The sequence below is a fragment of the Heteronotia binoei genome, chromosome 8, assembly GCF_032191835.1.
Source record: "Heteronotia binoei isolate CCM8104 ecotype False Entrance Well chromosome 8, APGP_CSIRO_Hbin_v1, whole genome shotgun sequence".
Taxonomy (NCBI): Eukaryota; Metazoa; Chordata; class Lepidosauria; order Squamata; family Gekkonidae; genus Heteronotia; species Heteronotia binoei.
Genome location: NC_083230.1, coordinates 59,232,863 through 59,478,631, shown reverse-complemented (window position 1 = coordinate 59,478,631; position 245,769 = coordinate 59,232,863). Strand labels below are relative to the sequence as shown.

At 41.4% G+C, this 245,769-nt stretch overlaps 2 protein-coding genes across 3 annotated transcripts; both read right to left on the bottom strand.

The window, feature by feature from the left end:
* Nucleotides 1-11,382: 11,382 nt before the first annotated feature.
* On the bottom strand, nucleotides 11,383-217,210 carry OTOGL (otogelin like). Its single transcript, XM_060245136.1, has 57 exons — nucleotides 217,032-217,210; nucleotides 216,341-216,380; nucleotides 214,125-214,173; nucleotides 211,335-211,401; nucleotides 209,585-209,683; nucleotides 207,582-207,736; nucleotides 206,011-206,132; nucleotides 204,960-205,165; nucleotides 202,793-202,920; nucleotides 202,066-202,172; nucleotides 196,066-196,172; nucleotides 195,447-195,572; nucleotides 193,997-194,105; nucleotides 193,597-193,643; nucleotides 191,277-191,422; nucleotides 190,129-190,252; nucleotides 188,664-188,841; nucleotides 184,254-184,378; nucleotides 183,689-183,898; nucleotides 181,756-181,921; nucleotides 180,779-180,853; nucleotides 177,338-177,390; nucleotides 175,202-175,364; nucleotides 165,470-165,577; nucleotides 163,019-163,157; nucleotides 120,094-120,228; nucleotides 115,890-116,036; nucleotides 115,068-115,187; nucleotides 113,331-113,447; nucleotides 109,596-109,752; nucleotides 109,403-109,429; nucleotides 98,599-98,766; nucleotides 96,555-96,833; nucleotides 95,298-95,415; nucleotides 93,274-93,353; nucleotides 89,733-92,320; nucleotides 84,105-84,282; nucleotides 78,224-78,366; nucleotides 77,761-77,784; nucleotides 77,567-77,659; nucleotides 75,463-75,652; nucleotides 67,869-68,083; nucleotides 65,961-66,102; nucleotides 51,482-51,667; nucleotides 50,796-51,008; nucleotides 46,411-46,515; nucleotides 41,399-41,506; nucleotides 37,889-37,990; nucleotides 36,359-36,463; nucleotides 36,040-36,080; nucleotides 32,179-32,242; nucleotides 31,177-31,355; nucleotides 30,304-30,408; nucleotides 27,876-27,995; nucleotides 22,773-22,818; nucleotides 17,639-17,718; nucleotides 11,383-11,739 (listed from the first exon to the last, which is right to left on the bottom strand). The coding sequence occupies exons 1-57, from the start codon at nucleotides 217,108-217,110 to the stop codon at nucleotides 11,539-11,541; spliced, it is 9,504 nt and encodes a 3,167-aa protein (XP_060101119.1). The 5' UTR covers nucleotides 217,111-217,210; the 3' UTR covers nucleotides 11,383-11,538.
* A 6,787-nt stretch (nucleotides 217,211-223,997) lies between these two features.
* RPS16 (ribosomal protein S16) lies at nucleotides 223,998-231,615 on the bottom strand. 2 transcript variants are annotated; one of them, XM_060245133.1, is made up of 6 exons: nucleotides 231,608-231,615; nucleotides 230,171-230,223; nucleotides 229,130-229,231; nucleotides 228,271-228,367; nucleotides 224,381-224,428; nucleotides 223,998-224,193 (listed from the first exon to the last, which is right to left on the bottom strand). In XM_060245133.1, the coding sequence occupies exons 2-6, from the start codon at nucleotides 230,216-230,218 to the stop codon at nucleotides 224,048-224,050; spliced, it is 441 nt and encodes a 146-aa protein (XP_060101116.1). In that variant the 5' UTR covers nucleotides 230,219-230,223; nucleotides 231,608-231,615; the 3' UTR covers nucleotides 223,998-224,047. The 2 variants fall into 2 exon arrangements, with proteins under 2 accessions (XP_060101116.1, XP_060101117.1); XM_060245134.1 differs by lacking the exon at nucleotides 231,608-231,615 and adding an exon at nucleotides 230,328-230,421.
* Between the last annotated feature and the right edge of the window lie 14,154 nt (nucleotides 231,616-245,769).

Genomic DNA, 245,769 nt, shown 5'->3' with positions numbered 1-245,769 from the left:
CAGTCTCCCTAGACTGCGTGCCTTCCTCGTCTCCGGCCAGGTCATCAAAGTCCCGCTTTGAGAGTTACCTGGCTAGGATCCCATCCTCATCACCACTGTAATGTACTGAGTGACGAGATGTGTTGCAGGCAACATGCTTTATTACTGAGTACATCATGAGAGAGAGAAACACGGGCTGGGTACCGATTATATACATACCTTGGAACAACTCTCAGCCTGGCCAGGTCCAATCCTGGCCAGTTAAACTTCCCGCTACAGATCTTGATTGGCGGAGCGTATTTGCGAGCTATGTCCAGGGACCAGTGGACTCCCACTGGTCACCTCTGTAGCATTCGCTGCGTTGTAACTTCAGGACTGAAATGCAAGACATAACATCCACAAAGTGGGAGAGGGCAAAGATGTGAGCCCGGAGCCTGTTGCATACAGCCGGGAGGGGAGGGGGCTGCAAAGCAAGAAATTCAGTCCCTAAAAAGAGTGACACTTTGTAGATGGTCTTGGAAGAGCAAGGCTGCCTGGGGAAGGGAAGGAGGGGAGGGAGAGCCTGCCTCTTGGAAAGAATCCAAGTGAGAAGGGGGAAGCTATGTAAGCTTCTGTACTGGAGCCCCCTTTCAGCCTGGCTTACTCTCTCCAGTCCCATCCTTTGCCTCTCCCCTCCAGAGTAGTGGGGAAGGTGGTCAACCCTACCCCCCCCCCTCTTTTCCAGTGGCCAGCAGAGACCCAACTTTGCCAAAGCTGGGGGGGGCTTCCCCTCCCCTCCTCTCCCCTGCCCAGCTGTCCCCAAATCCTGGGTCCTGGAGTCTCAGAGTGAGGCCTCTTTTGTCTGCCCCATCAGTTGATCTGCGGGGATCTTTAAATGGGAGGGTGAGGCAGATTGGCCTTCTGCCAACTAGCCAGGAGGTAGCAGAAACAGCCCCAGTCTTCCCCCCCGCCACATTTAAAGACCCCCATGTGGGGCAGGGACAGGGCACCGGCAGGGCACAGTCAGGCAGCAATCCCCCCCTCAATTCATGGAAAAATGGCTTTCCTTGAAACAGGTCCCTGGTGCCAAAAAGGTTGGGAGCCACTGCCCTATAACACTGCACAGGACAGTATGTTGACCAAGCAGCCTACTGCAGAAAACTCTTAAGAACGGATCTGCTGATCCATTTCAGGGCAGCCATTTTAAGCAACGTGTCTCCACCGTACATCATACCTTCCAACACTTCCCTGAGAAAAACAGTATATTTATTTTAAATTAGGTAATTCAGGCTTAACAGGTAGCCCAAATAAGTACAAAATGCAGAAACACACTACACATATTGAAGGTGAATGAGTGCATCCACCACACATCCAATATTCACACAGCACAGCCAGTATACACCCAGTTTCTTCAATATTTTAAATCATCAGGAACAGAAGCAATTAACTAAGGTTGCCAGCTCTGGCTGTGGAAATTCTTGAAGATTTGGGGGCAGCGCCTTGGGAGGACATAGCTTGGGGAGGGAAGGAAGCTCAGGAGAGATATGATGCCATACAGTCTGCCCTCCAGATCTGTCAAACTGGTCTCTGCAGCCTGGAGATCAGTCCTAATTCTGGGAGAACTCCAGACCCCACCTGAAAACTGGTAATCCTAGAATTAACCTTAATGCATGTTCAAGTCAATGCACACATTACTCTGTACAGAGGTTAGCAGACCTTCAGCTCACTGAGTATTGAGTAATTCTACATTTTCAGCCATGCTAGAATGATAACAATCCCTCACCTTCATGGTAAATAGCATCACACCCTGCCAAAAATTATGAAACGTTAAATAATGTTTTATACTTTAAAAAATCAGATTTAGAATGGTATACATTACAGCATCTGAAGGAAGGATTATATTAGGGAAATGAGGGAAACTCACTCTAACCATGTTGTAGTTGGGAGAAACTGTGGCTCAGTAGTACAGCATCTGCTGAGCATTCGGAAGGTTCCATGTTCAATAGCTGGCATCTCCAGCTGAAAAGATTGCATAGCAGGTGATATGAAAGATCTCTTCCCTTGAGAGCAGTCACCAATCAGAGGAGACAATACTGACCTTGATAGACATCTGATTCAGCATAAGGCAGCTTCATGAGTTTTGTCTATTTTAATATTAAAAATACTTAAGCAGCACCTAAATTGCTAAGAGTGAGTGACATCCAGGAAGGAAGGGAGGGAATACTACACCAATGGGTCAGCATACATTTGATTAAAATTCTTGCCTATCAAAGCACACGTCACAATAAAATTGTTAGCCTATAAGACAACTTGTTTTTCAAGCCAAATGTGTTTGACTCCAGCACATCCCATAAACAGAGAAAACGAATATAGAAATGGGCACAGGTGAATGGCATCTAACCGGCAAAATCATGACTTTGTCAGCGGCTTTTCACGGGCTCTATGAAAAGACCTTTGCAAATCAACCCAACTCGCCCCCTCCCTCATTCGCACATGTGCATTTCACCCAGGGAAAATGCAAGCCCTCAAACAGGCGAATGCACTTGAGCCTTTCTTTCGCAAAGATTACCAGCGCGCCGAAGGACAACGCCTTTTCAAATTTCCGCGCGTCTCTTCCCAAGGAAGTGGCTCTTACCAAGAGAACGAATTCCTTTTCTCGGGCAACCCGGCCTAAGGATGCCTGAAGAGCTCGGCTGCGCGCAGGACCCACCTGCTCGCCGAGGGAAGAAAAGCCCGCCTTTGTGAACTCACATCTTTCACTGGGGCAGCTGCTAATCGTTCTCTCTCGCTCTCCCAATTTGTTCTGCTGGCTTTTGCCCTTTTTCCTTCTTTAGGCTACTGAGGGGCGGTCTCCATGGAAACAGAGGGAGTGAGCGGAAAGGGGGGAGCGGCTTAACAAACGATTGAGACTGGAGAGCGAAACTGGGAGAACTTCATCGGAAGGAGATTCCTGCCTCCCTTTAGAATAGAAACAGGTTCAGTCGTCTCAAGGCGCTAGGGAAGCCTAACTACCTTAGAAAAGTTTGTTGAAATAAAATTTCGTTTGAAGGACCAATTTCTTTTAATTTTTGCAAAGCTCTACAGATCACCTATTGTTTTTAATTGTGTGGGAAAGTGTCATACAACATCGCAAAGCTGTAAAAATCAGAATAACTTTATTTTTTTTAAGGTCAGTTACAAAACTTTTGATTTAATGAAGCTTAGAATTAGATGGTCCCAAATCCACACAGATTTCAGTGATAGGCTTTTCCACCTAAGAAGGCAAAATTTAGGCCTGAATCCATTTCTTTTAACCTTATGGTGTGTGCTTCTGTGGTTGGCCTGCAGGGAACATCTGAACTAGTAAAGGTCTCCACCTGTAGAATCTGTCCTTTTGGCAAGGTGAGAGGGCAAAGGGGCCTTTCTGAGAAGTCCTACACTTCCTTAAGTAGTGAAAACTTACACCTAGGGAATTGATACCTTAAAATGGCAGTCTTCTACCCAGGCCCATAGCTAAGCAAGGGGCCACGGGGCCTGGCCCCCTGACAGTTTTGGAGGGCCTCTCACTCCCAGACTGCCCCTCCTGCATGATTTTAATCACATGGGAGGGGCACTCAGGAGCAGCTGCTGCCCCTCCCATGCCATCCAAAGGGTCCACAAATCAGCTGATTGGTGGGGTCCAAATCACACAAGAGGGGTGGCAGGAGCAGTCACCAGCCTCCTGCATGATTTAAAAGGCCCCCTCTCTCATGGCCCCCTCCCCCTGTGGCCCCTAGCTACGGGGCTGCTTCTACCTTCCTACACTGAGGAAGGGAAGCTGGGCAAGATGTGAATTTGCCAGCCTCCAAGTAGGGCCTGGAGATCTCCTGCTTTTACAACTGATCTCCAGCTGTCAGAGATCATCTCCTCTGGAGAAAACAACTGCTTTGATGGGTGGACTCTATGCCATTGTATCATGCTTAGGCCCCTTCTCTCCCCAAACCCCACCCTCTCCCAGATCCACCCCCAAAGTCTCCAGGTATTTTCCAGCACAGAATTGGCAACCCTAGCAAGATGGGAAGCAGACCAAAAAATCTGGAGACAAGCTGAATAGTGAATAACAAAACAATGAGGCTATGGGGATATCCTGTCCACAACTGAGTGGGATTTTTAATCCTGCTCATCCTCATACCTGGTATGCAAAAAAGAGGTTCTCTCCATATGTACAATAGCAGCAGGTCCTTCCAAAAATATCATGCACATATACACAAAGGCAGTTGTTTAGGGGTTCACAACCCCTCTAGGGATCACAACACATGGGCTGGTGACTACTGCCTTAGGAAAGATGTTTCTATTTAAAAAAAATCCTGGAGTCAGTGCTATTCACATCCCTAGTTTAACCGCCAGAAAAGAGGTGGTCAAACTGTGGCTCAAGAGCTACATGCAGCTCTTTCACACATATTGTGAGGCTCTTGAAGGTCCAGGAGGAACTTACGCTCAAATAAGTGTGCTTAGCATCAGGACCTCAGTCATCCTCTGAGTGCTGACCCATAGGTAGGTGACTAATTTCACCATGGGTGTTTTCGCACTCACGTTCAGCCGGCGCGACCCCCCTCTTCACAGCGCAGGATCTGCGCGGATTTCGCACTAAATGCCGCGGAGCAGCCTTTTACGCCGGAAACTCCTGGCGCAAAAGCCGCTCAAACGTAAACCGCCAAAAAGCAGTTTCCGTCTGCGCGGCTTTTGCGACAGGAGTTTCCGGCTCCTCCGGCTGCTCCGCGGCATTTAGTGCGAAATCCGCACAGATCCTGCGCGGTGAAGAGGGGGGTCACGCCGGCTGAACGTGAGTGCGAAAACGCCCCATGTGTCAAGTGGAGAAGAGAGGAAAATAGGCAGGGTTGCAAGGTCTTCCACTCCACTGAAAGGGACAGAAATAAAGAGGGCAGTGTAGGGTTCCCCCTTAGTTTCATAACTCTTGTAGGAGCTGTATTACTAACCTTAGTGACAAGGCAAAGAGAGATGCATAAGAATGCAAACAGTGGTCACTGATTTATATGGTACATGTGTGTTTCCTTCTCCCACTGGTTCCAAAAAATAATTCCATAACCTTTCCCTATGCTGGTTTTACGGGGGCTGTTACTCCCAGGTTCTGTTTTTTAAAGAGTCTGCTCCTAGCATGGTCATGTTGTAAAGTGCATACATATGTATTTTGTCTTTCTGTGCAAAGAAAGTATTAAACATTTTAATAAAGATGTGTGTGTAATATTTGTTTATGTCTTGTGACTCTCAAACATCTGACATTTATTCTATGTGGCTCTTACATTGGCCACCCCTGCTCCAGAGGAAAAGAGATGAAGGCTTCCAACTCATGTACTTGCTGTCAACCCTGATTTTTAATAGGCACATAGCCCTTGTTTAGTCCAGGAATGATACTGTAATACTGAGTTGGTGCAGAGACATGAATTATATGAACAAGCATATTATGTTAATAAATTGTAAAAAGTCAGCCAGAGGGTATAAACTTAAAATACCCATGCTGAGCCTTTCAAAGGAAAAACCCTTAACACAAAATGTGAAGGGAACAATCTACATTTTATCCACTTTAAGATATAATATAGTCTTTAATACATTAAAAATAAATAATAAATATGATTATAGAAACAACTGTACACATCTGCTTGAAGTTCTGTTAGGATATCCTTGGATAATTTGCTTTAGTACAATTACTTCACATTTCTCTATTTGTTGCACAAAATCTAATGCTTTGTTTGCTGGTGATTTTTTTTAATGATGAAAATGTGTACAGCTGTCCTGCTTTCTGCCCACCCACTCACTACCCATGAATTGAGTATCACAGTAGGAGCAGATATTCAACTTGTATGTACATGCATTCACCTGTTCATAAGGAAGAGTCAATGCATGTTTTTACAAATGCAACTGGAGACTAATACCTGGACAAATGTTTTAGACATTCAGCTGAACATGTGTTTAATGTAACAGGATAATTAGTCAATGCACATATAGTGCATTGGGTGGGGAGTCTGTTAGATTATTGTGCAAAATTTAAATATGATAGGGTCACTCATTCACAGGCTGTTTGGAGAAATCCAAGTATAAAACAGTTGCTTTACAAATTTTCCCAGCACATTTTTTTGCAATTGTCAGCTGTAAATGAAGACTTACAGACCAATCTTAAGTGATCAGCAAAAACACTCCTTTACAAACAGAACAGGTTGTTCCAGTTTAATTAAATGCCTTCCTCCACAAAGACAATATTTTTGTTCATTAAACTGTTTCTACTGAACATATGGTTAACCCCTTGTTTGGTAGGAATGGTATAGGTTGCTTAGGATAGGGTAGGGAAAATTGTCAGGCATCCTGAGGCATTGGAAGTGATGGAGGGTCTTTGTCCTGAAAAGAAACATGCTTAATACTAAGTTGCATTGAGCCAAACCTGGTAGAAGCTTATGGTACGCTAGAAATAAGGCCAGTTGTGAGGAAAACTACAACGGGCTCTAGAAAGAGGCTCTGGGCAAGTGCCCCCCACCGTTGCTGGCTTCCCACCCATTAACCCACAACTTCTCACCCCCTCCAACTACCACCCACCCACCAACCACCTCTTCCTCTCAACTACCCCTGCACCCTTGGCATTCCACTACTTTCCCCAACTATAACATTCACTCACAAACCCCCGTGCTACTTTCCCACCCCAACCCCCAACCCCTGGCCTTCACTCACCTCCCCACCCTTGCTGTCTTACCCATCCCCCAACCCTTGGCATTCACTCACCTCCCCACCCTCGCTGTCTTCCCACCCACCCTGCAGCTGAAACAGATGCTGGCTTCCCACTCACCCCCTGCATGAGTGTGTGTCCCTGTGTCTGTGGTGGCTCAAAGCCCTGAAACAGGCCCAGAATGGAGAGAAGGAAAAATAATTATCAGGGGTGCAGGGGGGCATGACAATGGTCACACAGACACTGAAGATGAACATTCTTTGTTTGCAGTGCATTGTTGCCACGTTTTCCTGTCATATTCAGCCTTGCAGCATTAGTACCGGTGTGTGGTTGTGGTGTGATCTGCTTGTGTTTCTTTGGCCTGGCATGGTTGTGTTATGGTATAACATAGAGTACTGCACCTCAAGGTGGCCATTTTCTGTAGGGGAACTGATCTGACTTCAGCTTTCCATCTTCTCCCCCCCCCCCGCAGCCTCTACCTAGGAAAAGTACAGTCTTTCTCTACAGGGTGGTCCAAAACAGAAGGGAAGCATCCTCAACAGGGTATAATGACACAGAGTCCACTCAGCAAAGCAGCCATTTTCTCCAGGGGAACTGATCTCTGCCATCAGGAGAGCAGTTGTAATTATGAATGATCTCCAGCCCTCACCTGGAGATTGGCAACAATGGTTCTCCAGGAGGAAATGACTGGTTTGGAGGGTGGAATCTATACCATTGTACCTGTCTGAGGTCCCACCTCTCCTCAAATCCACCCTCTCCAGGCTCAACCCTTCAAATCCTCAGGAATTTTCCAACCTAGAGTTGGCAACTGCTAAGTCACACTGGCTGTTATAGAGGGGCTGATACTGAACGAGAGCAAACAGACAGGCCTGGTTACGTCTTGCCAGTCAGGTGGCAACAAGTCATCCAGAGGGTGCTGCCAGGCCTAGAGTAGCCAGCCTCCAGATGGATTTGAGAAAACAAGAGAAGTCACTCAAGACTGTGCAACAATAAACAACCTAAAATGGTTATAGTGACCAGAAATTACTAAAGTGTAATTTACTAACAAATTATTAGCATTTACAGGCAAAACATAGCTCATAAGAATAAATATACTGTAATACAAAGAACAATTCCAATATAATGTAGAGTTCCAATGTACAGGAAGTAGACTTGATATCCTGCTTCAAAGTTTCTTCCAGCAAAGACAAACTCTACTATCTTTTCTTGAATGAAGACAACTTCAATAACTGAAGACAATTCCAAATGAAAGACAACTTCAAGTTCTTCCTCTGTCAAATATTGTAATAATTATCTCATAAAGTACATTCACAATAGACACCAAGTCTCCATATGAGCCATTTGGAGCTGTTGCCAGTTGAAAGTCAGATGAGATAATTATTACAATATTTGAAGAAGGAAGAACTTGAAGTTGTCTTCCATTTGGAATTGTTTTCAAATATTGAAGTTGTCTTCATTCAAGAGAAGATAGTAGAGTGTGCCTTTGCTGGAAGAAATTTCAAAGCAGGATATCAAGTCAACTTCCTGTACATTGGAACTCTACATTATATTGGAACTGTTCTTTGTATTACAATATATTTATTCTTATGAGCTATGTTTTGCCTGTAAATGCTAATAATTTGTTAGTACATTACACTTTAGTAATTTCTGCTCACTATAACCGTTTTAGGTTGTTTATTGTTGCACAGCCTCCAGACAGAGCCTGAAAATCTCCTGGGATCCCAACTGAACACCAGACAACAGATCCCTCTCCCCATCTTGGGAAAAAAAACTCCTTTGGCTAGTTCACTCTATGGCATTATATTCAGCCAAGGCCTCCCCCCTCCCCAAACTCTGACTTAGACTCCACCAAAAAATCTCCTGGAACTTCCCACCAACCTGGAGCAGGCAACTGTAATCAGAACTGGGCCCAAAACAGGCTTAGAAATGGCCTCCTCCTGCCACCTCTTACTGACAAAATCAAATTTGGTTGTTTTTTACTGGCAAAAGCATGCTTGGTTGAGTAGCAATAGCCACTGCCTAAGAGCTTCCTCAGTGGCCCAGCAGGCAGGAGGGAGGAGCAGACTCAACTAATGAGAGGTAAGTACAGTTGAGTGGTGGCTGATCTGTCTATGGCTGATTTGGTAAGCACCATAGCCAATGGGAGAGCTGGAAAATGCGAGCATGCAAGGCACACATACATATATATGAATGAGATTAGGGAAGGGAATGAAGTTTGGCACCCATTGGCATATTGCATGTACAAGCAAGAATAAGCAAAAATTATATCACTGGCCATAAGGATGTATAGTACAGCCCATTTCTTACAGTTTCACATCATATTTAATAGATTATAACACAGATCTATGGGCAGAGATGACTTGAACAACAATACTTTACACTCAATTATATGCAAGATATACCTAATGGTCCATTTGGGAGGAAAAAGTGATTTCAAGAAGGGCCTCTTTTGGCAAAGGAATGGCTGGTGGAAGGCTGCTTAAGTATTTTCTCTGCAAACTGTTTATTCTTTCCAATCTGCCCTCTTAGCTACTTTCCCCAAATGGAGAGGAAAATTTATAGTCAGAAAATGATGATCAACAAAAGCTTAAGCATCTTCTCTCACCCTTCTCCATTCAAAATGAGTGTTTTCGTAATGACCTTACTCAGTAGCGACGTCTCTCTTCACCGCGCAGCATCTGTGCGGATTTTGCACTAATTGCTCCGCAGAACCCGGAAGAGCCGCAAAGTCCCACGGCTTTTGTGTCGCAAGTGTAAACTCGCCAAAAACTAGTTTACATTTGCGATGCAAAAGCCGCGGGACTTTGCGGCTCTTCCGGGTTCTGCGGAGCAATTAGTGCGAAATCCGCGCAGACGCTGCGCGGTGAAGAGGGACGTCACTCCCAAGTAAGGTCAGTGCGAAAACACCCAATGTTTCTCTTCCAAAGCTTTTGTTGTTGGGGTGGATCAAAATAGTTATCCCCTATGTAAGTTAATTCATGCCATAGTATTCCCCATTACTATGTATAGTTGTGAAAGTTAGACAATGAAGAAAGCTGACAGGAAGAAAGTTAATTCATTTGAAATGTGGCATTGGAGAGCTAGGGTTCCCATTCCCCCACTGGGGGTGGGTTTTTCCCCAATTTTGGGACCACCAACCTGCCACCATGGAACTGGCCAGCAGAGGGATCCCTGCCCCCATAGAGTGCCAGTGCACTCAATATGGCTGTGATGATGTTACCCAGAAGTGACGTCATTGTGCTGGGCACATTGCACAGGGGACACTCTAGCATTTGAAAAAACCTCTATAAAATGCTAGAGTGTCCCCCACGCAATGTGCCTGGCATGATGACATCACTTCTGGGTGATTCTGGGGCGGAGGAGCAGCAATCCCCCACCAGATAAGATCTGGCAACCCTAAATCAAGCCTGAACTCTGACTAAAAGCTAAAATAACTAAATTGAGGCTATTGTATTTTGGTCATGTTATGAGAAGACAGAGTCACTGCAAAAGACAATAATGATATGAAGTTGAAGGCAATGGGAAAAAAGGAAGACCCAATATGAGATGAATTGACTCAATAAAGGAAGCCACAAACCTTAGTTTGCAAGAGCTGAGCAAGGCTGTTTACCACGGGATGTTCTGGAGGACATGAGTTAGAGAAGACTTGATGGCACTTAACACATTAGTTTCCAACTCCCAAGGAAACCACAGTGGAACTCCTTCATAATACGTTATAATACATTAGCCTTTCAAAATATCTTTATTGAATTGCAGCACTACATAGATCAAAGCAAGCATTGTGTTTAAAAATAATGTATACCGTAGTTTACTACATCAATATGAAATCCATAATGATTTATATTTGAACTGGCTTATCTGGAAATACTATGAACAGTTTGCATAGTTCATGTCACTACATGAACTCCCAAATTACTCACCATCTCTGATAATGTTTTATATGACTGATGCCACCTAAGACTTCATATGGGGAGTTGCTTGTCTGAAAATACCTGCATGTGAAAATCTCACCCCATACCTATTGTCCTGAATAGAAACCAATAGGTTCTTCTTAATGTACTAATTTCTAGTCCTATTTGATTTTAATTTATTAGTGATATTATCACTGCCAATGTAGCATACAAAATATATACATTAATCGAAAGCTGTACATTGCTTACAGCAGAACAGTTATAATTGTAATAGTAGTTATTAAATATTTGAAATGCAAAGCAAAGAAAAAAAATCAAGGTTTATTTTCTTTTCAGTTAAAAGAAATCTATGTATTTTCATTGGGCTTTGTGCCATCTCTGAATGCAAGGTAAGAGAAAAAATATTCTCTTTTTGGTAAAAAACATAAATATAAATGCACTGCAAAATGTCAAAATGGTTAATTTGAAGTTTTTAAATGCACTAAAAAAACTATCCACAATATTGAGCTATGTTAGGCTGTACAAAATGGATACAAAAAAATAACATGTGCACAGTTAGAAAATAAGGATATAGACTAATATTGGTATGCTGTATATTTTAAAAGTTGTCAATAAAATATAAATATTACTGTGCAATAGGCTGTATTTTAAGCATATATTCATTGAATAATGCTAGTGGAAGAGCAAAGAAAGAATAAAAATTTCCCAATAATAATAATTTTTGAGGAAGAAAAAACTTCCTTATCAGGAACTAATCAGTCCACATATCTGAACAAAAGAGAAGTAAGTTACCATAATATGAATTAACTGCTGTATATATGCATGTATAGCTGCTGTAATAGCATCAAGTTTTGAATTAATGTGTCTGAAATATTAGAAAAATATATTAATTATATATTTATTAAATCTGAATAATCCCAATAATAAACATATACATTTCCTGCTTGAATATAATCTCTAAAATAATTAATCACATTCTTAATTCCACTGACATGAACAGTCTGCAGGCTCTGGGATGACATACATAATGTCAGTGCCATTTCCTGAGCAGTAGAGTGGTACAGTTAGATTCTGTACTCCATTTTCACGACAGCATTTACAGAACCTCAAATGGCTATCAATGTTGACATTAAAAATTGTGGCAGAGGGGCATTTTCCATCGCAAGAAGCCACATTTATCTGTTAGAGAAAGGGAAGAAAAGTAAAATTTTATTGTCCACATTTTTTAAAAAAGCATTAAGACACCAGATAAAGCAGTTTAACAGGCTGCACTGGAATAGCACAAAGAAACCGTGCTTTTTTTCACTACAAGAAGAATGTCTTCTGATGTGTTCACTCTCCCCTTCACTTGTGCACTGAACTTGAAATTTTTCATGACTTTCGAAGCAGGCACTGTCTGCACTGCTGAGAGCCACCAAGGGCCCCTGGACAAGGTTTCATGTGCCCCCCCGCATGCCCCTGATCTAAAACAAATATCAAACCAAACTAAATCACTTGGCTCTCTACTCCCGTTAATATAGTAACAATTGTTCACTAGGTAGAAACATTAAAGGAAAGGGGATATTATTAAAGAATAAATTTTGCTTCATATCATTCAGTACTTTATAAACCTCTATATTTATATATCTTTTGTTGCTATGTAAATATTAAAGATTGTGAAAACTCTCCTGGTCTCTTTGTATTGACCCTGAGGATTCTCTATCATTTACTCAGTTTGCACAGCATGTGCCTCTCAGTTTTTCTCTCTTTGGCCTAGTGTCTAATTTTGTAATTTTATATTTACATAACCAATCTGAATAACCCCAATAATAAACATATAAATTCCCTGCCTGAATGTAATACTAAAATAAGTAACCACATGCTTAAATTTACCAGTATAAAATACACTTCTGGCATACTGAATTCTAGTAGAAGTTAGTACAAGTAGAACTTCTAACTTCTCAGACTTCACATGTGCTTTAACTGTCTAAAATGAATGCATTTAAGCTTGTTTGCTTTGATATACACTGAAATGAAGGCATTCATTATTCCACATTTATAATCTCTAATGCAGATTAATACAAACCACAATGCATGCAATGTGTGTGTATGGAGTGGGGGGAATCACCCTCTCACTAGTTTAACAGATTCTTGGGATGTATTAACGTGACACCCCCACCTTCTATTAATTATATGAACAAACTATTATGTATGTTTTAACTCCCCTGCCAGGATAGGGATTAGAAGGAATGAGACTTTGGGGGAGGGGTGGGTGCGTGGGACAAATGAAGAAGAATTAGATGGTGGAGGGGAGACAAATTAAGATATACCAGATTACTGATGGGTTTAGGAGCAACTCTTGATAGAAAAGTGTTTTCCCTGTCCTTGTAGTTTAAAAAGTTTACAGGCATGGAGAGCTTTCTTAGAAATTGCTGCTAAAAGGGGCAGCAAACAGCACCATCCAGGAAGTCTGAGCATCTCTATGTTTGCTCTGCTCTGCCTTTCTTGTATCCCTAGTAGCTGCAGTGCAGAAGAAGGAGATATGGGATTTATATCCTGCCCTATACTCTGTCTCAGAGCGGTCACAATCTCCTCTACCTTCTCCCCACACACACACAACAGACACCCTGTGAGATAGGTGGGGCTGAGAGAGCTCTTACAGCAGCTGCCCTTTCAAGGACAACTCCTACGAGAGCTATGGCTGACCCAAGGCCATTCCAGCAGGTGCAAGTGGAGGAGTGGGGAATCAAACCCAGTTCTCCCAGATAAGAGTCTGCACACTTAACCGCTACACCAAACTGGCTCTAAAAGAACTGCACTAAAAGTAAAACAAACACATCTGGATGATTCCAGCTTCACTGGGCCCTGAAGCTGACTTAGGCCCCAGGAATTTTGAATCCCCAATCCTCATCATTAGTGACACTGATGGTAACAAATTGCTGGGTTGTAGACAAGAAATAAACCATAACTTGTTGAAGTGTCTGTTTCAGGTGTAATTTAAAATTATAGTTAAGTTCTAAATCAGAAAATGTTTGATCTTGGCTTGCCACCAAATGGAAGGAGTAAGGGGGCACACATTGAAGGATTTTCTGGATTGTTCTCATCATCACAACATAGCTTTGTTTGTTTTCATCATGCTAAACATGTATGTATCTTCTCTCATGAGACTGCCAGTCACACAGGAGGAATAAACCCTAGGAAATTAGTTGCTACTGCTTTCTTGAAGATCTGAGAAAGTAACTTTCTCAGCTTTAAGTTCTTCATGGCAAGAAGTAACTGGAGCTCTGGAGAGAGAAGAACTCCTTAACACAGAGAGAGAGAGAGTCCATTGTTCTGCCAGGAAGGGATATGGGATAGGAGTAACGAAACCAAAAAATGAAGAGAGGGAAAAGGGATTGCTGACTTCTTGCCTGTTTTGGCAGGGAGGGTAATTCCCCAGTGGTGAGGAGCACCCATCAGCCATTCCCCCCTGCTTTCTAATAGCCCTAAATAAGGGGTCCAAACCCAGGTATCCTCACTCCCAACTGGGGACTGCCAACCCTAGCTGGGTCATGGTGTGTGATGAGACTCACATTCAGATATATATTGGAAGAACTTATAATAAACAGCACTCATTTGCTTGACACTGCATGGAGTGCTGTGGGGGGAGAAGAAGAAAGAGTTTCAATTTTCCCCCTGCCCTGTTTTTCCCAGTGGCAAAAATGGGGTGGGGGGAACCAAAAGCTCCTCCTTGCAGCATTGAGTTGATTTGTGCTATTCCCCCCCTTTCCAAATTACCTCCTTGGACAAGATTCTCATGACTCAAATATTTGAGTAATGCCACAGAGGGGAAAAGCTGAAGTTTTGAAATAAAGAGCTGGAAATCATCATTGTTCATGCTTGCCAAATCTGCCAGGCATGTTATAAACCAAAAAATAAAAATCTCTGCTGACAGTTTGCAATACCCTGCAGCAGAGGTGTCAAACTCATTTGTTATGAGGGACAAATTTGCCATAAATGAGACCTTGTTGGGCCAGGCCATGTGTGTCATAAAATGTAACGCCAGGTGTTGTTGTTCAGTCACACAGTCGAGTTCGACTCTTTGTGACCCCATGGACAAAGTCACACCAGGCCCTCCTGTCTTCCACCATCCTCCGAAGTCTGCTCAAATTCATGTTTGTTACATCAGTAACGCTGTCCAGCCATCTCATCTTTTGCCATCCGCTTCTTCTTTTGCCTTCTGTCTTTCCCAGCATCAGGGTCTTCTCCAGGGAGTGCTCCCTTCTCATTTGGTGGCCAAAGTATTTGAGCTTCAGTTCAGCCTCTGACCTTCCAGGGAACACTCTGGGTGGATTTCCCTTAGGACTGACTGATTGGATTTTCTTGCAGTCCAAGAGACTCTCAAGATTCTTCTCCAGCACCACAGCTCAAAAGCATCTATTCTTCTGCGCTTGGCCTTCCTTATGGTCCAGCTCTCACAGCCATACATTACTACTGGAAATACCATTGCTTTGACTATATGGACTTTTGTTGGCAGGGTGATGTCTCTACTTTTTATTATACTGCCCAGGTTCACCATAGCTGTCCTCCCAAGGAGTAAACATCTTTTAATTTCATGACCACAGTCACCATCTGCAGTGATCTTGGATCCCAGAAATGTGAAGTCTGTCACTACTTCCATGTCTTCCCCTTCTATTTGCCACGGTGTGATGGGGCCGGATGCCATGATCTTAGTTTTTTTGATGTTGAGTTTCAAGCCTACTTTTGTGCTTTCCTCTTTCACCCTCAACAGGTTCTTTAGGTCCTCCTCATTTTCTGCCATTAGAGTGGTATCATCTGCATATCGGAGGTTGATATTTTTCCTGGCAATCTTAATTCTGGCTTCTGCTTCATCCAGATCAGCATTCCGCATGATGTACTCTGCATATAAATTAAATAAGCAGGGTGACAGTATACATCCTTGTCGAACTCCTTTTCCTATTCTAAACCAATCAGTTGTTCCATATCCCGTTCTGACCATTGCTTCTTGACCCTTATACAGGTTTCTCAGGAGACATGTGAGGTGATCTGGTACTCCCATCTCTTTAAGGACTTGCCACAGTATGTTGTAATCCACACAATCAAAGGCATTAGCATAGTCAATTAAACAGAAATAGATGTTTTTCTGATACTCCCATGCTTTTTCCATAATCCAGTGAATGTTGGCAATTTGATCTCTAGTTCCTCTACCTCTCTGAAACCCAGCCTGAATGCCAAGTTGCAAAGATATAAACTTTATAAAGAGCACAGAAAAACACAAAGATTTTTAAAAAAACTTACAACATGTTTAAAACATTAGTGCCCATTGGTCTTAAGGGTGCGATCCAGGGGACTGGGCAAAGGAAGCTTTCCCCAGGGGACCAGAAGGGCAAGGAGCCTCAGCCAATAGAAGGAAAAGAGGCTTGGCTCAGTAGCTCTGCTGTGTGATTGAGAGAACCTGGCAAAATAAATATCCCTCCCCCCTTCCTCCTCAAGAGAGAAGCCCCAGCCAATGGAGCAAACAAAGGCTTTCTCTATAGATCTTGTGTGATTGAGCAAGCCTGGCAAAAAAAGCTGTGGTTCAGAAGGAAGTAAGAGAAAGGGAGAAGGAAGCAGATGACAGCCAGTTGTTCAGAGGCCTCATAGGAGCCCTTTGAGGGCCTGATTTGGCCCCCAGGCTGCATGTTTGACACCCCTGCCCTGCAAAGGTTGTTTTTAGATGTGGATTTTGAAAATGTGATATTTGTAAGCCAATCTTATCCTTTAAATTTGTTATTCTGTGACTTGAAACTTATTTCTGTAACATCCGACACAAGCCAGGTAAAAAACTTGTTTGTGGAAAAATGGTTCCATTTTTTTGACTATGTACAATCGGAACAAAATACGTTGTGTAAATTACCGGACAAGTACTTGACTTTTGCTTTATATTAGAACTATACTTTGCTTGGCATGTTCTGTAATGTGATGGCTCATGGATAGAATCTATGTTTGTTAGTGTTATAGTTGATGTTTGTTAAATGATGTATATGTTATTATTCTAATAAAAATTTGAAATTGGAAAAAAAAAATGGTATAACAAGTGTATATCTACATGTAATGCTGTACTGTAATGCTGTTAGTCTTAGACTACAGCTATTTCTGTGTTAGTATGTACAAACAAGTATTTACTGCTTGAAAGTTCACACAACTATTATATTTCAACTAATTCCTTTAAAGGATATTCTAACTATATGATTGTCCCAAGGCACATCCATTCTCAAAGGCTGCTCTCTCCAAATATTTCCAATCCAAAATAGCATGTAAAAAACCCTGACCAATTTTGCACTCACTCTACGCCACTCTGACGTTCCTCTTTTCAGCGCGGCGTCCTTCCAATTTCCCACTATCTGCCCCAGGGCTTCACCTTGCATTGCCGTTTTTGCGAGGCAAAGAGAAACCACTTAAAACCAGCTTCTCTTTGCTACACAAAAACGGCAATGCAGGGTGAAGTCCCGGGGCAGATAGTGGGAAATTGGAAGGACGCCGCGCTGAAAAGAGGAACGTCAGAGTGACATAGGGTGAGTGCGAAATCAGTCCCTGTTTAGTTTTGATTTGGATATACCTAAAGCAAAACTAAAAAGGAAATTTCAAGCTCTGGTTTGGATAATAAATATCTGAATACAAACAACTAGATCACAGACCTTTTACTCACATATGTTACAAAAGCAGGCACACTCTAATGGCATTCTTCATTTAGAATGGTATAGTTAGACAATGATTTAATTGCCTCTACCATCACATGACATAAGACCTAACCTATTGCTCTTGGAATAACATCTGAATCCTGAAGATAATTATATGTTCTTCTCCTCAGGATTCAGATGTTATTCTAAGAGCAATAGGTCAGGCCTTCTGTCATGTGATGGTAGAGGCAATTAAATCATAAGCACATTTATGAATAAGAGAACATGGCTAAGACAAGAGATATCCAGAATGTCAGGGCAACAGTAGGACCTGTTTAGGTATTTATGTAGCATACTTATGAGTCACCTTTTACTGGATGGTTTGTTTATATGGCTCACAATTACTTGAAAATGCAAAAACTTTAGCAAGCTGTACTTACAGGGCTTCGACTCACACAGTCGTGTTTCCTTATAGTTGTTCTTACTGTGACCTTTTGGCAGATTCTTTCATCTCTTTTGCCTGATAAAATGTAAAATAGTCCACTTATTCATATATTCATTCATATATTTGTTGCTAATATTTGAATATATGATAATATTCAAAATGGAATTAACTCACTGTATGTATATACCACGAATCCTTATAGGAGTATGGCAATACTCTGGAATATGCTCAAGTGTGTTGTGAGTAACCTGCTTTTCCAAGGGAATTTCTGGAACACCTCTAAGCATAAGAAGTAGTTGTCTTCCCCTCTCCCCCTTGATTATTGCTTCTTATACTCAGAGGCTGCTCCAGAAGTTCTGTTGTGATTTAGGAATATCCTGTCAGGTCAAATGACAAGTAGGGAGCTCGGGAGATCCATTTGCAAGTGTATGTCTTACAAAGCAACCTTTAGATTAAAGTCTCAGCAGTACTGCTGTAGTTATTTCAAGTTCTTTAGTAAAATTTTTCAGCAATAGTTTGGGATGTAGCAGTTTTCCATTAATATTCTATGTGTTCATGGAGAAATATTTAATATTTTGTTTTTGTTAAAATATGGTTTTAATCAGCTAATATTCTCATGTTCACTGAATATATGAAGAAAACTCAAAAATTATTATTATTAGTTAATATGTAATGTTTTAAAGTTGGTACATTCAGTTATTGAATTCCATTATTAAAATCAAGAATCTAGGAGACGATAATGATGAGAGCCACTTAGATTCCCCAAAGGCAGGGTATAAATGAATTAAATAAAATTAATAACAAAAGCAGGTTATATTTCAATATTAATTCAGAAATATAATAAATCCTAGTAAATAAAATCTTAAATGCAGTGAACATTGCTTAATAAGTTCCAATTCACATTTAACATCAATGACTAGATTTTATGATGGGATGCAGCATAAAGCTTCATGTTTGTACAAATGAGCATGCACACCAGCGCTTTTTTTGTAGCAGGAACTTCTTTGCATATTAGGCTACACCCCCCTGATGTAGACAAATCCTCCAAGAGCCTACAGGGCACACCGTAAGCTCCTGGACAACTGGCTACATCGGGGGGGGGGGGTGTAGCCTAATATGCAAAGGAGTTCCTGCTACAAAAAAAGTCCTGATGCACACACTTGCATACCTTCCTTGTGTATAACCTTCAGTGTTAAAACACTCATCAAGCAGATTTTCCTCATGTGACCTGTCTACAACCTTTGCAGCAAATAGCCCACTAGAAGTGTAATTTTATGTTGGCCTCAATTCATACTGAAAGTTCTACATATGGTGGGGGAGTCCATTTAAACTAAATCAATATAAGCTAAAGCCTACATGCTGGAGCTAAGAGCCTGACTTAAAAAGATAAACTAGCAGACACATTATTTCACATGTTTCTCTCATTCTCTGTCTTTTGTTCTATTGATAATAATTGGTGGTGGTAGAAATTCAGAAATGCATGCAAAGACATGTGCATATACTAGAATCTAAGGTGCATAATTCCTACTTCACAACACTATCTGGAAGATAAATACAACTGATAAACAAAAAGCATGCAACAAAAAATACGAACCCCACATATAGTGACCAAAGCAGACATAAATTGATATGCTATGCAAAATAAAGCAAAGATACAACTGATACTGCAATTCTAGTAGAAATAACTTTTCTCCATTGCCTTTTTAAACAGTCTACTTCATTGAAAAACCACATCCCTGGGCAGGAAAGACATTTTACTTTATCAGATCAAAAAACTGCAAGGCACCAGTTTTGCTAATCTTCCGACAAGTCTTATAAATGAATTTTTGGAATATATCCCAAAGAATTAGATGCAAGTGAAAGCATGTTGTGCATTTGATACCAAAGTTACTTGTACATATTAAGCAAACATTTGTACTACAAAATTGCCAAGTGAACTTTAATATAAACTACCCAGAAGGTATTTTGGCTCCTTTAAACCCCCTATTCTTACTTTGCTATGTAAACACATTAATCCATGCACTTTCTCAGTTCTAGGTAAGATAACTACCCCCTATACAGAAAGAGAGAGTGTACCTTTTTGTAAATAGAAACCAACCCAGTAAGGCAATTTACATTCACTAATCTGTTTCTCTGTATACATCATTCTTACTGGATTGAGACTTACTGGATTGAGACTATTCTGTTTTAAAATAACTGAACCAATTATGGAACTGGTTCCTATGGCTAAAAGCAATATATGAAATGACTCCAATGGCTAGGCAGTTGGTTCTTCAAAAAGTAACTGGTTTCCTCTCCTCAGTGATGACCAAGGGAGAGGAGACCCTCACAGCCTAACCAGCAAATGTCACAAAAACAGAGGTGATATCTGAGTCAGTACTGTGCATGGACTGCATTATGTCTTGGCTGGACTCATAAAATCATAGAGCAGGAAACTCACAAATACTTCCCTCTAAATTCACAGGATCTTCATTGCTGTCAGATGGCTATCTAGTCTCTGTTTAAAAACCTCCAAGGAAGGAGAGCCCACCACATCCTGAGGAAGCCTGTTCCACTGGGAAACTGCTCTAATGGTCAGAAAGTACTTCCTAATGTTGATCTGGAAACTCTTTTGATTTAATTTCAACCCGCCAGTTCTGGTCCTACCTTCTGGGGCCACAGAAAACAATTCCACACCATCCTCTATATGGCATCCTTCAAGTACTTGAAGAGGGCCCCATGCCTGCATGATCTGTCCCAACTAGCCTCTGCCTCCACCACCATTTTATGACATCCATGAGAAAGGGTATGATATCTGGGTCCCATCCCCTCAGTTACCAATCATAAGGACCAGCCTGTTACTGCCTATTGCATCATTACACCAGATACCTTTGTGCTCTTAAGCCAGGAAAGAAAAACATGTTCTAAAAACTTTATTTGCCTGAGCACTTGGATTCTGTAAAGTACTGGTCTTGTTAAAAGAAACCACTAAATAGATGCTTGATGTCAACTAGACACTCTGAAGACCATTAGCAGTATTATTTATACCCCTATTATTAATACAAAGTCACAACTGTGGATGGCTAACATATCTATCAGAAATACTAACATTTTTTAAAAAATTAAGGAAGGAAAGAAAATACATTATTAAAAATCATAATACCTGGTTCACAATTAATATTATCAGTAGAGATTACAGGGCTAATGGCAAAGGGTAATACACCCCGTCCAGAACCTGGCAGAATTATTGGGAACATAAGTTTTTTGTAATAAAAAACATTTTTACGTAAATGACATTGTATTAATTCTTACACTGCCAACTGCAATTGTCCTTGCTTGTGAAAATGAATGAGATCTTCCTTTTGTTCTAAATTGCTGATAATCCTATGCTTTAATGCTCCCTTGAATAACAAGTCTACAATGTTTACAGGTGTTTAAAAGTATTTCTTTGGGCATCTAATGACTCTGGCAAGGTAAGAATTAAATATATGAACTTGCTTAGCATGCATTTAATCATTCTCCTTTTAAAATAAAGATTATTGGTGCCCATTAAAACCCAAGGAATTGCAAGCTATACTTGTAGCTGACTTCTGCTTTATCATACAGCACATGCTTTTAGTTTTTTTAAAACAAAAACATTCTCTATTAGCACGTAAGAGAGCATTTGTGTTACATTTTTCTTAGAAGCCATCTCAGCAAACAGTTCTGAAGTATAACAATGCCTTTCCCCTGTGACTACTGAATACTGTGAAAGCTAATAATTTTCTATACTAAAGAAAATAGGAAATACTAATATCCATTGACTGAGAAAATCATATAAAAAAGGAGGAAATGTGGCTTAATTAAGAACCTAAGATTTAGAAATGTATTTAATTAAATAAATTCTTAAGCAGTTTTCTTCATGTCTTTCTGTCTCTGTTTTTTGCCATGATATATAGATGATTCATATACCAGACAACCTGAACCCAAAGTTATAAGAAAGAATAATATAAACACATTAAAAAAAACATGGCTTCAAGCTGTATTATGTTTTCAAAGCAAAAGGTGAACACTTATTGTGCTATGTGCATCTCTTTGCAGCACAATATAGAGTTGTATTCATGTCCCCCCCAAAAAATTATTAACTATTTAACAAGACTTTTTTTCCAGAAGCCTTCATTTTTTTCTTCTACAAAATATAATTCCTCTAGACAATGTAAAAAAAAGTCAAGTAATCCAGACTGATTGAAAACATGCATTGCCCATTCAGACGGAATCAAAATGTTAGATTTTTAGCCTTCTCATCTAAAATATCTAGAGTGCCTCACGGCAAGAAATCACTCTATAGTGACCTTAAGTCTCATTTACTACCAAGAATCTGAGAAGTTTAGGTAGCTGGGAAATACAGCTTAGTTTAGGATGGAAGTTTTGAGAGGCCACATGTGGAATATCCTTCACTATTAGAGTTACCTGAGAATCCTAATTCACAGCATGGAGACTGTTTGATTCTGGTCAATTCATTTTATAATGGAATAAAGTGGGAAACTAGAATATGCCATATAAGCATATGTACTGAGTATGCACTCATACCTGCATATTACAAATACATCATTTCTTAAAAGTGCAAGTGTTGCTTTCTTTAGAACTGCCATTTTTCTCTCTCTGAATAATTAGCTCACTGAAATATCTTGTTATTCCTGGACTTCAGTTGGCAAGTTAGGTTTCAAAAACCAAAAAACCTTATCCCTATAAAACCCATGACAGAAGATCCTAAACTCAACTCTCACACTAATTTCTTTCAGTAGAAACTCCAAATCAAATTTGAAACAGTGTATCTTCAACATTTTATTTCAATATAGGTGCACATATGGTACTGGCAATAAATTACCATGAAAACAAAATTACTTTTAGTCATCTCCACATTGCATTTGGATTTGGTTATACTCCAGAAGGAAAAAAAAGATTTAAAAATCACCATGTGAGCAGCCATATAAAGCAAAACTCATCAATGACTTTTGTTAACTATATATATATATTTTTTTACATGATTTGGGAACAGCATGCTTTTTCTTTCCTTATGTCCCATAAAAGGAGTTGTAAAACACACAGCTATACAGAACCAAAGCCAAACTAGCATACAACTAGCAGTGAATGCAGCTTTCTTCACTTACAGGTCTTGCAGCAGCCATCGTTATATGTCTGTACAGTGCCTCCATTCTAGGAAGATAAAAAGGAAATATTTCAAAAAAGACTGTGCCCAAAGAAATATATTGATATCTGCACATGATATAGGCCTCCCAGTTCCAAAGATAAAAAGACAAATCCACAGCCAGGGTACTTCCCACCCCCACCCCCATGTTTCTCATAGGGATTGCTGCCATATAGTACCAAGGGGACTGTTGAGGGCATGGGAAGGGCAGGAAGTGACGTTGGGCTACATATTAACATCAGGTCCAGAGCAAAATCTGGGCATGATGTCAGTACATCAGCCAACACTCTAGAAACCAATTTTCACCCAGACATGTTGTTGGCAGAGTCCCCAACATAATTTCTGTCTCCACCCACCACTGTTCTCCTACTGGAACAGAGGTGAGAGCAGGTGGAAAGGCCTGGTGGTTGGAGAATGCCCACCCAAAGTGGGCAAGCAGCACCCCTAAGCTTTGATAATAAATTTACACCATAGTAGAATCTAGCCCAAATTGCAATACAGATCTAAAATAGAATACAATAGTTTTTCTATCCTTCCAGTGTTGTTGAAAATTTATTTGATATGATATTATTTGTAGCATTAGACAGCAGTTTCAGTGTCTACTGAAAATAGTGCTGCCATTCCCCCAGTTGCGGTGCGGGATCCTCCACTTTTGTGGGCTCTTGTTTGCCACTGGTCAGCTGGCCAGTGGGAGCAAATCCCCCCCCCCAAGTCTTATCACTGGAAATAAATGCAACATAGGCATGTTTATGATGTCAGGGTGACTTGAACATTATAAACAAAATGCACTGTATTACATAATGAGAATTAGTCAGCAAAGTATCAATATATGTTAGTAAACAATTTAGTGATATACTTTATATGCTGAGTTAAACTCTTATTTAATATTTCCATTTTACGTATGGAGAACCTTAGTTCAGAGCCATAGTTGCATCATACTGTTGATGCAAAGCTGGACTGGAAGATATTTATATTCCATCAAAATGGTGCATGTGTGAGCATGTATTTTGGTTGAACCACCTCATCACAATTCATTGGATTGTTTCATACTGACTTTCCATTAAAAGTGTGTTTGTGGTGTGTGTGTGTGTGGGGGGTAATTTCACCCAATTCCACCCTGCAGTACACCCTGCCATGTCCTCCCACCTATATGGCTTTTTGTCTGTGAGGGTCCTCCAGCAATATCTTTTTGTAAGTCAAAGAAGCCAAGTGGAGGAAGGGTAAAACAAGGGAATCATGTGCCTGCAGCCTGCAGCATAGCTGCTAGCCTGTAGAGGCACGAGTTTGCCTTCCCAGACGGGGAGAGTCAGAGGGCGCCCGTTTAGGCATGCAGGCTGGGAGGCGTGGTCTGGCTGATTGACAGCCAGACCTGCGCTCCCCTCAGTCTGCACCGGGTGCGACGATCGGTGGATGTCTGCAGAGAGGCTTCCTTGGCTTCGAGCTTCCTTTCGGTGACAGATTGGTCTGCGGTGGTTTGGAGGCTCCGGCGGCATTTTGGGACGCGTCGGGGGAAGCCTTGGATGTTGTTGGGGCTTCTCCGCTCTGTGGCTGAGTCTTCCTGGGAGTTTGGAGGGTGGTGGTCCGGCTTGGGCTCCTGGGGACGCGGATTGTTCGGGGGCTGATTGTGAGGGTGGTGTTGGCATGCCCCTGGAGGGTTAATTGATTGGAGCAGTGTTGGGTTATCCCTCTTGCTCTTGGGATTGTTTTTTCCTTGCTGTTAGCTAGGGGGTGGTCCTGGTATTCAGGCTTATCTGGGGATAGTTGAGGGGCTGGATTGTGGCCCTTGAAGCAGCCCCTTGGGTTTTTTTTATTTAGGGTGCCGTTGGGGCCTGGTGAGCGGCCATTTAAGTCCCTCTCTTTCACTTGGCAACAGGACTGCTTCATGGAGCTGTTGTGCCTGGCGAGCGGCCATTTTAGGTTTTCCAATTTTTGCCTGGTAACAGGGCTGTTTGGTGGTGTTGCTGGGCTTGGTGAGCAGCCATTTTAGGTCCTCCTCTTTTCTGCCTGGCAACTGGGCAGTTGGCCATTTTGGGGCTCTTTCAGAAAGGGGGTTGGCGGCAGCCTTTTCTATTTCCTTGGTTTATTGAGGAGCATTCTTTTATCCCTATGGCTGGTGATAAGGGTTCTGGGAAGTCGAAAGGCAAGAAGCCGGCGCCCAAGGCACCTAGGGCGCCGCCTAAAAGACCCCCACCTCCTGCTTCTTCGTCTGATGAGGAGGGTGATGGGGTGGTTGAGGTGAATATTTTGAGTAGGTTGCGGGCGCTTGAGCAAGTGTCGGGTCCGCTTTGCTCTGGTGGTTTGAGCGGTGAGGGGACATCTAGAAGGGGTTGTCAGGCTAACATTTTAACCAGACATTCTCTCCTTGAGGGCAGGTCGGCTGGTGCAGCTCTGGATAGGGATGCTGGGTCCAGTGAGGCAGATGTGGGATCGTCAGCGGCTGCAGGAGTGTTTGGTTTGGGGACGGCAGTTGTTCCTTCTGGATGGTCTAGTAAGTTGGCAGGTAATTTGCAGGTTGGAGGTGGACAGATATGGCCTTGGGGTCCTTGCGGTCATGCACTGATGGCGGGACAGGGTTACCCTGGGTCCAGTTCAAGCGTGCCTACGGCTTCTGGGTCTGGGTCCCCTTTTTCTTGGCCTGGGCTTAGTGGGCAAGGGGGTCCTTGCGGGGCTTGTGTGGGTGTTGGTCCTATGAGTATGGCTAGTCCCTTTATGGGCGTACCTCCCCTTTATGGGATGGTGCCTTTTACTTCTTTGCCCTTTGGGAACATCGCCCTACCGTTAGGTGACCACCTGCTACCCGCTACGCATGAGAAAATATTAAAAGGAGAGTATGTCGATATTTTTTCCTTACTCTTTAGGGAGTTGGGGGAAAAAGACAAGGATGATTTAGATGATAAAGAGAAAGCAAAGTTGAAGAAGCGGAAGGTAGACAGAACCTGGGCCAATTGGCTTCCAGGTTTTTGTATCTATGCGAGGGTGATCGCCTGGGCTCAGCCTTGGAAGGCTGCTGCCCTTTTTCAGTATTTAGACATCATATATAAGGGTTACACGGCTTTTAGTGGCCCTGCGTGGCTACAGTATGATGAAGAGTTTCGGATGAGGGCTGCCCTTTACCCGTCTCTTCCGTGGGACAGGATTCACCAGCAGCTTTGGCTGCAGGTTATATCCCCCGCTAGGCCTAATTTGGGTGATCGCTTCGACAGCCGCCATCTGGTGAACAGGTCCTCCTCCGCTGCTTCGGTTTCGTCAGGCTTTTCCTGCGGTGCTGCGGGGCAGGTGGTTCAACCCCGCATGCTCTGCTGGGAGTTTGGGTCCCTTGGGGTGTGCAACAGAGAGGCGTGCCAGTTTAAGCACAAATGCCCTTTGTGTGGGGGCTCACATGCATTTGACAGCTGCCCCAGAGCCAGGGTGCGTAAGAACCCAAAGAAGCCTGGGGGAAGCAGAGGAGCCTTTCCAGCTAAAAAAGGGTCCCAGCCCGATAAGGGTGGGGCCTCTTGAGTGGTGGCTGGCAAGGTATCGTAGAAGGGCCGATAGCTTGTATTTGTTGGAAGGTTTTAAGTTTGGTTCTAGGATCCCGTTTCATGGGCCTAGAGTTCCGTTCATCTCAGGTAATCTTAAGTCGGTTCTGGGTTTGGAGCAAGTTGTGATGGATAAATTCGCAAACAATAATGAATCTGAAGAGCATCCATATTTTTCTATATATCTTCTAGTATATCTTTATCCTACTCTTCCTTCAAGGAGCTCAGTACAACATACACGGCTTTCCTCTTTCACATTGGTAGGATGTAACCATTAGTTTAAGAGGCTGTTTCAACAGCATGTCATCAATTTTATTACAAATCTAATAATAGCTTCTTGGTTGGCATTTACAGAAAATACCAATGATGAGACCTTATGAATTCTGACAACTGTGTGCTCATTTAGTTTTACACTGAATCACATTGGGCGTTTTCGCACTCACCTTCAAGTGGTGCGACCACCCTCCTCACGCCGGCGGATCTGCAGGGATTTCGCACCAGAAGCGCCGGCGCACCCAAAAGAGCCGGCGACTTCCGTCGCGAAACCAGCTCAAACGTTTTCCTGCTTCTTGGCGGTTTCCGTTTGAGCTGGTTTCACGACAGAAGTCGCCGGCTCTTTTGGGTGCGCCGGCGCTTCTGGTGCGAAATCCCTGCAGATCCGCCGGCGTGAGGAGGGTGGTCGCACCACTTGAAGGTCAGTGCGAAAACGCCCATTGATTTTGATCTAGCAATATATTCTGCCTTACCATTCATTTGTACACATGGATGTGCTTCTTCTTTTAAAGTGAATGGGGCAGACCATAAGAACAATCTAGCTAATGGAACTCTCTTTTATGTAAGGACCGTATATGAGGTACTAGAGATCCAGTGCTGGGGGAACTGTGTTAATACTTTGCTTCGGTACCCTTTTCAGTTTAAATTGATAGCCAGCATGATATAGTGGTTACAGTGCGGGGCCAGGATCTGGCAGACTTAGGTTTGTATCCCCCACTGTGCCATGGAAACTTACTGGGTGACTATGGGCACACACACTCTTAGCCTTACCTACCTTACAAAGTTGTACTGAGGGTAAAATGGACAAGATAAGAGTGATATAAGCTGTTTTATGTCCCCGTAGAGAAGAAAGGTGGGGTACAAATGAATTAATTAAATAATAGATTGCCCAATATGTTAGGACCAATGAGTCCCATTTACATTGGGGAAAGAGGGTGGGCAGAAATAAACTTTTTAAACCATCTTCTTGAGGCAAATGGTATGTGTATGTGCAGGAATCTGTAGACATTGAAAAAGACAAATCTGGATCTTCAATACCTTCTCCCATTTGAACTTATGCATGTTTTAATGTTTTTTTAAATCTTATTCAGGGTATTTAATACTTTATGTCAGCATATATGAGGTATAAGAGATTTTGACAAGTTTTCAAAGGCATCATTTACATTCTTAACCATACTCATTACACACCTAAAAGTGGATGCCAAATTCCCAAATTCAAAAGTTTGTCAAAATCATATACAATCTCATTTATATATTATGTCTAGAAAACAGACCTTTGTACACTCAGTCTCATTAAAAGGTGGGCAAACAACACTGGATCCAAGAATTACTGCACCTACAGCAGTCTTTGCACATTCATATTTAGTGCAGTTTGAGTCCCAGGTGGCTCCCTCCTAAAAATAAAAAAGATATTGTCAATTCTTTCTCTTAAAAAATGATAGCTTTATTTTCAGAGTGGAATTTAAAGGATACTGAATTTTGTTAACTACTGTAATTGTTTTCAGAGATAAGTTACTATTTTAACAATTTGATTATACTACTTCGCCTATTTCTCATAGCTTACAAGAGGAACAAGGGCCTCATAGAAGAGCCTCATAGTGCCTCAACAGGGGTGGAGGCAAGTTCTGTGGGTTGCGGGAGGGGGGATAGTGTACCTAACACAATGGTTGGCACACAACCCCAGCATTATTTACAATCAGAAAAATCCAAAAAATGAAACAAAAGAAGTATCTTTCTTAACTGACTAAATGGCCTTGGCTGCTTCTTCAGTGTGGAATACCAAGGCCAAGGTTCAAAGGTCATAAGATTTTTACCTGTAGGCAAAATGCATCTGCATATTAGAAGTTTTCATTTTGAAAAAGCATCCACTGAATGTATGAATTAAGATATACATAATTTAACCATGATCTGGTTTATATCTTTAGAAAACCAAATTCTGTAGGTGGGGTTGCACTCCCCCTAGAGGAGAAGGTTCATAGTTTTAGGGTACTGCTGTTCCCCCTTTCCCTCCCACCACCAAACTGATCAGTGGCAGGCCATTGGGTACAACCACAGGAGGCTGTCTACAACACCTTATAACTCTGTATTTTGCAGTACAGTAGCTGTATTGTCCAGTGAGCCAGCTATGATCCTTTTGGGACAAAAAAAAAAATCTTACTACTGTGGTGCACTCCAAGGTAACATCAAGATTAGACCTACTTCAATGCTGTCTATGTGGGGCTTCCCCTGAAGAGTATTCAAAAACTACGGTTTGTACAGAATGTTGTGGCCAGAATATTGACAAAATATGCAAAAACGCTGCGGTAAACTAAAGCAACTATAATAATATCTTCCAAAGTTTAGTATTTCTAACTGTAGTTCAATTAAATATGGATAAATCCTAATGGTTCACAAATATACATATTATTTTTCTCAGTTCTTTTCTTGTCCAAAGTTCACAGCATAACAACTTTCACAGTGAAAGCACAGTTTGTACAGTGTATATAACATTTTCATAAAGTCCAGATGAACTATTAAATATGTTCTAATTCCGATGAGACCAAAGTCCTTGAAATTTACAGTACCTGTGACCTGAATATTGACTGGAATGGGCCATAGACACCATATAATTCTAGTCTTGTCCACTTACACTTGTTGCCAATTGACTTCTGGGCCCCATTAATGGTGCCAGGGTTGACTATTAAAGCCCTGTATGGCTTGGAGCCAACGTGAGTTAAGGACAAGGGATGGGCATGAGCAGATGACAAATCAAAATTTGTTGCGAGTCTTGGCCTACTCAAGGTTTGTGAAACATACTGAACTGATGAACCAGGACAAGCTACCATGATTTTGGCACAATACATGGTGGTTCATGCAGAGCAGAAAGCAGGGAAACAGCTGAGCGACTGGGAGCTCCCCACTGCTTGGCTCTTTGGTTTAAATAGCTCAGAGCCATTGAAACTCTTGCAGATATTTGTGGAGCAGAAGGCAGAGTACAAATGGCTTGGAGCCACTTAAATGACCACTGTTTTCTGCTCCCTGCAGCCTATCCGCCAGGAGCAGAAAACAGGGATTTAAATGACCCTGCTTTCTGCTCACAAGGAAAAGCTGTAGGGAGCAGAAAAAGAGGGTTTAAATGGAAGGGGTGAAGTGCCCTCCTGGGGGCACATAACCCCCAACTGTCCCGGGAGATCCTCCCTTTCTGCTGGCCACAGCTTGCCATGGCCAGGAGAAAGGATCCTTCCCAGAGCATCTCTGCCTTTTCTGCTGATTGCTGTTTGCCTTGCTGTTTTGCAATCCCTTTAAACTATAAAGGGACTGCACAAGGGCTTGAGTCCTGTAACATATTCAGAACCTAGGGCACATTCGTAGTTAGATTCAGAAATGGCTTAAATTCAGTAATAACATTAAAATGCTGAGCAGAATGAGGAAAATATTGTCTCGTTTTGTATGCTTCGGACCCCAACCATAGATCTGATTCCTGCATTGTCTGAATGAAAAATGGACAAGGAGGTCATTCGAGTTAATGGGTTGCTTGTAATAATGTTAGTTTGCATACAAGTACATTGAAGTCCAGGGTGAATTCCATGATGGCAGTCTCATGTTTGAACCTAGAGCAGAGTAGAAATATTTAAAAAATAATGTATAGAATTTAAGAATTCTATACCATGAGGATTATATAGTCAGAATATTACTTTCTACACCTTTCCCAGAGGGACTTACCTCATATATGACTAGGGTTCCATTCTCACTGTAGAAAGTGCATGACACATTTATGCAGGACCCACAGCAAGAATGTTGACTCAGTGAAGGGATGTATGTTTGGTGCTATTAAAAAGAGACAAATGTGTTGTTCATTTTCCTCCCAAATGCATACATTTTTTTTTCAAATACTAATTATAATCCAAAACTGAATCTGCACTTCACTCAAAGGTTGTGATACAAAATATTAATAATGCTATTTTCTGTGTGATTCCTTTGCACAATTAGGATCAAGTCCAATAGTTCCTTAAGAGGCCAACAAAATTTCAGAGAGATAGAGAGAAATGGGTAAAGACTGGAACAGGCTGCTATTTTGGAAAAAGGAAAAAAAAGAGCGTATGCTAAGGGTCCTATCAACTATGGTCAATGGCAAGAAGCAAGAGGAAATGAATATATACATAATATTAACAATAAGCAATAATACACACACACATATATATATATATATCTACAATGGCCCCCTATAAAAGTAGCAGAAACTTCTGACATTTGTATTTGCATTCCCTTGTGAGTTATTGCTTATCTATATTCACGTCAGCCATAATAGAAAATGACAGCAACAGAACTAATGTCACATAATGAGTGCATCGATTCAAATATATGTTTTCCAGATACACATGTCAATGTCAAAATGTTATGCAGATTCATGTTATTTTTACAGCATTTTATTGTAGATCCTTAACTCTGTTCTCCAGTACCTATTTAGCTATCTATGAAGTAAAACTAAGCATCTGTTCCCTAGATTGCCTACAATTTTCGGAGTGGATTTTAGAATGAACTTCATCATGTATTGCATTCACAACAACTCTAACCCTATGTTTTAGAAATACTTACAGCTTCACATTTTTGGGAACAGTTGATTACAGTCAGATCCATGACATGAAATCCTGTCCTGGGGTCTCTGTCTGGAGAACACTTTACTATGTAACAAAGATCTCCATCCAGATATTGAATCATAGACTGACCGGGGTTCAGAACTGTTACTTCTTGGAATACACAGACATTATCCTTTTCTAATGCAAAATAAGCAAGCAAAATAGTGTCAAAATGCTGCAAATGGAAATCTTTCAATTGAAACAAAATATAAACATATAGAAGCTCTGTGGGCTGGAGCCTATGGCTGTACCAAGTTCACACAGCAGGATCTTCCCGACCTCCCCCTTCTCTCAACAACATCTTCTGTGGCAGACTCCAAAAATCCTCTACTGAGGGTTGGGAGATTCTCAAGGGCAAAGTTTCACCTTGCTGCAGAACGGGAACTGGTCCAAGACATCCTTCCTCACTCTTGCATGAATACAGCAAGCCTTGATATTGCTCCACACACATAAAAGCAATCCCCCCCCTTACTGCAGCCTCCACTGCTGTGTGTCACTTAGTTCAGTAAGGACCCCCTACCCTTCAGCAGAGAGAGGTGTTCGGGAGGGGATACTGGGGGGAAATTCTATTGCTAATAAGCCTTCCAATCTCATAACTGTAGGATCTAAACCACTGCAAAATATTGCAAAATTCTCTTATAACAGGGTCCACTCAATCATTCTGGTACTTTTGTGTGCAATAACTGTATACCAGTTTCATCAGATACTTAATCCATCCCCCCAATCTACCCCCCAATTTTTGGAACATACAGGATCTATACTGCAAATGATGAGTTATACAGGCAGTTGGCATGGTCTAACAACAGGCTTGAGAGACTTTCTGGTACTCAAGAACAGCAACATTTCTGCCTAGAAACTTTCACCATGCTTCCCTTTATTTGCAAATCAAAAATTCAAAATTTTAAGAGTACAATATAAGAAAATCAACACAAATATTTGTAATTGAAAAGAAAAGAAATACCACATGTGTACTGTGTGCATCCACATGTACTTGAAATATTATAATATATTCTCTGAACTTCTCCCTGTAATAGTAAAATAAATGTATGAGTGTCATGTGTATCCAGTCTGACAAATGTTACAAAATGGCATGTCATCTGTAAGAAAGTGAAAACTTTAATGACAATGACAATACTATGCCAGAGCACTCACATTTTTAAATGAAGTATAAAGATTTTTCTCCCTTTAATGCTGATTATGAGTTGGGTTATTTTGTGACCTATAAATGGGTTGTATTACAAGATGTGATTCTGTATGTTGAAGGCCTACTTCTTTACCCATAATGCTAGAACACTGTGCAAGGACAGTGAAACTAATTCCAAATGTATACTTACTCTTAAGAAGGTGTGCATCTTTCACTATCTCTTGCACAAACACAAGAATAAGAACTGCTACTACAGCACTGTGGAAATTTTTCTGCAAGTGCTTGAAGAACAATACTAGTGATCATTTTCCTTCTGCTCATAGTTCTTTGGTCACAGCACACATACACACATTTCTGATTGGACTGTTAGCAAACATATACTTTGGGCTATTCTCAACTTTTCATGACTTCAGTCCCCATGCCTGAAATATCACACATATATCAGAAAGTATCTACCATATGATGCTATGTACTTCACTTCCTTACATCACAGAGAGAAAGGTTTGTCAGACAAACATATCATAATGATAGAAAGGAATTTTTATCAGACATTTTTCCAGGTCATAGAAACTATTTTAAGTTAAGCTTGAAAAGTGAAGTAGTTTGTTTGAAAGCTCATACTTTATACAAGTTCGTATACTATAAACATGTTGAGATTATCTATCTATCTGTCCATCGATGAACAAGCGTACATTATAACAGGTAGTAAGTATGTTCATTAATTTCAAAATCTGTTGGCAAATTGTATGTTTTATGGAGTTTGGTTACTGTTAGTAACTCTCTGCTTTATCAGTTTGAAAACTGAATTATGTTGGCTCAGCGATACTACAGATCAGGAATCCATAAAAGGCCTGGCCTATGACATTATGGTGCCTGAAAATCCAAGTGACATTTCCTAGAGCAGGAGTCCCCAATGTGACACCAACAGGCACCATACTGTCCGCCTGCACCTTTTCTGATACCTGCCAAGTATTTTAATAAGCGAGTGGAGCCAGGTGAGACTTTTGCCCAGCGAGGCTTCTCTGTAGCCACAGGGTATCTGATTGACTGTGCAGATTTTTAAAAAATTGCTTTAGAAGCAGCTGCCAACACTGCACAAGGATCTTTAGTGTATGACTGAAGGTAAGTTGAATGTATGCAAGAAAATATTTCAAAGCTGTATGTTTATTTTAGAAGGCATCCTGTTAACCAAAGCTGCTGCCTGAAATTTGGGAGGGTTACTATTTGTAGAATTACATGGAACCTCACTCTCTGAAATTTTGTGGTTGATTCTGCCTCTTTTGGCAGCCATTTTATGGTGACGCCCATCACTTTGTGTCAGGTTGCTAAATTTTGTGCATTAATTCTTAAATTATGGGAACTGCTTCTTAAAAGTCCTTAAAATTTTTACCATTTTATTTCTATTGAATTTTATGCTTGTTTGAACTGTATGCTGTTCTAAAGACTGTAATAAACTCCTGCTGCTACTACTACTACAATCAGTGTCAGAATTCCAAACTGGCCCACAGGGTCAAAAAAGTTTGGGGAACTCTGTCCTAGAGTAATAAAACTTCATCCTTGCTGATTGAGGATTCATATGATAATTGAGCTGCTTCTTGATGATTTGTAGGTACAAACCTGCTGCAGTAACTTATCACTGAGTCAACTGTCATAGAGCAGTGTGGCATCACAATTATGGGCACTAAGTCTGAGATCACAAGTGCATCAGATCTTGTCTAAACAGAGCCTGTATTCTCACTTTCATAAAGTTAGCATAAGCATAATAATATCAGAAAAGCTATTTAAAGCTGATCTCTGTACTGATTTTTCAGAACCAGCAGTCTGCCTAAGCACCCTTATTTCAACTTAGCATGATGACACTGCAGCTATTGGGTCTCTCCAGCAATTAAAGTAGGGCTGCCTTGCTTCTCTCCATCTTTATATCATCAATGCCATACTTCTAGACCTAACTACTGCAAACTTTTTGTTCTGAATTTCTGGTCATATTGGGTTGGATTCTACCACCTTTCCCTCCAGCAAAAAACAGAGCAGGGATTGCTTCTGAGTACCAAAAATGCTATACTGGGAATCATGGTACCAGTATGAAGAAATTCATGTGAAGTGGGTGCTACAGTGAGTAGGGGAGTTTGGTGAGATTAACTAGAACAGCTAAATGAATCAAACCCACTGTATCTATATTGGCTCACAGTTATAGAGAGCCATTCTTTTGCCAGGAATGTAGAGAAATAAGCATTACTACTAGGCTGTCCACTTACCTGGAAACTGGAGAGAGCCCAGCTGCTCATCACACAATGGAGCAGTTGCAGATTATGATTTCTTACTAACCAGAACAGAAACTATTCTAACTTGTAATTTTGAAAAAGAGACAGATGGTATTACACGTCCTCATTCAGCCTACAGTAAATATGTAGTCCTTACTGGTCCTGACATTCGATTAAAGACAGCTGGTCAATAATACGAGTTATAATCAATGACATCTGCATAAATTTTCATAAGGATAAAATAATTATAAAAAACATATTGTTGATTTTTAAGGATGTACATATGTGACAGAAGACATGATCTTAGAAGAGATTTGAACATGAGAGATGGCCTTCTCTAAAAAGATACAAGGATTTAGAACTATTTACATTAAGTAATTAACACTGTAATGTTTTAATTAGTAAATACTTTGAATTCATTCATCAACTGATATACAAATATTGACAATGAGTGAATACTTTGAATTTATTGATCTAAAACCTTGTACATCTGATCCAGTGATCTTGGAAGGATTTGTGAGCAATTCAAATTAGCTCTTGGTTCTTGTTTGAAATGGCAGCTTTGTCTGGCTACCCCTTTTCTGCTTCTTCTCACTTAACTCAAAGTTATTTTTTTCATCTGCTGACTCATTCAATTCCCTCTACTATTCTTGTCAAACCAAGGAGGGACACAAGAAGTATGGAACAACAACAAAAAAGAGACAATTGGTGCAGTGGAAGAATGCACTGAGTCCCTTACATATTTTGCATATGCATCATCACAGGGATCTGAAGATGTCCCACAGCTTTTTGCTCAAACACTGTTGCTGTGGGACATGTCAGGGGTCTCAAAGTGATTTAAAATTAATTTTCCCATTGCACCAACTTTCTCTTGGCTTTTACTCTACTTTTCTTGCACAGATTTTATTCTTGAACCTCTTTTATCTGTCAATGTAGTGTCCTTACAAAGTAACCCTTTATTTGTAACCACTTCTTTGCAAAGTACACAACAGTCTGGGGTGCTGCATGGATGAAGGGGGTAAGGTCAAATTACTTTCTTCTTCCACTAGATAGTGGATGAGAGAAAAGAGGTGATGTAACCTGATTCCCCCTCATTGCTGCCCTATCCTGTGCTATTGTGCATTTTGTCTATAAGGCTCTACTGATTTGCCAAGAGGATTTTCAGATGAAAAAGCAGGCTATTAGGGAAGGACAAAGAAATATCCTCCTACCAGTTCCTCCTGAGAACTTTTCCACTGGATCCAATTCCCATACTTTCTAACCTAGTTCTAACAAAATTTATTAGAGCTCATCTACTTTTTAAATTTGTCACCTATATTACCGTTACATATAATAATTATTATAATTATTATACAAGTAATCTGTATATTCATTAATTTAAAACTTTTACTAAATTGTATCCAATAAAATTTCTTACCACTTTACAAGCTGGCACAGTAGCATTTTCACAATCACATTCTGGGGAAAAAAGGGGGAGGGGTTACATGACAATATCAGTAGCGGACAAAATACCATATCTTGCTAGCTAGAATAATTAGGAGACAAGCCAAAGTATGGGTGGAAGGTACAAGGGCTAGTAGCACATCATACAGCCATCTTGCTGCAGCTAAGCAGGCCTGGTCCTGGTCAGTACCTCAATAGGAGACCTCACAGGTCCTCCTTGTATCCCTCCTTGAGTACTATGGTGGAAGAAAAGCTGGATTATAAACAAACAAACAAAGCATAATAAGACTTACCACACTGCCAAGCTGGGCAGCACTGCCCAGGTACTTTTTTCTTCAGAAGTTTCATGTCAGCAGAGCAGTTCATGGATGGTAATGGACAAAGGTTCTCATCACAAACTGGAGGGACAGAAATTATTTAAATAGGAAAAAGTTATGACCATAGTTCCATAGGTAAGTTGTTTTTGTTGTTTTTATTGTTAAGGCTTGATTAATTACCCCATCCTGGCCAAAGCCAGGCTCTAGGTGATGTACAACAATGGGTAAAAATACATAAATCACTCAATAAAACCAATTAAATTCAAAAACAGGTTGTAACCCCCAATGGTGTAATATTAAAGAGCTACTATTCCTGCTTTCTGAATGCTGCATCAGGGGTTGGTGGGGGTGGAGGGAAGGGATGCCAGCTTGGCCACTGTCGCTGTCCTCAGGCAAAAGCCTGGTGGAACATCTCTGTTTTACGGGCCCTGTGAAATCGTAAAAGATCTCGCAGGACTCTGCTGACTTCCAGCAGAGCATTCCACCAGGTTGGTGGCCAGGACTGAAAAGATCCTGGCACGTGTTGAGGACAGCCAGATCACTTCAATCAGACATGTAGAGTGGGATCACTCAATGTCGGTCACTTGTTTTCCATACTACAGCCCCATATCAAATTGTACACGCAACCCTCATTAATTGCAGAAAGATCTTTTGGGCTGGTTAAAGTTGATCTATCCCTCCTTATTCACCAGCAGTAAACTGGCTGGATCAGTTCAGTATTAAATTATAATCAGGGCTTTTTTTTTTTTAGCAGGAATGCAGTTCCGGCTGGCTTGGTGTCAGGGTGTGTGGTCTAATATGCAAATGAGTCCCTGCTGGGCTTTTACTACAAACAAAGCCTTGATTATGATAGTTGCTTATGTTAATTATCCGAAAGACCCTTAAATTTCCAAAGCAATTTTTATATGGCATGAGAGGCTTCTGTTTCCGAAACAAAAGCTCACTAGTTGAGTTCTCTGGATCCAGTTGAGTCCTCTGGATCTTTGTCATGGTTAATAGGACTACTTTCAATGTTGTTTTTTAAAATCTCATTTTGAAAGAGCACATAAGGAATGTGGTAGATTTGCTAGAGTGTTGGATGGGAATACTGGAATACTAAATTCAAATCCCTCCTTACATGTGTATTTCACTAAGTGGTCTTGGAAAGGTCAGTGCTGCTTAGCCTAATCTATTTCACAGGATTGTTAAGAAGCTTTGAGTTCCTTGGTGGAATAATAGAATAAAAAAGTGAACTGATGATGAGAGTATAAATTATCAGATTTAATTCCAAAGCATATGGCATCATTTGGCCATGCTGAACAGACAAAAAGATATATCTATGATTATTTTCCAACTACTTTTCAATATGTTCAAAACACAAGTAAAGAAAAGTTAACATAACCAGAACACATGCTAATCTTACCTCATGTCAATGGCAATAGTTACTGAATGGTAAAACATCAATCACTGTAATTCAGTTTAAGTTGCGTGTGTGCGTATATATATATATATATACGTGAAACTTACCACAATGATAATGAGGGCAACAGTATTTTGTAGTGCTGAGATCTACAGTAAGAATTTCACCTTCATTACATAATGGAATAGGTTCTATACAGGATTCACAAACTACAAGAAAAAATGGATCAAAAATAAGGTTAAAATTAATTAAAATGGTTTCTTGACTTTCTGTATTTGAATTTATATTCAAAAATGCAAAACTACCTCTGTGTGCTAAGAATTGCTTTTTACTCCCCACCGCAATAACAACTTCTTGACTCAATGAATAATACATTGTGGAATTCCCTGCCAATGAAAATAGTGGTAGCTGTAAGTATACATGGCTTTTTTTGAAAGGGGAAGAAGAATAAGAAATTGGATTTGTATCCCAACCTATACTCTGAATCTCAGAGCAGTCACAATCTCCTTTACTCCCCCCCCCACACAACAGACAGACACCTTGTGAGGTAGGTGGGGCTGAGAGAGCTCTTACAGCAGCTGCCCTTTCAAGGACAACTCCTATGAGAGCTATGGCTGATCCAAGGTCATTCCAGCAGCTGCAAGTGGAGGAGTGGGGAACAGGTCCATAGCCAGGATTTGGAAGATCGGGGGGCATTTATATATTTTGGGGGGCACTGATGCCCCCCAGCTCCCCACACGACCTTCCCTCTAGTTGTTCTCCCTCTCTGACACCCTCCCCCCAAGGAAGGGAGGGTGGCAATGAGAGTGACAGGCAGGAGAATGGGCAACGATCGGGGCTGGGAGAGAGAGAAAGGAGGCAAGAAGGCGGTGATCAGGGCTGGGAGGGTGGGGAAGAGGCCAGGAGAAGCCAGATTGGAGCTGGGACTGGGAGGGAGGAGAAGAAGGCGGGGAGAAGGTGACGATTGGGGCTTGGAAGGGAGGGAGGGAGGGAAAGAGGCCAGGAGAAGCCGGTGATCGGGGCTGGGGCTGGAACTAGGAGGGAGGGGAAGGAGGTGGGGAGAAGGCGGTGATCAGGCCTTGGAAGGGAGGGAGGGAAACTGGGAAAGATGTCAGGAGAAGCCGGCGATCCGGGCAGAAGCAGCCCCCCACCTCCCCACCAGTTAAAGGGCCCAATTATCAGCCGTTTTGCAGGCTCTTTAACTAGTACGGGGGCTGGAGCTGCTTCTGCCTCCAGCCCTGCAGTGCTATTTTAATGGTGGGGAAGGGAGGTTGGTGGCGAGGGGTAGGCAAGGAAGAGCTTCCCTTCCCTCCTCTCCTCTCCCTGCTGCTTTCCCTGCCACCACCTTCTCTTCCTTCCCCACTATTAAAATAGTGTGCAGGGCTGGAGGCAGAAGCAGCCCCAGCCCATGTGCTAGTTAAAGGGCCTGCGAAACAGCTGATCAGGGGCCCTTTAACTCCAGCGGGAGGCTGGAACTGCTTCTGCCCTCACCTGCCAAATGCTCACGGGGCCAGCAGCAGCCCCCAGAACCATGGCAGAGGCCTTGGGGGCTGCTTGGGGCCTCCAGTCAGAGGGCCTTGCCCAGAAGTCAGGGGGCTATTCCCCCACAGGCCCCCTCGTAGCTACGGGCCTGGTGGGGAATCAAACCCGGTTCTCCCAGGTCCATGCACTTAACCACTACACCAAACTGGTTCTCAAATTCATGAAAGAGAGGTTCATCAATGGCTCCTAGCCATGGTAAGTAAAGGGCACCTCCATATTCAGTAAACCTCCAAAACCTTGTGCTAGGAGGCATCAAGGGGAAGGCCTTGGCCTCTGTATCCTATTTGTTGTCCTCCAAAATTTTGATTCTAAACACGGGACTCTCAGGAACAACATGAGGGACAAATTGGTGCCTGCAGCAAGTATGAGGGATGGGTGAAATTTATTCCGGTTTTAAATTTTTATTAAGTTTCAATATAAAGGGGAAGGAATGGTGCAGGGATACAGAAGCAAAAAAGGGGAGGGAGTTGGGGGGAGAACAAGACAGAAAAAAAAAGAGAAGCAGTAAATAAAGCTGTTACATTTCTACCTTTCAAACCTGATCTAAAAAATTTTCTACCTGCAAGTCTTAAATTTTAACCCAATTACATTCTACATATTATTTTATTATATATTTTTACTAATTATTACTTATAATGCAAATATATACTATTCAGCTTTAATGTCCACAAACAAGAAAAGCATAGAAACCAATCACAAAAGTAAAATTCTGTAGCTTATTTTAACCATATTAGGGATAAGTACTAACTTTAACCATACTAACAATAATCATAAGGAAAGAAGATGAATATAATCTCTTTATCCTTAACACTACCTTAATTATTTCCAACAGAGAAAAAATATATAAAAATAGCAAAGGACCAAAATAGAACCTAACAAATATTACTTTATCTGTTTCACTATCAACAAAATCTATTGCTAAAAAGAAAGAAAAATAAAAAAATAACCAAGAGCAGATCTTTAAAGTTTTTAAATACCTGTGTTGTCTACCTTATTGTAAATTGACCCAAATTAATTATTTATTTGTCTAGATTAAGTAATTAATTATTTGTCTAGATATAAATATTTAACTTCATTAAACTTTTGCAGCACAATCCGGGGGGGTGGGGTGGAAAGTCTTTTGGGAGCAGACAAGCCACTGCGTGGGTGCAGGAAGGGTTTGCACTGACGTACAACTGGCGCTGCCACAGTGGGGGGGAGTTACATGGGCGGGGAGGCCACCTGAGCACCACACCGCCCAAGCGTGGGCAAAAGTTAGACAAAGCACGGTGATCAGGCAGAGGAGGGGGTGGAGTAGGGGGTACGGCCAGGCTTAGGCACCTTCCTGAGCAGTTTGGCCCATGACATGCCCCCCCCCGGTAGGCACAACTTTATGCCGGAAAAATAGCAGTGTGTCCCATAGGCACTCAAAACCAAAAATAAAGGTCGCCTCCACCACTGCAGAAGCTCACAAACCTCTTCGGGAGAGGGTTGACTGCCTTGCCAATCCCCTCGCACCTTGGGCTGATGAGCCCCCTCCCCAGCACCCAATCACGGTCTCTCCCCTCCTAGAAATACTTCCACTCTGGCCTCGCACAACTCAGTTGTTAGGAAGAGGAGCACGTGGCGGGAAGTTCTGCCGGCGAGGTCCCGGCCATACAGACTTAGAGTGAGGGACAGGCAGGCACGTTGGTGACAGGTTTTGCACCGCGCAGTTGCTTTGACAGTATCTTTGACTTGTGAAGGGGAGACAGAGGTCTCTTCCCTGGGGCTAACTGCTCTTGTTTCCAGGTCTTCACAGGTTCCAGGCTCCCGGAGGCTTTGCATGTGAGAATGTCGCCCATGGCTGGTTAAGTTCCACTGTCCCCCCCCCCAGGCTCCCTCTCCCCTCACTCTCAATCGCCTGGTGTGCAAGCGTCTCTGGTACCTGAACCAGGCAGTGGGCTCCGGCAGGGGGCATTTGCTGACCCCGCTTCCCTGTGCTGCCACCTGCTCCCTTCCCTTGGTCTGCCCTCTGCCGCGTTCCCAATCCTTGGCAGGCCATGGGGGGGGGGTGTGGCAGTACTCAAGTACTTTTTGTACACAAGATTCCTTACCACACAAATATGAAAAACAGCAAGGGTCCTCCTGTTTTGCTTCAACAATAAATTGGTCTTCTCTGCATTCTGGACGGGAAGCACGGGGACATGCTGATGGATCACAATCTAAATAAAGACAAGATAATTTTTCTAGTATTTTAAAAAATACTTTAAAAAATTAGGAACATAGAAGAGGCCATGCTGGATCAGGCCAATGGATCATCTAGTCCAACACTCTGTGTCACACAGTGGTCAAAAATCAAGTGCCATCAGAAGGTCCACCAGTGTGGCCAGAACTCCAGAAGCCTTCCCACTGTTCCACCTGCCAAACAGCAAGAATACAGAGCATCGCTGCCCCAGATATATTGTTTCATCTATACCTTGTGGCTAATAGCCACTGATGGAGCTCTACTCCAGATGTTTATCTAATCCCCTCTTGTAGCTGTCCATGTTTGTAGCCACCACTATTTCCTGTGGCAGTGAATTTCACATGTTAATTACTGTTTGGGTGAAGAAGTACTTCCTTTTATCTTTTCTAAACCTACTGCTCATTAATTTCGTTGAGTGTCCACAAGTTCTTGTACAGTGAGAAGGTGAGAAAGGTACTTCTTCCCCTGTCTTCTCTATTCCATGCATAACTTTGTAAACCTTTATCATGTCACCCTTCAGTCGTCATTTCTCCAAGCTAAAGAGCCTGAACCAGTTTAACCTTTCTTCATAGGGAAAGTATTCCATCCCTTTAATAATTATAGTTGCCCTTTTCTGCACTTTTTCCAATACTACAATATCTTTTTTAATGTGCAGTGACCAGAATTGTACACAGTATTCTAAATGAGATCGCAACATTAATTTATACAAGGGCATTATGATACTGGCTGATTTGTTTTCAATCCCCTTTTTTATTGTGGTTGCACAGTGAATCGACATTTTCAGAGAGTTATCTACCACGGCTCCAAGATCTCTCCCGGTCAGTCTCCACCAGTTCAGGCCCCATCAACATGTATTTATAGTTAGGATTTTTGGCTCCAATATGCATTACTTTGCACTGGCCCACACTGAACCTCATTTGCCACACTGACATCCACTTACCCAGCCTTGACAGATCCCTCTGGAGTGCCTCCCAATCTGCTCTGGTTTTCACCGCCCTGAACAACTTAGTGTCATCTGCAACCTTAGCCACTTCATTGCTTACTCCCAATTCCAAATCGTTAATGAACAAGTTAAAAAGCAGCAGACCCAGTACTGAGCCCTGCGGTACCTTACTGCTTACCACACTCAGCTGTGAAAACTGTCAATTTATACTCACTCTCTATTTCCTGTTAACTAACCAGTTTTTAATTCACAAAAGAATTTGTCCCCTTATCCATGATTACTGAGTTTACTTAGGAGCCTTTGATGAGGAATTTTATCAAAAGCTTTCTGGAAGTCTAGGTGAACAACATCTATTGAGTCACCCTTGTCCACATGTTTGTTCACCTCCTCAAAGAACACTAACAAGTTAGTGAAACAAGATTGTTCCTTACAGAACCCATGCTGTATCTTCCTCAATAACTTTTGTTCATCAGTGTACCTACTAATTCTATCTTTAATAATGGATTCCACCAACTTACCCAGTATCAACATTATTTCCTGGATCTCCTCTGGAACCTTTTTAAAAGATGAAGGTTACATTAGCTACCTTCCAGGCCTCAGGAATGGAGGCAGATTTTAATGATAGACTGCATATTTTTGTCAAGAGATCCACAAGCTTACATTTGAATTCTTTCAATTCTTTCTTGGATATATGCCATTTGAGTCTGGTGAACATATGAAGCTGCCTTATACTGAATCAGACCTTTGGTCCATCAAAGTCATTATTGTCTTCTCAGACTGGCAGCGGCTCTCCAGGGTCTCAAGCTGAGGTTTTTCACACCTATTTGCCTGGACCTTTTTTTGGAGAGGCCAGGGATTGAACCTGCTTCCCAAGCAGATGCTCTATCACTGAGCCACCGTCCCTCCCCAAACTGGTGATTTCAGTTTTTAATTTGTTCATCAGTAGTAGGACATCCTCTCTCATCACCTTAATCTGACTCAGGTCTTTCAACACCCCTCCTGAAATTGGCAGTTCTGGAGTGGGCAAGCACCTCTCTTCTTCCACAGTGAACGCAGAGGCAAAAAAAATGCAATTAGTTTCTCTGCCGTTTCCCAATCATCTTTTAGTAATTCATTTCACCTCATGGTCACTGCCTCCCTGACTGGTTTTCTTCTGCTAATGTATTTGGAAAAGAAAATTATTGTTGGTCTTTATTTATTTATTTTGCAATATGTTCCTTGTGGAGAAGTACCCCTCTCTGAGTTTTAAAAGTGTTGTTCTTTGACTTTTCTCTCTGGAAGGGCAGAAAACTAGATCAGTTACCAACCTTAGTTATGCAAATAGCTAGCTAACTTAACTGAGGGATATGCTGTTAGGCATCTCTAGGGGACTTCTGGAGATTTCCCAGAATGCCTTTCAGGGGGCTTCCAAGATGCACCTACATGCCCCAGGGTAGACCTGGGTGGAGACTCCTTTTTGCATGCAGGAAATTTTGCAATTTTTAAAGCTGTAAGTACCTACCCTAATTGCGAAACCTAGTTAGGGCACATTTTAGAACCAAGGAAAGAAGGATGAATTTATAACCACCTTTATTTTGTTCTTCCATGTGCTGATCTGGGTCTGGTGTGAACGGATGCTCAGAAACATTTTCTTTTTAAATAAGTATTTCACTCTGATGCTGATGCCAGTTATTTGTACCACATAGTCCCCTAACTGCTGTTGGACATGCTACAGTATAAAGGGGGCCCCAAGGGGGAGGGAAGAGGTCAGGGTGCAAGTGGTCAACCCTCTGGGGGAAGCGCAAAGCTACATTTGATCCCTGTGACAACCAGGCACTAGCTAGCAGGAGACCTTGAGGCAAGGCCTCAGAACTGAGAGGGGGAGCAGGTGTCTGTCCCTCCTGGCAGAAAGACTCCAAAAAGATCATGGTGACAGTAGTAACCTAGTGGAAGGAAGCAGAATAGCTCCCTCCAGGAGTTGGTAACCCAACAGCAGGCCTGTTCTGTCACATTCCTCATAATCCCTTTTTGCCTGTCTGATCACCATCTGGCATTTTATTTGCCACAGCCTGTGCTCCCTTTTATTTACCTAATTCAGACTAGCCTTCCACTACTTAAAGAAATCCCTTTTACCTTTTACTGCTTTCATTACTTTGTTTGTTGACCATGCAGGCCATTTTTTATACCCATTTCTCCTTTTCTAACCTGTGGTATACATTTTATCTGAGCTTCTAGGATTGCAGTTTTAAATTGTCTCCAAGCTTCCTGAAGGGATTTAACCCCTCCCCTTACCTTTCCCTTCAGTTTCTTCTTTAAAAGCCCCCTCATTTGAGAGAAGTTATTCCTTCTAAAGATAAAAGTAATTGTATTTGGTCTTTTTGGGCTCCTTTGCTCTTTAGCTTGGAAAAACGTTGACTGAGGGGTGACATGATAGAGGTTTACAAGATTATGCATGGGATAGAGAAGGTAGAGAAAGAAGTACTTTTCTCCCTTTCTCACAATACGACGACTTGTGGACATTCAATAAAATTGCTGAGCAGTCAGGTTAGAAATGATAAAAGGAAGTACTTCTTCACCCAAAGGGTGATTAGCGCATGGAATTAACTGCCACAGATGGTGGCAGCTACAAGCATACACAGCTTCAAGATGGGATTGGATAAGCATATGGAGCAGAGGTCCATCAGAGGCTATTAGCCACAGCTTATTGTTGGAACTCTCTGTCTGGGGCAGTGATGCTCTGTATTCTTGGTGCTTGGGGGGCACAATGGGAGGGCTTCTAGTGTCCTGACCCCACCGGTGGACCTCCTGATGGCACTTGGGTTTTTTTACCACTGTGTGACACAGAGTGTTGGACTGGATGGGCCATTGATCTGACCTGATCCAACATGGCTTCTCTTATGTTCTTATTGGACAATATCCTGTTTACATAAATGTTGAACTTAACATTACGGTCACTGTTCCCAACCGGTGTTATCACATTTACATCTCTCACCAGGTCTTGGGCATTACTTAGGACCAAGTCCAGGATTGTCCAGGATAGTAGGTTTTGTGACCATCTGCTCCATGGCACAGTCATTGAGAATATCTAGAAACCCAATCTCTTTCTCCTGACTTGAACACATATTGACCCAATCATGTGTGGATAGTTAAAATCATCTATTACGACACAGTTATTTCATCTAACTGCTTTCCTTAATCATTTTGCTATTTTAAAGTCATCCTCTAACCTTTGATATGGTGGGCGATACAAAGTTTGAGAGTTAAACTTCTTTTTAGGCACACTATTTCCACCCATAGTGTTTCTATAAGCAAATCTATTTCTCTTATGAAAATAGATCCAGGTGGGCAGCCATGTTGGTCTGAAGCAGTAGAAAAGATGTTGAGTCTAGTGGCATATGTATCATGTACCTGAGGAAATGTGCCTGCACATGAAAGCTCTTACCTTGAATAAACTTTTGTTGGACTTAAAGGTGCCACTGGTCACAATATTTGTTCTATTTCTCTTACATTCTCACTCTTAGTAGACTGTATACCCTCTTAGGCATACATTGCCACTCCACCTTTGACCCTTCCCTCCCTATCCTTTCTATATAATTTAAATCCAGGAATCATTGTATCCCACTGATTTTCTTCATCCCACCAAGTTTCTGAAATGCCTACAATGTCTATATTCTCCTCTGACACTAAGTATTCTGGTTCCCCCATTTTACCTTGGACACTAAATTTGTAAATAAACATCTATAATTTCCCAGATACATTAAGCCTGCAAACTTCCTCCTGTGGTCTTTAGACCTTTCCAGGCAGTCAATATTGTTTGTCACCCTCTCAGGGGCAAGCCTAATCCATCTCCCTGTAGAACAGTAACAACTATAGTAACAACACAGAGCACTTCTGAAAAGGTTTACACATATCTAGATGGACAATCTCTTCATAATCTGGTTATTTTAACATACACTTACCACATCGGTATTGGGGACAGCATGATGAAAGACTGTATCCCACTACTAGCTTTTCAGTAAGTTTGCATGTTGGAATAATAGAGTCACATAGAGTCATGTTGCATTCTAAAAATTGAAATTAACAATGAAACTTAGTCAAAATGCCACTACTTAGCAAATGAATACAACAGTCAAAGCATTTGATGATAATTTCAAGCACTTATTATTCACAAACTACAAAATGCACATACTGAACCAGCAGTTCTCTTTACAATCCTCTTTACCCATAAGGAAAGAAATTTCAATAAGCAACAACAAAACTTAAATTGATGATTTTAAAAAATAAATATTGTGTGGCATGTTGTGTTGATATTTACTATATTTTGTTTAATCACAGAAGATATGAAAGCTTTTTTATTACACAAAATCATAGGTTAGGACAGAACAAATTATGACCAGTTTTACACTCACCTTACTCCGCCCTCACATTCGTCTTCTCCGCGCAGCGTCCTCCCAATTTCCCACTATTTGCGCCAGGGCTGAAGTAAACATCTCAGTTTTCATTTGCTGTGCAAAAAGCACAATGTTTGCTGCAGCCCTGATGAAAATAGTGGGAAATCAGGAGGACGCTGCGCGGAGAAGACGAATGTGAGGGCGGAGTAAGGTGAGTGCAAAATCAGCCCATGTTGACATTGTTTCTAGCCTACCAGACTGATGCCCAGCTTTTTTTCCTTCCACTCATGAAAGACTGAAGACAATATATAGGCATCTGTTTGATAATTCATGAAGCAGAAAAACACAAGGTTGCAATGCCATTGCTGGCAGCTCAGAATAAAGCCAGAGGCTAGGCTGTTTAGACCTCTGGAACTCTCCCTGGTGGTTTTCGCTTCTTAGAGCTGATGGGGTTTCAAAGTACTTGTACTAGTCCCCCTTTTCAGCATCCATAGAGCTTCTGAGAAGGGCAATTATGCAACTCTTTAGGTCGGCTTAATATCCCCAGCTGAGCAGACTAATCAAGAGGATATATCCTGCCTCCTTGCTGCTTAGTCAGTCCTTATGAAGGAATGTTACCAAATGGTGCTTTGTTCATAGACTTGCCTTCTCACTCATTGTTTAGGTAACTACAAGTGGAAACCTGCAAGAAACTTGCAGGGAAAAGGCATTCTCCCATCTTCACTTCTTCCCCATCCCCCTCCTTTCTTTCTCTCCCTAACCCAATACCTCTCTTCCCCCGAGTCAATTTCCCTTTCTTTCTCTTCTCCTCCTCTCACCAAAACAATACCCCCATGCCAATTTCTTCTTCTTTGTCCTTCTCTCTCTCCCAAGCCAATCCCCCTTTTCTCTCTCTCCCCCAAGTCAATCCCTCTTCTTTTCTCTATCTCTGTCTCCCTCAGCCAATCCCCCTTTCTTTCCCCCCAAACTAATCCATATTTCCCTTTTCTCCCCCCAGCCAGCCAATCCCCCTTTTTCTCCCCTAGCCATCTCCTCCTTTCTTTTTTTCTCCCCCAACAAATTCCCCTTGTTTCACTATTGCCAGCCAATTCCCTTTCTTTATCTCTCCTCCAAGCCAATCTCTCCTTCTTCACTGTCTTCACTGTGGAAGACAAGAACTTTTTGCCCGCCCCAGAACCACTAATTTTGGAAGGGGTGTTGAAAGACCTGAGTCAGATTGAGGTGACAAAAGAGGAGGTCCTACAACTGATAGACAAATTAAAAACTAATAAGTCACCGGGTCCGGATGGCATACATCCGAGAGTTCTGAAAGAACTCAAAGTTGAACTTGTGGATCTTCTAACAAAAATCTGTAATCTTTCATTGAAATCTGCCTCCATTCCTGAGGACTGGAAGGTAGCAAATGTCACCCCCATCTTTAAAAAAGGTTCCAGAGGAGATCCAGGAAATTACAGGCCAGTCAGTCTGACTTCAATACCAGGAAAGTTGGTAGAAACCATTATCAAGGACAGAATGAGTAGGCACATTGATGAACACGGGTTATTGAGGAAGACTCAGCATGGGTTCTGCAAGGGAAGATCTTGCCTCACTAACCTGTTACATTTCTTTGAGGGGGTGAACAAACATGTGGACAAAGGCGACCCGATAGATGTTGTTTACCTTGACTTCCAGAAAGCTTTTGATAAAGTTCCTCATCAAAGGCTCCTTAGAAAACTTGAGAGTCATGGAGTAAAAGGACAGGTCCTCTTGTGGATCAAAAACTGGCTTAGTAATAGGAAGCAGAGAGTGAGTATAAATGGGCAGTCTTCGCAGTGGAGGACGGTAAGCAGTGGGGTGCCGCAGGGCTCGGTACTGGGTCCCATGCTCTTTAACTTGTTCATAAATGATTTAGAGTTGGGAGTGAGCAGTGAAGTGGCCAAGTTTGCGGATGACACTAAATTGTTCAGGGTGGTGAGAACCAGAGAGGATTGTGAGGAACTCCAAAGGGATCTGTTGAGGCTGGGTGAGTGGGCGTCAACGTGGCAGATGCGGTTCAATGTGGCCAAGTGCAAAGTAATGCACATTGGGGCCAAGAATCCCAGCTACAAATACAAGTTGATGGGGTGTGAACTGGCAGAGACTGACCAAGAGAGAGATCTTGGGGTCGTGGTAGATAACTCACTGAAAATGTCAAGACAGTGTGCGTCTGCAATAAAAAAGGCCAACGCCATGCTGGGAATTATTAGGAAGGGAATTGAAAACAAATCAGCCAGTATCATAATGCCCCTGTATAAATCGATGGTGCGGTCTCATTTGGAGTACTGTGTGCAGTTCTGGTCGCCACACCTCAAAAAGGATATTATAGCATTGGAGAAAGTCCAGAGAAGGGCAACTAGAATGATTAAAGGGCTGGAGCACTTTCCCTATGAAGAAAGGTTGAAACGCTTGGGACTCTTTAGCTTGGAGAAACGTCGACTGCGGGGTGACATGATAGAGGTTTACAAGATAATGCATGGGATGGAGAAAGTAGAGAAAGAAGTACTTTTCTCCCTTTCTCACAATACAAGAACTCGTGGGCATTCGATGAAATTGCTGAGCAGAAAGGTTAAAACGGATAAAAGGAAGTACTTCTTCACCCAAAGGGTGATTAACATGTGGAATTCACTGCCACAGGAGGTGGTGGCGGCCACAAGTATAGCCACCTTCAAGAGGGGTTTAGATAAAAATATGGAGCACAGGTCCATCAGTGGCTATTAGCCACAGTGTATGTGTGTATATAAAAATTTTTGCCAATGTGTGACACAGAGTGTTGGACTTGATGGGCCGTTGGCCTGATCCAACATGGCTTCTCTTATGTTCTTATGTTCTCTTTCTCTGTGTTCCCCCAAGTCAATGTCCCTTCTTTCTATCAAAAGCCATTCACTACATATTTCCCTTCCCCCCACAGCCAATCCCCCTTCTCTCTCCCCCAAGCCAATATCCCATATTTCCCTTTCTCTCCTCCCAGCCAATCCCTCTTCTTTCTCTCTATCCAGCCAATACCCAATATTTCTTTTTCTTTCCCCCAGTCAATCCCCCTTCTTTCTCTCCCTCCAAATCTGCCATGGTCAGGCTTGGAGAGGTTCCTGGTATTCCCTGCTGCCATTTTCAGGCCTGAAGCAGCTCCACAGGAGCAGAAGCACCAGCTGAGCCCTCAAATGTAGTTGTATCCTCTGCCCATGCACAGACAATGGCTTATATTTGCAGGTGGGAATTTCAACCCCCTTCCAATTTTTTTTTTTAACTTTTCAGATGTCTCATCAGACCCACAGTGTCCCCTGAGTCTTTAGAAAACCCTGTTGAAGAAGAGTATGCCTTCTGAGGCTCTTGCATAGTGATTAAAGCTCTTTATTAGTGATTCAGCATCACTACTAAGTGACTACAAACTACTGCTAAGCACCAGAACATGTGGCAATATATACAGTTGGGGCAGGAGAAACCCAGCCCCCAAGAAGCAGCCCTTTTTGGATCCTTCATTAGAATATGCATCCTCATTGGCAGATCCTAGGATCCTCTCAGTCTATTGTGATGCGCCACAAGCTCAGTCCTATAGCTCCAATGAGCCAGGCAGGAGCTTACACCCATCATGTCCAGGCATGCCTTCACATACATAATACACACATGGGGGGCATATTTGGGAATTATATATTTAGATTAGACATTTCAACAAAAATCAGGGGGAAAGTTGCTCATGCTTTTTTTTTTTTTAAGAAGAAGAGCTGAGAACCACAGGAGAGTACTATGGGATTGTGTTTTTTTCCACTGAAACGTCAGTATTGACTTCACCCATGAAAAATGCTTTACCATGAATATAAATAGTGATAAATGAAGTTTAACTCACTGTTCAATGCACCCTGATCAGTTCCTCTCACCTGAAAATCCCATCACCTTATAAATGTTACTATTGTGGAAAGTAACTCTGCTGCAACACTTACCACAGACTTTCTTTGGACAGCACGCCCTCTCTTCAATTACATTAATAACTGCTTCACCCTCTCGCTCACAGATGGGAGGTGGGTCTTCACTGCATTCAGGCTCTATAGCAACAATACTCCCATTCTCCAAACATTTATACATGCAACAACCTTTATTGGAGCCATTCCAGACCTCTCCAGCAGCATGGGGCTGCCCTTCATTATCTGTGCATGCTATTAATGAAAAATGATTTAACCATGTATTGTAATACGATCAACATTATTGGAATATATTGACAACATCTTATTGTTGGATAAAAGGCAACAGAAAGATTATATCAACAATCATATGGGGGCAGCATTCTATCTCCTTCAAGTAGTCTTGAACCAATTATTCTTAAGTTGTTTTATAAGGATCCCCAGAAATTTGAATTCACTATCTGGAAATCACTATCAACCTCAAGAAGGAAGCCCTTTAGCAAATAGATACAGTGGTTTTATGGCCTGAAAATAGACAACAGCTTTTCTAATTGGCATCTAATACAGAATGCTATTAATGCCACACTTCATTAAAAAATGCCTGTTAACTCCACACTCCTGAGAGAAAACAGGACAGAGATAGAAACCATACCGCCCAGTCTTAGCAGAAAGGAAGCATACTTTGGGCTAATGGGAAAATGTGTTTACATAGCTATAGCTTTACTTACTACATTTTTCTTCTGGAATGCAAAGATCAGCATCAGTTCTATGAAGAATGGTCCCATTTTTGCAAACACAGTCTTCTCTTAAGTAGGAGCATGGTGATTCTTCATAGAACCATTTATTTAGGCATGTTTTGGCAGCACAGGGTTGCACACAAGGCTGGTATTCTTTTCCATCAGGACAGCTAAGGGCTACAGATAAGCATACAGAGGAAATGAATTTTTTTTTTCACATTTTCCAAAATTCACTAAAACAAGAAGAAGGAGGAACTGAAAAGGAAGGTTTAACATAGTGTATAGTATAATTAATAAGGTCTTGATACAACTAAATCAAGTTTTTTTGTTGTAAGACATAAGAATAAAACCTAGTCATCAAAAGAGACAATAAGACTTGGATGAAAAAGATATGGCATTTGAGAGAAATGCTTTGTTAGTACACAAAATGAAGCCAACCCAAGTTACCTAAAAACATTTTTAAAAAGACCTACCCTAAACAAGCCTAACCTCAATTTTCTTGTTTCGCAAACCCAGTCTAATGCTTGTCTCCTCTCCTGTCCTCACTGTCCATGTCAGGCAGTGACAGAGCTTCTGTTTGCATACAAAAGGTCCCAGCTTCAATCCTGGTATCTTCAGTTAGAAGGATCAGCTTGCACGTGATGTGAAAGAACTGAGACCCTGGGGGGCTGCTGTCTGCCAGACAGTACTGACTTTGATAGACCAATTCTCTGACTCACTATAACAGGGGTCCTCAAACTTTTTAAATAGGGGGCCAGTTCACTGTCCCTCAGACTGTTGGAGGGCCAGACTGCCGTTACTGTACAAGGCTGCGGGCCGTCAGTTCTCCATCTTCTGCATCTCTCTCCCTTCCCCACACCACACACCCCGGCCTGGGAACACACCTCACCTCGGTATCACCTCACACTCTGTCTCCGCCACCTCAGCCAGTGCCGGAAGTGTGCATTGCTAACGCGAGTTTAGGTCGAACGTCACTTCCGGTCTGATTTTGCCATAACCCGGCGGGCCACATAAACGTCCTCAGCGGGCCGCATCTGGCCCGCGGGCCGTAGTTTGAGGACCCCTGCACTATAAGGATGCATGATGTGACCTCTCCACGTTCCCTTCTTTTTCATTTAATATAGATGGCGAAATCTCCAAGTTGTTGTTGTTCAGTCTCACAGTCGAGTCCAACTCTTTGTGACCCCATGGACAAAATCATGCCAGGCCCTCCTGTCTTCCACCATCCTACGAAGTCTGTTCAAATTCGTGTTAGTTACATCAGTAAAACTGTCCAGCCATCTCATCTTTTGCTGTCCCCTTCTTCTTTTGCCTTCTGTCTTTCCCAGCATCAGGATCTTCTCCAGTGAGTGCTCCCTTCTCATTTGGTGGCCAAAGTATTTGAGCTTCAGCTTCAGCATCTGACCTTCCAGGGAACAGTCTGGGTTGATTTCCCTTAGGACTGACTGGTTGGATCTTCTTGCAGTCCAAGGGACTCTCAAGATTCTTCTCCAGCACCACAGCTCAAAAGCATCTATTCTTCTGCTCTCAGCCTTCCTTATGGTCCAGCTCTCACAACCATACATTACTAACTAGGAATACCATAGCTTTGACAATATGGACTTTTGTTGGCAGGGTGATGTCTCTACTTTTTATTATACTGCCCTGGTTCATCATAGCTGTCCTTCCAAGGAGTAAACGTTTTTTAATTTCATGGCTACAGTCACCATCTGCAGTGATCTTGGATCCCAGAAATGTGAAATCTGTCACTACTTCCATGTCTTCCCCTTCTATTTGCCAAGGTGTGATGGGGCCGGATGCCATGATCTTAGTTTTTTTGATGTTGAGTTTCAAGCCTACTTTTGTGCTCTCCTCTTTCACCCTCAACAAGAGGTTCTTTAGGTCCTCTTCATTTTCTGCCATTAGAGTGGTATCTGCATATCTGAGGTTGTTGATGTTTTTCCTGACAATCTTAATTCCGGTTTCTGCTTCATCCAGGCCAGCATTCTGCATAATGTACTCTGCATATAAATTAAATGTATATATCCTTGTCAAACTCCATTTCCTATTCTAAACCAATCAGTTGTTCCATATCCCATTCTGATAGTTGCTTCTTGACCCTGTTGCTTCTTGACAGGTTTCTCAGGAGACATGTGAGGTGGGCTGATACTCCCATCTCTTTAAGGACTTGCCACAGTTTGTTGTGATCCACACAATCAAAGGCTTTAGCTTAGTCAATTAAACAGAAATAGACATTTTTCTGATACTCCCATGCTTTCTCCATAATCCAGCAAATGTTGGCAATTTGATCTCTAGTTCCTCTGCCTCTCCGAAACCCAGCTTGAACTTCTGGTAGTTCCCGATCTACATACTGCTGAAGCCTAGCTTGTAGAATCTTTAACATGATCTTGCTGGCATGTGAAATGAGTGCAATGGTGAGATAGTTTGAACATTCTTTGGCATTACCCTTCTTTGGGATTGGAATATAAACTGACCTTTTCCAATCCTGTGGCTGTTGTTGCGTTTTCCAGTATATATATTTTTTATTTTTCAAGAGGAAAAGGGGAAAAGGAAATGGAAATAGAAAATAGTACATCTACCAAGAAAAATAGAATACATTCTGCATGTCACTATATCATTCAAATACAAAAAAATTTCATCATGTTGTTACATGCTTGACTTCTCATCACAGTAATCATATAGAGTTGTAAGTTCTCATTTAAATTATCAATTTGGCTTGTATTTCAACCATATAAATAGAAAAATATTCACCACAATTCAGATTAAAGCAGTTTGAGTGTCTAGCCCTGCATATAACTTCTCTCAGTATTTTCTTTCATCTTCTTTGGATTTCCCAGCAAGCAATAAAGATAGGTAGTCCATCTCTGCTGCTTCCAGTATTTTCCCAATCAGTTCCTGTTCCGTAGGTAATTCTTGAAGCTTCCATTTCTGAGCAAACAAAATCCTAACTGCAGTATTAATATGTGTCATTAGGAGCACAATCCTAAGGGGGGAGTCTTTTGGGAGCAGATGATTCACTACGTGGGCGCAAGAAGCATTTGCGGCCACGTACGGCTAGTTCCGCCACAGAGGAGGGGAGTTACATGCGCCTGGGGCCGGCAGAGTGCTACTCCGCCCGAGAGCAGAAGTGCCTGATTAAATAATTGAGAGCATTGGCAGAAGTGAGGCGGAGCGCAGTGTTCAGGTGCAGAAGGGGGTGGAGCTGGGGGCGTGGCCAGGCTTAGGCAGCTTCCTGAGCAATTTGGTTTAAATTGAATCTGCCTCTTTAACATTTTTTGCAATAGTTCATGCAACATCTTCCAGTAATCTTTCACCTTCTCACGTCCACCACATGTTTTGTACATTTCCAGCATTTGTTAGACATATTAGGATACATTTTAGAAAGTTTTTGAGGAGTCACATACCATCTATAAAACACCTGGGCTAAAATCAATAAAATGAATTTTAACAGGGATAAATGTAAAGTTCTGCATTTAAGTAGGAAAAATCCAATGCATGGTTATAGGATAGGGGAGACTTGTCTTAGCAGTAGTATGTGCGAAAAGGATCTAAGGGATCTTAGTGGATCATACGCTGAACATGAGTCAACAATGTGATGTGGTGGCTAAAAAGGCAAATGCAAGTTTGGGCTGTATCAACAGAAGTATAGTGTCCGATCACGTGATTTGATGGTATCACTTTACCCTGCTCTGGTAAGACCTCACCTAGAGTATTGTGTTCAGTTTGGGGCACCACATTTTAAGTGGTGACAATGGACAGCCTTGTCTTGTACCCTTCTGAATAACAACTGATTCTGATAGTTCACCATTCACCATCACCTTTGCACTTTGAGAGGAATATATCGATTGTATCATTTTCAAAAAGTTCTCACCGCATTCCATACCACTCAATTGTTGTATCATAAATTGCCACCGAACGTTGTCAAAGGCCTTCTTTGCATCTAAGCAGATTAAGGCTAACTGCTTCTCTGGGTGATTCTCATAATACTCCAGTGTGTTACATATTGTCCTATCATTATCTTTCAAATATCTTCTTGGCAAAAATTCTGCTTGGTCCCGATGTATGATAGTAAAATTTTCTTCAGACGTTGCACCAGAATTGAAGCAAAAATCTTGTAGTCCGTATTCAAGAGGAAAATTGGTCTAAAATTCTTTACATCTTTCAAATCTATGCCCTCTTTTGGAATTAAAAATATTGTAGCTTCTTGCCATGAAAGTGGGGTTTCAGCTTCACTTTGGATCGTTTCTATAAGGTGCTTAAATGGAACCAATAGACAATCTTCAAAGGCTTTATAAAATTCTGCAGGTAGACCATCTGGACCAGGTGATTTACCATTTTTGAGAGGTTATTGCTTCAGACACTTCTCTTATCATTATTGGTTCATTTAAAGTTTTCCGCTGATCATCTGTGAATTTGTTAAGGTTATTCTGCCTAAGATAGTCTTCTAAGTCTTCCTTTGAGACCTGTTAATCTTCATATAGCTTTTTGTAAAATTGTTCCACAATTTGAAGTATCTCCTGTCTTTGAAATTTCTCTTTACTACTTTCATCTCTCAATGCTGTTATTACTCTCTTCACATTTTCTTTTCTCAGTTTATATGCCAACCATCTCCTGGGCTTATTGGCATGTTCAAAATAATTTTGTTTTGCAGATTTTAATTTTTTCTCTACTTCTTCCACAAATAATAGGTTAAGCTGGTGTTGTATCTTTTTTATTTTATCCTGAAACTCTTGTTTTGTTGGTTGTAATTTTAGGATCTTATCAGCTTGTTCTGCTTGCATCATTAACCTTTGGAAGTTCTCAGATCTTTTCTTCTTCTTCTTGGCATTAAATCTAATTACCATCCTCCTGAAATATGCTTTAGCTGTGTCCCATACCACCTGCATCTTCACCTCCTGCATTATCTTTTGTTTAAAGAAAGATTTCATTTCTTTTTTTGTTTCTTGGATAAAATTTTTATCTTTTAGGATTTGGGTATTTAATCTCCAGTTTCTTTTTCTTTGTATTCCTTTAAATTTTATAGTTACTGGGCTATGGTCAGATACCACTCTAGGTTAAATCTCCACCTCCGCTAATTCCTTCATCAGACCTGTAGATAGCCAGGACATATCAATTCTTGACCATGATTGATGACTAGGTGAATAATATGTAAAATCGCTTGGTTTTTGGTACTTTGTCCTCCACGCATCTACTAGTTCTAATTCTTCAGCTAATTTTAAAAAACTTGTTGGTAACTGTAATCCTTTGGATTTAGTTTGTCTACACAACTTCCTATCCAGTTGTCTGTCAAAAACCGCAATAAAATCTCCGAGTAAACAATATTCTGAGTAGTCTAAGCTTGTTAATTTGAGATGTAGGTCATTAAAAAAAAAAATTCTTGATGATCATTGGGGGATAGATGTTTGCTAACAAGATTTTTCTGCCCTCCATAGTAATTTCCACCAATAGGATTCTTCCATCTTCCAACGCAAAGCAGAATTGTGGATTAAATTTGTCTTTTACATATGCTGCCATGCCCCTCTTCTTTTTATTCAAACCTGTCATAACAAATAAATTGCCAAATTTTTTGTTCTTCAACAAATGTTGATCCTTTGTCAATATATGAGTTTCTTGTAAACAAATAATATCAACTTCCAATTTTGCTAAAGATTTAAAGATTTTCCTTCTCTCTACAGGAGAATTAAGTCCATTCACATTTGTAGAAACTATTGACGCCATTATGAATCTTTCTTATCACTATCTTTTTTATTTTTTTGATCCGTAATCTTGTTTGGTACTTTGTTGCCTCACTTGAATCTTCTTCCTCTGTGCTTTCATCTTTCCCATTATCCTTCCTTCTCTCTTCTTTCTTCCCAAATTTCTCCAAAAAGTTTTCTGCCTTAAAGATTGAGTTGATCATGTATCTTTTGCCTTCAAACATAAAGAGTAAACCTTCTGGCATCAGCCATGTATATGGTACTTCTCTCTCCCTTAAAAAGTTTGTCAGGGTGTGGTAATTTCTCCTCTTCTGTCTGACAGGTCAAGGTACCTCTATCAAAATTCTAACTGTGTTCTCTGCTATCACCACTGGTTTATCTCTTGTCTGTTTCAAAATGTTATCTCTAGTTACTCTTTTTGTAAGTTTCACGTGTATTTCGCTAAGCAATTGGTTCCATTTCGTAAAGCTTGATGGTACATGTTTAACTTGTTCAACCTCTTCTTCCATTTTTTCCAGTGGCACATGTAAAATTTCTGCAAAGGTCTCACAACATTTTCTGTAAGTCTTCAGACTTATCTTCTGGAACATTTTGCAGTCTCAACATATAGGCTGCTCTATCCATTTCTAGCTGAAGAAGTGCTGTCATACACCTTTGATTGTTTCCCAACTGTTCAACCATTTGAGTATTACTCACCACTTGGCCATCTAAGGCTTTCAGTGCCTTATTAGTTTCTGCTGTTTGCTTTCTATTTTCTTGGAGCTCTTGTTTAACTTCAGCCATTTGTTCTCCTATACTGTCTACCCTGTCAGTCAGTCGTGAAATGGCTGTTAATAGAGTATTTTGCATTTCTTTCATGTCTTCTTGCATATTTGCAGTTGTAAATTTAGTTGGGCCACTTTGGGGAAGGCTAGGCGAGGGGGTTGTGCCCCTATTCTCTCTGTTGTCTCATTTTTGGGGGGCCTCCTTAAACCCTGTTGCCATTTCTATTGTTAAGTTTCCTACAGTATATATTCCGTCTCAAACCTGATGAAGTTTAAATGTTTACAACTCACCAACACTGTTGCGTTTTCCAAATTTGTTGACATAATGTGTGCATCACTTTAACAGCATTATCTTTTAGGACTTTGAATAGCTCAACTGGGATATTGTCATCTCCGCTCACTTTGTTATTAGTAATACTTTCGAAGGCCCATTTGACTTCACACTCCAGGATGTCTGGCTCAGGGTCAGCAATTTCACTGTCATGATTGTCAAGGACATTGAGATCCTTCTTGTATAATTCTTCTGTGTATTCTTGCCACCTCTTCCTGATCTCTTCTGCTTTTGTTAGGTCCCTACCGTTTTTGTTCTTTATCATGGCCATCTTTGCACGAAACATTCCCTTGATTTCTCCAATTTTCTTGAAGAGATCTCTTGTCCTTCCCATTCTATTATTTTCATCTATTTTATTTATTTATTTTAACAAATTTTTATTTCGCCCATTCCCCATAGGGCTCAGGGCGGAGTACAACATATAATAAAACAAAAAAATACAATAAAAACATTTTAAAACAGACAACTCAACAGCACTCAGATTACCATGGCATCACATATTGCCCAGCCTAGCCATCTCACACAATGATATCTTATAGGGATGGCAGTTTTTATTCCAGTTCCTAGCACAGATGACAGTGCTGGCTGGGGAGGCCAACCAGATCAAGCTTTAAATAGAAATGCCCACAGACTTTAAATGTTAGCACTAGAACCTTGAAGCAGATCCGGTACTTGATGGGCAGCCAATGCAGACTATGGAGTGCTAGCCGAATGCCCACCCATAAAGGTGGTGCAGTCAGTAGGCGAGCCGCCACATTCTGCACCCGCTGCAGTTTTTGGATCAGTCTCAAGGGTAAGCCAGCGTAGAGCGAGTTACAGTAGTCTAGTCTGGAAGAGACCATTGCATGGATCACTGTAGCCAGTTCCTGGGGGGACAGATATGGTGCTAGCTGCCTGATCTGCCAAAGATAACAATGCTTTGCATTGTTCCTTCAGGAAGGCCTACTTATCTCTCCTTGCTGTTCTCTGAAAATCTGCCTTCGGTTGGGTGAATTTTTCCTTTTCACCTTGCCTTTTGCTTTCCTTTTTTCCTCAGCTATTTGTAAAGCCTCATCAGACAGCCACTTCGCTTTCTTGCATTTCTTTTTCTTTGGGATGGTGCTGATTGCTGCCTTCTGTATAATGTCACAAACCTTCGTCCATAGTTCTTCAGGCACTCTGTCTTTCTAGTTTTTGCTGACTGTAAGAAGCGTCTACATCTTTGACTATAGAGTTTATAATCAATCTGATTTCTGTATTGCCCATCAGGTGATGTCCATGTGCAGAGTCGCCTTTTAGGTTGTTGGAAGAGGGTGTTCGCTATGACCAGCTTGTTCTCTTGACAAAACTCTATTAACCTTTGCCCGCCTTCATTTTATTCTCCAAGACCAAACTTGTCAGTTGTTCCGGTCACTTTTTGACTTCCTACTTTGGCATTCCAGTCCCCTATGATGAGGAGATCTTTTTTTGGTGTTAATTCTAGAAGGTGTTGTAGATCTTCATAGAACTAGTCTACTTCAGCCTTTTCTGCATCAGTGTTTGGGGCATAGACTTGGATTACTGTGATATTGAATGGTTTGCCTTGGATACAGACCAAGATCATTCTGTCATTTTTGAGATTGCAATTGTATCCCATTACTGCCTTCCTCACTCTCTTGTTAACTATGAAGGCCACACCATTTCTTCTATGGGACTCTTGCCCACAATAATAGATGTAGTGATCCTCTGCGTTAAATTCACCCATTCCCGTCCTTTTTAGTTCACTGATTCCCAAGATGTTGATGTTCAATCTTGCCATCTCTTGTTTGACTTGATCCAGCTTACCTTGATTCATAGATCTTACATTCCACGTTCCGATGCAGTATTGTTCTTTGCAGCATTGGACTGTTCTTTCACCATCAGATACATCCATAGCTGGGCATCCTTTCAGCTTTGGCCCAGCCGCTTCACTCTTGCTGTGGTTACTTGGACTTGCCCTCAGCTCTTCCCCAGTACCATATTGGGCACCTTCTGACCTGAGGGGCTCATCTTCCAGCACCATATCTTTTAGCCTTTTGTTACTATCCATGGGGTTTTCTTGGCAAGGATACTGGAGCCATTTAATGTCTATGTCCTGTATAACACCTAGCACACTATTGGCAGTAACAACAAATATTTATTTGGAGCAGCAGTAATGGTAGCAGTAAGTCATAGATCCTGTTTTACACCATGCAGTTCTCTGGGACTATTGTTATTAAAGTCTGGTTGCATCTATAGCATAACAGGAAAAATATCCATTTCATACATGACAGTGAATGCACATACAATATATGTACAATATATACTTAATTTTTATTTGTGCATGCATTTAGTAATTCTCATGCTGTATTCAATGCATGTGCAGGTGAAGCTGTGATTTAGATTTTATGTTTATCAAGGTACTGCCCCCCCATTTTATTTTTAAAGTAAACATGCATTGGCTGTTACTTACAAATGGATGTATGCACATCTCTCTCTCTCGGCTTGGCTTCGCGAACGAAGATTTAAGAAGGGTGCAATAGTCCACGTCTGCTGCAGGCTCGCTGGTGGCTGACAAGACCAATGCGGGACAGGCAGGTCCGGCCACAGTGGCTGCAGGGAAAAGTCTGATTTAGGGTTGGTGCTGTAGCAGTGCGATTCTTCCTCAATCTCCTTTTGTCCTCAAGACCAGCTATACGTGCGTTCTCAAAAGAAGAGACAGCCTGGTGGATGGTGTGCCTCCATGCTTTGCGATCTGAGGCTAGGTCAGACCACTGGTGATGGTTGATGCGACAGGTGCCAAGGGATTTTTTCAAGGAGTCCTTGTACCTCTTCTTTGGTGCCCCTCTATTTCAATGGCCGGTGGAGAGTTCGCCATACAGGGCAATCTTGGGAAGGCGGTGGTTTTCCATCCTAGAAATATGCCCTGCCCAGCGCAGCTGCGTCTTCAACAGCAGTGCCTCGATGCTGGTAACCTCCGCCCGCTTGAGAACTTCAGTGTTGGTCACAAAGTCACTCCAGTGGATGTTGAGGATGGTGCAAAGGCAGCGCTGATGAAAGCGCTCAAGGAGTCGCAGGTGATGACGGTATAAAACCCACGATTCGGAGCCGTAGATGAGGGTTGTCATCACAACCGCTTTGTAAACATTGATCTTTGTGCCTTTTTTCAGATGCTTGTTGCTCCACACTCTTTTGTGCAGTCGGCCACAGGCACGGTTTGCCTTTGCCAGCCTGTTGTCGATCTCCTTGTCGATCTTAGCATCTGAGGAGATGATGCACCCCAGGTAGCTGAACTGCTGGACTGTCTTCAGAACTGATTCACCCACAGTGATGCAGGAAGGGTGATAATCTTCCTGGGGTGCAGGCTGGTGGAGAACTTCTGTCTTCTTCAGACTAACTTCTAGGCCGAATAGCTTGGCAGCCTCTGCAAAGCAGGACGTCATATGCTGCAGAGCTGATACCGAGTGGGAGACGAGTGCAGCATCATCAGCAAACAGTAGCTCTCGGATGAGTTTTTCCATTGTCTTGGAGTGGGCCTTTAGTCGCCTCAGGTTGAACAGGCTGCCATCGGTGCGATAGCGGATGTAGACACCATCGTCATCATCTAGATCTACTGCGGCTCTTTGAAGCATCAAGCTAAAGAAGATCGTAAAGAGAGTTGGCGTGAGAACGCAGCCTTGCTTTACACCTGTGCCTATTGGGAAGGTCTCCAAGAGGTCGTTGCAGTGTCTGACTTGGCCTCGTTGGTCTTCGTGTAGCTGGATGATCATGCTGAGGAACCTTGGGGGACATCCTAAACGTTCCAAGATTTGCCACAGGCCTTTCCTGCTAACGGTATCGAAAGCTTTGGTAAGGTCGACAAAAGTCACATACAGAGCCTTGTTTTGTTCCCTGCATTTCTCTTGGAGCTGCCTGAGAACAAATACCATGTCGGTGGTGCTCCTATTAGCTCTGAAGCCGCACTGGCTCTCTGGGAGGAGTTCTTCTGCAATGGCGGGCACCAGTCTGTTCAGGAGTATTCTGGCAAGGATTTTGTCTGCGATGGAGAGCAGGGTTATCCCCCGGTAGTTGGAGCAGTCTGACTTTTCCCCTTTGTTCTTGTATAGGGTGATGATGATTGCATCGCGAAAGTCCTGTGGTAATTTGCCTTGTTCCCAGCAGGTGACAAGTACTTTGTGAAGTGAGCTATGTAGTACTGTGCCCCCATGCTTCCAGATCTCTGGTGGAATTCCATCAACTCCTGCTGCCTTGCCACTTTTCAGTTGCTTGATGGCTTTAACAGTCTCTTCTAGAGTGGGGATCTCATCCAACTCTGTTTTCACTGGTTGAAGTGGGGTGAGGTGAATTGCTGAATCTTGAACTACGCGGTTGGCACTGAAGAGAACCTGAAAATACTCCGACCACCGGTTCAATATGGATGCCTTGTCTGTGAGGAGCACTTGGCCGTCTGCACTACGCAAGGGACTCTGAGTCTGATATGATGGACCATATACTGCCTTCAGGGCTTCGTAGAACCCTCTTAAATCACCAGTGTCTGCATACAGCTGGGTTCTCTCAGCAAGCTTGGTCCACCACTCATTCTGAATGTCTCGAAGCTTGCACTGGAGGTTGCTACATACAGCGCGAAAGGTTGCTTTTTTCGAGGACAGGAGGGCTGAGCAAGATGTGCTTGGTAGGCAGATCTCTTTTTCGCCAGTAAATCTTGGATCTCTTGATTGTTCTCATCAAACCAGTCCTTGTTCTTCCTTGTGGAGAACCCGAGGACTTCTTCAGAGATCTGCAGGACGGTAGTTTTTAGGTGTTCCCAGAGTGCTTCTGGAGAAGGGTCTGTGGGGCAACTGGGGTCCTCAATTCTTGACTGGAGTTTTGCCTGGAAGGCAGCTTTAACTTCGGCTGACTGGAGACTGCCAACCTGAAACTTCCTCCGAGGGATACCTCCTCTCCTGGGTGTGGGTTTAAAGTGAAGACGGAGATTGCAGCATACAAGACGATGATCTGTATGGCATTCTGCACTGGGCATTACTCGGGTGTGTAAGACATCTCGAAGGTCTCTCTGGCGCACCAGAATGTAGTCGATAAGGTGCCAGTGCTTGGACCGTGGGTGCATCCAGGTTGTCTTCAGACTGTTCTTCTGCTGGAAGATAGTGTTGGTGATGGTGAGCTGGTGCTCCATGCAGAATTCTAGCAGAAGGCGCCCGTTGTCATTGCAGTTGCCAATGCCGTGTTTGCCAAGTACTCCTTTCCAGGCTTCCGAGTCTTTACCTACTCTGGCATTGAAGTCGCCAAGGATGATCACCTTGTCCTCTGTAGGGGTCTTCCGTACGAGGTTGTGTAGATCAGCATAGAACTTGTTCTTTTCTGCAGGATCTGCTTGAAGGGTTGGGACATACACACTGAAGAGTGTTGCATGCTGCTTGTTTTGAAGTGGGAGGCGCATGGACATGATGCGATCTGAGTGACCTGTTGGCAGGTTTTCGAGTTTGGAGGCAATGGAGTTCCTGACCATGAAGCCAACGCCAGAAAGGCGGCTCTCAGCCTTTGACTTACCTGACCAGTAGAGGGTATAGCCAGCACCGTGTTCTTGAAGACTACCTTCCTCAGGGAAACGGACCTCACTGAGAGCTGCTATGTCGATATTCAACCTGAGAAGTTCGTGGGCAACTAGAGCAGAGCGTCATTCAGGGCGACCACCGTCTACTGTGTCAAGCATGGTTCTGATGTTCCAACACGCAAGCTTTAGTCTTTGCACACTTTGTGAGGCAGGTGCATGCCTTTTCTTTGTTGTTATTTTTTGACCGCAAGTAAGGATGCCCGTTGACCGCGGCTAGCCAACTGGGGTGGAGGAGACGAGCTTTGTTTAGGCCACCTTTTCTAGGCCCCTCTCTGTGTGGAGCAAGCAGTGCTGTCCCTAGATAAGGCTGCTTGGTCGTTCAGGGTGCTGCCAAAAAATGCTTTCGTCTCCGGGTTAGCATCAGGCGACCAATACCCTGAACCGCCTACATGCAGGATCGGGACTGCGGCTTCCAGTGGCACCTTCCACCTGCTGTTTCGCCCCTTGCCCATCGCTGCAGGACTTGATGCGTTGTGGGTTGTGTATGTGGATATGCCCTTCAGGCCTGCGCAGAGGAATTTTTTAGGTGAAGCCCAGTGTGCGCGGTACTGGCTCCACCCTTTCACCTGGGGGTCATCTGCCATGGCCCAGTAAGCCAGGACACCGGCAGCGAGTCCTCCAGGTGGTAAGTGTTACATTAACGAGCTCTATCTGTCCGGGTTTGATGTTAGAGTTTTCCTTCTCTTAGGCTGGCAAGGTTGGTGTGCCCAGCCTGCCCATCCGGTTATACCGCCGGACAATTCGGTCGCACCATGACGTAGCAAACTCTGTGAAAAACGGGGGAGACCAGCGAGAAGGTGTTGCTACGGATGTAGTAATGCAGGAGAGGCCATTGCAGTGACCATCTGCCAGGCATAGCCAGACAGTGACCACGCGGCATTCACTACACCGGGAGAGGAGAGGCTATGTATTGCGCATACACTTTCCCTGGGGGGGTAGGATACCCAGAGGGAGCCTACATGTATGCACATACATGTAGGATATATGTATGTTCACCGCAACATATGAACAGGGCTTACATTAGTATGTCAAATTTGACTTTCCTGGAAGCTGCAATACTGTAGTAACTTAAAGAATGAGCTGAGTGTTTCAGGAAGTCCTTGGTTTAATTAAAACTCTTATCATGAATTCACTATGTGATCTTACAGTATTTATTATTTATTTTTTATGCAGCCTATCCAGGACCCTGCCTGAGACAGCTCACAAATAGAAATAATACATAATTAAAAGGTATTAATTAAATTTCAACATTTAAAAAGCCCCAGCCCAGCATAAAATCACAGGTTATATAAATAGGCTACAGACAGCTTAAAACAGCAGTTTCCAGGGTAATATTTTTTTTAAAAAAATCATCCCCTTTATTAAAAATGTGAACAGAAACATCTTGGTCTGGAACCTAAAAGAAAGCAACAAATCATCCTAAGCAGAGTAACACCCTTCAAAATCTATTTCAGTCAATGGGTTTAGAAGGGAGTAACTCTGCTTAGAATGGTACTGTTACTCAACAACCCTCTGCATCTTTGATATGGGATAACACTGGCTTACTTTACAAGACTGCTGTAAGTATTACAAGGTAATATATGTGAAACATTTCAAATACTGAAAATATATAAATATTGATTTATAGTATTATTGTTTCTATAGAAATAGCAATACACAAGGTACTTCACAGTTCTTATCACAGATATGTAGTGCATAAGGTTCCTAGACAGGAGGGGGAAATGCATGTATAGAATGATTCTGTATGAGAGAGCTGGTGGTCTGTGGCATCTACCCACATGGTGAAGAGAATTTATTATGTAACCATATATATATTCTGAAGTATGATGAAATAGAGGAGAGGTTAAAATTCTCTTCAACAAACAGGCTGATACAACAACCTCCACACAACATACTCACCACGGTAATTTACCACTTGTTAAATAGCTCTATCTGTCCTTCAAGAATGGAGTGCCGCTTAGTGAAGTTAATGGCTAAGCACGGATTTGAAGTTGGATATCTCCTTTTGAAAACTAATATTCACAATGTTTTGGGGTTACCAAATCTTAAATGTAAACTATAACCTGACAGTAGAAGACAGTAGTATACTTACAACAATAATCTGGTGTTCTCCATTTAATGCAGATGTTATGTTTGTTGCACAGTGCCACATATGCAGAAAGAGCATCGCATTCATAATTCCAGAAATAAGTATTGTTAATCCACATTTTTTCACAAAAGTCTTGTGGTGAAACCTAGATATTTTTAAAAGATTGAACACTTATTTTTCTTTTGACATTACATCTTTTCTCATTGTGTGTATTTACAGTGAAAACACTATACAGAGAGTATATAGTGAGAGAGAGAGAGATGCTAAAAATCACTAATTCAGTGTTTTTGTTTGTACTTGTTCTGGCACAAAAATTCAGAATTTCCAGCCTAGAAATCACAACAATGTTACTATAATTAGGCCTGCTGTTTGTCCATGATCAAGAACTTGGCTGTATAGGGAATGAATAACCAATCCCCAAGTGCAGAAAATTTCTGGGCATGGAGATGCAAACATTCTGGCTGAAGGTAGATAAAAGGCTTACCAGCTAGTACCTCAGCTAGAGTATCACACCTAAAATACAGAGGTTGGGAAAGCCAAAAGGCTAAATCACATTTCTTCCTTTTAGTTCAGAAAAACTGGGAATTACTCTAGAGGAGGATGGACTCCCAACTGTAAGATTTTGCCCAGAATCTATCACAACACATTCTGAATAAAATGTAGTTGGTCTTAAAGGTGCTACTGGGCTCCTACTTTGTTCTACTGCTTCAGACCAACACGGCTGCCCACCTGGATCTACAAAACTTCTTGAGTAATTGCAGAAGCAGCTTTAATGAAGAAACATATAGCAAATACTTGTAGCAGGTATACACAAGGGTACTGCCTTGCCAAACTAATATAAAATGAAACTTACAAGCTACATACAGGTTATAAACTAACTCCTCCTTGTGTGTAGATGGCTCATCACTCCTCTTGCCTAAAATCTCCTGCTCAAAAATCTTTGAATTATTTCTCAAGCTGAGGTGTTATTACCCATCAAGGTCAAATTCCAATTCACAGACCACTTCAGTTGGTATCTATCATCCATTACTAAAAAGACAAGATTAAGCCCAAGCTTCCCACCATGACTTCCTCTCCACAGTGGCTTTCCTTCTCACCAATGTTCTCATACATAAAGATTATAAGATTACATAGGATATATATATATATATATATATATATATATATATATATATATATATATATATATATATATATATATATATGAGTTATTAAATAATAACATTACAAATACATGTGTTAGCACAGTTATAGATACATATGACAATGCAGTTATGAATATATGAGTATAAATAGGAATATGTTTTGGAGAATTGGCTCTTCATCAGCAATGATAATACTATTTAGAAAATCAACCAAGTATATTCAAAGTACAAACTTGAGATGTATCCTAGCCAGGGACCTATACCCAACACCAACAGAATATTACAAATTCTCTGGGCACGAAGATCTTAACTCTTACCTATTGGATATTTTGGCTCAAGCCATGAAGGACTAAGCATTTACAATTGGACTCCATCTTGACCACATTGAGAAGCAGTGGGGGAAAGTCCCAAAGTCTGACAAAATAAGGCCAGGGAGGACTTGAAATGCTGCAGCTCTATCAATTCTACAGTTCTGTTTGAATATCCTGCCACTCAAGGCTCTCAGACTGTGTTAAAGCATTAACCATTTATTGTCTGTCACACCTAGCTTTAAACAAACATTTTTGTCCTATTTTTATTTAATTTCCCGCCAAATAGAGCTTTGGGGAGAGTGAACTCTTATCTTTTTCTGTAGAATAAAACTATCAGGTATAACCAATATCATCTACACACAAATTTAATTCAACTATTTTATCTTTTATTTTTTACTCAGAATTGTTATATTTGATCTTGTGGATCTAGGATTTGATCAGTGCTTTGTACTTACTTTTTTATGACAGGGAGCAAAAGCCCATCTATGTAGCAGTTCCATACAATATGTACAGTTGTCTTCTGTACAGTTTCTTATAGGTCTCCTGGTTGTTACCTCTAAAGATTTCTCAATTTCCCAGCTTTTAATAAAAGCCTCAATTTCTTCCATATTTGTAATTATTGTTCTATTTTGCATTCTCAGATCATCAACTGGATCACCATTGCAAACACCTTGAAATTTGTGAACAAAACACATGAACGTTAAACATCTTACAGAAGTAGGAACTTTAGGTTATTTCATTAAATGGTATTAGATAAACTCCATCCTTTTTTCTATTAGCATGTGCTCCAGCTAGCTTTTCCTGTATAAACAGAAATGTATAGAACAAATTTAACCTACTTTACAGAGATATTAATTCCTTTAGATAGCCATTGTTTAATGCACTTTCCTGAGGATAGCAAATGCTGCCGTATTCCATTGTACAAGTTACTGGACTATCCCAGATTATAGAGGGGTAGTCATGTTAGTCTGTTGCAGAAAATACAACAATAAATCTTGCATCACCTTAAAGACTTGTATCTCTGTTAGGCAGCTCATTATTGCTTGTAAGAATTTCTTTTAAATTTATTACCCGCTGCTGGAGATATATCTACCATACAATGCCTGTGTAAGAGAAGTACCACTGTCCAAGATTAGCTAGAAATAACAGATGAACATATGAAGCTGCCTTATACTGAATCAGACCCTTGGTCCATCAAAGTCAGTATCGTCTTCTCAGACTGGCAGCAGCTCTCCAGGGTCTCAAGCTGAGGTTTTTCACACCTATTTGCCTGGACCCTTTTTTGGAGATGCCAGGGATTGAACCTGGGACCTTCTGCTTACCAAGCAGATGCTCTACCACTGAGCCACCGTCCCTCCCCAGATGATGAGTGACAGTAGGTGACAACAAACAGTGTTCTATCACTTTCTCTTTTGTCTTCTCATAAGTTACCAGTACATAGTAGCTTGACTTTTATCAATCCATTGGGTGGGTGGACATTCTAGTTTTAAGAATGTCTAATGTAAATAATTCAGGTTTGAGTCCCTGTCCAAGGAACTAGAACAACTGTAGTGTTTTGTAGGGCAGGGCTTGCTATATACAACTGATCAAGTAGATATTCAATGTAAAGCAGTGCTTATGTATCATATAGTTCCAAAGTGTATCAAGGCAGGCCTTGACACAATGGACATTCTATCTGAACAGCTCCAGGCTCCAACTGATGGGAAGGAAGAAGTTATTTTAAGTCTTGATGGAAAAAATGAAGAACTTCCTTCCCACAGGTCCCATAGGTTGGGGAGCCAACATGGTGTAGTGGTTAAGAGTGGTAGACTTTAATCTGGAGAACCAGATTTGTTTCCCCACACCTCCACATGTAGCCTGCTGAGTGACCTTGGGCCAGTCACAGTTTTCTCAGAACTCTTTCAGCTCTACCTACCTCACAAGGTGCCTGTTGTGGGGAGAGGAAGGGAAGGGTGGTTGTAAACCAATCTGAGACTCCTTAGGGTAGAGAAAAGTAGGGTATAAAGGCCAACTCTTCTTCTGAAGTAATCATCTGAAGTAATTGTGTAAGTGAGAACAAAGTGGTTATTATTCCTAATGGTTTGTAGTAGATATTTCTGGGAAATGTTGAAGTATAAAATCTATATACCCATAGTTGCTGGAATGGGATTCACTGTGAGCCTGATAACAGAGTGTAGTTTTCTCAAAAAAATCAGTGGTGTTGCATACATAAATAGGGCACTGGGGCCACAGGACCTGATGATGGAGCCTATGTAAAGCCAGATTAACCCCTAATGTGATAGTTTCTTATGTAATTCCTTTTGGTTTAGGGTTGGGGAGCCCACCCCTGCACTGACCAGCAACTATCTGCCACTCAGCAGATCTAGTAACATGGTTCCACCCCCACTGATATCCAAGGAGAAGCTGGCAGGCACTGGAACAGCAACAGTGGTCCAAATACCAGCGGATCCAGTACAGACTCTGGTCAGCAAGCCTAAAAGATAACCAGAGGACTTCCCCTGTGAGGGATAAAGCCATACTACCACCTTAAATCCCATGGGGATACACAGTCCTGCACAGGCCCGTAGCTAAGAGGGAGCCTATGGGGGAACAACCCCCTGACTGCTAGGCAGTGCCCCCTGACTTGGGGCCCCTAACCAGCCTCCAGTGCCTCGGCTGCATCCTTCTCCATTCTGCCGTCATCATACACTTTGCTGCTTCCTTAGGGGCTGGAAGAAATCTCTGACCCCTCAGCAAGCAGAAACAATGGGGCACTTTCAGCCCAGGACTGAAAGTTAAGCTTCCTGTTGCTGCTTCCTTAGGAGCTGGAAGAAATCTCTAACCCCTCAGCAAGCAGAAACAACGGGGCACTTTCAGCATCCAGGACTGAAAGTTAAGCTCCCTGTTGCTTCTGCTTCCTTAGGAGCTGGAAGAAATCTCTGATCCCTCAGCAAGCAGAAACAACGGGGCACTTTCAGCACCCAGGACTGAAAGTTAAGCTCAGTGTTGCTTCTGTTTGCTTAGGGGCTGGAAGAAATCTCTGACCCCTCAGCAAGCAGAAACAATGGGGTACTTTCAGTTCCCAGGACTGAAAGTTAAGCTCCGTGTTGCTTCTGCTTCCTTAGGGGCCGGAAGAAATCTCTGACCCCTCAGTAAGCGGAAACAACGGGACTGAAAGTTAAGCTCCGTGTCGCTTCTGCTTGCTTAGGGGCTGGAAGAAATCTCTGACCCCTCAGCAAGCAGAAACAACGAGGCACTTTCAGAGCCCAAGACTGAAAGTTAAGCTCCACCTTGGGCTGACGTTGGGCTAGAGGGTGCCTGCAAGAAGAGGCTGTTCTGGCCCTCAAGTGGGGCAGTGGAGGTAAGGAGTGGATGGCTCCATTGCAGGCTTTCTCTGCCAGGGCAGGGTAGTGTAGGCTGGCGCACACAAGTGGAGGTCCTGGCTGCAGTCTGGGGCTGGGGATCAGTGGAGAGGTGATGTTTGCCTGCAGGGGTTTTCTGGCCTGGTCTCGCTGGCCACCTGAGCGAGGGTGGGAGCTGCGCTTGGGCAGCCTCGGCTCACCCTCTGACAAGAAGAAATCCGAATCTGTGGTCTTGTAACCCAGAATTCAGTTGTGACTTGGTGGCGCTTTCCACCACCCTCCCCTTGTCCTGCCAGGCTTGCCTAGCTGGATCATGCTTCAGGTAAGGGCAGGAGACTGTGCGGCACATATCTAAACCTCTGAGTGGCTCCCCACCAGAGCTGCTGGAAGAGGGGAGGAAAGGGATCACCTTAGGGCAACTGTGGGGACGGGTGAGGCTGTATGGCAGCAAGCTGGCAACTTTCCTCCTCAGTGGTGGTAGGAGAGAAGGCCATGGAGGTTGGGGCCACTATGTGCCCCCTGAAAAAAATCAGGGCCCCCCAATTCTTCAAATCCTGGCTACAGGGCTGGTCCTGCAGGATTTTCCTGGGACTTCCTGAATGGGTGGAGCTCCAGGAAGTATTTTAAAAGGAGAATCCGATGAAGACCAGGGCAGATGTGCCAGGGTTCTCTCTGCTAGGGTGTGGAGAGGCCCAGCATGGGAGAGAAAGGATACAGGGTGAGTTTAATTCCCTTATCTCTGAGTACTAAGGCCACAAAGGCTTTTTACAAAGGTGCCCAAGGTCATGGATCCAACCCATTGGCCTGGTTTCTGACACTTTTGCTACCCTTCAGTGATCATGTGTAGTATTGGAAAGGTACCTTTGAGCTTTCCATATGTAATCCAGCTTTTTACAATGATTACGATCTTCAACATGGCTGAGATTGTTTCACAAGCAATGATGTGGGTAATGACCTCATTCTGGGCAAGTTGGCCAAAACAGTTTAGGTAAAAATACAGTAAAGTAGTGACACTATCAGAGAGGTCCATACATAGTTCTTTCTAGAGCGCCAAGAAGATGAGCGCTGTTTCTCAGTGCCTGATATACTGGTATACTGAGAAGATGGCAGCTGCTTGTATTGTTTATTGGTACTGAGAGAGAATTATGGCATTTCAGTGTATTGTTTGGTGGTGTCATTAAATCAGAAACAGCACAAACAAGTCTCTGGGTCATTACAGAATTAAGCTATCTGTATGGATTCTCCAGTCTGTCCTGACATGTGGCTACTGATACTACTACTGATAATAAACTGATAATACTACTGTGTGAGTGTATTCTTGTTGCAGTAGCGTGCAGAAGGCTTGATAGCTTATTGTTCTCTTTTTAGAGAAATGAAGTCTTGTTTTGGAAAGTATAAATGCTGCTCAAGTTAGCTTGTTATAAAAGACTCAAGATCTAAAAAGTTGATACTTGATCTTCCACTGTTAGCTCAGCAGGTATTTTAGCAGTTTATTGGATAGCACGTGGCATAATTATTTAATTAATTATTGATTATTGACTGATTTTAATGTGAATTTTAATGCGAATTTAATGTTTTTATTACTGTATTGTTTACTTGAAGTGTTGTTAGCCGCCCTGAGCCTGCTTCGGCGGGGGAGGGCGGGATATAAATAAAATTTTACATTACATTACATAATCTCTCACTATAGTCTATACCAGGGGTGTCAAACATGTGGCCTGTGGGAGGGATGTGGCCTGCACAGGGCTCAAATCCATCTCCCAGCAACTTCCTTCTTTTGCTTCCTTTTCCATGGCTGCTGCTGCAGCCACATCCTAGCTTGCTTTTTTCCCAAGCTCCCTCAGTGGCCCTTTGCTTCCTGCCTCTTGCCACCCCCCTCCCTTTCTCTCTCTCACCCACAGAGGCACACAGAGAGCTCTATGGCTGCTTCTTGTGAGAGGGATACCAAGACAAGCCTCTCTCTCTCTCTCTCTCTCTCTCTCATGTGCACACACAGAGCTTCTGCTTCCAGCTCCAGGGACAGAGGGAGAGAGAGAGAAAGAGGGAGGGGGAGGGGGAGGGAGAGAGAGAGAGAGATAATAAAGCAATGTCTTATTCCAAGTATAAGCTTTTGTGTGCAAGTGTGCTTCTTTAGAGGGTGGGAGGGTGGATTGATTGATTCTTCTAACAAGTACAGTGTATGCAGGTTTTTTAAAAAAAGATTTCTTTGTTCCTATCTGGATTTATTTCCTTTTAAAAAGACCCTAATTAGGAATTAGAACACTTGGATTGGTCAGGGCTTTATATCAGAGAGTGGAGTAATTTCGAATGCTCAATGATAATAGCACATGTTAGTAATGAGGCAAGAAACCTAGGTCTCCATTCAATCAAGGAGGATGCATTGTCTTGAGTTTTATTATCAATTGCAATTCAGCAGTCTCTATTATCTCCCTTTGTCTCTAGTCACTCTTTTTAATCTCCCTTTGAAATTCCTTTGTAAGAGCACTGCAACTGAATGCTCTGGTTTCTAATGTCAGACTTATGTTCATTTATTCTTTGCATCCTCCTGGACTGAATCCTCCTGAATGGAACTGGGACACAGGTTTCCTGTGTCATTACCAATGTTGGTAACCCTCTGCACATTACAACTAATCCAATAAAGCCTGCTATTGTCATTCACTTGCTATTGCCACTCGGCATCTGAAATCGCCTTTATAATGTTATATCTCTGGTACCTTGTATTGCATTTTATGGCACGCATGGCCTGGCTCAACAAAATGACATTTATGTCAGATCTGTCCCTCATGACAAATGAGTTCAACACCTCTGGTTTATACAATACATAGAATGCAGTGTATAGCTTCAGTGCTATTTTCCGTTGGATAAAATAAAATGATACCTGTTGTCAAGAAACAGGTCCTTTAAGATATATCTACGTGTTTGCTTTTATGCTTGCAAATCTCATGCCATATGTTTGCAGGAGTCAATACCCCATGTGTATTGGATCATTACTTGCCTGTCTGGATCTGCATACCAAAAAAAAAACAACAACACCCAAAACCCTATAATGGTCTTTCAGGATTCTATGTAGCTGACCTTAAATACTACCATTCTTCAACAAATGTGCAGTTGCTTGTTTTAAGTTTATCAGGAAATCCAACTGTAGTCACCAAGTCTTGAATGAATTTCTTACCAAGGTAGCTGTTCAGTTTAGCAAAACTAGAGAAACCCTTATCAGCAAATACTGCTGTTGTGTGAATGGTTATTATGTTATCTTGTCTATATAAATTCAAGCATTGGCATAGAGATGCCACAGTACATTTTCTGGACTTTTGAATCCACTCTCTATTTTTTCTTCTTTATGCTCTACAAATAAGGATGAACTTCATACATCCAAAGTAGTAGTTAAAGACTGCTTTTGAAGTGTACCACATACCACTGGCAAAGGCAATTCTAGTTCTTGAATTCTAGTGGAACTAGGCAATCTCACTGTTTTGTTTCCAATGAATTAGTAAAAAGGGAATAAATATAGCCTACTGATACTTTCCCTGAAAACACACATAAATTTGAATTAGTACAAAGTTTTGAAATATTATTTTACTCCCAAAATTAGTATCAGCTTAAACATGGGGAAACTGCATATTCTTTCTTATTCTTTCACTAGTATCATCTTGATTATACAATGTTATTTTAATGGGGATTTTAATTTATTTTAGATTAAGCATTCCCGGCTTTTCTCACAGGCACTAATATAAAGTCATAGTCACTTTTCTATCCTTCTTTACGCTTTTTGAAATATACCCATTTTTTCCTCATACTTTGAAATCCAAGGCATGCTGGTCAGAATGTTGAAATATTAGACACATTCAGTAATGCTGAAACCATCTTGGTGTTTCATAAATTCAGTCTAGCCAATACTATATTCAGAATTTCTAAGAATTTGTAGAATTTATCCCAATGCACTTCTTTTCAAAATAACAAAACAAGACAAATCAGTGATTGGCACATCTGTTTTGTAGCACAAGCTACTCTTTGGGCAACTTGGAACTCTGTTACAACCATGGAAATAAGGAATAAGTTGAATTCATGAAAGAAAGGCTAGGGACCTAATCTTAATGGTTTGGATCCAAACTAGAGTTTCTGCAGGCACAAGGACTGCCTGTGAACTGCAATGTTACCATCTTCCCCCATCCTACAGCAGCCCAAATTGCCCCCTGAAATCCTGTTCCTGGGGGAGAGATGACCCTCAGAACAGGACTGGGGAAGGATTTCAGGCTGCCATGGGAAAGGGGAGCCATTCAGCGTGAAGAAGTCCTTGTGCTCACAGAAATGCTTGTCTAGATCCAAACCAATAAGTGTTATGCTCTACTCCATCAAAAATTCTCATCACCTGCTAGAAGCAATTCTTTCAGCAACAATTAATGTAAACTTCATTCATGCATCATTTCTCTCCTAACAGGTAGTTGCACTGAGGGCTATTTACTTCATTTGCAAGAGTGCAATGTTCTTCATATTAACTACACAACTGCATGATATTGCTAAATAAAAGCACACTCATTAGTCGTGATGCCTACATCTGGGATAAGCTAAAAAAGAAAACTGTCCAATCACAGATAAGCTGGGGGGTGTTTCTGACAGGGCACTAGAGAGCAAAGCACACTATTGCTTCATAAATAAAATGGGTCCATTAAATTAAAAGAAGAATTAAGAATAGAAATCAATTTCTCACCGCAAAGTCCTTCAGTCGTGGTGGTGGTGTTAGAGTGAAAGCCATACTGGATATCTATAATGCCTGTAACATGAGCCCACTTAATGTTGATCCCCGCTGGTGTGTTAATGACATACATAGCACCTGTATCTTGAATGCATAAGCCATGTTTAGAGAAGGGCAAAGGCTGAATCACTGAATCCACAACTACCTAAAATAATCCAAAAATATAACAGGAATGAAAAATACATTCTTTCGACCACTGCAGGTGGGAATACTTTTCTTAAGCATTATTTTTCAACTAGGAATAAGGCCCATTATGAGGAAAAATACAATGGGCTCTAGAAAGAGGCTCTGGGCAAGTGCCCCCCCCCTCCCCACAGCCTGGAGTAGTTGCAGCAGTACTCTCAAGCAGCTGGCTGTTAACAAGGGCTTAGAAAATGCCTATAAAACCCATTACTGGGAGACTGCATGTTGTGGAAGCAACAAGTCACCAACCTCTTGACTCAGCAATCACAGCTCTGAACTCTGCTCCTGTGACCCTTGGACCAACTCTTGACTTTGACATCTTTCTCCCTATACTTGTGAATAAACTCAGACTGTCATATCTTGCTTCCTGTATAATGCTTTGAACTGGATTCTGCTTTCTTGGTAACTGATGTTTCGACTGAACTTTCAATCTGACGCTGAAATTTGGTTTGGACTGACCCTAGATTCTGACACAGTTCACATTAGTCACAGCAGATTGTGAGGATATGGGCTGTGAGCCTCCCTGCAACCTTTAGGGTAGATTATACTAGGAGAAACAGTGATAAATCTACAGAGAGTTTTCCTGCATTGTATGGCTGAAATGGTATTAAATATATTTAATATTCATTAAATATAGCAGTGGCCTCTCTCCTCTTCCTGTATTCTAGTGGGGAAAATCTTTTTCAGGGGTCTCCTACTTTTTGAGCCTACAAGCACCATTGGAATTCTGACACAGGGTGGTGGAATTCCAAAGAGGTGGATGCAATCACAATGGCTGCAACAGGAAGCAGAGCCAACCACAAAATGCCAGGGAGAGAGCTTATATATAATTCTAATAGTATCTCTCTTCAATGTTTCAGGTAGATGCCTTTTAATCTGCACAGCCAATCAGAAGCCCTGCTGGGCAAATGCCTCACCTAGCCCTACCTAATTTCTGAAAATGCTTGGCTGGCACCAGGAGAGGGGTCAGCAGACACCATGGTACCCATAGTCACCACACTGAGGACCCCTGATCTTTATCTCTTTTCAATTACCCTCTTTGGCTTCTGGTGACCAGTGCATGAAATTTTATTTCTTTTTACATATTTAAAGGAAATCAGGTGACAGTTGAGGAGGTTGATTAAGAAGGATTATTTCCTGGAGGGAGACACATGGAAAGTGACTTGGAGAAGCTCTCAAAGTGAGGGCCAAAGAGAGTGAGTTTGGTCCAGCTCCCACTGGACAATTTATCCAAACAGAGAGACCACAGGGAGATGGAGGTGGAAATCAAAGTGGTAGAAACCTTATATGGCCATGTAGATAGGTAGAGGGATGCCTTTTAGTGTTGACCGGGGATTTAATACCTTCAGTTTTGCTTCCTCCTCCTCCTCCAAGGACACACGACAGATCTAATAGATGTCATTAAACAGATTGGTATTTTTTGTTGCAAGAGCTTCAAGTCAGACTAGATGTCTGGTGCATGAGATCCAAAGCATGTGGTGCCAGAGTGTGAGAAAATCAGAATCTATATAACGTTTTGAAGTCCTGAAAGTGCTGCTATTTTATTATTTTTAAAATTTGGTCCAAAAAATCAGCTAGGACTTACAATTGCAATATAACCAACACTCATACACACAGACATGCATGCATACCAAAGTCTTAAAAATTAAATTACAGGTATCTATGGCCATGAACAATATATTCTCAGAACACATAGATCACAGTTCTTTCTCCATGCCATCTGTGACTCTATGGATAGCCGATATACATTAAACAATATAACTGTTAAGTATAGTATATTTATTTGCATCAGTTAATTATCTGTGTGATCATTAGAATATTCCTTCAATTACAGTTTTTAAAGTATTATGTTACAATTTAGGATTTCTTAGTTTACCTTTCTTGCTAAACGGTTGATGAGTACTGAATTGGAAGATGTTGTTACATTAAGTTTCTTAAAACAGAGGCCTAAAGCACTTTCTGGTGGAACCTTGAAAGACAAAGACAGAATTTCAGAGGTGACATGAAAATCAGTATTTAGAGTAGCACGGGCATATATGTTGTTGGAAATGTTGTTGGAAAAATACTCACTATTTTCCTAATTGAATTGGCACTCTGAAAAATATTTTAGAAGTACATTAGAAGAATTGCTGTTGCATAAAATAGCATAATTCTACTATGCTATAAACATTATGAGTTTAAACACAGAATATTCTACAATTCTTAGTTAAGTTGCTTGGATATAAACCAGTTTCTTTACAAAACCACAGTATAACAGATTGCGCCAATAATCTCTAATGTTTAATAATGGAAAGATCTGCATTTTCAGTATTTCGATTCAGCATTTCTACTAATTGCTCCATCTCTGTAGAATTCTGACAAAATCATGAACACTATGCAAGTTTAGGAGTTCCAGTTTTTTTATTATGTTACACAAGTGAGCCTTTATTTATTACAAAATATGTGTTTGCAAATACAAAAATATGAACATTATATGGCTTTAAAAAAAAAAACCTAGAACACTTAATTTTGCATTGCATTACAAGTCTCGTACCTGGTTAGTGGGACATTTTTCAATATGAGCGACAATAATTTCCATGGGTAGCTTGACTAAAATGTAGGATGCTACTTTATATAGCGCTACATTATTTCCATCAAATGTAATAATACTCAGTTCAGACAGGATAGAGCATTGACCTAAGAAAGAACTGACAGTTAATAAGATCACAACTAAACAGGGCATTTCTTATTTTTCTCCACAGTAAAATGGGGTTGCATTTACCTGCAACAGTTGTTCATCAAATGGTCTTCTGTGCAGGCACATATGGGGACTGCACTTTTGCAGGCCAGTCATGGAGAGGAGCTAGCGAGCTTTATAGAGAAGTTTCTAGAGCCCAAGAGTGCCTCCACCCCTCTCCATCTTCAGTGTAGCCTTTCCCACCCCAAAGGTCACATGACAGGAGAGATGAGCACTCTTCCCTCAGTTCTCCCTTTGCTGCCATAAGGAGTGAGCATGAGTAGAGAAGCCTAAAGTGGGGAAAGGAGGAAGTGAGGTGTGCCTACACAGAAGACCACTTGATGAACAATGGTTACAGGTAACTGTAACCCTGTTTCCATCCTCATGGCTTCTGTGCAGTCCCACATGGAAGAATAGCAAGTTCACTTACCAAGGAGGAGGGTGTGGGCTGGATCAGTGGAAGATTAACTGTAATACTGCCTTCCCCACAGCTACTTCACTCCAGGAATTGATGTCCTTAGAGTAATGCTGTACAAAACCTGAGGGCATTTTTTTTTAATTTTTAAGATTTATTGGTTTCTTAACACAAACATCAACCTCTTACAAAATACTGTATCGTTCTGCCATGTCAGTCTTGGTGTATAAATACAAAACATAGATTTCTTCTTATAATTTCATCCAATTTAAGTACCAAAACCTCTAAATTTAGAATGTCTTATGCCTAAAACAGAGAGTGGAGATGGATTTAAACATCTAAAATTAACCACCTGGTTTTAAACTAAACATGGTATTATATCATTTATTCATCACACCGAATTCTTATTATCCTTTTCTTTTGTCTTCCTATCAAACCATATATATAACTTCTTCCATTTATTGCTTGCTACTGCTTTAGCCTTCCCTTTCAAGAGGGTTGAAAGTATATCTGCTTCAGCAGCTTGGAGTACTTTTTCAATTACTTCCTCTAAATTTGGACACCTCTCTTTCCTCCAATATTTGGCTAATAAGATTCTAGCAGCTGTAAGAATATAGATTATCAGATGCTCATCTTCTTTTGGTATAACTTTGCTTACCATGGATAATAACATGATCTCTGAAAACTGAGGACATTGACCAGGTAATTGCTTTGCATACATCCTTGAGAGGTAGCCTGGATGAGAAGGCTGCTGATGAAGCCCAAGCCTTCATAGAGTGCGCAGACACAGTGGACAGCTCCTACTTGTTTCAGTGTATGCTGGTTTAATTCTGTAAACTATCCATCTACATAAGGTTTGTGCAGAGGTGGCCTTCCTTTATTGTGGCCTCTGAAAGAGATGAATAAAGTTCTGTCCCTCCTAAAGCCCTTTGTTCTTTTTAAATAAAAGAAGTGAACTCTTCTAACATCTTAACATGTGCAGTATCTTTTCTGATGTAGAAGTTGGGGAAGGGAAATAAATGGGAGGGTGATGTCCTGTCCCATGTGCAACTGAGAGACTATCTTAGAGAGGAATCCCAGGTCTGACCTCAGCACCACTTTATTTACGTTAAATTTTAGGAAAGGGGAGGGGGGGGGTCACAGCAAAGTGCACTAAGTTCCCACCCTGCAGGCAGAAGTGATAGCCACCAAAAATGCTGTCTTATATGAAAGAACACAAAACCAGACCTGACCATTGGTTCAGATGGTTTATGAATCAATCTTGATGAAACCAGAGATAAACTTCATTGCAGTACAGGGTGTACAAGTGGGTATAAATTCAACAAACCTTTAAGGAACCATTTGGACTCCACAATAGAGGAAACTGTGGAACCTTTACTGTTTCGTGAATAGCTGAGCTTGCAGCCAAGTGGATTTTAATTGATGAAGTTGCTAAGCCCTCATCTTTCAGGGTAAGGAGGTTAGTTTCTGGACTAACCTGTAGTTCCTTTGCCCATATTGAGAACCTCTTCCATTTATATTCATACTCTGCATGAGGCAATCATTACTTCTGTCACCCTCCATGTCAGTGGTGATAGGGGTTGATCAACCAAGCTCTCAAGACATAAGCCCAGGATGTCGGATTGGGCCTACTTGTAGAAGATCCTCTTCCAATGGGAGGGATTTGTGAATTCTTGCCAGGTTCCAGAGCAGTGGGAACCCAACCTGTCTCAGCCAATACGGTGCTAGAAGTATGCAGGTAATTTTGTCTGCCTTCCATTTGGTGACCACCCTGTGAAGAATACCAACAGTGAGGAATGCATAAAACAGATGCCCATGCCAGGGTAGCCGGAACCTATCCCATGAGTTGCAGTCTGCTGCTGCCCTGGAGCAAAAACAGGGATATTGGGATATTTAATGTTGGCTGTAGTTGCAAAGAGATATATTTCAGGGAATCCCCGTTCCTGAAAAATTGGGCAGTGATTAAGCACTCTTGGCTTATGGACACATGCCTGCTTAGAATGCCTGCTAAAGTGTTGTGTTGCCCTACTGTGTGTATGGCTGTTGTACCCTATGCCTTATTGCTGAATGCCAGATGTGAGATGCTTCTGTGCATAACCTGCTGAATCCTGTGCCCCCTTGCTTATTTATGTAAAACATGACTATTGTGTTGTCCATAGCCAGAAGAGCTCACCGACCCTGAAGTAATTCTGTAAAAGAGGCAAGAGCATTCCTTATAGCCCTAAGCTCCAATAGATTAATGTATAGTTTAACTTCAGCTTCAAACCACAGGCCCTCAGTCATATGCAACCCACAATGTGCACCCTAACCCATTAAGGAGGTATTTGTCTCAGAGGCTGGAGCCACAGCACATGCTTTGCAAAGTGCAATAGTCCAAAGACAAGAAGCTGAGTCAAGAGTTCAGTGTCAGAGTCAGGAGAAAAGAAGTCATACCAAGGGGTCATTCAAAAGACATAGGAAGTTCAGAGGTTACTCATGAACAAAGGTCACAGAGACAAGAGGTGAGAGGCGAGGAAAAGAGATGGTCTGTGGTAACATAAGCAGGCCAGGATTGATGCAGTGGTCATAGAGTCATCAGCAGAATGCTTCCACACTCAACTCATCACCTGCTCCCTCATTTATGCTGGGTTCACAGCTGTGCTGTGTTGGGCTAATGCTTAGGCCATTGCCCTGCTTGTTTGCGACATATGCCTCTGAGTGGCCAGGTGCACACTTTGTCTCCTCTAGAGGAGCTCTTGCTGTGCTCTCCTTCACCTGTACTCCAGCAGCTCCAGGGATGACAGAAACAAGATGGCTTGTGGGACTTCAGTGACCTGAGATGTTGCAGTGCTGTCCCCTGATAACAGCTTCTTAGATGCTTGTGTGACCATAGTGTCCAAAGTCATGCTGTCAGTAGCTGGCTGTGCACTCTCATCTGTAATGGGTTCCAGCTGCTTAACTTCCTTGGAACTGGCTGGTTCAGGCTGATCCACAACAGACTTGTATTTTATGTGAATGTGTTCTCAACCAGGTTCCTCTAAATTGGTGTGGAAATTTGGTCCATTAATTAAGGGGAATTCAAGGTCTTTTTCATTGTGAATCTGAAAATGGATGGAATTCTCAGAGGAATCAGTTTTGAAATGGTCTCATGAAGAGCTGTGCATGTGAGGTTACTGCTATAGTGGATGTCATATATCCAAGTAATCTTTGAATATTTCTGGCAGTGTTAAATCTGCAAGCTAAGAATTTCTGAGCCAGTGTTCTAATATGACTAGCTCTGGATAATGGAAGTATGCCCTTCCCTTAATCAAATCAATACTATGAAGTCTGTGGATTGAGAAGGAGAAAGGCATATATTCTTTAGATCAAGAACTGCAAACCAATGACCTCTATCCAACAAGGTAGGAGGAGTCTACCTGAGTGTTACCTGGCAAACCTTATACAATGAGTGGCAGTAGCCTTTTTCTTGCAACTGGATTTAGAAGACTGAGATGGTAGATACCATAGAGAAAATTGCTGCTAGTTCCATGAGCCCAACTGTGTGGGGAACATAATTGGAAAAGGGAACCAGGGGGTATTTTGTGGCAGCCCTTGATTTGAAGTTCCCTCATCTAGTCATTCACATTGCACTGAAGGGTGCACTGGTGAGATTTCAAAGACTTACTGGTCCAACAGTCTTAGAGATCAGTGGCGTTGCCCCAAAGGGTTCTTTGCCTTGGGGTGAGGTCGGTATTGATCTGTATTGGTGACAAGCAACATTTAGATGATATGGAAACATGACCAGTCGATGATGATGCATGGTTCTGAGATTCTGTTCGGAAGTGATGATGACCTGCCAAATCATGTTGCTGATGTAAAGCTCAATGTCAAGGCAAAGAGGATTGTTGGAGCCAAGACAACAATCAGTGTCAAGATGACAGTGAACAGCATGCTGAGTCATGATACATACGGTATGTTTCGCCTTATTCTTTGAGTTTTTTGCTGGTGGCTCCAAGGCCAAACAAGTCACAGTTGATTTGTTAGGCAGCTGTGGCACTGAGGGGCTTGGTACCAAGCCTACAAACAGGTCCCTTGATCCTTTTTCTAAGTCCAGGCACTTATTTGAAATTGGGCCTGGGGCTCCTAAAGCTTTTCCCCACAAAGCCAGCCTCTTTGAGTCTAGCTACTCTCTCTTCTCTAGTTTTTGGTGTGAGGTTGCCAGCAGGCCAGGGCTGAGGCAGTATTGTGACCTTCATCCAAACATAAGAAGAATGATTTGTGCTTGTTATTTTGGCTCCACATTCCTTGCATGTCTTAAAAAGTGCCATCCTACCCTTTCTTTTGAAGAAGAGATGAAGAAATCCAGTCAGAAGCACTGAAGGATGTCATTCACAGAAGTTTGCTATAGTATGTCCTCTCCTTATAACAGCAAGAAGAGAACTGAGGGAAGAGTGCTTGTCCCTCCTCCATCATGTGAACCATGGGACAGGAAAGGCTACCCTGAAGATGGAGGGGAGGGGGAGCACTCTTGGGCTCTAGAAACTTCCGTATAAAGCTTGCCAGCTCCTCTCTGTGGCTGGCCTGTGAAAGCACAGACCCCATGTGAGATTGCACAGCAACCACAAAGATAAACTAGGGGCTACAGTTATTTCATATACTGAACTGCAGGGCTTTTTTTTTTTTTAGCAAGAACTCCTTTGCATATTAGGCCACAAACCCCTGATGTAGCCAATCCTCCAAGAGCTTAAAGGGCTTTTATTACAGGGACTACCGTAAACTCTTGGAGGATTGGTTACATCAGGGGTTTGTGGCCTAATATGCAAAGGAGTTCCTGCTACCAAAAAAAAAAAGCCCTGCTGAACTGTGCTAAAGTTTATGGAATTGTGAATCACCAGATACAGTAAAGTATATAATTATATTCAAGGAGCATCATATGGCTGTTTCATACTTTACAAAATTATTAGATACACTAGTGACTGATTTTGTAACTGTTGAGGCAACTTTTAGAGGAAGGAAAAGAAATAGTTTACCAATAAGAGCTTGCACAGACAGCAGATACAACAATGTCTCTGTATATTGCCTCATTTTCCCTTTTCAATATATATGTTTGCTTCTCTCTAAAAATTTAAATAAAAATTTGGTCATCAGTTCTGCCCTCAGTTTTACATATTACTGCCAGCAGCTGCCCTGGCATGGTAGAAGAAGAGGCAGATAGTTCTTCCCTCCACCATGCACTTCAAGGAAAGTGAACCAGGCCATCCATACCAATCATAAATTTCAAGCTTTCACATTTAAAAACATAATTTACTCCACATAGAAACTTACAAGGGCATTCCCATTCTGGACAGCAGCTGTCACTATTAACTTGGACTGGCATCCCTCGAAAACCACAGTCAGGTTTCTCCACATTTTTATGACAGTTCCTTGAGAGATTGTAGAGCATCCATCCCATATTAATGCACACATACTGACTACATCTGTCTACTGGATCAAGATACCTTGGCTGTTCCATAACAATGAGAAGGGAAAAATTGAAACATTAGCATCTGACCTTTATATCATCATTATCATATAATACAGACTCTTTCTAGATAACAGATAATCTCATTCAGTACCAGTCCAAACTAAGAACAGTGTGGTCTGAAATTGTATGCTTGTAGAACAGTTGTCTTATGATAGAAATCATCAGTATATGACAGTGTAAGCAGATGGCTAAACTGGCTTTAGTAAAATATCAGCATTCAGTCCTATCAATATCTAACGACACTGCTACCCCATATTGCTCATGGAACAGACCCATTTCTAGAGACACAGATCGGTATTGGGCCAATATTGAGCTGAATTTGAAGTACGTGAAATCACATTTTAAAAATGTTCACAAAAAGATTCCCTAGAGCTTTTGCTTTTTAATGACACCAGGCAGCACACAGGAATGAAGAGTGGCTGTACACCATTAGTACCACAGCATAACTGATAGAGATCAGTAGACCAGGAAATAGTTATCGTGTTGATTTCCTCAGGGATTACATAATCAATAGCTGAATGTAGGTGTCAATGGCAGAAAAGCTTTTGTAATGTACAGCTATGTGAATGGGTGCTACAATCCATTTACTAACAATGCCCCTCCAAAACATTCTGCTATTCCAAAGCACAATGTTTACAATGCTAAGGTTATGGTATATACCAGGGGTGGCCAATGGTAGCTCTCCAGATGTTTTTTGCCTACAACTCCCATCAGCCCCAGCCATTGGCCATGCTGGCTGGGGCTGATGAAAGTTGTAGGCAAAAAATATCTGGAGAGCTACCGTTGGCCACCCCTGGTATATACAATAGGGGTGTGTATTTGGTTCAGCCAAACCAAATACAGTCCCGAATATCTGCTGATTCAGCCATATTCGGCCCCAAATACAGCTGAATCAGATTCGCTAATGTTATTCAGGTGCTAAATATGGCTGCCTGAATACCTCTGAATCAGTATTCAGTGGTATTCAGGGCTCCCAAATAATGGTGGGAAAGAGGTTTAAAAGTTAAAGGGACTTACCCCCTTTCCCACCATTTCTGGGCTTTTCCTGCTTCTTCCAAAGCTTCCCTAGGATCAGGGAGAGAGGAAAAGCTGAAGAGGGGTCCCCACCAGCCAATCAAAGCAATTTGCACAACCATGTAACTAAACAACAGTGTTTACTTGGAATTCTGCCAACAGAATTGCAAGTCAAATGCTCTCTGTCCAATCACACAGCAGTGTAATTTTTTTGAAAATGCCGTGTACATGGGCTGAGAGCATTTAAAAAGTCCTGCTGCCTAGTGACTAGACTCCATTGCTGGCTGGTTGTTTGGTTGCAGGAGAGTGTGTAGCTGCTGGCCCCTGGCTTCCTTGGTCTGCCTAGCTGTGTGGACCAAAATAGACTGGACTCCTGGACAGTGATGTCTGAAGAAGACATCATCAGGTAAGTTTTGGGGAGTTTTTTTAAAAAACAGATTTAAGAGAAGTAAAAGGCCTTTTTTAAAAAAGTGTCCCTTTACTAATCCTGTTTAAGGTGGGTGGCCTGCTTGAGATGAGTTAGGGTTAGAATTCTGTTGAGGGGAGGAGTTGGCTTAGTCTTTAGAAGTTAATATTTTGTATAAGTTTAAAAAGCTTGTTTTAAATACAGTATAAAAATATTTGTATTTAAAATGTTAATGTTTTATTGCTGTTATTCACTTTAATTGTTTGTTTACTGTTGTTAATTGTGTAGTTCCTTGGGGGGAATTGCTGCTTGTGTTGTTATGTATGTTGTGCTAATCTTTTTTGCTTGCTTCCTTTGATTGACTGATTTGATTCCTTTTACAGTTGTTGCAGTTTGAAAGCAGGTTTGGGTTTAGTTAATTTTGGCCTTTATTGTGGTGGAGCATGCTGTTGGTGTTTTGTTAGTTGTTCAGTGTTGTGTTGCTTCCTCTGGTTAAATTGATTTGATGCAGGTAGAGGTTTCCAAGTTAACTTCTTTTTAACAGAGGAGTAGAGGGGAAAAATTTGCAATGCATTGGCACATAAGTTAAAACTCCCCTTGAGCAGCCTTGATTTTTCAAAGGCTTCTTCTAAAACCCAAGTGCCCTAGTGTTTAAGATTTTCTTTCAATGACCAACAACAAATAGAGGGTTGAAAGATTCCACACAGGAATTTCTTCTGTAGGGATGTGGTTCAACAGGCAGCTGCATTGCATGCAGAAAGTCCATGACTCATCTCTGCTGCTTGGCACTAGTGCATTTAGAACACTGGTTTTGTGTTACAGCCCTTGCAGAAAGCCCCCAGCCCGATTGTTTAATCAGAGAGATTCTCTAGTTTGAGCTAAGGTATTGTGTGTAGCACTGGCACTGCCACAGTGGCACTTATTCTGCAAGGGGACATAGCACTGTCATGTTCCTTGCTATCAAGCACCCTTAAAACAGTTGACTTGACTGCAGAGATTTTCTATGAGAATCTGACTGCAGCTTGGGTTAGTTTTTCTCATCATAGGGGAAAGGGGCCCTTTTTGATCGCCCCTAGAATTGGATCCCCTCGTCTAAGCTTTTTGGAACTTTGGGGTTCTGTGGGAGAGAGACTTCTGAAGCTGCCTGGCAAATCTGGTGCCCCTCTCCTCAGCTGCCATGCATTATACCCTATGTTGCTTCAATGGCCCACAGGGAACAATGGTGGGATTGGAGCACCCTCTTGGGTTGCCCCTTGAATTGAACCCCCTGCTTGGTTTCCTCCCCCTCCCCCATCATATTGGTTTCCTATCACATTGGGTGTTTCCCCCTATCATAGGGGAAAGGGGCCCTTTTTGATTGCCTCTATTTATTTATTTTATTAGATTTATATCCCGCCCTCCCTATAACGAGCTCAGGGTGGCTAGCAACCAATAATACACAATATCAGATCATAAAACTTAGAACAATCAACAGAATATGATACAATAAATAATCAATTAAAATTACACAGTCAGTAAAGTAAACAATAGTACTGCCAATACTATCCAAGATCTAGAATTGGTCCCCGTGGTCCAGTCTTTTTGGAATGCTGAGGTTCTGTGTGGAAATGCTCATGAAGCTGCCCTGCAAATTTGGTGCCTCTCCCTCAAAGTTCCTCTCACCAGCTGCCATGCATTATACCCTATGTTGGCCCACAGGGAACAATGGTGGGAAATTGATCCTCTGGTCCAATCTTTTTGGAACTTGGGGGTTCTCTTGGAAAGAGGTGCCTGTGTCTTCACTGCAAATTTGGGCCTCTCTTTCAAACCCTCTGCCCCCCCCCCCAGCCACCATTCATTATACCTTGTTTTGCCATAGACTTCAGTGGTTCATAGGGTATAATGGAACCTGTATTTGGGAATAGCCAAAATACCTCCCAAATCAGATTTGGCCCCTGAATCCAATATTTGGGGATATCTCCCAAATATTTTGCCCCTTAATACCCCTGAATCTTAATTTTGCAGAATTTTTTTTCTGCACCCTTAACGCACACTCACTGAACCAAATGAAACCAGAACTACTATCCATTACAAAATGAGAATCATTTAAAACCAAGCCTTGACATTTCAGCATACTTTTTAATTAGATAAAGCAGAGTATCTCATTTAGAAAGAGACCCACACACATACAAATGTATATGTGGAGAGTCTATTCCAACAGTAGTGAATGTGCATAGGTCAGAGGGCTAGGCCTCCTGTCATGACATAACCCTCTGTACTTTCTTCCACAACTGTACAAAAAGACTCCCCAAAGGGTTTATTTGTATTATCCCAGGAAACTGTTAGCCTGGTGCTATTTCTATCTGGTACTAGATGCTATCTGTATGATGTGCAATAAGTCATTTCACTGCTTGTCATTGCCCAGGTTGGTACCTGCTTTCAGAAGCACCAATTCCAACATGTCAGCATTGAATACTTGAAGAAAACCAGGGGCTAAGAAGCTAACTGGTTTAGCTAATTCCTCAAAATGTGGAATGTAGTTTAAGATTTCTCAATTCACATAAGCATTCCTCTTGCACAACAGCTGTCCTTATTATATGCAGACTGCCAAGTGAAACCTAAATGCTGTGTTGAGTTTTCCAGGCACTACACCGTCAACAGCTGTATCTGAGACATGGTAGCAGGAAAAACTTGGGAAATATGTGGTTATGTGAATGTAGTTATGTTTACTAAATTGATATTTACTAAATGGATATTTACTAAAAAGAGAATGTTTCTGGTTTGTATAGCTGCAGAGGGCCCGCGGGAATGTGCTGAGGCAGTACAGTAGGGTTGCCAATCCCCAGGTGGGGACAAGGGATCCCCTGGTTTGGAGGCCCTCTCCCCACTTCAGGGTCATCAGAAAGCAGGGTGGGGGAGGGAAATGTCTGCTGGGAACTCTATTATTCCCTATGGAGATGGATTCCCATAGGAAATAATGGCAAATTGATCTGTGGTTATCTGGGGCTCTAGGGGGCTGTTTGGGGGGGGGAAGAAGCACCAAATGTTCAGCATAGCATCCAGTTCCTCTCCCACAAATGCCCCCCAAGTTTCAAAAAGATTGGACCAGGGGGTCCAATTCTATGAGCCCCAAAAGAAGGTGCCCCTATCCTTCATTATTTCCAATGGAGGGAAGTTATATAAAAGGTGTGCGGTCCCTTTCAATGTGATAGCCAGAACTCCCTTGGAGTTCAATTATGCTTGTCACAACCTTGCTCCTGGCTCCACCCCAATGACTCCTGGCTCCACCCCTAAAGTCCCCAGATATTTCTTGAATTGGACTTTGCAACCCTTCAGTACAGGATTTAAAAAAAAAGATGTGGGATTGATTTGCTAGTCATTTCAGCAAGGGGGGTATTTCATTTTTTCTAAACACACATATATATTTCTGGACAATTTGATCCTCCCTTCCTGTAATCATATATTCTGTTCTTCTGACCATTTTGTTGTCCAGAATCACACTGGTCCACTCTCTCCAACGCACTACTACAACAAAAGATATTAAATTCTGAAGGAAAAATTCTAACAAATAAAATGTGTGTAACTTATCACATTTGTGTAACTTATTTCATGTGTACATTTGAATACCTGGGGTGAAGATTATTCATTTAGTGGTAGGATTCTACATTCTGGTCAAATGGACCAATCAGAGAACATTTTGTTCACCAGGAAAAGAAATGCACTCATAATTTGGGAACCTGACTCACCAAAGACTGGAAATTACTGCTACTTATTACTTTCTAGTGCTTAACCTTGCACTCTCAACATGTACACTTTTAGGGTAGCTTCCAGTATTAATTCTTAAAAACATAAGCAAATATGAAAGAAGCATGCCCAGGAATGTATTTGTACACACAAAAAGAGTGATATTAAGTTGAACAAAAGACAGCAAGTTGAGGATTCTTTGGCATATTCTAATACAATAGCATTTAAAATCAACATTTTGCAAGAGGATTTTCTAGTGAAAAATGAATGGGCAAAATGTCCCTACCGTACATTCTGGTGATGTCACAGATATCAAGGTATGTATCATAGTACCAAATGAAGCTTGTTCCACACTTTCTGTTGTCATGATTTCTATTTCAGCTTGTGACGTTTGGATTCCCACAGGCTCTGTTGTGGAGTAAGGTGAATCTGTTATTGTGACATTCTGCAAGCTGGTGATTTTCACCTGCTCTGGTTCAGTGACATTGTAGTAAGGTCTAATTGATTTTGGTGGTGAAACTCTAGACCAGTCTGATGTTATATCCATCACTTTAGAAAAAGAGACTGGTTTCACTGAAGCCGTGCTGCTTTCATTTATAGATGGAATCATCTGGATGGGAGACATTGTCAAAGGAAGTAGTGAAGGTTCTTCAGGGCTCACATATTTAGACTCTGTAACATGGTCTTTAACTTCTGAGGTCTGATTACTTTCTAAGACATATGCAGTTTTCCCAATAGAGGTTGCATTTAGCTTTGCCAAATCTGATACTGTAATTTCATCCATTTTTATGGCTGTAGTTCCGAATGCCTCTATGGAGGGCTTGTGTGTAAACGAAGTAGAGCTTGGAGCATATGCAGATATCTGGGAGGTTGCAGGAACTGGGACTGTAGTAATAGTTGTATAAAGTTCAAAAGTGATAGAAGATAGGTCAGTGACTTGCACAGTTTGACTAGGAACTATTGTGCTGGCAGAGGAAACTAATAAAGGTACTGGGGACCTAAGGGAATACTTTTCAGTTATGTCAGGTGAGGCTGATGTAGTATTCCAAAATGTCAGTGCTGTCTCTGCAGACTTAGTGTCCAGACCACTTGATATTGAAGATATTGTCCTATTGTCTGGTGAAACCAAAGAGGAACTTCTTGTTCCTAATGGTTGTATTGTCATATCTGAAATCTCAGGAGGAAGTAATGATGCAGTATCTGTTGCAGAGATACCTGTGCTTGAAGTTAATAAAGGAATAACTGGAGGAAAAGATGCAGGATATGATCCTGGGCTCCTTGAGGTAGTATGCATACCTAAAGATATGACCGGCATCTGTATGTGAGTGCCTGCTGGTTTTACAGCAGACTTTGCACTAATTGTGGGAATAGCTGATGAACTTTCAGAATGAGTTTCTGAGGCAGAAGTCTGAGGAGCAGAAGATCTTGTTGTTAATAGCAGTGTGAGTAATGTCGATGGACTTGTAAAAGCAGATAAGGTTCCTGGAGACTCTGTAGAAGTTGGAAAAGTGTCCAAACTTTTCATCACCGAAGCAGTTTTTAATTTTGTGTGTAGATCAAACAAGTGTACAGTTGCTTTAGATGTTGTTTGTGGTGTATCATATGAAATTGTTACAGGTAATGTTGAGGCACTACTAGGTAAAGCTCTAGTTCTAGCAAATTCTGCTGAACTTCCATGAACAGTTGATACTGGAGATAAATCAGTGTGTAATGTATGCTTACTTGATGTTTTAGAGGTTTGGGGAATGCCTGGAAGAGATGCTGTAGAAGGCCCTATATGAAAGCTCTTTGAGACAATTGTGACTTCTCCAGTTGCTTTGGGTCTTTGTGTTGTAATCGGAGGAGGCACTAATGTAGGCATCATGTATGCCTCTTTGGGACTCAGTGAAGACCATATGGATGTAGGTGTCCTTTCAACAATTGAAGATGATGTCCTGATTTTATCTTCAAAAGCAGAAACATGTTTTGTAATTAAGGGTACAATATGTCCAGAAGGGGTCATGAGTACTTTTAGAGATGCAGACGTGGGCATGAAAGTACCAGTTGATATTTGTGAGGCAGGTTGTATCGTCACCATATCTGAAGCTGTGGTAGTGTGACGAGGACTTGTTGCAAATGTAGTAAATCTAGAAGTAAATAAGGGACTCTCAGATGTAGTTAGCTCAGAAAGAGAAAATGAATAAATAAGAGGAGGAGTCTCAGTTGACCTACTTTTTGAAGTCACAGAAAACGTTTGTATTGAAGGTGAACCTGAAGATAACTTGGGACTTGAATAAGACATTTTTTCAGTTAATAAAGATTGTGTGGCTGCCCCTGACGTCTGAGACTGGCTTGTTGCAAGATTTCTGGTAGTTAAGATGCTTGTAGGAATTTTAATACCATCTGGTCCAAGTGGTAGAGTGGCTAACATAGACAAAGAGGTTGCATATTCTAATGGTACAGTAGATGCTGTGGTTATTAAAGGAAAAGCAGGAAATGATGATACAACTAGAGATGAAGGAGGCGAGATAGAGAATGAGGGAGTTATGCTATATGATGTTTCTTTTAAGGTTACTGCTGTGACTTTTGAAGCTGTTGGGGATATAGGTCTAAGTAGCACTGGTGGGCTTGTAGTGCTGTAGCTGACTTCAGAAGGTTGATCTGGAACTGGTGGAAAATCAGGTAAATACATGCTTGATGCAGCTGAATCTGTAAGTAGTTTTTCTGTAGCATTTGTTCCTTTTAGCTTTGTAACTTCTTCAATTGTCATTTTGGTAGTTAGATTAATGTGTGCTGGCTCAACCCCTTCAGTAACAAACATTGTAGACATCTGAGAAAATATTTCTGTGGTCCATTTGGTGACAAAAACAGATTCTGTGGATTTTATAGGTATGCCTGTAAAGAGAATAAACCTTACCATTAAATCAATGACAATGAAAAGGAAGGGAAGGGAAGGGGAATAGGGATCAATTCAAGCTAAGCTTCCTAAAAAAACCCAGCAAGATGCAGTATCAGGACCCTGTGCACAGCACTAGTGCTGCATGCAGAAATCCACTGAAAGTAACTGAATGTTCAGCACTGTTTTGGGCATACAGTTCATCAGATGATGTGTTGCCCTTGCATTGCCCTTGATGGTTAGAGAGAATAGCAAAAGTAGTTCCAACTGTCTTAATATACTTTTTAGATATATCTATCTCAGCAGCAGTACATTTAATAAATATTTTGAAAATCATTTAACTGGCCAAAAAATTATTAACACATGAGGTGGACTTTTGTCTTGAAATTAATAGTTCAGTCCTGCATATACTTACCTAGAAGTCTCACTATACCCAGTTCAATCCTGCATATACTTACCTAGAGGTCTCACTATACCCAGAATTAAACTTTGTTGGTCTTAAAGGTGCCACTGGACTCAAACTTTGTTCTATTACTTCAGACCAACATGGCTACCCACCTGAATCAGTTCACTGGGATTTAAGACAATGTGGCATAACAGTGCACAGGCTGATCAACCAAAATTTCTTTTTTAGAAAGCGCATTAAGTATATTTTATTAAAAAATATTGATATTATATAGCACAATTTAAAATCCTCAAAAAAACACAGAATATGAACACTACAGTATGAGTATATCCCACAATTCCACTCAACTAATGGTTGCTCTAGTACAAGGTGTCTTCTTGCATCAGTGGAAAAGCATCTTGCATGGTAGGAAGGTTCATTGTGCTGGATGAACTATTAGCTGAGTGAAATGGCAGGATTCAACTCAACATGATTAAAATATTGTCAATAATCAGTACATGGTTCATTGTTGTAGTGATCCAGGAAAAAGATGTAGTGAACACTTACAGTCTTCTGGGTTAACACATTTAAGTGTGACTTCATCGAGAATCATATCTTTAGGGCAATATGGTAAGCATCCTTCAACTCTACAAAATTTTAAAAAGATAACAAAATAATTATTTCAAATACATGCATTTTTACATAATTCAAAATACATGATTCAGCTAAGATGCAGATGATTCTTTGGATACTTGAATTCTGCTCTTAAGCTATAATTTGCTCATAACAGGAACCATCCAGACACAACCTCTCATGCCCTGTCCAGAATATCTGAGGGGGAGTCTATCCATCCACCCAACAACAGATGATGGCAGCCCAGCCGAAACTCCTGGACCAACTGGACAGGGGACTCATATAGATGTTAAACAGCATCAGAGAGCGGATCGCCCCTGCCCATGACACTGTGCATTCTAGCAGGTATCATGGAGACATCCTCTCCCCAAGTGATATCCCCTGTCCCTGAACATGGAGAAAGGAAGAAAGCCATTGTAAAACGGTCCCCCATATCCCTACATCAGCAAGGCAGTGGGTCAAAAGATCATGGCTGATCATGTTGAATGCTGCTGTCAAGTCCAGAAGCAACAGCAGCACCAACCCACCTTGATCCAGGTGTCTCAGGAGGTCATCCATACAGGCGACCAGTGCGGTCTCCATCCCAAGACAAGGGTGCAAACTAGACTGGAATTGATCCAGGATGGAGGCATCATCCGAGAAGGCATGGGGCTGCTCAGCCACCACTCTCTCAACCACTTTCCCCAGAAACGGGAGATTCAAAATCAGGCAGTAGTTGGCAAGGACTGCAGAGTCCAATGACGGCTTTTTAAAGAGCAGACGCACCACTGCCTCCTTCAACCCCACTAGGAATATCCCTGAGGACAAAAATAAATTGATAATATCTCCTGGGGGTGAGAAACACCATCTCCACAGGCCTTGACCAGCCAACATGGGCACCGTCAAAGAGGCACATGGTGGGCTTCACAGCTACCAGGATCTTCCTGTTAGGAAACCCTAACCATTGAATCATGGTAAAGATAAGCACCCTTCGTTCACCATGAGGTAAAGAAAGGTAGTATAAAATTGTTTTAATAAATAAGGTTCTAATGTGGATCCAGTACTCATGAGTCTGTGCAAACAATTCTTCTCCCACAAACGTATATGCAGAAGGAGATTCGAACATGTCTCAAGCAAATATACTCCATCCCAAATTTACACACACTCAAGCCACACCATGAGCAGGAAGCAAGTGAAATGATAGATCCCATGAATATTCCAACATGGGATCTCTCTGATCTTGAAACAAAAATCCATTCCCAACCATTTCTGCCTTATGAGGTCAAGAAATATGCACATTCAGTTAAGCACATGATCTCTTGGGCCCTCAACACTTTCCTAGTTTTGAAAGAAGTGGAGGAAATAATCTCCCCTTTAGAACTGTCTGATCCAATATAGAATATTCTATACATTAAGATACATTTTAACTGGCCTCAGATTCAGCAGAAGCTCACAGGAGCACTGCTCCTGAACCTTTCTGAGAGTTCCCTCTCTTCCTTCCTACCTACCTTGTCCATTGAATAATAGGTACAGCTGCATAACAATCTCTGGATTAGGAAAGCAGGCAGGCAGCCAGGCACCAGAGGCTTTGGCACGCCCCCAGCAGCCCTCATTATCCCCTGGAGAAGCCAGCACCATCTTTGCTCCAATTCTTTTGGGCACCTAGGTTTTGGCCACTGTATGACATAGACTGTTGAACTGGATGGGCCATGGCATGATCCAACATAGCATCTCTTGTGTTCTTACGTTCTTTTATGTTTTAAGAGAGACCACCAAGGAAGTCCAGGGATGCTACACAGAGAAAGGCAATGCAAACCACCTCTGAATGTCTCCTGTCTTAAAAACCCTCCAAGGCTGCCATAAGTTGGCTGTGAATTGATGGTACTTTCCACCACCACTAGTTAGGCATACAGCAGAAAATTATTCAGTGCACTAGCTTCGTTAATTATTACAACTATTTACAGTTTCATTGAACTCACGGTGGGAGAAATTTACATGCTATTCCTTCAGGATCACTGCATGTTTCAACACAAGGACTTGAACAAGGTTCATATCTCCACTCACACATTCTTCTGTAAGGTATTGCTGTATGAAGCTCTAAGAATCAACCAAAAAAAAAAAACTTTCACAAATGGATACAAACTTTTATAATATGAATGTAATTGCTAGTAGAGGCCATAAACTGGTTATTATGTGAATGAATCTGTAATGAATCTGGAGGATTCTAATACAGGATTAAATCCTGGTTTGGAAGGAAGGATGTAATTATAGCTTGTTTGGATGTAATGAACTATCATTTGCCATACATCCAGAAAGCTTTGGTTAACTAGCCACACATATGAGGAAAAGAGCAGAGAAGGGATGAAGAGTATGTACACTAGCCTGAGAATCCCTCTGGCTCATATTTATAGTGTCTACCCGTAATTTGTTATTAGTTTTGAATGATGTCTAACTCTAAGCCATGTCGCTGTTTTCTACAGAAGAACTTCATAGAAAGAATGCAAAGGGAAATTGCTGCATTAGCTTTCATCAAGAAGTTCAACATTCTCAGTCAAGTTTTAACAGGGACCTCTCATTTTTCACACCCTATCCTAAATGAATGGATAGTGTTGGATCTTTTCTTGTCCTCTTTTTGTAACTGCATCATCATTGCATTGCCCTTGTATATATAAACTGGGCCTGGTACACTTACATATCAGATCTACTTAAGTGAACTTTGAGTCTCAAAACTTTATGCTTGAATCAATTCTGTTAGTCTTTATGGTTCCATGGGACTCATATCTATAGTTTTTATGCGGTAGTTGTACAGTAGCAATTCATACTCTAATACAGGAGTGGCCAAACTTGCTTAATGCAAGAGCCACATAGAATAAATGTCAAAGGAAGGAAGGAAGGAAGGAAGGAAGGAAGGAAGGAAGGAAGGAAGGAAGGAAGGAAGGAAGGAAGGAAGGAAGGAAGGAAGGAAGGAAGGAAGGAAGGAAGGAAGGAAGGAAGGAAGGTTGGTTGGTTGATGGGAGAGGTGGAAAGAAATCAACTTTAACTTTAAATGTATTCTCCAAACTGCTGGCTGGCCTGGCTTGGATAAGTGATTTAAAGAGACAAATGTCTTCTCCAAGCCAGTCAATGGGGCAGTGGGGGGCTTCAAGAGTTGCCCAATATGTGTGAAAAAGCCACATGTTCTAATATAAGGAGTGGCATATTAGTATATTACTATCCCTAGATTATACAACATTTACCCTCTATGCTGAAGCTGCTTGAACGTTTGAATTCTTCAGAGTAATCATATTTTGATACTTTCACACCAGTTGTAGTGAGTATAATGAAAAATCCTTTTTTGCTATGCAATTCAAAGGCACTGTAACCTGGGATCCAAAGGCCCTGATGATGGAAGAAAGTGGCTCTTTTATGAAATGATGCACTTGTTTCCCACTGTTCTAAGCAAACACTTCCATTGTCATGGACATACAGAAAGTAGTTAGGTCTTTCAGCAGACTCAAGGGAAACCAGAGATGGAGCTGTGACAAATGAAATACAAAGCAAGGAGTAGTAAGATTCCAGTATCAAAAACTAAAATTCACATCCAATACACCAGAAGAATCATTGTCAGAACTCACACTTTTCATGCAGAAAGGCCTATGTTCAGTTTCTAGCATCATCAGTTAAAGAATCTCAAGTAACCTTTCTGTGGCAAAGAGAACACTAGAGAACTGTTACCAGATAGTTTAATAATAGTGGGCAAGGTGGACCAATAGTCAAACAGCATGGACAGCATCATATGTTGTTATATATATATTAATAATAAATTATTTTGTGCCAGGGTGGTTTTGGCCAAATTATCTAAACATCTGCTAACAATATATTTAAAATATTCCTTTTCATAGGGATCATTGTATTCCATTCTATGCCCATACTAGCTCAGATTTTGGGTTTCATTTATATAAAGATAGTGACTATTATATTCCCAGCTGGTGCTCAGTAAGATCTTCCAGAATCTATTTTAAATACTGTATCTCCTTGTTGGGGCAAGGCAGTCTGAAAATTCACTAATTTTTCGTTATATGAAAGTCAAGATATTAAATATAGTAGTGTATTTTGGAACACTTGCAAAAAAACCTGCATAATTGCCAGTCAACTTTAAAATTATATTATGCTTCTTCCCTTGATCAAGAAAAGAATAGTAGCATTCAAACAGCTCAATAAGCTGTCTTTTGTTTAAGCCACAGCTTGTTACACAAACCTTGGTTAGGCCATCAAAATGTATGTAGCAGAGCACAGTTTGTATGTAAATCTTTGCACGTCAGCTTCTTATCTGCTTTCCAGTCTCTAAACTGGAATTCCTGCTAAAGACTTCCCAGATTATATTATTTGGCTGCCCTGACATGTATTGCCCAGGCTAACCTAATCACAGAAGCTAAGCAGCATCAGTCCTGGTTAGTAGCTGGATGGGAGCCCATATCATGACATTTTGTTGGCAGACTTTTATTGGGGTGGGTTGCCATTACCCACTCCCCAGTCATCTACACTTTACCCCAGCAAGCTGGGTACTCATTTTACCAACCTCAAAAGGATGGAAGGCTGAATCATCCTTGAGCTGGCTACCTGAACCCAGCTTCTGCCGGGATCAAATTCAGGTCGTGAGCAGAGCTTGGACTGCAGTACTGCAGCTTACCACTCTGTGCCACGGGGCTCCTACAAAGTCATAAAGATAGTTAAATGCAGCTAGAGCTGATGGGATTTCTGATACTTTGTGCTTCCTTCACTGTACGCAGGAGGCATCAGGTTACTGGGGGGGAAATTTGATTTTCTAATTTAGACAGGTCAAACTTTATAAAACAACATTTAACAAACCTGTTTCAAAGCATTGTTTGAAACCCAACAGTTTGTTAGGCAGCCTACATTCAATAAACTGGAATTTAATCAAACCATAATTTATAAGTTGAAATTTACTGTAATGTCTGAATACAACCAATACTTTTATATATGGACAAAAATACTTTTATTTTATGACTATAGAGAAAGTAAAAACAAACATTTAAACAAAAATATTAATAATGCAGAAATAAAAGCAGTCTCTTTAACAGTTAAAACATTTTTCTCTTCCTTCAACTGCACATAGTAATAATTTCTCCTACACTTTTGTCATTAGGACTATCATATCTAAATGTATCCAAATTTTAGGAAGTATGTCAGAAAACTAAGCTGTGATGTTGAAAAAGTCACATTTTTTGCAATTTCCAAAACCTGAGGCTTAATTATACTCCATTCTGAAAATATACTCACACAATAGTTTATCTTTAAAAAGTCCTGGAGTTAGCATGAAGTTAAAATATACATTTCTATTCATACTAATTCTAGGCAAAGGGAATATCTTTCTGCTGCTGATGTTGACTCCTATAACTGTGTCATTTTGACCATAGCTTGCCAAAATATATGGTCCTTCTCCAAGGCCTAGGGGGGAAATAATAAAATATTAAAAGCATAAGGAAAGCAAACAATTTAAAAGATTTAAAAGCTCATTGATGTTGCCTCTGATGCATCCTAGAACTCATCTGTACTGGTTCCTGCCCTACCAATTTCCTCTCAAAAAGCACCAAAGAACATAAACTGGACTAGTTTGCCAGCAAAACCTCTCCTGACCTGGCAAGGTCCTTTTTTTTCCAGTCTGCTGTTTGCTGGCTAAATGTTCCAGAGTTAGAAATCCAACTCTGATGTTCAGTTCTCATCTTGAGACCTAGTGCTGCTTTCATATTATCTGGCATATCACGTGTGGATCTTCACTTTACTGGGATTCTGAATATTAAATTCCTTCACAGTAACTTTTTCATATCTGGGCAGATTTTGCCAAAACTCTACTGTTTATTGACCTTGAAACCTGATCTGCCAACTGAACAGTTCCAAAATACTACTAAACCAATGATTAATATCTTATTATTTTTATGTTGTACCTCATATCAGTCTGATTCTTTTATGTACTTGAATTGTAAAACAGTCTAACAAGCAGAGCTATTAGTAAGTGGGAAGTTTGTACACTTATCATGAATTGCCCTGCTTAGAGGATTTTGGATGGGGCATTCCTCAATAATGGGAAGAAGCTCCACCCAGGAGACAGGCAGGGTCATTAGACTTTTTTGGATACTCCAGATGCAAGAAGCTTCCCCTCCAATCTCCCGAATCAGTTCAGAAGCCATCCAATTCCCATAACTATAAAACACCCTTAACTCCAGACAGCCATAAATATGAAATCAAATGCAGTAACACAGGGGTGGCCAACGATACCTCTCAAGATGTTTTTTGCCTACAACTCCCATCAGCCCCAGCCATTAGCCATGCTGGCTGGGGCTGATGGGAGTTGTAGGCAAAAGACATCTGGAGAGCTACCGTTGGCCACCCCTGCTAACATGTAAAACATGAAGACACAGGGGAGAAAACCCACTGGACTTGAACTATTGAAAGCCTGAAACCATATGGCTGGACTGGTCCCAGAATTCCACTCTTGTCAGCTCTGCTGCTATCTTCAATAAAAACATTCTCCATGTGGTCGTGATATGTATTTATTTTGAATGATAGATGACCGACACTTCCAGGGAAGTGTCTCAACTGAGGTGGGATAGGATGCCCACAGGTTACATACCTTATCTGTAGTCGTTATCGGCCCACCAGAATTCAAGCAAAAGCATGCCTTAGCAAGACAATTAGTTCTCGCAAAAAAGTCAAATAGTTACACACTCCCCAAGATATCTTTATCCTTGACAGCCAGCTTGTGCTGTTCTAACGATGGGGCTCGTGTCTTAGTTTCAATACAAGGTAGACACAATATTTGTGAGGCAAACAAGAAGCCTAAAATAACATCAGCAAAATAACATAGCAAGAGATCTTGACAATTCTGGGGTATCCCTTTGGGACTGTAATTCCTGGTCGATAAAATTGCCCCACACTTGGACCACTGACAAGGGAAATTTCTGTTAAGTGAACAAACTTTACATTGTCCAATGATCAAGAGTGGGGCCATCTTCATTAATGGGATGTAGAAAAACAGTGTATCCATAGGTTGGCTAGTAACTATTCACTCTGGGTGCATTTACACACACTAAATAGTGTGCTTTGCAGCTGGATTTTTACTGCGTAAGAATAGTAAAATCCACTTGCAAACAGTTGCCGTGTCATGATTTGCTGAAGTAACCTGCAGTCAAAGGAAGTACCTGTTGATGTCCACTTATCAATGCAATAGTGATGTGTATAGGTATGTACTGACCTCCAGGGTGCTTCTTTACACAATACTTCCAAGGAAGGGAAAGTCATACACACTGCTGAAATGGCTGCCTCCTGAGTGAACAGGCAGTGACCCCCATTGGGGAATCATTTCCTTTAATGAATAATCTAAGGAGTGGAACCCTGTACCTCACTATCCAAGATTGATACAGAGATCTTAGTTTCCAAGGATGCCCTTCTGAAGGAAGCAAACATAGAATCGGTCTTCCTAAATGCTTTGGTTCTGTCCATATAAAACCTCAGAGCCCTCCTCATATCCAGGCAATGCTATTCCATTTCCTGGGGATGTTTGGGGTTAGGAGGGCAGAAACATTTCTGCTGACTTGTGGAAAGAGGACTTTTTCTTAGGGATAAATGCTGGGTCAGTATGCAACACCAGTTTATTGCTATGGAAGATGCAGAAGTTCTTATCTACAGATAGGGCATTAAGTTCAGACAACCCTGAACATGGAAGTTATTCCCATCAAGAAAATAGGTTTAAGGGGGAGACTTCCGGGTTTTGGTCATGGCGGATTGAGCTGCTTCTCAGACCAGAGCCTCTGTTCTGGGCAGAGAACGTGATTGTAACACCTGCTGCATACTTGTTCCAGGCAGGGAGAAGGCCAAGATATGCATATTAAGTTCTGAGGGGATTTACTTTGGCTGACGAGGGACTCCAGTGGGGTTCCTTTTTGGCTTTGAAGAGTCTCCGGAGAAGGACTGCATTCAATCATCTACAGAGGATTTCTGAGGTCATTAAGTTGACTTAAATTCACCAAGATTCAAAGCTTCTTTGGGACTGATTAACATCTATCTTCGAAAAGAGCAGTGTGCAGAAGGATATCGGCTTTGAAGGTAAAAGATCTATATCTATCACTCCGGGACTAATATAAGACTAATTTAAAATAAAAACAAAGCTCTGGATCCAATTATATCATCTTAAACTAAGGAAGATAAAGGAGGGGGTATTTTGGGGACTGGTGAAATTGGAGGAATAAGATTAAAAGAGGAAAAACAATTATTGTTTTGAATACTTGTGGTTGAGAGCAGACAACCCCCTCCAAAGAGAATTGCTGACTTGGTGAATACAGGAAATAGTGTCATAGAAATAACATGAAACTTCTTAACCATTGAAAACAAGACTTTGTGGCAAGAAAGGAAGGAAGTAACCATTAAGAGAAGGGAAAACAGCAAGCCTCCCAGCCCTTTCTAGGACTTTAAAGCATAGAGAAGTATTGGCAGTCATTAAAAGAAGGTCAAAATTTTAAAAATTAATTAAAAGAAAACAGGACTTTAAAAAATAGTGGAGCTGGCAGATATCACTATTAAAAGGTGAAATCTATTGGATTATATGTTCAGAATGAACTTTGGTGCAGTTCTGGAGAAAAAAGGAAATTTTTTTTAAAGGGCAGAAAAGCCGCAGACGCCATTTTGAAGGAATAAAAATTTTAAAAAATTAATATCTGGACTTAGGAACATCAGGGAACGGCAATTTTGGGTTCATATAAAAGGGCATGGTCCAATCTATAAGACTGCGTATTTGAAAACTGAATGTGAGAGGTCAACTTTGGAGCCTATTTAAGCAATGGGCAAATAGTGATGTCTGTGCAAAAATCAGCAACAAAGCAGATTCAAACAAGGCTGGGCCACTTGAAGAAGCAAAAATGGCCAAATGGCAGGAGGCAATGAATGCTATGGAAGCAAGATTGGTAAAGATAATAAAGGAGACAAAAATAGAAATAAAGAAATAAAAAAGACATTGAGTCCAGTGCAGAAGAGGTTACAAAAGAAGTTTAAAAAGAAATTTAAAAAGAAATTGAAGGTCTTAGAAAAGATTATCAAGCAGCAATAAAGAAATTTCAAGAGGTGGAAGAAAAGGTGAAAGACCAAGGTACAAGAATAGACACAGTGGATTATTCAAAAAAACGCAGGAGAAAGCATTACTATTGAACTGTAAACTAATGGAAAATTAGATACGATTAAGAGGGGTACCTGAATCTATTGAGACTGATTTAAGGACATATATAATAAAAATTATTGCTGAATTTTTAGATGGAGACCCAGATGAAACTAATCATCTCTATGACTGCATCTACAGGGTAAATTCAGAATATGCCAGAAGAAACAAACTACCAAGAGATGTGGCAGTCAGATTTGTGACAAGAGATATGGTGGGAAAGGTTCTGAGTAAACAATCTGAGAGCACACTGGAGGTGGATGGCAGTAGTGTAAGAATCATGAAAGAATTGCCAAGGAAAGTCATCAGCGACAGGAGACTCTATAAAAAGTTGACAGAAAAGCTGAGAGAAAATGAAATGAGATACAGATGGATACTCCCAGAAGGTTTAAGTTTTGAATATAAAGGACAGAGAATTACCATCACAAATACCCAGGAAATGACAAAGTTTTGGGGGGATCAGATCAGATCAGGAATTTGGGGGAACAGATCAAGAATAAAAACCATTATGGATTACAAATTAATATCTTGGAATATAAATGGACTAAATTCACCACAAAAAAGAAGGGCAACTTTTCATTGGATTGGGAAACAAAAATGTAACATAATTTGTCTGCAAGAAGTACATATCAAACAAACGGATTATAAATTTTTGTGGAATAAACAACTTGGGATAGAATTTTGTTCATTGGCCAAGGAGAAAAAAAGGGGGGTTGTTTTTATTTTTAACAAGAATTAGACCCAAAATTAATTTTTAAAGACGATAATGGTAGATATATTGCGGTGGAAGTGACGTTGAACTTTAAAAGAACTTTGTTGTTGGGAGTATATGACCCAAATGGAGCAAAAGATTCTTTTTAAATGATATTATGCAACAATTAGACCAAGTGATGTATGAACAAATAATGATAATGGGAGACTTCAACGGGACAGTTAAAAATATTTTGGATAGGTCTGGAAAAAAAATAATGAAGGAAAATTACCAAAGTCATTTTTTGAGCTGGTAAAACAAGAGAGCCTAGAAGACATTTGGAGGGAACTAAACCCCAAAGAACGGGACTATACTTATTTTTCAGCAAGGCATAACTCTTTTTCGAGAATTGATATGATATGGACTACGAAAGATCTTGGACTATTAACAAAGAAAATAGAGATACTTCCTAAAATAGGAGCAGACCACAATCCAATAATGTGGTCTACAAAATCAGGGGAAAAGACTCCAAGATGGCAGATAAATGAGGATTTGCTACAGAAACAGGAGATAGTGGTGTCTCTGGAAAAGGAAACTAAATGCTTCTTCCAAATAAATGAAAATGAGGGCACTCAATTTCAAATTGTGTGGGATGCCTACAATGTGGTAATGAGGGGCATTTTAATTACATTGAATAATAAACATAAAAGAGCCAAAAATAAGCAAATGGTGGACATTCAGAAAGAAATTGGAAAAAAGGAGAAAGAACTTAAAAAGTGACCTGGGAAAAAGAAAATTATAAGAGAGATTACAATATTACAAAGCCAATTGAGACATTTGTTGAATAAAGAGGTGGAATGGAATTTAAAAAGGCTCCAACAGAAATCTTTTGAAGGAGCGAATAAACCTGGAAAATATCTGGCTTGGCAAATGAAAAAAAGAAGGGAGAAAAAAGTAATTAACAAAATCATGTTGGAAGGAAAGGATATTGTTGATCATGAAGGAATTAAAAGGGAATTTTATAAATACTACGCCAAGTTATTTAAAAATCAAAGCGTGGATAGAAAAAAAAATTGATGCGTATCTACCAAAAATTAAGGTAAATCCCTTAACAGAAAACATGGAGAAGGTGTAGAATAAACCAATTGAAAGAGGAGAGATTAACTCAACGAAGTTAGGAAAAGCACCCAGTCCAGATGGCTTTACGGCAAAATTTGATAAAATTCTCGCAGAGGCGTTATTACCAAAACTTCAGAAACTGATGAACGTTATAAGAACAGATGGAAAAATTCCCAACACATGGAAAGAAGCAGAAATTTCGTTGCTACCTAAAGAAGACAGAGATGCTACAAATGTAAAAAACTATAGACCAATTTCATTACTTAACAATGACTATAAAATATATGCAAGAATTCTGGCAGAACACCTTAAACAGCATTTGAGCAGTTTTATTAAGGAAGACTAAGCAGGATTTCTTCCCAGAATACAAATTAGAGATAATATCAGAACAGTTATAGACGTTATTCAATATTATGAGAAACATCCTGAAAAAGAAGTAGCATTATTCTTTGCAGACACAGAGAAAGCATTTGATAATGTGCATTGGGACTTTATGTTTGCAGTCGTGGAGAAACTGAGACTGGGAGAAGATTTTATAAGAATGGTAAAGGCGATATATTTTGAATAACAAGCAAGGCTCTGTATAAATGCAGATTTAATGGGGAAAAGGTACAGAGCATTTGCAGATGATGTAATGTTTATTAGTGAAAATCCCACTCATGTAACACCATTGTTGCTTTGTAAGATACAAGAATATGGAGAATTGGCAGGCTTTTATATAAACAAAGAAAAATCGAAAATTTTGTGCAAAAATATGTTAAAGAGCAAACAGGAAGAACTAAAGAGGTTAACAGAGTGTGAAGTTACCTCTAAAGTAAAATATTTAGGTGTGAAAATAACAACAAAAATACTGATTTCTACAAAAATAATTATGAGAAACTCTGGCGTAAGATTGATGGAGATTTGATAAAATGGAATAAATTGAATTGGTCTATACTGGGCAGAATTTCTGCAATTAAGATGAATGTCTTACCGAGAATTATGTTCCTGTTTCAAATTCCAATAGTGAAAGACAACAAACAATTTAATAAATGGCAAAGAAAACTTTCAGAATTTGTATGGGAAAAAACCAAGATTCAAAATGAAAATCCTGACAGATGCGAAAGGAAGAGGCGGATTTCAGCTAACTATTTTAAAGGTGTATCATGATGCAGTGAGTCTGGTGTGGATTAAGGAATGGATGACATTATTAAATAGAAAATTACTAGCATTAGAAAGTCATAGAAATGGTTTTGGATGGCATGCTTACATGTACTATGGGGAAAATAAGATGGACGGCTTCTTCTCACATCATTATATAAGAAGTAATTTGTTAAATACTTGGTCAAAATATAAAAGATATGGAGAGAAGAGGAGACCGCTTTGAATTGTGCCAACAGAAGTAATAAAATTGTATTCAGATATTAAAGAAAAGAAGTGGTTATCATATAAACAGCTTTTAAAAATTCAAGGAGGAAAGGTGGAATTAAAATTGGCCGAGGAAATACAGTATAAATATAATTGGTTTCAATTGCAACAAATAAAGAGTTTGCTTGAACAGGACATTAAGAAATATAGAATAAGACAAGAACAAACAGAACTGGAGAGAATGCTGTTTGGGGAGAATGAAAAGCTGATTTCAAAGACATATAAACTATTACTGAAATGGTCTATGGAAGATGAAGTAGTTAAATCACAAATGATAAAATGGGTGATAACAACAAAAAATATTGATTTGTACAAAAATAATTATGAGAAACTCTGGCGTAAGATTGATGGAGATTTGATAAAATGGAATAAATTGAATTGGTCTATACTGGGTAGAATTTCTGCAATTAAGATGAATGTCTTACCGAGAATTATGTTCCTGTTTCAAATTCCAATAGTGAAAGACAACAAACAATTTAATAAATGGCAATATAAATAAACAATTTAATAAATGGCATATAAATAAAGAAATACAGATGGAGTCATGGGAACATTTATGGAAGAACTCTATGAAAATATCTACATGTTATAAAATTAAGGAAAATTGCTTTAAAATGTTATATAGGTGGTATATGACAACCTAAGAAGCTGGCAAGAATGAACAATCAGGTGTCGAACAGATGTTGGAAATGTAAAAAACAAGAAGGATCTTTCTACCATATGTGGTGGACTTGTGAAAAGGCAAAACAATTTTGACAACTGATTAAGCAAGAGATTTCGAAAATTTTGGGATATAATATTAAGAAGGCACCAGACATTTATTTGTTGGGATTACAAATGGAAACATTTTAAAAACAAGATAGAACGATAATTTGGTATATGCTTTCAGCTGCACGGACATTATATGCACAGATGTGGAAACGACAAAATACCAGAAATGTGGGAGTGGATTTTGAAAGTTATTCATTGGTGTGAAATGGACAAGTTTACAAGAATCTTAAAAGAACAAGACTTAGAGAAGTTTAAAAATGAGTGGGCAAAGTTCCAAAAGTATGTTGGAAAACAATGGAATGTTAAAGGATATTTGGCGATTTTTGACAATTGTTAATCTCTAAAGAAACTTTATATGGATTATGGTAAAAAAACGAGATTATTGGAATATATCTTTTTCGGGTTTTTTGTTAATGATTTAAGGACTATTATGAAGATGGATTATAAATATATCCTATGGTTTTTTCTTTTCTTTTTGATTTTTTTCTATGAAGCAAGATTCTTTAATAGATAAAGTTTTACCTTTTTAACAATTTAAATAAAATACACTGCCGGGGTCACCAAAAGGGGGGAGGGATGGAGAAAATGTAATGTATTAACTTTTAATAACAAATGATAATGTGCTATTACAATATATTACAGTATAATAAATTGTTTTAAACAAAAAAAAAAGAAAATAGGTTTAAGGGTGAGCTCTTTGAGTGGCATTTAGTCATGGGTTGAAAGGGCATCCTTTTGAGAGCCTTTAGCATTGTCTTCAGTTTTCAAGTAAGAAATCTGTGGGACACTGGAGGATTTAACAATGCAGCTCCCCTGAGTAATCTAACATTTATTTATTTATTTATTTATTTATTTATTTATTTATATCCTGCCCTCCCCTATAGGGCTCATGGAGGTGATGGGGAAAACTTTCCACTTTCTGGCTTCCATCATGGTTAAGAGTGCTGCCACCTGGCATTTTAGAATGCTAGTGCTCTGACTTGACCTCTGAACAGATCAATTGATCTTTCCTCTCACCAGGATTGCAAGACCTGCCAGGTGTTCTTATATATCGTGTTAGTGGAGTTCTTTCCTGAGGCCAATAAGATAGAAATAACTTCATCTAGGTAGCCTCTCTCTCTGAATTGTTGTCACTCAAACTCCAGGCTGTTCATTTTAACATCTACAATTGAAAGTTAAGAAGATGACCTTGGATGAGCAGGTCCTTCCCAACAGGAAGATGCCATAGACTCCTTGGAAGATGCCATAGTCTTCCCCAGTCCTTGGCTGATTTCCTGTAACACTGCCAGAATCTTGGTCTGTTGTTCCAGGAAGATAAAACCCTTCTCCTTTGGGGTGTCTTTGATTACTCCCAGATGGAGGACATATCTGGACTAGAACCAGATAGGTTTTCTCTCTGTGGATTCTGAAACCATGGTCTTGCAGGCAAGCAATAGTACAGAGAGAGGAACTGGACCAGGATGCTATCCAGTTACGGAACCATGGAGACTCTGATTATCAAGGCTCAGAGTACTACAGCGGATGTTTTCACTGGTAGTACTGTGTCAGAGCTTAGGTTAGTGGCCACTGATGCATCCAGCACTGGAAGCTTGAACATCTTAGGAAGCAGGCAAGTTTGCATAGTGGTGACTACAGGTTCTTCTGCCTCAGAAAGGCCTACCTCTCACATCTAACTATGAAAAATCATACAATTAGGGTCTAATTAGGACTATGCCTTTTGGATTTTGATGTGAAATGACAACCACTGCCCTAAAATGCATTACACTTCTTGAGCTGGGTGGAAAGACTATGTGGTGTCCCTGAATCCCACAGTCAGATCTGGGAAGAGACTGGGACCTTCTCCTGCTCTTGGCTTGGCCCTTGTTCTTATGCCTTCTATATGGCTGCTTAGGGACAGTGGAGGAAAATTGACCCTGAAGTTTGGCCATAGTTGTAGAAACAGAAGCCTGTAATTCTTTCTCTATTTTCATCTTCACCTGTCCCAGGAGAATTGCCTGCATATTTTCTCCCAAGAGATCAGGCATTGACTTTAATCTCCATGTATAACAATTCTGAGGGGATGAGCCAGTCCTCTGTCATGCGTGAAGGAGGAATCTAACTGTAGAGAGTAGGCTGCTTCTATGAAGGCTTGTTGCATGCCAATATGTGTCATGCAGATGCCTACCACCATCTTGTTTCCCCTTTCTTTTCTGCCCTTTATTCCTAGTGCAGTGAGGGGACCACTTCCCAAGCCCTCCAAGGACTGTCTGCCTGGTTCCCAGACATACACAACCTGCAGTAATAAGACTGCCTGAAGCCACCAATGCTCTGAGGGGCCCAGCCAAGACACAGAGTGAGTGGGGGGACCCATAGTTTTCTCTCCTCAGAGGAAAAACTGGAGAGTGGGGGAAGTAAACCTATCCCTACTTCAGGAGGAGGTAAACCTATCCCTACTTCAGGCAGCAAGAAAAGTGTCTTCCCCTTAGCTGAACACAGAAGGTGAGAGGGAGAACCACAGAAAGGTTGTGGAGAAAAAAGGAGCCAGTGAGCTCAGCAATGAGTACAGCTAACAACCTTCTGTCTGCTATCCAGACAGCACCGAACTGGGAGATGTGGGGAGAAGACCCTCTTATCAGGACTCACCAAAAAAAGGTTAGTGACCCTGCCTGCCTCCAAGGGGGAGCTTCTTCCTATTATTGAAGACCACTCTACCTAGAGTAGAAAGAGTTTCTTGCATAAGACTACAGAATTATTACCCTCAGGAAAGTGCCTCTAGCATATAAAACAATATTTATTTTTAATCCACTTTAAGTGATTTGCAAATGTAAATTTGTTTCTAGCACAAGGAAGGGAAGTATCTTGAAGGACTGCATGTGTCCAATATTAAAAAGAAAGGCAGAAATTATACATACCTTGGTTGTAATAATCACAGTCATAAGCTGAAATAAAAAAGTAGGTACAGTTACTAGAATTATATTATCTTTAAAAAGCAGCACACTTTTGGTTATCAGCATTAGCACTGCTTTCAACTGCTGTGGCTTAAAAGAAATTGGGCAATAAAGTTTTAATCCATATATTTGATGGTATGAAAACCAGCATACATACGGCAGAGGGAAGGAGATCTCCAGTGAATGACAGCACCCTGCTGGCAGCATTTGTGAGCATAAGCTGCAATACTTGTACACAGACATTCACAGTCTCCACCAAGATTACAGTTGCAAGTGTCCGTATGACAATTTTTGACAAAGGATGTCACATCAATCTGAAATATATAAGGACCAGTTTAAATGTGATGTAATTTACTTTCATTAATTTCTCCAAAGAACTCAGTAATACAGTTCACCCTCACAAATGCATCATTCTGCTGATTGGCTCCTAATATGCTTTAAGATCCCTTCTTGAGCAAACCAAAAGTCCACCTAATGCAGCATGCAAGTGCTTTCAGAAAGTCCACAAGATGGGCATGAAGGCAACAGCCCCACAGCTCTATCCCCCTAGCAACAGGTACTGAGAGGCATACTGCCACAGAACATGGAGGCTCATTTGGACATCCTGTCCCATAGACTAATAATTATAAACCTATAATTTATCCAGCGCTTTTTGAAAGCTATTTAAACCACTGACCATAACCACATTGTGTGGCAGTGAATTCCATAAGTTAACCATGCATTTAATGAAATGGTACTTCCTCTGGTCCATTCTGAACCTATTGCTGATTGATTTCAGCAAATGACCCTAAATTCTAGAATTATGAAGAACAAGAAAAAGCTAGCCATTCTCCCCACACCATGCATAATTCCATCTTTCGTGTATCATCTTTTCATGAAACTAAAAAGCCTCAAACAGTTCCATGTTTCTTCTCAGAAAAGGTACTTTAACCATCCTATCATTTGAGTTTCTCTTTCTGTACCTTTTCCTAGGGTGACAGTCTTTTTGAGTTGAGGCAGCTAGAACTTTATGTAATATTTCAAATGCAATCACACCATAGATCTTTCAGTCATTGTTTCCTAATAATTCTCTTCTCTTCACAGAGCCGTTCCTTGTGCTGGACAATCTGGGCTGCCTCCCCTCCAGCCTTGACTCAACCATAGGTTACCAACTTTATTAAAACCAAGGTAAACAATGACATTTCCCCTCAGTCCTAAAGCAAATGCTGCCACCTAGTGTAATGAGTAGCCATGCATCTGAACAGCCTTTCCTATCAAGATCAGCCAGCAGTGCATTTTGATCAACACAACAGGAGCTCTGTTCTTGTTACACTGAACACATGTACAACAGGCCCGTATGTGTAAGTTAAAAGAGAGCCAACATACTGTCACATGAGAATTAATGAACACACATATAAAGAAAACACTATACATGGATTCTGTGTGTGTTCATTGCAACTTGTGAACAGAGCTACTAAATGGTGGTGGTGGTCTTTCTTTGGCCTTCTTTTCAAATAGTTTAAGGCATGCACAGAACACATTAAAGTAAAGAACAGCACAGTAAAATGGCCCAGCCATCTAAGCACTGCCATGGCACAATGTCCACTTAACAAGGTTTATACACAGCTATTCTAAAACTTATGAGCCCCATGGTGCAGAGTGGTAAGCTGTAGTACTGCAGTCCAAGCTCTGCTCATGACCTGAGTTTGATCCTGGCAGAAGCTGGGTTCAGATAGCTGGCTCAAGGTTGACTCATCCTTCCATCCTTCTGAGGTCAGTGAAATGAGTACCCAGCTTGCTGGGAGTAAAGTGCAGATGACTAGGGAAGGCAATGGCAAACCACCCCATAAAAAGTCTGCCGTGGAAATGTCGTGATGCAACGTCACCTTAGAGTCAGAAACGACTGGTGCTTGCACAGGGGACTACCTTTACCTTATTCTAAAACTTAGTAGTCATTTTAGATAGAGATGTTAAGGCTTGGCTTGTTGTTGTTCAGTCGCATAGTCGAATCCGACTCTTTGTGATCCCATGGCTACTTGTACTTGCCCTCCACTCTTCCCCAGTAGCATATTGGGCACCTTCTGACCTGAGGGGATCATCTTCCAGCACCATATCTTTTGTTACTGTCCATGGGGTTTTCTTGGCAAGGATACTGAAGTGGGTTGTCATTTCCTTCTTCAGTGGATCGCATTTTGTCTGGGTTCTCAGCTGTGGCCTGTCCATCTTGGGTGACCCTGCATGGCATAGCCCACAGCCGCACTGGACCGTGCAAGCCCTCTTGCCACATCAAGGCAGCAATCCATGAGCAAGGCTTGGTAGCAGAACTCAAAAAATCATTTATGCCTCACCTTTCTTCACAATGGTAGACTAAAATAGCTTACATCATTCTCCTCTCCTCCATTTTATTTTCACAACAACCGTGTGAAGTATGTTAGGCTGAGAATATGTAACTTGCCCAATGTCACCCAGAGAGCTTCTACGGTAGAGCAGTAATTTGAACCTGGGTCTCCAAGATTCTACTTTGAAATCATAACCACTATACAACTCTATTTTTTTTTTTTTTTGTGGAGTGGCTGCTAAGCAGCCAGTCTCAAGTGGATCCTGCAATTTGCTGGAGCTTGCTGCCAGGCCTGGTTTCAGAAAGTCCTCCCTCAAAGGCCAAAACTGCCCCTGGAAAGGGCCTTCCCTCTCCCCTTGTCTTTCACTGACAAAAAGCCAATCGTGAAGGGCAGTATTGTTGTGGTTGCCTAGCAGCCCCAACAATGGCCACTGTACTTCTGACATATGCAAAGATATGCCCATTTTTGGTGTGTATGGGCACATATTTTGTGTGTGTGTGTGTGTGTGTTAAGAGCAATGGACTCTAATCTGGAGAACCAGATTCAATTTCTCACTCCTCCACATGAAGCCAGCTAGATGACCTCTGGTCACTCACAACTCTTTCAGAGTTCTCTCAGCCCCCCAAAATAAACCTAGCTCACCATATAGTAGTGCATGAGGCTTAAAGAGCTAGAAGTTCAGGCTGCAAGACATTCTTGGGATCTCTTGGCTATACTACGCACAATGCCATACAATAATTATTATATAAACTTTGTGTATGTGTTTACATATGAGTTGTGCTATTTGAATCTTTCTCATATTAATAATATGCCCATTTACATCTTGCTCCCTCTCTCAAAAAAATGATGGCAACTACTTGCAACAATGTAACAATAATGACAATGCTGATAGAATTTGAATGGTGGCAAAAAGGGGGAGCTTTCAGCCTGGGATTTCTCCATGAATAATTCCAGCTGCCTAGATACTCCATCATCCCACATTCAGTTGCACGGTTGAATAGAATCATAGTTGCCACTCACATAATCCAATGACTTTTCTCTTTTCAAATCTTAGATGTAAATATCAGGATCCAGTAGTGCAAAAAGCCTATTGGCTACTAATACAATTTCAAGGAACACCAAGGGGCATGGCATGGACTGAGACTTGTTAATCAAGAAGAAAAAATTATAGGGATATTCCCAAAAGGCAGGGGAGCAGACTGGAGGGTATTTTCCGTGAGCCATTTGGGAGCCAGCCACTATGGGTTTTTTTGCTGCGCCTCAGAGGAGATGACCATAAACTCCAAAGTCCTGGGGTATGCCCTACCAAGGACCACTGTTGCTATGAAAACTCAGCTGCTACTGGTAAAGAATCTGCAACAATGTATGCTTGATTCCTCTTCAACCCTAGCTGATTAGGTTCCTGGCACAGTGCCTGGGCAGCTTGAGGACTGGTGGCATTAAGTACATTGGCAATAAGACAGACAGCTGCTCATGTTAACAGGAGCTGTGCCAAGGCAGCTTTTGAAATATTTGTCAAACAGCCTCAGAACAAATCTGTTCTTTTCTAGATAACTTATGAAGTATTCACTTACCACATTGCGACATGGGGCAAAAACATCACTGTACAAAATCGAGCATTCCTTTTTGGCATAAGGGAACTTGCTCTGATGTACTTCACATGGTTTTATGGTGTCATTTGGGCTAGCACACTGGTTTACAGGGGGAAAAACAGCAATTATGCAGTTATCAATATCTTTTACTGAACTGTCATTGTTGTTGATCAATGTGGTTTGGGAACCTTCTCCAGGGGGAAAAAAAAACCCTGAGATGCAATATTGTTGATCTCTCTCTCCTGGGACTCATATTTATTTTAACAAATGAAAGCAAATGGGAAAACATTTTTAAAATGTTTAATGTTCCTTCTCCATTTTGATATGAAAATCATTTTTTTCTTTTTAGCTACATCATATCATAGCTTTCAGAAAGCCAACTGCAAATTATAAACAAAATATTGTTTATCCAAAGTATCTTTTGATTTATTGCCAAAAACTTTAACAAAGTTACAATGAAGACAAATCTGACCCAGTAAGTTCAAATAGAGAAGCAACAGTGGAAACAAATTAACTTCTGAAAAAACCAGAAAAGCAAGCAATCAACATTGTAAGAAAAAAAGGGGGGGGACCCTACACATTTCCTTCCATAGCTTTTAGAGATAGTGACCATGATAGGAAAGATATTTTTCTGCAACCCTTACCAAGAAATAGCTAATTCCCACAAAAACCAAGCCTGGAATGCTCTAGTCGCCTAGAAAAAGCTACTGAATGAATCCAGCTCCTAAAGCTACAAGCCTTAATTTTATCATTTTGGGGGGGGGGTTTTAAGCCCCCAATTTTTTTTGCTTTTTTGTTTTGTTTTTGTTTGTCACCCAGTGTGCTATGGACTCTGGATTTTCCAGCAGCTGCCGCCAAGCCTTACACAGTTTCCAGGCTGCTTTACTACCACTGCAACCCCTGGGTGTTTCAGCAGCTGCCACCATACGGAAACCCTGAGATCTCCAGAAGCTGCTGCCCAGCACAGTACAGTTCCCAAGCTGCTTCTCCACCATAGTGGCCCCCAGGCTCTCTGACAGCCAGTACCTGGCCCACAAGGGCTCCTGAGCTGCTTCACCACCATCACTGAGTCCACCATGGCTCCCAAGCTTCACATGCAGAGGTAAGCAGGAAGGAAGGCTTTTCGTTTTCAGGTGATTTAAACCCTCCCCCAAGTATTGTTTTAAACATTTCAGATTTTTCTGCAAACCTGGGGAGTGCCCCCAAGTTTCCTGAAAAATCTGTTGAGCTTCTATGTGACCCTAATCAACAGTGTTACATCCTGGCACATATGTATTTCAGCAAATAAAAAGAAACTTGAAACAAATGTCAAACATCTTCTACACATATTATTTGTCCAGTGATATGCTATATATCAGCATTCCTGAACTAGAATCACATCCCTTACAAAATTTATAGCAGCTTCCATCTTTTTGAGCTGATCTAGTGCTGCTCTTTGTCACATGACTAAGAAATGAACAGGCATTCCCTAGAATATGTCCATCTCCTTTGCTTGTCCATGTGGTATCTGCCTGACCCAATGCATGGTAAAATGAAAGATGAATGTGCACAAGCATGGAGATTAGGGGAACAGGAGGGGAAAAGAAATGGAACTCTTCTGTCCTGAACACCTGTGTCCATCAAACTGATTGCTGTATTGATGGTTACTATATTATATTTCTACAGATCTGTATATTTGCAGCATCATTATTCTGAAGCTGCCTAAGAACTCTTGCTTACCTGTCCTATTGCCCAACTCTCTCCGAACATTTGAGCATTTCTTACTTCCATGCCGTTGGATGTAGTCAGATCATTTGAAGTGAATTTATCAAAATTCCCACACAAACCTGCCAATTTACCCTGAAATTATAACAGGATAGTATTTTAAAAAATCTTTTCATTTAAAATAAGTGAACTATGGTTGCACAATGATGACACATGTTACCTAAACTTGTTAATGACAAAAAAACCCTTCTAAATTAGTATTTCAGTATTGGACCTGCAAAATGGATACCTTTAGACATAAACACTTAGGCTTTGAGTGTTTGATATGGGAGAATATTCAGTCATTCCTTTTAGGGCTATTTCACATCATTGCTGGTCTGCTGTTTGCTGTTAAGATAACAATGTCATTAAAGAGTTGTGAAATTTTACAGAATTCTACATAAGAAACATTTCCTGTTGGAGCAAGACCAGGGAATAGGTTCACATCAGAGTATATGATTGGACACTTCCCTAGATGTGTATTTGTAGATTTATTTTGAAACTTCATTTTTATGCCTCACTTACAGAAACCTGATTTAATGTAATGTCCATATTTGACAGCAGATATATTAAGGTAATTGTGATTTAAGCATGCACATTCCAGTTTTCTCCTCTCAAAACAGGGCAGTAGCACTTGCTGTCCTATTTGGTAAGGGGAACCAATACAGTGTCACACAGGAGCCAGCAGAGATGCTTCAGGTTAAAAAAGGAGATCCTTAAGCCATGCAGACTCTGTAGAATTAACCTCCTCTGTTCCTAGAACTATAAAATATAGAACACCCACTCATATTCATTCACCTTCCACTGAGCTCCAACTTTGATATGCATTGTTGTCTTTCTATCCCACAGGATAGTGATTTCCTGCTCTGGGAAGTGTACTGCTGTATAATGTCCAGCCTTCCAAAGCTGATACTTGGTTTTGTTCTCATGTATCCTCAGCATTCTCTGCAAATAAATTAATATTTGTGAAAGAGAAATAAAACAACTTCCGTAATGCAACATTTTATCTATTTATTTACAAAATTTACACCCTTCCTTTCTGCCCTTATCAGGGCCACCAACACAGCTAACAGATTTAAGAACATACATAACAAAAGCACATATTAAAAAATATAAAATCAAACAAACACATCATTAAAATAAGTTAAACCAAGCTAACACACACAGAAAAATATACAAACAACAATTAAAGCAGAGGACATGGAAGGAGGGATCACTGAAGGAACACGATGCCTTCATTTACTGATGGAAGATAGAATTAGCAAAGGTTAGGTGAGTCTCTCTGGGAGTTCCATAATTTTGGTGCTGTGACAAAAAAGGCCTTATCCCAGATTGCCAACCACCTAATCTGAAGTTCTTGGAAGATAACCATAGTGGTCAGGTAGGTTCATAAGGGAGTAGGCAGTCCTTCAGTTATGCTGGTCCCAAGACATACAGCGCTTTCTAGGTCAACACTAGCACTTTGAATTGTCTCCAGAAACAAATTAGGAGTAAGTGTAAATGGGCCAAGACTGGACCACTATGGATTCCTACAACCCACTTCAGTCAACATCCTGGCTGTAGGACTCTGCACCAGTTGAAGTTTCTGAGCACTTTTTTAAAGGGGAGCCCCCACATAGAGTGCAGTGCAGTAATCTAATCTGGATGTAACCAGGGCATGCACCACAGTGACCAGATTCTTTTCTGCCCAGGAGATGCAGCAGCCAGCTAACCAGTCAAAGCTGATAAAAGCCACTTCTAGTCACAATTGCTACCTTCTTATCCAGCAGAAGGCTTTTGAGCACCCCCAAACTACAGACCTGTTCTGTCACAGGGAGTGCAACTCCATCCAGAACAGATGACGTAAATTCTGAGTAAGACCTTCCAGCAACATTTTCCTCTCATCAGGATTAAGTTTAGCCCACATCTACTCCAAAACTGTCTCTAGGGTTTCTACAGCCTCCCTGGCATCAGCCAAAACTGTGAGATAGAGCTGAGTGTCATCTGCATATTAATGAAAATACAGTCAAAATCTCCAATGACCTCACCCAGTGGTTTCGTGTAGATGTTGAAAAGCATAGGTGGCAAGAGGAAGCCTTATGGGATCACACAGGCAAGAGACCAATGGACGAGCAGCAGTCCTCCAGCACCATTTTCTGAAACCTATTCTATAGTTAGGACCTGAACCACTGCAAATACAGTGCTTTCCAGTCTCTGCCCAGAAAGGTGATCAAGAAGGATATAATCATTGAGGGAACTGAAAGCCACTGAGAGTTCCAGGACAATCAACAGAGCTGCAGTCCCTCTGTTAATCTCCCAACACAGGTCATTCAGCAGGCAACCAAAGCTGTTTCCTATCTGAAACCAGATTGGAAAAACAAAATATAACCAAAATACGCACTCAGCTAATATCATGCCAATAGGGCTGCCAATCCCCAGGTGGGGGCAAGGAATACTCCAGTTTGGAGGCCCTTCCCCCGCTTCAGGGTCATCAGCAGAGAGAGGAGGGAACTGTCTGCTGGGCACTCCATTATTCCCTATGGAGACCAATTCCCATACGGTATAATGGAAAATGGATCTGTAGGTATCTGGGGCTCTGAGAGGGCTGTTTTTTGAGGTAGAGGCATCAGAATTTCTGCATAGCATCCAGTGCCTCTCCTCAACCCTCGCCCCCCCCCCCGAGTTTCAAAAAGATTGGACTGGGGGTTCCAATTCTATGAGTCTTAAAAGAAGGTGCCCCTATCCTTCATTATTTTCAAATGGAGGGAAGGCATTTAAAAGAAGTGTGGTCTCTTTAAATGTGATTGCCAGAACTCCCTTCGGAGTTCATTTGTGCTCGTCACACACTTGCTCCTGGCTCCACCCTCAAAGCCCCCAGATATTTCTTGAGTTGGCAACCCTACATGCCAAGATTGGAATAATTCCAACATATGGATATATTTTTATAATCTATTATTTCTCCATGGCAAGGTATAGAATCATCTTTTCAAAAGATTTCTAAAGGGAGGCTGAGTAAATAATCTCTAGAAATATTTTAAGGCCCAATCTCATAAGGTGATTCAATAACACTATTACACTGCCTCCCATTTGAAAACCTCATTCTTGTAGGATAATCACATTACCAGCAGGCCAGCTTTGTAATAAGGCGATGTGAGGGTTGGCTTCATTTAGTAGATTATGAGGGCAGTACCCTCCACAGTCACCTTCTCCTTGGTTGAAGTTAGATCAGCTAACACTCCTTCAGTCTTTGCTCTCCTAATAATAAATATTTATATGCTGTCAAATTGCAACTGACTTTTGATGAGCCCAAGAGGTTTCAAGGCGAACTGAGGTAGTTTGCCATTGCCTTCCTCCATACAGCCACTCCAGTGTTCTTTGGTGCTCTTCCATCCAAGTACTAACCATTGCCAAAAATACAATAAAATAAAAATAAAATAACCTGCTTAGCTTCCTAGCTCTGACAAGATTGAGTCAGTCAGAGCTAGCCAAGCTGCTCTCATATAGATTCTTAAACACAGTGTGCTCAATAGGCTAGATGCCACTTGCAAGAGTTAAGGAAGCCATTTTGGACATGCAGTTTGATACACTGTGTTTAAAGACATGGAGAACAATGAAGGAAAGAGCACTGATTACTCTTAGTGGAGGAAGAAGAAGAAGAATTGAAGATTTATACCCTGCCCTTCTCTCTGAATCAGAGACTCAGAGCGGCTTACAATCTCCCATGTCTTCTCCCCCCACAACAGACACCCTGTGAGGTGCGTGGGGCTGAGAGGGCTCTCACAGCAGCTGCCCTTTCAAGGACAACCTCTGCCAGAGCTATGGCTAACCCAAGGCCATTCCAGCAGGTGCAAGTGGAGGAGTGGGGAATCAAACCTGGTTCTCCCAGATAAGAGTCCCCACACTTAACCACTACACCAAACCACCTGGGACAGGACTTGGACGGGGAGGGGGGAGCCGAGGAGGCATAAAAGACAGCCACACTGAGAGGTCGGGAAGGAAGCTGGCTGTGACTGTTGGAGGGCTGCCAACCCAGAGAGAGTGTGTGAAGCCCAAAGCGCAGCCAGGGAAAGGAGGCTTTGGATGATGCAACCCCACCCCTTCCCAGTTCTGAGACCTCTGTGGCTAGCAGCAAAGGGGACACCAGGAGCCAGGGCTCATTCGAAATGATGGCCACGTCAGGGACCCCCAGGGGGCACCAAGGGCCTGACAGGCAGAATCTGTGAAAGTCAGCAGGAGGAGACCTTAGCATTCTCAGAAACCACATGGCTGGGTGCTAAAGAGAAAAAAAAATTGACTTCAATGAAGTTCTGCATTATCCAAAATATTATGATGATTGTACAGAAGATGACTACACACTATTTTGTTACACTGGCTTCATACTGCTTATGGACAGGGATTGTTTTGTAGAAAAATAGGTGGTGGAGCTCATCCGGGGATTGTTATGCAGCTGCACCTACTATTCAATGGACACGGAGACGGAACTCTCAGAAGGAGGAAGAGGAACTCTCAGAAAGGTTCAGAAGCTGTGTTCCTGTGAGCTCCCACTGAATCTGAGGCCTGCTTTTGGAACTAATTCTCTTGGACCAAAATAGGAGGGTACACAATTGAAATACTATTTTGGTTATATGTATCTGATTCAGGCACAAGGCTATAAGGCTATGAGGCCTATATAGTACATATTTGCCTTGAGTTTCTGATAATTATCAGAGCATAATTTTCACTTGGTCCTATATTGATTAATATTAGTATTACAATAATTGAGCCTATGTGCAACATTTATACTTGGCCACTGAAGAAGGCCAGTAGGCCAAAACACTTCTGTATTAGGGTCACAAAAGATCCTAATTGTGCATATTGTATGATTTGAAATCAAAGCTATATTTGGGCCTATAATTGCTTTAAAACTAATTTGTAATAAATAACACATTTTGATATATTTGTAATGTTTATGTTGTATATTTATTGATTTTAATGTTGGTTGACTAAAGGTCAAGTTTAAAAAAATGAGGAATCTGGAACTTACCTGTACATCTACAGGGTCACTGAAATAAATCTCAGTGTCTCCAGCAGAGATAAAGACACTCTTGGAGCAAATGATGTCATTATCAAAGCACTTCTTGTTCTGAATTATTATAGATATGTTCGATCTGTCTGAACTCTGTGAAACAGAAAGAATTGTTATATGCAAACACGTCGCTGCAGCATCCTCATAAGAAAACAACATGGAACTTGTCAGATGGTACATTTCCTTCCCGTGACTGGACTTCAGTTGCCGTAAGCTGCTTCTGGGGCCAGCCTGTCCTAATCAAGATATGTTAAGTTGATGTAGAAATAAATCCTGATCTGCCAGAGTGCAATTCAAGGAATGGATGAGACCCATTCGGTTGCACAGTGTGTTACATTGTGATGCAAACTGGCTGCAATTACTTAAGAGGAAGTTTCAATTTACCCATGTTGCTCAGTTTTAAAAATACATCCTTAAAAAGGGGAGGGGGGATCCTTAAGGCAGACTTGCAAACTCATCCATGAATAGAAGACGAATGTGGTTTTACATATACGTGTATAACCACCCCCAGGATGGTAATTTCTTCCCATTTTCATGTATCTCCATAACAACACTATCTAAATCAAGGTGTCAAACATGTGGCCTGAGGGCTGGATCAGGCCCCCCCCCCCCGAGAGCTCCTATCAGGTCCGTGAGCAACTCACTGCCATCTGCTTCCTTCCCTCTCTTGCTTCCTTCTGCATCTCAGCTTGCTTTGCCAGCCTTGCTCAATCACACAGGAGCTACAGAGCAAAGCCTCTTTTTTCTCCATTGGCTGACCAGCACATGAAGCAACTTACATACAAAAGGACAAGACCTGAACAGCATACTCCGGATTGCTACAGCACATGCATTGTCTCCAGATTTTGATGCAATAATTCAGAGCAACTGGTGTCAGTTATCAGAAACTGTTAAATAAACAAAATATTGCAAGGGTGCTAATATTTTAAGCAAACCTTTTTAAAAATCTTTAATTGTGTTTGTGTCCTTTATAAAGTTTATATCTTTGCTAACTGGCATTACATTTTATGGCACACATGGCCCAGCCCAGCAAGGTCTCATTTATGTCAGAACAATGAGTTTGACACCCCTGGTCACAGAAAGGGAAATGGCTTCCAAACAACACCACATCTGATATAGGTTTTCTGTACCTGCCGTTCCATAGCTAGATTAGAAGCCAATAGCACTTTAGAGACCAATCTTGTTGGCCCCTAATGTGCTACTGGACTCGCATCTAGCCTCTGTATCACACCAATTCTTACCAAAGTAGGCACACTCTTAGAAGAACAACTATTATCTATCTATTACAAGTTAAATCCCAGCCTTCTTCCATGGAGATGAGGGTGGAAATAATTTATTGTTCTTTTCACAGTTTATCATTCAAACCACCTTGTGTGGTAAGTTAGGCTGAGCTGCTTATTCAGAAAAGAGATTTAAACTCAGGTTTCCTCAGCCCCACTCTGATCACTACAACCTCTTCTGATAGGGGTCCCAACCCTCCCGCCCTGGTGGGGGACCCCAGGATTTCCACCCTCTTCCCCCACTCCCCAAAAAAACAGAAGCGGGGGAAGGGGGGAAATGGCGAGCCGCCCCATCCCGGAGTGGGTGAGGCCGCCGCGCCGCTGCCGCCCCCTCCCCACCCAGTGAGGCCGTAGGCGGCAGGCCCGCCGGCGCCCAGCAGCAGCAGGAGGAGGCGGCGGCGGAGGAGCTGCCAGCCAAGGGCCTCGCCGGCGGCATTGGCGCAGCAGAGGGGCAGCAGGAGCACAGCGAGGAGGAGGCGGCAAAGCCAGGCGCAGCCCAGGGCGGTGAGGGAGCTCTTGAAGGGGTGCAGGAAGGTGCCGCACAGCACCGCCACTCCGCAGCAACGCCCCGCCAGCACCAGCGCAGCAACGCCGGAGGCCGAGGAGGAGGCCCCGAGCCCCCAGCCCCGCTCTCCATGCCCGCGCCCTGCTTCACCCAGGCCTCCAGCCTCAGGCGGCCGCCGAGGGGCGGGGAGGACGAGCGGGAGGAGGAGGGAGGGAAAGCTGCTAATGCGGCTGTGGCGCGGGAACCTCCGTTCCCGCCTCACCCAGGGCCTGCTTGCGTCAGGAGGGCGGCCGGGCAGGCTTCTCCCAGTGCTCTTCAGGCGCCGGGCCTTGATGGCAATTATGCTTGTCACAGCCTTGATATTGGCTTCACCCCTAACATCTCCTGGCTCCACCCCCAAAGTCCCCAGCTATTTCTTCAATTGGACTTGGCAACCCTATCTTCTGATTACTGGAAAAATCATTCCCCAGGGCTATGGGACCACACAAAAGAAACATCTGCACACCTTGAGGGAGGAAAGACTGAGAAGGACATGAAATCGCTCCTCCTTCCTCCTCCAGAAGCACAGCTTTGCTGGGGAAAGGAGTCAGTTTTATTCTCCTGTCTCTCCTCACTCCAACCAACCAACCTTCATGAGTTTCTCTGCATGGACCCTACAACCCTAAGAATGATCATTCTGTCTTGCAAGAAAGTGCTACAAAAGAAGAAGAAGAATATGGCAAAACTATATGCCTTCCACACATGATAGTACAATACTGCCCAGCATACACCAGTACAACAGTGTACACCATGCTTTTAACAGTGTGCTAGAAGTCATTGACTGAACTTGTTTTGCCTTGATAGAAAACAGAAAAGAAAGATGGGAAAGTATAAAGGACGGTGTTTGAACTGGCACTCATATTTTCTTGTGGCACAGTTGCATAAAAGACTGGCCACCTCTGTAGGTATTATATATCAACAGATTCAAAGTCAGTCATATGAAGTTGCCCTATGCAGACCGGTCAGGAACCTAAACTAAATTGTATGGGGGAGAGAGACAATATCTCAAAGCCTTGTATGATGCCAGAAACGGGGGATAAGAACACTAAAGCTTTGCAGAGAGTGATGCATACACTAGGTAATATTAACTTCCAGGTGTGTATGGAAACTAAACCCTCAGGATGCATAAAACATGGATTCCAATGTCTCTACACTAATGCACAGAGTATAGGAAACAAGCAGGGAAACTGGAAGTCCTAATACAGGAAGGAGATTATGACCTAATAGGCCTTACTGAAATTTGGTGGGATGACACTCACAATTGGAATATTAGGATTCAGGGGTACAACTTATTTAAAAGGGACAGACAAATGAGAAAGGACAGAGGCGTAGCAGTATATGTGAAGGAGGTATATACTTGTGAGGAAATATGTGAATCTGAGCATGGCAGCTCAGTTGAGAGTCTCTGGGTAAAAATAAAAGGAGTAAGAAATAACTGTGATATTATGGTGGGGGTCTGCTATAGACCACCAAGCCAGGCAGAGGACTTGGATGAGATACTCCTACAAAGTTCTCCAAGAAAAGGGACACAGTGAACACGGGAAATTTCAATTACCTGGACATCTGTTGGAAGTCAAACTCTGCTAAAAACGAGAGGTCAAATAGATTCCTGACTTCTCTTGTTGACAACTTCCTTTTCCAGAAAGTGAAGACGGAAACAAGGGGATCTACTATCTTGGACTTGATTCTCGCCAACAAGGAAGAATTGATTGAAGAAGTGAAAATAGTGGGCACCCTGGGCAATAGTGACCATGTGATTTTGGAATTTACAGTCTTAGGGAAGGGAAAAGCTATATGTAGACAGACTTATAGGTTGGACTTCAGAAAGGCAAACTTCGACAAACTTAGAACTATGCTGGGTAAAATGACATGGTCAGAAATACTTAGGAAGGGGGTTCAAGACGGGTGGGAATTTCTTAAAAGTGAAATACTGAAAGCGTAATCACAAACAATTCCTATGAGAAGAAAAAATGGAAGAAGCTTAAATAAGCCAAGGTGGCTCCATAAACAGCTCTCTAAAGACTTGAGAAATAAAAAAATACTCCTTTAGGAATTGGAAGGAGGGCCTTATAACAAAGAATGAATATAAACAAATCACCAGTGCTTGTAGAGAAAAGGTTAGGAAAGCTAAAACTCAGTATGAGCTTAGGCTAGCCAAAGATGCTAAAAAGGGGGGGGGGGGGGGGTTGCAGGAAAGTGAAATTGTAACAGGTTACGAAGAAAGGGTGGACCTGCTCAATTCCTACTTTTCCTGTGTCTTCTCTTCTGAGGGAAACAGTGCTCAGCATGGCAAAAACAGAATATATAATTAGGGTATGGAGTTCCAACCTAGGATCAGCATAGGGGTAGTACATAAACACCTAGTTTCTTTAAATGAACCTAAGTTCTCAGGGCCAGATGAACTGCATGCAAGGGTTCTAAAAGAGCTTGCGGATGTAATTTCTGAGCCTCTGGCTATTATTTTTGAGAAGGCGGATTATAGGTGACATGATCACCATCTTCAAGCATTTGAAGGGCTATCATATAGAGGATGGTATGTAGTTGTTTTCTGTGGCTCAGAAGGTAGGACCAGAACCAATGGGTTGCAATTAAATCAAAAGAGTTTCCGGCTCAACATTAGGAAGATCTTTCTGACCGTTAGAGTGGTTCCTCAGGAAGGGGTGGGCTCTCCTTCCTTGAAGGTTTTTAAACAGAGACTAGATGGCCATCTGACAGCAATGAAGCTCCTGTGAATTTAGGGTGAGGTATTTGTGAGTTTCCTGCATTGTGCAGGGGGTTGAACTAGATGACCTTGGAGATCCCTTCCAACTCTATGATTCTAGGTTAAGCAGCTAAACCAATGAATAAAATATATAAATTTATTACAAATTGGACAGTAAATATAGATTAAAAACAGATAAAAACCATGAGGTAGTGGGTACAACATAGCATACAGCAACATGTATATAATGCACATACAGTAACTAAGAGGGGGGAAAGGTTACACAAAATAACCATTAGACCAGGGGTGTCAAACATCCATCCTGTGGGCCTAATCTGGCCCCACAGGGCTCCAATCAGGCCTGCAAGCAACTGGTCTTTGTCTGCTTTCCTTTCCCTTGCCTGCTTCCTTTGGCCGCCATTTTTTATTTCTCCCCTGTGATGAGGCAGTGGATCAAAGCAGCCTCTCACTCTTTCCCTCTTCCCAAAGGGAGGAGGAGTCTCAGCCAGTGGAAGAGCTTTGCTGTGTGGTTCTATTATGTGGTTGCGAGAGCCTGGGTTGCCAGGCTCTCTCAATTACACTGCCAAGCTACTAAGCCAAGGCTCTTTTCCTTCTGTTGGCTGAGGCTCCTCCCCCTCCTCATACCTTGGGGAGGGAAGGAAAGAGAGAGTTTCCTTAGCCCAGTTCCTTCAACCACATGAGAGAGATACAAAGAAAATACCTTTAAAACCAGCAGTGTTTTATTCAAGGTATGAGCTTTTTGCCTTGATACGGAGAAAGTGTGTATTTTGTTGGCTTGTTATGCCAGGGGCCTTTATGATCCAGTCTTTCTCAGCAGGAAAGCATGTAAACTATTTAGAAGAGAAATAACAATAAACCAGGATTGGGCTGAGAGTGTGTATCCTGCCCAGGTTTACCCAGCACATTCCCTTTGATTCTTATTTTACATTTCCTTTGATTCCCTTTGATTGATTAGGGATTTTGAACTTAGACTTCCCAGACAGTAGGCTGATACTGACCACTATATATGGCTGTCTCTATATTCTTACACTGCCTCAGGGCTTTTTATGTAGAAAAAGTCTAGCAGGAACTCATTGGCATATTTGGCCACACCCCCTGACACCAAGGCAGCCAGAACTGCGTTCCTGTGCATTCCTGCTCAAAAAAAGCCCTGCACTGCCTCATAGGAGTTGTAGTAATTTCTCTGAAGAAGACGATAGTTTTGTGGACAAACACATAGTCTGTGTCATGGTACTTTCACATGTTCTTGACCAACACATGAAGCAACTTATATAAAAAGCTCACAATGCCCAGCCATTTCATGTTTTCTTCTGGGTCTTAGGATCAAAGCATTGACTATGAGATTTCTGTAACAAATGTCAATAAATCAAAAGTAGGTTTGCTACTTACAGATGCACACCTGAGCAGCATACTCAAAATTGCTACAGCTCAGGCATTTGACTTCAACATTTCTGCACTAGTCCAAACATGTTTTGGCCCAGTGGTCTAAATAATGACAACACACACTAGAAATGTAAGTATAAAATATCTGTTCCAAACCAGGCAGGTGGTGTGTGAATCCACTAAATCAGGGTTTCCCAAACATTTGTTTCCCATGGTCCAGTTATTTTTACACTTCTTCATGGCCCACTAAAATTTGGGGGTAGAGCAGGGAGACAGGAATTATGTCATTTCCTGTGGTGTCACTTCCAGGTCAAGGGCCAAATGATGTCACTTCCAGGGCACACTGAACCAAAACTCCACCAAAACCAAAACTCCACCTTTTCCTGTGATGTCACTTCCAGGGCACTCCCCCAAACCTGCCTCTTCTTGTGAAGTAACTTCATTTTCAGAAAAATATATCTGCTGAAACTCATGCTGAGCCAAAAAGGGGGTGGAAAGTGGGTGGTCTGCAACTTTTTCATACATTCCCAGGGTCCTCTCCTTCCACCCTCACACTTGCATGCACCTATCTGTTTGTGTGTTCTTCTCCATGGGCACTCCTAATGCCCATGTTCAATTGCCTGCACCACCTACACACCCCTTCTTCAACAGCACTGGCCAGTGTATGCAGTTGGAAGTGTTGTTGCCATTGCCATCAGGAATGCTAGTGCTGTGTACCACCCACACTGGGCCCTGGCAGCTGCTCTACCTCAAAATATGCTGACACATTTAGTAGGCCCTTCCTTCAGCTGCTACTACTGGAACCTTTCCTCAAGCTACAACCAAGCTTGCTTGGTTTCAAGAAAATCTTTTGACAGCTATTTTGCATATTTTTCCTTAACTGAAACACTGGGAAATTGCTGTGAAAGGTAGCAGAGAATTGTACTGCAATTAATTAACTAATTTCAAGTTATATAAAGTTCATACAAGCTTTTATGCAGTTATCCCAAAAAGGATATTTATGTGGGGCTTGCAGCTTTTTACTGGCTGTGTTTCCCATGCCTTTAAAAGCAACCTGTTGTGCAGATATTTAGCCAGTGAACTGCTTTTATCCTCCTTAACATCTACAGGAGGTGTTTAATTTTGGTGTCAGACAGCTGTTAAAAGCAGGACCAGTAAAATGGTGCCAAGTTCATAGTACATCACTTCCAGTGCTGTTGAGATATACAGCAGTAATCTCCAATAATCTCTTTCTGCCCCACACCTCTAACTCTCACTCACTTACACAGAAATCTCATTGAAAGGCCAGCTGGCTACAACTGGGGGTGCCAATTTTTCATTGACAGGGCTCCTACGTCTGCAATAATAGCACCAAGAATACAGACAGAGCATCCCTTGCAGAGGGAAAAAGAAAGAAGGAGGGATAAAGGGGAAAAAAGCCTTACTCACCATCAGATTACCCCAGCCAGCAACAATTCTGCCCAGGGGTCATTTGGTAAAAAAAATAGCTACTGGAATGCCCACTCTGCGCCCCTCCTGGCTGAAAAAAACACTTTGCTGCCCAGGCCTCCCGGGGAAATCTCCCCAAAAGAACATACTGCAAGGCACATAAAAGCTCATATCTTGAAGAACACTTCATGGATCTAAAGTGCCAGTGGATGCCAGCTTTTCTCTCAAACACTGGGAGAGGGGGAGAAGGAAGGAGAGGCAGCCCAGCTTGTCTCTGCACAACACAGAGAGGGGGAAAGGAAGGAAGCCAACAGAGCTCAGGCTTTGCAGCCTGTGTCAGTCTTCAAGGCTAGCTTTTCTCCGCACAACACAGAGACAGGGGAAGGAAGGAAGCCAAATGGAGCTCCGGCTTTGCAGCCTGTGTCAGTCTTCAAAGCTAGCTTTTCTCTATACAACAGAGAGACCATGGAAGGAAGGAAGCAGAGCAGAGGTCATGCTTTTCTGGGGGCAGGGCTAGCTTTGGCTTTTCTTGTGACCCAGTAGTGAGGCTTCCGTGGCCCGGTACCGGGTCCTGACCCTGCAAATGGGAAACAGTGCACTAAATGGTATAGCTCCAAATAAGAAAATATTGATATTAAATCAGGCCTGCATAGGTAGAGAAGCCCACACCCATCAAAGATGATACCTCTATACTCCCATATTGTCCTTGGCCATTGCTTCATTCAAAGTATGTGTCCATGTGTAAACCAAAAATGAAGGGACATTTTGCCCTATGTAGAGTCCATCTAGCCCGCAGTCCTAGCTACTGCTATTGCCAGTAGCTTTTCAGAGGTCTTTGCCACCCTTGCTACCCAAAAACCTTTGAGCAGAAATGGCTGGGATAGTATCTGGGTGCTTAATTGTTCAAAGCACTTGCTCTGTTACTGAGTTATGGCCCCTCTTTTTTGTGAACTGACTCAATAATGCTATTTTTAAAAAATAGGCAAGCAGATAAACCTCTTGCCTCCCTGTCACTTGGATATAATGACATTTTATATAACCACTTTCAGGAACAAAGCTGCATTTACCTTTTAAGGTAAAACACAAAGACGGAAATACCACATGCTGTCTTGAGAAACAAAAGTGAGTTGTAGAAAACAAAAACAAAATGTTTTTTCCATTGCAGGACAAGGTCATATCTTCCCATTAAATCACCAAAACTAGACTGTTCTAACTTAGTATCAGTTTCTTTGTGATAGTAGTGTTGCTAAGCAACAAGGAAACAGTATCAGAAATCTGGGCAAGAAATCAAAAATGTAGCAACCATCCTAATTTTTGCAGATTACAATACATCAGGATTTCAGTGCTGAAGAAAGAATGGATTCTACTCACTTTAGAAAGAAAATTTAGACTGGTCAAAAAATTACCATTATTTTAGCATTTTAAAGTGTAATGCTAAAATTCTGCTTGTTAAAATCACCTGTGACTAGCCATATTAGCTAGCATGTCCCCAATTTCAACCAAAGAAACAGTAAAATCTTTCAAAATCCGTTTAACTATGATTTAGATCAGGGGTGTCAAAGTCATTTGTTAGGAGGGCCAGATCTGACATAAATGGGACTTTGTGGGGCCAAGCCATGCATGTCCTCAAATGTAATGCCAGATAGCAGAGAAATAGACTTTATAGAGGACGCAGGCCAACACAATTAAATATATGAGACAGACATAACCTTTATCGGCATAACAGAAAAAAAAAGGTCCAAAGGAATTTCAAAATGGGACATATAAACCACATAGGGTTGCCAAGTCCAATTCAAGAAATATCTGGGGATTTGGGGGGTGAAGCTAGGAGACTTTGGGGGTGGAGCCAGGAGACATTAGGGGTGGAGCCAAGATCAAGGCTGTGACAAGCATAATTGAACTCCAAAGGGAGTTCTGGCCATCACATTTAAAGGGATGGCACACCTTTTCAATTCCTTCATTCCATAGGAAATAATGAAGGATAGGGGCACCTTCTTTTGGGGCTCATAGAATTGGACCCCCTGGTCCAATCTTTTTGAAACTTGGGGGGTATTTTGGGGAGAGGCACTAGATGCTATACTAAAACTTTGGTGCATCTACCCCAAAAAACAGGGGCCCCCCAGAGCTCCAGATACCCACAGATCAATTCTCCATGATTTTCTATGGGAAGAAATCTCCATAGGGAATCATGAACCGTTTTCGCACACAGCTTACCTCGCAGTCACAAACCTGTTCCTTCTGCAGCGTCTGTCGGATTTCCCACCATCTGCAACGAAGTTACAGGAAGTACCGCGGCTTTTGTGAAGCAAACATGAACTGGGTTTTAGTGGTTTACATTTGCTACGCAAAAGCTGCGGCACTTCCTGTAACTTCGGTGCAGATGGTGGGAAATCCGACCAGACGCTGTGGAGGGAACGGTCATGGAGTTCCCAGCAGACATTTCCCTTGCCTCCCCCCGCTTTCTGATGACCCTGAAGCGGGGAGGAGGGTCTCCAAACCGGGGGATCCCCTGCCCCCACCTGGGGATTGGCAACCCTAAAACCACAGTAATATGCAAGCTCAACCTGCATGGGAATACAAGTTTACATGCAAAACTTAGCTAAGAAAGGTGGGGCAAGGTATTTCCCTACCTGACTCCATTTTTAATTTCTTTCTCATTCACTGCTAGGGCCAGAAATTCTGCAACCTGCTCAGTAATTGAGGGACATTTGTCAGCCAACAAAAACTCTATCCTTTTGCTTGTCACCAAGTTGGGGGTTAAGAGGAGAGGTTTGATCAGGCACTGCCGGTGCTGGGAAAGTAATGGGCGGTACAGTAGAATGTGCCGTATAGAGTCAGGTTCTCTACCACATCTGCACTGTCTCTGTTTGTAAGGGGGTTAAATATATCAATTTTTAGCTTAAAATACAAACATGCTTAAGACTCTTGCAATATTTTGTTTAACACAGAAAGGGGGGATAGTGGGATTTTGCAATGCAATTTTAAAAATAAACCATCAAGAAAAAGCACAAAGATCACAGCAAAAACTTAAAAAAAAAGTTCTCAGCCTGGGAAAACAAGAAATGGCAAAGCATTGCAAACTTCTCCCCCCCACCCCCGGGTCTACTCAGATTAGCAATGGCTCTTCAGTATCATATCCCCCTTTGGCTGTGGGTTCCCAAACTAGAGTACTCACTAGGCACTAGTTTTTACTCCACTGAGAACAGACAAAACTGGCAAGGCATCAACGCTTGGTTTGCAACCACACAACTCCAGGAAGCTTCAGTTGGCCGCAGGAATGATGCCAAGTTCCTCCTCATTGAAACACATAGACAAAGTTGCAAGGAAAACGTGGAGTGGATTTTCTGTTCACATTTGCTCTGCCCATAAACCTGAGTAGGCTTCCCAACCCCCCCCCCCCTGGCGGGGGACCCCCGAATATGCAGGCTCCTCCCTGCTCTCCAAAAATCCGGAAGTGGGGGGGGGGGGGAGAACATGCGTATAGGCATCATGTAGTTTTAGAGCTCCTGATCTGTTTGCAAAATGTGTGCCTTTAAGGCTGCGCAGGAAACAGGAAACAGGAAGGGCTTCATTGGAAAGGGTCAGTAATAGTTCCCATGGAGAATGGCCCCTCCCTTTCTTTTGCTTTCGTTTTCACAGCAAGCAAAGTTCTGCAGGAAGAAGATCTAGTAAGTATTTGTGTGTGTGACAGAGAGAGGGGGCAGGGGATTCCCTGGTTTGGAGGCCCTCCCCCCCTTTAGAAAGTGGGGGGGAGGGAAATGTCTACTGGGCACTCTATTATTCCCTATGGAGAACGATTCCCATAGGGAATAATAGGGAATTGATCCGTGGGTATTGGGGGCTCTGGGGGGCTATTTTTTGAGGTAGAGGCACCAAATTTTTAGTATAGCATCTAGTGCCTCTCCCCAAAATACCCCCCAAGTTTCAAAACGATTGGACCAGAGGGACCAATTCTATGAGCCCCAAAAGATGGTGCCCCTATCCTTAATTATTTCCTATGGAAGAAAGGCATTTAAAAAGGTGTGCTGTCCCTTTAAATGTGATGGCCAGAACTCCCTTGGAATTCAATTATGCTTGTCACACCCTTGTTCCTGGCTCCACCCCCAAAGTCTCCTGGCTCCGCCCCCAAAGTTCCCAGATTTTTCTTTAATTGGACTTGGCAACCCTAAACCTGAGTGGGAAATTCATTCTGCATTTTCTTTGCAGCTTTGCTTTCAGTGTTAGCGTCTGCAAAGAGAAGGCAAAAGGAGCTGGGAACGTCACAGCCTCAGAGCCTCACAGGTTGAGGACAGAAGGGGGGAGAAGAGAGTCCTGTGGGCCTGACTGAAGCCCTCAGGGGCCAGTTTGGCCACGGGCTGTACATTTGACACCCCTGGTTTAGACCCTAACACTTTCTTGTATTTTCATGCCACTTTTCCCTGTTATGGAGGTGGCACTTCATTTTGAAGAGCAGTCCTTTGGCACAAGACACTTCCTGTTCATTGCTAGGATTATTTCGAATAAACAATTTTATTAGTAACATATGGTAGTAGAACTATAACTACAACTTATAAAAAGCTTAATATATATTAAGAAAAAGACCATCATTCTACCCCACATCTTACTTTCTCCCACCCCTCCCCCAATTACTTGACCCCCGCCAGTGTTATTTTCTTTAAAAAAACAGATATTAAAGGTACCCTTAACTATCAAGAAAAAAAACGAAACAAAAAAGAAACATAGGGAAGAAGAACCCCCTTCAAGAGTTGTATTGTTATCTTAAAAATCTTAATCCTCAAAAATTGTCCAATGTCCTTTTATTTTCCACTCTTTCTCTACATATCTTCTGAATTTCTTCCACTCTTGGTTAAAAAGTTCTAAATCACAGTCTCTTAATTTTCTTGTTAATTTGTCCATTTCACTCCATGACATAACTTTCATAATCCAGTCCCATTTTTCTGGTATTTTTTCTTGCTTCCACAACTGCGCATACAATGTCCTAGCAGCTGAGAGCAAGTACCATATTAATGTTCTATCTTCTTTTGGAAATTTTTCCATTTGTAATCCCAGCAGAAAAGTCTCTGCCTCTTTATTGAATTCATATCCCAGGATCTTAGATATCTCTTGTTGAATCATTTGCCAAAACATTTTAGCTCTTTCACAAGTCCACCACATATGGTAGAAAGAACCTTCATGCTTTTTACATTTCCAGCACCTATCTGGCATCTTATTGTTCATCTTTGCTAATTTTTTTGGAGTCATATACCATCTATACATCATCTTAAAACAGTTCTCTTTAATACTATGACATGTTGCGAGTTTCATGGAATTTTTCCACAGATATTCCCAAGATTCCATCTTTATTTCTTTATTTACATTAATTGCCCATTTTATCATTTGAGATTTCACTACTTCATCTTCTGTAGCCCATTGTAAAAGTAATTTGTACACTTTTGAAATTAATTTCTCATTATCTCCAAGCAGAACTCTTTCCATTTCTGTTTGTTCTTTCCTTATTCCTTCAGCTTTGATATCATTCTCCATCAAACTTTTTATTTGTTGCATTTGAAACCAATCATATTTATAGTTTAGTTCTTCTGCAGTTTTCAATTCTATTTTCCCGCTTTGTATTTTTAGTAACTGGTTGTATGATAGTTGTTTTTCCTTGACTGTTTTGGCCGTTAACTTTATCACTTCAGCCGGCACTATCCATAAAGGTCTCCTCTCATCACCATATTTCTTGTACTTTATCCACACATTTAATAAGCTACTCCTTATATAATGGTGAGAGAAAAGACCGTCCATCTTCTTTTTTCCATAGTACAAATATGCATGCCAGCCGAATTTTTTTCCATGGCCTTCTAACATTAGAAGTTTTTTATTTAATAACGTTATCCATTCTTTTAACCATACTAAACAAATTGCTTCATGATACAGTTTCAAATCTGGTAATTGGAATCCACCTCTCTCTTTCGCATCTATCAGGACTTTCATTTTAATTCTAGGTTTCCTCCCGGCCCACACGAATTCCGAAATTTTTCTTCGCCATTTATCAAATTGCTTAGCATCTTTCACAATGGGGATGGTTTGAAACAGATACATAATCCTTGGTAAAATATTCATTTTTACTGCAGCTATTCTACCCAACAGTGACAAATTGAGCTTGTTCCACTTTAGCATATCTTCTTCTATTTTACGCCATAGCTTTTCATAATTGTTCTTAAACAAATCAATATTTTTCATTGTTATCTCTACCCCTAGGTATTTTACCTTAGAGGTAACTTCACAACCCGTTAGTCTTTGTAGTTCTTGTTGTCTATTTTTCTGCATATTCTTACATAAGATTTTTGATTTTTCTTTGTTTATATAAAGTCCCGCCAACTCCCCAAACTCTTGTATTCTCATTAACAACAAAGGTGTAACTTGTAAAGGATTTTCATTTATAAACATTATATCATCTGCAAATGCTCTGTATTTATAGGTAAATCCTTTTATTTGTAGTCCTTCTAAATCTTTTTCTTCTTGAATCTGCATTAGTAAAATTTCAAGAGTCATTATAAACAGCAATGGCGAAAGCGGGCAGCCTTGTCTGGTACCTTTACTAATTTTCATTTCATCTGTAAGATCTGCGTTGATGCACAGCCTTGCACTTTGTTCGGAATATATTGCCTTTATCATTCTTATAAAACTTTCTCCAAGCTCCATTTTTTCCATCACTGCAAACATAAAGTCCCAATTTAAATTGTCAAATGCTTTTTCTGCATCCGCAAAGAATAGCGCTACTTCCTTTTCTGGATGTCTTTCATAATATTCTACAATATTTACAACAGTTCTAATATTGTCTCTTATTTGTCTTTTGGGAAGAAAACCGGCTTGGTCCTCTTTTATAAAATTTATCAAATATTGCTTAAGACGTTCTGCCAGAATTCTTGTAAATATTTTATAATCATTGTTCAAAAGTGAAATTGGTCTGTAATTTTTCACATTTGTAACATCTCTTTCTTCTTTAGGTATCAAAGAAATAACAGCTTCTTTCCATGTATTTGGTACCTTCCCTTTGACTCTTATTGCATTCATCAGCTTCTGTAATTTTGGTATTAATTCATCTTTAAACATTTTGAAATACTTGGCTGTATAACCGTCTGGCCCGGGAGCTTTATCATTTTTCATCACGTTGATTGCTGCCTCAATTTCTATTTTTTCAATTGGGTCATTCAAAATTTTTCTCATATTCTCAGTTAATGGCTCAAGTTTTATTTTCTGTAGATATTCATCTATCTTTTTTCTCTTTACTTCAGCACCTTTAAACAGCTTGGCATAATACTTAAAAAATTCTCTTTTTATTCCCTCTTGAGTAACTACGTCTCTTTCATCTATCACAATTCTATTAATTATTTTATTTTCCCTCTTTTTTTTCAGCTGCCACGCCAAGTATTTCCCCGTCTTATTTGCTCCTTCAAACGATTTTTGCTGGAGCCTTTTCAAGTTCCATTCTACTTCTTTGTTTAATAAATGTCTTAGTTGAGTTTGCAATATTGAAATTTCCCTTAGAATTTTCTTTTTCCCTGGTCTTTTCCTCAGCTCTCCTTCTTTTTTCTTTATTTCATTTTGAATATCCAGTAGTTGTTTTTCTTTTTCCCTTTTATCTTTATTGTTCAAAGTAATCAGCAACCCTCTCATTACTGCTTTATAAGCATCCCAGACCGTCTGAAAATCGATATCTTCTTTATCATTCACTTGGAAAAATTCTTTAGTTTCTTTTCCTAGGAAAGTCACTGTTTCTTTGTTCTGTAGCAAGTCTTCATTCAATCTCCATCTTCTCAATCTTTTGGACAGTTTTGTAATCCACATTATTGGGTTATGGTCAGTGCCAATTTTAGGCAAAATCTCTATCTTTCTTGTTATGAGGCCTAAATCTCTGGTTCCCCATAGCATGTCAATTGTAGAAAATGTCTTATGTCTTGCAGGAAAAAAAGTATAGTCCCGCACTTCAGGGTTAAACTTTCTCCATATGTCCTCCAAATTTTCCTGTTTTACTAATTCAAAAAAAGACTTTGGCAATTTTCCTTCTTTTCCACTATTTTTTTTCCCTCCGGATCTATCCAATGAGTTCTCAACTGTTCCATTAAAATCTCCCATTAAGAGTATTTGATCGTAGGTCAACTCATCTAGTTGTTGTGTAATGTCTTTAAAAAAAACATCTTTTGCACCATTAGGTGCATATAGTCCCAATAACAGCGTTTTTTTCCCATTTGATGTTATTTCCACTGCTACAAATCTTCCATCCTTATCTTTAAATACCAATTTTGGCTCCAGGTCTTGTTTAATATAAAAAACTACTCCCCTTTTTTTCTGATCAGCTAACGAAAAAAATTCCCTTCCCAATTGTTTGTTCCATAAAAATTTATAATCCTTTTGTTTAATGTGGACTTCTTGCAAACAAATTATATTACAATTTTGCTTTTTAATCCAATGAAAGGTTGCCCTTCTTTTTTGTGGTGAATTTAGTCCATTAACATTCCAAGACAATAGTTTGTAATCCATCATGGTGCAAATTCTTTATTTTCTTCAAAAAATCTCCTCAGTTCTCGGGCATTTGTGATCGTGACTCTCTTCCCCTGAAGTTCAAAGCTCACACCCTCGGGGATTATCCATCTATACCTTGTGCCATTGTCTTTCAATTTTTCTGTCAACTTTTTATATGTTCTCCTGTCATTTATCACTTCTTTCGGTAGCTCCTTCATAATTCTCACTCTGCTACCTCTTACTATCAATGATTGTTCAAAGTTTCTCTTCATAATCCTTCCCACCATTTCCTTTGTCATGAATCTTACAACCACATCTCTTGGTAAGTTATTTTTTTTGGCATATAGCGAGTTGACTCTATACATGTGATCATACATGCTTTTAGTCTTAGCAGGGTCTTCTTCTAAGAATTCTGCGATTATGTTTGTTATATATCCTTTCAAATCATCATTCTCTTCCTCAGGTACTCCTCTCAAACGTAGCTGATTTTCCATTAATTTGCAGTCGTGAATCGTCACTTTTTCTTGTACTTTCAGCAAGGTGGTATCATGTATTTTAACTTTCTCCTCCACCTCCTGTACTTTCTTGTCTATTTTCCCAATTTGGTTTTTGAGGTCATCCACTTCTTTTTTAATCACTGTAGTAAGTTCTTCCTTCAACTCTTCCATCATTTTCTTAACTCCTTTCATAATCCTGGCTTCCATAGCCTCCATTTGGTCTTGCATTTTATCTAATGAAAGGGCTCTTGTTCGGGGCTGCCTGGGCTCTGACATTTAAGCAAAGAGCAAGGGGGATGCAATTAAAATACCAAAAATTTCCGTCGCACAATTTGCAAGTTTGACTACCAAGTTCAGAAGGTCTAAATTTTCTCTCTCAATTAAACTTTGTTCTGTTTTCTTCTGAGCTTCCCAGGCCCAGATATAAATTTTTGAAGAATTTTTCCCCTTTAAAAAAATGACGAAATTTTTGACCTCACCAATTTAAAATCTGACAGTCAGGTTCAATAGAGCAGGGCTTGCCCTTTCCAGCAAGCCCAATTTCGCTGGTTTCTGAGCCCCCAAAGCAAAGATATTTAACAAAAAAGTCTTTAAAAAATCCAAAATGGCGGCCGCGATTTTTTCTCCTTTTAAAGATTTTTTTTCCCCTTTTAAAATCACCCCAGGAGCCCACCAATAATGTAGTCAATAGTTCTTATCTTCTTACCCTTTTCCCTGTCGTTTCTGTCACTTTTTAAAGTCCCAAATCTTTTTAAAACGATGTTTTAAATTGGACCTCCCAGCAATGGCTGCCGATGTTTCTCTATGATGTAGAGTAGGCTTTTTTCTTTACTGCTTCCTGTCTCTGTCACCTTCAACCTTATAGATTGCTTGACGCACTTCCTGTCTTGCTCAGTAGAGTTAAAGGACTGTTCCAGTATATTCCTGCGCAGTATGGTTGTTTACATTCCACAAATCGTAAGTAGACACAACAATGATTTCTCTTCAATTTTTAGCAGTTTTTAACACTGTCTTTTATGTCAAAATAGTCCAAACTTCACCCTTCCCTTCTTCTACTTGCAAGTTTTATATTTTCGCCTTATTTCCACCTTTAAAACGTCTCTTTAGTCTGTAAATAGCTCCGGAGTGAAAGAAGAGTTTCTGTACCTTTTTTCCTCTGTTTATCCAAGTTCCACTGGTCTTCCAAGACTTTAGTTGTTTAAAAATGTCCCAGAAGGTTAGGATCGTGACGAGCTTATGCCAAATCCATGGCTCTGAGAGATCTTGCAGACGATAATTTTGCAAACTTCTGAGACTCCTCAAAGCCTCAAAGGACCCTTCTCCAAAGCTCCTTTTCAGCCAAGGTAAATCTCTTCTAAAGTTTTTAGTGCAAGTCTTGGACCTTTCTCTCACTGAGAAAGGTAGGCAGTGGGCTTTGGTTTGCCCTCCACTACCCCGAACAAGACCTTCAGCTTGCTCCCGTTACGAGAGACAACTCAGCTCGCCATTTTCCTCCCCGGAAGTCATTGCTAGGATTATTTCAACACAGGTTATTTGTCCTGGGCTCATTGCTGTTGGAAACTCGCCACATGGAAGCCCTGTTGCCACTGCACTTTACTAGCAGCCACACCAACAATGGAGAAATAATCCAAACCCATCCTCATGCAGAAAACACCAAGGTCTTGCAATGAGCAGAAAGCACCAAGCACCAAAGTAAGACATTTCACAGATATATGAAGCTACCTCATACCCAATGTAGGGCTGCCAGGTCTAACTCAAGAAATATCTGGGGACTTTGGGGGCAGAGCCAGGAAACTTTCCCACTCCCCAAATAAATAAATAAAAATACAGCAGTGCAGTCCCCCTGAATACAGTCTTCATTTCCTCATCCTCTTTTTTTGCCTATTCTGGCAGCTACACTGCCACTAAATGAAAGTGAAATTTGTCATAACCCCAGAAGTCCCTTTGTCAAGTTTTGAAAGCATTTCCAAGCATGGCTTTGTAAAAGGGGACACACACACACTCACAAAGCAGCCGCACAGTTTTGTGATCTCATTGGAGCAATTGATTCACAGGAGATGTTGCATGTAACAACCTGCTGTATTGCAACCAGCTTCTTCAGACAGGAACACGAAAGGAGAGCAGCCTAGGGGGTAAAGTTTTCCTTCATCTCATTATAAGGTTGTAGCTAACTCTTTCTGATCCATTTTACTGATTCCAGGAAAAAAGCCCACAGGAAAAAAGCTCACAGAAAAAAAACCATGGACATAAATGCTCACAGGAAAAAAGCCCATATGGAAAAATGCCCACATGGAAATAAGCTCACATGGGGAAAAATCCACATGGAAAAAAGTCCATAGAGAACAAAGTCCACACAGAAAAAAGCCCATATGGAAAAATACCATGTAAAGCACCATAGACAATTTTAATTGTAGATAACCATGCATCTCCATTTATGAGAATGAACAGGTATTATCTATATTTTATGTTGTTATTTTAGAATCAAAATATATTATATTCACATGCAACAATTTGTGTTGTGATTTTTAAGTATAACTAAATATTTTTGCTAAGTTATTTGTATATTTGATGGACTGCAGAGGGACCTGGCTTGCCAAATGGCTGACGCATGGGAGTAGGAGAGGTAGGAGGCGGCCTGGAATGCTACTTCACCTATTGGGCACCACTAGGTGTCCCCACCCCACCCCCTGCCCCGCAGCTCTCAATTTTCCAGGCACAGACCTGAGAAGCTGAGAGTGGCTGGATGGCATGTTGGTGAGGCTCTTCTCCAAGCCCTGCTTCCCTTGCCAGGGAAACCGGGCTCGGAGGACAGTGGACCCTTCCTGGCTGCTCTCGCCTTGATGAGCAGGGTTTGTTCTTCTTCTCCAAGCTGAGCTCAGAGGAGAAGAGTGAACCCTGCTCTAGGCGTACCACAAACTAACACTGGCTAATGCACAAACAGGTTATGTTAGTTTGTGGCAAGCCCAGGTCCAACACTTGGGCCTCAAGAACCCAAGGTCAACACCTGCCCACATGGCCTCCCATGCCTACTCCACTGCTGCATCCCTGGCCAGGGGGAGGGCAGGCACAGTGGCACAGCAGGGGAGTGCAGGGAGGGCTGTGGGTGACCCACACCCTTGCTCTTAAAAGCAATGCGAAACTGCCCTTCGTAGGGCAGTTTTGGAGCACTTCTGAGAGTGCACTCACAGGCATTCTCCTCCAAGCTTGGTTTCCCTTGCAAGGGAAGCTTGGCTCGAAGGACAGTGCATACCGCCCAGTTGCTCTCCCCTTGAAAGTGAGAGCAGACCAGCAGGGCACGTTCTTCTCTGAGCTCAGAGGAGAAGAGTGCGCCTGGCCCCCCCTTCAGGTGAGAGCAGCCAAGTGGGGCACCTTCTTCTCCTCCAAGCTTGGAGAAGAAGAATGCACCCCACTCGTCAAGGCAAGAGCAGCCAGGCAGCGCGCACTGTCCTCCGAGCCTCACCAACATGCCATCCAGCCATTCTCAGCTTCTTGGGTCTGTGACCCAGGAAGCCAAGAGATGAGGAATGGGGTGGGTGTGGTGGCACCCCAGGCCACCTCCAACCTCTTCTACTCCCACACGTCAGCGATTTGGCAAGCCAGATCCCTCTGCAGTCCATCAAATATACAAATAACTTAGCAAAAATATTATTTAGTTATAGTTGATAAAATCACAACACAAATTGTTACATGTGATTATAACATATTTTGATCCTAAAATAACAACAGAAAATATAGGTAATGCTTATTCATTCTCATAAATGGAGGTTCATGGTTATCCACAATTATCAATATCTATGGTGCTTTACATGGTATTTTTCCATGCGGGCTACTTTCCATGTGGGCTTTGTTCTCTCTGGGCTTTTTTCCCACGTGGGCTTATTTCCAAGAGGGCATTTTTCCATGTGGGCTTTTTCCTGTGAACATTTATGACTGTGGGTTTTTTTTCTGTGAGCTTTTTTCCGGTTTCCATTTTACTATAGAAATGACTTCTGAAGTGAATGCAAACTCCGAACCCTGCTCTCTGCCTTTCTCACAGCTTCACACACTGGTGGCTCTGCCTGCTCACCCCACCCCCTGCTTTCCTGTTGCTGAGATTTAAAGCCACACACACATTCCAAAACACAAACAGTTACAAGCATCTTCTAAGCCTGCTGTGGTTTAAAGTCGCATAGTGGCTGTTGGGGTGGGGCTTTCTCCACTGGCCAACTGACAGGCGGTGGGGAGGGGCCTGCAAAACCAGGAGATCTCCCCTAGGACCTGGGGTCTGGCAAGCGTAAATGAATCAGACTTTCATGCTCTGTATTGTCTACTCAGACCAGCAGCAGCTCTCCATAACCTTAGTCAAAGGTCTTTCACATCACCTACAACCTAATCTTTTTAACTAGAGATGCTAGAGATTGAACCTGGCACCTTCTGCATGCCAAGACTCTGAGCCACACCCTTTTTCCCAATGCCCCTGCAATGGGAAACAGAACAAAGGTTTAGGACTCAAGTCCAAATAATAAATTGTAGTCTTATAAAAATCTAAGTCTAATAATGAATAATTTATTACCACCAACACCATCATCTACATTCTTCCTTTTTTCAATTTGTTATGACATTTGAAATAAAATGTGAAACAAAGTGAAAGCTAATAGAACAACTGCATTCTCTACACAAATATAGACAATTTTTTGTGTATGTTGGACATTTACAAAATCTCATTTTTTATGTTGGACATTCTGTTTATGAATGAAGTAAAGAGAAAATTTTCTGTCTCTCAAATAATGCTAGAACTTAGGGTCACATAGTAGCAGCGAGTTCAGGACAGACAAGAAGCCACATTTCCTCACATAATATGTAAAGAAGTCCAGCACAAGATGTGGTGATCATCACTAGCTTAGCAGCTTTGAAACGACAATTCAACAAATTTAAGAATCAGGCTATCATCTGGGCTTACAGTTTGCAGGACACCTGCCATGGGCTACCCTCTTAGCTGTTTACTCAAAAAATGAAAGAATCAGAGGTGGAATTCTAGCAGGAGCTCCTTTGATGTAGCCAATCCTCCAAGAGCTTACAGGGCTCTTCTTACAGGGCCAACTGTAAGCTCCAGGAGGATTGGCTACATCAGAGGTGCGTGGCCTAATATGCAAAGGAGCTCCTGCTAGAATTCCACCCCTGGGAACAATTATCACAAACTAAAAGACTACATTCAATAGGCTGTTTGCCATTTACTCTGATATTATTATATAATACTGGCCTATCTTGGTACATAATTAGTATCTTCCAGTTTTCCTGAAAAATTAAAAGTGTCTATGAATCCTGAAAATCTAAAAGCATCTAGAGGAAGCAAATTGTTTTTAGTTGCTATATAATCACATGAATAAATACAGGACTACAGACACTAGTGTGAAATATGATGGATGTAAATTATAGATCAAAGTCCTGAAATGCATTACATTTGCAACATAATATTGTGTATTCAAAACATTAAGAAACAGGGTCAAAGATACTCTGCCTAGGGCACTATTTAGTTCATAGATAGATTTATTAACAACATTAATCATATTAACTCAATACATTCTTCACAGTCAGAGGCAGTACTGTAGGGGAAGACAATACAGAAAATAGCCTTCACCTTCATGTACAGCTTATGACTTTTCAGAGGCTTCTCCGTGTTTGATGAAAGATGAAAAGGAGATAAGCCAAAGACTCCAAATTATTTGAAGCCTACAATATATGAAGTTGCTGATGTTTAAGTGTAAACAACTATTTATATAAACAAGTCCTAAGTGACTACGAGAGAGAGAGAGAGAGAGAGCGAGCAAGAGAGAGAATGTACAAACATTCCTGCAAGCACCTATAGTGTGCGGAGATGCACAGCTGTGCATTCAAAGTTATACCTCCGCTGAAAATATTCCAGAGTATTCTCATTCAGAGTATTCACATTCTCATTCTGGGCTTTCAATGATTTCTAAAAGATTCATTTCAAGACATGAATACCTACATTATTGAAACCAACAAATGATAAAATATACCTAAAAAGGCTTCCTGATTCCACTACCACCACCCCGAATTCAGTCAAAAATTGTTAATCATGTAATGTGACTATACTTAATGTATGTTTAAAAGGATGCAAATAATCACCACAAACAGTTGTCTTTTGTGTCATTAATTTAGCTCTGCCATGGTGAGTATCAGATTTGGCATTTTACTGGGTTATATTACCACAATCCTTTCCTAATTAAAAACATGATAGTCCAATGATTAAAGTTGGGGAATGCTTAGGTATCATTTTCAAGTGATACAATCCCTAGCAATGTGCCACAGTAGGTATCCACATAGCTCAACAGGTGAAACCACTGCTTAATTATATTTTTTTGCATGTGGCTAGAAACTCAATGAAGCAGAACTCTCATACTTAATTTCTGCTGAAAGTCTGTAAACACATTTATGGACAAGAGCACTTTACCTTTCTCAATAGAACAAAGGATGCTGAAAGAAAGAAAAGGGTAGGAATACAGAAATTAAGCTATGCTTAGATACACCCTCAAATTTAGTTCTTATAGTTTTTTTTAGCATTGTATAACATGTATTTCTCTAGATCGTCACACATTCTCTTCTATAATCATTGGGCAGCTCTACACATTATACACAGTTCTGTAATTATTCTTCAGGATTTCTCCCCCCCCCCCACACACACACACATACACCAAATGCTGGGGCTGTGATTTGAAGGGAAACATTAGTGTGTGTGGGGGGGGGGTTTAATCAATGTTAGATTTATTAAATGTTAGATTTAATCAAAGTTAGAGTCCAACACAGACCTGGCAACCCTACATAACATGCTGAATCATGTGTTACCTAGTCCTCATGGCCAGATCCCCACTTGACAGTACTTAATTTCAAGGTCTGTGTGACCTTCATTCGAATCAGTACTGTCAGAGAGTACTGTGTTTAATCAATGTTAGATTTATTACTAAGCTGTAGAGTCTTGTGAGCAGAAATTCTACTTTGTGAGCTACTAGCATTAAAGTTGTGAGCTACTAGCATTGAAGTTGTGAGCTACTGCATAAATTTGTTTGCTCTGAGGCCATTTTTCATGAGCTAAGACAAAAATGTGTGAGCCAGAGGCTAAAAAACTGAGCTAGCTCACACTAACTCAACTTAAAGGAAACACTGGTGTTAATCCTTTCAATTCATGCACTTTTCACAAGGAAAACCACCAGTACTTTTACCCATAATAGGAAAAATGGGTGGAAGCAAAACCAACCGAAGTAGAATATTTTAGATAGAAAAGCAAAGCAGCAAAGGGAAAAGGTTCATTCCCTGCCAAAGGCTCCTTTTTATGAATACAAAAAATGTCCCTAAAATCATGTAGCTACTGTATTTTAACTCATTTACAACATTTATTAGCTGCCTCTCTACCTGATGAAACTTGAAGGCAGTTTACAGTGTAAACAGAAGAAAAAGCGTACAAAGACATAAAATTCACAAATTAAAATTTTCTTAAACCAGGGTACATTTTGTTTTACTTTTTGTTCCAGAGTAATCTTATCTATAACAGATCCTTTTTCCCAGAAATGTATTAAGCGTGAAAGGCCTGCCAATTTCCATGTCCGAAACTCCGAGGGATTCCATCCAGGGCCAAACTATTTTTGATTAAAGTAAGATGTTTGAGGTGAGATTTTTGGCGCTAATTTGTTCTCCCTTTTCCGCCACATGTTTAGTGTAGTGTCTAGAAAATTATAACCTCTATTCTTTGTATTTTTTACTAGATCTGGATTCCATAGCATATCATAAAGCGTGTCTGGGGGTAATGGGTGTACTTCTATTGCAACCCAATTCGGGGGGGTTGCCGCTTTTATAAGCATACATAAGTTGGCTGCCTCATAATACCAATTTAGATTTGGGATATCAAGACCTCCTCTTTTAGAGGCTCTTGCTAATGTGTGGAAACTCATTCTTGCCTTTTTATATGCCCATAGAAATTTGTTCAATTGTCCCTGCCATATTTGGAATGTTTTCTTTGTAATTTTTATTGGTAGAGATCGGAACAAAAATAAAAATTTAGGGAGCACAAAAGATTTCAATATATTAATTCTATCTGCCCACATATGCATTTTGGCATATTTGTTAAGTGTTCCCTTTATTTCCCCTGACAATTTTGTAAAGTTGGCTTCAAAGAGATTTTTAATGCTCCTAGGTATGTAGATGCCTAGGTATCTCCACTGTTTAGCCGGTAAGCTATAGTTATATTGTTTCTGAATTGATTCCAACTCACATTTTGGTAAATTGATAGGGTGTAAAATTGATTTTTGTTTGTTGAAGGAGAGACCAGAAGCCATACGAAAAAGTTTCACTATTTGGTGAAAAGCAGGTAAAGTCTTTAACAGGTTTTTTGTGTATAATATGACATCATCTGCATAAAGTGCTATTTCATGAGTCTTCTTGCCAATGTTTAGACCCTGCATCTCCGCATTCTGCCATTATGAACAATACAGGTGACATGGGGCAACCTTGCCTTGTGCCTCTCTGTAGTATAATTGGGTCTGAGATGGTGTTGTTAACTCTTAAATTAGCAACTGGGTTTGTATACAATGCTTTAATCAAGTTTGAAAGTTAGACCCGAACCCCATTTCTTTGATAACTGTTTTAAGGTATGTGATGTCTACACTATCAAATGCTTTGTTAACATCGAGTGCCAAGATTAAAGCTTCAGTCTTAGTTTGTTCACAATGAGAGATAAGGCTAAGTGTTCTTCTTATATTATCTACTATATTTCAGTTGGGTAAAAACACTGTTTGATCATTGTTTATGTAACTGGGCAAAATTAATCTTAAACGATTTGCTATGATTCGGGTGAATATTTTTTCATCCGTGTTCAATAAAGCTATTGGTCTATATGAGGTGGCTTGCAGTGGTTCTTTATAGAAGCTGTAAAAGGAAAGAAGGACTCCTTTAAGTGGTGGAAAGCTAGTCCAAATGAGATTAATAAAAGGGAACACAGACTGTGGCAAATCAAATGCAAGACTGTGATCAGGCAGGCAAAAAGGGACTATGAGGAGCATATTGCAAAAAACATAAAGACCAACAATAAAAATTTCTTCAAATATATTAGAAGCAGGAAACCAGCCAGGGAGGCAGTGCGGCCCTTGGATGACCAAGGGGTCAAAGGATTACTGAAGGAGGAAAGGGAAATGGCTGAGAAGCTGAATGCATTTTAAGCCTCCGTCTTCACTGTAGAAGATGAGAAGTGTTTGCCTGCTCCAGAACCACTTATATTGGAAGGGGTGTTGAAAGACCTGAGTCAGATTGAGGTGACAAGAGAGGAGGTCCTACAACTGATAAATGAATTAAAAACTAATAAGTCACTAGGTCCAGATGGCATACATTGAAGAGTTCTGAAAAAACTCAAAGTTGAACTTGTGGATCTTCTGACAAAAATATGTAATCTTTCATTGAAATCTGCCTCCGTTCCTGAGGACTGGAAGGCAGCAAATGTCACCCCCATCTTTAAAAAGGGTTCCAGAGGAGATCCGGGAAACTACAGGCCAGTCAGTCTGACTTCAATACCAGGAAAGTTGGTAGAAACCATTATCAAGGACAGAATGAGTAGGCACATTGATTAACACGAGTTATTGAGGAAGACTCAGCAGTTGTTGCTGGAATTGTTGCTGTATTGTACATTGTGTTAATTAGTATATTTAGACTTTTTGATATTGAATGACACAAGCACGGTTTTCTCTTAGTCTCTCTTCCTCCATGCTTCTGCCTTGCTTGTTCTGACTATTTAATTTATATGCAGAAAACATCATGCAGAATGCTGGCCTGGATGAAGCAGAAGCCAGAATTAAGATTGCCAGGAAAAACATCAACAACCTCAGATATGCAGATGATACCACTCTAATGGCAGAAAGTGAGGAGGACCTAAAGAACCTCTTGTTGAGGGTGAAAGAGGAGAGCACAAAAGTAGGCTTGAAACTCAACATCAAAAAAACCAAGATCATGGCATCCGGCCCCATTACTCTTTGGCAAATAGAAGGGGAAGACATGGAAGTAGTGACAGACTTCACATTTCTGGGATCCAAGATCACTGCAGATGGTGACTGTAGCCATGAAATTAAGACATTTGCTCCTTGGGAGGACAGCTATGGCAAACCTAGGCAGTATAATAAAAAGTTGAGACATCACCCTGCCAACGAAAGTCCGTATAGTCAAAGTGATGGTATTCCCAGTAGTAATGTATGGCTGTGAGAGCTGGACAATAAGGAAGGCCGAGTGCAGAAGAATAGATGCTTTTGTGCTGCGGTGCTAGAGAAGAATCTTGAGAGTCCCTTGGACTGCAAGAAGATCCAATCAGTCAGTCCTAAGGGAAATCAACCCAGACTGTTCTCTGGAAGGTCAGATGCTGAAGCTGAAGCTCAAATACTTTGGCCACCAAATGAGAAGGGAGCACTCCCTGGAGAAGATTCTGATGCTGGGAAAAACAGAAGGCAAAAGAAGAAGGGGATGGCAAAAGATGAGATGGCTGGACAGTGTTACTTATGTAACAAACACGGATTTGAGCAGACTTTGAAGGATGGTAGAAGACAGGAGGGCCTGGCGTGACTTTGTCCTTGGGATCGCAAAGAGTCGGACTCAACTGTGTGACTGAACAACAACAACTCTCCCACTAGCTAAGCTACCTGTCACTCTGCTTTGCAGAGGAGAGAAAGAAAGCCTTTCCTTGACTGGCTGAGGAACAGAGGAGGAGGGAAAAGGCCATAGAGAAAGCCTTCTCATGATAGCTGAGGGAGGGAGGAGAAGGGAAGGCTTTACTCAATTGGCTGATGACTCCCTTGATTGGCTGAGGACTCCTCCCTATCCTCCTCTGGAAGGGAAACGGACAGAGATAAGGGGGGGGGGAGTGGAATATTGTAGCACCAGGCCAGATACAGAGAGAGGGAGATAGGGAGGGAAAGCAAGCAACAGAGAGATTGAAGTCCTTTGCTTAGACCATTATTGGTCTGAAATGTATCACTAAAAGAGGCAGAACTCATGGGGCCAGCCCTAGATAAGGCTGCCAGTTCCAGGTTGGTGGGAAATTCCTGCAGATTTTGTGCTGGAGTTTCAGGAGGTTATAGGAGTTAGGGCTTCAGAGTGGGGTCTGCCAGGCTGGAGATCACTTACAACTGCTTTTCAGATGGCAGAGATCAGCTCCCTTTGAGGTGGTGGTGGGGGAGTGAATGCCTTCGCATGGGGGGGGGGAGACAGCAAGGGGGGCACTTGCCCAGAGCCTCTTTCTAGAGCCTGTTGTATTTTCCTCTTCAACAGGTCTTATTCCTAGTATTTGAATAAAAACTGTGCACAATTTTGCTGCACTGTAAATTATTTTACGTGGAATTCTTGTACTTGTATATCACTGTAGCTTGCAACACTGCACCCACATGGTTTAACCCTAGGATCTTGCAGAGATATGGTAACTCAGTGCATCTAAACCATGAAAAGCTTTACAAGACTTGGAAGAGCATTGAGTATGTGGGGAGACAGAACTTGGATATACCGATATTAAGCACTGCTGATAAGGTAATACAGCTAAAACCTTGATTGAGAGGACAGTCACATTCTTGACCACCCATCATAATACTAAGGTTCAAAAGGGCTGGAGCTAGGTGAGGGATGTTCTTTTTCTCCAGGCTCAATTATAATATCCGAATAGCTGCATTTCTTTTGACTGGAGCAATGTATCTTTTACAATACCTGCCATTGTTCTAATCCTTGTGCTGTCTATTTCTGGGAAAGAGTCTGCCTGCTAATTGGTACAATTTGAAAGAAACATTAAAAAGCAAAACTGACTTAGTTGTGGAATAGTTTAATGGATTGAAGAAGATAAACTGATCTGGAATGGCTCATCTGGAGCACATACAGCCAGAAGAAATCCAATGCCAGCTGGAATCAGACCTTCTGCCTCCTGGAAAAAAAGGTTGTTAAAGTAGATACACCAGGAAGAAGCCCATCAGTCAGAAGACACATACCCAAAATTAGTGCTGAACAGATTGTCAGTAACCACCCACTTTAAGAGAACTGTACTCAGTTGCATTTTCTGGATTATCAGTTTAAAAAATGCTTTCCTTCACTATCTGTGTGAAATTTTCACTGTAACAGAAGGTTCAATGGACTGAAAGTCAGCAATCTAAACCATTCTGATTTCTTCAGTTGAATCCTTGGATACTATCCCAAATAGCTCAAATGCCTCCACACACACACACACATGACTTGTGTCCCCCACATAAGTGCATCCAATGAGAAATGCTTTGAAGAATTTATTTGAACACAATAGATGAAACATGCATGCTGTGTCAGATCAGCATATTGAATCTAAACATTGGTTGTATACCAGCAAATACCACTAGCAAAGGAATGTCTTTTTAAAATTTAAAAAAATTCTTGCCTACAAACACAGTAACACAGCAAAGTTCATTGCACTATCATGGCAGCCATTTCTGAAGCAACTCCTACAAACTACACAGGCAATCAACCCACATTCCAAAAACAGTTGGTGGGCACTTGGAAAGATGTTGGTGCGTGGCCACGGTACCCATGGGAAACACAGGGGACTCCTGCTATAGACAACTTTTTTTCTGTAGTCAGGCCATCTCCAAGTATAGTATTAGAAAACCAGCTTCAAAGTTACTGTTTGATATTCTAGTTTGGAGATCAGTCTCAAGCTATGCCTCGTTATGTTGCCTAGAGCCCATTTGTCCTGTGCTATGAACTCTGTTTTTGAGACAGTTCCAAAAACAGGTCTAAGAGAAGCTATTAAAACAACTAAATTAGATAAATTGAAAGTGCAGAAAATATAATACAAATGTACAAGCACTGCAAACACAACAGAACTTTAAAAAAAATAATTAAAATGTTGGAAGGTGCCTGAAGACTATTCAGTCGAACTCGCAGCACCCTGTATGATGACCTGAAGCATCTGATTCAACTCTGATTAAGCACCTCCAAGAAGGAAGAAACCACAACATCCCTGGGCAACTGATTCCACCACTTAAATGTCCCTAATGTTAAAAGTTTTTTCCTAATATCTCTCTGAAATCACCCTAATTTAAACCTCTTATTATGAGTCCTATCCTCCACTACCAACTGAAACAGCTCCATTTTTTGCTGTTGAATTACAGCTGACTTATAGTGATCCCTAGTGAGTTTTTCAAAGCAAGAAACATTTAGGGGTGGTTTGTCATTGCCTACATCTGCATTCCAGACCCTGGTATTCCTTGGTGGTTGACTTCATAGGGTTGTCAGCCTCCAGGTGGAACCTGGAGATCCCCCGCTATTACAATTGATCTCCAGATGACAGAGATCAGTTCCCCTGGAGAAAATAGCTGCTTTGGAAGGTGGACTCTATATTTATTTATTTATTTATTTATTGGATTTCTAGCCAACCCTCTACTGTACAGCACAGCTCAGGGTGGGTAACAACAGTGTTAAAAACAGTAAAAACTGTTTTTTCTGCAAAAAAGCCCAGCAGGAACTCATTTGCATATTAGGCCACACCCCATGATATCACCATTGTTCCATATAGGGCTTTTTTGCAGAAAAAGCCCAGCAGGAACTATTTGCATACTAAGTCACACCCCCTGACACTAGGATTGCCAATCCCCAAGTGAGGGCAGAAGATCCCCCGGTTTGAAGGCCCTCCTCCCACTTCAGGGTTGTCAGAAAGCGGGTGGAGGGAAAGGAAATGTCTGCTGGGAACTCTATTATTCCCTATAGAGATTTATTCCCAAAGAAAATCATGGAGAATTGATCCGTGGGTATCTGGGGCTCTGAGGGGGCTGTTTTTGAGGTAGAGGCACCAAAGTTTTAGTATAGCATCTAGTGCCTCTTCCCAAAATATCCCCCAAGTTTCAAAACGATTGGACCAAGGGGTCCAATTCTATGAGCCCCAAAAGAAGGCGCCCCTATCCTTCATTATTTCCTATGGAAGGAAGGCATTGAAAAGGTGTGCCGTCCCTTGAAATGTGATGGGCAGAACTCCCTTTGGAGTTCAATGATGCTTGTCACAGCCTTGATCTTGGCTCCACCCCTAATGTCTCCTGGCTCCACTCCCAAAGTCCCCAGATATTTCTTAAATTGGACTTGGCAACCCTACCTGACACCAAGCCAGCCGGAACTGCATTCCTGGGTGTTCCTGCTCAAAAAAAAGCTCTGAGTAAAAATATTATGATGTTGTTGTTGTCATCACTATTTATAAATTAGCTATTAAAACAATTTCTGTCATATTGTTAATATCAAACAGATGGCACCTAATGCACGCTGATATCTCTGATACCTCATGTGTGGACTGTGGATGACAGGCTGATGTTAAAGACAGAGTAGGTGGCAAGGGGAAGACAGGGGGAGGCCAGTCTAAATATAACTGTCATTGTTTCAGTCACAGGCCTGGTGGAACATTTGGTTTTGCAGGCCCTGAAGAACTGTATCAGGTCCCACAGGGCCCAGTTCTCACTTGGAAGAGTGTTCTACCAGGCTGGAGAATCTCCCTCAAGTTGAGGCTAGACAGATGTTTTTTGGGCAGAGGATTACCAGAAAATAGGGTTGCCAAGTCCAACCCCAGAAATATCTGGGGACTTTGGGGGTGGAGCCTGAAGACTTTGGGGTGGAGCCAGGAGACACTGGGGTGGAGCTAGGGGGAGGGGGGAATGGCGCCGAGGAGCGTGGCGAGCCACCCCGTCTCAGCCTGAGCCCATCTCGGAGGAGCAGCCACAGCGAGCGGAGAAGAGGTGGCAGCGGCGCGACAGCCTCGCCCACTCTGCTCCGCCTCTGGGGTGGAATTGGAGGGGGGGTGGAGGCGGGCCGGGGGCGTGGCGAGCCGCGAGTCCAGGTCCTAGAAGGGCCCGGATTCGCAGCTCGCCATGCTCCTGGCCTGCCTCCGCCCTTCCCTTCTTTGGTTTTGCCTGTGCTGCTGCCTCTTGGCTGCTCCTCCGAGATGGGCTCAGCTTGGGCCCATCTCGGAGGAGCAGCTGCAGCGGGTGGGGAGGGGGTGGCAGCGGCGCGGCACAGTGGCCTCGCCCGCTTCGGGATGGGGCGGCTCGCCATGCTCCCCGGTGCCGTTTCCCCCCTCCCCCCGCTTCTGTTTTTTTGGGGAGCGGGGGAAGAGGGTGGAAATTCTGGGGTCCCCCACCAGGGCGGGAGGGTTGGGAAGCCTACCAGAAAATCACTATTCATCAAGCACAATACTCTTTTGGAGGACATACCAGAAGAGACAGCCCTGTATAGTGTATAGCCCTGTTATTTTTATGATTTTGGAGTAGCCGAAGCCTAGGGCTAAATAACTGTACTAACAGCACTCTGAGTGCCCAGAAGGCACTGACTGCCTGAAGAAGAATTCAGAAGTATTCTGAAGCCTGCCTGTTTATTGTTTTGAAAATCTTCTGCCAGTGTTAAATAAGTTATATTTTACCTCAGCCTGATAAATCTCTGTGAATAGTAATTGATTATCTGCCAAACATCTGCCTGCCAATTCTTTGTTATTGACTAGTTCTAATCAATATTATTTTAGCCCACTCCCTTGCCTTTTGTTATCTAATAAATATTTTTGTGGTTTGGAATTTTAAAATGGTCTGGTGCCTAATTTTGAGAAGTCTGTCAGGATTTCTCTGAGTGTGATTGAGGGACTGAGGGAAGGTGACTGGGAGAAATTTAAAGTGGTTGCCCTCCCAAGTAGACTCTGACTGGGTTCCTCATAGAGAACTACTGAACTATTATTCCACTTACTATTTTCTGTCTGTAGTCTTGCCCGCAACTACTTTACTCTGCAATGCAATAAACATTTGTTCTGAACCTGGGTTGAGAAAAAGTAGTTGTGAAAAGGATTTCAAAAGCAACCGGAAGCATCTCTTCTGACTGCACTTCAAGGTAATCATACCCTCCTTTATTGTTGCAGCTTTTTTGGCAGCAATCTGAGTTCCCAGATCCAAGTTTGCTGCCTAATGTTTAGTTCCTAGAACTTAGTGGAGTCTTTATGTGCCATGTTATCAAAGGACAAACTACACACAATAAAGGCCTATTTGGTCATCTGGCTACCCATTTATTTTAAAGTGGGGTGGTCTGTGATTTTGTTTTACTCACCAGACAATATGTAGGTGAGGGTGAACTAAATCCTACTTCCTTCCTTGTCCTCCTTTGCTGCATTCTGTTGTTTGAGGTATTTTTCTGTCATCCTGGTTATGATATTGGACGTGAGCTAGGATGGATGAAAAATGCTTCAAACAATAGGATGGCATACAGTTTGCCCCCTCACTTGCACAATCTAGTTTGTGTAGTTTGTGTAAAACACAAATCCTCTCACCACAAGAAAAATGAAATAACAAAGCGATTTATCAGAAACCTACTGAGATGAAAATCAAAACCGTCCAGTAAAAAAATGAAATTAACCAGACAAAAAAACCCGCACCTCAATGAAGCTTTTCTTAGGAAGACATGCCATACTTCAGTGCCAGCACTGGGAAGCGGGGCCTCAACTCACTGTGGGTCCCATTTGGGATTCCATGTGAAGGGAAGAGTCAGCAATGAAATGGGCAGCCATAGTGGCCACGTCCTGCAAAGCAGGATGGGGTGCACAAACAGCTTGGAGGCTGGGTGGCAGAAATGGCAGAAAACCTGGCCCTCCCCCTCACAGGTGGGCCTATGATGAGGCCTGAACTAGAGCATACAAACCAAGGCATTAGATGATGGTTCTAGTGTTCAGAAATTCAAATCAAAAGAGATAGTTCTTGTGATATTTTGACCCCTAAGCCTCCTATAGGCTTTAATTTATATATATATAAAAGTACCAGGCAGCTAATCAGAAGTGGTTTGTTGTTGTTCAGTCACACAGTCGAGTCTGACTCTTTGCGACCCCATGGACAAAGTCACGCCAGGCCCTCCTGTCTTCCACTATCCTCCAAAGTCTGCTCAAATTCGTGTTTGTTACATCAGTAATACCATCTCATCTTTTGCCATCCCCTTCTTCTTTTGCCTTCTGTCTCTTCCAGCATCAGGATCTTCTCCAGTGAGTGCTTCCCTTCTCATTTGGTGGCCAAAGTATTTGAGCTTCAGCTTCAGCATCTGACCTTCCAGGGAACAGTCTGGGTTGATTTCCCTTAGGACTGACTGCTTGGATCTTCTTGCAGTCCAAGGGACTCTCAAGATTCTTCTCCAGCACCGCAGCACAAAAGCATCTATTCTTCTGCACTCAGCCTTCCTATGGTCCAGCTCTCACAGCCATACATTACTACTGGAAATACCATCACTTTGACTATATGGACTTTCGTTGGCAAGGTGATGTCTCTACTTTTTATTATACTGCCCAGGTTCGCCATAGCTGTCCTCCCAAGGAGTAAACGTCTTTTAATTTCATGGCTACAGTCACCATCTGCAGTGATCTTGGATCCCAGAAATGTGAAGTCTGTCACTACTTCCATGTCTTCCCCTTCTATTTGCCAAGGAGTGATGGGGCCGGATGCCATGATCTTGGGTTTTTTGATGTTGAGTTTCAAACCTACTTTTGTGCTCTTCTCTTTCACCCTCAACAAGAGGTTCTTTAGGTTCTTTTGCAACATTTGACACAGTTTATTATATTTTGGTGCATCAACTGCAGTCAATGCTTGGGATAAAAGAGACAGCTCTCTGCTGGTTTCATTCTTTTCTTGTTGGTAGGAAACAAAGAGTTTCCATAGGAGAGGCAGCATCAGTTGATTGGAATCTGATGTATGGGATACCCCAAGTGTCCATTTTATTCCTAACATTCTTTATGCTAGAACTTTGACCAAGACAATCAGAACCATTGGAGTGGATTGTCAAAAATATGCAGAGGAAACTCAGCTTTACATCTATGTACATCTCCAGATAGAGCTGTGAATGTCTTGGGACAGTGTCTTGAGGCTATGGTCAAGCATCTGAGAGTAAACAAACTGAAGCTTAATTCAGAGAAGATTGAGGTGAAGCTTGTAAAAAGGCTGAGTATTTGACTGGTGTTGATCTACCTAGATGAAGTTCACATTTCTCTAGTCAGGTTAAAAGCTTGGGAGTGCTCTTGGACCTGGCCTTAAAATTACATAAACTAGTTAGTGTCATTACTAGGGTACCTTCTTTCAGTTACCCTTTGCTCATAAACAGCAGACCCTTATTTAGATGCTGCAAACATAAACACACTGATCTACACTACTGTAATCTTCAGATCAGACTACTATAGCATGCATTATATGGGGCTGCCTTTGAAGACACTTTTGATACTTTCCTGAGCACTGCTTTTCCAGATCAACAAACCGTTCTGCCAAGAAAGTGCACTATGACGTATACAAGAATCCATCGTTCTAGAATATAGTTCACATTCTCTCCTTAGAGCCAGGGAAATCCTTCAACAGTCCTGTGCAATTCAAATGCTAAGAACAAATTGGCTATTGTGAAATAGCATATCATCCTCCTTTGGAAAAAGCCACAGTCTGCAAAGGTTTCTCGATAGGGCTAGCATTGCACCTGTCTAGAAAATAACAAGGCTCGTTCTAATATCATGGATGTACACAGGCAGTGTTTTCATCACTTGTGTCATCTTGCTTGTTGGATGAAAGAGGTGCAGGCAACTTGCCATGGATCTTGTTTTTGTGAATGCCAATTTCTCTCCTGAACTTTAGAACTCTGAATGCCCCCAGCAGAACAGGTAGTTTAATATGGACCGTTGTGACATATCACATGGAATATGCTAATATGCACAAATGTTAAAGGATGGAGAATCATTTGTATATTCATATGCGAAATTGTCCCCATTTTTATATGTTCTTTTATTTTTTGTCTTTCTATATGTTTGTACTAGGAATAAGGCCAGTTGTGGAGAAAATTACAGCTCTGGGTGAGTGCCCCCCACCCTTGCTGTCTTCCTACCCACCCAAGTGATGGCACTCATTCCCCACAAACCCCTCCCTCTCCAGGCTAGACCCTTTAAATCTCCAGGAATTTCCTAACCTGGAGTTGGCGACCCTATCTTTTTCTCTTTATCTGCCCCTCTGACTTCAGCTTTCCATCACCTTCCCCCTCCCTGCAGCCTCTACATAGGAAAAATGCAGTCTTTCTCCACAGTAAGGGGGAGACCAAAGCAGCTTACATCATTCTCCTCTCCCCCCTTTGATCTGAACAACAACCCTGTGAGGCAGGTTAGGCTGTATGTCTGTGACTGGTCCAAAATCACCCAGTCAGTTTCCACAGCAATAGCTTGGGTCTGGAAGACCCCACTCTGAAGCCCTAACTCTTATGTCCCCCTCAAACTCCACCACAGAATCTCCAGGAATTTCCCACCAATCTGGAAATGGTAGCCTTATTTAGGACTGGCTCCATGAGTTCTGACTCAGAGGTCTTTAGTGATGCATTTCAGACCAACACTTCCTCTCTGATAATGTTGTTAGTCTTCAGCATAGGACTTCATTTATTTTATTTATTTATTTTTATTTTTTATTTATCTGAGATTTATATCCCGCCCTTCCCACTAGGTGGCTCAGGGCAGCTTACAACATGTAAAACTAACATAAAATATAAAATTAAGCATTAAATTAACATTTCATAATTTATAGTTAAAAATCTAAACAATTATTATATACATAAACATTAAAATCATACAGCGGTCTTAAAGCTACACTCGATTCAAATTCGATTTCAAATTCAGTATTTTGGTGTTCAGTGTTCGATTTCGATGCCGGTTAGCTGTGGGCCAGCCGGAAGAGGGCTGTCTTACAGGCCCTGCGTATTTGGGTAAGGTCCCACAGGGCCCTTACCTCTTCCGGCAGCTGGTTCCACCAAGATGGAGCCATTACGGAGAAGGCCCTGTCCCTTGTAGCTTTCAAACAGGCTTCCTTTGGCCCGGGGACAACCAGGAGGTTTTGAGTTCCCGATCTCAGTGCTCGCTGGGGAACGTGTGGGAAGAGACGGTCCCTCAGGTAGGCAGGTCCTAGGCCATATAGGGCTTTAAAGGTAATAACCAGCACCTTGTACCGAACTCGGTAAGGTATTGGTAGCCAGTGCAGAGCCCGAAGTCTCGGCTGAATGTGCTCCCACCTTGGGAGCCCCAATAACAACCGGGCGGCGGCATTCTGCACCAGCTGCAATTTCCAGGTTCGGCACAGGGGCAGCCCCATGTAGAGGGCATTGCAGTAGTCCAACCTCGAGGTGACCGTAGCATGGATCACTGTTGCTAGATCGTCGCGCTCCAGGAAGGGAGCCAGCTGCCTTGCCCGCCTAAGATGGAAAAATGCGGACTTGGCAGTGGCTGCTATCTGGGCCTCCATTGTTAAGGAAGGCTCCAGAAGTACCCCCAGGCTCCTGACTCTATGTGTCGCAGTCAGCGGCGCACCGTCAAAAACCGGGAGGGGTATTTTCCTTCCCGGACCCCGACGGCCCAAGCAAAGGACCTCTGTCTTCGCCGGATTTAGCCGCAGCCTGCTCTGCTTGAGCCACCCAGTCACAGCCTGTAATGCCCGGTCCAGATATTGTGAGGTGCAGACCGGCTGGTCGTCCATAAGCAGATAAAGCTGGGTGTCATCAGCATACTGGTGACAACGCAGCCCATACCTTCGGGCAATCTGGGCGAGGGGACGCATATAGATGTTAAATAACATCGGGGAAAGAACCGCACCCTGAGGCACCCCGCAATCAAGCGTGTGCCTACGGGACAGCTCATCCCCAATAGCGACCCTCTGTCCCCGACCTTCAAGGAAAGAGGAAAGCCATTGCAAGGCCAACCCCTGGATCCCCGCATCGGCAAGGCGGCTGGCCAGCAACTGATAGTCGACCGTATCGAACGCTGCCGATAGGTCCAACAGCATCAGTACCGCCGAGCCGCCCCGATCCAGATGCCGTTGCAGGTCATCTACTTGGGCAACCAGCACCGTCTCCGTCCCATGGCCCGGGCGAAAGCTGGACTGAAGGGGATCAAGGACGGAAGCGTCATCCAGGAAAGTCTGTAGCTGCATCGCCACTGCCCTCTCGATAAGTTTGCCCAAAAAGGGCAAATTCGAGACCGGCTGATAATGTGCCAATTGGGCCGGGTCTAATGATGTTTTTTTTTCAAGAGGGGACGGACCACCGCCTCTTTAAGTTGTGTTGGAAATTGCCCTTCCGTGAGGGATCTATTTATGATATCCCGTACAGGATATCTAAGCTCCCTCTGGCAAGATTTAATAAACCAGGAGGGGCACGGGTCCAATTTACAGGTTGTTGGGCGTGCAGATAAGAGGATCCTGTCGACTTCCTCCAAGCTGAGAGGGCTGAAACCATCCAGAACATAATCCGAAGACAGGCCCGGGGCCTCGGTTTCACTAACTGCCTCCAATGTTGCAGGGAGGTTGAGGCGGAGCGACGCGATCTTGTCCGCAAAGAAGTTCGCAAAAGCCTCACAGCCAATCTCCAATTCTTTACAATTTGGTCTGCCCTGAGGCAGTGTTGTTAAACTCCGGATTATATTAAATAGTTGTGCCGGGCGCGATGTTGCGGACGCAATCTCAGCCGCAAAGTATGTTCTCTTTGCAGTTTTGATTGCCACCTCATAGGACTTCATAATCTCTCTATAAGATGTTCGAGTCGCTTCGTCTCGAGTACGCCGCCATTGCCTCTCTAGTCGTCTGAGTTCCCTTCAGTCTCTCTCCCTGGGTCGCACTTTCCCTCTTTATCTGGTCTGTTGTCACAGGACATCATTTCTTTTCCCTTTCCAGAGGAGGATAGGGAGGAGTCCTTTATCTGCCTTTATCTGGCTGTTTCCCTCCTTCTTTCTCCCTCAGCCAATCGAGGGAAGGATTTCTTTATCTCCTCTGTGAATCAGTGCAACAGGCAGTTCAGCCAATGGGAGAGTAAGAGAGCCAGTAACTGCCAGAACGAAGGTTGGTTGCCTTTAACTGACAGAATCAGCTTGACTGGCTAGCAACAGCCACTCGGGCGGGAGAAAAGAGCAGACTCAACCAATGGCACAAAAGTACTCTTCATTGATAGTTTGATGAGCCAAAGGTTGATGCACCACAGTCCCATCCAGTCCCAACCAATGAGGGAGCTTGGGCTTGCCAATATGAAAGGGCTTTAATTATTAAGGATTTATTATCTTAAACAAACCAGCAAAGGGTGCATGTACCAAAAGCAGTAGAATTGTTAGGACTCCCATCCAAAGACCTCAGGAAATTATGGTTCTCTGTGGGTATAAGAATCTATATTAGACATTCCTTAGCTTTCTCAGCAATCTAAAAACTCCAATTTCTGCAGTTCAATATGATCCAGTTTAAAACTGGTTTAAGTTTGTAAAGTACATGTAGTCACAAGAGCCTTTTAAGTTGCAAGAGAATACTGTTGATATATTTAATTCTCAGCATGGCCCTGTCTCTGAGTACTTAAATCAGGAGAGTAGGGCCTCAGACAGACAAGACATACATCTCTACAAACCTCAGAAATGCTTGCAGAAAAATCTGAAATCTTAAAAAAGCAGGATTTATCCATTCCCCAAAATGAAGAGGAGAGTTGGATTTGTACCCTCCCGTTCACTTGGATTCTCAGAGCAGCTTACAATCTTCTCCTCCTCTCCCCACAACAGACACCCTGTGAGGTAGGTGGGGTTGAGAGAGCTCTTTTGAGAACTACACTTGAGAGAGCAGCTCTTTCAAGGACTGACCCAAGGTCACCCAGTCAGCTGCATGTGAAAAAGTGGGCAATCAAACCCAGGTTTGATTAGAGTCTGCCACTCTTAACTACTACATCAAACTGGCTCTCAGCACCTGTAAGTTTAAGACATGAATACCATCAGTGGCCACTGCTAGGCAACCAAAACAGTATTGCCAGACTTTCTGTCAGAAAAAGGCAGGGGGAGGAGGCATGGCACTTTCCAGGTATGTTTTGATGTTTGAACGAAAGCACAACAGGGTTAGGTCCACCAGCAACTTGCGTGATTCACCCAGGCCCTGCTACTTGCTCATATTCAACAGCAGTCACCTCATGGGAAACCAGTGTGGCATAGTGGCTGAAATGGCAGACTAGGATCTGGAAAGCCAGGTCCAAATCCTTACTCTGCAATGGAAGCTTTTTAGGTAACCTTGAGCCAGTCATATACTCTCAGTCTGATCTACTCACAGGTCATTTTTGCACTCACCTTAATCAGCAGCGACGATCCTCTTCACCGCGCAGGATCTGCGCGGATTTCGCACTAATTGCCGCGGAGCACCCAGAAGAGCCGGAAAGTCCCGGCACTTTTGCGGCGCAAACGGAAACTGGTTTTTGGCAGTTTCCGTTTGCGCCGCAAAAGCGCCGGGACTTTCCGGCTCTTCTGGGTGCTCCGCGGCAATTAGTGCGAAATCCGCGCAGATCCTGCGCGGTGAAGAGGGTCGTCGCTGCTGATTAAGGTGAGTGCGAAAACGACCACAGTGTTATTGTGAGGATAAAATGTAGGAGAGGAGAATGATGTTAATGGCTGTGGATTCCAACTGCAGAATAGATCAATCAATCAATCAATCACTTTTTATTTGTATCCCGCCCTCCCCGCCGAAGCAGGCTCAGGGCGGCTAACAAGAATTCAGTATATACATTGTACAATACAACATTTTAACTACAATTAATTAAAATCTATTAAAATTCTAAAAACAGTAAAATTAATATTTTTGTGCTATTACCTAGATGGCAAACTTTACTTAGCCGTTCTAATCAGTGAAGGCCATTCGAAACAAGATGGTCTTGCAGATGGGATGTAAATGAAGTAAAAATGATAGATAAATCTGAAGAGTGGGGGAGGCAGATAAAAAGTTGGTTAGTGAGTGGGAGTCAAGCACACAGGGAAAGTGGAGAAGATATGAGGGCTGGTCAGAGGGGAGAAAGAAGAAATAGTGTTCTGCCTGCGCTAAAGGGCAGAGAATTAATGCAGTAAGAAGAAGGAAATGCTGTACCTTTAAATGCTTGGAATTATGGGTTTCATAGTTCTTTAGATGCTGTAGGTCAGGTGGGATTATATAGTTCCCCCTAATTGGCTAATTGTGGAAAGTTCAGCCCCCTCTGCGGACCCGGGAAAGTTTACTGCCCCTTTCCTGTCTGTTTTGCAATCCTTTGTTAAGCTGTTTGTTCAACATGGTGATCCAAGGGGATGTGTCTGTCTTTTCACCTCACATCCGTAACTTGTAAGAGCCATTTCAGCATGCATGTCCCACCCGATACAGCAGGGCGCAGTGAGTACTCTGTTAAAGGCCTTGGGATGTCAATAAAGTCTGTAAAAGTTCTACAAGTATGAGTGCATGCGTTGAACACATCTGGACGAAGGCTGCTAGAAAGCTACCCTGGCAGCTGGGCTTCAGAATAAATAGTGTGGGGAAGAGAAATAGGAGGAAATTAAATTACCCCCAAAAGACCTTACAGTTTTGCTGCTTGTTCATTTGTAATTTTAAAATAAAATGGGTTTACAATCTAAAGTAAGATGGCAATTAAAGTAAGTCAACACTTCAGTATTAAAAAGACCATGCCCACCAAAAGCCCACCATATTCATTGAGACAAATACACTTTGGTTCAGAAAATATTTTAAAACAAAAATAGAGTCCAAAATGAAACATGGCAGCTTTGTCTTTTTGGCTATAGCATTCTTTTTATGGATATTTTATGGATATCTGTTGCTTTTATAAATTATAGTGCCAGTTTTATGTCTGATGTTATATAAACATTCAACTTAAAGCAATGCCTTGCCCAGAAAGGCTGACAGCATATGATGAACACAACCATGCTTTGAAAAATGGATAAAAGCACAGGAACTATTTAGTCCATCCAAGTTGGATGGGAAACTAATACATGCTAAAAGCAAATATTATTTTTATTCATTTTATTTTATTTAGTAGGCTTATATTCTGCCCTTTCCCATGAACGGGTTCAGGGCGGATCACAACATACCAAAGGTAGAAAGAACTACGGTTGCCAAGTCCAACTCCAGAAATATCTGGGGACTTTGGGGGTGGAGCCAGGAGACTTTGGGGGTGGAGCCAGGAGACACTGGGTTGGAGCTAGGGGGGAGGGGGAAACGGCGCCAGGGAGCGTGGTGAGCCGCCCCGTCTCGGAGCGGGCGACGCCGCTGCCGCCTCTTCTCCGCTCGCCGGAAAGGGGTGGGAGGTTGAGAAAGAAGCCAGGAAGCTGGAGGATGTGGCTGTTATTACCGCCTCAGCGCAGGCGCAAGCTGTGAGTGTACAAGAAAACTTTTTTGCATCGCATGCATGCCCCGGACTTCACCTGTCCCTCACTTATACACCACCTCCAATATGGGGCGCCTGCACAGTCTCAAAAAGCAGTCGAATGAAGGCGCATGCGCTTTGGCTCTGAGCACTGAAACCGACCCTATGCACATGCGCATATCTGGCCCAAGGCTTCTTCCCTCTGCCCTGCCCCTTCTCTCTGCATCAGGTCTTCTGGCTCATTATTTTGCAACTTTTCGCCCGCTGGCGTTATGTGTGTCTCCCTTTACCCCTGCGAAGTGCTGGACTACATCCATCAGCCCTTCCTTCTCACCTGATAGAGATATGCAGTGGCCGCGGCCATCCCCTTGTGGTCTTCTCATAGCGCCCTTACCTGACACATCTGGGACTCTCCCATCCCAGAGCGAGCGATGCCGCCGTGCCGCTGCCGCCCCCCCCCCCACCGCAGCTGCCTCTCCAAGATGGGCTCAGCCTGGGCCCATCTCGGAGGAGCAGCTGCGGTGGGCGGGGAGGGGGCGGCAGCGGCACGGCGGCTCGCTGCGCTCCCCGATGCCATTTCCCCCCTCCCCCCGCTTCCGTTTTTTGGGGCAGCGGGGGAAGAGGGTGGAAATCCTGGGGTCCCCCGCCAGGGCAGGAGGGTTGGGAAGCCTAGAAAGAACTGATCATATGAACATTTTATTAAGAAATAGAGAAGTCATAGGAAGGTTCTGATCAGTATTCCTGTGTACATACAACTATTTGCACATTTATTTACTCTTGCACATAGGCAAGCTAATGCTGCCACCTTGAACAGATACTCATTTGTGCTCCCAAAAATGAGGAGGGGGGAATCTCTTGCTTTGCACAAACATACCCAGGACGAGGAAAGAAGGGGAGATAACATTACTCACTGGCTCAGATCCTTATACCTTCCTTCTGCTTGCACATTAGTCTTCTGTTGCAAAAATGGTCCTTTTGTCAGTGAGTGCATTTCTTGGGCACTAAGTATTTTTCCCTCAAACAAGACCAGAGTCTTGAATGAGAAAAAAGCAACTTGTGCCAGAGGAAAGCAAACCACAATGGAGGAAAACCCTAAGAAACTGGAAAGAAGGAATAAGATCCAAGCCACCATCTTTTCTTTTCCTTTTCTTCTCCTTAACCAGATTCAGAAAATAAAGGAATGCTTAGTTTGACAGTGTGACAGATTCCAGTCAGCTCACATAGTTTTGCATCTGGATTGTGAAGCCATCACCCACTTTCTGCCAGTGTATCTTCTTTCATGTGTTGAGCTGACGCTCATTGTTTGTCATTATTAATACAGGTATGTGCATGTTAAAAATCAAAAAGGTCTTCTTACCTTTACCAAATAAACTTGGCAATCACTGACAAAATCATATTCTAGTCCATCAAAGGTATAATAATGCCGATCCCCATAAACAGTACAGACAGCAGGACAGGGATAGTAAGTGCAATTAAATATCCCACGTCGACAAGCACTGTAGGAACAAAATAAAAAATTATTCAAGAACTTCTGAGTGGAAATCTATTGTGGGTTGGAAATGAAGGGGCTGTTTAGACGCACAGTATAATCAGTTGTCGCTGCTGTTTCATACCAGATCAAAAGTGGCTGATCAGACAGCAACATCTGCCTCCCGGTATTAACTCGTAGTAGCCCCCCCCCCTCCCCCAAAAGCCTTCTCGGAACCGGAGTATTTTGTTACCTGTTCCATTGCGGTGTTTTTTGAGTTCTCCAGTTTCACTTCATAGTTTCCCCGTCTGGATAGTTCTCGACCAACTTCCGGATGTCTGAAGGCTGTCCTGGTGCAAAAGGAGCTTCAGACATCCGGTTTACGGTCGCCATTTTTTTTTTACTACTTAGCGATATGCGCATAACTGCATAACCACATAATGTTTTAACTTATGCGCATGCACATGATGCACATAAAAGTGGAGAAAATAGGAACTGCATGGTGCCATCATGTGGATGGCAGAAGACGGTTTCACCACGGAGTGATTCGAATTGCAGTATGGCAGTCTGATCGATAATATCCAGAACAAATATATTCGGAACAGAACTGGGTCAGTTTAACACGGACTCAACACGCTGTGTGAACAGGGCCGAAGATACATCTCTCTTTCCACAAAACATAAATTAATGAGTTGTTTCATCTGTGTGCTTCTTCTGGTAATCAAGATATGACCATTTTACAAAATCCTGAATAAAGGATTCAAAATCCTGAATAAATCCTGAATAATTTTTTAAAAATCCTGCATCCAGAATATAAATAAAAATTATGAAATTTCCTTGCTATTGTCCATGAATCTTAATATACACAGTGAGAGTACACATATTTTGATGGTTAAATATAGCAAACAGTCCAAGCTATGGCATATTCAAATATTACAACACAAATGACAAACAGTCTTAGGGCTCCAACAAATGAAACAAAGATCACACATTTTATTCCATTAATAACATACAAAACTGCAAGCTCTTACAACCTCTGTTTGCCATGTGGCCATAAAAGAAATGGAGAGGGACTTTAAGCATTCAACCTCCATTAGATTTTCCTTTTCAAAATTGCTTTTTCAAAATTGTATTTTAAATACCATATTAACTCAAAAGAGAGATGACCCTGAATGTAAGATGACCCACTTACAAAATAATATATATCAAGAAAACAACAACATTACATTTAAGGACAAAAGTATAACTTTAATGGAAATTTAAGATTACACCCTCTTTTTTTGTGGGTGGGGTTATTCCTGAAAAAGCCTCGTTTTGCATTTCAGTAAATACAGTAGAAATGTTATTGTTTTTAAAGAACATATATTTTCTTCTTTAAAATTCTAACAACAAAGCAAGAAGCCTGGTTTCAAATATACCCAAATCAAGTATTCTGTGCACAGCCCAGAATCAAACTGAAGTTTGAAGGAGCCTGCAGTTTTCATTTTTATAGACCAAGAAAGACATGGGATCTTTATCTCATCAATTTGAGCTCTTAAAGAGGAGTAAGTTACCTAAGCCCAAACTACCAATATCAGGTTCTACAAGCTTTAAAACTGTGGCATATGGATTTTATTTGCTTTATTGTTACACTATCATACTTGAGAATGCCATTTACTGCATCATGAAGAATAGCTAGACTTTTATAGCAAAATTATAATTTAATCTCCATGCACAAACTTCATTAAAAGTAGCATATGCACCTTTTAAATTAATTATTTCATTTACACCCACACGTTTTTCAGCAATGGAGCCCCAAAGTGGTTTATATTGTTTTCCTCTCTTCCATTTTATCCTTACCACAACTCTATGAGAGGTTCAACTGAAACTGTATGACTGGCAAACTTCCACGGCACAGTGGGGATTTGAACCTGAGTCTCCCAGATCCTAATCCAATAACCACTACACCATGCTTGGTTTTGATATATCAATTTATAGCCTTGTGAAAGATCAAGATGGGTAGCAATGTTAGTCTGTCTGTAACAGTAGAAAAGAGCAATCTGAAGAAGTGAGCTCATACCCTGTCACAAATTTTGTTAGTCTTTAAGGCACTACTTGACTCTTAGCCTTGAGAAAGACAGAATATAGGACCAGCAACCATTATTTTATATGCCATTTGGTTCTCTTTTCAAACTTGTTTTCATTTTTTCTTAATTTATTACTTGAACGTCTTTCATATTCAATTATCAATTTACATAATTCATGAAAGCTAATGTGATCCCATAAATTAATATTTAATGCAAAAATTCATCCTGTCATTACAAACTAATACTTTGGTAATGAAAAGTAACAATTACTCACCATGTATAACAAGGTGTAGTTATTATTTCTCCTGACATATATTCCCAGTCTTTCCACGTACATGGGCAGCTATCAGGGACATAGCATTTTCCTTTATGTTCTGCCATTCTTGAAAACAACAACATTAATTTAAAGCCGAAAATCTTCTACAGAAATTAATAACTATCTTTCAGTTAAAGAAGTACCATATATCAACTAGCCCCTGCTAGTTGTTGCCTGAATAGCAGGAAAGACTAAAGTTATTAGTACTTGATATAATTCATCAGTGATGATTTTATATAAATTGTTCTACATAATGTAACAAAAAGAACACATGGATATTTGTATATATAATTTCAGTTCCAAGAAGATTACTAGAGCTAGAAACCTGAGCTAAGAGGGTGGACTGTAATCAGGGCTTTTTTTCTGGAAAAAGAGATGTTGGAACTTTCAAAAGGGAAATGAAAGAAAAACACACGGGTGCCCCTCATAAACTTTTAAACATTTTTTGAGAATTTTGTTTTCCCAAAGAGGTTCCAGAACTCCATTCCACTGTGTTCCCCCAAGAAAAAGCCCTGATTGTAACACTTTCCTACCACCAGGAACATTGGTGGAAACTGTTATTAAAGAGAGAATAAGTTGGAAAATAGATGAACAAAAGTTATTGAGGAAGACTCAGCATGGGTTCTGTAAGGGAAGATCTTGTCTCACTAACCTGTTAGAGTTCTTTTAGGGGGTGAACCAACATGTGGACAAAAGGGACCCAATAGATGTTGTTTACCTTGACCTCTAGAAAGTTTTTGATAAAGTTCCTCATCAAAGGCTCCTTAGTAAGCTTGAGAGTCATGGAGTAAAAGGACAAGTCCTCTTGTGGATCAAAAACTGGCTAATTAATAGGAAACATAGAGTGAGTATAAATGGGCAATTTTCAGAGTGCAGGAAGAAGTGGGGTACCGCAGGGTTCAATACTGGGTCCGATGCTTTTTAACTTGTTAATTAATGATTTGGAATTGGAAGTAAGCAGTGAAGTAGCTAAGTTTCTGGATGACACTATATTTTTCAGGGTGGTGAGAACCAGAGAGGATTGTGAAGCACTCCAAAGGAATCTGTCAAGGTTGGGTGAGTGGGCATTAACATGGCAAATAAGGTTCAATGTGACCAAGTGCAAAGTAATGCACATTGAGGCCAAAAATCTTAACTATAAATACAAGTTGATGGGGTGTGAACTGGCAGAGACTGACCAAGAGAGAGATCTTGGGGTCGTGGTAGATAACTCACTGAAAATGTCAAGACAGTGTGCGACTGCAATAACAACGGCCAACGCTATGCTGGGAATTAGGAAGGGAATTGAAAACAAGTCAGCCAGTATCATAATGCCCTTGTATAAATCAATGGTGCAGCCTCATTTGGAAAACTGTGTACAATTCTGGTCACCACACCTCAAAAAAGATATTATAGCATTGGAAAAAGTCCAGAAAGGGCAACTAGAATGATTAAAGGTTTGGAGCACTTTCCCTATGAAGAAAGTTTAAAACTCTTGGGGCTCATTAGCTTGGAGAAACGTCGACTGAGGGGTGTCATGATAGAGATTTACAAGATTATGCATGGGATAGAGAAGGTAGAGAAAGAATTACTTTTCTCCCTTTCTCACAATACAAGAACTCACGGACATTCAGTGAAATTGCTGAGCAGTCAAGATAGAACGGATAAAAGGAAATACTTCTTCACCCAAAGGGGGATTAACACATAGAATTCGCTGCCACAGGAAGTGGTGGCAGCTGCAAACATAAACAACTTCAAGAGGGGATTGGATAAGCATATGGAGCAGAGGTTCATCAGTGGCTATTAGCCACAGTGTATTGTTGGAACTCTCTGTCTGGGGCAGTGATGCTCTGTATTCTTGGTGCTTGTGAGGGCCACAGTGGGAGGGCTTCTAGTGTCCTTGCCTCACTGATGGACCTCCTGATGGTGCCTGGGGTTTTTTGGCCACTGTGTTACAGAGTGTTGGATTGGATGGGCCATTGGCCTGATCCAACATGGCTTCTTTTATGTTCTTATGTCATTCCTGTGATCGAAGTTAAGAACATAAGAACATAAGAGAAGCCATGTTAGATCAGGCCAATGGCCCATCCAGTCCAACATTCTGTGTCACACAGCGGCCAAATATATATACACACACACACACACACACAGTGGCTAATAGCCACTGATGGACCTCTGCTCCATATTTTTATCTAACCCCCTCTTGAAGGTAGCCATGCTTGTGGCCGCCACCACCTCCTGTGGCAGTGAATTCCACATGTTAATCACCCTTTGGGTGAAGAAGTCCTCAGATATTTCTTGATTTGGACTTCTTCACCCTTTGGGTGAAGAAGTTCATTCATTTATTATTTTATTTACCCCACCTTTCATGTTGACTCAAGTTTGAAGTCTTATTCCAGTCTAAGTAGCCTTCTTCTGACATAAGTGTCTGTTCCTCTAATGGAAGAGCAAGTTAAGGGGAAAAGGCTTCTTAGAGGATTCTTGGATCCACTCCAATACTTTATTTATTTACTTATTAAAACATCTATATCCCACCTTTCCTCTTGGTTCAAGGTAGCTTACAATAATAGTTAAAACATATTCTGTTAAAACAAAACAAACAAACCCCAAATCTCTTCCCCCTCTAGGCTTCCCAATCTCCAGGTCCCAGTGGGGGATCCCCTAGGCTTCCCCCCGCCCCCACAGCCACCATGCAGCTCTAGATCTTGGGCAGGTTTAGAAACCTGCAAACAGATCCGTTTCAAAATGCGTGTGTGTCTGTGTGTCTTTAAAGTTGAGCAGGACGTACTTCATGAGAAGGGTCAGCAACACAGTCCCTCGGTTTGTTTTGCTTTCATTTCAGAGCAACTAAGTGTGTGTGTGTGTGTGTGTGTGTGTGTGTGTGTGTGTGTGAGAGAGAGAGAGAGAGAGAGAGAGCACAGCCCCTGTTCTTTTCAGATGTCATTGTGGAGGAACCAGACTCAGTGTGTGTGTGAGAGAGAGAGAGATTGCCAATCCCCAGGTTTGGAGACCCTCCCCCCCGCCCCGCTTTAGGGTTATCAGAAAGGGGAGGGGGATGGAAATGTCTACTGGACAACTATTCCCTATGGAGAATGATTCCCATAGGGAATAATGGGGAATTGATCCGCAGGTATCGGGAGCTCTGGGGGAGGGCTGTTTTTTGACGTAGAGGCACCAAATTTTCAGTATAGCATCTAGTGCCCCTCCCCAAAATACCCCCCAAGTTTCAAAATGTTTGGACCAGTGGGTCCAATTCTATGAGCCCCGAAAGAAGGTGCCCCTATCCTTCATTATTTCCTATGGAAGGAAGGCATTTAAAAAGGTGTGCTGTCCACTTAAAGGTGATGGCCAGAACTCCCTTGGAGTTCAATTATGCTTGTTACACCCTTGCTCCTGGCTCCGCCCCTCAAAGTCTCCTGGCTCCACCCCCAAAGTCCCCAGATATTTCTTGATTTGGACTTGGCAACCCTATCCCCCTCCCCCCTGCCATTCAAATGCCTTTAAATGCCCTGGGAAGCAGGCAGACCTTGCAGTGCCACCTGAAGATTTCCAAGGAGGGAGCCTTTCTTGCATCTTCAGGGAACCTATTCCACAGAGCTGGAGCCACAATGGAAAAGGCCTGGCCTTTGGTTGATGCCAGAGTGGTCAAATTAAGTGGTAGGATACCCAACAAATGGCTGCCTGACAACTGTAGTTAGCACACAGAAACATACAGAAGGAGATGGTCCTTCAAATATGTGGGACCCTGGTCATGAAGGTGTTGCCCAAGGATTATGATTTTCAATAAACTTGCCGGCTTCCAGGTTACATCATCTTGACTTCAGGGGTGTCTGCAGATCGTCCTCCTGTGGCACCTTTGAATCAGGCAGGAATCATAGGAAGCCCCTGGAGGAGTTTTTCTTCGGCATGGGACTTTTGCAGGAAGCTAGGGATACAGCAGCAGCTGCTCCCGTGCTTCTTGCATGTCCCAAGGCTCTGCCGCCATGATAGCTGGCGCAGCAGGAAAAGATGAACGCCCAACTGCTTTCGCTTCTTTCAGTAATCTTTTGATGTATCGCCTTTCTACTTTTAACGTGGCAATTCTACTTGCCAAGTATGTGAGCTTTCAATACCACTGGCTAATGGGTCGTTTTACTTAACAACGTACGGCTAGCTCAAAGGAAGGGATAGAGGCTGATTACACGCCTACTTCCCCTACGAATGAGGCCTCGAAAAGTCAAAATGTCATGGGTGCTGGGGACCCTGCAGAAGAAGCTGAGCCTGCAGAAGAAACTGTGCCCCTGCCACCTGCACCAGTGCCCCTGCCTCCTGCTGGAGAAGATCCAAGCCCCCCTGCCTCACCCTCTCGGGTGGCTCATGTGCGTGACTGCCTTCGTCAGGACCTCAGGGACCGGAGGAGGGCGGCACGCTCACGAGCAAGATGCTCCCTGAGCCCTGAGTTTTGAAAGGATTCTGGCCCTTCTAGGAGTGAGGATGCTTGAGTCTCAGCAAGATCCTGGCTGCCTCTCTGAGCCAGCAATTAGCCCAAATGGGCAACAGACAGCAGAGGGCTATATAGCTGTGGGCTTTGGGAGGAGGCTTTGTGGAAGCAACTAGTCACTTACCTGACGTTCTAGCATCCACTTTGGCTTTTGACTTTGGCTTCTGGACCCCCTGACTTTGGCTTTGACTTCTGGACCCCCCTGACTTCGGCTTCTGAACCTCTGACCTGCGATACCTGGACTGTGATTCGGTTTTGGCGCCTTGGACCCTCTTTGCTCACCAGCTACAGACCTTGGACTGCCCCTGGACTTTGCCTGACCCGGCCCCAGCCCGTGACACAAAGAGCAATCTTAAGTATCAGTAATTACTTGAATTGGATTGAATACAAATACTTAAATCGACCCGGATTATAATTGGATATATGTTAAAGAGACTATTATTTGGCTGCAATATGATCTGAATATAAATGAGATATATTCTATAGAGATCTGTCCCTGTCGTTTGACTGCAATTGAAATGATAACATTTGAAAGCTCAGCTGGAGCTGGTTTGGAATGACGATTTAACAGGATCTTTAAGCTACTTTTCAACTTGGATTAAGAGACTGAGTTTGCTGACAGAGAAAAATGGCACTGCTAAGCGAAATGTCTTATAAAAAAGATATATTATGGAATATTACTTCTCTGCAACAGGATCTTGGCTCATTAATGCAGCTGATTAGAAAGCAAATGGGAGCTTTTATGATGAAAGCTAGCGAACTACACAAGTTGAGTGCTAAAGAGATTCTGGTGACGTCTGCGGAATTAAAATGGGAAAGTGATCCATTCCAAAATGAACAAAAGAAAACCAAAATGGATCCTTATGGTGCAGTTACAAAACAAGACCGGAAATCAAGATTGAGTGAAGTTATGCTGAGAGGAAGAAATGGCACAGAATTCTTCTTACCATTATTGAGAGGGCAGGCCACACTGAGAAAAGAGAAGGTGCATCCCGGCCAGCAAATTAAGATATGGAAATCTTTCAGGAAGAAGGACTCTTGAACTTTTTTCCTCTTTGTGGATAGTTGGATATGGAACTCTCAATAAGAACTGACATGTGATTTTAAAAAGCGAAGTGTGATGTCTGGGTTATGCTAAGTTGGTTTTCTCTGGTGTAATATGGATATAGAAACTAAAGGAATTCAAAAGTTTTTAAATTTTGGAAAGAAGGATTCCTGAGTTCTGGTGGGTAAACAAATATGGAATTATTAATAATGAATTTATAGGTTTTTAAAAGACCAAGGGAGATCCTAAGGAAGGAATGGTGTTGTTAAAATTTTAGTTAAATATACAGCTAATTTGGATCAATATTATATTATAATAATAATAATAATACTTTTTATTTATATCCCGCCCTCCCTGCCAGGGCAGGCTTATAGAGTGCAGGCTTATAGAGTGCAGGCTTATAGAGTGCAGACAACACATTTATTTTTACATAGCAGATTTATTCTTAGTATGTTTATTTGGTGAAATTGCTCATATGATATAAGAGTTGGATTAATTGTTAAAAAGACAGATAGCACAACTATTTTGTAATCTGGTAGATTTGTTTTTAATATGCTCCTTTGGAGAAACTGTTTATACTGAGATAACAAATTAAAAAGATACAACATAATAATTTGTCTAAGGAAAAAGACATGATCCTTATGTGCTTATTTTAATAAAAATATTGTTAAACCAACAAATTAGCCTGTGCTTTTAACATGGTTAAATGAAATTAGGCAGCTTTGTGTTGAGATGGCTTTGAATTTTTTATATACTTATTTGTGTTTAAGAATAATTGTTTAGATTTGTATCGCTAGTATTAGTTTAGTAAAAATTTTCTATAATGAAAGACAAGGAGGATAAAATATATGGAGAACTTCATACTTGCAGGTAGAATGATCTGGGTATTTTATTTGGCGGTAGAATTATAATTGATATATTTGTACTTCTCTCTGTTTCTGTTCTTCCCACTCTGTAAATGCCCTTTCCCGTATCTTTGCTCTTGCTTTTCCCCTTTGTAGTTAAAATCAATTAAAAAATATAAAAATGATTATTGAAAATCATTTTTTATAATTTTTATTGATTTAAACTACAAAGGGGAAAAGCAAGAGCAAAGATATATAAAAGGGGGGAAAGGGCATTTACAGAGTGGGAAGAACAAACAGAGAGAATGGACTGTATACAGATTGGCATCCGTGCCATGCCAGTTATGGGCAGTTAGCTCTTATGGACTGTTGCCATACTGAGCAAAGCCAGGCTCAGAGCACTAACGCTTCGATTATTACACTTGTCCACAGAGTCACGAGGACTCCAGATTATGTTTCACCTCCTTGGCTGCATGATCACTGCAGACAAACAACTGCAACCCTGTCTTTCTGGAAACATGAACAGATACAGACTAAGGGGAAGCCATGCTCCTGGAGGTTTTCAAAAAGGACAACATATTTTTCTATGTCAGCCATGAAGATGCTGTGCCTGCACCTGCACCACTCAACACATTCCAGAGTCTTGCTCAAGTTTTGTTTACGCAGAGGCGAATGCCCTGTTAACAAAAGGACTATTGTAATGTTTACCTATGCACAAAAGAATCTTGTCGCTTATTCAGAAAATCGCTTTTGTCAATAGATCATCATTGGACCGATCTTTCACCATCAGTCAGATCCTGCGTCACCCATCTTCCCTTTGTCTTCCTTATGTTTCCCCAAGATGTGTCACAATAGCAAGCATTAGACTCCAAATTACCTAACATAGTTTCTTTGTTTTAGCATATGATCTACTCAGAAAAGCTATTATCGCTCTTCAAGTGTCTTTTGTCAAACACTCTGGGAACCTTTAATCTGCCAGGAAACCCCATCACAGGTTCCTGCCTCAGGTTATGAATTTGGCTTTTTAAGGCCAAAATTTGGCTATTTAAGACCTGCTGCCATTCAGGTGTGACTATTTCCAGAATCCTACTTTGCTGGAAGAGTCATCCACATTCCTGATCAGTTTGGGTCCATTATTGTAGGTGATGCTGGTCATCTCACACTTCCCCTTCCCCCCATCTTCACTGCTGAACCTTTGCTTCTCTCCAGGAACAGATAAAGTATTACCCCTCAACAATACCTCCTGCTAATGCAAATATCCCTATCGTTTCATACCTATTTTCCATAGTTCTGAACTGCTTGTGTTGAATGTTTTTATCTTGTATGCTTGAGTTTCCCTGCAATAAGATATAATTTTGCTCCAATTAAAACTCTCATCATTGACTAAGGGGCTCCTGGGAAAACTGACCCTGGTAGACATAGGTTATGGATCCCATACTATTTTTGCCATCTTGCTCACCTAACTAAAATTCCCCAAATTAACACAGAAAGGCAATCTGGCTAACAAAGGGCTCTAAACATCATAAAAAGCACCTTGAATTGAACTCAGAAACAGATTGGCTACCAATGTAACTGTTTCAAAATGGGCAACAGATGCTCCTGACAGCTGGTCCTTAACCATGGTGGGGTTGCCACATTTTGGACCAGCTGTGATTTCCAGATGGTCTTCAAAGGCAGCTCAACATAGAGTGTGCTGCAGTAACCCAACCATGAGGTTACAGAAGCATGGATCAATGTGGCCAGATCAGTTTAGTCTAAGTAAAGAGTTGGTGAATTGAATATAGCTGATAGTAGTTGCTCTTGGTGACTGGGCAAACCTGCTTTTCAAACAGCAAGATGAGGTCCATGAGCACCCTCAAGCTCTTGATCTACCAACAGAATCCATTAATCTCCAAGGGCAGATCATCCAAATCGGTCCACCACCCCTACCAGAAGATTCAGTCATGCCTTCAAAAAATAGTGATCTTACCAAGACAAGGGCCAAACCTCCAGACCCCTAATCAGATCACCAGCAAGATGCTTGATGCAGAAAGGAAGGTCCAGGAAAGTCCTTTTTCATGCAATCAGAGAGAGACTTATGATTGTCATGGCAGCTATGAAATCCTGAACTTGACTCAATAAGGCAGACTCTAAATGTATGCTGAAATCCCCAAAGACAATCATCTTTGGGGTCCTTAGCACCAAGTCTAAGCACCAAGTCAACTCAACCAGAGACCCGCTTGTAAGTTAGGCAGACAGTACACTAGCAAGATTCCTAATCTCTTCCTGCTGCCCAACACAAGATACATACAATCATAGCCAGCCTCTGTCTGCACCAGGTACCGATAGAGAAAAGACACACAGAAATGCTACAGAATTGCTAAAAATAATGCTACCCCTCTCCCACCCCGCCAGCTGGTGTCACCGTGTCAAACCACATCAGAGTCATCAAGCCAGGTTTCAGTCAAACAAGTCAGGTCTACCTGTTTCTCATGCAACAAATCAGATACTGTTGAGATCTTCGCAGTTCTGCCTTCTTACACCTACACTCTTCCCACCCCACACATCACCTTGATCCAAGATGGAACAACACACACACTGGAAGGCAGTCAATACAACTCCCATACCCCAAATCTTCAAAACTATTTTATGGGATGCCACTAGCACCATTCAATCCCAAGCAATAGATCCAATGATGGGTTCCATCAGCTGCCAGAGTTCCTCACTAGAGAGGTACAGTGGAGGGACAGCCTCCTCTGGCATCCACCTCAACTTCTGCCCTAGGGGATTGAATAAACATACGGAGCAGAGGTCTATCAGTGGTTATTAACCACAAGGTATAGATGGAATGCTATGTCTGGGGCAGTGATGCTCTGTATTCTTGGTGTTTGGGGAGCAACAATGCAAAGGGCTTCTGGCCCTACTGGTGGATCTCCTGATAGCACAGTGTTGGACTGGATGGGCCTTTGGCCTGATCCAACATAGCTTCTCTTCTGTTCTTGGATCACTGTGTTCCTCCAGAAAGTTATTATTGCACATATGATTCTGTTAGGCTGACTTTAACCCCAAGATGAGGGGAGTAGTTTCCCCCTCCAACATTGCATTAGATACTATCAATACATTCTGCTTGCTACTGAACTTTCCTCTAGTGCAAGTAGCTTTCTGAAAGTGGAAGACACCTGGTTTTTTTTCATAATATTGCTTGTACTAGCAGAAAGTTCTTTGCTATAGAGGATGGTTTCAAATTAATTCAGTATTATGCACAACCCAACCCAAAATTATGCACAAGAGGAAACAGTTATTAAATCCATAGGAACATTTTTTTAGATCTTTCTGGTACTCTTGCTATTGGTGGCACTTACCCAGGGGGGCAGACACAACCACTCACACATGGTGGTGCTGGTGTACAAGTAAAGTTCATGGCAAGGTTTGCACAAGATAGTTCACAGTTCACTCCAGCTGATGGCAAGCCAGGTACATGAGATCGGCAGTCATAGTAGATTTTTTCTTCGGGGCATGTGTGAACTTCAAAAATAAATTGCAAACTAGGTGAGAGCAGCATGTGATTAATTTTCCCTTTAAATTAGTGAGACTGAAAATCATTTAACTTCATCTTTACTAAAGAAATTTTTACCATATGTTTCTTTCATGGAAGGGCAGCATACCTGGTTCTTGTGTCTTCTCTTTTTATTCTAACTACCCTGTGAGGAAGGCTGAGTGTGAGTGGCCAAGGTCATTAAGTGAATTTCATGGTGAGTGGGGTTCTCATACTTAGTCTCCCAGGTCCTAGTCTAACACACTAACCACTATTGATACACTGGCTCTATTTGCTTTAATTTCTCAAAAACACAGATGAACAAGGTAAGGAAACGAACTCCCATTTATTCCCTCCTCCAGCCATTTCCCACCTTCTTGCTTCAGATCTGTATTACTTCTGTCCTGTCTGTCTTCACAGCTCTGTCTCCACTCCTTACCACTTCCTCCTCATCATGTCTGCTGCTGTCAGTTTATTCAAGTTTGACAAAGCAATACCTCATGATGGTGAAGGATTCATCATTGTGAGGCATTGTCTTGGCAACCCAAGCTGTCAGTCAAGAGTTCAAGAGTTGTTCTTGCAAGGTCTTGATTATTAAGGAATTCCATGTGTTCTGGGAGACATGCCTGTGCTAGTACCTCTTTTTTTTTTTTTTAGTTTCCCCCTCCAATTTTCTGGAACTCAAGTTTTGGAAAAGTGTTACACCTGTACAGCCAATCTCAAAGTCAAAACTCTTTCATGTACTTGCTCTCAAGACATCCAGAAGAAATTCTTAAAGTCACAGTGCTAAGCTTAAGACAGGAAAGAAATCTGACTTAGATCAGTTGTTCATACTAGCTGAATGAATATAATTAAGATGTTACATTGAAAATATATGACAGGTCTAAAATTTTTGGTCAATTTTTTAGAAGTGCTAAGGAAAATAAAAAGCTCCAACTATTTCCTTTCAAGAGACACAGTATGTATTCCTGTGAATAAAGTGCAATATCATGAATTCTATTACTATTCCTCGGGGGGGGGGGGAGGAATGAGAATGAAAACAACACAGAAAAGTAATGAGTAGGCAGGGATTTGAATTCAGGTTAACATTCAGTACTCTTTCTTGGAGTCTGTAGTACCTGACTCAACAACAAAAAAGTTGGCCAGACTCTTCATCTAGAATGGAGTTTCCCATTGGCAGGGTTGTGACCTGGTCCTGGGCCATGGACCTCTGGACACCGAGTCGCGGGGTCCCCTCCCCATTTAAACACCTGATGGAGTGTTGAAATGCGGGGGGAGGCAAATCGCCTGCCTTTGCAGCCTCACCGCAAGGCAGGAAGACGACACGGCAGTTTCGGGGGATGTTTAAATGGCGGGGGGGGGGGGGGAAGCCTGGGAAAAAACTGCCTTTGCCTCCACCCCCTATTAACAACCTAGCAGGGTGTTTTAAATGGGTGGGGGAGGCAGATCGCCTGCCTTTGCCCTCTCCCCGCCAGGTGAGGAGAGGGCAAAGGGAGCTCCTAGGCTTCCCCCCCTTTAAACACCCTGGTGGGATGCAGGGGGGAGGCAGATCACTTGCCTTTGCCATCTCCCGGCCAGGTGGGGAGAGGGCAAAGGGAGCTCCTGGGCTTCCCTTCCCTTTTAAACACCACAGTGGGGTGTTTAAATGGGGAAGGGAAGGCAGATCACCTGCCTTTGCTCTCTCCCCACCAGGCAGGGGGACGGTAAAGGCAGTTCCCGGGCTTCCTTCCCCATTTAAACACCCCCAGCAAGGTGTTTAAATGGGGGGGGAGGCAGATCTCCTGCCTTTGCAGTATCCCTGCCAGGTGGGGAAACATCATTCCCTTTCTCCCGGCTTTCCCCCCAAAGTCTCCTGGCTCCACCCCCAAATTTTAGTAGGCCAGGAAGGAACAGTGCAAACATAACCAGGCCACAGGGGAAGAAAGTTTGGGAAACCCTGATCTAGAATAACCAAGAGATTTACCTGCAGGAACAGCAGCAACTTCAGTGCATTTCATTGTTCCATTCAGACAATGGCTATTCAGCAGATACAGAAACAGACATGTAAAATAATGTAATATTTCAAAAGTTCACAACTTTAATGCGTAAGTAAAAAAATAATGTGTGTTCACTGCAAACATTCAAGTTTCAAAAATGTTTGTATAATGCAACTAAGCACAATGCAATAAAATCATTCAATTATAAAGATCAAAACATCTTACCATTTCCATGGGTTTTTAATACCAGTTCATCTGCTTCTGGCAACTGGCATTGAGATATTATCTCTAGCTGAGAATTAATTCACACAGGCTTTTGTATATGATGGCTTTGCAAAACAAATGATATTTTGAAATGAAAATTCTTTGGCACATGGCATCTGAAACATTGTGACTGATACACCGTCACTACTCTGGGAGCTTACAAATCCACCACAGAACATAAAAGAAGTTATGCACCAGAGTTAGCACCAAAGAAGTTAATTGTATATATTATGGTTTTAATAACTGCTTAATGTTTTGTGCCAATATTGTTTTTATAATAGATTATTGTATTTTATTATGTTAATATGCTGTTAGCCACCCTGAGCCTGTTTGCAAGGAGGGCGGGATACAAATATAAGGAAGGAAGGAAGTAAATAAATAAAGTATCCATTGGTATTTGAGCCCATAAGCACAAAAAGAATACAAAAAGTAGCCACTGGTATTTGAGCCCAATGAAGGCATCATCTTCAAAGAACCAATTAAGGGGTCCAGAGAGGAGCATTGTCTATGGTATACAGGAAGTAGGACCTCAAAAGTAGAGAAGAGTTTATGTAGAACTTTAGAATCCATTTCTGTAAGAAACCTGATATTTCCTATCCCTACAAGTCTAACAAGGATCAAAGTTGGTTTCACAACTATTATCAGACAAGGCTCAGAAAATTGGAGAGCCTTAAGGTATTTAAAAGCTGAAGTAGAAGGCACAATCAGGGCTGGCACATGGGCTGCCACCCCCTTCCCATGGGGAAAATTTTCACACGCACGCAAAGCATGCACACAGCATGATGACGTCACCCAGACATTCAGTACTCTTTCTCGGAGTCTGTAGTACCTGACTCAACAACAAGAAAGTTGGCCAGACTCTTCATTTAGAATGGCGTTTCCCATTGGCAGGATCGTGACCTGGCCCCGGACCATGGACCTCTGGACACCGGGTTGCGAGTCCCCTCCCCATTTAAACGCATCATCATGTCATCACGTCAGCCACTGAAGTGAAGTTGTTTCTCAGTGCTGAGAGGTGGGGGGATCCTTACAACCCTCAGCTCTGAGAAACAACAAGCGGTGCTTTCAGGCTTTGGCGTTCTCTGAGTTTGAAGCCTGAAAGCACCGTTGGAGGCTCAAGGATGGCATGAGCGGGGAGGGGGTGCCCGCCCTGCACCCCTGTTGGGAGCTGGTGCCCTAGGCAATTGCCTAGATCGCCTATTTCCACATGCCGGCCCTGGGCACAATTTGCTGCTATAAGTCTTGTTGTTCCACCTCCTAGAACTCCTGCAGCTGTTGCTTGCCAGAGTAACTACACGACACTAGGACAACCAGCTTCAGCTCTATGTCATCACAATATATCTACTTCAGGAAAGATGATGGTTGTGATTTTCCACAAAACATTCAAATTCATAATCATTAACAAGCACCATAGGAAGAAAACAAGAAGCAAAGCCAAACGAAACATTCAGAGCATATTTGATTGCCACAGTTCTTGCAATGAGCAAGCAGCTCGTTTCTCCCTTCTAAGAACCAGTTGTGCCCTTCTACATGTTGCACTGGCCATCTTGACTCTCTAGAAAAAAGAGGGTCAAAATGTTTAATTAATTAGTTGAGTAAAACCAAATGGCGCTTCAAAGGCAGATTGCTTTGGTTAGGAAATGTGGTGTGACAACCCTGTTCCTTCAATCCATGCCTGTGTTTTAGACTGTCCTAGGCCACTCCAAGATTTTGTATGGGGAGGAACAGAGTAAAAGGAAGTTGTACTCATGGTAGCTCCAAACATATGTAGAAGTGGAGTTATTAAACTGTGGTCTTGTTTGAAACCATGTTGCCTCCTTATTTTGATACCTAGCATTAAGAACACAAGACAGGATACCAGACTGACTGGACAGCGGTGTAAAAAGCACAAGATATTTGTGGCGAGTGGAACGAGGGACAGGCTGCATTCAGACAGGCAATTTGGCCCAACACAGCTACCCCACTCCCAGATTTAAAAGGTGTGTTTACACTGGATCTGGGCCCTCAGCCAGAAGTGGATGCACCTCATTTTCTGCCAGGTACTTCCTGGTGGCAAACTGCTGAAGTGCTTGCATGGTGCATTTCTGGGCCATCTGAACAGACAGTTGCACACCATGCAAGTGTCTTCCAAGCACATGAGTGATGTGACTGCTTCTCCGGTCACATGCAGCCCATGCCTCTCTCAACAGTCAGGCATGTGCTGTCTGCTTGTGGTGGGGCACCTCAGACTGTGCCAGCTTTTTTTAAACCCAAGAGGCCATCATCACCAGCTGCCCATCTGAATCCAGACTTTGACATCAGGTCAGAAAATTCTAAAAAAGGCATAGAATTTCTGTGTTCAGAAGCAGTGTACATCTGATCATCTGGTACTGAGGGAAGGTTAGAGATATCACCATCATGTTCTGCATCTGGGCCTCCCTTATGCAGCTGATTGCTGTAGTACTAACTGGGTCTGATCCAGCAACACAGGTATGTTCTTCATAAGCAAAAGAGCATATTTAGGATAATTTAACAAAGATAAATTACATATCAACTGTGATGAGATCCTGAGAATACATTTTTGTTTTCTACATTTAAAATAGGTCTACTTTTTAAAGAGTAAACAATGCAAGCTTTTAGATGATAATACCAAGGATGATAGTCCTAAACCTCATTGCTAACTGAGATCATATAGAGGTCTAAATAGTCAAATTGGCATGCATACTAGCTAAGCAGAGATTAATGGCATGTCAGAGAGTCCACATTTTCATTAGAAATGTAACTTCTATTCCAGCTCTGGTGAATGTCTTACTATCACCTCCATACACACTGACAGTCATCATACATAGAAGATCTTTTGTGAATTGGTCCTGCATTGGTGTAGCCAATAAAAAAAACAGTTGAAAGATAGCTCATGGCATCGCAGAAATTAAATGTTCAAAATGTGTTACATGCAGCATATATTTAATGCAAAACCAGCTTGCAAAATCAGCAAGGAATATTCAGACTCTCTTTAAAAATGCTATTATTTATTTTATACAAAATAAAAAACACCTCTAGAAGCAATTGAGCTTAGATGGAAAACTGAAGCTTCAAAATGATGCACATATAAATCAGCCTGCCAATTACATGGTATATGTTACATCATGTTATTTAAAAAGAGAATTCTTAATATTGGAGCTTACCAAAAGCCTGAGGGTGTGGGTAGCATTTCCCCAGGCTGGAAACTTCTGCCTTTATAATAACATCGGCAGCTAGACCTGATAAAACAAAACTAGTGTATTTAGATGTACGTTATAGAACAGAACATGTACAAAGCCTTGATTTATCATATAGTTTTACATTTACCACCAACTTTCTCACAAACATTTTATGTACACATTTCACCTTAGATGAGACCTACTGCATAATTTTAAATTTCTCTTAATTTTGTTTCTGGTTGTTGTAGCCTCAGGAAAAGGAAAATTTCTTCTGTTCATAGATTGACAATTAAAACTAAAAAGCTAGGTACTGATTTCCTCAGAAGTGTTGGAATTCACTATTTGCTTGCAATCATGACAATCTGTGAGCCCTTTCAATAACATGAAATGAAGAACTGGTACAACTCTGAGACACAGTCATCCAAAGAATTAGGGTACAGTGAGCTGGACAGTGTCTGGCACAAGATTTTGGTTCCTTTTAATGGATAGCAAACTGACAAATATTTAATTAGATCTCAGCCACCACAGAGGAGGTACATTTGGAATTTTTTTGCCTCATAGTGTAAAATATGATGGTACAGATTTTTAACCTTAATAAATTTTCCTTTGAAAATCCTCAACAAATTAGGTTTAAGCATGCTTAGAATTCAACTGAGCACAATTTTAAGAAAATAATTTGTCCCAAGTCAGGTTTTCTGCTAATGCTGGGGAAATGGGTATGTTACTTTCTGTAGCTCACTAGCTAGACTACCTGGAAAAGGTATTTTTATTAGGACACTTTTTGAACTATTAGGACACTTTTAGCCCACCTTTCTCCAACAAAGAACTCAAGGTTGGTAGATACAACATGTCTGATCATGGCACATTGATCTCACTATGATTTAAATTATATTTGACTGGTGAGCAAATGGTCCGGCTTTGTGATAACAATTAAAGCAAACAAGGAAGTGTTGAAAGCTTACATTGGCACACAAAAGTTGATAGATGCTTCAAAGTATTTCCCCTCTGGGCAATTACACCCTTCTGCGCAGTCATGATCACAAACATCCAAAGAAGACAAGGAAAAACAGGAGCGCTCACAGAAGGAAGAGCACTGGTGATACTGCATACCACTTTTACACACTAATGCTATGGAAAAAACAGCACATCGTTAACATCAGATAAAAAATACAGACACAGATATTGAGATGCACTGTTACCTTTTAATAAAACACAGAATGCAATATTCTCTTTCCCTATATAAACTAAAAAAACCCCAAGTTATTTCTAATTAACAGTACTATACCTTAATATTTGAAGTTTAAAGTGCTTGTCTTTTTGAAATTTTGCTGAAGATACTAAGGGCCACACTAAATGTTGCAACAGAAGATGTGTGGTATCAGGTTTACCACCAGGGATCTCCCTATGAAGTAGATGTATGTGTTTGCATCTGAGCAGAATTTAAAGTACAGCATGGCTGGGCAGGAAGGAAGATTTGACCTCTTATCCATCTGCTTTGCACTCCCCCCCCAAAAAACCCCCCCAATATTTTTAATACTGGGCTCCAAAACTTGGACTGAGACTGGAAGAAAAATGGCTTAAAATAAGGGGGGGGGGGGTAGAAGAGGACTTTTACTCCTGCCTGCCTGCCAGTCACTGCTGTGCTTTACATTACCTCCATTCTTCTGGTAGGATATGGGTTGAGTCTTGCTGCTATCATATCTAGTTAATCTCTGAGATGGTGAAGAAAAAATTCCTTTATATCACATAAACAATAATACGGAAATGTAAGAGAGGAATAATAGGAAGAGATAGTTCAGAAAATAACTCAGGAGATCTCCATATTTAGTCAATTTTTTCCTTCAATGAGGTGGGGGGTGCACACAAAAGGGCACATATCTTTTCTTTAAAAGCTGTTCATGAGGAGGTCTTCCACAGTGCAGCAGTGCTACATTACTGGGGAAGGGGGGATTAATCCTTTCTCTCTGCCATTTCATGAATAGATAAGCCCTTCACCTGAGCTGTTATTAGCCCTGGTGATTGAAAGAAAGGAAGGTAGGAGCTAGCAGCTCACTTCCAATAGCATTCAGGGAGGGGAGTATCAAATGAACTGATGCACAGTGAGACAATAATTCCTTTCTTTTAGAGAACAGGTTTTTTTTTTCTGTTTTCCTAAAACAGAGAACTATGGTTTTATGCAAAATGTAACTGTATGCTATGCATTAATAATGGTAAACATTGACAAGAGTCTTATTCCAGAATTTCAGACCGTTCAAACTGTTTAAGGCAAATTAGGATAAAAACAGGCAAGACACTAGGAAATCTATTATCAGATCTTACAGCATCTTTAAAAGCTAAAATCCAGATGGATAAATCCCACCCCCAATTCATATTATGTCTTTATGGGGGGGGAAATAGGTATAATATGGAAAGAGAGGAGCTGAATCCGCTGTTTTGTGTTCAACAAAACAATGCAATCCAATGCTAAAGGGGTTAAATCTCCTCTCCCTCCTCATGTGAACCCAATCTGAAAACAGGCCTTACATGGCTGAAACTTTGCTGTAAAATATGCTGGGAAGATCTTGCCATGGCTTGCTCTTCCCACTAAACACAGAGCTACGTGGACTTGGTTTGTAATATCTTAAATCACTTATCTCTTGGTTAACAAACAGAGACTGCTAGCTCAGACAGTAATTTCTTAATGAATGCCCAGGTCCATTCTAGCATCTACTGTATCTTAAAGGCTTAACCCAAGAGGGCAAGATTTTAGACTTCAAAGAACAGGTCAGAGCTGCACTATATTCAGCATAAGGATTACTAGTGTGGCCAGACTTGGAAACAGGAGGGTCTGAGTTTGTTTTGAAGGTAGTACAAAGCCTAACACAACTTCAGTTTTTGGTAAACTCAGTAACTCACCACAGTATGAGACATGAGATCTGAAGTCAACAGTAATTCCATGTTTGTGACATACATAGGCATAGTGTGCAAGTGCATTGCACAAACAAGTGCTCCCACATTTGCAAGCATCAAAGCGGCACAATTGGTAGTACAATTCTGGACTGATGTAGGCATGGCATGGAGAAAAGAGGTCTTGATTGATTAAATCACACTGGGATGCATAACCAACTAAAGAAAAACAAACATTTGGCTTCTTATATTAATAGAACACTCAAACAGAAAAATATAATCATTTACACCACTCCAGAGTGACAGTTCACTAAAACATAATGCATGCAGAGGGAGGATGCAGTCCTCGTACTACTGTTCTCAATATGCATAATTCCCTCTAAAATTAAGAGTAAATAGTCATAGAAATAAATGGGATTTAAGCAAATAGGAAATACATTTCATAATTGACATAACATAACATAATTGACATCCCCAAAGGTGACAGTAAAAATAAAACTGAGTAACCAAAATGATGTGATCTAATAATGAAATTATAATAAATTGATATCAAGATCCCAAAAGTAAAGTGCACCATGTTGTTGGTTAATGTTGCAAGGATCAACCACAGGGACATTGACAGGCACATGGCATGCTGAAGACACCTTCCATGCATTGGCGTGAAGCTGTGGAGTTCCTTCAATCATTCCTGCTGGAGAACTGAGGAGAAAGAGTACAATAAAGAAGGCTGCCCCAAAGAAAACATCTATTATTTGGAATACTTATCTCTCATTCATTTACTCCACATCTCCTAAAGTTGCCTACATTAAAGCCTGGGTCAGTGATTTGTTCTGAACTGGAATTAGGGGAAATCAGATACACACACACACACACAAACACAAAATCCATTCTGGGGCAGAGCTTCAGATCATGCTGTACGTACAGACTGAACAGTTCTCTAAATCTGATTTGTATCATCAGTACAACAGAAACCAAACCAGTACCTCAAAACCCTGAAAACTATTTCCTGCTCATGCCTATGGGTGGGGATGGTTTTGCATGTTTCCTTTTGAAGGGAGGGAATACAAGCAGAGAATGGCAAGTGGCAGCAGTAAGTCTGGCACCCATAATGGACAATTTCATCCTTGGATTTTAGGCTTTCAGCAGCCTGACAAGCCATCCCCCTAACCCCTTTTTTTGCAAGGCAGCATTCAATTAGCTGACTGCTAAGGGAGCAAACAAGAATTTTTGATTGGCTCATAACCAGTGTTTCCTCTAAGCTGCAGAGTCTTGTGAGCAAAAATTCTACTTTGTGAGCTACTGATATTAACATTGTAAGCTACTGGCATTAAAGTTGTGAGCTACTGCATAAATTATTGTGTTCTGGGGCTATTTTTCCTGAGCTAAGACAAAAATGCTTGAGATGGAGGCTAAAAATCTGTGAGGTAGCTCACGCTAACTCAGAGGGAACACTCCTCATAATTGGCTCTGGACTTTCTTTTTAACCTGCTTGTATGGGAAGATGTAATTTGCTTGGTGATCAATGTGGCTGATAAAACTCTGGTTAGGTGTCATAGCTGATACAATCAATTTGCATTAGGAGGGGATAGTGTAGATTTTCATGGTATATACCCTGAGACACCCCTTAAAAGAGGTTTTCCTAAATCAACCTGTTATTATGGCTATTTGCTTGACAGTATGAGGACTCTGCTGGGATGGAACAGCATTAATAAACTCTAATACCAACCAACCATGGCAGAGGGGGGGCAAGTTGCACAGACCCTCACAGTACATATATAGATGAGCAGGTAGAGAAAGGCACAACACTGACCTAGTCCATGCTAAGCCTTAAAGCTGAGCCAAGGATAATTGGTTGCCAAAGCTGTAGGAGATTTACTCTCCAGGACAACAGCTTAGGATACCTGCACTGAGAATGGACAATTAATTTATTAATTAGGCTTTTGTTGCTGCTTATCAGCTGTTAATGAAGCAGACTCTAGTTTATTCTAATATACTGCACTTTCATTCCAGGGTCTGTAAGCAATTCCCCCTCCCATTCTTACTTTATGGGGGATGCAAAATTACTGAATGATATAGCTGCAAGACAAGCCTGTATGTGTTGGCACCTAGCCTGTGGTAGTAAAGTTATATGTATCCCTTGCCATGCACAAGATTTAGGTCTTGACAGGCTAATACAAATTACTCAATGAGCAGCATTTGCCATAACATGTCAAAAGCTGAATCCTGCACATATCATGCATGACTGGTTTCTTGCTGGCTGGTATTTATACAGACTTTTCCCAAAGCAATCACAGCCATGTGCTCAGGCTATCAGTCTGAAGACTGGAAACATCTCTACAGTTTTTCTGCCTTGTGAAAAGAAATACAGACAGCCTTGATGTGAAATGTGTGCAATTTCAAAATGAGCCTAATGTTTTAACAATTTTAAGATCAGTCAAACAGATGTAATCTTAGATAAGAAAGTGGTGGCAGAGCAGCTACAGGCTTTCCTAGATGAAACATCCGCCCTGGACCCATTGCAATCCGGTTTCCGCCCGGGCCATGGAACGTAGATGGTACTAGTCACCCTCACAGATGACCTAATAAGACATCTGGACCAAGGCGGGTCGGTGCTGCTGATTCTTCTTGACCTATCAGCAGCGTTTGACACGGTCAATTATGACCTATTTACCCACCGCCTCGCCATCATTGGAATACGGGGGACAGCCTTGCAATGGTTTTCCTCCTTTCTTCGGGGGCGGGGACAAAGAGTGAGGCTGGGTGAGCAAACCTCCATGCAGCACCCACTTATATGTGGAGTGCCACAGGGAACTATTCTCCCTCCCATATTATTTAACATCTTTATGCCTCCCTTGCCCAGATTGCCTGAGGTTTCAGTCTGGGTTGTCACCAGTATGCTGATGGCACCCAGCTCTATCTGTTGATGGATGGCAGACCATATTCTGCCCCTGAACACCTGTCCGAGGCATTAGGAGCCGTAGCGGGATGGCTACAACAGAGCCGACTGAAGTTAAGTCCAGCAAAGACAGAGGTCCTGTGCCTGAGTCGAGGGGGGGAGGGTTTGTGTACCCAGCTCCCACCCTTGGATGGTGCGGTTTTAGTGCCAACCCAACAGGTGAAGAGCTTGGGAGTGATTCTGGATGTCTCACTTTCCATGGAGGCCCAGGTCGCGGCAGCTGCCAGGTCTGCCTTCCACCAGCTACGGCAGATCAGGCAACTCGCACCATATCTCTGCTCCCAAGACTTGGCCACAGTGACCCATGCAATGGTCACTTCCAGATTAGATTACTGTAACTCGCTCTATGCGGGCTTGCCCTTGAAGCTGATCTGGAAACTGCAGCGGTGCAGAACATGGCAGCTCGCCTGCTGACTGCATCATCTATATGGGTGAGCATGCAGCTGGTGCTCTGTGGCCTGCACTGGCTGCCTATAGAGTACTGGATCTGCTTCAAGGTGTTAGTTCTGACTTTTAAAGCCTTATGCAGCCTGGGACCAGCATACCTGCGGGACTGTCTCTTCCCGCATATATACCCCGGAGGTCGCTTTGTTCAGCCTCCCAGGATAGGCTGACTGTCCCCAGCCCAAAAGATGCCCGTCTTGCCTCTACCATGGCCAGGTCCTTTTCGGTCCTGTCCCCAACCTGGTGGAATCAGCTCCCTATAGATATCCGGGCCCTACCTGGCTTACTAGTCTTTCGTAGGGCCTGTAAAACGGAGCTGTTCCGCCAGGTGTTTGGGTGAGGCAGTGGGCATCTCCCCACTAGATCAGTCAGGCTCCCCTACTGTATATCCTACTGTGTTGACTTGCTGCACTGTCCAACTGCACCATCTCATCAAAATTGTTCTGCCAAGCTATTTGTTTATGGAATAATTGTAATTGCTTTTATTAATATATGATTTTAATGTGATTTTATTTATGTTGTGCTCTGCTCTGAGCCCCCACGGCAGAATATAAACAAACTATTTAATAATAATAATAATAATAATAATAATAATAATAATAATAATAATAATAATAATAATAATAATTGTTCTATTAGCAAAGGTGTCCAAATCTGGATGGAGATGTACAGAGTAACATGTTTAGCACAATGTGATACATAGCCTTGACAGAAGGTACTAACACATTTAACACATTTAATCCCTTTAGAGAGCTTGAGATCCATTTAAATAATGGAAGACTTTTTCTTATGTTCATTTTGATATGCAGGAGCATCTCAGTGGCTTTATGGTAAAGGAACATACAAAAGTTATTTAGCAGCTTGTATGGAATTCAAAAAGCCAGCCAAATTAGAGAGTGAACATTTCTCCACAAGAGCTGTAAAATATTATTGTTTTCCCTGAATGAATAAATAACTGAGGTTAAATTGATATGGTACAGTAGTGATGTCTCATACGGTGCCCATGGGCACCATAGCACCCACTGATGTTTTCCCAGTTCTCAAAGCAAACAGCCAGTCCTGGCTATCCTATACTTCCCTGGAGTAGGAGATGCTTTTACTGTGCACCCATTCAGAAATAGCTGCTCCAATTTGACTTGGAACTCAGGTAGTCACTTTCCAAGTGGTACCTGGAGATTTTCTGCTATTACAGTTGATCAGTTCTCTTGAAGAAAATGGCTGTTTTGGACTGTGGACTCTATGGCATTAAACACTTCTGAGTTCCCTCACCTCCCCAGACGCCACCCTCTAAACCCAGAGCTGGCAGCCCTAGTTGGAACTGCACCAAATTTTGTAACTGCCACCTAGGCAGCCATTTTAAAATTGGTCCTGCTTCCCATGACACTCATACTATGCTGTCTCAACTCCAAAAGTATTCACAGGCTCAGCAAGGTTGGGAGCTCCTGAGGTACAATACAGTATTCTATATTTTAATGGAGATTTAACACTCAGTATCTTACATAAATATATATTCATTAGGCCACTTGTTCTCTTGGGTTGCGTAAAACTCAAAATAAGTGAAAACAGTAAATAAATCCATCTTACAGAAAGTCATCTCTCAAATTTCCATTATAAGTTCCACAAAGACCCAGAGTTCTTCCCTTCCAGCCAGAACTGAGTTGAATATATATTCTCTCTCCATCTTTAGCAAACTGAATTCTTAAACCAAACTTAGTTTTCAGTTGCACAAACAATGAAGACAGGTTCTGCACTTCAACATATCCTACATGCAACAGGAGAAAAAAAATCCCAAACAAAATCAAAATAAGCACCCAAAGATGTAAGAATCTTTATTTTCACCCAATTTAATCAAAAAGCTAATGTGATATTCACACAACAGATACCTTCACCCACACATTACGGTATTTTATTATATTCAATGTATAAAAAGATGTAAATATTTTTTTTAAAAAAAGATTTTGCAATCCTTTTCCAATTTATTCTTTACCGTTTTCGCACACAGCTTACCTTGCAGTCACAATCCTGTTCCCTCCGCAGCATCTGTCGGATTTCCCACCATCTGCGCCGGAGTTACAGGAAGTGCTGCAGCTTTTGCGTAGCAAACGTAAACTGGGTTTTAGTGGTTTACATTTGCTACGCAAAAGCTGCTGCACTTCCTGTAACTTCAGAGCAGATGCTGGGAAATCCGACCAGACGCTGCAGAGGGAACAGGATTGTGACTGCGAGGTAAACTGTGTGTGAAAACGGTCCTTAAAACAAACATCTCCCAAGAATGATGGTAATTTTATCCAGACCTACTAAAGTCCCCTTAAAAGGGAAAAATTGGGGGAGGGGGTCAGGCCTAATCCCCTACTAGGGGGGCTCTGGTCAATCCAGCCTCACAATGGTAGACACTTCAGAATAATTTCCTGGCAAAGTATTTTTAAACTTCATCCCCAGAAAGTCTCCTAACAAGGTACCCAAAGCATAATACATCAATTAACTGTGAAAAGAGTGGTCTATAAAACATATCTCATTCGATGCCTTTCCCACCCTTTACATTTAGAACTCAACAGATGAGGGCTATCTCTCTGTCAGTTCACATGATGAGTGAAATCTGTATGCTGATCGTTCAGTGCCAAAGCATAATATATGAATTAACTGTAACTAGAGAGACCTATAAAACTTCCCTCATTTCATGCATTTTTCTTTCAGATATAGAATGCTGGAGATGTAGTCCAGCTACAGAATTCAGTTCACCTGATGAGTGACTTCTGTATGCTAATCATTCAGTGCTTTTGGCTATTTAATCTGGCCCATTGTTCAATTATTCCAAAGCTGAAGAAGAGCTTTGTAACGCTTGAAAACTTCATTTATCCACCAAACCCCCCCAGCTCATTAAAAACAACTTATCCTCTGTGGTTAAGGAAGAATGCACACACAACAGGTTGGTATGAATGTTCACGTATTTCTCCAGGAATAGTTTGGTTAGAATATTCTAAAAGAATCTTCTAAAAAACATTCAGAAACAACATGAACTTCAATTGAAAATATGTTCCAAGTGTCTTACCATTAAAGTTAAATCCCTGGTTGGAAGAAGCAAACTGAACTTCACCACCCCGATTCAGAGTCACTTGTTTGCTTACATCTTCAAGAACTAGTGTTATTGCTTGAATGCATGTATGATCAAGATTCTAGATGAGCACAGGGCAATTCCCAAGAAAAGAAAAAAGATACATATCTTCACTAAACTGGATGGCATTCTATTTTGGTCAGCACATACTAGCAGAAAAAATCCCACTGACTGCCACAGAACTCTAACAGTAGAATCCAAATCATGAGAACAAGCTAGACATTACTCGACTCTCATTCCCTGTAGTCAGATATTAGCTGTTCCCAAGCACTGCGAAGTCCCAGTTTGGGGGAAGGGGGAGGGAGAAGGAGGGCCTTCCTCCTGTGTCATTTTTCCAGCCTGTAATGGTCCAAGGGGACATTATTTGCCCTAGTAGGGGGCTGAGCATGTACTGGTATATGGCCCTTAAAAGATATAAAGCTACAGGCAAAAGCTACAGCATATTATCATATATAAAGTTCACTTTAGAGTATAAAGGAAGATAATTTATTTTTGCTGATGGAATGCAGCTGAGGAATTAAAATGCTATTATTCTTCCAGAAATGGAAATTGGGTTTCATACATAGTGATAGAAAAGGGTTAATGCTGGAGCAAACTGAATATTTTTCTCGATTTAACCATCCACCACTTGAAATAGCTATCATTAATATTTTAATATTCTTGTAAGCTCTCAGATTTATTGTTCCAAGAAATGAGTTAGCTTATAAAATATCAAATAAATATCCGTCAGCTTTCAAACGCCTCTTATCTAGTTGGCAGTATATCAAACCTCTTTGGCCCTGCCACCAAGAGCATTTATCTTTCTCAGACACCTGCTTAGACTGTAACCAAATATGTAGATGCTTGTGTAATCATGCATGAATGAAAAGCTTTGTTGATTTTATCTCAGTAAAAGAAGCAATTGGTTTTACAAAAGGCAATACTTATAACTGAAATAAAGTCTATGTTCATTGAGATATTCTGTACTAAGAAAAATAGGGATTTTTATTACTAATCCTGTTTAACTAATATGTTAGTTCTAACTGCATATGATGTGTACGGTATTTACTTATCAGCATGAAGGTTTATTTCAAGTGTGATCTTACCTGACCACAGGGAGCTTTTTGTAAAGTAATTGTAAATGTGTCTTTCCCAGTGCCTTTCACCAGAATGTACTGGCAAATCCCAAGGAAAGTGTAATGGCGTCCATCAAATGTTGTGAAATGAGAATCACCAACAATTGAGCATTCCACTGGACAAAGACAAACATAAAAAACTGTTTTCAGAGAACCATATGATGAAGATTAAAGCCAACAAAGCAAATATAAGAACATAGAAACATGAGATGATGAATATGTTCTTTTGCCTTTTACCCCACTTCTTGTCCCCATCCAGGCCCATAACTTCAGTGGGGCCCACAGGGTCCTGGCCCCACCAGGCCCCCAGATCCACCACTTATTCTGCCCCTTGGCCTCCTTCTAACCCCACCCCCACAGCCACTATGTACCTCTAGATCTCCGGCAGGTTTAAAAACCTGCAAACAGGTTCCATTTAAAAATGTGTGTGTGTGCCTTTAAATTTAAGCAGGAAGTACTTCATGGGGAAGGGTCAGCAGCACGGTCCCTCCATTTGTTTTGCTTTCATTTCAGAGCAAGAAAGAGTGTGTGTGTGAGAGAGAGAGAGAGCAGTTGGACCCTGTACTTGTCGTTGTGGAGGAACCAGACTCAGTAAGTGTGTATGTGAGAGAGAGAGAGCACCCACAGCCCCAGTACTTTTCATAAGTCTTTGTAGGGGAGCCAGTAAGAGTGTCTGTGCTTGTTTTGCATTGTTTTCAGAGTCTTTGTATAGGAGTCTGTTTTGGGGATGAAGGAAAACTCCACCTCTCTCTCTATTTGCCAGTGTTAGCCTGAAGAACAGCAGTTCCTGTGAGTAAAGCCCCAGTGAGATAACAAAAATGTGAGCTTGCAAACTTTGTGCATTTTGCCTGTTTTTTGTGTGTTTACACTTTCATTTACTAGAATTGCAGCTATTGGGGGATGAAGAAATTATGACTATTCAGGTGAACTCCAGTGCTGTATTTTTACGTATTTATTTTGAAAATGAGAAAGTCTGGCTCTGCCCCAAAATCTCCTGGCTCCACCCTCAAAGTCCCCAGATAGTTTCTGAATTAGACTTGGCAACCCTAGCACGTTGCTTGCCACTCACCCACAGCCTAGCCTGCAGCCCTCTCTGCACCTGCCACCACCACCTTGGTTCCTGCTGGCCCCAGGCCTGCAAAGGGCTTCCAGAGCTGCTGTTACTGCTCCGAAGCTGCTACCCTCTGAGCCATGGGTGGGAAAGCACACTTGGCCCCAGGCTCACCCCTAGCTCCCAAGCTGGCCAATTGGGAGAAGTAGAGAGAGAGGTGTCTGTAAAAAGCAAGGTGAAGCTGTCTGGAGGAGTTGAGGGGCACAGCACTGCCTCCTGGACTAGTTTGGACCTTGACACAGGGAAGGATGTCAAGCTGAGAGCCAGGAAATCTGCCACATGAAGTGAAGATGCAGGGATGGGAAGCAAAAGCCAAGGTGGCTGGATCATGGTGAGTTAGTGACACCTAGCCTCACTGCCTCTCTGTGCTGAAAGCCCAGTCCCCTGGCTCCCCTAAACAAAAAATCATGCCTATGGCCCACCAAATTTGAAATCCTGGCTACAGCCCTGTTCCCATCTCAACAATAGGTCCTCCATGACACATCATAAGCTGCTTTTGAAACTCTGGACAATTTCAGAAGCAGCCTGCAAAGGAGTATGGGGAATCTGCTCATAAGGAAAAATGTGAACACTGCTCCTCCTCCCCAGCTCTTTTGTACGCCTAAATGGGATTACAGCCAAAATCTCTAAAATCAGCCTAGGAAATCCTCTTGCCTCATCTATGCACCAATTATGCATGAAAACAACTTCTCAGTTAGTAGTTCCAGAAGACAGTGGCCACAGCTTTGCCATGGTACCACAAAGAACATGTAAATATATTAAAAGATGATCATCTAGTGAAATGATCAGCAATGTTTACCGTGCTTCTGTTTTCCAGATTTCAGACAGGTTGTTTAAGGACTAACTAAATGCATACATACACAGGACATACACAGGAACGCTCGCACTGTAGGAGGTTACTGGGCCACCTCCCAACTGACCCAAAGCCATGGTTCTTCCTTCTTCTAAAAACACTTAAAATACTTGAACATCATTTAGAAATGTTGTCAGACTTTTAAAAAATTGGACTGGTCCAGAACTAATCCAGAGTATGTGGTTGATGGTTTAATATTTGTTGCCATTGGATTTCAATTTACATTTCACGTATGTTTTTAAATTATTTTTACGAACCCTTGAGACAGCAAAAATGAAACACATTAAGTATCGTAGACATGCATAGCCCCAAACAATATAAATTACCTGGGCAATCATGTTCAGTGCAATTCCAAATGCCACCAATACAAATACTAAATTACAAAAGAAAACAAAACAAATATTATATAGCATTTTAGGAGAGAAAAAACCTACATCACAAATTTGCACTTCTAACGAACCGGCAATTTCACAATGTAATATAACCAGGAAAACCTCTCAACATAAGGCAACTACAGGTGTCAGAAAGAAATTTTCTCCAGGCCATTTTGGCCAGGGATCCTGGAGGTCCCCCCCCTCCATTCTGGACATGGAGCATGGGGGTGTGGGGGGAGGTATTTGTGAATTTCCTACATTGTGAACAGGGTTGTTCTACATAACCCTGGAGGTCCCTTCCAACTCTTATGATTCTTTCACAGGCAGACAATAAAAAGTGAAGGTTACATACCAGTTGCTACATTCTTGCTCTATTTTTGAGCCTACAGGAAAAGCTGTCCCATGATAAACACAAGGGCAATCTGACACAGAAATACAGGTTCCATTGTCCAGTATGAGACCTTGTTTATAAAAAAAAAAGCATGAAATCATGACAGTTGAATATCATAACTTTACTAGTCAGTCACTATGGAACAAGGATACTCCTCAGAGTCATTAAAATAAATACACAAGTGCTGTGATCACACACACGAAATAATGCACTTTCAATTCACTTTCAATGCACTTTCCAACTGGTTTTGCCAGTTCAGACAGTAAAATCCAGTTGGAAAGTGCATTGAAAGTGCATTATGTTATGTGTGTGATCACAGCCAAGGAAAGGTTTGAGAGTCGTAACACCCTTTGTTAGATCTTGAAAGCTTATACCCCCAAAATCTTGTTGGGCTCTAAGGTGTTCCTGGACCTGAATCTAGCTCTTCTGCTGCAGACCAACATGGCTACATGCTGAAACTATCTTCATAAGGAAAGATGTCGAGTGTCTATATTCAAAGTGTCAATAGACTTTTCATCAAGCCTTAGTTAAGGTGGAATCCTGTTTAGTTTTAACCATGGTTAATGAACGTATTGCTGTAACCATTAATAGCGTTGAGGCTGCTGGCTTTAAAAAGAAAGCATTTGCATTTGATGGAAGAGAGAACATAATCCCGTAGAACAAAGTTTGAGTCCAGTGGCACCTTTAAGACCAACAAAGTTTCATTCAAGCTATAAGTTTTTCATGTGCACGCACATTTTTCCAGATACATTGAAATAGAAGTTACCAGTCCATACATATAGGCAAAGGGTGAACAGCAAATTAGCATACAGCATAATAAATTTGTTTGACAGATGCAAGGACCAAACTGGAATAACTAGCTTAGTTTATATGGTCACCATTTGTTTTGAGTTTAACTCCAGGGGGAAACATGATAGACAAAATCAATATATCAAAATCGGAGACTGATTGGCAGATGTACACTTCTTAATTGTGAAATGATGAGAGAAATTGAGACTCTGCTATCACACTCTATCCATCTCACATCAAGAATGGAAGCAACCTTACAGCATCCTCTGCTTTGAGGTGGGGCAATTGGCTGTGCAGTATATCTCCTCTGTCCCCAGACCAGAGATATACAATGTATTTAAACCCTTGCTTTCTGCTCTTCATGAATCGCCACAAACTACATCAAAATTTGTGGAAGTTTGTGGCAGTTCTTTAGTTCATCAGCCAGTTTGTGCCCATCCCTAATTGCACTTTCTACTATTTAATAGCACAATTCTATAGGCATTTAGATACATACAATCTGGAAATTTACAGGGAATTCACACACAAAAAGATGTATGAAGAATGTATCCCACCACTGAAAGATCTCTAGCTTTTAGAGTAGCCTTAACACTAAAATATTAATAAAAAGTTGCTTACTTACCATCTGGACAGTAGCATCCATCTAAGCAATGGAGGTTACTGCCAAGGCAGTCCTTCTCAAAAGTGCAAGTTGGTGGACAACAGCTGATACAATCTCGGTGGATGAAGCTATCGTCACACTTTTCAGCTGAAACATATAAAGTTAAGACTCTACTATATTCTTTTCATTTCAATTAGTTAATGAAATAGAATGCACATTAACACTATTTGTATTCAACTTGTAAACTAAAATTATTCTTACTCTGAACTGTTAATAGTAACCTAAATTACTAGCACTCTGAGCTTTGCATACATTTCAAGTTAAAAGTTCATAAAACCAACCTTAAAGGATAGCCCTCATGGATTAATAAAAGGGACTACAGAGATGCATAAATGCTGATTTATAGGATTCAAGATCAATTCATATTTATATTTAATCTGTTACATGAGCTTTCTGGCCAGTCAGCGACAACATTTTAAGGCTAGTAGAGTTTTTTTAGACCCACTCTGAAGAGCTGCAATGGTGCCAGCTGTAATAGTCCATTGGCTACTTCAGTAGAAATGGGTCATTGGTTGAACCATTTCTTTTGTTTATTCATACACCAGTTACTCTTTAAAATTACAATCGTCACCCAACTTACTACATGCTGGAAAGTCATCCCTCCAATCTCGTACTGGGTAACCTGCATGTGAACATGATCTAGTATATTCCGTCACTGCTCGGCAGTAAGTGTCATCATCATCTTTTCTGAAATAGCAAAATTAATCCTGATCTTTTCATCTAATCCCACAGACTTCATAAAAGACAGATACAAGCATACATTCTTATAGCAAGGCATCTTGAAAAGAAAACTCCAGGCAATAAACAAGGTTTTACTTCATTATGACTATTTAAGACACTTTTGTCCTGCACTCTTAAGCAAAAGTGCACAATTTCTTACAATAATTAAAAAACAATATAAAGCAATAAAATAATTTTAAAACTTGGAGGATAAAATCATCAATAAAGGAAAAAACCCTACCTCATAAAAACAATTTGTACTACAAAACCAAAGCAATGCAACTCTTAATTATAAATCTAAAGAAGCAATAGATACCAACATAGCATCAGAGCAAACATAAACAGTTGTATTCACATGGTCTTCATGATTTCCAGGTCCAGCACTTCCTTTGAGCCCCAAGCTAACAGCATGGGACCAAATGAACTACAAGCATAGGCTTCCCAACCCCCCCGCTCTGGCGGGGGACTCCAGAATTTATAGCCTCCTCCCCCGGTCTCCAAAAGTCCAGAAGCGGGGGGAGGGGGGAACTTCATGCCGCTCTCCCGGAGAGAGCCTGCCTGATTCCCTGCACCCACCGAAGGCTCGGCACTGGAGTCCAGTCCTCACCCAGGCATGCTAAGCAAGAGCCGAAAAAGAAGGGAAGGGAGGGTGTGTGTGTGTGTGTCCTGTCCTGTTAGTAAGGAAGATTTGTAGAGGTGGTTGGTGTGTAAATAAACATTCCTTCCAGGCACAGAGAGAGGGAGATCTAGCAAACATTTTCTCGTCACACAAACCTGCCCTGTGCCTTCACTGCAAAACAGAAAGGCATGAGGTGTTCTTGATGAGATTTTGAATGATGCATGAACTGATAAACTGCCTTGCCCTCAACCTGTCAGCAGCAACTTCTGCAGAACTTTGCAGTAGAATACTTATTGAGAACTTTTGGGGTTGTTTTGCCTTTAAGAAGAAAAGCCTCTCTTCCAGAACAGGAAGTGCAGTGGATGTGTGTGCAGGCAAGGAGTAGTCTTCTGACGCTGTTTTGCTCTGCGACTAAGGTGCTTTCTAAAGCTTGATTTTAAATGATTTAAGGTATCGGTTTAGAGTGCTTAAGTTTTCGTTTTATGTGCTTCTCAGCCGGGCTGGCTAAGCGCAGTCCCAGCCTTGTGTTCTTGTGGAGACTGTTTATTTTTTCATTGTCTTATCTGATTTATTGCCTCCTCTGCTTTTATTGCCTTTGGCTACCCCATGTTCAGCTTAACTTTGGTATATGCTGGCCCGGGTGTCTGGAACATTCTGAAGAAATTTGTCTTAATTTTTAAAACCTTGCTAAAACTTTGAACCCAGTGGCACCTTTAAGACCAACAAAGTTTAATTCAAGGTATATTTTTTCATGTGCAAGCATACTTATTCAACTGATTTGCAGATTACAGAAGTCATTTTCACTTGAGAAAATGGGTGTTTAACCTATTTTTATTTGCTAGCATTGTTTAGCTGAGTTAATTATCCTGCTCTCCTTCCCCCCCCCCTTAAGATATAGCAGGTTTTTTATCACAACAAACACACCAAACAAACCAATCCTGTAACGACTGGGGGGAGGGATTTTCCAGGTAAAGATCAGATAGTTTGACAGGAATTGTATTTTTTGTGAAAAGGAAGCAATATAGTTTATTGCATTATGAATATGTTGGTTCTAGATTACTTTTAAACATATTTTTGAGCAATGTTTCCTCTAAGCTGAGTTAGTGTGAGCTAGTTCAGTTTTTAGTTTCCAGCTCACACATTTTGGTCTTAGCTCAGGAATAATGGCCCCACATGAAACTAATTTACGCAGGAGCTCATGACTTCAATGCCAATAGCTTACAAAGTAGATTTTTTGCTCACATGACCCCACAGCTTAGAGGGAACATTGCTTCTGAGTCTCAGGTGTTCTAAATGCAGTACTGCAGATATTGTTTTGATATTGTGTTCTTTTCTAATCCCACTAAATGAAAAGATGAATAACTGATACTTGAAAGTATTTCCTGGAATTATGGCATATCTCCAGATTACAAAGTCAATTTCTGCTGGAGAAAATGGATGCTTTGGAGGGTGGACTTTGGGAGCATTGTAATCCACTAAGTTCCGTGTCCTCCCCAGGCTCCACCTCCAAGTCTCCAGGAATACCCCAACCTGGAGCTGGCAACCCTACTCCTGCCTCTGGTCAGTGACAGGTCCGGGCAACCCTAGAGCTATTCTATTACATGATGGTAACCAGAGCTGCTTATTAGGGTTTTTGGTAGGGGTGATATATGCAAACCTCCACTCCCAATTGCTAGACATAGAGGAGGACATAATATGCTCTAGTGTGCATATAAGAATTTTCTCTGCTGTGAATTATCTTAAGCTTCCAAATTGCCAAGTTCCTGAAGCATAAAGAGCTACAAATTCTTTTTTTGTGGCAAAAAGAATGCAACTGAGAAATACCTGACCACAGAATTACCAGAGGTATGATAGAGCTACTTAGGCTTGTAATTGTGTTTGACCTGAGAAGACAGCAGTAACTAAGTCTTACTAGGTTGGGAATGGCTTCCACTGTTTAAGAGGGAAGCCCATATCTGTTTTGAATTAAGTGACATTATTTAGCAAGCTTTCATCCAAATTTGTCAATTAGAATCTTATCATTTGAATTGAGTCTAGCACTAAAGTCTCTCTCCCCCCCCCCTTTAAAATCAGGTGTGCTGGAGTATCTAATAAAAGTTCTTCAATAAAAAAATTCAGATTAATTACAGCACCTTGCTATATCTGATCATTTTTGCTGGGGAGGGATATATACATTTAGTATTAGAAGAGACCCCATTTTGAAGTGCAGGAGGATAGCCATTGCCCATGGGTTTGAATTTTTTAGATGGACACATTCAATTTAAGTGATGTAGAAATTAGGATTCCTAAACCCCCATGAAGGGTTTTAGAGGTGGGGTTTGATGCAGTGTGCTGGAAGTGATATAGAGGAGTGAAGCTCAGGAAGTGACATCACTTGACCTTTGACTTGGAAGTGATGTCACTTCCTTGCTCCTGGCTCCACCCCCAAAGTCTCCTGGCTCCACCCCCAAAGCCCCCAGATATTTCTTAAATTGGACTTGGCAACCCTAATATTACAGGAAATAACATTATATCAAAATCACATTATACCAGTTACTTTACAGGAAAAGGAGGAGCCTTACATGCTGCTAAAAATGAATCCTGTCCACCACATAATCTCACCTTGCCACTCTCTGATCCTCTCAGTGTGCACACGAAGAGTGGCAGTAGTGCTCTGGCTGGCTGTGCATATACACTACCGTTCACATCTATATATGTAATAGCAAAACTGTAGTCACTTCCAGGCTTGATTACTGCAACTTGCTCTATGCAGGCCTGCCCTTAGGCTTGACCTGGAAGCTTCAGCTGGTACAGAATACAGTGACACACCTGATGATGGGAACATTTGTGAAGATGCACATTCAGCAAGTGCTGTGCCAGATGCATTGGTTGCAAGTTGAGTTCCAAGTCTGGTTTAAGGTTTTGGTATTACCCTCCAATACCCTATCTGGCCAGGGACCAGCATATCTGTGGGACTGTCTCTCCATGTGCCCCAAAAAGCCTTGTGCTCTTCAGACCAACACCATCTGGCAATCTCTGCCCCAAAAGATGTCTGCCTTACATCAACCAGAGCCAGGGCCTTTTCAGTCCTGGCCCTAACCTAGTGGAACATGCTCCCAACTGAAATCAGAGCCCTGTGAGATCTATTGCAATTCCACAGGACCTGTAAAATGGAGCTGTTCTGCTAGGCCTATGGTTGAGGCAGCTGACAGCAAAGAACATTCTGCCTCCCCTGCTTAAGCAACCATGACTCTATGTATATCTTGGGTGCCTGGACTCAGTGATCTGCTTATTCAGAATGCACCCTGCCATCCCTGGCATGAACCCAGCAGACATTGAAGAAGAAAGTCTACCCATTGTGCTGTTAGTAACTACTGAAACTAGTTGACTAAATTATTGTATTGAAGTTTTCATGAGCTATTTTAGCCATGATTGTATTATTTTATTGGATTATACTGTATATTGTAAGCCTCCCTGAGCTCACTTGTGGAGTAAGGTGGAATACAAGTCTCAAAAACAAACAAACAAATCTCCAGAGATCTACATCTGCAGATAGAGACAACACCCAAAAAGGATACTTCTGTAAACTTGGGGGACTCCCCAGGTTTGCAAAAGAATCTGAAATCTTTTAAAAAGAAGAAGAAGAATTGCCATTCTCCCTGAATCAGAGACTCAGAGCGGCTTACAATCTCCTATATCTTCTCCCCCCACAACAGACACCCTGTGAGGTGGGAGGGGCTGAGAGGCCTCTCACAGCAGCTCCCTTTTCAAGGACAACCTCTGCCAGAGCTATGGCTAACCCAAGGCCATGCCAGCAGGTGCAAGTGGAGGAGTGGGGAATCAAACCTGGTTCTCCCAGATAAGAGTCCACACACTTAACCACTACACCAAACTGGCTCTCTACATTGGGAAGTTTTCCAATCCCCAGGTGGGGGCAGGGGATCCCCCGGTTTGTAGGCCCTCCCCCCGCTTCAGGGTCGTCAGAAAGCGGAGGGAGGGGAGGGAAATGTCTGCTGGGAACTTTGTTATTCCCTATGGAGATTTTTTGGCCACCCTTCCGTGCAAGCAGGGCTCAGGGTGGTTTACAACAAAGACAATAAATATATCAAATTAAAATCAGTTTAAAGCACAAATACATATCCACAATTAAAAAAACCCATATACATTTCAAGATGGCAAAGAAAATTTCAATATCCTGAGGCCACCTGGGAGGAAGGGTTGCAAGAGCCAAGGGGTGTACAAGATGTGTATGGGTGAGGATCATCACCTAGGGAGCGTCACATCTCTATTAAATATCACCTTAGGCCAGGGGTATCAATTAGGCAGCCCATGTGTCAGATCCAGCCCCTGAAGGGCTCAGATCCAGCCTGCAAGCAACTGACCTCCCCCCACACCTCTCTAACTGTTGAGAGGCGTGGGCCAGCTGGGCTTTCCTCTTGCTTCTGCAGCCTCAGCTGCAGAAACAGGAGGAATATCTCCCCTGGTGAGCCTCTTTGACTGTCAGAGAGGCAGGGGCCGGTTGGGCTTTCCTTGTGCTTCTGCAGCCACAGAAGGAAGACCTCTCCCCCGCACACACATCTGGCATTACATTTTATGTCACACATGATTTGGCCCAACAAGGTCTCATTTATGTTAGATCTGGCCCTCAGAAAAAATGAGTTTGACACCCCTGCCTTAGGAAAATCCAGAGTGGCAGACCCATTCACAGTAACTAATCATTCAAAAAAAAAAAACCCAAACCACATTTTAACAGTCCCACAAAGTGTTGGTAGTCCCCAGTCCAACAGATATCTGCCTGTCCTTAGCTAGGCCAGAGCCTTTTCTGCCCTGGCCCCAACCTGGTGGGACTCTGCAAAGTTCCACCTGGCCCCTGCAAGACATTACCATTCCACAGGGCCAGTAAGGCAGAGATGTTTTGCCAGCTGTTTGGTTGAGGGCAGCAAAGGCTTCATCTTGGCATTCTCACTTCTGCTTCTGCTTCACCCCTTCTATATGATAGTGGTACCTTCAGGATCTGATGCCATCTTGTTTTTCTTAGGGGTTTGTACTGTTTTTACTGCTATTTATTCTGTTTTTATCTGTTATAACTTTACATTGCTGTGAGCCACCCTGAACCTGGTTTCGGGTACGGTGGTCAAAATTCAATCAATCAATCAATCATATAAATAAATAATAAATTACTGAATGCCATCCACAAGCCAAGGGAAAAAACAAAAGTAACTATATAACACCCAAACAAGATAAATAAATCCTTATACTTACTGACAAAGGTCATTCATACAGCTGGAAATATAGGGATATGGATCTATGCTTTGGTGGCAGCTGAGGAAAGGAAACTGCAAGAGTATTTGGCACTTGATGTAGATGTTCTGAACACAAAAGAATACCTTATGTAGTGGTGGATATATGCTCTACCAATTGATCTAATTTATTTTCACATTTTTCCCAATTGACAAGATGCTTTCAGTGCAATGCAAATGACAACTCTCCCCATCATGTCACTTTTTTTTACTAGAAACCTTATTTGCCATTGTATTTTAAAGTTTGTCATCGCAACAAGGTTTACATAGCAAAACACCTTTGATAGAAGATAAGAATTCAACAGCATTTCCCCTTATTGTCTCAAAGTCCTTGAAGTTAATATGAGACAACAAAAAATGAAATTCAGATCCACGCAACAGCAAACATCAACTGCAAGTTGCGTACTGTAAACACTAGCACACACAGTCTTTTGTGGAACTTTTAATGATATTTTACTCTTAATTGCTCTTGCATGTTGTGTTTTATTCTAGCAGCCATCTTGGTTGTTCATTTGAACAGAAAGGCAACATAAAAATTACTAAATACATGAAATAAGTAATTCAGTCACTTGTATTTCTTCAAAATATTTAAGGAGTTTTCACCCCTGCTAATCAGGTTATTTCTCTAGACCCACCCACTTGGCTTTGCATAAAAAATATACAAATAGCAAGCTAGATAGCTTGCTTACCTCATAAGACTCTGAATCAATAAAGCAGGGACTGGGAAAATCAGAGGCAGTAGGTATACAAGTATCATCATCTGGAGTTTGCACAGACCAACTATTGGCAAATTTAGCAATATCTTCTTGATAGTTACCTACATCAGAAAACATTTGAAAATATAATGTAATAATAATAATAATAATAATAACTTTATTTTTATATCCCGCCCTCCCCCGCCAAAGGCGGGCTCAGGGCGGCTCACAGACATGGAGTTCCATGATTCCAATAAAACAATATAGACAGTTTAAATATAATCAATTACATAATAAATTTTTAAAATAGATAAAATATATAAATTAGGTGCTAAAATACAATAAGACATAATATCCACAAGATGGCTGGGTGGCCACATGAACTAGTCATATCTTGACTGTACAAAAGTAGAATGTTGCAAAGGTTTTATCTCATCTGCCTGCAACAATGTTCAGAATGGTTTGGTTCAATCACACAATAGTAACTGTGCATGACAGAACAGTCACGGAATCTTCCAGCATGCAGGGGAGGGCATATTCTCCCTCACTAGAACTCTCTTAGCAGTCTTTCCTCCCAACCTGGTGTTGGTGGTGGGGGGTGTACATCTACCCTTCTCAGTCCCTTAAAATAACTATTATAGAAGCTACCAAGCATGTGAAACAAGTTTCTATAGCAGCAGATATAAATGCTATTATCATTAGAGAACTAAACATATGATCATTTGGTATCCTGCCTTTTCTCCCCTCCTCCTCCCATCAAACTTCTAAAGTAGACAGCTGACTCAGTGAGAATCATGGCTGAGCTGGGATTTGTTCCCAAATAGGGTTGCCCCCTTGGAACCTGGAGAGCAGACAGGGGTCTCAGTGGGGTATAATGCCATAGAGTTCACCTCCAATATATATATTTTTTCTCCAGAGAAATTGATCTCTTGTCTGTATTTGAGCTGTAATTCCAGGGGATCCACAGGTCTTCACAGTCCTAGTCTGACACTCTAACCATCATACCACACAGGTTCTATCTTTGTAGTAATCAATCTAATTTTCATACCAGAGATCATTGGTGTAGATTGTTGCTGCTGGTTTTTTAGATTCTTTGGCTGCAAAATCTGCAGCTGGTGTTCAATTGTTTCTGAATGAGGAAGAGCTCCTCCATAAAGTCTCATCCAGTATATCTTGAAGCAGATTGTTAATTGTGTATGCTAAACTAACATCACTACTCCACTGGAAGATCCAGAAGATCTCTTCTCACGTATCAACCTGCCCAAGAGTTAGGCTCCTTTGATTAACCCTTTTTCTGGGATAGTCTACCATCACAGGGTTAAGCCACTGGAAAGCTATGAAATTCTCTCCTCAGGGAGGTTCATCTGGCACTATAATTGTTAACACTGACACTAGGCTAAGTCTGCCATTTTTACTTGAGTTTTTAGCAATAAATAGCTACCTTTTAATGGATTTTTAGGCTTGCTGGTTATTCTGTTGTCCTATGTTGCTGCTTTTTGCTCTTCTATAAATTAGACAAAACCTGAGGAAAATTACACTCCATAATGAACAGATTTACCATCATTGTAATATTCCCTGATACGCATGGACATGAACCGATTTACGAATCATTATTCATGTACAAATTGGGACAATTCATGGTTCATTCCAAACCACTTCAGCCTTTGATGATTAGTTTGGTTCGTTTCTGCAGTTCATCTTCCCAGACAGCCTAGCACTGATTCAATCAATTCCTAGGCAATGCTGGGAGTGGACTTCTGGGAGCCCTAGAAACACCCATAGCAGTTGTCCATAGTTGATTGGCAGCTCCAGGAACCAATCATGGAGCTCCTATTCTGCAGCACAAAGAGAGAATAATTAGTTGTCATGAGAGCTGGAGCTGAGCTTTCCTGGGAGCACCTGCCTTGGGGGGCTATAACTTGGACATTCCAAATCCAATATTTGCCAAACTTGGAGTGTGGGTGGAGGAGAGCCTACTGAAGACTCCCAGTGGGTTTTATCCTTCCTGAACCAATGAACCAACAAACCATGAACTGATTTGGCCAACCATGTGAATCACAAAATGAAATGAACCACTATTTCCCCAGTTCATGCTCATCCCTGTTTCTTGTCAATTACAAGAGAACAGGATTCAAATAATATGCCAGAATTATTTGCTTACTATTTTGTAATAAGAAATCATCTGACATATCGCTATTATAGTTTCCACACAGACCACATGTTTTCCCTTTGTGTTCTTCTGTTAGTTTAACGTAAATCCCAGAATTTCCATCCCAAGCTAGGGAAAAGCCAAAGGTAGTTTTCACCAGAATGTAATCTGCTAATTGTTCAATGAAAATATTTCCAATTGTCTGGGGCAACATCAACCTAGAAAAACAAAGGGAGACCTGGTTAACATATACAAAGTGAATAGTATATATTCTGCCATCTTTTACTAATATAATATATACTATATTATATACACATATGTGTACTATATAGAGTATTATACAGAGCTAGAGTACTCATTCACAGGTCCTATGATCCCCAGTAACAGCTTTTTATGGCATCACCTCCATCTGTCATCAACAAATACACTAGTAGAATCCAATTCTATTTATATATGCAACTATTGCAAAGCAAAATATAACCAAGATGCACCTGAAAAATGTTTTGATTATTTTTGCTCTCCATGCAAATATTAATAGCAATTTACATAATCCATATGATTTTGTGTTTAATTATTTACTTTAAAACACTACAATTAATATAATATTTCTGTAGTTTAAACACGATTAGAGCCTTATATTTCCTACATCATCATTATCATCATCCATGGCTGTCAAGTCACAGTTGCCTTATGGTGACCCTGCAGAGTTTTCAAGGCAAAACACATCCAGAGGTTGTTTGCCTCTGCATAGCAACTCTGGACTTCTGTGGTGATATCTCATCTAGGGCTTTTTTCTGGAAAAAAAGGTGCCGGAACTCTCAAGAGGGAATTAAGGAGAAACACACAGGTGCCCTTTGTGAACTTTTAAACTTTTTTCATAATTCCGTTTCCCTGCTCCCATCTAAGTACTAACCTGCTTAGCTTCCAATATCTGATAAAATCAGGGTAATCTGTACTGTTTTATTATCTTCTATAGGTATCTGGGAACATAATAGAAACTATGTATCCCTGATATTTCATTTCTGCTAAAATAACTTTAGAAAACACTTTTTTGAATGTTTACCTGACTCTGCCTTTCTTTACTTCATGTCCCAATATGATTATTTCATCGTGATTTAAAACGAACAGGCTGATGGACCGCAAGCAAGAGTACACAGAACCAGCACAATGTGGGCTGTTATTAATCTTAAAAGGAAAAGAATAGGGAAATATTAATAACAAGTACATGCTTTTGTTCAGTACTTGCATACAGTGGCATCATAATCTCATTTTCTGATAAAGATAAATGAGAACAGTGTGTTTCATACTCAGAAACAAATATTCCAATACACAATGTGGATATTTGTGTTATTTATGATGAGAACAAATATGTATCAATTACTACTTTTCTAGCAGTAGTAGTAGAAACTACTGTCAAGCAACAGCTGACTTATCTACATTTTTGAATAAGAACTGTAGTGGAACAGAACAGTCCAGGAGGGCATCTTTATAATGGAACACAACTGGCGGGGGTGCCAGGTTCCAGGTGGGAGCTGGAGGGCCTCCAGAATTACAGCTCATCTCCACACTACAAAGATCAGTTACCTTGGAGAAAGTGGATGCTTTGGTGAGTTGACTTGATGGCATTGTACCCCATGGAGGTTCCTCCCCTGGCTCCATCCCCAAATCTCCTGGAGGTTCCCAACCTACATCTGGCAACCCCAACCCTTCCCCCCATCACCCACCAGTGGCCAGGGAGGATCTGGCAGCTCTAGACTTTCATCTACTACAGTATGTATCCCCTTGCATTACTTTATACCTTATATCTTAGACCTGACAAAGGGAGCTTTGGCTCTTGAAAGCCTATCCTCGAAAACCTAATTTGTCTACTAATTTGAGTGCTACTGGACTCAAATTTAGCTCTTATACGTTGTAATTCCACTTTCTGCATTGTTTACAGTATACTTTGCCTTAGGTTGTTTGTTGCTCACAGTGTTTTTTATAAATCTGTAATCCTAGTCCTATTGCGGTTCATTGTTTTATGCTGTTTGATTGCACTGTTTTAATTATGCTGTCTGATTCTACCACTGTGCATTCTGCAATCTGCCTCAAGTCTCCGTGGGAAGAGAGATATAAATAAAGTTTTTTAAAAAATTAAAAATAAAAGCATAGTAGAGGAAAGGATTGGGGCACACTTTGGTGTATTATACTGGGGAAAGAGGGTCATGGGTAGGAGGCCTTCACAACTGATGGGATGTGGAAGTTAATGGGAAAGAAAACCTGCAGGTGCATTTCATAGCATACTCCTAGGGCATCATGTCCTAGGAGAACATAACACATGAAAAAAAAACTCAGATATGCCCCTTCTTCCTTTTTGTGTAGTTCTAAATCAGATGTGAGGAATCCTGTTTTCATTTGGCTTCTAAATTAGCCAGTGGATGGAACCATAGATACAAATATGTACCTGCCACACAAATACACAGGTTTACAAGCATAAGCACAGTTGCTTCTCTCTCCATTCCACACTTCAGTACTAGCTTGCTGGGATCTGTGCAGAGCAATTACATAGTAATCTCTTACAGAAAATGGAAGAAAGGATACACTCTATTTCCCACTCTTGAGAACCTCCCTCTTGAGCCAGGTCCCCAGTCTTACCCATACAGTGTATTGAGGTTCTGGATCACTGCAGTCTTTTACAAAAATATATGAACAATTTCCTGGGAAGTAATAGTAGATGCCGTCAAATGTTTCAAAGTGATGCTGCCCCCATGATTTGCAAATGCCGTCTCTGTCTTTGCCAGAGTTTGGAACTAGAGATAGTAAACAGACAGTGGTGTGTAAACTTAACAGAAATCAACACGGCACATGCCACAGAGCCAATATCTATTCCATAAATGATGTTTTTAAATGACAAATTAAAAACTAGAATAACCCTGTATGATTTAAGGAACTTATTTTTTGCAAAATACAGGCCAAGATATATGGGTTCCAATCCAAATCAGTAATTCGTATGCAAGGTAAATAACTTGGCTTTTCCTCTGCCATTGCTCCCCTACCAAAGAGGCAAGCCACTGCCTATTTAAAGCTACTTTGTTATTTCAGGAGTGGGGCCTATTGCAGAAAAATATATAAGAAAGTTGTGTTGTGGTTGTCCTATTTGCATGAAAAGTATTTCTTTTGTTTACAATCAGAGAACGTGGATTCAAGATAGAACAGAAGCTAGAAAGTACAGTGAGAGAAAATATCAAGAGATGCAACTATTCCCAGCCCTGTGCTGCAAAGAAGATAAAAAGTACATGTGCTGAATGTTGCCCAACTTCACAGCTCCTGTAGCCAAAGAAATCTCATCCTTTTGAAATCTAACCTAAATGCTTGGGCTGAAGTTCTATTAATTTCAAAGGGATTCCTGATGCTGTTTGTTTGTTTTAAATCCACCTTGAGGCTCAGTGAGAAAGAGGGCTACAAATAAATAAATTTTAATGCAACAGCGCAGAGTCTGGCCCATTTAGCTATGTATTTACACGCAACGGCTTCACCAGGGAGATTCAGCAGTTTTCAGGATACCACTGTAAATTCTGTGGGGCAGATTGTTACGGGACAGGGTCAGAATAACCTCTGGCTCAATGTTCAAACAGCTACACACAACTGACTTACCATGGGGAACAGTCTCTGTCACTGCATTTAAAACAGCTATAACTTTTCTACTAATATGTGTAAAATCAGGCCTTTTTCAAAGATAAATATGATTAAAATGGGGCCTGGTATGTTGATGGTGGTAATAAGCAGCCAAACACAAACCTGTATGCCCTATTCTAGTCAAAACTGAGATCTGAACCATGGCCATCAATTGGAACGAATTGCAAAAGTAATACGCAACAGTCACCTCTAGGTTGAACTACTGTAATGCCCTCTACATGGGGCTGCCCCTGTGCCGAACCCGGAAACTGCAGCTAGTGCAGAACACAGCGGCCAGGCTGTTATTGGGACTCCCTAGATGGGAGCACATACAGCCGGGGCTGCGGGAACTGCACTGGCTGCCAATAGTGTACCGGATTCGTTACAAGGTGCTGGTTATCATCTTTAAAGCCCTATATGGCCAAGGACCTGCTTACCTTAGGGACCGTCTCTCCCCATATATTCCCCAGAGGGTACTGCAATCTGTTTCTCAAAATCTATTGGTAATCCCCGGGCCAAGGGAGGCCAAACTGAAAGTCACCAGAGAAAGGGCCTTCTCGATTGTAGCCCCCCACTGGTGGAACCAATTGCCAGAGGAGGTGCAGGCCTTGTGGAGCCTTGACCAGTTCTGCAGGGCCTGCAAGACCACTCTTTTTCAACTGGCCTTTACTTAAGAAGGAATCTACTGTAGAAGGAATACCATTGCCACGGAAAAACTGTAAGATGCATACATCAAGATTTTAGCACCAAATTAACTTAGATGGTTTTAATGTATGATTTATAACATGTATGTTTGATGATTTATAATATGTATTGTTTTAATTGCTGAAGTTTTATGTTGTGAGTCGCCCTGAGCCTGCTTTGGCCAGGAGGGCTGGATATAAATTAAATATTATTATTATTAATACAGGTGCTATTAACAACATATCCCCCAGCATCTCATCTTAATAGGGCATTCAACTTAGCCTAACAATGAAACTTACCAGTTTGACACCTATTGCCCTGTGCCTGGAAGGTCTCACAGTCACATACTCCAGCCTCTGTGCAAATTGCTCCATTAAGGCATTCTAGAGAGCAAGAACCTACATAGCAAAAACAGGCAGCTGTTCAAGAATTGTTGTATTAAAACACTAATAAACACTAGATTCATTTTGACTAACTTTTAAAAAGCAGCTACCTTTCTTATGCAAAGCATTAGCCAAAATAATAAACCTTATTTCTTAAATTTATTCCCATGTTCCTCCTCCTCCCTATTGAAAGGCTTCAAAAGGAGCTGAAATCCTTTTGTTTTCACAACAGCTAAGAGCTACAAGGTTATCAGCTGCATTCTTCCTGCACTGAGTTGAAAACATACAGACATTAAATTCCTTTTCAAAACTGAAAGATTTCTTTCAGAAATAAAATATATAGGAAAAGACTAACACTTGCAAAAGCTAAAAGCAATTCTATCCAACTGTTTAATCTGTTACATATTATTTCCCCCCACCCTCTTCATGAGCTCAGAGTGGAATGCATGGATCTTTCCCTGTTTTATTCCCACAACAATTTTGTGAGGCAGATTAAGTTGAAAAATTTTGTTTGGCCTAAGGTCACTCAGAGAGTTTCATAGTACATGAAGGACTGGAATCTGCAGTTCCCCATTCTTAATCCAGTACTCTAACCATTATCCCACATTGATATGCTGGCTCAAACTGTACCTCAATTGTTACTTCATTGGGTGTCCTTAAACAAGTCATTATTCCCTCAGCATCACTCCCTATCAGTAATGCGTAGATAATATTGATAGCCTACATTGCTATATTGTAAATATTATTGAGATTATCTTGGAGACTTGAAATACACTATAAAAATTGTAAGTAACAGTATTAGTAAATACTGAAGACATGTATTTGAATTTAATGCTAGGAAGACATTTGCCTCCCAAATATTGACTGGTGGACCAAAAACAAGCTTTAAACAAAGTCTTTAAAATTTAAAATATCAATGAGGTTATAGAAGATGCAACCACTGATAGCTCTAGGACTCTAGCTAAACTACAGGAAATTTGGACCAGGGCTGCACATGCAAGAATGAATAAGATTTAACCCTTCAAACCCTGCTCAGTTTTACAAGTCAAAACAATGTTCCCAATGTTTTATCAACACTTGGAGGAAGAAAGTCAGGTGTTTGAAGGACATATCTTTTTTTTCCCTTTTAAAATTGGAATAAAGCACAGGGCACCTGATCTCTGTCAATAAAACCAAGCAGCGGTTGAAGGATTACGTACATCCTTTCTTCTCAGCCCAAATCCAATTCACAGTTGCATGCATTGGGTTGGATCCAGACTAAATTGGCAATTTCCATGCATTCCTCTTTTCTAATACAGACACACACACCCCATGTCATTCTTCAGGGTCCTCTGTCCCCCAAGAGTAACATTTAATGGAGATCAGTGGAGTGTGCAGGAGGGGGGAGGCAGGAAAGTTCCATTCTGCCACTGAAAAATTTAGTCTGCATTCAACTCACTTGCAATTTGCTCTGGTTTTTAGATCTCCTGGATGTTATAAGTGCTGTTATCCAATTCTTGAAATGTAATTTATTATTGATTCAGCCTTCAGGTTCAAGATCCTAATTTAAAGACTTGCTGGTATTAACTATATAAACAGGATAATATGCAACCAGTTACATGAAAAATCTGGATAATTTCATCAATATCTTTTAAAAGAGGAAACAAGAACATTTTAAAGTACTAACCTTCTGATGAATTTTGATCCTGAGAAAAGGATTCATTAACATGAGCCCCAGAAGAAACTTCTATAGTCTATCAGGGGAACAAAAGCAGAGTGTTTATGCCTCTCTAACAGTGAAATCCTGAGATTATAGGCTGGTGCTGAGGGGGAGGGGGCAACAAAGGGAGAGCTTCTAGGGTCCTGGCCCCACTGGTGGACCTTCTGATGGCACCTGGGGTTTTTGGCCACTGTGTGACACAGAGTGTTGGACAGGGTGGCCCATTGGCCTGATCCAACATGGCTTCTCTTATGTTCTTATGTTAGACAAGGGAATCCCAAGTCTCTTGATCATTTTAACACAGGACACATTACAGAAATTCCCTTTTATTCAGAATTCAGGAAAACAGCAATTACCAGAGCTGATCAATATTGAAAAGAAATGTACATATACATATATTACAATTTAAATTGTATTTTATACATGAAACACATATCTGGATTTATTTTCTTTCAAAAAGACCCTGATTAGGAATTAGAACACTTGAATTGGTCCATACATCTTGGAGCGTGGAATGATTTCAGATGCCAAATAATAATAGCACACATTTTTAATGAGGCAGGAAACCAAGCTCTCAATTCAGTTGAGGAGGATGCATTGTCTTGAGCTTCATTATCAATTGCAATTCAGCAGTCTCTTTCTAATATCCCTTTGAAGTTCTTTTGTAAGAGCACTGCTACTCTTAAGTCAGCAACTGAATGTTCTGGTTTCTAATGCCAGACATATGTCCATTTATTCTTTGAATCCTCCTGGACTGAATCCTCCTGGATGGAATTGAGACCTATGTTTCCTGTCTCATTACCAATGCTGATATCTCCACACCTACTCCTCCTCTGCATATCACACTCAAGCGTGCTATTGTCATTTACCTGCTATTGCCATTTGACACATGAAATCACCTTTATAAAGTTTGTATCTCTGGTACCTCTTAGCCTGGTCCATAAGAACATAAGAGAAGCCATGTTGGATCAGGCCAATGGCCCATCCAGTCCAACACTCTGTGTCTCACAGTGGCCAAAAAAACCCCAGGTGCCATCAGGAAGTTCACCTGTGAGGCCAGGATATTAGAAGCTCTCCCACTGTTGCCCCCACCAACCACCGAGAATACAGAGCAGCACTTGCCCCACACAGAGAGTTCCATCTATACCTTGTAGCTAATAGTCACTGGTGGACCTCTGCTCCATATGTTTATCCAATCCCCTCTTGAAGATGTCTATGCTTGTAGCTGCCACCACCTCCTGTGGCAGTGAATTCCGTGTGTTAATCACTCTTTGGGTGAAGAAGTACTTCCTTTTATCTGTTCTAACCTGACTGCTCAGCAATTTCATTGAGTGCCCATGAGTTCTTGTATTGTGAATAAGGGAGAAAAGTACTTCTTTATCTTCTCTATCCCATGCATAACCTTGTAAAGTTCTATCATATCTCCCTCAGTCGTCATTTCTCCAAGCTAAAGAGCTCCAAGTGCTTTAACTTTTCTTAATAGGGAAAATGTTCCAACCCTTTAATCATTCTAGTTGCCCTTTTCTGCACTTTTTTCCAGTGCTATATCTTTTTTTAAATGTGGTGACCAGTATTGTATACAGTATTCCAAATGAGGACGCACCATCAATTTATACAGTCCAATAAAGTGACATTTATCTCAGTTCTGTCCCTCATAACAAATGAGTTTGACACCTCTTGTTTATAATTTCTCAGGTTTGATACAGTCACCAAGTACAATGGATTGTATTTATGAGACAGGAAAATATGTTGCAGTTGGGAAAATTGTTGAAAGGTATACTGCCAGTGCAATTCTAAAACCCTTCTCCTAGAAGTAAGCCGCTCTAAGAAGACTTTAGTAGCATTGTGAGCAGACCTGATTAGGACTGCAGTGTTAATCTTAGGGTTTTTTAATTGTCTTGATGTTTATGGAATTTAATATTTCTGAAGTTACTACAACTTTCATTCTTACTACATTCAGAAAACAACTAGAATAATTTGCTTTTCCTGTTGAAGCACATATAAGACAAATTCCTTTATAAAGAAGACTTCCCTGTAGGAAATAAGATATGCCCCATGGCTAGGCAGTCACTGGAATTTCATGTACTTGCCTGGATTTCATGTTCTGCCTAGCTCAGGAAATTCACAACTATTGGTATACACTGAAACATGTGCATCTTAGTGAAGGCTATTTGATCTCTGATCCCTTTTCCTTTGGTGAGAAAAGGGAACCATACATTAAAACTACATAACAAAGGTAACGTCTGCTGCCTAACCTCCAGATATGTCAAGAGAAGTGAGGCACTAAACCAGGGGGAATAGTTTTCACAAGTTCAAATTCTATCCTGGGAACCTGTTGTAGAGCTCAGTCAAAACTGTCACAATAGGGTCACCATTTCAAAAACAGCTCATCTACTGTTTCATGGTTGTGGTATTTGCCAAGTACTAACAAAATTCCGAGCCTTTTTGTTTGCTGTCATGGAAAGAGATAATAGTGAAAGACCCCTTTTTCCACTTGATGTGCGTCACTTAGTTTGTTGGGGTGATTAATTCAAGAAGCAATTTGCAAAGAATGAATGAATGAATGAATGTAGGTTTGCATTTTGAGAGTTGCAGGAAAACAGGTAAGGAAAAGCTACTCCACCTCACCCCTGACTTGTGATTACCATTTCCATTCTGCTTTACAAAGGCTTCATTGTAAGGAAAGCAAACTCCCCTTGCAGACCGGTAGGTGTGGGTATGTGTTTCCTCCCCCCTTCTTTTTGAGGTATAACCTACCTTAGCTGCTAAGAGATCTCTTTTGTGACGAATTGCATTAAAGTCATTCCTGGAAGAAAATAAAAAGAATCTTGTACAATCAAAGGTTTGGAGGCAACCTAAATAGCCAGGATCCCAAGAGAGGGGCATTTTGCTCTGATTTCTCTCACTTTATCAAAGACACTTTTCTTGGATTAATTCTTTTTCATATTTGTTCCCCTTTTTCACATCTTTCTTTGATGAAATGAATGACAACCTAAATTCTTCATCTTGGATGTGAACTGAGAGATATTCCTATGGTTGGTGAAGTAAAACAGAATAAAGCACCTTATGATTAAGGTCAGATATTTAAAAAGGAATTTTTAAATTTCAAATGAAAATGAACGTTAAACTTCCTCACCCCAGTTCAGCTGGAAGTCATAAGCACATAGAACCAGGTTTCTGGACTTTTCTCCCTAAATAAATTGCAACTATGCCTGTAGTTCACCTCTGCCCATGCAGTTCCCCTGTAAACAGCAGGAGTTGCAAGGTGTAGTGCCCACTGAAGATGCTAATTATCACCCATCAGAGTTTGGGGTAGGGAGTGAAGGCTCCTTTTAAATCCCCATTTGACTGATCAGCACTGACCAAAGCTAGAAATGAAACCAGACTGCTGCATGAGTATAGGTTTGAGTTGGGCCCCTAAAAGGAAGTGAAATAAATTTCCTATTATGCAAGTATACTCTGTGGGGGATGCTCCTTGGACAAGGTGAACTAGTTGATTTAATGGGCCCTTCCCAATGTTGTTTTTGTGAAATTGTTGCTAAAATGTTGCAGTATGAAAATGTGCATTTGTTTCACAGAATAACGTAAGACAAGAAATCAACTGCACAAGTCATCACACTTTTCAAAGTATAAATTAACTGGGAGAGGCTGTGGCTGAGTGGTAGAGCATCTTCTTGGCAAGCAGATGTTCCCAGGTTCAGTCCCTGTTACCTCCAGTTTAAAGACTCAGACAGTAGATGATCGGAAAAACCTATGCCAGAGACCTAGAAAACCACTACCAGACAATACTGACTTGATAGACCAAAGGTCAGCTTCATATAAACTCCGTTAGACATTGATTTTTCTGTTTACATATGTCATGCTGAATAATATACTGTAGTTAAAATGCCATTTGTTTTATCTCCCACTATGACTTACCATCAAGTTTCAACACTTCCACAGTGGTGGTTCAGTGGTAAACATAACTTAGTTACCACTGAATGGAATGTTGGTGTTTGCAACAACATCCCATGGAAACTACTATTAAAGGACAGGATGGATGGTTTCAAGATTCAGAATAACTGTTACTACTTCCCCGAACAGAAATTGATGCCTAGATCAATTTTATCAAAAACAGCATTTCTTACCCATGCCAAAGACAAATGAGAATAATGACATTCGTAGCCCTTTCCCCATCTTGCTACATAAAAATTTGGCAAGATATTTATTTATTTATTAGATTTATATCCCATCCTCCCCACCAGGGCAGGCTCAGGGTGGCTCACAACCTATAAAATCACAATAACAATATAGCTAACAATTATATTTAAACAGGTTCAGGTCAGCCATTAATTAAAACAATCTAAAACGCTTTAAAACAATATGGTGCTAATATCAGGATATTAGCACCAGGATATTTTTTTTAAAAACAAAAAATCATCTTGCTTCTTTATGTGTACCAGTAAGTCCATTCCCCCCCCCAAAAAATGTTCTATTCAAACTGAAATAACTGCTACACATTGTATTTATTACACATGCTATAGCATCAGCTTAAAATATTACAGTTTTAAAACAGTTGTCTTTTGAATGCAGTTTTTGTTCCAATTCAATTCCAGCCACCAAATAGCATCTAAAAAACCCATGCTTTCAAACTGCATGAAAACATGCTGCATTTTGCATTGTATGCTCTTACAATTCAGGAGTTTTTTCATTTTAAAAAATACCTTTCAGTTTATTATTAATCCCCCCACAAAAAAATTGATAGCACGAAAGAAAGAAAGAAAGAAAGAAAGAAAGAAAGAAAGAAAGAAAGAAAGAAAGAAAGAAAGAAAGAAAGAAAGAAAGAAAGAAAGAAAGAAAGAAAGAAAGAAAGAAATGTCGGTTTCTTAAGATCATCTCCGCCCACCCTTAAAGCTTCCTGTACAACGCAGTAGTGTAACACACTTTGGTTATATGTACTATCATATATCTGCAAATTAAGAATACAGACTCACCGTGCAGTTCCTTTCAAAAGAGAGAATTCACAGATAGATCCTGTTAAATAAAAACAGGCAGAATAAATTTCAGTCACTTTATCCTTTTCTTTGGACTTCACCCAAAATACCAGCATATTTGCATGAACTTTGAAAGACAAGAATGAGTGGTACTCTTTGCAAAAAGACTAAACAAGAATTTCAGTGAAGACACATTCCAATTAAATATTTTTTCAGATAAAGATGGGAAAATATTTTTCTGCACATTTAGCTTTACTTACTTAGCAGAAGCCAGTCCTGTGAAAAGATGGAAGCTTTCAAATATAACAGGTCCATGCTCAAGACTCCCAGTACCAAACTCATTAAACTGTCCTGAGTAGCTGTTATTAGTATTACAGATGAAAATTTCAACAACAATCAAAATTATTCTATAGTCTGTTAAATATTAATGGTCATATTTAAAGCTCGGGGGGTTAGGTTAGGTTAGGTTAGGTTTGGATCCATGTATCAGAAAGAAAGACTAGAAAAAGTATTGTTTTTAAACCAAAATGTTGGTTTGGATAGCTTTTTTAAGTTGACAAAGAACACAATTTTTCTTTCCAACAATTTTTAAAGAGAGAAATAGTTTTAAAGGGAAGGAAAGGAACAAATGCAGTGCTGATGAATGCAGTACTTTAAAAATAAGTAACAATGGAAAAAAGCAAAATCTTACCTTCCAAGGAAAACAGCAGAAAATGAACATAAATTATGTTCCACGGTATCATGAAATTGACTTTTTTCACAATGTTCATTTCAGTCTAGCTTCCTAAAATGGAAAGTATCCAGAGTCTGTCCCTTAGCTATGATGGCATCTTAATAGTGAATGTTCTTCAAGAGTCCTTTGCAAATTTACTAGTTGAATTTTTTTTTTAAGGAAAAACAAGCGAAATGAAACTTTCTTGCCACCGTCAGGTTTGTTTGAGCTTTGGAAATGCTGCATGCAACGTTTTGGCTGGATTTCTCTCATTAGTAATGCATGGTAGCTCCTTACCTGAGTCCGTATTAGTTACACAAGAATACTCCTCTTTTGGACTGAATCAAACCTTTATAGTGCTTGGGGGACAGTGGCATAGAAAGAAATCTCTCTGTCCCATCATATTTGAGGGATCATTTTCCATTTATCTGCTTTGAAGCAAGGAGGGATTCAGATTTCCTGTCTTTTCTTTATTTTCTATGACAGCTGCAATTTAAAGTTCAAACATTCATCAACTTTAATAGCAAGGGTGTTAATGAATTTCAGGTAAGTTTCAAGTAACCCAAGGTTAACTTGGAGGATTTTTTAAAAAAAAAAATCTCATCAAAGGATTGCTTCAAATTATCGAGAAAATAGCACAGTGCATTTGCTGCTTAATTCTTTCCTATATTTGGGTCCCAGAGGAACTCAGAGTAGTTTAATGGGACTAGTAGCAGGAAACCAGCCAGAGTAGCAGTGGGACCCTTGGATGACCAAGGACTAAAGGGATTACTAAAGGATGATAAGGAAATGACAGAAAAACTGAATGCCTTTTTTGCCTCTGTGTTCACTGTTGAAGATGCTCACTCCAGAACCACCAATTGCAGGAAGGGTACTGAAAGACCTGAATGGGATTGAGGTGAGAAGAGAGGAGGTCCTATGACCAGTGTTCTCTCCAAACTTAGTTAGTGCGAGCTAACTCACATTTTTTTAACCTCCGGGTCACACATTTTTTGTCTTAGCTCAAGAAAAATGGCCCCAGAGCAAACTAATTTATGCAGTAGCTCACAACGTAGAATTTTTGCTCACAAGACTCCACAGTTTAGAGGGAGAATTATCTATGACTGATGGACAAATTAAAAACTGACAAATCACCAGGCCCAGATGGTATACATCCAAGAGTTCTGAAAGAACTCAAATGTGAACTTGTGGATCTTCTGACAAAAACATCCAGTCTATCACTAAAACCTGCCTCCATTCCTGAGGACTGGGGCTGGGGGGTTAGCTAATATAACCCTCATATTTTATAAAGGTTCCAAAGGAGGTTGGGGAAATTACAGTCTAATGTATATACTGGGTAAATTGACGAGATCCATTAATAAAGATAGAATTAGTAGACACATTGATGAACAAAATCTGAGAAAGAATCAGCATGGTTTCTGTAAGGGAAGATCTTGTATCACTACCTTTTTTGTAACACTACCTTCTGTGAAGTGAAGATAAGGGTGACTCAATAGATGTTGTTTACCTAGACTTTCAGGAAGCTTTTGATAAAGTTCCTCCTCAGAATCTCCTAAGTAAACTCAGTAGTCATGGGGTAAGAGGACAAATACTCATGTGGATTAAAAACTGATTGATCAACAGGAAACAGAATAAGTATAAATGAGCATTTTTCACAGTGGAAGGTGGTAAGCATTGGGGTACTGCAGGGCTTAGTACTAGGTCCAGTGCTTTTTAACTTGTCCATTAATGATTTGGAGTTGGGAGTAAGCAGTGAAGTGGCTAAGTTTGCAGATGACACTAGGTTGTTCAAGGAAACCAAAGAGGACTCTAAGGCACTCCAGAGGGATCTGTTGAGGCTAGATGAGTGGGCATCAATGTGGCAAATGAGATTCAACATAGACAAGTGCAAAGTAATGCACATTGAAACCAAAAATCCCAGCTATAAATACATCTTGATGGAGTCTGAACTGATGGTAACTGACCAGGAGAGAGATCTTGGAGTCATGATATATAACTCACTGAAAATGTTGACTCAGTGTGCAACTGCAATAAAAAAGCAAATACTCTGCTGGGGATTACTAGGAAGGGGATTGATAACAAATCAGCCAGTATCATAATGCCCCTGTATAAGTCTATGGTGCAGGTTCATTTGGAATACTGTGTACAGTTCTGGTCGCTTCTTAAAAAGTTCAGTTCTGGTCACTTCAAAAAAGATATTACAACATTGGGAAAAGTGCAGAAAAAGGCAACTAAAATTATTAAGGGGATGGAACACTTTCCCTTTGAAGAACGGTTAATGAAAAAAGGCTAGGGCTCTTTAGTTGGAGAAATGGCATCTGAGGGGTGACCAAGATAGATGGAACATTTATGCCTGGGGCAGTGATGCTCTGTATTCTTGGTGCCTAGGGGGAGGGCTTCTGGCCCCCAATGGTGGACCTCCTGCTGACACCTGGGTTTTGGCCACTGTGTGACACAGAGTGTTGAACTGGATGGGCCATTGGCATGATCCAACACAACTTCTCTTATATTCTTATGTTCCCTTGTTGTTATATGCTGTTTTACCCAGATATCAGCCAGAACCAAATTTGCTTAGCTTGAGAGAACAGAACTGCTTAGGCAGCATTTTCTGGGTCAGAAAGGTTCGGTAAGTCTCATCAAAATGCTAGAAAGGGATTCCAAACATTCAAATGTCTGGCAGAAGATGAATCTGGTAGTCACAGTCATCAGCAGCATGTGATACGGCAGTATCTTGCTATCACCAGATCCACTGCACTGAGCAGTGAACATTTCAGGGTGCAACATCACACAAAAGCATAGGCAACTAAATAGCATTAGGGATGTGTGAAAGCAGCTGCCACACCTCAACTGACATTTTATAAACTCCCACCTCTAGTCCTTTCTATTGCACAACCAAGCATTCTCCAGCATTGCATGAACTGTAACTTCTGTGGGATGCAGAAATTGGAGCAGCCTTGTTGTAATTGCATTGCTTTACTCAGATTTGGCTTTTGGGGTGGGAGGAAGGCCTAGGGAGATGATATTCATACATGGAAACTTCTTCACCCAAATGGTGATTAACACGTGGAATTCACTGCCACAGGAGGTGGCGGCTACAAGCATAGCTAGCTTCAAAAAGGGATTGGATAAACATATGGAGCAGAGGTCCATCACTGGCTATTAGCCACAGCATATTGTTAGAACTCTCTCTCTGGGGCAAGTGATGCTCTGTATTCTTGGTGCTTGAGAGGGACAACAGTATGAGAACTTCTAGTGCCCTGACCCCATTAATGGACCTCCTGATGGCACCTAGTTTTTTTGGCCACTGTGTGACAGAGTGTTGGACTGGATGTGCCATTGGCCTGATGCAACATGTCTTCTCTTATATTCTTATGAAGAAAGCAGCTGAGCATGAAACCAATAAGGAGCCAAAGAAACTGGGAGAAAAAATGTAGGTGTCTGAGGCTCACCTGTTGAACTGTTTGGCTGAGGTCTTTTTATCACATCCAGCCTGAATAATTCTGGAAAACTCACAATCCTGTATAATTGTTCTGTAATTTTGCTGTTCTAATAAAAGGTATGAAAAGTACAGCTTTTGAGTGCACTAGGATACCTGCCCAGGGTTTTGCATGTATGTGTGAAGTGTACATCTGAGTAACTTACCGATCATGATTGACAGCTATTTGTAATAGATGAGATTAAATGTATGGAGTTCTAGAGTCTGAAAATATTATCTTTAGATAATATACAGGTTAGGCAACTCATCTTTAGAATGCCCTTCCTCTTCAGGTGTCAAAGTACATTTCCTGATGGCATTTAGGTACTAGCTAAGACATTTACCCAAATTTTTAACTCAAGTTTTATCTCAACTTTCAGTTGTCTGCTTATATTACAGCTTACATGTCTTTTGTTTGATGTTATACAGCTGAGACCCTGTAGATTTTTGGCTATTGGTTTTATATTCACAAAACTTGCACTTGAACTGGAACATGCAGATCAGGTGTTCCAATGGGTGGGGATGGCACCCCTTGAATAACTATACACCATGACTAGAAACGCAAAATTTTCATAAATTCTGAAGCGACAGTGTGTTTCCATTTCAGAAAACCAGATTTTTTTGGGGGGGTGGGGATTGAAATAGATGCAATTCTTACTGTCATATCAAACCTAAACTATTATTGCTTTGCATCATGTAATATATATATAAAACTGCAGTATTAGACATATTTTTGAAAGTTATGCTTTTGTGTGAACAAAATTGCAACTTACCCAATACCTGGAAGAAAACTACACCTGGTGCACCCCATGTTGTCTTAGTACTTGTGCCTTAATTTTTGTTATCTGGCTAGAGGGCTTATTTCTCAATGAAACTTTCCATTTTCCTCCGAGGTGCTGGTGCAACTTCTGCCCTGCTTCTTTTTGATCCTCCTTCTCTTCCAAAAAGACAGGGCAGTAAACAACTTTTACTCAGTCACAGTGGTTTGAGGAAGAGATGAAAAGGTCACCCACAAGTCTGGTCAATAGAACAGAAGGTATACAACAGCTGAAAAGTAATGAGTCCTGCATGCTCCCCTTAAGATCAGGCATTGTTCTAAGTGCATCCTGGGTTTAAGGGTTATGTATATGTCTATAACATGGTCACCTTGTCTTTAAAACCATTTCACTCACCTGAAGAGAAAGTATTTGTTTTCAGCAGTCCCCAAAATTCCCATCAGAAAAACTGAAAAGGCCACAGGAACCTCCCCCCCAATTATTCAAAGCCTTCACATCTCTAATAATGAAAAATGCTATAAGCTATGGACTAATTTAACATTTCCTAGTTATTTAGAACAGTGGTCCCCAACCTTTTTGGCATTAGGGACCCATTTTGTGGAAGACAATTTTTTCACAGACCAGGGGGCAGGGGGGATGGTTTTGATATGGTACAATTATGCACTTTATTTCTATTAGTTTGGTGTGGTGGTTAAGTGTGCGGACTCTTATCTGGGAGAACTGGGTTTGATTCCCCACTCCTCCACTTGCAGCTGCTGGAATGGCCTTGGGTTAGCCACAGCTCTCACAGAGTTGTCCTTCAAAGGGCTGCTTCTCAGGAAAGCTCTCTCAGCCCCACCCACCTCACAGGGTGCCTGTTGTGGGGGAGGAAGATAAAGGAGATTGTGAGTTGCTCTGAGACTCGGAGTGGAGGGCAGGATATAAATACAATGTATTATTATTATTACAACTACTATATTGTGATATACAATAAAATAATTATACAACTCATGGCCTGGTCGCTAACAGGCCACGACCTGGTACTTGTCTACGGCTGGGGATTGGGGACCCCTATTTAGAATACTTATTGGAATAGCTAATTTTAATATTAGAGCCAATTTGCCTGAATGAAACTGGCCTTCCAGTACAGCCTTTAGGTCCAAGAAGGGAAACCAAACCACGTACTCATATTGTACACGTCTCTGTCACCTGTTAGGATTGAAAGACCTGTGCCAGTGTGATGCTTATTGAACTAGGATCCTGAGATCAAGCCTCAAATCCTTATCCTGCCCTGAAAGCATGCTGGGTGACTTTTGGCCAACCACACACTCACAAACTACTTTACAGGGTTGTTGTGAGGATAAAACAGATGTAAAAATGATACAAGCATGTTTGGGTTCCTACTGGGAATGGTGGGGGTATTATTAAGCGGCAGTTTGAATCCAGAAATGGGAGGCCTAACACACATAGCATTCTTGCATCACCCAAACTACATTAAACATTCCCACCCCATCCCTACAGCTGTCTTTTACGTATCCCCAAACAAGTTCCTGTAGTTTGGTCCTAACTGTAGCAATGTTATGTCAATAGTTTTCCCAACATCAGTCTCAACAGTGATTAAAACACACTTCTACAAACATTCATACTGAATTGTGGAAAGCAGGTTAACAGCAATAACCTCCTATTGTATGAATCACCCAAGTACTACTTTCATACTGAATACCTACTCATGCTTATTTGAAAGTCCCAGTCAAAAAGGCAGTTTTAAAGAAAACACGTACAAGACTGGGTTGTGTACCTTCAAACCCTATACTGTTGAAGATGGGGAGAAGGGAATAAAATACAATGCAGGGGGGGATGTTTTTGATTAAGCTATGAACAAAGCCAAATGTGATTATGTTCAAAAAAACTAAACCCACAGCTGTCTCTCAGTTCACATTGATAAAAAATAAACCATCACAAGCACATAACTACACCAACAGTTAATTGGGCTATACAGGTAGTAAACAAGAGTTCTGTTTCCAGCAGTAATGAATAGTTCTCATCACTGCCTGCAGTCTGGATCACTCATTTTGCTCCTCCAGTAGTTCATCTGCATATATGACATGGAAGGAGTTTTCACGAACAATTTGCATTACATTATACCTTGTGATCTGCTGTTGTTTATAGCATATAGTTTCTTACTCATATTGTTCTCCAATTCCTTTTAAAATAATTTCATAACTTGGTGTCTGCTACCTTTGGCACCCCATTTGGGTGGAAAGGCAGCACCTAAATGTTTTAAATTATTTTTAAAAATTCAAAAATTTTTGTTCATTGGTTGTCTTATGCTATCTGATAGCACTGCTTTATCCTGTAATCCACCTTCAATTTCAGTGAAAAAGGCAGACTATAAAAAAAATGTAAACACACACATGTAGTGGTACCAATTGCAATACTGAAGCCTGATCATGGTGTTGGAATACCATCCCATTATCTGGCCACTCATCAGGAATAAGGAGACAGACAACCACCACCTGTGTTCTGCTTCCACTGTGAGATTTTTAAGGAATGTAGGCTCATTCATTTCTATATAAACTAAGGAGAGCAGGAATTCAAATCTTAACAAAAAGAGATGTCTCATTCACAATAGAAGTAACCTAAAACCTGGACATTATCCTCTCAACTCAACCAGGCAAAACATGTAAAACTGCACACTTTCAAACCAACACAAGCTAATAGCTCAATTTTCTGTTTATTTAAGAATTCAAATGCACTGTTTTCTTTTAGCGGTAAGACTTCTGGTAGCGTGCACGAGCACCAGGTCCACCAAACTTCTTGGATTCACAACGACGAGGATCAGCAACCAAAAGGGTCCGATCATACTGGATGAGGATATCCTTTATCTCCTTCTTGGAAGCTTCATCAACATCTGGGGACAACAAAACAAAAAATCTTAAAACTTTCACCCACGTTTACTGGTGTTATGAGAGGACAATATGCTACAATTAGAGCAGTTGTGGGTTACATGTAGATGCCAAAACTGCCACTCTGTGGAGTCAGTCTTAAATTATGCATTTGAAAAATAGCCATGATTAAAAGATAATGGATTTACTCACATTTCTGGTAATAAGCCACCAATGCTTTGGAAATAGACTGCCGAATTGCTGCAGAAGAAATAAGCAAAATCAATAGCTCATCAAAATAAAAAGCTGCAGTTAGCAAAATACTGCCTGTTTAAAACATGCACAGATGCATACACAGTGAACACACTATATATTTGTAGGTTACATGTAGTAACCTACAATCCCTCTCATGGACTGCTGCCTTCACGTGGTGAGAAGGCTTGCACGGTTCAGTGAGGCTGTGGGCAATGCCATGCAGGGCCACCCAAGATGGACAGGCCACAGCTGAGAACCCAGACAAAATGTGATCCACTGGAGAAGGAAATGGCAAACCACTCCAGTATCCTTGCCAAGAAAACTCCATGGACAGTAACACAAGGCTAAAAGATATGGCACTGGAAGATGAGCCCTTCAGGTCAGAAGGCGTCCAATATGCTACTGGGGAAGAGCGGAGGGCAAGACCAAGTAACCACAGAAAGAGTGAAGCGGCTGGGCCAAAGCTGAAAGGACGCTCAGCTGTGGATGTGTCTGGTGGTGAAAGAACAGTCCGATGCTGCAAAGAACAATACTGCACTGGAACGTGGAATGTAAGATCTATGAATCAAGGTAAGCTGGATGTAGTCAAAGAGATGGCAAGACTGAACAACGACATCTTGGGAATCAGTGAACTAAAATGGACGGGAATGGGTGAACTTAACTCAGGGGATCACTACATCTATTACTGTGGGCAAGAGTCCCGTAGAAGAAATGGTGTGGCCTTTATAGTTAACAAGAGAGTGAGGAAGGCAGTAATGGGATACAATCTCAAAAATAACAGAATGATCTCGGTCCGTATCCAAGGCAAACCATTAAATATCACAGTAATCCAACTCTATGCCCCAACCACTGATGCAGAAGAGGCTGAAGTGGACCAATTCTATGAAGATCTACAACACCTTCTAGAATTAACACCAAAAAAAGATGTCCTCCTCATCGCAGGGAACTGGAATGCCAAAGTAGGAAGTCAAAAGGTGACCAGAACAACTGACAAGTTTGGTCTTGGAGAACAAAATGAAGCCGGGCAAAGGCTAATAGAGTTTTGTGAAGAGAACAAGCTGGTCATAGCGAACACCCTCTTCCAACAACCTAAAAGGCGACTCTGCACATGGATATCACCTGATGGGCAACACAGAAATCAGATTGATTATATACTCTACAGTCAAAGATGGAGAAGCTCCTTACAGTCAGCAAAAACAAGACCTGGAGCTGACTGCAGCTCAGATTATGAGCTACTCATTGCAAAATTGAGGCTTAAACTGAAGAAAAGTGGGGAAACCATTAGGCCATTCAGGTTTGACCTTGATCACATCCCTTATGAATATACAGTGGAGGTGAAGAATAGGATTAAGGAACTAAAGCTGATAGACAGAGTGTCTGAAGAACTATGGATGGAGGTTCATGACACTGTACAGAAGGCAGCAATCAGCACCATCCCAAAGAAAAAGAAATGCAAGAAAGCAAAGCGGCTGTCTGATGAGGCTTTACAAATAGCTGAGGAAAGAAGGAAAGTGAAAGGCAAAGGTGAAAAGGAAAAACTCACCCAACTGAATACAGATTTCCAGAGAACAGAAAGGAGAGATAAGGAACAATGCAAAGCAACAGAGGAAAATAATAGAATGGGAAGGACAAGAGATCTCTTCAAGAAAATTGGAGAAATCAAGGGAACGTTTCGCGCAAAGATGGTCATGATAAAGGACAAAAATGATAGGGACCTAACAGAAGCAGAAGAGATCAGGAAGAGGTGGCAAGAATACACAGAAGAATTATACAAGAAGGATCTCAATGTCCTCGACAACCATGACAGTGAAATCGATGACCTTGAGCCAGACATCCTGGAGTGTGAAGTCAAATGGGCCTTAGAAAGCATTACTAACAACAAAGCGAGCAGAGATGACAGTATCCGAGTTGAGCTATTCAAAGTCCTAAAAGATGATGCTGTTAAAGTGATGCACAGATTATGTCAACAAATTTGGAAAACGCAACAGTGGCCACAGAATTGGAAAAGGTCAGTTTATATTCCAATCCCAAAGAAGGGTAATGCCAAGGAATGTTCAAGCTATTGCACCATTGCACATGCCAGCAAAGTCATGTTAAAGATCCTACAAGCTAGGCTTCTGCAGTATGTAGATTGGGAACTACCAGACATTCAAGCTGGGTTTTGGAGAGGTAGAGATCAAATTGCCAACATTCGCTGGATTATGGAGAAAGCATGGGAGTATCAGAAAAACGTCTATTTCTGTTTCATTGACTACGCTAAAGCCTTTGATTGTGTGGATCACAACAAACTGTGGCAAGTCCTTAAAGAGATGGGAGTACCAGACCACATCACATGTCTCCAGAGAAACCTGTATAAGGGTCAAGAAGCAACTGTCAGAACGGGATATGGAACAACTGATTGGTTTAAAATAGGAAAAGGAGTTCGACAATGATGTATATTGTCGCCCTGTTTATTTAATTCATATGCAGAGTACATGATGCGGAATGCTCGCTTGGATGAAGCAGAAGCTGGAATTAAGATTACCGGGAAAAACATCAACAACCTCAGATATGCAGATGACACCACTCTAATGGCAGAAAGTGAGGAGGACTTAAAGAAACTCTTGTTGTGGGTGAAACAGCAGAGCACAAAAGTAGCCTTGAAACTCAGCATCAAAAAAACTAAGATCATGATATCCGGCCCCATCATACCGTGGCAAATAGAAGGGGAAGACATGGAAGTAGTAACAGACTTCACATTTCTGGGATCCATGATCACTGAAGATGGTGACTGTGGCCATGAAATTAAAAGATGTTTGCTCCTTAGGAGGACAGCTATGGTGAACCTGGGCAGTATAATAAAACTAGAGACATCACCCTGCCAACAAAAGTCTGCATACTCAAAGCGATCGTATTCCCAGTAATAATGTATGGCTGTGAGAGCTGGACCATAAGGAAGGCTGAGCACAGAAGAATAAATGCTTTTGAGATGTGGTGCTGGAGAAGAATCTTGAGAGTCCCTCGGATTGCAAGAATATCAAATCAGTCAGTCCTAAGGGAAAATCAACCCAGACTGTTCCCTGGAAGGTCAGATGCTGAAGCTGAAATACTTTGGCCACCAAATGAGAAGGGAGCATTCACTGGAGAAGATCCTGATACTGGGTGGGAAAGACCGAAGGCAAAAGAAGAAGGGGATGGCAAAAGATGAGATGGCTGGACAGCATTACTGATGTAACTAACACGAATTTGAGCAGACTTCGGAGGATGGTGGAAGACAGGAGGACCTGGCATGGCTTTGTCCATGGGGTCGCAAAGAGTCAGACTCGACTGTGCGACTGAACAACAACAAACAGAAAGGCAATCTATATTTGTAACCCAGTTATGGCGCAGAGTGGTAAAGCAGCAGCACTGCAGTACTGTGGTCTGAACTCTCTGCTCACGACCTGAGTTCGATTCTGGCGGAAGCTGGATTCAGGTAGCCGGCCCAAGGTTGACTAAACCTTCCATCCTTCCGAGGTCAGTAAAATGAGTACCCAGCTTGCTGAGGGAAAAGTGTAAAAGACTGGGGAAGGCAATGGCAAACCATGCCGTAAAAAATCTGCCATGAAAACGCTGTGAAAGCAACGTCACCTCAGAGTCGGAAACGACTGGTGCTTGCACAGGGGACCTTTCCTTTCCTATAACTAAATGCAATTAATAATCTAGAAACCTTACAGATGAATACTACCAAATATATTACCAGTTTTTAGTCTCTAATGTTTGTAAATGACAGTAAAAGGACTGCAAACATCTGAGATATCATTAATTTCTGAAATATGCTAATTTCCCTTGTCTACAACAACCCTGAAGGTGCTGATACAAAGTCATACCATATATCTGCGCTACATGACCGCCACCTTTCACGCGGACTCGGATGTCAACTCCTGCAAAGCGTTCCTTGCCCAAAAGGAGTACTGGTTCAAGGAGCTAATAGAGAAAATTCAAAGTTATGAGATACAGTAACAGATACAATGAACTCAATTAGTATAAGATTCTACCAAAGTTCACATTTTCCAAAGCAACAGTTTAAGAATGTAAGAAGACCAAAACTTGTGCGTCCTAGATGACACACAATTACAGCATTATTATACTTTTTTATTAAATATTCAAATTTCACTGTATTTTTAACCAACACTGCTTTATCCTCCAGATGTGACCACATATCCCAACAGACATTTTAGAGCTACTTGGCAACATAATTACCAGTTACCTTTTCAGATGTTGCAGAGAAAACACAGCTTTACACTTAAAAGGCATGGAAGGCTACCCTATTTGCCTTGAAAAATCTTGCCACAGTGGTTTCCATAACAAGACAATGAGCAAGTGCTAAAGGACAAGCCTACCACTGACAGTTTGGAAGCAGTCCTAGATGCAATCAACACACTTGCTTCTTTCATCCAGCCCCCACCCCCCAAATTCTACATCACTGCATTTTACAGTGACTTTCATCCAGTACTAGCATTGCAGCACTTACACACTGATATCTCCACACAGCAGTCCAAACAAATATGTCAAAATATTGTTAGAAAATATAATTGAACAAGAATTCAAAACACATTTATCTATTTACAAATTGTTTGGTTTAGCCAAATAACCAATTCTCAAAGAAACAAAAACTACAAGTGATGAAAACTGGCCCATGTAGATAGGACTAACTTATTTTATGATGCAAAGAAGAAAATAACTTACTTTGTACTGCAAAGTTCTGGGCTCTATCATTTCCAGAGGCCTTCCATTTACTTTAATAAGGCCATTTCCTCTTTTGCAGTGAGCAACTGCAGTAGCAGTTTTCTACAGTGAAAGGAAAAATACAGAGTTGTAACATTCTGCTCATTTAAACAGTATTAGTTATGCGTATGATATTCAAAAATAAACTGTAAAACATTCTCCCTCATGGAAACCTCTTTGTGGAAGCTGGGAACTTCGTTTTATTGGTACCAGAATGATTTTAACTGCAAACACAACTCAAATGTCAATGAAATTAAGTATGCTACAGAGCCCCAGTTTTGCCACAGAATGAAATTATTTATAAGCAACCTCAACCTCAGCCTACCCATGGGCCACAGAGCAAACACAAACTAAGAATTTCTCCCTAACCACAAAGTTCAGGAGAGAGAGCAAAGTAGAAAAGCAGGACTCGGAACCTAACTATATCAACTACATCCTGGCCTTCTTTCCAAGGGCCTTAGAACACGGCAGATGTTTCACCATCCCACCCACCTCGTTTTAGACTCATAAAAGCATTAAGAGAGCATTGATCTGACCGACACAATTTCTCCCAGGGAACTGTTCTGGTGTGAGATCCACACAATCCCTAATTCTATGCCAGATTCAATTCGGTTAAGAGGGAGCCCTTTACACTTACAAATGTTGGGTTATAACATACGGGATATTCAGGTTCAAATTCCAGATAATGTGGAAGACCTCCTATATGCGGCTTCACCCACCCGGCCAGTACCAATCCGGGTGGACCAATGGCCCGACGCGCTATAAATCTACTTCATGTGCTTATCTGTATATGGGGTAACGAAAAAGCAGCACGTGTAGCACGGGGGGCGGGGGGAAAAGAAATGGCCGCTGATTTAAAAAGGGGGAAGAAAAAAAATCCCTGATGCATATGAGCGGAATATTCCATCAGCAACGCCACAACAGCTATCCAGAGCTCCAGAGGAGGATTCGGGAAGAAAGGGACTAGGCCCGCCCCGGCCCTCAGAGACACGCGCGCCTCACCTTTCTGCCGAAAACCTGCACGCTCTGGAGGGGTCCCTTAGCCGGCATGGCGCCTGTGAGAAAAGCACAAGAGAATGAGCGCTCGGACAGAAGAAGGAAGAGGGGAACGTGTTAAAAGTAAAGCGCAAGCGCCACAGCCACACACAAACGCGCCTACCCTGAGCAACAGCAGCAGCGAAAGGAAGCACAGGGTTTCCAAAGCCGCTCTCCCAGGGGCAGGCTCGGCCGCGAAGGTTGACGTAATTTCCGCTAGCGCGGCGCTACGCACTTTCCGGTAGAAATACAAGAGATTGTGTTATATTCTCGTTCTTGGTAAGGATTTGTACGGCTGGTTGCGCCTCTTCAAATAAAACAATATATTTGTGTCAGTCAGTAGCCTGCGCTGTGGCAGAGAGGGATCCAGAACATCATCTCTTCTTCCCAACCAGCGAAGTTCTGCACGCCGCTTCATAAATTACGTTATCTCTGCACGTTTATCGTTTCTATCCGCAGGGAAAGAAGGCCACAGTCGTGAGCGTTCCTCCTCATTATTGAGGGCATGTGAACATAAATATACGCTTTTACCCTTGTCCGGGAAGGATACGCACGAAATTGCTGTCATGCGTACACACGGACAGATAAAGTAGAATATTTGCCTCGGCAATAGGGGCATTTCTTCCAGTTTACGCTAGATCTTTTCTCTGCTTCTTCCACCATGAGGTGATAGCATTGTCATTGTTTGAAGCCCTAACTTTATTGTTCAGTCGCACAGTCGAGTCCGACGTTTTCAACCCCATGGACAAAGTCACGCCAGGCCCGCCTGTCTTCCGCCATCCTCCGAAGTCTGCTCAAATTCGTGTTTGTTACATCAGTGACACTCCAGCCATCTCATCTTTTGCCATCCCCATCTTCTTTTGCTTTCTGTCTTTCCTAGCATCAGGGTCTTCTCCAGTGAGTGCTCTCTTCTCATTTGGTGGCCAAAGTATCCGACCTTCAGCATCTGACCTTCCAGGGAACCGTCTGGGTTGATTTCCCTTAGGACTGACTGATTTGATCTTCTTGCAGTCCAAGGGACTCTCAGGATTCTTCTCCAGCACTACATCTCAAAAGCATCTATTCTTCTGCACTCGGCCTTCCTTATGGTCCAGCTCTCACAGCCATGCATTACTACTGGGAATACCATTGCTTGACTATACGGACTTTTGTTTGCAGGGTGATGTCTCTACTTTTTATTATACTGCCCAGGTTCGCCATAGCTGTCCTTCCAAGGAGCAAACGTCTTTTAATTTCATGGCTACAGTCACCATCTGTAGTGATCTTGGATCCCAGAAATGTGAAGTCTGTCACGACTTCCATGTCTTCCCCTTCTATTTGCCAAGGTGTGATGGGGCCGGATGCCATGATCTTAATTTTTTTGATGTTGAGTTTCAAAGCTACTTTTGTGCTCTCCTCTTTCACCCTCAGCAAGAGCCCTAACTATCCATATATAATTCTAAAGTAACCATTGATTTGCAATGGGATTTTATTCCAAGTAAGTTTGGGGTCATTGCTGATCCTGTTTCTTCAAAAATTAGCACCACTGATTTCAACTAGAAAATATACAGAAAAGTGGCAACCAAAATCATGAGATTGGAGCAACTTTCCTCCTAACTGAAGCAAGGACATGACGTATGCAATTGGTCATGGCATTAACACTGTGACTACAGGGATCTAAAATGCTAGAATTCGTGGCATTAGCCCAAAAGAGTCAATGGACAGGACAAACAAAAAGAAGTATTACAGATTGTTGGCACTCACTTCACAGGATGTAGTGATAGCAGCCAGTGTAGGTTATTTTATTTTAAAAGATTATTTTAAAGGGAAGTTAGAGAAATTCATAGGGGATAGAGTCATCTAACAATTAGCCATGATGGCTAAATATGATCTCCATTATTGGCTCTGAATACCAGTTGCTGAGGGGCAACAACAGGGAGTTTTGGACTCTGTAGGAAACAGATCTGATGGAACATTAATCTTACCCTGCAGAGCTACTCTTATGCCCTCTTATTTCAGAGTAATTAATGTAGAATATTGCAATCTTTTTATTCCAGTTCTTATTCTCTTCACAGATTCTCTGTTCTCTGCACTCCCATTAGCTTGCTTACACAAATGAGGCAGGTGGCAACCAGAAATAGTTTTTTCGGTGGTGGCACCTTGACTGAGGAAAGCACTTTCCTTGAGGCTGAACTGGATCATACTGTAATCTCTTTTAGGCTCCTGGCTAGTTCTTTTTTTAAATCCAAACTAAATTAAGGATTGATTTTTGTATAATTGATTTTTACAGTCTGATTCTAGTCTGAGGATGGTTTTATGAAAACTCGGTGATTATCTGGCTGCTGGAAGTTCTAGGTCAGGGGTGTCAAACATGAGGCCCAGGCGCCGAATCAGGCTCCCAAGCAACTGGCTGCCATCTGCTTCCTTCTCCCTCTTGCTTTTTTTTTGCATCACAGCTTGCATTGCCAGGCTTGCTCAATCACACAGGAACTACAGAGCAAAACCTCTATTTTCTCCATTGGCTGAGGCTCTTCCCTTGGGGAGGAGGAATAGCTTGCTTTGCCAGGCTCTTTCAATTGCACAGCAGAGCTTCTGAAGCAAGCTTCTCTTCTATTGGCTGAGGCTCCTCCCGCTCCTCATACCCTGGGGATGGAAGGAAAGAACCAGAACTTCCTTTGCCCAGTTCCCTGGATCCCATGGGAGAGATACAAAGAAAGTACTTTTAAGACCAATGAGTGCTCATGTTTTAAGTTTCTTTTTAAACCGTTTAATTGTGTTTGTGTCCTTTATAAAGTTTATGTCTCTGCTACCTAATCTTAAATAGGTACACATGGCCCAGTCCGACATGACCCATCCCAGCCCAATATGGCCCAGTCCAACAAGGTCTCATTTATGTCAGATTCAGCCCTCGTAACAAATGAGTTTGACACCCCTGTTCTAGGTCTTTAGCATTACCCAGGGGGCACCATGAAGAGGTGAGCTAGAATTGCACCCCAATAAATCTATAGAAAAATAATTGAAAACAGAGAGTTGCCCATCCATAAAGATATGGCTGACACAGGCCTATCAAGACTAAGACCCCAGTATTCAGCAATACGATCTGCACAAAGCCTGCAATTGCAAAATTTCATTTTAAGGAATCAGTGGTTGCAAACATGGAAAGAATTAGTTCCACCCAATATCCACAAACTGATAAACCTCAGGATTTGACTTCCCATGTAAAGTATGGAAAATGTCTATTAGACTACAAACAGGCTTTGACAGTTTTGCAGATCTGTTGTTTAAATGGGACAAAATACCAGGACCTGAACGCAGTTGTGCTACAGCCTGTGAAACTTTGCCATCTGTCACAGGAAAGTTGTGCTTTCCAGGGAGATGTGGCAGAGCTCTTTTAACTCTCCCCAGCTGCAATTGAGTAGATTGAAAATCTAGATATTAGTTTTTAGGGGGATTGGCCCAATTGGTCTCTTATCAACTTGGTTACATATTTTATTTTATATTATATACTTTTTATGTTTAACTCTGCCATACGATAAATATATGAAAATCATGTTGTTAAATGTTTTGTGTTGTTTTAATGCTCTGGTTAGGATTTGTAATAACTTGGTATTGTTAATTATTTTATGCTGTTTCTTAATTTATCATCTTTTAATTTGTAAAACGCCTCAAGTAGTTTCTCTGGAAATGCACCACATGAGTTTTCTATAATAAATAAATGCCCTTTGTTGCTTCCACACAGTTGTTTTACTTCATCTTGACTTTCAGTCAAGAGTAGGTGCTTTTTTAAACAAGATCCACATGCATTTCCCCAACTTTTCAACAGTTGTCTACTTTGTCCCATTGTTTCCTAAACTTATTTCATTACGATCTTTTTTGAACTACAGATAAAGAAGGTATGCCATATGAATAGAAAGATTTGGATTTTCAAACCTCCAATTCACATTGGTGTCATTTTGTAGCCCTCACCTGTTTGCATTCACTGTTGCCCCCTCTTTTTAACAATGATTTTTGTGCTCTTTCTGTTCTTTTGGAAGCCTAGTGAGATTGGGAAAGGGGGGTTTTCCCCACCACCAGCTGTGCTGTGATCAGTTGTTGGATCAGTTGTTGTGTGCCTTTTTCCTAATAGAATGGGAATGGAGCCCAATGACAAAGCTGATCACAGTGCATGGATGGGTGGAAGAAATACCCAGAAAGCCCAAAACAAAATCCAACCCAATGACACATAACAGTGTGCAAGTTATTGAATTCCCAGAACTTTTCATCAGGCCAGATGTTTAAAAAATGAAGGGAAAAGCAAATTTTTAGCAGATTTTTCAGCTCATGATATTTTCTGACAGGCTAAAATGAATCAGATTTCAATTCAGGAGCCATAAAAGCAAGAGGTAATGCAATTAAATTCAATATGAACAGTTGACCTCAAAGTCTCTAATAAGCACCTTTCCTAGCCTCATACAGCAACTGCAGTTAATAGAGAACAGAATCATTGGCATGTGCAAGCTGTCATTACATCTCTAGTTTCCACATAGCAATGTTCCTGGATGAGGGCAGGAAAATCCATTCTTCAATATACCAGACTAAATATGGAGCATAATACTGTGGTTGGAGCTTCAAATCCCCATAGAAGTAAGTGATTTTAGGCCAGTCACACTCTTTCTGCCTAACCTACCTTACAGGGTTGTTTTGAGTGTAAAATAAAGATTTATGTAAGCCACTTTGGATCCCCATTGGGGAGAAAATAAGGGTATAAAGTAAGTAGATGCAGTAGCATATACATTTTGAGTAAGAATACTTAGAATTATGCATATTTCCACTGCTCAAGATTTTTTTCTTGAGCCTTTTTGTAGTGCCTTTTCTGTATATTGCATCTATTCGGAGCATCTTATGCCTGTCATTTTATTTCAATAAGATCTAGTTCATTTTGAAAATTTGGTTTGAAAAACAGAATTGCTGTGCCATCTAGTGGTTATTTAATATACTTATCATGGGATAGATCCAGGTGGGCAGCCGTGTTGGTCTGAAGTAGTAGAACAAAGCAGGAGTCAATTGGCACCTTTGAGATCAACAACGTTTTATTCAGAATGTAAGCTTGTCTAGAGAAGTGTGCTAGCACACAAAAGCTTACATTCTGACTAAAACTTTGTTGGTCTTAAAGTTGAACCCTGACTTCTGCTTTGTTATCATGGGATAGTACAGCAATGTTATATTTGCATATGTCTCCAACTTAATTGAGAAATTTTATATCTTGTGAGGCTTTAATACATACAGTGGATTATATTACATTGTAGTTAAAATTAAGCTTAGCATGTCCAAGAAGCCAGTAGTATCCTGGTGGGAATGCCTATTGTGTCCTTAAGCATTCAGAAGTTTGTGGGTTGATCTGTGCCACTGTGACAATTTCAGAGAGAACTCTTGTATTAAGTTTGGAACATACCAAAAACCAGCTTAGACCACTGCTGCCCCCCCCCACCCCCAAGTTTTCACACACAGGCAGTTATTTGTCAAGGCCACCCACTTAAGCCTGTTAATTAACTCACACAGTTCAGTTGTGAATCTAGTATGGGGGATTCACTCTTACCCTGGAAAGTCCCATGGATATTGCCCAGTGATTGGTTGAGGGGGTCAGGAGGATATGGCTGGTGTTCTTCTATAAGTGTAGTTAGAAAGAATAATCATTATTCCCTTTTGCCCTTTCCCTCCTATTTCTATTGTATTAGACTCTGGAACAATTTGCTTTAAGAACCAACTGAGCACTAACTAGTAAGTTCTGTTTTAGTACCGTTCTGTGTTTAGTTCTGTGTTTTAGTACCACTGAAGTTCCGTTTAGTTCTGTGTTTTAGTACCACTGAACTTTATTCCTTGATTTCATACCTTTTCTTGAGTTTCTTCAGTAAAGCCTTCTTTTGCTTTCTGGTATGTGTTACGAGCAACGTCACCCAGGGTCGAAAACAACTGGTGCTTGCACAGGTGCTTGCACCTTTACCTTTTTATGTGTTACTTGGAGAGTTACTGAGACCAAATCCAGGTAAAGCTTGGCTACTTTACTGCACCAAGGCAGGGTCAGCCTTGACACTAGTTCCCCCAACATGAATGTGAATTAAAATACTACACATACCACTGAAAGCAACACATTGCAAATAGACAATATTCTCATTCAAACCAATATCCTAATGCAAATATGATTTCTTGCTCTGAGAGGGAGAGTGTCTTAACATTGGTAATCTCTGCCGATCAGTTAAGGAAGAAGATCTTAGTTTTACACTTTCTTTTCCCAGTGGGAGCATCATTCTACCCTTAGTTCATTTCCTGTCTTGCTAAGGAGTGCAGGGTTTTTTGTGGCAGCTCCTGAGCTGGGGTGTTGCACCCTATTCTTTTTGTCATTTTTGAGAAAGGAGGGGGGTGGAAAGAAAGCAACTTTAAAAGCATTATCCAAGCCACTGGCTGGCTTGGTTTGGCTTGGAGAAGTGATTTAAAGGAAGAAATGCCTTTTCCAAGCTGGCTGACGAGGCGGTAGGGGCTCATAATATGAGAGCCACATAATATGTGTGAGGAGCCACATGTGGCCTCCCTCAAGAGCAATTCCCTCTAAGCTGTGAAGTCTTGCAAGCAAAAATTTTGCTTTGTGAGCTACTGGCATTAAAGTTGTGAGCTACTGCATAAATTAGTTTTGCTCTGGGGCTATTTTTCCTTAACAAAGACAAAAATGTGTGAGCTGGAGGCTAAAAAACTGAGCGAGCTCATATTAACTCACCTTAGCTCATATTAACTCACCATATTAACTCACTGTTGAGGAGGTCAGGCCACTGTTCATTACCTCCAATGGAACATTTTCTGGGCATGTGATAGGCCCTCTGAAGTCATAGTGCATCATCTCCAGTTAAAACATTGGGTAAGAAAGAATACCACTATTCCAGTTCATTATGGGGCATCTTCATGATACTTTGTATGTAAACCAACTACCTGAGCAAACAGCCCATTGGTCATAGTGAGGGACTTTATAGGGGATCTAGAACAGGTATTTGAGAGGCCTGGACACACCTTGTACCTCCATTACCTCTATTTCCTTAAGAACGTAAGAGTAGCCATGTTGGATCACGCCAGTGGCCCACCCAGTCCAACACTTTGTGTCACACAGTGGCCAAAAAAAGCAGATGCCATCAGGAGGTCCATCAGTGGGGCCAGGAAACTAGAAGCCCTCCCACTGTTGCCCCCCCCCCAGCACCAAGAATACCGAGCATCACTGCCCCAGACAAAGAGCTCCGTCAATATGCTGTGGTTAATAGTCACTGATGGACCTCTGCTCCATGTTTATCCAATGCCCTCTTGTAGTTGGCTATGCTTGCAGCCACCATCACTTCCTGTGGCAGTGAATTCTATGTGTTAATTACCCTTTGGGTGAAGAAGTACCTCCTTTTATCTGTTCTAACCTGACTGCTCAGCAATTTCATTGAGTGTCTATCCCATGCATAATCTTGTAAACCTCTATCATGTCACTCCTCAGTCGTCATTTCTCCAAGCTGAAGAAGAAGAAGACTGCAGATTTATACCCCACCCTTCTCTCTGAATCAGAGACTCAGAGCAGCTTACAATTGCCTATATTGTCTCCCCCCATAACAGATACCCTGTGAGGTTATGGATGGTACTTTTCCCATCATTAAACATCATTGGCTATACAGACTGGCAACCCAAAGACTCACCTTCTATATTCTGGGAATACCTGTGGTATTATGCCAGCCTCCAGGTGGGGCCTGGGGATCTCCCAGAATTAAAGCTCATCTCCAGATTACGGAGATTGATTCCCCAGAGAAAATGGATGCTTTGGAAGGTGGGCTGTATAGCATTGTACCCCACTGCGGTCTTGTCCTTCCCAAGCTTCAACCCTACATCTACATTGAGAAGTAGGGTGACCCCCACCACTGGGAACAGGACGTTTGAAACTAACTGATAGTGCAAATCCTTCCTAATAATTCCCAGCATGGTGTTAGCCTTTTTTATTGCAGTCGCACATTGTCTCTGGAGAAAAATTGCATTGCCAAATGTCACTATTTCCCCACCTTTTCATTTTTAACAAAACATTGCAAGAGTTTTAAGCATGTTTGTACTTTAAATAAAAAATATCTTTAATTGTGTTTCTCTGTATCCTTTATGAAGTTTATATTTCCAGTACCTGGCTTTACATTTTATGATACGCCTGGCCTGGCCCCACAAAGTCCCATTTATGTCAGATCTGGCCCTCGTAACAAATTTGACACCCCTGTCAGATATTCTGCATATCTGAATTGGGTTGTGTCTGTTATTCCGCTATAAAAGCCATCAGTGAAAAGGGAACTGCCAGTCCCATCTTCAGAGTATAATGAAACAACATGTTCTGTTGGCCTTTAGCCTTGTTCTTTGCCTTTAGTAACAATTTAGTACTACTGTCAATGACCATGTCCCCATTTTTGATGAAGCAGATATGAAGTAATATTATATAATAAAAATATGTATCTCCCAGCAGAACAGAATGCATTTCCCTTGTCATTCAGTAACTGTACCTCCCTCTTCTTCTTCTTTTTTTAGAATTAAAGAGAAGGGCAGAAAGCAAATCAAAGAGCAAGTATTTTTCTTTTTAACAAGTTGTTATTAACAAAAATGATTCCATTTTTCTTAATAACAGTTGAGAATATAATCTATTTTCTCCCTGAAACTTGTAAAATTATAGTTTACAATGACAGACGTGTACCACACCAAATATTTTGTCAATTTTTGGTACCCCTATTTTAACTTTTCCATTCTCCCTGCCCCCAAGCTCCATAAGGAATCATGTGGAATATAATAATGTGACTGGTTTCAACACAAAGGGAAGCTATATGGATGGAGAGAAGGAGGGTGGAAAGGGTTGCATCAATGCTTAGTTCTTGTGGCCCTTTCTTACACACCCATGGAAATGCTGATTTACACTTTTTCTCCAGGCCAGTTTGGCAAGGGATCAATACTTTTTCTCCAGGCCAGTCTGGCAAGGGATCCTGTAGATTTTTACCATCTTCTGGGCATGGAGCTGGAGTCACTGGGGATGTATGGCAGGGGGAGGTATTTGTGAAGTTGCTGCATTGTACAGGGAGTTGGGATACCTTAGAGGTCCCTTCAACTCTATGATTCTATGAACTCAGGATCTTTACATTTAGAATCTCTCACCTGAAGTTCCATACATGTAAGCAGTAAACACATTGCACTGTCTCACTCTGAGAGTTTTTAAAAATAATTTGGGCTCCATGTACCCACACTTTCCTTTTTTGTTGTTGTTGTTGTTCAGTCGCACGGTCGAGTCTGACTCTTTGCGACCCCATGGACAAAGTCACGCCACGCCCTCCTGTCTTCCACCATCCTCCGAAGTCTGCTCAAATTTGTGTTAGTTACATCAGTAACGCTGTCCAGCCATCTCATCTTTTGCCGTCACCTTCTTCTTTTGCCTTCGGTCTTTCCCAGTATCAGGATCTTCTCCAGTGAGTGCTCCCTTCTCATTTGGTGGCCAAAGTATTTGAGCTTCAGCTTCAGCATCTGACCTTCCAGGGAACAGTATGGGTGGATTTCCTTAGGACTGACTGATTTGATCTTCTTGCAGTCCAAGGGACTCTCAAGATTCTTCTCCAGCACCACAGCTCAAAAGCATCTGTTCTTCTGCGCTCAGCCTTCCTTATGGTCCAACTCTCACAGCCATACATTATTACTGGGAATACCATCGCTTTGACTATGCAGACTTTTGTTGATGCCTCTACTTTTTATTATACTGCCTAGGTTTGCCATAGCTGTTCTTCCAAGGAACAAACGTCTTTTAATTTCATGGCTGCAGTCAGCATCTGCAGTGATCATGGATCCCAGAAATGTCTTCCCCTTCTGTTTGCCACGGTGTGATGGGGCCGGATGTCATGATCTTAGTTTTTTTGATGCTGAGTTTCAAGCCTACTTTTGTGCTCTGCTGTTTCACCCACAACAAGAGTTTCTTTAAGTCCTCCTCACTTTCTGCCATTAGAGTGGTGTCATCTGCATATCTGAGGTTGTTGATGTTTTTCCCAGCAATCTTAATTCCGGCTTCTGCTTCATCCAGGCCAGCATTCTGCATGATGTACTCTGCATATAAATTAAATAAGCAGGGTGACAATATACATCCTTGTCGAACCCCCTTTCCTATTTTAAACCAATCAGTTGCTCCATATCCTGTTCTGACAGTTGCTTCTTGACCTTTATATAGGTTTCTCAGGAGACATGTGAGGTGGTCTGGTACTCCTGTCTCTTTAAGGACTTGCCACAGTTTGTTGTGATCCACACAATCAAAGGCTTTAGCGTAGTCAATGAAGCAGAAATAGACCTTTTTCTGATACTCCCGTGCTTTCTCCATAATCCAGCGTATATTGGCAATTTGATCTCTAGTTCCTCTACCTCTCTGAAACGCAGCTTGAACTTCTGGTAGTTCCTGATCTACATACTGCTGAAGCCTAGCTTCTAGGATCTTTAACATTATCTTGCTGACATGTGAAATGAGTGCAATGGTGGGATAGTTTGAACATTCCTTTGGTCTATCAGATTATAATTATAATTCCAAATTATAATGACACAGTTGTAATGCTTGTGTAGCTGAAGACAACACTTTTTTTATGAGTCTTGGAATAATTAAAGTGAAAGTACTACAGTTACCACATCACATGAGAAACTAAAAATTAGAGCAGGGGTATCAAATATGCGGCCCGGAGGGCCAAATCACACCCTTAGAGGGCTCCTATCAAGCTCCTGAACAACTGGCTGTCATCTGCTTCCTTCTTCTTTTCTCTTGCTTCCTTCTGCATCATAGCTTGCTTTGCAAGGCTTGCTCAATAACACCGGAGCTACAGAGCAAAGTCTCTATTTTCTTCATTGGCTGAGGCTCCACCCTTGGGGAGGAAGGGGGGAGGGAGAGCTTGCTTTGCCAGGCTCTCTCAATTGCACAGCAGAGCTACTGAGGCAAGCCTCTCTTCCTTCTATTGGCTGAGGCTCCTCCCCTTCTGGTCCCCTGGGGAAGGAAGGAAAGAGGAAGAGCTTCCTTTGTCCAGTTCCCTGGATCACATGGGAGAGATACAAAGAAAGCACCTTTAAGACCAATGAGTGTTACTGTTTTAAGCCCGTTTTATTTTAAGCTTTTTTAAAATATATATATATTTAAGTGTGTTTTTCGTTGTCCTTTATAAAGGTTATATCTCTGCTACCTAATCTTAAACAGGTACACACACGGCCCAGCTTGACATGGCACGGCCCAACAAGGTCTCATTTATCTCAGATCTGGCCCTCATAACAAATGAGTTCGACACCCCTGAATTAGAGAGGGACTTCACATCATTCAGCCAAGCATGGTGACTTTTTCCATGGATTTGTATGTGATCAATGTTTGGTTTACCTGAAATGTTAGGGTCAAGGTAGTCCCACTTGGAGTATGCTGTATCTTTTTTTTAAGGCTCTTCAGTTGGCCTTTTCAAAAAGCCAGCTCCACAATGCTGAGATGACTTCTTGTTGCCATACCTCTCATCTCACTCTTAGGACCCATGGCAGAAAAGAAATGAATGAGTAGTTTCTTTAGATATGAGTGTGTGACAATGCATCTCTTTCCCACAGCACATAATTGTTACAGCCCTGTTGCTTAAGGATTTTGGTTACCTTTGGTCCCACTTAAGCAACTTGGTTGTGAATTTTGAACCAAAATGCAATGAGCAAATCATCTTTCTAAAAACAGTACAAATGGTTCAAGATGTCTGTGTAACTACAAAAAAGATGAACATGGCTGCCTACCTTGATCTATTTACAAACAAGATGGTAAATGGGTTTCAAGAAAGAAGCTGAAAGCAGCAATTATGACAGTCATTCTATGCTCTGCTTATCTCAGGAAAAAAATCTATATCACAATGTAAATGAAATGCATGAAAGTTCTTTCTGGAAATTTTTACCAGACTTTTAGAACAGCACTATTTAGCACTGAGACACTGAAAAATCTGACAAACCAGCTATGCAACTATGATAGAGAGAATGTAATAGGCTATTCATTATCCTGAGAGCCACACCATTTTTATGGCTCAGAAAATGAACATTTTGATGTGCCTTAGTATCCCCAATATACACAGGAGGCAAAAATTAGGCAGTGGTAACAGACTGAGTTCTTATGAAAGCTCAGAACATTAGGAAGGATATTAAAATGTAGCTCCTTAAAAATATTAAAAATATTCTATGACTTAAGACTAAATTACTGTAGGAAAGCTTCCCAAAAGTGGCCATGTATAGGTTTGTGTGAGTAACACTTTGGAGACAAAAATCTTTAAAGAATCATATGGTTAGACAGTAATCCCAATGATTTTATTTATACAGCAAAGTTGACATGTGATGAGGATCTTTAAATGGGCATTGCACATGTAAAGAAATTGATGAGTTTTAATAATGAGAAAAACTTGTGGGCTTTTATTTAGTTTGTAAAAATGGTATTTTATTACATTTTTATTGTTGTTTTTGTGATTCTAACAACATTTTCCTCGCCATTCTCCAGGGATTTGAGTCTGCTCAAATCTGCTCCAGGGATTTGAGTCTGCTCCAAACCATACACAGCATATCTGAAGTTGTCTCCTACGTGGTTTACTGCTACGTCATGGTTAACAACCACACAGGAGGTTTACCTCGTGGTATAATAACACCTGTGTGAATGTTACCAGTGTTATCACAGCAACCCTTGTTAGATGTTCTCTGACTGGCCTAAGTCAGGGGTGACAAATTCATTTGGTATGCGGGCAGGATCTGACATAAATGAGACCTTGTTAAGCTGGGCCATGTGTGTTATAAAATGTACTGCCAGGTAGCAGAGAGATAAACTTTATAAAGAACACAGACAAACTCAATTTTAATTTTTAAAAAGATTTAAATAAAACATGCTTAAAAGATTAGCACTCTTGCAATATTTTATTTAACAGTCTCTGATAACTGAAGGAAGCAAGAGAGAGGGAGAAGGAAGCAAACTTGCTCACGGGCCTGATAGGAGCCCTACACATGACTGATTTGGCCCCTGGGCCACATGTTTGACACCCGGTCTGGGGGTCTTCTGTAGGAACATCTAACAAGGATTGCTGTGACACCACTGGTAGCATCCACACAAGTGTGGGATGAGGCGGAACAGCAGTTTGCATATGTTAATGATACATAGGGATCATTTTATAGAAAAAGAGGTGCTGGAGCACATTAGCACAACTCAATTGCGTATGCCGCACACCTCTGACATCACTGTAAGGTGTACTAAATTATACCTTAAAATGCTTCTTGAATTATAATTGTCATAATAAAAACTTACTTCCATCATACTTTTCAAATTACTTTTTCCTATGTGACCGCAGTGGCATGATGAAGATTTCTATCTGCCTGCTTTATATGTTTTGGATATTTTCCTCTTTTTTGTGGGGGAAAGTATTAGAAAGTTTGTAAAATCTTAGAGTTCAGAACTGATAAGTACCATTGGATATGATTATAAAGGCATTACCTAACAGAAAAGTCATGTGATAGTAGAAATGGCATTGGTGTGCTTCAACAAAAATAAACATGAGTATTGCATCACTTTAACTTTCATTTTAATTTGAATTTGCTAATACAATTTTATTCTAGCATTAACTTACATGACAATCTAATCCATGAGGTGGGTCCTCAATTGCCAAATATATATATATTATTATAGAGAAGTTATATTTTATTATATTTATATTATAAATCCCTGCAGGGTGGCCAAATCCACACATGTGTGCCTGCTCCACAAGCCGTGAATTCATGGCCTGCAGGGCAGGCATGTGGAGCACCTACTCTTTTCGAGTGAGGGCTGCCCACTCCTGCCCTGCAGTGGCAAATTCACTGTCTGCAGAGCAGGCACACACAGCACTTGCTTCCCCCTCAACTATTTAAATGGAAGGTTGGGGGAAAGTGGGGTGGTGAGTGTGCAGCGCTGCACCCCTGATGTGATGTCTGCATGATGTCATTGGATTGGGGACAGTGTAACTCTTAGGATTGTACTGTGAAACCTTTTTCTTAGAATGTTTACCCCTTTCTCATAGAGATTGGAAGTAATTTACAATAAATAATGAAACTGACAACTAAGGCATTTCTGATGTAAATTGATCCTGTGAAGCTTTTCATGCTTTTCTGTCTGCTTCATGTATCCTCTTAGAGTGTTTCTTATTTCCATGTCCGTTGCCAGCGTCATTTGCTTTTGTTTGCTCCCCTCCAGAGATTCTTGCCAATGTAACTGAATAACTCATACAGAAATGATAGTATCATCACCATGCGGTAGAAAAAGGACAAAGCAAATTCATGCGTTTTTCAGAGTCCACATTCTGCAAGATAGCCATCTCTTTTTATAGTAGAACAGAAAGAATGAGAATTGCTGGTATTTTGACAGCACTATTCTTAAGAAGCTAGTTTTGGTTGGCTTAATGGTGAATTCATACAAACATATTTTTACAAAATAATGAACAGGAGTCTTTTGACACTTTAAATATTAATAGGTTATTATTCCAGCATAGGTTTTTCAGATTAGCCCTAACTTTATCAAGTGAAAGAGGTGGGCTCTCATATAACTTTGTGCGTGTGTGTGTACATACTAAGAATAAGGCCTGTTGTGAAGAAAAATATAGCAGGCTCTAGAAGAAGGCTCTAGGCGAGTGCCCTCCCACCCTTACTGTCCCATCCACCCACCTACGCAAGTGATGGCAATCACTCCCCACCAACCTTGGTGTCTTCCCACCCCCTTCAACTACCACCCCCACCTCTTCCTCTCAACTACCCACACACCCTTGGCATGCCACTACTCTCCCTACCTGTGACATTCGCTCACTCCACCCTTGCTGTCTTCCCATCCACACCAACCCTTGGCATTCACTCACTTCCCTTGCTGTCTTCCCACTCACACCACAGCTGAAACAGATGCTGGCTCCCCCTCCATGTGTCCCCGTGTCTCTGATGGCTCAAAGCCCTGAATGAGGTCCAGAATTGAAATAAGGAAGAATAATTTGGGGGGGGGGGAAGGGGTGGAATGTGTCCAGGGAGGCATGACAACAGTCATGCAGATGCTGAAGCTCAGCATTCCTTTTGTTTGCAGGTGCATGAACGCACGCGTAGCTGGTCTTGAGGACAAAAGGAGATTGAGGAAGAATCGCACTGCTACAGCACCAACCCCAAATCAGACTTTTCCCTGCAGCCACTGTGGCCGGATCTGCCTGTCCCGCATTGGTCTTGTCAGCCACCAGCGAGCCTGCAGCAGACGTGGACTACTGCACCCTTCTTAAATCTTCGTTCGCGAAGTCAAGCCGAGAGAGAGAGAGAGAGCATTTTGCCACCTTTTCCTGTCATATTCAGCCTTGCGGCATTTAGCATTAACGTGAGCTTTAGCATCAGTGTGAAGTGACATGATCCAGGATCTTTTTTGCCTGGCTTGTGGTTGTTATGGTATACCATAGAGTATGCGACTCAAGGTGGCCATTTTCTATAAGGAAATTGATCTGACTTCAGCTTTCCATCTCCTCACCCCTGCAGCCTCTACCTAGGAAAAGTACAGTCCCTTCACAATG

Bases quoted from the DNA above. Each gene is read 5' to 3' on its own strand.
- OTOGL (XM_060245136.1), bottom strand. From the start codon at position 217,110: ATGAACATTGTGAAAAAAGTCAATTTCATGATACCGTGGAACATAATT. The intron at 98,767-109,402 runs GTATGTATAATT...TTTCCCCCCTAG, and splicing joins CTGTGATTATTACAACCAAG to GCCTTGGAGAAGGACCATAT. The intron at 46,516-50,795 runs GTAAGTGTTGCA...TTCAATTTTTAG, and splicing joins CTGTCCAAAGAAAGTCTGTG to AATGCAACATGACTCTATGT.
- RPS16 (XM_060245133.1), bottom strand. From the start codon at position 230,218: ATGCCGGCTAAGGGACCCCTCCAGAGCGTGCAGGTTTTCGGCAGAAAG. The intron at 228,368-229,129 runs GTAAGTTATTTT...TTTCTCTATTAG, and splicing joins CCAGAACTTTGCAGTACAAA to CTCCTTGAACCAGTACTCCT. The intron at 224,429-228,270 runs GTATGACTTTGT...TTTCTTCTGCAG, and splicing joins TCATGTAGCGCAGATATATG to CAATTCGGCAGTCTATTTCC.